Genomic DNA, 282690 nt, shown 5'->3' on the forward strand with positions numbered 1-282690 from the left:
TCATTTTGTCAAACTCAAAATTGTCTTAATTTTGTCTCATTTATTTTTCTTATTCAACTGGCATTATTATATATGTACATACGTGCATGTATGATAAAGAAAGAAAAAATATGTTAAATTTTTTGGTATGTTTAGAACCAAACATTATTCCCAAACTGGAATAGATTTTAATTTATAATCAGCAAATATTATGAAATTCTTTTGATTGTCAATTGATAAAAATTGTTTTTCTTATATTTTTAAACCATTTTCCTACCCCCATAAAAGGATATATATTAAAGAGGTTGATGTATGAGTAAATTAATAACTAGAGCACCAATTCCTGGCTAGATTCGTGGCATTTGATGTGAATTCTTCTTACCCTCTTCTCCCCCTGCACTGTCTATGAAACCTGCATTCCTAAATCTACCTCTCTCTCTCTCGGCTTTCATCTCCAATGGTTCCTGGAACAGTGGAACCCTCTCCCCCACTTTAGTCTCACACAAATTTGGAACTCCCCCCCCCTCCCCGTTATTCCCTCCCCTCATGATACACTTGTTTGGCTGCCTTCCACCACCAAATCCTTCACCACTTCTACTACTTGGTACCTGGGTTTGTTGTGTTGTCTTGGTTTGAGTAACTTAGTCCTCTTTTGTAACCGGTTGGTGTTTGTCCTTAGTGCTACGGTCCACCATCTATGGTGGAGTGTAATCTCAGTGTTGGACTTCCAAATCCCGCTCTCTTGATTTGATTTGGAATGCTATTTATTTTGATTTTTCTTCTAGGATTATTTTTATTCCTCATCCTCCAGTTGTTGACTCCCCAAGGAACATATTCATTGTTGTTACCTGGGGCCTCAACTCCCAATTCCATTATTCTCTCTGATCCTTTTCTGTTCGGATCCAACAGCACCAGTTTTGCATAATTACAATCTTTTTTATCTTTACCAGTGGTTTCTAGAAAGGTGCAAGAATTGAATTATAGGCATTAATCATGATTGGCTAGTGAAGGAATTGAAGTTCCTCTTCTTCTTCAGCAGTGAATCCAAGGTCATCATCATTACCTAGCTGAGATTTTCCTTTACTGTTCTCTAACATTTATCTTTACTCAGGTTCTATCACTGAAAACTGGGTCATCAACTGTTATTATCATTCATTACTATTGATCTTGACATGCAAGTGTGGTAATGCTCTGTTGCTGAAGATGAGTATTGAACCTGGTCTTTTCTCCAACCCCAAATTTAAAGAAAATGAGGTTAACTGTTGTTGCTGAAGTGAGCACTGAACCAGGTCTTTTGACAAACCCCAAATGTAGAGCTGAGTTTTGTATTTATCTGTTCAGAACCTGGTGTTTCAGCTAGTTCACAGTTACTATTGAATGAAGAATGAAATAACAAACCAGCATTTCTTCACTGCCTTATTATTGAATGACACAAACAGAGGAACTGAGTTTTGAGGGATTCTGTATTCTGCTGTTGCTGATGGTTTTGATGGAACCCAGAAAACCCTTGTAAATGGAAAACACTCTTCATCTGAAAATGGATCTTTCCAGGCAATGCTATCATCCACATAGGTCCATGACCTTGCTTTTAGTATTCTCCTTGCAGAGAACAAGCTTCAGTATTAAGAACAAGAAAAGAAAAGCCATTCAATTCTGTAAATTCAAATTTCAGATATAAGGTAGTAACAACCTACATCCTACTTCAGTAGCCATGACTCAAGGCTTTATGTAACGATTATAATCAAATAGACTACTAATACATGAATTTGGAAAGTCCGGCTGCAATGGTATCTCTGTAAAGAATTCTGTACATGTGGGAGACTCAACAGAAGTGATCAAAATTTCCATGAGTCGATGCATGCAGAGTGATTCGACCATTGGAATGTCATTGAGCTATTAGTGGATCTCTTATACTTGTTCCAATCTTCAAGTGCGATGATCATATCGGTCACCTTGGCTTTTACACCACGACAGCAATTCGCATGGACGGTTGTTACAACATTAAAATCTCTGCTATCAATGCAGAATCCACTAAAATAAATGATGTCCATGAACCTCACTTTCACCCCCAACTGTTTAAACACTCCCTCGTTCTTCATCTTCTCGAGCATATTCTGTTCATTCATTGAACTGTTCCTATTGGCATACCAGGAATCAAATAAAGCAATGGTCTTGTTGTTTGGTCTGACAAAGTAGAAACCAGTGTTGACAATGTTCTTATGTGACCATGGATCACCATTAAAGATGTCAGTGCTCAGTTGGAAATCCACACTTTCATCTGAGCTCAATCTCTTGAAAGGATCTCTCAACCACATTACATCTGTATCCTGTAGCAAAGATGGAAACAGTCAATGAAAGACTTCAACTAAATAAAAGGTTGAAGTATAGAAGTTGAACAAATCAAAACTAAGATTCTCTTTACATGATGCAAAACAACTATCTGAGTTTCTATCCTGTCTAATCAGGCAAAGCAAGCAAAATTCTGTAAATGCCTACGTTTATGGATTCAAAAGAAGAATATTTGGCAAGCTCGTATTTGAGGATAAGGCCTTAGGAAATCAGAGTATAACGCAGAGCACTAACAAACAGGCAAAGCAAGCAAAAAAACATGATTCTTGTAGGTTCATCTCGAATTTTGCAATTAAATACTTGTAAATGCCTATGTCCGGGGTGGATGATGTTTCCCAAAGAATTAAAATAGGGTGGATGAAGTAGAGAGGTGTGTTCGAGGTCTTGTGTGATTGACATATTCCATTAAAGCTTAAAGGAAAATTCTATAAGACCATCGTTCGACTAGCTATGATGTACGATACAGTGTAAAGCGGTTAAAAAGAATCGTATAGATAAATTCAGTGTAGCAGAAATGAGGATGCTAAGATGGATGAGTGGCAAAACAAGGAATGATAAGATAAAGAATGATCGTATTAAAGTTGGTTTGGGAGTTGCTCTCATAAGTGATAAGCTTTGGGAAAGTCGTTTGAGGTGGCACGGCCATGTTCAATGCAGACTTATAAAAGTCCATGTACGGAGAAGTAATATAATCCACATTGAAGGAACTAGAAGAGCTAGGGAAGACCTAAGATAACCTTAAGAGAAGTGGTGAGAAAGGATATGCATAGCTTAGGCCTTGTATATAGCATGGCCTCAAATATAACTGATTAGAAGGCAAGAATCAATGTAGCCGACCCCATTTAATTGGGACGAGGCTTATTGTTGTTGTTGTAAATGCTTGCCATTGCAACAATATGATTCTGTACTGAATAATTGCAAGCATGTTACCCTAGTAAGATAAACAAAGCAAAGGTCCTGTTTGGTCAGACAAAATAATTAAAACCAGTGAAGTGGTTAATTTGTGACAACAAATCACCCGTATTAAAACTATCAATGCTGAACTGGATTTTTTTTTTTTGGGTAGAAGCTGAACTGGAAGTTGAGGTATTCATCAAATTTCTCAACCTCTGCAAAAGGGATTACTGAAAGACTTATATTGATAGAATGGTTAACATCAAATTGGAGAGAAGATAAAACCACATGATGCAGAAGAAAGTAACCCAGATTCTGTCCTGCCCAATAAGAACTAAGAACCTTCAAGTTGTTGGATGTAAAGAAGGGAATTGGATATGCACCAATGATGGTCCAAGCACCTTGAAAATCTAGGTTTCACATAGTATTATGGTCAAACAGGTATAAGGCAAGCTAAAAACTACAAATTTGAGTAGTTTCAGCTTGAATATTGCAACTAAACACTACCACACTAGTCATGGCTATCAGTGGAGATGAAGCAACTCTTTCCATTACATATTTAACTGGACCTTTAAGCATAGATTAACAATATTGTTCTTGAACTCATTTAAAATAATAATACAGTTTATCCCACCAGAAAGACAAACTGGCCCAATCTAACCTGCCCACTCTGCAACCGAAAAAGTACTCAACCAAAGACCTACATGAAAGGGCAGAGTGTTATAATGTGACAATTGACCCCTGAAGGTTCCTCCTCCCATATTTTCATTATATGAAGAACAAAGTATTTTAACCCATATGTCTGATTTCATGATTAGATCAAACAAGCTCCTGGAATGTCTCATGTTGTTCTATTCCTTCTCACTGTCCTCAAAGAAATTAAAAAGGGGGTGGGGAAGAGTGAGGTAGATGATAAACATACCGTGAAAATGAAGCTGTAACCACGTTTGAGGATATCACCAAGGAATTTAACTCTTGCCCACATCATCTTAACAAAATTCTCAGACATGAAGAGCCCCTCTCCACTAAAATCAACACCATCTGTTACAAGTTTGTAACAGTGAAGCCGTCTGAAATTGCAGCGTTCAAAGGAAGTTTGATCAACAGCAACAACGAGAAGGTGATCAAGCAATGGTATTGTATCTTCTCCAAGCCAGAAAGCCTCTAAGAACAAATCCAACATTGTCAATTTTCCAGGATTGTCCCCTTCTACATATGCTTTGTTTATCATAGCAATTATAACCGTCTTGTTCCCCATTGAAGCTTGTTCCAGAGCTGTTTCAAGATCATCTTTTGGAGCAATCATGGTTTTCTAAAATCCAAAAAATATAAATCAAACAAAACCCATACCTCAATTTCCATTTTCATGTTAAAATTAGAAACTAAAAGAGAAGAGAGTAGGAACTTGCTTACCATGTCTGCAGATTGGCATTCACAGTTACGGAAGAAGGCATTGGAGATGGAAGTGGTGGAGATGCAAATGTAGAAGACTCCAATAAAGAAGAGAGAGAGTGCTGTGATGCTTAGAGCGTTTCCCTTTTCTGTGTAACCCATTTTTCCTTGATGAATTTCTTGTTGAAGTGAGTTTCATTTAGTCCCTATAAATGAGTTTTTGATTCTGAAGATTCTGAACTACCAAGTCGTGCTTCTTTAATGTGGGTTTCTAAGCATTGATGAATTTTGAAGTTACAAGTTACTTTCAATTTTAAAAACAAATCATAAAGTCAAAGTCTCTTCTGGGCTGCATTGCTGCGTGGCTTCAATTGGACCGTATCATATCATCAATGCGTGTTTTTGTTTTATTCTCTTATAATATTTTTCTCGTCATCCTACATCATTTAAATATGCATTTCCAGCTTAAAACTGTGGTTGGCTGTCAAGAAAACTGAAAATTTTAATTTAGTTTAAGAAGAGACAAAGCACGATTATAATTCTATAAATTTCTTGTTGATTCTTACCTTTCAATTCTTGCCGTCCCCAAAAATATTCTTTGTAGTGGCAAATTTTGACCTCATTGAAAATAGAATGAAAAACATGAAATACAAGATCATTCATATGATTACCCTAATTAAATTAATGTGCATCGAGATTATTTTTAATTTCAAAAGTGTTGCTCTAGAATCTGTCCTCTCTTGGGTTGGTTTGAAGATATTCCGAATCAGCTACGAACCAACTTTCTGCAAACAATAAGAGCTGTAAGAGTGGCCATCTCTGTGGACAGGAAGCCACCTCAAACGATCTTGTTAGATTCGGATAACACAAATCATCCTTGTGAGGATTTAATACCTAAAGAATTCTAGATTTCCTGGGTAGTTACAAGAGAGTTAATGCAAGACTGGATCTTGACTTACCTTCTTTCTCTCTTGAGTTTATGATCTTATAAACAAATTTCATGTTCTTTCTTGAAAAGCCAAACCTTGATCATTGTATTCACATATTTGAAACGGAGGGTCTGAATGGATTGTGACACTAAGCTTGCTATAGAAACTAGTGCCCAAATTTTGTTGGAAAAGCCAATGGCTTGATACATCTTCCTCCGGATCTTGTTAGTGATCTGGACTTACGTGATCTTTTGATTTGACGTGTCCTTTCTTAAACTCCAAATATATAATAAGGAAGTAGTCCCCAAGAGAATTATGATGAATTAGTACCCCTATGATGAGCCTTAAGTACTTAAGGTGAATTTAATGCTCTGACGTGCTTGTAGCTAAAAACAAACTGTCTTTCATCTTCTCGTTACTTTTCATTGCCAGCAAGTATCTTCTAGATTCTTTGAACCGGATCAAACTAGGTACACCAAATCAAATGATTCATTCCGGTTCGATGGTCTAAACCAAAATTGGGTATGACAAGAAACATAAGAGGAATCTAATTGAGTTTAAGAAGGAGAGTTGGGTCTACTTGCAGGCGGTGTAGCAGTGGTTGGGTTGTCTTTGTAGAGGAAATCCAGATTTTAGAACATTCTTTCCGCTAAATTTCTTTGCTTGTAATAAGAAAAGAAGAATGTATAATAACTAAGTCATTTTCAATGCTAGCTGGAGCGACACATAGTCTCACACCTACCCCTTTGAAAAATAAATATGGAGAAGTATAGAAGAAAATAATTAATAATTCAAAAATCACAGTACCAGGTCATTATTGTAGTTCTTATATTTTTAAAATTTTGCTTTCAACTCTGTCATACCAAGATTTGATGCTTGATGCTCATACCATATGCTACGTGTTTTTTTAAATGCTTAAATTGAGTTTCACATGAAACATCGTTTTAAAACTCCGAATCCATGCAAGGGATAAAATACAAAACCACCAAAGACCATTGACTTAAAGGAAATCCAATTTCAGTCCAGCCAACCTATGGGGATTGCAGGGAGAATTATAAAGTTTTTTGTGATTTCAGTTTTGCAAGATTGACGAACTGGAATGAACCGTTCGGTTTGATGCATCTTACGTTGACCCAGTTTAGTGAACTTGGAAGGAATGAGTTTGGCGTACGCCTTTCGAAAAACGACTTCTCCTTGAGGCCCCCCTCATGATGTTGTTACATGGAAATGAAGACATAATGGCATGGACGTTCAAAAGAGGTCATCGTGAATGTTATTTCCCAGCCAAAGTAGGGTGATGATGAAAGACAACTTGTGTCAAGCACATTAAAACCTTAAATGCAACATTTAATGCTCTAGTCCACTATCTCAAGTACTTAATGCTCATCAAAAGGGCACAAATTCATCCTAATCCCCCTTTGGACTGCAAGCTGATTATTTGTCTAGAGTTTTAAGTGTGGACACATCAAATATAAGGGTTACGTTAGTCCAGATCTCTGATAATGTCTAGGGCCAAGTGTATTGAGCTTTTAGCTTCTCCAATAAGATTTGGACATTGTCTTCTCCAACAAGTAGAGTGTCACAATCAATCTAGACCCTCTATCTTGCATATTCAAATCTAATGATGAAGGTTAGTCTTCTCTAGAGGTACAACATGAAACCTTACCATAAGGGCCAAGGATCTAAAAAAGAGGGTAAGTCAAGATCAGTCTAGCATTAATTCTCCTGCAACTACCCAAATAATCAAAAGCTCTTTAATCTTTAACTCCTCACCAAGAGTAATTGTGTTATCCGGAATTTGACTAGACTATCTAAGGGCTTGTTTGGTTACATGAATCCAGAGATTTCAAATCTCTGGATTTCATGAATGCGAGATTTATACCCGTTTGGTTGTGAAAATCTCTAGATTCATCTTTTTACACTAAAAACGTGAATCTATAGATTTATGAGTATTGGGTGAAATCCAGAGATTTCATCTTTACTATAAAAATGCTAAACATTTGCACATTCACAAAAATCACTGATGAATCCACAAATTTCATTCCACATATTCGGTTAGCCAAACAGTTAATTTTATAAATTGTGACTCCATAGATTTGAAATCTCCAGACTCATGTAACCAAACAGGCCCTAAGGTAGTTTACAGTCCATCGAGGCAGCCACTCTCATAATTTTTATTGTTTCCAGATGGCTGGTTCATGACTAACTCAGGTTATCTTTGAACCAACCCAAGAGAGGACAAATTCAGGAGCAACAATTTTCATCTACGATAAACAAGAGTAGGGGCAGGAAGAAAAAAAAAGACAAAAGAAAAAGAAAAAGAAAAAGAGAAAGAAAAAGGAAAAAAAGAAAGAAAAAAAGAAAAAGAAAAAGAAAAAGAAGAAAAGAAAAGAAAGGCTTAACATTAACACTGAAAAGTTGGTTGAGTGTCTACAAGAAAATTTGAAGTTTTCATGCTTTGCTTTCCTAAGAAATCTTGTATCAAAAGTCAAACCGGTCTCTTTTGCATGAAAGATGATATGACTTCGGAAACAAAAAAAAGTTCTTGTATGTGCAAGCAAAATCCAACAGCCAACTACTAGTCTAATTAAGAATCGCAACACAATTTGCCCCCCATGGTTGAAGCCTTTGGTGCATCACATTTGTAAATTAGTGGAAATTTTTTTGGGATTTTGTGATTTCTTATGTATCTAAGAAAACTGATTTATTAACAAACATCTTAGCTAGAGAGGCCCTTTCGGTTGAGAGCTCAAAAGAATAATCATATTCCAATGAGTGGATATTAGAACTATGCTCGGCCCCATCTTATGCTCAGAATTAATGACATGCTTGGCTACCCAAAAAAAAAGTGGACTATAATTCAATTATAGGCCCACTTAAGGGGCACCCTGCAAAAAACTTTAAAAAAAAAAAAATATGATCTCTGAACCGGCCAATCCCACTGGTTTAGGGGTAATCCGAATTCATCAAGGGCAATGCAATCGAGATAAGGATGCTACAGAAAAAAGAAACTAGAATTGTACAGAAATTAGGAAGAAAGCCTCTGCCTACAAAACCACAAACAGCCTAGAGAATTTCAAATACTTCCAACTCAGTAAAATCATGGAGCCAAAACTTTTTACTCGCGTTAGGGAGTTCTCAAACCAACACCAACTACAATTAAAACCGATATTAAAAACAAATAATTAAAGACCCGGGTTGTGATCGATAGTCATGAAATTGCGTTCAAAAACTAAGGTTCAAATTCAATCCTCCTCCTCTTCCTCACCATCTCCACCGGCAGCCTTCTTGGCAGCTGACTTCATGTTCTTTCGCTTCACTCTTCCTGGACGTCCACCTCCCAGAGGACTAGTGAGTGAGAAATCAATATGTTTCTGAGAGTCCACCTTTACCATGAATGATGGAATGTTCACAACCTGCCTTCCAACTCTGCCAGAAAGAAAAAGAAATGAAGAAATGCCACATTAGAAGTCATGAATATCTTCAAAACAATGCTGCCATTAGAGAAGAACTGAAATAAAGTAATATCGTATCTTCAATATTTGAAAGCGACAATAAAATTCTGAGTTTTCAGTGTCATAACTTTTCCACGCTAGGCATTAAAAATGTTGATCAAAATAATATGTAAGTTAAAAATAATAAGTACTACAATAGCTCCTAACAATCTATCTTCTCCCAGAAATCTGGCTGCTAATGTTTGGATATGATATCACAGACTGAAAAACCAACAGAGAACACTGTTCAAGAAGGGAGTGGAGGAAGAACCTGGAAAGTGGAGGGCTTGCAATATAAACTACAACGAGTAGTAGACCCATTTTCAGGTGAAAAACATTTCTTGGATTAAAAGGTTATGCAAAAACTAAATTAAGATCACCACTTTGAATCTCAAATTCCAATCCAGGTACAAGCATCAATACCTGTGGATTCTTACCATGGATAACACTTATCACATCAGGTCAATAACATATAACCATAAAATAAAAAATCTTAATCTTATTCAAAAAGCAGAAACTTACACCTACAGCACCTGAGGTAACACGAAATTATACTTTCACCCATCAATAAGTAGGAAGTAAACCTACTCCATTAGGTGTCCCCATTGGCTGCAAAAGGCAAGATCATTGTCATTTTCTGACCAAAACACCCTTTGACAAAAAATGATCCTCACTAAAGCTTCTATAGCCTATACCCATATGTTTCATCATTTTGGATTTGAAGACAAAGATTTCTGCCACAATTTATCTTCCTCGCCTATCAGGAGAGGTGAACAGTGAAGTAATGAGCCCTTTAAATTGGTTGAACCCTTAAGCTGTACATTAGTATGTTCTGTAAGAAGCTCAACATTGACCACCAGCTTAGCCACAATTGCTTATATTGGAAAGAGAAACAGTGCTGGTGTCAGCTGGGATTGTGCAGACTACGAGATTCAGACAAGCCATGACCATGGAGAAAAGAAAAAGACAGGACAATGAACTCAGTGGTGGTGGATCAGATTCTGAGAAAAGGAAGAGGAATAGGACTAAAGAGCAGGGAGAGAACAGATGGATGAGTCTAAAACAATAAATGGATGGGGCTTTAAGGGGATGGAATGAGGTCAAGACTCATGGGGCTTCAAGGTTCTTCACCTCCATGCTTCTCTACTTTTATATCCTAAAATAATACTAAACCCACCATCACCTCACTTTCCAACTCCAATCTCAGCTGACACCACCTCTACTGTAAAACTCCAATCTTAATCAGCCCAATTCCCTTCCATTTTCTTCTCCACCAACCCCCATGAATCAAAACTTGCACCATCTCAACCAACCTACTTTATTCCCAGTTTCTTCTCATCCTTCTTCCAACAAACAAACCCCCATAATCCGAGGCCCATTGTAGGCCAATCCTAACCTCTCGAGACCTATGAAACCTGACCTAGAATTCCCTATTATCTCAATTTCTTCACCTAAATCCTAACTTGCATAGCAAGAGGATGTGGTGGTCAGCACACAGGCAATAAAGATGATGAAACCAGTGTGGAGGGGATTGCAGAATCAGCATGATTCACAGAGGCTAACTGGCCTAATCAATTCCAATTCTCGCACTTTATTACTCACCAGAGTAGGGACATATTATCAGTAAAACCTGAACCCAAAAGTTGACTATGTGAATGCACTGCAGGATTGATCAAGAATTTGCTTCTGCATTCATGTTTCCTTGATATCCTGCTTGCTTTGGTTAGGTTGTGGGATGTGCTTTATATTTTTCAGGGTGAGTGACCTTCACCCAAAAGTTTAAAGCAATTTGATTATTTTAGAAGATAGCTTTCTTGAAGCATCTGGGTTTACTCTCTCAATTGAGGGTTGATAACAACCCCATTCTTCTTATGCATTAGCTTTCCAGAATCACCCCTCTAATTATACTAACCCATATTATAATTTTGCGGCTGCACTAATAGTGGTGGCAATGACGAAGCAACAATGACAGTGGAAGATGCAGGTTGTGAAATTTTTTTTCTTTTCTTTTTTTTTTCTCTTGCTTGTGTGGTTGGGTTTGGGTTTGGGTTTGGGGTTGGGGGGTTGGGGGGGGCGCTTAAAATCTCCGTATTGATTGCAGCTATTTTTGCATTCTCACACATGTTCGACCCCTCTACAGGTTAAAAATGAATGAATGGAGCCTGACGTGATGGTATTTTCTCCAAATCCAATTTTGGCAATAATTAGTATATAAACAAGATCTTTCATTTCAATTCAATAAAAGTTAGATACAATGGTCTAATATCCAGTGTGCTGATGATGGGGTTCGCTTATTTTAGGATTGTCATACAGTACCAGAACAATGGGCCTAAATGTCATGGGCTAAATATGAGGTGCATTGGTTGAAGCATCAACAAATTCGAAATTGTATATAGCAAGTGGACCAGATCGGCTTAGAAGTTCCACATGGAATTGAGTGGCAAGTCTTGTATGCTTGCCTTTCCCTAACCTAATGCATGTTTAAATTGTATTAATTGGATGTTTTACCCTTCTATTAGGTAAATCATATGCAATTATGCACGAAGGCTAGTGTCCAACAGCATTAAGTGTACATAGCAAGTACAATGCACTAAGGCTAGAGGTGTCCTACGGCATTAAGTGTACAATAGCAAGTACTACGCACTAAGGCTAGAGGTGTCCAACAGCATTCAATGTACACTAGCAAGTACCAAATTTAGGTCTAAACTACAAGTATCATCTTAATACCAGATGTCTCTAAAAATATCATTATAGCAAAACCATGGCTACTTTATCCATTAATTGAGAAGATATTGTAAAGACTCTACCTGATATGCCTCTGCCTTATAAGCACTCTAGCATGGTGGATTGACTTGGCCATACCGGACTTGAACACAAGAGTCTGGAGACGACGCTCAAGGAAGTTCTCCACAGTCAATGCCAAGACATAATCAAGCTTGTTCTGGCTCTCGTCCAAAAGCCCGTATCTGTTCATCCTACGTAGAAGGGCTTCACCCTCGAAGATCCGACGCGGGTTCTTCTCGTCAAGAGTGAGAAGCTCTCTCGCAGCATTACGGATACGGCTCAGTGCATACTGAACCCTCCACAACTCCCTCTTACATCTGAGCCCGTACTCACCGACGAGTTTCAACTCAGCATCCAATCGTTCCTTCTCGTACGGACGACGAGGCTTCTTGAATGTCTTCCCATCTGAACCAATCCAAAAACTAGGGTTTTACATCAACCAAAACAAAACGCCATAACTAAATCTTACCCAAAAAAGAAAAAGAAAAAAAGAACGCACTACAAACGGCATTTGTCAAATGAAGCTAAATAAATCTAAAATTAATAGTGAGGATAACAGATCGGATCATTAGAATTAGAATGCACGACTGAGCATTACGAGATCAGAAGCTCAAAACAACGGAGACAACAATTGCAATGCTTGTAACTTCGAATCCGTAAACGAATCAGGTTCATATCGAACACTGAAAAATTATAGAAAGAACAGGGCTTACAGTTTCGGTAGAAGTTAACGTGAACCATGGCTCTGTCGCTTTACTTCTTCTGATGCCAAGAGAAACGAACTAAAGAAGCCGGGACGATGACATACAAGAGGGAATTAGGGCGTAATGGAGAGCAACGAATTTTGCTCATGAAAACCACATCCACATCTGTCCATCGTTTTAGCATTTAAAATTATCGCCAAGCTTTGATCGTCAGATTAGCATCACTAGGGTTTATAAATAAAATGCTAAAACATTTGTTTGGAAGCCCTCTGTATATCAGAGCCAGGTTTCGATCCTGGGACCTGTGGGTTATGGGCCCACCACGCTTCCGCTGCGCCACTCTGATTTGTTGTGTATATCATGGTTACAATTCTATATTATACTAATAGTTTGTCCGCTAGTTTCGGTCTGAAAACTGGTCTGAGCCGATAGACCTTGTAGAAGATGGGATGATTGAATGAACCACCGACGAAATAGACCAAGAAACATGGATCACCACCAATCAATCAAACTTGCACACGTTTTTTGACTTTTCTCATCGATTCTAAAGAGGCTCTACAAACATCCAAATCCAAAATCTGTCTCTTTTTGAATGAGTCTGAATTGCCCTATGGAACCATCCAAAATCACTCTGTGCTACCCCGACGGGGTGAGGATCCAGATTCTTTTTGAATTGCCCTATAACCATCCAAATCCTCTCTAGGGTCCATGCCCTTCTGGTCTGGTGGGTCACAAGTTACTGCTATTTGCATGTGTAATCGACTCTGACTCATTTGGTACTGCTGCATCATTTCATGTCAAGCCCCCATCAAACATCAAAATATGGGAATCATGCACTTGTCTGTGCATATAGAAAAAATCTGGGCATTGCCATGGATACAATTTGTGCTTTGGGAGGGTTTAACTTCACTTTCCACGGCTACGATCAAACCGAGTGGTCGAGGTCGAAATCTTGATCACTTATTTTGTTAAAATTAGATATAGCTGAAAAGGTTGAAAAAAATAAATATATGAAACGAGTAGGCGAGATTTTGACATGGACCACTCATTCTATCCTCACTATATATAGTACTGAAGCTCTATCCTTTTTCGAAAGAGACATAAATAGTTCTAAACCTCTGGTACAACTTTACAAGAACATGGTCTGAACTTAATTAAATTTAATGATTCCCCTTTGTGGAGGGAAAGATGTGAACGGGTGGGAGCTTATTTGGTGCTTTCTGATATCTGTTAAATAATTTCTCTTTCAAAGGTAGCTTATCCCCCTGAAACTATAGGTCTAGAGAGTAAAGATCTAGCTACTAGTCCAACCTTCTACTTTCTTGCTCAATTGCATGTTTGAATTTCTATCCAGCAAGGTAGAATTTTGTGTTTCTCTCATATTTTTTCATCATATATTATAGGTAAAATTTGTCACCGAATACTCATAAAATGAATTAGATGTGAAATCTTAGAGAACCCTTTGTGAACCTTCCTCTAAATATATAGTGAAGATATGTGAGAGATAGAGAGCCAAAGCTGTCACTTTTTTTCTTTTCCTTTTGAATAAACTCGGACCTGTTACAGGGTGTGCTATTGACCATAATATATAGGAGGACCACAGGGTTAAGGTGATAGTTTTTTATTTTTAATATTTGATTATTTTTTACTTGTGGGGCGCTACATGGTTTGTGATTATAAAACAATCAGAAAAGCACAGACGTCAGAGGAGATGATCCACGCTCGTCACTGAGCACCTATTGAGAGGTTCCCAAAATCCTATTTTCCTACCTTATCACATTACTTACTCCTTTAGAACTCATAGTTTCTACAATTCCTAACTTCCTACCTAATCTCTTTACTTAGTGCTTTAGAACTCTCTGTGGGCTTTGCACCTTTCTCTTGAGGAAAATATTTTTGGTTTCCTTGTAGCTTCTACTTTTGACTTTAATGGCCACCAGCCAAAAACAAAACATGGAGCATGGAAAAGTCTGGTTCTGATTTGTAATTGGATGCAATGGGGTCTCTGAGTCTTTGAGTCTCTGAGTTTTTGTTTACCACACAAAAAGAACATTTTGAATATTGTGACTTTCTCAGTGGAGTAGTTGAAGACAACTGCATCATACCCAAGTTGATGATAGGTAGGTTGGTATACACTATACAATCACAGATGTGTATTATTTTAGGCAAACACCACATTAATATTTTCCACAATTATCAGAATTGAAATCCAATTGAAAATTACCTTATGTAAATCTGAGAGGGGGGAAGGAAAATGATTTATGGTGAAGTCTTTATAAACTTTGTTCTATACAAATTAAAACAAGGTCATTCACACTATTAAAGGCTGAATTGAAAAAAAGGGAAGAAAGAGATTGAAGAACTAGTATAAAGATATAATATATAATAGCTTAATAAAAGAAAAAAAGAGAAAAGAGATTGCAGGAAAAGAGACTTGACGGTGGAAATATTTTAATTGTGTTGTTGGTACACGTGTTACAATTCTAATGATTAGTTATAAAAAATTGCAGTTTGCTATTTGCCGAGGAACGTGAATACCTAAGAAATTGAATACGTTTTTACGTTTTTACCTTTTTGGGTAATATAAACCGCCGAGAAATGAATAATTGGTATCTTTCTTATATGAACACAGCAGAAAGAGAGAAAGCAGGGAAAGCAAAATAAAGTGGTTACCTTTCCTTCAACACAGAAACCAGGGAACTTTTTTTAATCTGAAATACCCAGAAGCCAAAGTTATGGATTACTACTCCAAGAACAGCATTCCAAACTTGACAGTGATGGCTGTTCTGTTCGCCGGAGTTTTATTAATCTGCATCAGCTGGTCTCCCTCTGGCTCCATTCTTTTCTTTACAACCCAGAATTGCGACTGTTCATCAACCAATCCGGTAAGCATATTATTTTTCTCTTTTTGAGTCTTATTTTATGGAATGAACAAATGGGTTCAGTACTTAGTGTTTAGCTTGAATTTCAAGAATTTCCTTTGTGGGTTCTTACCAGAATGAAGCAATCATGAGTACTGAGCCAAAAGATGAGCTTGAGATAGCACTGGAGAGAGCTTCAATGGAGAACAAGACAGTCATAATTGCTATGGTTAACAAAGCTTATGCTGATGGGGGACGTTCAGGGAAGACCATGCTTGATCTCTTCTTGGAGGGATTCTGGGTGGGAGATAACATCAGAGGTTTGGTGGATCATATACTTGTTGTGACCATGGATCAAATAGCCTTTGACAGGTGCAAATTTATGAGACTTCACTGCTATAAATTGGAAACAGAAGGTGTAGATTTTGGTGGGGAGAAGTTATACATGTCTCAAGAATTTATAAAGATGATGTGGAGAAGAACTATCTTCCTTGCTGATGTTCTCAAGCGTGGATACAGTTTCATCTTCACTGTAAGTTGATTCTAACTTTTCCCACCATTATTGTTTCTCTTGTTAAGCTTAAAGTTGCAGAGTTTCTGAGTTTCTATTGAGACAAAGAATTAAATGCCCGTGAAGTAAAGGAGAGACAAACAAGCGTGGAACTAATTAATAAAAGCTCGAGAAATCTTTTTCTACTACTGGTGGGTCAGAATGATCTCTCCATCACTTTTCACCCAGTGTTCATGGTTCACACTTCACACCAACTCAAAGAACACTTTTTTTTTTTTGGGTATATGCTCAAGAACACTATTAAGGCAACAAGATCTAGATACTACTGTTACCCATGAAGCAGGTTTCCAGCATTTTCTATCTCCCAGTTTCCAAGGGTAAGTGGACAAAGCAATGTCTGCTGACTCTGTTCCCTGTGTTCAATTATTGAGAGTGTCATGTTATGCTTTAACACTGTGATTTAATAGTGATTGAGCCATTTGAGGAACTATTAGCCACTCACATCTTTCATATTTTGTTCCCACTCTCTCTCTCCTGCCGACTTTGCTTTCCAAATTAGGATTACTATTTAATGTTTTCTCTTTCTATTTTTAAGCTTAATACATATTTGGTTAAATGACTTAAATCATATAGAAAGAAAAGAAGAAAAAAAAACTGATTTTCCTAACATTCCTAAAGACTAAACCAACTCGAGGTCTATGAAAACATGCATAAGAAAATTAAAATACTAAAAATGTTCTCTTTTTTAAAATTGATAATGACTAGATAGACATGAACATCGCTTAATTTGATGACCTTAATTTTCTCATCATATGAAGAGTTTCAAGAAGTGGGGTCCAAGGCAAAATTATCAAACTTATCACTCTTTCTTTCTCATTAAGTTTGATTTGAAGCTGCACTTTGTAAATTCAAGCTATTATTAATATTAGCAATGAAAGATTACATTATAGAATGGTCCATCACCCTTTCCTTCTACACAAAGCAACTATTACTAGAGTTTTCTAATACTAATCTTACTTTACAGAGAAGGTGATCGAAATGGTTTTGCTTAAATTGGATCTCCCCCTTATGTGCAAAACAAATTTATTTAAGCTCAACTATAATCTTCTTCTTTGCACCAAAAGAAAACTATAATCTTCTAACTCAACCAACAAAACCATGAATCCAATTAGAACCATAAATTTGTCAAAGACTACTTAATTACTTCCACAGATTAATTAAGTGAAGTTTGCACTTTAATCTTACGTAATCTAATATTTATTATTTATTTTGCAGGATATGGATGTGATGTGGTTAAGGAACCCATTTGAAAGATTAAGTCAAAACCAAACTGATGATCTTCAGATCAGCTGTGATGAGTTCAATGGAGATCAAGATTCGAAAGTGAACCTCATCAACACAGGCTTCTACTTCGTTAGATCCAACAACAAGACCATTGCACTATTTGATTCATGGTATGCCATGAAAGACAATTGGACAGGAATGAAAGAGCAAGATGTTCTGATCCAGATGATGCATATGGGTAAGTTTGAAGAACTGGGTTTGAGAGTGAAGTTCTTGGATACTCTCTATTTTAGTGGATTTTGCAGAGATAGTAGTGATTTTAATGCAGTGACAACAGTTCATGCAAATTGTTGCCGTAGCATAAATGCTAAGGTGGTTGATCTCATGGCTGTTCTTCGAGATTGGTCCAAATATAAGAGAACTACCAACAAATATAAGCGTTTAGCCAGTAAACCTTCATTCTTTAAATGGTCACCTCATGGTGGTTGTTTCAAGTCATGGATAGGTTTCAATTTTAGTGCACCTGTACAATAGATTTTATGGTGCTTGTTTCCATTATTCAGTATATAGGAAAATAATAAAGAATGTCATGCATCATTCTATTCATAAAATAACTTGTTTATTTCTTGTGTAGTTCTATTCATAAAATGACATCATGGATAGGTTTCAATTTTAGTGCATCTGTACAATTAGGACTAGAAAAACCAGTTTGGGGTCAAAATTATCAACATGTATTATTGCGTAGCTATCGGCTTCATTGTAGGTTAGATTGGAAGATTCGAAAGTAGTCAAAGGAGTAATAGTGAAGATCCACATTTTCATGTCCTTGATTTATGGAAAACGTGTCTTATTGAGAAAAATTCATTGATAATGTGTTGAAGTTAGATTAAATAATTATATCCTCGTTTTTGTCAAGATTTGAATTAAGTAGGTAAGCAGATCACATTGGAAGATAGGATAAGGTCAATTTTTGCTGTTTTGGTGGGACATAAATTTCATGGATTCTTCATGGCAAAAGAAAAAGAAAATTTCATGGGTTATTATCATGGTCCGAAATGTAGCTGATACTTTGGGTGTCGGTGGCCGTCGACACCATCGACACCCCGAAAGTTGGCGACATTTCATCAAAATCCATGGGGTCCACGATTCGAATGAGTGAAATTGCAGTGCTGATTGGAAAATTCCAAGGACGAAAAGATAGAGTAAAGATGAGCAAAGCTCTACAATTTCCTCGCCAAAATCATTTTCAAGTTCGAAGAGATAAAGGCAGTCTGTAAGCAATTTGTTAGAAAAAACGGCTGCAACAAACGATCTTTAGGCCTCTTCTTCATCCACCTCTATTTCTACTATTTTTGAAGTGTCTCCTGCTATCTCCCACTAGGAAGACGACGGTGGCCCCGAGGATGAGATTCTAGGCCGCCGGCGCATCAGTTGTAGAGGTCAAACGAAGAGATCTGCAAGAAAAAGAAGATGAAAAACCCTGAAAAATGCAGAAAGCAAATCAAGATCCGAGAGAGTAGAGAGCTTGGAGCGAGATCGCGAGGACATATTATACCGTGGTTCTTATTTGAATTATGGTCTGATCTAAACTGAATTGCCAAACATGGTTTCCATTCGAACTAGATGGGTGGGCCCATGATGATCCACCCACTATACCATCAAACAAGATCGAATCTACAACACAACTGGGATGTGTTGGTTTTACCAGTTTACCAACCCTGCAATGGTAACAGTCGCTTTCCCTAGGACACAACTGCAAATGAGTCTAGCTAGATTCTCTATCCTCACATTTCTACATTTCATATTAGAGTTAGAAGGGGGTTTCAGTAGTCTGGATCACTTTCCTGTTGGGGAAGGTCAATGTGCTCCTCTTATATATGCTTTGGAAGCACACAGCAGGGAGTTGATCTTCCCTAACAGGTGGGCCCCACACTGATCCGCATGAATTAGATATGTGGTGTGCCAATGGTCCCAATGGTCCCAATGGTCCATGAGTCCCCTCCTCCTACCATGTGTGATAGATAAGTATAAGGAGACCATTGACCTCCACTCCACCCGTAGGGGATCTGGACTCACTTGAAAAATCATTTCTCGATCATGGCCGGTTACACACAGAGCAGCGTTTCAAACTTAGCTCTGGTGGCTGTGCTCTTCGCTGGAGTTGTGTATCTCTGCATCTTCTCTCCCTCGACCTCCATGCATTTCTTCCAAACCCATATGAACTGCCGATGTCCATCTACCAAACTGGAGGTAATATATCAAGCACTCTCTCTCTCTCTCTCTCTCTCCTCACTCACTTGATCTTATGTTCTTAGTTTTACTGAAACTTCAATATTTTCTAATCAGAGTGAGACAATCATGACTGGGCCAAAAGATGAGCTTCAGATGACACTTGAAAGAGCTTCAATGATGAACAAGACAGTTATAATAGCTATGGTTAACAAAGCTTATGTTGAAGGAGGAAATCTAGGAAAGACGATGCTTGAACTATTCTTGGAAGGATTCTGGTTGGGAGAAGACACTCGAGGTTTGGTGGATCATCTCTTGCTTGTCGCCATGGATCAGATAGCCTTTGACAAGTGCAAATATATGAAACTTCATTGCTATAAATTGGAAAACCGAAGGTGTGGATTTTGGAGAGGAGAAATTGTTCATGTCTGAGGAATTTATAAAGATGATGTGGAGGAGAACTCTGTTCCTTGGTGACGTTCTTAAGCGAGGATACAATTTCATCTTCACTGTGAGTAATTCTAACTTCCACCATTATTGCGTAAAGTTGCAGATTCTTTTCTTTCATTTCCGGCTGACAGGTTTGACTGTTCTGCGATTTCTTCATTAATGTGCATTGTGTTGGTGGGTGGGTCCCGTTCTCTTCACGCTGCTAACAAATTAAGAATATATCAGTTTCACAAACTCAAATGGTTTGCACTTGAGATTTTGACATCTTTCCTACGATGGTGTTTTAACTTCAATGGTGCCCATTAAGTGTAATGCCAACGATCAAGATCAAAATCTCAACTGTCTATCTCGCTTTTAATTATTAGCGAGACAGACGATCAAGATCAATCTCGATCGTTGGTAGCAAATGTTGTGCATTTATTGCCCAACATTCAAGTCAAGTCCCATGTTTATGTGATTCATAATTTTGTTTTTAATTTTACATGTCTAGGGCCATGTTTGAGGGCAATTGGTATAGGATTCAACTATATATAATATTTTAATTCAAAAAGATTCATAAGTTTATCCTAACCATTGGATTTGAATATTCTATTTGATTAAATCTTATAACTCATTAGGCACTCATTTGATCAAGCTTGTGCAATTGACTGTCTAAGCCAACAGTGCATCTGAAACGTAACCCAATCCCAAGTTGTTTTAGTCTGAGTTGGGATCAAGGAGAGAATAACACTACCCTCATACTCCTCCACTATACATTTAGGAGGAATTGATTATTTCTGGTACTGAGAAGGTGGATCCAAGGACGGAGCTACCCTGGAATGAAGTATTTTTTACCCTTTTCCCCCTTTAATTTTTGGGTAATTTGGCCTTCTTTCTAGTGTGAAATATCAACATTACCCTCTAGCCCTCTTTAATGGAGAAAATTTTGAAGGATAAAGATAATGATAGAAAGGTAATAGTGCCCCCTGTTGAATTCTGGGCCGCCGTGGATCCTTCTCTTGAATATGTAGTGGAGGAGGGTGAAAGTAGTGGTATCCTTTACTCGTGAAACTAGACTCACCTAATTTACCCTAATCTTGATGTCCTATTGATGATTTCTCATGCCTTATTATGTATCGAGCCTTCAGGCAAGACTACTAAACAAGTTCAATCATATTTGCAGGATATGGATGTAATGTGGTTGAGGAACCCATTTGGAAGGTTGAACCAAAACAAAACAGCAGATCTGCAAATTAGTTGTGATAATTTCAATGGCAATCCAGATTCAAAAGACAACTACCTCAACACAGGCTTCTACTTTGTTAGATCCAATAACAAGACCATCGCTCTATTTGATTCATGGTATGCCATGAAAGACAACTCTACAGGTTCAAAAGAGCAAGATGTTCTAATCAAGTTGATGTATATGGGAATGTTTGAACAACTGGGTCTAACAGTGAGAGCCTTGAATACCCTCTATTTTAGTGGATTTTGCAGGGACAGTAGTGATTTTAATGCAGTGACAACAGTTCATGCAACCTGTTGCCGTAGCATAAATGCCAAGGTGGTTGATCTCGTGACCACTCTTCAAGATTGGAGAAGATATAAGAGCTTAACCTATTATAACACTTCAATCATTAAATGGTCTCCTCATACTGCATGTTCTAAGTCATGGATAGATTAAATGTTTAGTGCACCTTTGCTTCTTACATTTTATTGTATTCAAGAATCTGATGTTCTTGCAACTTTGATACAAATGAAGAAAGATTAATAAACGTTTAATTTAGTTTCTCCATCTTTAGAATAATGGCGTTAGTTTTCTATGTAAAGGTGTTAAGACCAAGAAGATCTTGGATTCGCCTTCTCATCTGTGGGGTCTATGGGCTCTTATAGGTTGTCAATGCAACCATGTAAGGCCCAAACCACCACGAACCTGACCCAAGCTTAGCCCGCCTTTTTCAAAACCAAAGGACGGGTTTGAGTTACTAAATAACTGACCTTGACAGGATTGGATAAGGTTTGAGTGTAGCCCTCAAGCCAACCCATCTTGACCCAACCCAACCCTGTTAATTTAGTTAATTTAGTTAATTAGAATTATAAATAAATTGAGTTTGAATAATTATTTGATGTATTCAAATTAATATTTCAATGATTAGCTTGTTGAGAGTTCTTAACACCTTGTTGCCCCTTGCATTTTTATTTTGTTTTCATGGTTACAAAACCTTGATAGAATAGGGTTTGGATTTGAGTTCTCAAACTCTAGTAGGGTTGGATAGAATTTGGGCTTGGGGGTTTAGGTCCCTAGAATAGGATTTGGTTTACCCAACCTCTTGACACCCCTAATCCCTCAATGGGCGCCCGAACTTCAATGCTGCGCATTTAATGCGCAACATTTGTTGCTAATGATCGACATCAAATTTTGACTGAAATTTTAATTTCGATTGTCCATTTTGGAAGTGTTATAAACCGAAATGACAATCGAGATCAAAATCTCGATCGACATTTGATTTCAACAATCGGCAACACAGTAACATTGAAGCTCAACCGCTTTATGGGAGAAAGATAACCAATTTGGCTGATACAACTTGGCCAAATACAATTAATGAAAATCAACTTAGAAAACGTGTACAGCATAGATTAAATTTCAACCCTAACGTAAATTTGATTTGGTGTTGGAAGCATTGACCGTTTTGAGAATTTGGTAAGTTTTGGAAACTCGATTACCCAACAAAAAAAAGAAAGGTTTTTTTAAACTCTCTGCTTACCAATTAGTCAATCCAAAGACAGTTACAGAACTGAACCGCCAGAATCCCAAACACTAATGATTTATATTTTTGACCGATTTTCCTGCAAATTGTCAGTTTTCTCTTTTTTGATAGGAACAACCATGGACCATTCTAAAGGTAACATCTTCAATTTGATTGTAATTTCAGTTATTCTCTCTGGAGTATTCTATCTTTGCATATGGCCTCCTTCGCCTTCCTTCTTCTCCAATCCCATCTTTCCATTCCAGAATTGCAGATGCAAAGAAGCGTCACACAAAAAGGTAAATAACTCTACATCTCAGATCATTGATTTTCGAAATGGGTTTGCTTTATTTTTGTAAAATATAATCTTTTTTCTTGTTGGGTTCTTTCTATTTCCATTATCAGACTATCATGAGCATAATCAGTCCAAAAGACGAACTAACAAAAGCATTGGAGAGAGCTTCAATGGGAAATAAAACAGTGATAATTGCTATTGTGAATAAAGCTTATGTTGAGGGAGAACAGAGTCTGCAGAAATCCATGTTTGATCTGTTCTTAGAAAGTTTTTGGTTGGGAGAAGGTACACAAGGCTTGCTGGATCATCTTCTGGTTGTAGCAGTGGATCAAGTTGCTTACAAAAGGTGTAACTTTTTGAGACTTCACTGCTACAGATTGGTGACAGAAGGTGTAGATTTCACAGAGGAAGAGCTCTATATGTCTGAAGATTTCATAAAAATGATGTGGAAGAGAACCCAATTCCTTGGCAATGTTCTGAAGCGTGGTTACAACTTTATCTTCACTGTATGTTTGTAGTTAATGGCTTTTAGATAACTGAATTTATAAATTGAGAGAATTGAAGTAAGTTACTGATTCAATGTTACTGAATTCATTGCAGGATACAGATGTTATGTGGCTAAGGAATCCATTTTTGAAACTGGTCCAGAATGAAACTGATGATCTTCAAATCAGTTGTGATTTCTTCCATGGCAATCCACGTTCTGAAGCCCACCAGATTAATACAGGCTTCTACTACATAAGATCAAGCAATAAGACCATTGCTCTGTTTGAGTTATGGCATGCTATGAAGAGCAATTATCCAGGAGTGAAAGAACAAGATGTGCTAATTAAGTTGATGCACCGTGGTGTGTTCAGAGAACTAGGGTTAAGATTGAAGGTTTTGGACACTCTGTATTTCAGTGGATTCTGTGAAGATAGCAGAGATTTGAGAGCAGTGACTACTGTTCATGCTAACTGTTGTCGTGGTTTAAATGCCAAAATTGCTGATGTAGTTAATGTTCTTCAAGATTGGAGGAAATTTAAGAACTCTGCTAATCACACATTGGCCTTTAGCTGGTCACAACACTTTGCTTGTATCCATTCATGGTAGATTGTAAATATGTGGATGAGGAGACATTTGCATCCTAGTTCTGTGAAATGATGGTGAGAGGAATATATTACTTTGATTGTTTGGTGAGAAAAAGAGATAACATATTCCAAATGTTGGTGAGGAGAGGAGAAGAATGGTTTGGATTTGTATTTTGATTCACTATCACTTTGATAGTTTTCAGCTCTGGGTGTCCTGACCTTAGAAATTTATTCAGTGTGTTGGAAGGGTTTGTGTGCCCAAAAGAAAAAGTTTTGATGGCTTTTGTCCAAATAAAGGGATCTAGATCCTCTTCATCTAGCCCCTTCATGCGATCCGTGCATCCAATATTGAACCGGACGAAATCTGAACAAAGTTAATCGTAATCATCGGGTTTGAATCAAAACTTAAGTTTGGTTTTTTAAAGTATGTGTTCAAATTTGACGGTTGTGATAAAATCCGTCCACATGTCGTCCATGGATGCACGGAGGGGTTGGATTGAAAGGATCTGAATGTCTAGATAGAGACCTGGCCAAGTGGGTTTTGGCTTTATTCATTATACCATGTAGAGCCTTTGGTCACTTAATTCCATGGATGCTTGTTTTGATTTTGATTTCAAATTCGTGAATTCAGAATTGATAGAATCATAATTCACTTAAGTTAAATGTTTGGTTACTTTGATCTTGTAAATTGATTTGTCTTCGAAATTACCATGAGAATGGTAGCCAAGTAATGGCGATCAAATGTTTTTGGATAGTGATGGTCGAGGTGTTAGACTACTAAAACAATTGAACAATCTAAGGATAGATTGATGCGGGTAACAATGTTTTCTATTTTTCTTGATGATTGATGAATAATATTGTTTGTTTTGCTATTTACCAAATATATCTGAATGCCTCATTATATCATTCCGACACTGAACACAATAATGATAATCAAATGTTTTTGGACAGTGATGGTCGAGGTGTCAGGCGTAGATCCTTTGATGATAGCCGACATCAATGTATTTTCTTTGCAAATGCAAAGTCTTTTGATAATTTTTGAGCTCCATTTAAGAGAATTAGATCACCGAGGACTCTTTAATAATAAATACAAACTTAATATGAATATCTCCTCCCAAAAAAAAGAAGAAGCTTTATATGGATATCGTTTTAACTGTTCGGATTGAATGTTGGAAAACTCTGGCCCACAATTTGACCTGTGTATGAAGACTTCGCTGCAAAGACCAATGCCTCGTAGTATAAAATCAATAATTTGAATTTCTTTATATATATATATATATACCTAGCTACCCCCACTAATTTAATTTCAAATATATTTCTAAAAATTGATTAATTATTAATAAATTAATTTGTTATTCCAAGAGGGATTTTTTTTTTGGGTCAGAAGAGGAATTATAACTTTAAAGCCATATATTATAGATACGTAATTCACCAGGATTTTTCAGGAGAAAAAAATGTCACGAGGGGATTATAAGTAAAAAGAAATTGCCGGCGAGAGAAATATCGGTCGGAGCCCAGGGGTCCGAAATATCTTAAACTTCGCACACTCATTCTCTCTCTTGCTCGTGTTCTGTCTACGAGCAAACGACGCCAAAAACAAAGAAAGAAGAAAAAAGGAAAAAAAAAAAAAAACAAACAAACAAATTGAAACAGAGAAGAGAGAGGGGTTCGCTCTCTCTCTCCAATCCTTTGCAAACCCTAAAATTAAAAGTTCGTTTTTTCACTCTTCGGAATCCTAGTTTTTTTCCCTCTGTCTTTGTCCGATCATCAAGGTTTTTTTTTTAATTTCTGATTCGTGGTGTATTGTTATATAGCAGAATCATCATGCTGGGGGAAGTCGATTGAGGAATTTTATGCGATCAATACAAGAGTTGTTGAATCGCGGAGAGAAAAGGGAAGGATATGTATAGAGATCGAGGTGGAGTCGGATCGAAGTCGGAGATCGGTCCTATAGACCGTAAGCGGATCAATGATGCCTTAGACAAGGTTCTGGAGAAATCTTCTCCTTCGACTTCCAAGGGTTTGAACGGCAAGGAGAAGGATAGGTTATCTGTCCCGTCCACCTCATCTGGCAAACAGCCTCCTGATCATAGGGATACTCGTTCTGTGTCTATCCCCAAGAACAAGTGCTCTGACGGTCAGTTTTTTCTTTAGTTTGATTTGTTTCTCTTATATATTTTTTCATGAAAAATTTGTTAACTCGCCTTCTGTCCTGGTCTAATTGAGTAAGTATATATTTATTTTTTAATGAGGAATCTGTTGTTTCGATCAGTGTAAGAGGTACTTTGGCTGCTGAGATTTGAAATTTGTTATTCACTTTTTGTATATGTCGGAAGAATTCAACATTGGTTAGGCATTCGGTTTTTCTTCTGTTATTTGATGAAACTTGTTAGTACTACTTGAACGGTAAAGACCTGGAGAATGGCTGCATTCTTAAATCACAGAATATAATTTTCGGCTGTTGCAATGGAAACTTTAACTATCGTTCACAGTTATGAGATTATTTGCGGCAGAAAATCTCTGCCTACAGCAGTTAGAAACCAATACTTGGGATGGATTCAAAATAGTTTGGACTTGGAAGTACTGGGTTTGTAACGGATTCAGTTGGGTGGTATGAGAGATTAGTAGTGCTGGTTAACAATTTGACTGGAAATAAAACTAATTTAAAATTTTTAATAGGCTATGTAGAATTAGGTAGCTAAAGAAGACTTGATGTGAGTGGAATAATGAGGATTCTGTGAACGTGAGAATGGTGGGATAGCAGTTGGGCTTCTACTGGATGCTCTTAAATCAGTTCTTTGGTTTCTCCAAACTATTGTTACCATCTTCCTGTATTTCTCAGTTATGAAGTTAGGGTTTTTGTGTATGAGCATTGGCTATTGCAACCATTGGTTGCCGGCTCAAAGCTTGGAAATAGCCTTTCTACGAAGCAGGGTTAAGGTTGCGTTACTTGCTCCTTTCTGGCCCTGCATTAGCAGGAGCCTCGTGCACTAAAATGCTCTTTTTGTGAGGTCGGTGTTATGTGTGAGTTATAAACAACTTCTTATAATAAACAATACATTTTTTTTGGGGCTGTGTGTAGAAAGCTCCACTTTTATTGGTGAGAATTATCATTTGATACATTTGTATTTGCTCAGCCATTCATGGGAAACTTAACAGGTACCTAATTATTGTGTTATTATTATCCTTTTTATGGTTAAGGAAAAGTTCTGTTGTCATTACCTTCTTTGGTTGATCGTATCTTTTTCTAGTTTCCCTTCTCTTACTGCTTCAAAATGCTTTCAGTCATCTTGATGTTTTAGCTACTTCCAGTTGTAGCCTAACTTATATTTTTTTTATTGGTCTGATGGCTTTTCTCTTTGTTGATCCTTATGTTTCTCAATCTCAACTGCAGCTCCCCTCCCTCCCTCCCCCCCCAAGGCCCATCCCTTGCTTGTTTGCTGATGGAGTTTCTTCTTTGTTCCTCCGCCTTAATCAAATTCCACTCTTCAAACCATGGTGGACATGAAAGGAATTCTGCGCTTGCTGAGCCCAGCCCCTACCTGCCTTTCCCTTGTGTGGTTTGGTATTTGTAATGAACAAGCATAAAAAAAGAAGACAGAATACCCACTCTTTTTCATTTCATTGCCTAAGAGAAAAATATATCTAGCTTTATATTGTTGCTGCAAAAATGACAAAGGATTGTGTATATAATCGGGTGAGTAAGTGTGCTTCGATCAATTATAAAATACATGAATAAGAAGCATATCGGATGAATGACCAATCTTACTATACAACTATTTGGAGATCAGAGCCTGCCACCTCAGTGATAGTCCCCCCTCCATCTTCTACATAACTAAAATATGGTGAAGAACTTGTGGAAATGTAGTTCCATGCAATTGCAGTCTGTGGAGTCCGTGGTTCTGTGATTCTTTATCTTTGAATTTTGTGATTTAAATTAGTCCCTATACCATCCTTGTGAGTCAAATCATGTTATCGTGCTAAGTAGCTAGTTGAGTGACAGGTTTCCAGTACAGATCCTTCATGTATATTCTTCTGCTAGTTTGCTCTGCTAGTTTGCTTATGAAGTTCTTGTTTGTTGTGTTAAACAGAGGAATCTGAAACGGACAGTGAAGAGTCTGATGTTAGTGGCTCCGATGGTGATGATACATCTTGGATCTCGTGGTTTTGCAATTTGCGAGGGAATGAATTCTTCTGTGAAGTCGATGATGAGTACATCCAAGATGATTTTAACCTTTGTGGGTTAAGTAGTCAAGTTCCCATACTACGATTATGCACTTGATTTAATTTTGGATGTTGAATCTTCTCATGGTAAGTATTGTTATTTTGTTGTGAATCTTTCTTTCTATTATTTTTTAGTGAATCTTTCTTTCAATTATTTTGTTGTGAATCTTTCTTTCAACTTACTACTTTGTCAAGATATATTCTAAAGGCAAAGCAGCAAAATTATTAACTTGAATAATATGTGTATTATGGTGGCATTTTTTGCATATATGTAGGTCCAATGCCCCACTTTTCTGACCCTGAAAATCCTCTTCAAAAATAACAACAGCAGTCCCAAACAGTCTCATAAATTGATTGAGTCCCTGAAAGTGTTGCCAGATGTATGGCAAGGCTTAAGTTTGGTTGCGTTATTAATTACATTTTTGTGAAGGGCAGATGCCTTGGTATCCAGCCATATTGTAGAACCAGTTCCCCACTAGACTACTGGGAACTAATTCTATTGTAGGATCTTTGAGAGCTACCAACAGTACATGTGAACCAGTTTACTTGAGGAAATAACAAATCACTCAAACAGTTGGTGGATGACAGGGTATCTTAACTTTTCAAACCTCTAGAAAGGCCCTACATTACCAGGCCGGTACTGGACCATCAGCTGACAGGGAGTAGGTTAATGACCAAGAAAATCACAAATTCCAGAATAACTGTTTGAGATTTAGCGATGAACAATTCTGATGGGCCTGGCCTTCCGGTTAAAGGTAGTCCTTGTTGAGGGTATAACTCCTCAGAGTAGCAGCCTAATCTAAGGGCCGAATGAGATCCATGATGGGGACTCAGAAAATTTGAAATCTGATAGAAAACTTACTATGGAGTGGACTCTGGAAGTTTGAGACTGAGATGGGAACTCAATGGTATCAACTTACCGATCCAATTTATCAGGTTAATTACTGTTAACGGGAGGGTCCTAGATGGGTATTCCACTGTTACAGTCTGCACTGGAATGAGTTGCTTGATCTGGAGTTACAGGTCTGTGGAATTGTTTGCAGAAATATTCAACATCAGGAAGACACTAGGATGGGAACTTGTTATTCAAGTTTTGTCTCCTCTAGAAGTCAACTAGTTGGCTTTCAAGGGTGTGAGTGATAATGCCAGCAGGTATGCAAGAGCTTTGAATGCCCTCTCAGGTGGAGGACAAACCACAGAACAATAAGATGGACCATGTGGAATGATTGACGGAGAAGAGGAAGAAGAGGGGTCTTTTTTTTCTTTGGGGGGGGGGGGATTATGACCAAGGCCTCTCATCGATGGCTTGACCTGTTTCTCATCTCATTCTACTCTACTTCAGTCATGGTTGTAAACCAACTTTTCTTGATTCATCAAATCATCGATTTTGTGAATACTACACATTCCATAGTTGATTCATCAAATTGTCAATTTTGTCAACATTTTTTCATCTTAGAAAGTAACTATAAAGTTAATATAGATAATTAACAAAAGAGAAAGAGTGTTAAAATCAGCAACTGCTACTGTTACATGTGTAGCTATGCTATAGTTAGAGCTGTGGCGATGAATCTTGGAGAGTCTTTGAGATCTGTAGAATGAAAATAAAATAAAATTATATGATGTATAATTGTAGTCACACAGATGATGGATACCGATATGATGTAAATTGGGAAATGATAGGTACCACAAACTAAATATTTTTAGATATCTGGGGTCAATCATAACAATGGTGTTATAGAGGATTATTTTTCTCATTCTATAAAGAATTAATTTGGATTGATGGAGTTGAGAGGTGCAGCCAGAGTCTTGTGTGACCGGCATTTTCCTTTTAAGCTTAAAGGAGAATTCGATATGATTGTTATCCGCCCTGCTTTGATGTTTGGGATACAATGTTGGGCATTGTGTAGTAGAGGTAGGGATATTGAAATGGCTGTGCAGAAAGACTTGAAGGATAAAGTAACTTATGAAATATTAGAGCTGACCTGGGAATTGCCTTGAGCAGTGACAAGCTCTGAGGAAGTCTTTTGAGGCAGAATGTTCATGTATAATGAAGGGTCAGGGACACCCGTGATATGATGCTGGTTGAAGGGGCTAAAATGACCATAGGATATGTTGCTACGAAAATCTCGTATAGTCTATGATCTCAAATAGAGCCTTTTGGAGTGAAAGAATCCATGTAGCAGACCCTTCAATTCAATACCTTATCTATACATCCTTATAAGGAAGCAAAACTCTTTTTGAATAGATATCCACTCCCTTAAGGGAACATAAAAAACTGAAAATACTATCAAACATGGTAGAAGATCTCACTCTCGAGAGAGATCTCACCACCTTGAAAGAGAGATCTTGACCATCTTGGTGAGATCTCGGTCGTGATATACAATTTTTTGGCGTCAACTCGGTGGCCCATCTCGGTGGGTTTTAGGGTCCCAATTGGGTTGAAGCTTGGTATGTAGCTTATTTAAAGGCCTTTTGAACACGTTGGTGGCCTTAGATTTGTTAGAAACAACCCTATGTATGACTTATAAGTCTACCCTATAGTGTGAAACTGAAATGTAGTAGGATTAGGGAATGCAATGTTATACAACATGTAATATAGGAACCTTTAAGGCATATAAATGAAAAGCAAGTATATCAAAGGCATCAACTGACTTAAATGTTATCAAAATTCCATCCATATGAGTATCACAATCTCAATTTTCAAGAATAAAATAATTATACAACCATTAGAAGTTCTATATAAGTCATTAAATCATAAATTCATAAGACAAATAGAGAATGATTGATCTTCCTTGTTGTAGATGTGCTAAGAGTAGTTGCAAGTGAAAATTCAGCCAAAATCCACAAAAAAGGTAAAAATTGAGAGTTCCAGTGAGATCCAGGGCGAGATATGGTGAGATATGGCGAGATCTCGAGTGAGATATGGCGAGATCTCGAGCGAGATATCCCAACTCTTTGCTCTCGCCCTCCATCTCGTCTCACCAAGGTGAAAAAAACGAGATATCTCGCGAGATCTCGCCGAGATCTCCCACCATGCTATCAAATAAGGAAACTGAAATCAGGTTCTCAAATAGGAAAATTCCTATCAAATATAATTCAATTACAAGAATATCTCCATATTACTAGATGCGGACATATTGGTCCAGTCATGATACTGCCACGATCCTACTCCTGTATGCCCTATACTGACCACTTTGACTCTGAGGCACCAAGTCATCATTTGAGAAAAGCCTCAAATTGAAAAGCCTTCTCTACTGATTATTCATGTCTTTAATGGTTGAGTCTCCTGATTATACTGCCATGGTGTAAATGTGTAATACAGATGCACCACCATGTGGACTCTTCATCACAGAAGTCACTGATGCTCCAATGTTCATTTCTGTGTGCTGTCTGGCAGCCAAACAGAATATTGTTTTGTTGACGCTTGAAATAACAAGCTTCCTCTCTTTGTGTTTTTTGAATACTCAGAGATGTTTTCTCCTGAAAACTATTGATTAAGAGGCATGTGGGATTTGGATTAGCATAATGTTTGTCTGCAGTAGGTGCCTAAAAATTGCATGTAGAGTGGTCTTCTGCTTGCTGATTAACTGAAACTATGATTTTATCAAAGGACATCTCTCATGTATCCCTACTTCATCTGAGATATCCGGTTGAAATTTTTTTTATACCACTGTGAGCTAAAATTTTATGGTGAATGCTAGCCTCCACATTCACCGCATAAGATGCTAGGGCAGAGATTAATAAATCTAGTTGGAGGGTGGGAAGTGATCTCTTGCACATTATATACTCACTCTTACTGGATACATTACGCTTTTGGCTGCAGCTAATAAATTTTCAAATTCTGTACCATTACAGATTGTTTAGGATGAAGCATTGATGTATTGTGCATTTTATGTAATGTTTACCCTTTTCTCATGAATATATGTATAAAATTTTTGGGTTTCCTGCACTGCATTTTGAAACCTGTTTGGAACATGTCTTGGTCTTATCTGCAGTTTGTTTTCCCTCTTTTCGAGAAAAAAATATCCACCTGTTTTTGTTGGAGAGTTGTGCATGAGAAATCATTGTTGTACTTAAATTTACAGGTGATATGTTCACTGAGGAACAAAATGAATTGGTTGAATCTGCGGCGGAGATGCTTTATGGGCTGATTCATGTTCGGTACATATTAACTAGCAAAGGAATGGCTGCTATGGTGAGAGCTTTTCTGAAATCAATACTCATTTTTGTGTAGTGTCATAATTTTTTATTTCGTACTGGCTAAAGGTTTGCTTCTGGAAAAATCTGCAGTTGGAGAAATACAAGACCTATGACTTTGGGAGATGCCCAAGAGTGTACTGCTGTGGACAACCCTGTCTTCCTGTTGGTCAATCAGATATTGCTCGATCAAGTACTGTGAAGATCTACTGTCCAAAATGTGAAGATATCTATTACCCACGGTCAAAATACCAAGGCAGTATCCTTCTCTATATATTATATTTGTCCTGCATGCATAAAGTGATGAACTAGCAACTATAACAAAGCTGTCTTTTTGTTTATTTTGGTTAATGGAAGCATGATCAGAGTCCATGTGGGAGTTGATTTTCATCTCCCTCCACTTGATTTGCCATTTGTCTGCCACCCCATTAGCTGGCACTGTTTCCCCTGGAAAAAGATGCCATATGAGTCTGCATCCATTGTATTGAATTTGCTGACTCACTCTTTATACAACCTGTTCCCCTTGTCTGCATCTGGAATATATGCATTAAACCTATAGCACTTAAGTGTGTGGGTGAGGAATGCATCGTACTAAGAAATATTACAGGGTGATTTCAACTTATTGATAAAATGATCATTAGTTTTTTGGACCTTCTTCATGTAATTCTGATTTCCTGTATGATACAAATCTGGAAATTCTGGGTAAACGGGTTTCTGCTCTGGTTATTGTTTTAAAGACTATTCTTTATGTTCTGGGGAAAAGTCTCTGAGGCTACAGTGGCAGCTTGCTCCCCAGCACTCTCCTCTTTCCTACCCATTATTAAAGTGCTGCAAGTGTGCCCTGATGGGCGTGCTCTCCCATTAAGCTAGCTCAAATAACCCCATCTTTGTTGACCACGGATTCCCCTGGTGCATATGTAAACGTAGTGCAACACATCATCCTTCTTCAGTACATTTTTATTCTTCAGTACACGCTAGTTTGATTAACTGCATTTGCATCTTCACTTTTGAGTAATTGCCGCGTGAATATCTTGTTTCCTTCACTGTATGTAGACATTGATGGAGCTTATTTTGGAACTACGTTTCCTCACCTGTTTTTGATGACCTATGGGCACCTTAAGCCACAAAAGCCATCGCAGGGCTATGTTCCAAGAATTTTCGGCTTCAAAATCCACAAGCCATGACCCTGTCATCATTTTCAAATGCTGCCTGTTGCTGATACTTCTGGTGGGAAGTAATGGTTATTGTAGCCAAGGTAGAGTTCAGAAGACCCAAGATATTTACAAGTGGTTTTTCCTTGTCGTTTATATCCAGAAGAAAAAAGAAAATACTTGAAAGCGATTTGACTATTATTTCTTTCAATTTAGCCATGTATTCAGTGAGCATATTGTAATGCTTTTTCATTGTGAAGAGGATTTCAAGTCCTTGTATTGTGGTTTCTTCTTTTTTCTATTTATAATATCACTTTGATGGTTGAGTTCAGAGAGTCGTTCGATTCCTAGAAGCTGCTTCTCATGTTGTACATTGTGCTTCTCTTTACTTTTCATTCTTCTTGTACTGTATTATGGGTTGACAAAGCATTTGAATCTTCACTTGTTCTACTTCGATTGATCTTACCTTGCCAAAGTAGAAATTTCACCTGAAAGTCTAGTGGGGACTATTGAAACAACTCATTTTAAGTAGTACCAAAGACACGACTCAATTTCATATTTTCCTCATTTTTGGCTTCTCATTCACTTACCTTCGGGCTGTGTTAACAGTGACATTCTATGTACAAAGATAATTAGGTCCCACTTAGGTGAGGAGATGGGGAGTGTTTTGTCTTGTTTCCATTTTGAAGCATGTTGGGAGCAAGTTTCAAAATGTTGCCAAGACAGAAGGGGTGTCAGTGGCTGTTGACACCACCGAAATCCCAAAATATCGGCGACATTTCTCCGACATCTAAATGGGGTGGGAGTCAGGAATCGGCACTATGGGAGACAGATGGTTCAAAGGCCAAAGAGTGGGAGAGAGGTTAGAGGGTGTAGAGAGATGGAGGGAGAAAGAGACTAGAGTTGCAGCAGAGGCATTTCTGTTCACAGTGGAAAGAGGATTTTGATGGTGGGACTGGGGGAGAGAGCAGGAAAGAGATTAGAGCCCGTAGAGAGACAAAGAAAGAGAAACTTGAGATTAGGCGTTTCTGTTGTCGGAGTTGGAGATCCTTGTCGACATCAACGACATCATCGTCATCTTGTCAAGGAAAATCTGAGTGATCATATGATTTAGATCTCTGCAGTGGTGACATATTTGTCAAAGACCAAGGGGATCCGAAACAAAGGACATCTCTACTGAAGCTGGTCAAAACACCCATCCAAACACTCAGTTCTGGCATCCAACAGCACCAGCAGAACTCAATTGCTAGTAGAAAAATCTTCAATTTTTGCTGATTTTTTGCCGGTTTGGTGAAAAGTAGGCGATTTTTCGGCAACTTTTGGTATCCATTGTTTCATTGGTTGGTTTTGTGTCGCCTTTGAGCGACGTGGCAACATTTTGCGACATAATATCGCCAATATAATATACCATGGTTGGGAGATGTCTTTGAAAGCTAGATTACTTCATTCTGAAGTGAAACAACAAACCTTAGAGAGAAAGAGAAGAGAGAAAGAAGATGAGGACATAGACGTGTGTTATGGAACGCCATGAAAAGGCATAGTTTGGATAAGAACAAAACAGAAATACTTACAGGTGTGACTGATCTGGTGCCTTATCCCAATAGCCGAGGCCATTATTTTATTTTTATTTTTTAAGTATTCAATTTTTTTTTTTAAATCGATCTCCTAATTCAAAGGAGGTTCGATTCGAAGTCTTGATGTTGGATTCATATGAATTATGAATCATTAAATACTCTTTCGACAGATATATTTATTATATATCATTGAGACAAATCATTTTATTCGAATATATTCATCAAAGTTATGATTAATTGTTGATAAGGAGGCCAACATGTGATGCTGATTGATGTACCTATATCCATAAGTAGATAACAAATAGACTTTACTTGAGCCTTACACAGGACTGTCAAGCTAATCATTTTGATTGGTTAGATCGAAATCTTGATTGAAATTTTCATCTAAACCATTAAAATAAATGGTTGAGATTTCAACCTTTCTTGATGGTTCATGCATATTTAATGTGTACGACTCAAGCAATTTCGATAACAAACAAAGTCTAGTCCTCGATGATGGCTATATTGAATCATTGATACGGACTTGAAGCTGTTCTATCTATGAAAGCTGACTCGTATGCATGTCATGAGCCTTATCGGTCACTTCAATTTCAGGTCCTGAAAAGGGTTCTAAGTAATGGCTCTCTTCTTCCATGGCTGAAGCTTGTAAAAAGCAATGAAGCTTTTTAACTTTACTACTCATTAAAGGTGAACTTGAGATTTAACATGAAAAGGGTTGATGAGATTGCTTTTTTTTCTTCTTCTTTTGTTTTGCCAACTCTGGTTTTCAAGGCTTTGCCCTAATCAGGTGTTTAACCCTAGTCGCACACCTAACTGTGGTGGGTTAGTCTTCCAATGGGGATTTTTTGAATCTATAAGGTTTCAATACTGGAACCTTGTTTAAGGGGACCAAGCTACTTACCACTTGGACCAACCCCGTTGGTTTGATGAGATTGCTCTACTTGCAGTCAAAATCCATTCTATCAAAATGACCTGGGTTTCATGTGGGTCCAACCATTTATTCCACTGAAGTGATTATCATTTATGAAAGGAGCTTTCAATTAATTAATGATGTATTTTTATGGAACCAGCTCTTTTAAATTATCTTAAACTCTTGGAAGTAATTACCATTAAACTTCCAAGTTGGGATATAAAACAAGTTTAGTTGCAGATTTTGAATGTGGTCCAAAGCATCTTCTGCTTTAAGAGATGGGCTTTTTTGGAGATTTGCAGAGTAAGTGGCTGGCACGTGATGCATTGAAGAAACAGAGATAAAGAAAAAGGAACAACTAGAATATTCTCACTTCTTACTGTTCTTGACATGTATTACTATCAGAAAAGAAAGAAGCTCTTTTAGATCATTATTTTTGTGTTCAAACAAAATTAAAAAGTGTTTTTCCGGTAATTTTGGGTGCAGAGGAATTTCTGGGCAAGGAAGTTACAACTTACAAGACCCCATTTTTCTGCGGTCTTCCAATCCTGGTGATCTTAGTGCCACGTGGCACTAATCAATATATACACGTGGAGAAATAGGTTTAGGGTAAGTAACCTGAGAACCATTTCTGAACGGGTCTTTTGTTGTACGCAGGTGAAGTGAGATGCGGTGTAGAGTTTTTCAAGAAAGGGAAACATGGTCAGGCTTCTTTAAATACCCTCCCTTCTGCTCTAAATTACGATAATACCTCTTTTCATTTTTTTTTCACACAAATGTTTATTTTATCATAATCAAATGGACCAAACGAAATTGAGTGTGGATCATTTCTCCTCGAAGGCAAATATTTTATAATAAATTGCATCACCTTAATCCCGTGGTTCTCTCGTAATTCATGGTGAACAGTCGTAAGGGGAGACAATTTGGACTTAAAGAATTTGGAGTCACAATGCAAAGGTGCGGAAAAACGAGTGTGGATCATCTCCCTTGACGGACGACTGCGTTATAGCCACAAATTATGTGGGGTCCACAAATAAAAAATAATAAAAAATTTAAAAAATAAACCCCATCATCCCAATCTTATGGACCCTCTCATAATTTATGGTCAACAACCGTTGGAGGAGCCCAAGAGGAAGATGATCCGGACTCAAAAAAAAAAACGAAGCTTTGAAAATATTCTCTTTTCCACACAAACACGGCGCTTTAATATATAATTTTAAGAAAATTACAAGAACAACTTCAAATTTGCACTCCTTTTTCCATTTGCAAAGTTTTTATTTTTATTTTATTGATTTTGATTTAAGTATCAGTGACGATTCAATCATTCGTCTGTATCAGTTAGATTAACAATGGAGTAGGTAGGTGATGTCCTCAAATTTTCTTCCTTCTTAGTTGAATTTTGTGACATACATTTATGGGAAGGGTCCTTAAGCAAATAGTCAAATGTTTTAATCTTATAAGTTGAATGGTGACCCTTTAAGAAAATTAAATAAAAACATTCAACTTAGAATGATTCATTAGGTCAAAGTATTATTCAAAGGCAAGCAATAGGAAAATATGGACATGTAGAATTTATTTAAAGCTGAATCATGTTGACTCAATTTAATTAGTTAAGTATAATTGATAAAAGACCAACACTTTCATGCAAGAGATTAAAGTTTTAATCTTCTTGAGCTAAGGATAAAGTTCTCTCCATATTAATTATATAAAAACTCTCTTAATAGAGTAGGAGTAGTCGAGGTGCGCGTAAACTGATCCAAATAAACTTTAGATTTCAAAAAAAAAAAAATCATTTTAGTTTAAGGCATTTATATAAGAGGATAATAAAAGATCAATATACGAGTATCATACACGTATTTTGTTCGATTGATCTTGCACAAGAGTTTATTTTATTCATACTTCTTTAGGTGTGTAATAATTTTTAATAATAAAAGTAATTTTTTAATAAGGTAAAATTAAATCATTACGTATGTATATTCGAAATCATATAAGAAAATGGAATCTTTTTTCATAAATTATAATGACAAATCATTATCAATTGCTTGTTAGAAACCTTACCTAGAGAACACATAAATAAATAGATAAATAAATAAGAAACTCATGTAATCAAGTGATAATGTAGAGTTTTTAATATGCCTATAGGAGTCACCTTAGAAGCTCAATCAATTGAAAATCAAATTTTTATGAAAAGAATATAAGTCCAAAATTTGCTTAGTCCTTAGGTCTTTGATGAATCACTTGTAAACCAATGTTAAACGTGGTTTGACTTTAGGGTCCGTAGGCCACCTCCAAAGACTAAGTCAGTTAAGGAATTGATCACAACGCTCTAGCGAGTTGCAGAGCAGAAATTGAATATGATAGTAAGGAAAATGATCTAGATCCTCTGCTTTATGCGGCCCTTTAGTTTATACAGGGTTAATATTTTGTTCTTGATCGTTGGATTCGTCCATGATCCTTCTTGGCGGCCATCCGACTGTAGGATTTTTCTCTTTTTCTTGGGAGTGGAAATTTATAACTCAATCACGTATCTCGAACTCTTCGGGTCACGTCTATATTTATAACTGTAGAGTCAGTCATCTTCACCTAACTGATGGTTTAAACCAATAACCGGTCCCGACTATGGGGTCGAGGCTGACAGGGATCTATAACCCTACCGTGGTTGAGCCGTATTCCATTGGGGTTGAAGATTAAACCGAAGGTAAACCCAGTTCGATAATATTTTATCCACAACAATAACAAAAATAAATTTATTTTTATGGTAAATGATAATTAGATTGATATTAAAGTAAAAGTTAAATGATCAACATTCATATGGTTGAGGCCTTTAAGTCGAAGGCAATGGAGGTGGTTCAAAAAAAAAAAAAAAAAAAAAAAAAAAAAACTCCGCAAAATATAGAAAGTGTTTTTGTTAATTTAATAATTAATTAAATTTTGGTAAATATTTAATAATTAATTAATATTAGATAAAACCAATGAGTGGCATTTCTCGTATTTAAAAACCAATAGAAGGTCATTTGTTGATTCACATTTTCTAAATAACAAATACAAAATTCAACTCCATATCCTTTCTTTTCTTGCAGAAACCAACGTCACACCCGAAACCAGAAACGAACATTGAAGAAAAATAGCGAGAGGCAGGTAGAGAGAGAGAGAGAGAGGAAGAAAACCTAGATTGCCGTAGACTCGGAGAAGAAACGAAGGAAAACCTCAAGCAAACTTTACTGTTCAGGAATTTTCGCAGAAGAAGAAGAAGAAGCAAAGCTAAGTAAGGTTAAGGAAACAAGAAAGGGTGCGTTTTTTTGTTTTATTGATTCATAATTCATATGTAATGCATCAGAAGAAATCCGAAGTTCAGATCGGAACAGAAAGCATCGGCATCTCTTCCGATTTCAATCCAACACCGCCTCTTCTCCCAATCCACCAGAAGCATCTTCAACGTCAATCACATACCACTCAATCCTCCTCTTTCCCTCAACCTTCAAGCCTTGTTCAAATCCAAATCTCAAACCCTTCCTCTTTCTCTTCTCCGTCTTCACCCCCATTGTACAATTCTCAATCTTCACCAACCTCAGCAACTTCACCTTCTCAATCTCCTTTACCGACTGCTGCAACCAACGCCGCAATATCGTCTGTAACTCATCAAGATCAAACCCACCACAATGCGATCACAAACCCATCAACCAAGACTCTTCTTTCTACTGCCCATAAGAGACCCATTATGAGCCATACGCCTTCTTCCACCCTTTCTCACTCACCCACCTTATCTTCCCTTCATCACCACCCCAGCATCCCCATCCATCATCAATCACCCTTTTCTCCTTCCAATTCTTCATCTTCGCCGGCTTCACCCTGCCCGTCTCCACTGCAGATATCATTGGCCACTAGGGCTGCTGCCTTTCGCCTCCTTCGCCACCTCCGCCACGTCCGCCGCCTTCGAGTCCATCTCCGCCTCGTTATCCTCTTTTCCTTGCCTTCTTTCTACTTCTTCCTCTCAAACCCTCACCGCTCATTCCTCCTGGATTTCCTTTCTGCTCTCGCATTCTCTGTCGCTCTTCTTCTATCCATTAACCTAGCCCTTCCTCGCCTGCCCTCAATTCGTCTACTCCTGGCACGGTCATTCCCGCTGAAGCTTTCCTTACCCACTTACTCTCGCCCTTCTCCGCCCGTTCTTTGGTCAATCGGCTCGAAACAGAAAAATGAGGTAAGGATTGATTCGGGTTGTGCGGTTCAGGTTTACAGTAATGGTGACGTCTATGAGGGTGAATTTCATAAGGGTAAGTGCTCTGGCAGTGGTGTCTATTACTATTACATGAGTGGGAGGTACGAAGGTGACTGGGTCGACGAGAAGTATGATGGATATGGTGTGGAGACTTGGGCCAGAGGGAGTCGATATCGAGGCCAGTACAGGCAGGGCCTTAGGCATGGCTGTGGAGTATATAGGTTCTACACTGGTGATGTTTATGCAGGAGAGTGGTCAAATGGCCAGAGCCACGGATGTGGAGTTCATACCTGCGAGGATGGAAGTCGGTATGTTGGAGAATTCAAGTGGGGTGTTAAGCATGGCCTTGGCCACTACCATTTCAGGTACGTAAAGAATCCACTTTTCTGTCTCTTTAATTTATTAATGACCTTTTGGATCTCCCTATTGATTGGTTTATTTTTGAGGTTCATTTTATCTAGTCTGTGTTGTTGCTTGGATTTGTGTCATGTGGAGTGTCTAGTAAATAGTTGATGTTATTCAGGATTTCGAAGTTAATTCCAATTATTGCAACTGTTTCAGTTGCTTACCATGTAACAGCCTCTCTGCAAAGGTAGGGGTGAGGGGTTTAGGTTGTGTACATTTACTTCTGGACCTTATGATAGGGGGAGCCTTGTGCATTGGGATGCTTTCTTTGGTTGCTTATTTTAGTTCCTGAATCTAATATACTCACGATTGAATTTGTGATTCGTTGGACTTGCCAAAGATATCTGAAATTTTGGTTGGCAAAATCTTTGAACATATTTGTCCACTCTGGTTTCCATTATTAGCAATCATGAAGTATGGTTTGGCATCTGAAGACCTTCTCTATTTCATTTAGTTGAGTTTGCAGTGCAGTTCTTTGTGGCCTTTGCAGTATTCTTTTTATCGTTTATGTTACCTTGTTATATGCGACAGCTAAAATGGAAATAAAGGTATTGTTTGATGTGATGTTTTGAAATTTTATTTGATTTATTCTGGTTTCACGTATCAGGCTGCAATTAAAGATGGAGATTTGATTGTGTAATTGTAACAAAGGAGCCTTCAATGGTTCATGTGGGCCTAATTGTCCACTAATAACTAACGGGAATCAGATTCTAGTAAAACAGCCATTTTCCTCCATACCTTCACTGCCTCCTTCCACTCACTAGCATCAAGTTCTTCAACCTTCACCCCAAAGTAGACTGAGCTTTATGTTTGTAACTACATGTCTGTAGCCCAGAAATCTTTGTTGACCTAACCATACCGAGTTCACCGTTAGCTACAGTACCTAATATATAGAGCACTTTTGGTTGCTCTGCAGCAACTTGCTGCTATGGCTTCAAGTCTGCCTCCCTTACCGACTTCTCAGGCACCCCATTTTGTACCATCCAACTAATTTAGTGCACACAATGTTTTCTTGTTCTTCTGTGTTTGTTGTGCGTTGTCAAGAATCCAAGGCGTGTCAAATTTTTTTTCATCAAGTCTACTAAACCTCTCTCTTTGTGGATTCTCCATAAGACTTTCGTTCTTGATTTTTTTTTTTTTTTGTGGGTTTGGAGGTGGTTGGGACTGTAAATCCTGAAAGTTTTTACTTGTCCAATATCTGAATCTGCGTGAGAAATTCCATTCTGCAATCCCCTTGTCTTCTTGTTCCTACTGATTGGCTATTTATATCATATTGGACAGAAATATACGATAATTATTCTACAGAATCACATCTTATCAGGATAATGCACAGATATTTATGTGCTTCCCAATGCAGTATGCAGGTTTGGTTCTTAAATATCTTCTTCTCTTCTTCTGAAAGATTCATTAGGAAAATAAGATATTGATGGTATATTAGAAACTTAGTTGTTAGCCACAAATTAGTAGATAATGTCATCCATTTTGAGATTTGGAGCTAGGCAAATGGTTTTGCATAATATTGGTATAGGTTTCCTGCACAATCCACTTTGGAAGTCGGTCTTAAATGGCCATAAAATCAGCCAAGCAGCAGTTGAGTTGGGGCTGAATTTTGTGTACAGTTAGACCTCCAACTCCCCTGGCACATGGTGAGTTTCGCCTAATCAGAATTCAGAAAGTGCCAAAAAAATGAATTTAAAAATTCAAAACTGTGGAAAGTACTGGTAATGGTTGGAAAACCATAGGTGTGCATTAGCGGACATTAATGTTATATTGAAGCCCATCCAAAATGGGTTCGTGTAAGAGCAATTTTTATGTATAAACTAGTAAAAGTCCCACATGTGAATGCACGGGGTATTTATCAATCTTCATGTGTTGGCCATTGAAGTTGAATGGCCTATGCATAAGTGAACCTATTAACAACAACTAAGATTGGAATTTGGAATAAAATTTATCTTTTAGATGCGTGATTTTGATTAAACGTTTTTAATGCAATTTCTTCTTTGTCAATTAACATTTCTTGGTTTTCAGGAGAAACTCTTCATATTCCTTTGGTTGTTAATGGTTTCTTTGAAAAATGAGAAGGGGATAAATTGATAATTAAATTGATTCAAATAATTTCAAGAATTTTAATTTACCATTATAGACATCATTTATTACTAATAGAAATGTCTAATTGGTTGAATACAGAGGGGTATTGGAGGGAAACGAAATGTAGCCGTGTCCCTTGAGTTCATACTTCTATAATAGTAGTATGATATATTTTCTTTCCGGAATAGCATAGGCAATCGCAAGGTGCCGTTCTTTCAGTAAAAGCCATTAGATATTAAGTATTACTTATTTGTATGGTTAGTTTTCGTCTAGGGTTAATATAAGAACTGAAAAATTTTACACAAGAGTCACTTATTTTGGACCTGAATTTGTGTTCCCTCCTTAATGTGCCCAAAATTACATTTGGGTTTGATAAGAACCCACGAATCGAATGCAAAATTGATATTATTTAATTGATAGAATAACGATGAACAATGATAAATTGGTTACAATGGTGCCAGTCACCCCCACAACACATTGCTGCCCCTCAGCCTACGGCTGCCCAAACACTCACATAAATAATCCTTAACTACTAGTCACATCTTACCCCTATTTATAATCCCTAATCAACCCTAATCTCCCCAAATCTCTCTCATTTAGTAGTAAATATTCTGCCTGTCCCTAAATCTCTTTTATTCAGTAGTAAATATTTTGCAAATCATTCACAATATTCTGCCTGTCCCCAAATCCCTCTTATTCAGTAGTAAATATTATGCAATATTCTACAAATCATTCTCTATTCAGCAACCTCCTTTTCAGGACTGATTGCTTTCTCTATTCAGCAACCTCCTTTTCAGGACTGATTGCTTTCTCTATTCAGCAACCTTCTTTTCAGGACCATATTTGATTGCCTTCCCTAGTTGCTGTTCGCTAAATCCAGCTTTTTTCTTGTGCTTGCAAGATACACACGAGATATGAAGGAGATATGAGGGGCCTATCAGGGTCACAAGGGAAACTAACACTATAAGCCCAATTAACTTCACTGTTTAAATGACAAAAAATACCCTCATGTAAAATTGAAAGGATGAAATTATTAATATATCTTTGTTTCTAATACCATACACTTGTCTTTCTCATGCCATACCCAACCCTTAGGTGGGTGAAGGGAATCCCCCTTCACCTTGTCAGAAATCCCCCCCCCAAAAAAAAAAAAAATCCTTACGCCCTACCCCCTCTTGTGGACAAAAGTGCACTCCAAGGCAGGAACAAACAAGGAATCCCATATTTTACAGGGAAGGAACAAATGATCTTGGTCTCCATAGACTTGGAATGTTGGACCCTCTACCCTTTCCCTTTCCCTCCCTTGGATTCTGCTCCATGGCCCTCCCCTTTGACTTCTCTTTCTGGTTTGCTTGATTGCTCAAATTAGGCATTTTCTTCCATCTACCCTGTTTTCAGTTATCTTCTCCTAACCACCTGGGTTTCTTTTTCTTTCTTTGTGTTAGATGACGAAAATTACTTGGATTCATGAATGAGACTGTTGGGCTCTGAAACGGGGTTGCCCATGATTGTGCTCACCTTCAGAAGTGATGGTCAGCACTGATGGATCATCCACAGCAGGGCAACAGCGTTGCGTGCGGGGCAATGTCTCACGCTGCTGCACTTGTACTAACCCCTGAAGACATCCGAGAGAAATCAGAATTAGGAAACTAGTAAACCTGTTAAGGGACTTGAATTAGGAAGATTCAGAATCGCACACAATCGGTTTGGCGGAAGTTCAAAGTCAAGACCCAAGACTGGATGGTAGAGTGGACAACCAAAAATAGGAAGAGGAACAGAACAGATTACTAACCACAGTAAACTACTGATCTAAGCTTTAACTGGTCAACAACCTTATCTTGACGCCGGATTGATCTTTCAGGCTAAATCTGAGAAGGAATTGATAGAAAAACACTAAAAGCAGAGGAAGTGATTTTTGGATATGGCGATCCTTTAATTGGTTTTTGCATGTACTTTCTCCAGGAGAAATTGTCAGTGGGGATATCTGCCATTTCTAAGCTAATTGTAGGGACTCTCACTACCCTCTTCCCCCTCGATTTCCTGTTTGATCAAATTGTCGGAGAGATAGATATACAAACTCTTCCTCATATAGTTTTATACTTCTTAAGTTTTAACAGTAACCCACAAGAGAATCGTAACAGAATTGCATGAATCAAGGGAGGAAAAAAAAAACTTTGCTTTGAGTAATGGCAAAAGAGGTTCCACATTGCAGCAGGATCTTTGACTATAAGAGAGAGAAATGTAAATTTGGGCACATTAGGAAGGGAACATAAGTTGGACCCAAATGTAAATTTGGGCACATTTGGGAGGGAACATGAGTTTCAGTCCAAAATAAGTGACTCAAACATAAAATTTTCTAAAATATAAAGACTAGCATTGTGGGAAATGTTTTAGTATTTTGCATCATCAAAGTGGAATTTTTTGGCGCAAGAAGCCAAGCCAGGATAAATGATATATTACTTTTTTCTTCTTCTGGAATCAAAGTTGAATGAAGATATTACACTTGTAAGAAACATCTTTTACTGGCTGAAGGGTATGGCATTTTGTTCCTATGTAACATTGAAGAATAAGAGGATTTAATTGGAAGTAGATACAGATTCTTGTGTTGTCCCAAGGAAATTAAGAGTTCAAATTAACCCCTACTACAATTTAGCGTAGTTTAATATTTATTATCAGAATAGTGGAACCAACTATGATTTAACGGGTGGGAGCCATTTAATGTTTCTTTTGTTTATTTCTAATTTTACAGTGCATTCAATATGGTTTGAATACTATACAATGGAAGAATATTTAGCGATTCTTTATTTGAATCAGGTAGATATTATTCTATGTATGCCCCAGGGCTAAAAATATTAAATAATGAAGATCAGTTAAAAAGTGACATAGCGATCCTCTAAATAAGCAATCATGATTAATTATAATTATATTGAAGAAATAATGAACAAATTTGTCACAAAATTGTGGATTCTACCTTGGTGCTTATATATATGTTTTTGTGGTGGAAAACGTTGATGTTATTACACCTCTGAGTTTAAAGGGAAAGTACAATTCCTTTCAAGCAGAGTTTTTTGAAGATAAATATCAAACTAATTGGATCTAGTTGACCAACAAACACATATTACTTTTCTGTGGGATGCCTATTACTTTGTCTTCCATGTGAACTTCTTGGCAAATAAAGTCAGCAAATAGGCAGAGAACAAAGTAGTAAATGATCTGGTAGTGGTTTTGTATAAAATTGTAGGAACCGGTGATTCAGGTCCATTGTGATGACTATGCAACATAAATGTGCATGGTAGGATATAGAAGTTTGGATAGTGTCTCTCTGCTTGTGCTTTAATACCAACTCTGACATTTTGAATGCAGAAATGGAGATACCTATGCAGGGGAATATTTTGCTGACAAGATGCATGGGTTTGGTGTCTACCGTTTTGCAAATGGTCATCGGTATGAAGGAGCCTGGCATGAGGGAAGGAGACAAGGTCTTGGAATGTATACCTTCAGGAATGGGGAGACACAATCTGGACACTGGCAAAATGGCATTCTTAATATTCCAAGTACACAGAACAGCCACCCTGGATCTCCTATTGCTGTGAACCATTCTAAAGTATTGAATGCTGTCCAGGTAAATCCATACCTTCCTTTGTAAATGTGATGCCCTCCATTTTTTGTGTTACCTAAAATTCAGATGTTTTTGTTCAATGTAAAGACGGTTCCAATTCTTATAAGCCATATCTTGCATCACATTGTTGGATTAATGAGCCCCAGATCCTGGTTGTTGAAAATTATTTTGGTAGCTGGACTTTCCATCATTGTGGTTGACCTTTTAGAAGCTCCTAGGTGGATCAGCTAGACTGGGGAGACCAATATTGGAATAAAAAGATAGGCCAAGATTTGTCCACCTGGTTGATTTACATTGATCAATACCTGTGCTGGCTGGCAGAGATCGCTTAGCAAGATGCGTGTCAGTATGTGATTGCCCTTTGTTCTGCTGATTTTTCTGTTTGACATTTATCTCAATTTGAAAATAATGCCATTGCCATCAACCAGCAAATTGAACTTTTATCATCATAATCCCTGTATTATTGCTGTTGGTCATTGTCACCCCTATCAGGGGGAATCATATCATTTTTTTAACCTTGACACTTGGAGAAGTGAAATCCGTGGTTGATGTGTTGCATAAGCGTCCAGGCGGCTTGCTGCTTATTGGGACTGTGTTCCGTCTAGGCCCTGATTTAATGCCTTGGGTTATCTTGAGACTCTGACAACCATGGAAAAAACTGGAAAAGCTAGACCATGATTTTTTATTTTTTTAAAAAATTGAGTTACTTATTTTATTGATTTCTCTCCATAGGAAGCACGACGAGCGGCAGAGAAAGCATATGACGTTGCAAGAGTTGATGACAGGGTGAACAAGGCTGTAGCAGCTGCCAATAAGGCAGCCAATGCTGCGCGAGTTGCTGCTGTAAAGGCTGTGCAAAAGCGAATGCATCACAACAGCAATGATGATATACCAATGCCAATTGTATGACTCTTAATGCGCAACTCACCGTCATGCTTCAAATCCAATTGACAACATACATACATAAATAGTGAGAGCAAGTGAAGAGACTATAAGGAAAGTTGTGAGAGCGGAATTTTCTTTCTCCGTTGTCTTTTCTCTTGATATTGTTAGTAGCTTTCTTCCTTCCTGCATTTCTCATTTCCTTTTAGCTTTAAGAGGATGCAACAACGAGCTACCAGCTTGGAACCCTGTTTCAGTTGAAGATGACTGAGTTGAGGAGCAGGCCGGGTATCTCTCTTTGCGTCATTGTGGTATGTATATAGGATGAGCCGGAGGTTTTCAGTTAAGGGCTGAAGCTGACAAGGAGCTCTTGTAGGTGGATTTTCTTAAATTTTGTTGCTTATTTGGTTCTTTTCATGTAAAGAGAAGCAAGTTGTAATGCAAGTGCTAAGCCGAGGTGATCCTTCAGCCTCGCCAGTTTGTTGTATGTGAACTCATGGCTTTTGTATAACAGATCAAGGGAGTCGGTTACATTATATAACCACAACTCCCTCCTTTGTACCATCGTGTCATGGCTTCTTTGAATTTCTGCAGGAGCTTTTGTAAATTCCTTCTGAATTGCAAAGTTGGTGCAATAGAAACAACAGGGTGGCAAGGTCTAGCAGGCCTTTCTCATTTGCACAAAATAATTTGGTTCGGATCCAAAACTCAGCTCCCTTGCTCAGATTTTATAGATTCAATGAGCTGAAATAGGCTTAGGTCTTTCTCCACAGCTGAAGTCTTCTATTTACTTGTTTTCCAAGCAGTTTACACTAGGCTTTCGACCATGTATGCCTCCATATTCTGCCCTTTCACCTCATCCTCCCTTATTGTCCCTTCTGAGGAGCTGCTCTCAGTAGACTTTGCCCGAAAGCTGGAGCACCCTATCAGTATCAGGCCTATAGAGTCGGTTCGTATCTCTGAGGGGAAGCTTGAGATCTCCCTGAGTTGCAACGCCTATATATGTCGCCGTGCATGGAAAAATGAGGGCTTCAAAGTAGAAGATTTATCATTTGGTAGAGGGAGCTTCTGACAGATTGGTCCCCCGTTTCTCATCAGCCAAAGATATGCACTGCCTGTTGTTTTCTTAGCCATGGATCTACAAAGGACATCTCATGTTCATGCAGCCATGGGATACCATTACTCCACCCCGTCCTGTCCCTTTCAATTATGGCATTCTCGGAGTGCAGATGGTCGATTTACACCAGATATGTTCTATGATAAAGAACTTCTGTACCGACTTCTTTCAACAGTAGGGCCGTGTGCTTCAGTTTTAAACTCCTGGGACTTCATCAACTTGAACTTCTTGCAATCGAATTGATCACAGAAACTTGTACCGTCCCTTTCAATCCATTGCAAATATTCAGTCGCCACCCATATATAATCCGTGGTAGATTTACAAAACCTCCTATTTCAAACAGAGTTGTTCACTGTTTTTGTTGAACTGAAAACTTAGAACTCACGTACAGGAAGAAAAAAAAAAAAAAAAAAAAGCTTATGTTGAGTCTCTAGCGTTCAGGTCCATTGGGAGAGCTCAGCTTTGGATGAAGCAACAATGGCAAAATCCAAAAAAATTCTCATCAACTACTCCTAGCCGGGCAAATCTAATATCCAACTGGGATTGGGGAAAATCTCCTACCGAAGGGTCATTAACCACATGGCAAATACTCTACAAATCACGCTTACTATAAAATTAACCTCCAAAATCTCATTCACGACCAAAATCTTACAAGTAGCAAAAATAAACAAAATTCCATGGCCCAAAACATTCATGCCAGACGGGTAAATCTACTACTCATACTGTTGAGTCCACAATAGCTAATCTTCAGTAGCTAAACTTGGATCTAAAGATAAATGTGAAGATCAGAACACATCTTTGTTCTCAACTCTCAGTTTGCTCCCTCAGTCGCCTGATAGTGCTCCTGACCGTCACGGCACTGGCAGTGCTGCAATAACAATTATAACAATGGCAATCAATATCCCAGAGACAACAGAGATAAAAAAATGAAATTTTCAGAGAATAATCTTTACTTCAATGTATAAGCACCGCCAGCCTTAACTTTCCCACAATCTTTGCAGCCCCAAATTCCCACAGCCTTTCTCTTCACTGCATACTACACCAACAGACCATGGATTATAACAAGCACATGTACCTCAGGTATGAAGCAGGACTACCCAACGAATGAAATGAACAGAATTGGCAAGAAACCAAGTAAGATACCATACCTTTCCACAGAACTCACAGAAGTATTTGCTGTGCTGACTAACCTCCATCTTCTTAATCTGCTTACGCAGACTAGCACCATATCGGGTACCTAAAATAGAAATCATTAAATTTCTGCTACGGGTTTAATTATACATATATGGATCTCAGACTTCCAATTTTGAAAAACCACACATCTCAAGTCCACATTGTAACTGTGTAGGCCATCACCACCACCACCACCACCACCACAGCATCAATCAAGGCCATTCAACTGTAAGCCTCTAGGATAAAGTGTAACAAGGGAAGGTGAAACTTTGTGGTCAAGGACTAAAATAATCTGCACCTGGTAAACACTGCAACTAGAATACCAAGCACATAGCAGACCCTTGAAGCGGTGAAACTGAAGAAGAATTGATAAGGTCTGGTGTAAGTCTGAAAGTAACACTGCACTTACCATATTTCCCAACAATACCCGCCTTCTTTGTACGCTTAGTCTGCACATACAAGAGAAGTGTCGAAACAGAAACTTCAACATTTAAAAAAGATGAAATAATACAGAAAATGCCAAAGCAAATCAACTAATAGCAGCAGCTTTGAAATCAATGTCCTTTACCCCACAGAAACGTATAGTTTCCCCAGGTGATTTCCCTATTAATTATGCCAAGAGTGACTTTTGGAGATTTTGGAAATTTAGGGGAATAATTTATCATTTGGAAGATGTTCTATCAATAAAGAACACAAAAGCAACAAAAAACAAAACGGAAGAGAAAATTACAAGCAAAATCTCACAAATAATAATTTATCAAACAGCAACAACGTGAAGAGGAGAAAATGTTCACTAAAAAGTTTCACAGGCTAACCCTCTCTTTGGCATGATTGATTTTTTCTACTAATTTGAAGAATCAAATTCAACCTAATACCAACTAAATGGGGTAAGCTACATGGACACTTGTCCTCCAATCAGCTCTACTTGAGGTCATAGTTGATTAAGGCCTTAAGTGCATGTCTTTCCTCAGCAACATCCTCATCTCCGCTGCATCCATCATCTGGATGGAGAACAGCTAGAAGGTAGAAATAACCAGCTTCAGGATTTCTCACTCACTATCATATAAAGTGGGAATAAAAAAGCTGGACTCGAAATAGACCTATTAAAAGGTATGTCTGGACTTAATAAGAATGGAGAATAAGGTACTGAAGCAGGATAAGTCGAAGTAAAAGTTGAGGAAAGAAGAGATGAAAATCGTGCTAACTGGGAAACCAACACCATGCCCAAATCAAACTTAACGAGCCTGAGAATCGCCAAAGGTATCAGTAAGCCAATAGTTTACTCAGCCCAAATGTAATCCTCTAACTAAACCCGCCTGTATAAACTGTATTCTAAACCTATGGTTCTACAAATTACCTACGTATCATGATCTGAATCCGGTAATGAAACTCAAGAGATTTCCAAGAAAAAAGAGTACCCGGGGTGCTGATAAACAAATAAATTAAATTTCACAACCAAGACAATTGAACAATATAAATTGAAAACAGAATCCACAGGCCCCAACACCTTCCTCGTCAGTAAATCTCAAAATCTAAGAGAAGTCCTTGGGTTCACAAATGGGTAGGGGAAACAGCTCGTAACCCTCTTACTCCATCAAACTATAGCCCTCTAACTCCATTGCTACAGAAAGCAAGACTACAGCAATTAAAAGGAGATATGCACATCACATACTGCACAGTTTCGAACATCAAACAGAGAGAAGATCTAAGATTTACCATCTCCGGTGCTTGAGGTGCCTGCGGTGGCTGACGAGAATCTAATGAGAGCAGCGAAACCCTAAATCACCTTGGTTTCACCTTCGGCCATCAAAATCTCAACGTTTAATAGCAAAAGACCTACTCCAAGCCAACCAGACACCGATAGCACCCGTACGATGAAGATCCTACGCAAATGATTGATCCACATCTGATGTACCATCTTCGAGAAACTTTTGTGGTTCAGATCAAGATGCCGTTTTGACGATTGTGCCATCGGCTTTAATCGTGTTGTACTTTTGTTGTTATGGGCCTGGGCTATGCTTTCTTTAACCAACTCGGAGATTGAATGGTCTTTCTACTGTAAAGTTTATGGGCCTTCGGCTTATGGGCTTCCAGAATTATTTTTTTTTGATAAACAAAGATAATAAAAATGCATAAATCATCCTTGGAAAGTATAATAATCCACTAGATTAGATGCTTTTTCAGCATATTTTTCAAATTATAATTGGAGTGTTGGGGATGGGAAGTTAGCATTCTTCAGTGTTTGTGTTGTCTTAGGAACCTTAAATAACATAGATATTTCAGCAAAGGGCCATGTCCTTGCTACTAGTTTAGGTAGGAGAGCTAGTAACTCCTTATAGTTTGTCCAAATCTCCAGTATCTCCACCCCAATAGCAGCTGCATGGTCAATACCTAATTGTATCGCAAAAAGTGTTGTCTCCAAAATTCCTTTCGAGCTTCCTTTTCCAAAATTGATGAACTTTGATGTCCATCTATGTACATCCCCGCACTCCATCCTGCAGTCCCTAGTCACATGTTAAGAAACTCTGCACATATCACATTATTGTTAGTGTGGGGAATATTATTGCAACCATTTTCTTCAAAATTTAGGGGGTACATCTTGGTTTGTTTGTGTTGGAGAGTTTCAGAATCTCCAACTTTTGTAACTTTAAGGCTTCAATCTATTGATTTACATTTGCTAGTACTTTGACAAGGTTGGGTGTTTTCTGAAAAAAAAAACTTTTTCATTTCTTTCTTGCCAAATAAAATAGCAAGAGATAATAAACATTGATAGAAGCCATTTGCAATTAGACATGTTCTATTGAGAACAAAATTATGACACAAGCTCAGCATTGAAGTGTCACTCTAGTTATCCGTGCGTAGCCTCAATGGCCCCGCAACATGTATTCTTTTTACCTATTCGTAGGATATAAAGATATGCCATGTAGTTTCGGTCTCCTTCCCGCATAGACCACATTCCTGGTTGAATGTGTGACCATTGCTCAATTTTTTTCTCGAATGGCAATCCAACATTTAAAGCTCGCTCGAAAAAAAAACTTTAAACTTAGGATGGATATGTAATTTCCACAATTTCTTCGACCAATCCGTAAATTGGTTTTCAGGGGTTGAAAGCCATTGTTTTGTAATTTCTTGAAAAACCCTCCTAACTAAAAATTCTCCATTTGGAGAAAGTAGAGAAATCCACGAATCACTTTGATTCGTAAGTGGAAATGTAATTGCAGGGTTGGGGTTGTGTGAGAGTGAAGAAATCTCCCTGTTTTGGTTTTGCAAATTGGTTGCCACCTCCTCCACAGTTGCTTGCTGTGGCCATCTTGTGTGATTCTGTTCAGATGTCAGACTGTTAGCTTGGGATGGTAGCCATGGGTCGAACAAAAAAGAAGTTTGATTTCCATTCTCCACTTTGTGAAGCACCATTGTTTTTAGTTGCCGGGTGATACTTGTAATGCTATTACATATCCAGGATCCCTTTTTTTTTTGTATACCTTAGGATAAAAAATAGTTTGGTTCTTGAAGTATCTTGCTTTAAGGACTTGTACCCACTGCGTATTTGGTTGTGAGAGAATTCGCCACCCTTGTTTCATCAAGAGAGCTGAAATGTAATCTTCCATTTTCTTAAAGCCCAATCCCCTTGCATCTTTCGATTGGCAAACCTTACCCCATGCAATGAGGTTCATTTGTTTACTCTTGTTTGGTTGTGCATTCTAAAATCTCTGACACATTGAATCTATCTTTATGCAAATTGTCTTTGGGAATCTCAGACATTGCATTTGGTAAAGCACCATTGATTGGATTGTAGCGTGCATCAGAACACCTCGTCTTGCATACGAGAGGTTCTTCGCTTTCCAGCATGCAAACTTTTGGGACATTTGGTCCAAGACATCTTGCAATGCTTTTGACTTTCCTCTGCCTGGCATTAATTTAGTTCCCAAATAATTTGTTCCCCCTTTGATTTCCGATACTCTCAGTATTGAGAGAATCATGTTTCGCTCTTCTCTGGAAACATTTCGGCTAAAAAAGACTCCACTTTTTTCATAATTTATCTCCTGCCCGTCAAATCCGCAAAAAGTTCAAGCACCGCTTTAAGGGCCAAAACCTCTTCTGTATTTGCTTTACTGAATAAGAAAGTGTCATCTGCAAAAAAAAAAGATGTGAAGTCTTGGGGGCACCCGTGGCTTCCAGAATTTGCCAATTAGAAAAATGGATTTTTACTTAAAATTCAGTATTCTAATCTTAACCCTTTATTTAGTATATTACACATGTCGTGTTGCGGTGCAACACTAACGCTCACAACTTAGGATTTTTTTCTCATTGCCTGGGACAATTTTCATTCATTGTGCTCCCCCGACGGCTTTACAACCACAAACTATGTGGTCTACAAGTAAAAAATAATAAAACATTTTTTTTAAAACCCATCACCCTAATCCTGTGGGCCCCCTTGTAATTTGTGGTCAATAGCCGTCGGGAAGCTTGGGGGAGATGATCCGGACTTGGGGGGGGGGGGTTTCAAGTCATTGTCTCTTCACTATCTCTATTCTCTCACATTTGTTGACTAGCCTGCGTCAGGGCAGGGTAGTGTGGGTGTATGAGTGTATGAACAAGCTGGGTGAAAAGGATTTGAACTCTCTTTTCCTGAAAATATTGTCAATACCTTTTTTCTTTCGTGCATTTTTCTTTTAAGTTAAATCATATCATACCCATCTCTAGAATTTACCTTTAAAAAAAGACTAGAACATAATAATGTGAAGCTCTGCTTTACTCCATCTTTTCATTCTCTTGTATGTTGCTTTACTACATGTTTATGCCTTTATCATAGTCATCATTCCATATAGAAACAAGTGCAAAAACCTATGAATTGAACTCTTGAGATAAATATAAGTATTTATAGAATCATGCATATATCACATGTTATAGAGTATGACAAACATTTCTTTTAACTGTTTGGTCCAAAACTCCTGTTATAGCTTGCTATGATTTTCTTTTCTCTTTAGATACTTTAATAGCATAATAAAATGATAGAAGGAAGGTATAAGAGGGTGAGTGACTTAGCCCTCTTTAAGAACAAATTTAAATCACTAATTTAAAGACTAGGATCTTCCTTTTTCAGCTATTTATACATTCCAAACACTTAACATTATTCTCCAACTTCTGTTGTCTTGTCTTGTGCTTGTTCAACAGATCATGGTGATTATTCAGATATTAGATGATGATCGTTACACATTTACAAAAATAAGTATTGCAGGTAATAGACTAAAATCTTTCTCTTCTCAATTCTCATTGAGATTTGGTTAATCTTTTAAGCAAGTTGTGTACATGGGTTTCCCACTGAGGACATTAGCGTAAGAGTCTAGCATCATATAAGATCAAACCAAAGAGTATTGTGGGTTATGCTTAGAGCATCATCCAAACAACCAAGCTTGTTTCTAGTTGTCAAACACAAACAACCCTTTGAGGCTTGGTGCCAATTGATGAACTTCATTTGTGTTTTATATTTTGAAATTTAGATCATGCTAGCAATTTGTTTGTCTCCATACTAGATGCGGCTAGAATGCAAAATGGAAAGCATTCTCTTCCTAAAGCTTAGATAAGTTTGTGTACATTTTGACGCTTTACTGATGACAGTAGCCTTGCGCACTGGATATGCCCTTATTTTTGGTTTCCTTATTGAAACCCATGACCACTACATTGCAATAGGTAATACACCTTATCCTCTCACTTGAAAATAAAAGATTAATTATTAAGGATATGTTTTACTTCTATTAAAAAAAAGCTGACTGAAGTATCCATGGATTTATGATTTGCTCACATCATATGTTATATGTAATGATCAAACAAATGTTCTACTTTAGCAAAAGGATCCATGGAAGAACGTGAAATTCCTTTGTTATCCATAGATAAATAGGGTATTTGGAAAGTTAAGATAGAAAAGTACTCGAGGAGACAATGGCTTGGGGGTTTGGTTGATGAAAAAGAACCTAAACATCCAAATGATTCAAAAAACCATAGATGAATTCGATCAATTATCAAGAGAAAATTGTGGAGCATAGATACTCCCATATATTGAAGGAAGCAATACAGCCAATTCTATTTGCAAAAAATTGGAGATCACTTTTAAGAATGCCAATAATATATTGCGAACAGGTACATCTTTATGATAGATTCATTTTCTTGAATATCTAGATAGATACCTTCGATGATGTAAAATATAACTCTATTTGAAACGTGAACTATTCCATCTAATTAAGGCATTCACATCCTTAATAATTGGTGCATATGCTTTACATTTGGAAGGAACAACCACAAATTACAAAAATATGTTTCACAAGAAGACGCTCGAATTCCTAAGTTATCCAAATTTGACTATTTTATTTGGAAAGTCAAGATAGAAAAGTACTTGAGGGGAGAAGGGCTCTAGAATTTTGTTGATGAAACAGTAACTATTTTACAGTAATTTTATTTAGTAGAAATGATGGAACCAAATGAACTAGTAAGAACAAGAAAATACAGTAGATCAACAATTCTTATTGTTGCCTCAGTTGGAAGCATGAATATTTTGAAGGTCCTAGAAGAAAGGCATAATTACTAGTGATACTCGTGGGTGAATTGTAATTACTATGGCAGTAACATATCCCAGTAACTGTTGATGCTAAGGCAGACAATAAAGATGTCGTTTATTATCTATACCCAATCACTCCATGCACAACAAGATCGTCTTGATTGTCCACGGGAAGAAGAAAAAACAAAGAATATTATTAGAGCTGGACTTCTTACTACTATAAATTAGGGTGATTTCTTTGAAGCAATGTTCTGAGCTTCTGAGCTTGGAATCACTAAATTCCTCGACAAGGTCATCTATATTTGTCCTCAGCTTCATTCACAAACTTGTCCATGGTTTGAAAATGAAGAACAAGAAAATGTAGGGTAAATTATGTTGCATTATGCAATCAGCAACCGCCAAGGACAGGCCTCTTTCATCAATGATCATGAACCCAACAACAAGTGTGCAACAATAATGCACAACCATCCATAAACTTTTGTGTTGGGACAAATCAGAACTGTAGCCTTTTAATAAAAAAAAAAAAAAATAATTTTCTTAGGTTTTTTTTTATTTTTTTTCTAAAAAATTTTAAAAAAAAAAAAAATTTTTTTTTTTTTTTTTTTTTAAAAGTGGGGGGGGAGATATGTTGTACAGAGGGGGGGGGGGGGGGGGAGGAGGAGGGGGGGGGGGGGAAAAAAAAAGAAAAAGAAAAAGAAGGGGGGAGGGGGAAAAAAAAAAAAAAAAAAAAAAAAAAAAAAAAAAAAAAAAGAGAAAAAGGGAAAAAAAAAAAAAAAGGTTTTTTTTATAATATTTTTTTGGTTTAGTGATGAAAATCACTTTATCTTTGTTTTGAATTCAAATTTTGAATTTGGTGGGTCCCACTTAGTGTTTAACATGGGTAGGTGTTTGGTATCATTAAGAGGGCCTTGGGAGAGGTAAATGGAGAGAGAAAAAGTGAGTTTCTAGTGACTTCTAAAGTGGGTTTTGTCCAAAAACGGGATCAGCTTTTTGAGTCTTCTTCTTCTTGTGGTTTTGCAAGAAAAGGGTTTCTTCTTCTTGTGTTCTTCTCCATTGCAACTCCATTGAAGCTTGAGCTTGGATTGAAGGGTTTTCTTCAAGAGCTTAAGGTGGAAGGGTATTCTAAGGAGCTTTGAGAGGTTATGTGACCGGTTGAGGTAACATTGTATCACACTCAAATCTTGTACTATTTTGAAGATTAAAATAGTGAAATCCCTCCCCGTGGATGTAGCTAATCTCGAATATTTGGGATTAGTGAACCACGTAAAATTCTTGTGTGTTGTTTGCATTCATTTCATTCTTGTGGTGGTTTGTTGTTTATTTGCTTTGTGATTGTCTTTCAATTTATATTGCACAAGATCCTTGGTTTATTTTGTTACTTTGGGTGATTTGTTTAATCATCCGGTTCGTGGATAAGGTCTTGTCTTCTACAATTGGATCAGAGCATAGGTTTTGTGATTTATTTTGAAGACAATGAGTGCTCATACATTTAGGGTGGAGCCATTTGATGGAAAGACAAATTTTGAATTATGGAAAATGAAGATGAAAGATTTGTTGATTCAAAATGGTTGTCACAAAGCATTGTTGGGAAATGATAAGAAACCGGAGGGAATGAAAGATGATGATTGGGAAGAGATGGATCTCAAGGCCATGTCTACTATTCGGTTGAGTTTGTCCAATGAAGTTTTGTTTAATATTGCACATGAAAAATCGGCGGGGATTTGTGGTCAAAGTTGGAAAGCATCTACCAAACAAAGTCTCTCACAAATAGAATTTTCTTGAAGAGAAAATTATTTCTTGTAGAATGAAGGATGGTTCAAATATTTCTAATCATTTGAATGAGTTCAACAATATACTTTGTCAATTGGAAAGTGTTGAAGAAAAGATGAAGGATGAAGACAAGGCGGTGATTTTACTTTGCACTCTACCGAATCTTATGATCATTTAGTAACGACCCTATGTTGTAGTAAGGGGATTCTCTTGACTTTGATTCGGTTTGTAGTACATTACTTGCCATGAACTCCGAAAAAGGCCGTTGGGAAGTTCTATGGAGGTGGGTTCGGAAGCTAATATGACAAGGGGTAGAAGCAAAGAACGTCATGATTCTTCAAAGGGTTCTTCAAGAAGCAAGTCAAGACATCGATCTAAATCCAAGGGGCATGATGGCAAGTACAATTGTTGGTTTTGTGGAGAGAGTGGACATCTTAAAAAGAATTGTTTCAAAAGAAAGAAAAATGGTTTTAATTCGGGAAATGAAAAAGGTAAAGAGATTGTTGGTGAACATTCTAAGGAGGCAAATCAAGTTGTGGCTACCACATCTAGTGTTATCGAAGATGAAGTGTTGATAGTGGGTTGCAATTCGGAATTTCACCAAAATTGGGTTCTTGACACCGGTGCTACACATCATATGTGCCCACACAAATCTTGGTTTAGCACATATGAGCCATGTGAAGGAGGATTGGTGAAAATGGGGAATAACTCATCTAGTAGAACACTTGGCATTGGAGCGGTACACTTGAAGATGTTTGATGGTATTGTTCGCACACTTGAAAATGTTAGACATGTTCCGGATATGACAAAAGGTTTGATTTCTTTATCTACTTTGGAGAAGGAAGGTTGTAAATTTTCCGGAGGAGATGGAGTACTCAAAGTTTCAAGAGGTGCTCTTGTTATCATGAAGGGAATCCGGGTTGGTCTCTTGTACAAGTTGTTGGGTAGTTCCATTGTTGATGATGTTGCAAATGTGGTGGTTGACAAAGGAGATGTTTCTCTTAGGTTGTGGCATCGAAGACTTGGGCACATGAGTGACAAAGGTATGAAAGTTTTGATGGAAAAGAAACTTATTCCAAATCTGAATTTTTTAGAGAAAGAATTTTGTGAGCATTGTGTCTATGGGAAGCATCATAGAAGGGCTTTTAAAGCGGGTATGCACACAAGTAAAGGGATTGTTGATTATATTCACTCGGATGTTTGGGGTCCATCACCGGATATGTCTTATGGTGGTGCTCAATACTTTGTTACTTTCATTGATGATTTTTCAAGGAAAGTATGGGTGACAATTCTCAAGTCAAAGAGTGATGTGTTAATGGCATTCAAGAACTTCAAGGTTGAGGTGGAGAAAACAACCGGTAGGAGCATCAAAGTTTTGAGAACGGATAATGGAATGGAATATGCAAAGAATGAATTTGGTAATTTTTGCAAGGAAGTAGGAATTGTATGGCATCATACGGTTGTGCATACTCCACAACAAAATGGAGTGGCGGAACGCATGAATAGAACATTGATGGAGAGGGTTCGGGCTATGCTTAGCAATGCAAACTTGGAGAAAGAATTGTGGGCCGAAGCGGTGTTGACGGCATGCTATCTTGTGAATAGGTCTCCTTCAATGACTTTGGGTGGAAAGACTCCAAATGAGGTATGGCATGGAACTCCTTGTGATTATTCGGATTTGAAAATTTTTGGATGTGATGCATATGCTTTGATTCCAAGTTGTCAAAGGAGCAAACTTGATCCAAAATCCAAGAAGTGCATTTTTGTAGGATATGCTAAGAATGTGAAAGGGTATCGGTTATGGGATCCAAGTACCCATAAGGTCATTATAAGTCGTGATGTACATTTTGATGAATCCTCTATGTTGATTAAGGGGGTGGAAAAGAAATGTGTTGAAGAAAAATCAATTGTTGAGGATACCCATGAATTTCACATGCAACCTACAAGTTCTTCAAATGAGGATGCTCATGATGAAGATGTTATAGATCTTGATAATCAAGATGTACAAGGAGAAATTCAAGAAGAAACACCGGTTGGTGTTGAAGAAGAAATTGTGGTACCTTTGGGAGGAAGGCCAATAAGACAAACTCGTTTGCCGGAAAGGTACAAGGATTGTGTTGATCCAAATACTCTTAGAGCTTTGGTGGCTTTAAATGAAGAACCAAGTACATTTCTTGATGCCATCAATGCGGATGATGCAAAGCATTGGAAGGATGCAATGAATGAAGAGTTTCAAGCACTTCAAAAGAACAAGACATGGGATTTGGTGGAATTGCCAAAAGGAAGAAAAGCCATTGGTTGTAAATGGGTGTACAAACTCAAGAGAGGGGTGGATGGCAAGGTGGAAAGGTATAGGGCAAGGCTTGTTGCCCAAGGCTTTGCACAAAAGGAAGGTATTGATTTCTTTGAAGTCTTTTCCCCGGTTGTGAAGTTGGTGACTATTAGATTGGTGCTTGGACTTGTTGCTATACATGACTTGGAGCTTGAACAAATGGATGTAAAAACAGCGTTTTACATGGTGATCTTCTTGAAGAGGTGTACATGAGGCAACCGGAAGGATTTGTTGAGAAAGGCAAAGGGAAGCTCGTGTGCAAGTTGAGGAAGTCCTTATATGGACTTAAACAAGCTTCAAGACAATGGTACAAAACTTTTGACTCCTTTATTTTAAGTCTTGGTTACAAAAGAAGTGAATATGACCATTGTTTATACATTAAGTTCTTTGATGATGGTTCATATGTGATTTTAGTTTTATATGTGGATGACATGCTCTTGGTGTCCAAGGATAAAGCTAAAATTGAAGAGCTCAAAGGATGTTTGAGCAAGAGGTTTGAAATGAAGGATCTTGGTCAAGCCAAACAAATTCTTGGAGTTGAGATTCAAAGAGATAGAATGAATGGGACTTTATCACTTTCACAAAAGTCTTTTGTGAAGAAAATTCTTGAGAAGTTTGGCAAGTGTAAAGAAAAGGCGGTTTCAACTCCATTGGGATCACATTTCAAATTATCTTCCAATGATAGCCCAAATACGGAAGATGAAAAGACCAAGATGTCAAGATACCCTTATGCAAGTTTAGTTGGGAGCTTGATGTTTCTAATGGTGTGCACTAGGCCGGATATTGCTCATGCGGTTGGTGTGTTGAGTAGGTTTATGGCAAATCCCGGAAAGAAGCATTGGGAGGCGGCAAAATGGGTGCTTAGATATTTGAGAGGCACAAGTGACTACTCTATCACATTTAGCAAAGGTGGAGAGCAAGTTCAAGGCTATGTGGATGCTAGTTATTGTGATGATCGTGATAAGGGGCGATCTACAATGGGGTATGTTTTCAAGTATGGAAATGGTCCAATAAGTTGGATGTCTAAGCTTCAAGCAACGGTGGCATTATCAACTACCGAAGCGGAATATATGGCGGCAACCGAAGCTTGTAAAGAAGCGGTGTGGCTTCAAGGTTTGATGGGTGAGATTGGCATTGAATCAAAAGGTATGCATTTGTTTTGTGATAATATGAGTGCAATTTACTTGGCCAAGAACCCGGTACATCACAAGAGGACAAAGCATATATTGGTACAATATCATTACATTCGAGAAGTCATTGAAGACGGAAGGATCCAATTGTTAAAAGTTGGAACCAATGAGAATGTGGCGGATATGCTTACCAAGGTTGTTCAAGGAGAGAAGTTGAATTGGTCTCTATCTTCTCTTGGTTTCAAGAAACATGACAAGTAAGTGATTTCCATCAAGGTGGAGATTGTTGGGTTTAGTGATGAAAATCACTTTATCTTTGTTTGAATTCAAATTTTGAATTTGGTGGGTCCCACTTAGTGTTTAACATGGGTAGGTGTTTGGTATCATTAAGAGGGCCTTGGGAGAGGTAAATGGAGAGAGAAAAAGTGAGTTTCTAGTGACTTCTAAAGTGGGTTTTGTCCAAAAACGGGATCAGCTTTTGTGAGTCTTCTTCTTCTTGTGGTTTTGCAAGAAAAGGGTTTCTTCTCTCTTGTGTTCTTCTCCATTGCAACTCCATTGAAGCTTGAGCTTGGATTGAAGGGTTTTCTTCAAGAGCTTAAGGTGGAAGGGTATTCTAAGGAGCTTTGAGAGGTTATGTGACCGGTTGAGGTAACATTGTATCACACTCAAATCTTGTACTATTTTGAAGATTAAAATAGTGAAATCCCTCCCCGTGGATGTAGCTAATCTCGAATATTTGGGATTAGTGAACCACGTAAAATTCTTGTGTGTTGTTTGCATTTCATTTTCATTCTTGTGGTGGTTTGTTGTTTATTTGCTTTGTGATTGTCTTTCAATTTATATTGCACAAGATCCTTGGTTTATTTTGTTACTTTGGGTGATTTGTTTAATCATCCGGTTCCGTGGATAGGGCCTTGCCTCCAACAAACTTGGTCCATAAAAAACCAAACCATCGTAAAAAAAAAAAAAAAGGAAAAGAAAAAAAAAAAAAGGGAGAAAAAAAAAAAAAAAAAAAAAAAAGAGAAGGAAAAGCCCGAAAAAAAAGGGAGGGGGGGGGGAGAAAGGGGAGGGGGGGGAGAGGAAGAAAAGAAAAAAAAAAAAAAAAAAAAAAAAAGAAGAGGAGGAGAAGAGGAGGGGGGGGGGGGGGAAGAAAAAAAAAAAAAAAAGAGGAGAAAAAAAAAAAAAAAAAAAAAAGCCAAAACCAGTCCCTAACACCTTTCTCATCAGTAAATCTCAAAATCTAAGAAATTAAAGTCCTTGGGTTCACAAATGGGGAGGGGAAACAGATCTTAAGCCTCTTACTCCATCAAACCATTCCCATCAAAAGTGAAAGAAGAAAGTGGCAAGCATCATGCCTCCATATTATGAAGACTTTGAAAATAAAAATGGGAAGACAGCAAAAATTCTATTCACAGAGGCACATAAAGAGCTAGTTAAAGATGTGGCAACTTGGATGAAGGAAACAGCAACACAGTCCATGGTGATTGTGTTACGGTTATAGTATAGGTGTTGTTAATAAGAGGGTCAAGGGTTAAAGTGTCATTGTGAGACATGGGTATGGGTTAGGGAATATAAGAGAATATTGGGGTAGAGAGGTCATATGACTAGAGGATACCCTAGTCTAGCTATAAATGTAATTGGGAAATGTAATTGCAGGGAATGAAGAATATTGATCTTATCTCTCATCTCTTACTCTTGTCTCTGTGTTGTTCTTCTTCCTCAACCCCTGTCTCTTCTAATCTGTTGCTTCTCTCCCTCTTAATTTCTTCTTTTCTTTGAGCTCAAATACTGGTTCGAATCAGATTGCAACCCTTCTTACCACAATTATGTTTGCAGCAGTGTTTACCTAGCAGGTGCCAAGGACAACGGCATAGGTGGCAAGCACAATTATATACATGAAGAATTTCTAATATTTCTTATTTTCGCTTTGCTCTTCTGTTGCTTCAATGTTGATGTTTCTAGCCATTGCTACTTCACCCTACGTAGAAGCAGACTTCTGGGAGAGTTTGCTTCAAATGTTGCTGTTGCTCGGTGGCCTTCTCTTTCTGTTTATTTCTATAACAGGGATGATGAGAGAATTTGTTGTGGCTGTCCTAGTTTTAGTTCGTTATAGTATTTTCTGGATCTCATATATGTTTTTATGGAATCGAGTCTGCATGAAAAGTTTTTTTTTTTTTTTTGGTAAAGTCTGCATGGAAGTTTAGTGCAAGCAAGTGGTTTTATCAAGGAGATGCTTTTGATAGCACCCATACGATGAAGATCCTACGCCTGTGATAGATCCACCATCTGATGTACCATCTTCGAGAAGCTTGTGTGGTTCGGATTCAAGATACCATTTTGACGATTGTACCATTGGCTTAAAATCGTATAGAAATTATTTTTTTATAGGCCTGGGCATGGATGGGCTATTATTTCTGTAACCGGTTTGGGCCTTCAGATTATGGGCTTCCAGGATTTGGTTTCCAATGAAACTCAAAAGAATTTTTGCACAACGGATTACAATAATAAGTACAATAACCCAAATCATGCATGTGTAATTCAATTAATTTCTTGTGTTTTGTTTCCCACTTCTTAAACAACTCAGTGCTTCGGCATAGTTTTAAGCCCGCTTTGAGAAATTCTCTCATAAAAATTAAAATGCTTCTATTGAAAAAGGAGCAGGCATTCTTGTATTTTTAACATCAAAATATAACTCCCTATTTTGAAACTCTAAAGAAATTTTTTTTTTGAGTTAACATTTTTGTTCCGTTTTCTTATTTTCAGCTAAAAAACAAATTTAGCTACATAAGAAAAATAAAAACGTCCCTGTAACTAAAAATTGAACGAAATAATGGAGAAAATTTGAGTTTTAAGATTCTAGAGTAAGAGATTATGATTTGATGTATAAAAGACAAAATACCCTCTGTCTTTTCAAGAGAAATTTTTTTTTTTTTTTTGTGTCAAAGTGGGCTCAAAACTGTGTCAAAACTTCAGTTCATTTAAGTAAAAGAACACAATAAACATATTAGATTACACATAGATGATTTGAAACATTCCTGTTCCAAAAATACAGAAAAACACAAAAAACAAGAAACAAAAATGTTGTTTAAAATTGACAATGAATGTAAGAGAGAGTAAGTCAGGAGACAATGGAAAATTGTGGAAGAATTTTTTCTTTCACTGTTCTTTTCCTTTTATAATACTAGGAGTTTCTTCCCCCTTGCATTTGTCTTTTTAAGTAAAAAAATCATGTTGAGCTCCAGAATTTATCTTTCAGAAGAACTACCACAGAAGTGAATATATGAGGATTTGCTTTACTCCAACTATTTTTTTTTTTTGGGGGGGGGGGGGGAGTGTTGGGTGGGGGTGGCGTTGAAGCTTACTCCATGTTTATGCCTTCATTGTGGTCATCATTCAACGCATACTTTTTTTAAGAGTAAAAATAATTTAGAATTTCTTTTCTGGTTGTAAAGAATACCAATTATCAAAGTAGTAGGAGCAAAAGCTCCAGGAGGATAAAGAAACTTACAAATTGGACTCTTGAAACAAATATAAATATTTACAGAGAATCATGCATATATCACGTGTAAAAGAGTATGATAAACACTTCTTCAACTGTTGGGTCCAAAACTAGCATGCTATGATTCTCTTTTGTCTTTAGACACCTTAATAGTATAATAAAAGGAAGGAGAAAGCTAAGTTCTTTTTCTTTTTTAATGGTAGAAGGAAGGTATAAGGTGGTTTAATAACATAAGCTTCAAAACTTTATTCCTCTTTAAGAACAAATTTTAATTGTGGGGATTTCCTTTTCCAGCTACTTATACCTTCCAATCACTTACCATTATCCTCCAACTTCCATTGTCTTGTCTTCCTCTTGTTCAACGTATATACTCATGGAGCAGATTGCAGGTAACAGACCAAACTCTTTCTCTTCTCAATTCTAATTGAAATTTGGTTGATCTTTTAAGTAGACTGTATACATGATGTTCCCTCTAAGGACATTCCTGTAAGAGTTCAACATCATATAAGTTCAAACCAAAGAGTATTGTGCGCTAGGCCGAGAGCATCATCTAACAGCCAAGCTTATTTCTAGCTGTCAAACACAAGCCACCCTTCTAGGCTTGGTGCCAATTGATGAACTTCATTCATGTTTTATATTTCTAATTTTAGATCACACTAGGTAATTTGTTGTGTCCATACTAGATATTGTTAAAACACTATAACCTAGTGGCCATAGGTTTAGAGGGAAACATTCTCTTCCCAAAGCTTAGATAAGTCTATTTTACTGATGACAGTAGCTTTGTGCACTGGGTAGGCCTCGATTTTCAATTTCCTTATTGAAACCCATGACCACTAGATTGTAATAGCTAATACACTTTATCCTCACTTAGAAGTGAAAGATTAATTAGTTCAAGATTTATGATATGTTTTACTTCTAAAAAAGGGGGGAAAACTGAAGTGTTCATGCATTTATAATTTGTTCACATCATATGTTATATGTAATGATTAAATAAGAACTGAAACCCCTCCCCCAACCAAAAATAAATAATTAAATAAACAAAACATCTTCTACTTTAGCAGAAGGACCCAAGGAAGAACTTGACATTCCTGAGTTATCGAAAGATAACTATGGCACTTGGAAAGTCAAGATAGAAAAGCACCTGAAGAGTGTAGGGCTCTGGGGTGAAGATCCAAATGATTTTGCAAGACAAGCACGAGTTCGAACAATTATCAGGCAAAAATGTGGAGAATGGGTACTCCCATATATTGAAGGAGTTAATGTCAATTCTGTATGGAAACAGTTGGAGATCATGTTTAAGAACGCCGACGAGACATTGCGAACAACAGGTATGTCTCTATGACAAATTCATTTTCTTGAATATCTAGATGGACACCTTTGATGATGTAAAATATAACTCAATTCTGAAACATGAACTGTTCCATCTAATTAAGGTGATTGAGACTCTTAATAATTGGTGCATATGCTTTACATTTGGCAGGAATATTCACAAATTATACATGGTGGCTGCCCTTGTATACAGCTATCATAAATGGTGATTTAATGACTGTGGTTCAATTAGTCTTAAAAAATAAGAGTGTTCTTAATGCCAGGCTTACTTCTGAAGGAGAGTATCCTCTTCATGTAGCGGTTAAACATCAACAGGTTAAAATTGTAGAGAAAATGGTAGAGATGATGGAACCAAATGAACTAGCAAGAACTGGAAAGTTCAGCAAATCAGCACTTCATATTGCTGCCTCAAATGGAAACCTGAATATTGTGAAGGTTCTAGTAGAGAAGCATGAAGATCTAGTGACACTCACTTGTGATTACTATGAAGGTGAAATCCCTTTAACTGTGGCTGCTAGGGCAGGCAATAAAGATGTTGTTTATTATCTATACCGAATCACTCTGCAACATGATTGTCCACCGGCAGAAGAAAAAGAAAAGAATATTATTAGAGCAATCACTATACACCAAGATGGTCTTGATCGTCCATTAGAAAAAGAGAAAAAAAAGAATATTATTACAGCTGGACTACTTACTTCACTAATTTTTGGTGATTTCTTTGGTAAGTGAAAAGCATTCTGAATTTCTCTAGTTATTACTATTTTTTTGTGTAATGGATTAAAAGTAAGATCACTTATTTATTTTGTTTGTAGATTTGGCTAGTCATCTACTAGAGAGATATCCAAATTTACTATTGAAAAAGGATGCAAATGGGTATACAGCCTTGGGTGCACTATCAATGAAACCTTCTGCATTTCCAAGTTCATTCCTTACCGCGAAGTCTGGGATTCGTTTCCTGAAAGATCATGTGGAGAGTATCATATACTCAAGTAAGTTGTTTGTGTTTTTCCCCAATTGGTGAATCCTTGCCACATAAATATGTGTTTTTTGGACTCGTTTTCCTTTATGATATTCGAGTTATTGAGCCACAGCTTGTTCACTTTCTAAATTACCTTCGAAATGCAAAACACTTTTGTCATTTGAATATACTTTGGAGCAGTCTTAGATGTTGATGATAAGCACAACAATCTTTCGTTGCAAACAATAGGAGATGTTGAAAATCCATCCAAGGCATCCCAGGACAATGTTGAAGGTGACTTCTCTCTCTTCTGTGTTAAGAAATATACAATGATTTCTTTCTTTCTTTCTTTCTTTCTTACAAAGCTTAATTATGATTGGGGGTTGCCCAGGTGGAGATGGGATTACTGTTCGATTTCATAAGGGACTAACTCTGTGGTTCCATGAACTATTTGGGACAGTATTTAAACTAGGTGAGCAACCAAGAAGAGCTTGCACATGAAACTACTTGCATTCCTAAGCCTGTGTCATGACAACTACTCTTGTTTGCAATTGTAGTTCCATATTATAAGGTCATCTATGACATGAAATTAAAGCATCACTGGGCCACAAAGCTGCTAAAAGATATATGGAAGCAAGTGTCAAAAATTGAAATCCGCAGGCTCGTCGAGGATGAACCAGTTAAAGCATTGTTTCAAGCTTCTGAGTTTGGAATCATTGAATTCCTCGATGAGGTCATCTGTCATTGTCCTCAACTTCTTTTACAAACTTATCCAGAGCTTGAAAAAGAGCAGGAAAAATCAGAAGAAGAGAAGGAAAAAATAGGCCAAACTATATTCCATTACGCAGTAACCCACCGCCAAGGGAAAATTTTTAACCGCATCCATGACCTAGGCCTAGTGAAGTATGATATCACAAGGTTAGCAAACAATTCCAAGAATCTTATGTTACATTTGGCAGCAAATTTGGCCCCTAAAACTTGTCTCAATCAAGTCCCAGGTGCAGCCCTCCAAGTGCAATATGAACTACTATGGTACAAGGTAATTTTTCCCTTCTCCCTTCACTTCCCGGACAATATTCCTGTATGCTAGCTTAAGATAATAGGAACATATGCAAAACCTATTTTCAAAACCTTATTACATATTAAAGAGGTTGGTCAAAGTGCCCATAAATCTCGACATTGGGCTACTTATGTCCACATCGGAGATGGAAAGCATCACGCCTCCAGGGAGGCGAGGCAAACCATAGACGAATCTAAGGTTTCATATCAAGTGCAGTGTTTCACTTTTGATATTTTTTTCATTTCTTGTCATAGGAAGTGGCAAGCATCATGCCTCCAAGCTTTGAAGAATTTGAAAATAACGAGGGGAAGACGGCAAGAATTCTATTCACGGAGAAGCATCAAGAGCTAGTAAAAGAAGGGGCAGCTTGGATGAAGGATACAGCAACACAATGCATGGTGGTTGCAACCCTTGTTACCACAATAATGTTTGCAGCAGTGTCCACCGTACCTGGTGCCAAAGAGAGTGACACAGGCAAGCCCAATTATATACATGAAAAGTTTTCTATAGTGTTTGTTTCAGCAAATATACTAGCACTTTGCTCTTCCGTTGCTTCGATGTTGATATTTCTAGCCATCATTACTTCACGCTACGCAGAAGAAGACTTCTTGAAGAGATTGCCCCAGATGTTGATCCTTGGCCTTCTCTTTCTATTTATTTCTATTGCGGGAATGATGATAGAATTTGTTGTAGCTGTCCTAGTTTTAGTTCATTACAATGTTTTCTGGGTCTCCTTTCCTATTGTGTTTCTAGCTAGTGTGCCAATTAGCATATATGCTTATGTGGAAATTCCCCTATTCATAGAATTGACTTTCCCTGCAACTAGGGCAAAAATATTTGGGGTCAGAAAGTAATCAAGTCTACATGGAAGTTGAATGCAAGTGCTTTTAGGTAGTGAGACAAGTTGAATGAAAGGAATAACTTGAGATGTGCATGGTTTGTCTAATTGATTTTATTAGTTGAAGATGATGTATGTCATTAGTGGTTTGATTTGAATGTTAATCATATCATTAGTTGTGTTTTTCCTTTCCAATTGGCAGTTGCCATAGTAAATTATACTCAATGAATTTGGACTATGTTATGACAGTTAGGAGCTCAAATATCAAGGCTAGAACAATAAAAGGAGAACATCCATGATCAAGCCCATTGGATGAAATCAAAGCGTTCCATTCAAGTATTGATTAAAGGCCAAGACCAAAGCAACCAAGAGATATTGTATCAACTTTATTTTAAACCTATGGTTCTACAAATTTCCTTCCTATCATGATCTGAATCCCTAATAAAGATATTCTAAAGATTTCCGAGTAAAAGAAGTAGCTGGGATGCAAATATTCGAATACAAATTAAATATATATCACAATTAAAACAAAGACAATTGAACAACACGTAAGATGATAGTTCCCATACGATGAAGATCCTACACGCATGTGATGGATCCACATCTAATGTACCATCATCGAGAAACTTTTGAGGTTCACATCCAAGATACCATTTTGACGATTGCGCCATCGGCTTAAAATCGTGTAGTTTTTTTTTTTTTTTTTTTTTTTTCCCTTTTTTGCCTTTTTTTCATTATGGGCCTGGGCTACGCTTTCTTTAACCTACTCGGAGATCTAAAGGTATTCTTATAGATATTAGGGTAAAATTTATGGGCCTTCAGATTCTGGGCTTTCAGAATTTGGTTTCTAATGATAAATCAGGCCCATTTCTAAAAACCCAGCTCTGAAACTTGCCCATCTTCTTAGAGGAAGAAAATCCAGAGATGAAGGAAAGAGAAGTGAGAGGGAAGAAGCTTGGCAAGTTCTAGAACGGGTTTTCGGAAATAGAAGGGTTAATCCTCAACGGGATCATAAAAATGGATTTTTAACTTAAAATTCAATCTTCTAATCTCAATTTTTTATTTAGTATATTAAACTTGTTACGCTGTGGTGCCGCACTATGCAGATGATTGTTTTTTCTTCACCAGCATGCTCTCGTCTTGGATAATTTTCCATTGCCTCTTCCCAGTCTTCACTGTTCTTTTTCTTCTATGTGGTCTGTACCTTTCTTCCTTCCTGCATTTCTCTTTTTAGTTAAACCCTATCATGCCTAGCTCCAGAATTTACCTTTGAAAAAGGACTACAACAGAAATGACATGAAGTTCTGCTTTAGTCCACCTTTTCATTTCTGGTAAGTAGCTTTATTCCATGTTTATGCTTTTTTCACTGTAGTCATCATTCGATGCGTACTTTTTTGAAGACTTAAAAATAAGTTATAATTTATTTTCTGATTATAAAGGATACCAATTATCAAACTAGTAGGAGCAAAAGCTGCAACAGGAGAAACGAATACAAAAACTTAGGAATTGGACTCTTGAAATCAATATATATACTTATAGAATCATGCACGTATCACCTATAAAAAAGTATGATAAACATTTCTTTAACTATTTGGTCCAAACTACTGTTATAGCCTGCTTTGATTCTCTTTTCTTTTTAGACACTTTAATACCGTAATAAAAGGAAGCTATAAGCTAGGTTCCTTCTTTTCTTTATGGTAGAAGGAAGGTATAAGGTGGTGAGTGAAACATAAGCTTCACTACTTTAGCCCTGTTTAAGAACAAATTTAAATCACTAAATTAAAGAGTTGGGTCTTCCTTTTTCAGCTATTTATTCCTTCCAAGCACTTAAACATTATCCTCCAACTTGGATTGTCTTCTCTTGCTCCTGTTCAGCATATACACTCATGGCGATTACTCACATCTCAGATGATGATCTTCACTCATCTATTGATACGAATAATGCAGGTAACAAACCAGACTCTTTCTCTTCTCAATTCTCATTGAGATCTAGTTAATCTTTTAAGTAGACAGCATACATGGGGTTACCTCTGTGGTCATTAGCATAGGAATTCAGCATCATATAAGTTCAAACCAAAGAGTTTTGTGGGCTAGACCTAGAGCATCATCGAAGCAGCCAAGCCTATTTTTGGTTGTCAAACACAAACAACCCTTCCAGGTTTGGTGCCAACTGATGAACTTCATTCATGTTTTATATTTCTAATTTTATATCACATTAGCAATTTGTTTGTGTTCATACTGGATATGGCTAAAAAATTTCTACCTAGTGGCCATGGGTTTGGTGGGAAACACTCTCTTCACAAAGCTTAGATAAGTATGTGTACATTGTCACGCTGCACTGATGATATCATGATAGTACCCTTGCAGTTTGCTTATTGAAAACTATGACCACTAGATTGCAATAGGTAATACACTTTATTTCGCTCAGAAGTGAAAGATTGACTAGTTCAAGATCTATGATATGTTTTACTTCTAAACAGCCAAAAATGAGAAGAGAAAAAAAAAACTGAAGTGTTAATGGATTTATAATTTGTTCACATCATATGTAATGATCAGACAAAAATGTGTTTTACTTTTGCAGAATACATGGAAGACCTTGAAATTTTAGAAGCCATTCCTAAGTTATCCAAAGATAACTTTGGGATCTGGAAAGTTGAGATAGAAAAATACTTGAGAAGAGAAAAGCTCTGGGGTCTTGTTGATGAAACAGTACCTACACCCCCTTATGGAGATCTAAATTTTTGGAATGCACGAGTTCGATCAATTATCAAGAGAACATGTGGAGCATGGGTACTTCCATTTATTGAAGGTAGAGGCAAAGCTTGTTCTATCTGGAGTCAATTGGAGATCATGTTTAAGAGTGCCGGCGAGACATTGCGAACATCAGGTATATATGTCTTTATGATAGATTCATTTTCTTGAATATCTAGATAAACTTCGATGATATAAAATATAACTCAAAACGGAAATGTGTACTCTTCCATCTAATTAAGGTGATTCTTTGCAAAAAAAATTTGGGAAATGAGCATGCGATTACCAATCTAGATACTCTCCATTCGAGTGTACAATCCATCACATCTTTACCTCTCACACTCAACCTAACACGAGAGTTCACCCAAAGGGAGAGGATGTGAATTATGCAATTACATTGTCCCAAAGAGAAGCCTGTGTTAGGTTGAGTGAGAGAGACAAAAATGAGGTGGACTGTGCCCTTGGGTGGAGAGGATTTGAATTATGGAATTACAATATCCTGAAGAGAAAATCCTTTTCACCAACACAAAAAAAGAAGAAGAGACAATTCGTTCATATTTCTTACAATATAAGCAATCTCACTTGTTCACTATTTGTCTATTTGAGTTTCGTGGTAGGTTTGGTAAAATGTATTTTACATGTATTCTTGCATTTTTTTAAATTTTTTTTTTGCCAAGTATATATGCCCACCCTCAAATAGTGGACATCTTCTCCACCCAACCTGCTCCTCCACCCATATAGCAACACTCACATGACTCATATTGTCCCAGCTTAATCACTGTGAATGTGGTTGTATGGGTGAAAAGGATTTGGACTAGTCACCCGGCCCTTAGAACAACCTCTCTGAAGAAATAGAATAAGGTTGTTGTATGCAAGAATTAATTAAGACCATTCCATAGGTAATTCAATTTCACTCTCAAATGGACACCCTTGATTAGTAATTACACATATGCTTTACATTTGGCAGGAACAGTTACAAATTATACATGGTGGATGCCCTTGTATTCAGCTATCGTAAATGGTGATTTAACGACTGTGGTTCAATTAGTCTCAAAAAATAAAAGTGTTCTTACTGCCAGGCTTACCTCTGAAGGAGATATTCCTCTTCATGTAGCAGTTCAACATGAACAGGTTAAAATTGTACAGGAAATGGTAGAGATGATGGAACCAAATGAACTAGCAATATCAGGAAAATACCGTAGACCAGCACTTCATATGGCTGTCTCAGTTGGAAACCTGGATATTGTGAAGGTCCTTGTAAAGCAGAATGAAGATTTAGTGATGCTCATTAGTGATTACTATGAAGGCGACATCCCAGTAACTGTCGCTGCTAGGGCAGGCAATAAAGATGTTGTTTATTATCTCTACCCAATCACTCTACAACATGATCGTCTTGATTGTCCCCCAGAAGCAGAAAAAGCAAAGAATGTTATTAGAGCTGGACTTCTTACTTGTCTAATTTTGGGTGATTTCTTTGGTAAGCGAGAAGTATTATAATGAATTTCTCTAGAGGAGCTTCTTATTACTATTCTTTCTGTGTATACTGGGATCCATGTGATTAATGGATTAGAAGTAAAATCACCAGATTATTTTGTTTGTAGATTTGGCTAGTCATCTTCTAGAAACACATCCAAATTTAGTATTGGTGAAGGACAGAAGAGGGGAAACAGCATTGGGTGCACTGTCAAGGAAGGCTTCTGCATTTCCAAGTTCAATCCCTATCACTAAGTCATCACGCGGGTTTGGTATCCTGAGAAATTATATAGTGAACACCATATACTCATGTAAGTTTTTTCCTTTCTTTCTTCTTCCATTTTTTTTTTTTTTTTTCCTTCCTTTAATTGGTGAAACCTTGCCATATATTTTGTCATTTTACTATACTTTGGAGCAGCCTTAGATGTTGATGATGAGCACGATAATCTTTGGAGGCAAATAACAAGAGATGTAGAAAATTCATCCAACGCATCCCATGACAATCCTCAAGGTGACTTCTGCATGTGTGCATGGGTGTATGTGTGTGTGTCTGTGTGAGTGAGATTTTGATGTAGAAAACCTTATGATTGGTGGTCGCACAGGTAGAGATGGAATTGCTGTTCGATTTCATAAGGTATTACCTCTGTGGTTCCATCGACTATATGCGATACTACTACTTAAACTAGGTGAGGACCTAAGAAGAGCTTGAACATAAAAAACTAGTTGCTTTGCTATTTAGCCTCTGTCATGTCAATTCTTGTTTACAATTGCAGTTCCATGTTGGAAGATGACCATTTATGATATGAAATTAAAGCATCACAGGGCTGCAAAGCTGCTACAAAAAATATGGAACAAGATAATCTACGAAATTGAAGACCTCAATTCCGACAACAACTATGATGAAGTACTTGGTGCAATATTCCGAGCTTCTGAGCTTGGAATCACTGAATTCCTTGACGAGGTCATCTATAGTTGTCCTCATCTTTTACACTTTTATCCAATGTCGTCTGAAGTAGATGAGGTAGGAAGAAGACCAGGAGGGCCAACTTTATTTCATCATGCAATCAGCAACCGCCAAGGAAGGATTTTCAACCGCATCCATGAGCTAGGCGCAATGAAGAATGATATCATTATGTTAGTAGAGGAGTCTAATAAGAATAGTATGTTACATTTGGCAGCAAAACTCGCTCCTGTACGTTGTCTCAATCAAGTCCCAGGTGCAGCCCTCCAAGTGCAACATGAACTGCGGTGGTACAAGGTGAACCTATTTTTACTTTCCCTGGCGCCGGCCACCAAGCTTTCTAGTATTCAATTCCTTCCACGTTAATGGACATGGAAAGCATCATGCCTCTGGCTCCTCTTGGAAGAAAACCATGCATAGACGAATCTAAGGTTTCAAGTGTAGTAGTGTTTCACTTTTGATGCTTTTTTTCTTTCTTATCATAGGAAGTGGCAAGCATCATGCCTCCGTATTATGAAGACTTTGAAAACGCAGATGGAAAGACGGCAAAAATTCTATTCACGGAGGCACATAAAGAGCTAGTAAACGAAGCGGCAGTTTGGATGAAGGACACAGCAACACAATGCATGGTGGTTGCAACCCTTGTTACCACAATTATGTTTGCAGCAGTGTTTACTGTACCAGGTACAACCAAGGATCGTGGCACAGGCAAGCCTAGTTATATACATGAAAACTTTTCGATAGTTTTCGTTTCAGCAAACATACTAGCACTTTGCTCTTCAGTTGCTTCAATGTTGATGTTTCTAGCCATCGCTACTTCACGTTACGCAGAAGAAGACTTCTTGAACAGATTGCCTTGGATGTTGATTGGTGGCCTTGTCTTTCTATTTATTTCTATAGCAGGAATGATGATAGAATTTGTTGTAGCTGTCCTAGGTTTAGTTCATTACGATGTTGTCTGGGTCTCTTTTCCTATTGTATTTCTAGCTGGTGTGACAATTACCGTATGTGCTTTTATGGAATTCCCCCTATTCATAGAATTGGCTTTCGCCAATACTAGGGCAGAAGTATTTGGGGTCAGAAAACAATCAAGGTTGACTGCATCCAAGTCTAATGCAAGTGTTTTTATTAGGTAGTGGAACATGTTTAATTTAAGGAATAACTTGAGATGTTGGTTAATTTGTTCTATTCATTAGTGGTTTGATGTTGAAAGTTAAAGCTAGCATATCATTAGTAATGTTTTTCCTTTCGAATAATCAGTTGCCATAGTATTCGAATAATTAGGGCTATATATCTAATTGTGAGCACCTTCTCTCTAGCTCCCTCCATCTCTTTTCCTCGTTCCTTCACAACGTTTCTTCTTGTCTCGCTCTGGAATGGATTGGCCACTCTTCTTCTTCTCTCCTTTCTAAGGTCCCACCAATTGACCTAGTATGTATCAACTGTATTTCTTAAGCCTATGGTTCCATAAAAAATTTCTGGGTAAAAGGAAGGACTTGAGGATGTTGAAATACAAATAAGTTAGAAAAACAAATTTTGGTAACTCAAAGGGGAAGCGCTAGCAGCGCCCTTGCACCCCCACCAAACAATGTTCAGACTTTCAAGTTTGACCTATGCCAACATTAGTCTTATAAACTACCAGCACAAGTACCGATCCGGTCAGTATTACCCCACCGGAGGTCTAGTATAATCCACAGAAGTTGATAGTGACCCCATGCCCTGAGCGAAGAGCACAAAATTGTCCAGTGCGAGAAACAGAGGAGCAAAGGGAATTCAAACTTGGGACATAAGAGTTACCAAACCACTTGGGAGTGAGCTTGGAACCACTAGACTACCTCCGCCATTAAATTTGACAACTAAAACAACTGAACTATTGAACAACTGAAACCAGATTCCATAGGCTCTAACACCTTCATCTTCAGCAATTCTCAAGAACTAAGAGAAGTCCATTGCATTGGTTCAAAAATAATGGGTAGGGGAAGCAGCTCGTGACCCTCTTACTCCATCAAACCATACCCATCCAAAGCATTAATTGGGTGAGGACTAAGATCGCTTCCATTGCTACAGAAAGCAAGACTACAAGAACTAAAAGGAGAGACGCACATCATACACAGGCAACGTTTCGAACATCAAACATAGAGAGGAACTAAGGTTTACCATCTACGGTGGCTGATGAGAAGAGAGCTTTCCAGTGAGGAAGGTCCATATCTGACGTACCATCCTCGAGAAACTTTTGCTGTTCGGATAACAATGGAAAATTGTGGGAAAAAAATTTCTATCTTTCGCTTTTCTTTTCCTTTTATATTTCAGTACCTTTCTTCCTTCCTGCACTTCTCTTTTTAAGTTAAACTCTATGATGCCTGAGCTCCAGAATTTACCTTTAGAAAAGGACTACAGCAGAAGTGATGTGAGGATCTGCTTTAGTCCACCTTTTCTTTTCCTGGTAAGTTGCATTACTCTATGTTTATATGCCTTCATCAAGTCATCATTCAATGCATATTTTTCTGAAGACTTAAAAATAATTTATAATTTCTTTTCTGGTTATAAAGGATACCAATTATCAAAGTAGTAGGAGCAAAACCTCCAACAGCAGAAACTTTTTTTTTTTTTGGTTGTATGTGTGCGGGGTAATTACAAGGAGAAACAAGTCCAAAACCTAGGAATTGGACTTTTGAAATAAATATAAATATATATAGAATCATGCATATATCATGTGGGAAAGAGTATGATAAACATTTCTGTAACTTTTTGGTCCAAAAACTATTATTGTAGCCAGCTATGATTCTCTTTTCTCATTAGACACTTTAATAACATAATGAAAGGAAAGTATAAGCTAGGTTCTTTTTTTTTTCTTTTCTTTTTTTCCTTTCTTTTTATGGTAGAACTTAGAAGTAAAGTATAAAGTGGTGAGTGAAACAAAAACTTCAGTTTAGCCCTCATTAAGAATAAATTTAAAATCACTAATTTAAAGAGATGGGTCTTTCTTTTTTCAGCTATATATTTATACCTTCCAAGGCACTTAGCATTATGTTCCACCTTCCATTATTGTCTTGTCTTGCTCTTGTTCAACATATACACTCATGATGATTACTGAGGTCTCAGCTGATAATCGTCACTCCTCTACTAATGCGAGTACTGTAGGTAATAGACCAAACTCTTTCTCTTCTCAATTCTCATTGAGATCTGGTTAAACTTTTTAGCAGATTATACACATGGGGTTCCCTTTGAGGTCATTAGCGTGGGAGTTCAGCATCATATAAGTTCAAACCAAAAAATATTTTGGGCTAGGCCTAGAGCATCATCTAAGCAGACAAGCCTATCTCTAGCTGTAAAAATACAAGCAACCCTTCCAAGCTTGGTGCCAGCTGATGAACTTCATTCATGTTTTATATTTTTAATTTTAGATCAAACTGGTAATTTGTCTGTGTTCATGTTGGATATGGCTAGAACACTGCAACCTAGTGGCCATGGGTTTGTTGGGAAACATTCTCTTCCCAAAGTTCAAATTACTCAATGTACATTTTGACGTTTCACTGATGACAGTAGTCGTACAGACTAGGTAGGAATCTATTTGCGGTTTCCTTATTGAAACCTATGACCACTGGATTTCCAAATTCCAATAGGTAATGCACTTTATCTTCATGTAGAAGTAAAAAGATTAATTTTTTTCAAGATTTATGATATGTTTTACTTCTAAACAACCCCCCCCCCCCTCCTCACATCATATGTTATATGTACTGATTGAACAAAAACGTGTTCTACTTCAGCAAAAGGACCCATGGAAAAACATGGCATTCCAAAGTTATCCAAAGATAACTATGGGATTTGGAAAGTTAAGATAGAAAAGCACCTGAGGAGTGAAGAGCTCTGGGGTTTTGTTGATGAAAAGCGACCTAAAGATTCAAATGATTCGGAAAAAGAGGCACGAGTTCGATCAATTATTAGGAAAAATTGTGGAGCATGGGTACGCCCGTATATTGAAGGAAGAGGTAAAGCCAGTAATGTCTGGAAACAATTGGAGATCATGTTTAAGAATGCCGACGAGACATTGCGAACAAAAGGTATGTCTATGCAAGAATTATCTAGATGGAGACCTTCGATGATGTAAAATATTACTCAATCTAAAACATGAATTGTTCCATCTAATTAAGGTGATCAAAATGCATATGCTTTACATTTGCTAGGAACAACCACAAATTATACATGGTGGCTGGCCTTGTACAGAACTATTGCAAAGGGTGACTTGAAGACTGTGGATGAATTAGTCTCAAAAGATAGAAGTGTTCTTACTGTCAGGCTTACTTCTGAAGGAGAGTATCCTCTTCATATAGCGGTTAAACATCAAAATGTTAAAATGGTAGAGAAAATGGTAGAGATGATGGGACCTAATGAACTAACAACAACAGGAAAACATGGTAAAACAGCAATTCATATTGCTGCCTCAGTTGGAAACCTGAATATTGTGAAGGTCCTAGTAGAGAAGCATGCAGATCTAGTGATGCTCCCTTGTGATTACTATGAAAGTGACATCCCTTTAACTGTCGCTGCTAGGGCAGGCAATAAAGATGTTGTTTATTATCTATACCCAATCACTTTTGCAACATGATCGTCTTGATTATCCAACAGCAGAAGAAAAAGGAAAGAATATTATTAGAACAATCACTATACAACAAGATGGTCTTGATTGTCCACTAGAAAAAAAGAAAAAAAGAATATTATTACAGCTGGACTTCTTACTTCTCTAATTTTTGGTGATTTCTTCGGTGAGTGAAAAGCATTCTGAATTCTTTGGAGAAGTTTGTTATTACTATTTTTTTGTGTAATGGATTAAAAGTAAGATCACTTATTTATTTTGTTTGATAGATCTGGCTAATCATCTACTAGAGAGACATCCAGAATTAGTATTGGCAAAGGATGCAAATGGTCATACAGCCTTGTTTGCACTGTCAATGAAGCCTTATGCATTTCCAAGCTCATTCCTTTTTGGGAAGTCAGAAGGGATTCATTTCCTGAGAGATACTGTGGAGAACATCATATACTCAAGTAAGTTGTTCCCCCCCCCCCCCCCCCAAAAAAAAAAATTGGTGAACCCTTGCCACATAGACATATGTTTTTCTGACTCGTTTTCCATTATAAACTTGAAGTTACTGAGACACAACTTGTTCGCTTTCTAAATTATCTTCTAAATGCGAAACATTTTTGTCGTTTTAATATACTTTGGAGCAGACTTATATGTTGATGATAAGCACAATATTCCTTTGCTACAAACAAAAGGAGATGTAGAAAATTCATCCAAGGCATCCCAAGACAATGCTCAAGGTGACTTCTCTCTTGTGTGTGTCTGTGTGTGTTTGTGTGTGTGTGCAGCAAGCCTTATGATTGTGGGTTGATCAGGTGGAGACGGAATTACTATTCGATTTCGTAAGAGACTATCTCTGTGGTTCTGTGAACTACATGGGAGAGTACTCAAACTAGGTGAGCAACTAAGAAGAACTGGCACATAAATCTATTTGCATCCCTAAGCCTCCGCCATGACATACTTGTTTATGATTGCAGTTCCATATTATAAGACCATCTATGATATGAATTTAAAGCATCAAAAGGCTACAAAGCTACTACATGAAATGTGGAAGCTAGTATCAGAAATTGAAGAACTTGGGCCCCTCGAGGATGTTGTTGTTGAAGCAATGTTCCAGGCTTCTGAGCTTGGAATCACTGAATTCATCGACGACATCATCTATTATTGTCCTCAGCTTCTTTTGCAAACTTATAAAGAGTCTGAAAAACTGCAGGAAAATGAGCAAGAAAAAAGCGACCAAACTATATTCCATTATGCAGTAAGCCAACGCCAAGGCAAGATTTTCAGCCGCATTCATGACCTAGGCCTAATGAAGTATGACATCACAAGGTTAGCAGACAGGTCCAAGAATAGTATGTTACATTTGGCAGCAAAAATGGCCCCTGAAAGTTGTCTCAATCAAGTCCCAGGTGCAGCCCTCCAAGTGCAGTATGAACAACTATGGTACAAGGTAATTTTTACATTCCCAGTCCGGCCATTCTTACATGGTCAAGATAATAGGAACATAGGCAAAACCTATTTTTAAAACCTTATTACATATAAAGAGGTTGGTCAAAGTGCCAATAAATCTTCACACTAGGCTACTTGTGTCCATATTGGAGATGGAAAGCATCATGCCTCCTGGGAAGTAACCATAGATGAATCTAAGGTTTCATAAAAAGTGTAGTGTTTTGCTTTTGATATTTTTTTTCAATGCTTATCATAGGAAGTGGAACGCATCATGCCTCCAAACTATGAACAGTTTAAAAATAACCAAGGGAAGACGGCAAGAATTCTATTCACGGAGGAACATAAAGATCTAGTAAAAGAAGGGGCGGCTTGGATGAAGGATACATCAACACAGTGCATGGTGGTTGCAACCCTAGTTACCACAATTATGTTTGCAGCAGTGTCCACCGTACCAGGTGTCAAGGAGAGTGGCACAAGCGAGCCCAATTACATACATGAAAAGTTTTCTATAGTTTTCATTTCAGCAAACATACTAGCACTTTGCTCTTCTATTGCTTCGATGTTGATGTTTCTAGCCATCATTACTTCACGCTACGCAGAAGAAGACTTCTTGAAAAGATTGCCCCGGATGTTGATCCTTGGCCTTCTCTTTCTATTTATTTCTATTGCGGGGATGATGATAGAATTTGTTGTGGCTGTCCTAGTTTTAGTTCATTACAATGTTTTTTGGGTCTCCTTTCCTATTGTATTTCTAGCTAGTGTGCCAATTACCATATATGCTTATGTGGAAATCCCCCTTTTCATAGAATTGACTTTTCCTGCAACTAGGGCAAAAATGTTTGGGGTCAGAAAATAATCAAGTCTGCATGGAAGTTGAATGCAAGGGGTAGTTTCGGGTAGTAAGACAAGTTGAAGGAATAACTTGAGATGTGGTTTGTAGTTGAAGATGATGTATGTCATTAGTGGTTTGATTTGAATGTTAGGCATATCATTTGTTATGTTTTCCCTTCACTGTGGGTTGCCATAGTACATGTACTCAATTAATTGGGGCCATCTTATGACGGTTTAGGAGTTTGAATTCAATTACTGTTGAAATATCAATTGCTAAAACAATAAAAAAGAGAACACCCGTCAAGCCCATTGGATGAAATCCAAGTGTTCCATTCAAGGATTGATTGACGGCCAAGCCAAAACCAAAGCAGTCAAAAAGGTAGTCATTAAAATACTTTTATTCGGTCAAATAATAGATTGCGAAAAAAGGAATTAACAAGAGTACAGGAAATCCAAAGTCCAAACTAGGGATGTAAATGGATGGTCAAAAATTCAAATTCTGACTTTTTTGAATTCAGATGATCCGATTAGTAACTGGATACAAATTCGGCTATACCAATTTTAAGTTAGATATTATCCAATTCGATTAGAGATGTTTGACGGATACTATCCGTATCCAATTAAAGTTTAATTTTGGGGAATACATCATTATTCTTTCATTAATATTCATTAATAGTAGATAATTACATTAAACTATCAATAGTTACTCTAATCGGATGGTCGGATATTTGAACTACATTCTGATATTTTTATCCATCTGATTACTTTGAATTTGGATCAGATAAAATTCAAAAATTCGATTAACTAAACAAATTTGAATTCGGCTATAACTATATATATCTGATGGATATCATATTCGAATTCGGATAATGTATGTGTTTAATAATCGGATTCTGAGTCGGATATTACCATATTCAGGCCGAATTTGATCTGTTTTCATCCCTAATCCAAACTCTTGGATGACAAGAATGATGATCTTGAGTTCAAACAGGTTTCAAAGAGACGTTGATGTGTCAAACATGTGTGATAAAATTATGGAAAGTAAGAAGAATCAAGAGCTATAAAAATTCATTCTGCACATAGGTATAACAAACCCAATTCCGGATCTAACCAAGCTGTTATTATTTATAACATAAATAAAGAAAGAGATTATATCAAAAATAGACAGTAGGGTGTCATAAGAAATTGGATGCATAACAGACCCATCAAAAGGTGTATCTGGAGTTCTTTTCTAAAGTAAGCATGGACAATAAGGTACTGATGTGAAGCAGGAAAACTTGAAGTAATACTTGAGGAAAGAATAGATGAACATATATCATGCTAATTGGGAAAACCAACACTAAGGCCAAATCAAACTTAAAGAGCTTGAGGATCGCCACAGGTATCAGTAAGCCAATAGTTTACTCAGCCCAATATATGTCTAGCCATGGGAAAGATGTGAAGGCTAAGATCTTGTTGGGTCCCTTTCATGGGAAACTTTACGTATAGTTCCAGAGGTCTCTAACACGGTTTGGTGAGGTGTTAAATTATTCTCAATTCACAATAAGAAATCTGATAGAAGAGAATGTAATACTTCATGAAGAAAAGAAAAGACAAACTAAGAGAGGAAGATGGAGAGTCTCAGGAGGTAAGAGAGGTGGCACCAGAATGGAAATCAAATCAGTTGAAAAATTCCTGTGATTTGGTTTGATAAAAATCGGATCATTATTAATAGATCTGATCCCCCATTTCAAGAACCATGTTCTAAATCAGTTAGCCAAACAATTGAAAAAGAGGGGGCGGGGGAACAATTCCACACTCTCAAATCAGCGTCGTACCTTCGATTTAAACATTGAAGCCTTCCTCATTCTCCCTGCAACATTTCTCTCCTTCCTGGGTCTTCACATACCTCCAGCGATAATCTATCGAAAGTGAAATAGCCTACGTCCTTCCTGGGTCTTCACTACTTTTGAAAACCTCACTACTCTCACACCTTGCAAATGCTACCCTCTACTTGTCTCCCATCCCCTCTAGAAATGAATACTTCTAATTATCACACATACACTATTTATAGAGAAATCCAAAATCCTAATCAATGGAAATTTTGTTTTCTTCTTTGTTTGTCCAAGGTTCAAGAAGACCTAATTTGGAAATTACAAGCACCAATCTAGACATTTTAAAGCGTCTTACTTTAGTTCCTCGAGGAAGAAGATATGAAATGATATGAAAGGGTAAAAGAGTATCAAGAAAAATACTTGGGAGATGAAAGGTAAAATTGGTATTCTGAATACGTATTCAATGATTACAGCATCACTTAACCTCAATCCTTAACCCTAAGGTGCATTTGTAATTGATTTTTATATCAAAGATAGTAGATATAATTGGTTGCAAATTCAAAAGATATATATGTAATTTGTTCCAAAAAAAATTAAATATTTATAAAAAATGAATTTAAAAAAAATTTACCAAACCTCTAATTTCTAATTAGGACTAATTTTTCCACCCAACCAATATTTGACTTTGAGCTAACCAAATTACCCTTCTATTAAGTTTTTCTGAACATATAAATTTAATTTTTATTTCTTTTTATCTTTTTAGAGGATTTTTTCCCCCTAATTTAATTCCAATTAGGAAAAAATTCCTCTAAAAAGATTAAGAAATAATAAACTAAATTTATATGTTACAAAAAAAAAAGAGAAAGTTAATTGGAGGGTATAATTTGGAGAGTTAAAAGTCAAATATTGGTGGGCGATAAAAATTAGTACTAAAATATGGATTTGGTAATTTTTTTAAAATAGATTTCAATAAAATATTTTCATAAACATCTTATTAAGTAAATATATTTTCAAAACGAAATTTTTCAAGGGAAAAAAAATAAAGTGTTCATAGATTTATGATTCGCTCACAACTTATGTAATGATTAAACAAAAAAAATGTTTTACTTTAGTAGAAGGACCCATGGAAGAACGTCAAGTGCTTTCACTGGCAGACATTCCTAAGTTATCCAAAGATAACTATGGGATTTGGAAGTTTAAATAGAAAAGTACTTGAAGAGAGAAGGGCTTTGGAATTTTGTTGATGAAACAATACCTGAACCCCCTTCTAAAGATCCAAATGTTTCTATAAAAAGTGAACTGAGTTCAATCAACTATCTAAGAGAAAATGTGGAGTATGGGTTCTCCCATATATTGAAGGAAGTGGTGATGCCAGTTTTGTTTGGAAACAATTTTTTCTTGTTGCTCAAAGTTTGGAAACAATTGGAGATCATGTTTAAGAATGCCGACAAGACATTACTAAGAGTAGGTATGTCTCTATCACATATTCACAACTATGGTTGAATTAGTCTCAACAAATGAGAGTGTTCTTATTGTCAAGCTTAGTTTTGAAGGAGAGTATCTCTTCATATAGCGGTTCAATATCAATAGCTTAAAATTGTGGAGACAATGGTAGAGCCAATGGAACAAAATGATCGATCTAGCAATATCAGGAAAACTTGGAAAAACAACAATTATATTGTTGCCTTAGTTGGAAACCTGACTAATGTGAAGGTCCTAGTAGAAAGGCATAAAGATCTAGTGACGCTCACTTGTAAATACGATGACAAAGACATCCCTGTAATCATCGCTACTAGTGCAGGCAATAAAATTGTTGTTTATTATTATCTATACCCAATCACTACACAACAAGATCATCTTGATTGTCCACTGGAGAATAAAAAGAAAATAATACTATTACAGTTGGACTTCTTACTTCTCTAATTTTTGGTGATTTCTTTGAAGGAGTCTATTATTACTATTTTTTTTGTTGTATATTGGGTTCCATGTAATGGATTAAAAGTAAAATCACTCACTTATTTTGTTTGTAGATTTGACTATTCATCTACCAATGAGACATCCAAATTTAGTATTGTTGGAGGATGTAAATAGGCATATAGCCTTGGGTGCACTATCAATGAAGCCTTCTGCATTTCCATGTTCATTCCTAACTGCAAAGTTAGAAGGGATTTATTTCCTGAGAGATTGTGTGGAGAATATCACATACTCAAGTAAGTCGTTTTTTTTTCCCTCACTTGATGAACCCTTGCCACATAAGTATATGATTTTGACTCATTTTCCTTTATGATTCAAGTTCATGAATCACAGCTTGTTCACTTTGTAAATTGTTTTCTAACTTGATGCAACAAACCTTACGAATGGGGGTTGCACAGGTAGAGATGGAATTATTTTTGATTTCGTAAGGGACTATCTTTGTGGTTCCATGAACTAACTGCGAGGGTCCTACTATGAGGTGAGCAACGATAAGAACTTGCACATAAAACTACTTGCATTCCTAAAACTGTCCTGATAATTCTTGTGTGAAACTATTTGTAGTTCCAAGTTGTAAAACCATTTATGATATGAAATCAAAGCATCATAGGGCTACAAAGCTGCTGCATGAAATATGGAAGCTAGTCTCAGAAATTGATGACCTTGGACCTGTCAAGGTTGAAGCAACTAAATCAACGTTTCAAGCTTCTGAGCTTGGAATCACTGAGTTCCTTGACAAGGTAATCTGTAATTGTCCTCAGCTTATTTTACAAACTTATCCAGGGTTTAAAGAAGAGCAGGAAAAATAAGAAGAAGAACAGAAAAAAAAAAAAAAAAAAAGGTCAAACTATATTCCAGTATGTAGTTAGCCACCGCCAAGGCAAGATTTTCAACCGCATCATGACCTAGGCTGATGAAGAATGTTATCACAAAGTTAAGCAAACAGATTCAAGAATCTTGTGTTACATTCGGCAGCAAAACTGACCCCTAAAAGTTGTCTCAATTAAGTACCAGGTGCAGCCCTCCAAATGCAATATGAAGTTATGAACTACTACTGTACAAGGTAATTTTTACACTCCTTGCCAGTCATTCTGGCATGCTTAAGATATATGGGAGCATAGGCATAGGCAAAACTTACTTTTTAAATCTTATTACATATAAAGAGGTTGGTTAAAGTGCCAAAAAATCTCCACATTTGGCTACTTATGTCGACATCGGAGATGGAAAGCATCATGCTTCGTGGCGGGTAAACCATAGACGAATCTAAGGTTTCATATGAAGTATAGTGTTTCACTTTTGACATATATTAATTATTTTTTCTTTGTTATCATAAGAAGTAGCAAGCATCATGCCTCCAAACTACGAAAAATTTAAAAATACCAAGGATAGATGGCGAGAATTCTATTCACGGAGAAACATAAAGATCTAGTAAAAGAAGGGGCAGCTTGAATGATGGATACTTCAACACAGTGCATGGTGGTTGCAACACTTGTTACCACAATTATGTTTCTAGCAGTGTCCACTGTACCAGGTTCTGAGGAGAGTGACACAGGCAAGCCCAATTATACACATTAAAAGTTTTCTAAAGTTTTTGTTTCAACAAACGTACTAGCACTTTGCTCTTCCATTGCTTCAATGTTAATGTTTCTAGCCATCATTACTTCACGCTATGAAGAGGAAGACTTCTTTAAGAGATTGCCCTTGATGTTGATCCTTGGCCTTCTCCTTCTATTTATTTCTATTGCACGGATGATGATAGAATTTGGTGTAGCTGTCCTAATTTTAGTTCATTATAATATTTTATGAGTCTCCTTTCCTGTTGTATTTCTAGCTAGTGCGCCAATTACCATATAATTCTTATGTGGAAACTTCCATATTCATAAAGTTGACTTTTTTGACCAAAGCAACCCAGAAAGGCAGTCATCAAGATTACTCTTTCAGTAAGATAATAGCTTGTGAAAGAGGAATTAACAACAGTGATCCAAAATCTAGTATGACAAGAAATATACACAGATTTTTGGAACAAAGAGGGATAAAGTTGTGAGTGAAATGCAAGTCAAAGAACTTACTTAAGTATGTCATTTTTGAATAAACAATGTTGTATATAAGGTTTAAAATATTCCACGATACCATACGATACTAGTCAATACTAGTTGATATATATCATATTTAACCTAAGCGAAACGATACATCTCGATACGTCTCTCTATTGAACTACGTTAAAATACATTAGCCAGAGCGATACAATACTCTATACAGGATGATACGTCTCTTAAAATTACCTGACCAATATGATACTCAATACCAATACTTTAAACATTTATTGTATCTGCTCGTAAATTAACAAAGCGTCACTAAAAATGTGTATATCGTTACAAGACACACCAGATGAGGATATCCAACGTGGTTGCCTTCTTTACTCTTCTTATACTAGCAATAAAACTCTCAAATAAAAGACAAATTGTTTATAATTAGGTCATCTTTCCAAAGAGCTAACCGGCAAAATCACCTATAAGATTTGAACCAGATATTCTGAAAGCTCCAATCGAATTTGCCACGTAGGATTTCTTGACTTTAGGAATAAATAAATAAATAAATAACCGCGGGAGGCGACGACTGGGAAGTGGGAACAGGTAACAGGTTACAACCCCTATCCAATGACCAAAATATCCTTGGTAAAATATCAAAAGGTTTTGAATTATAATTGAACTTACAAACTTATATATCTGGACAACAAAGGGTAAAATAGTAATGACCAAAAGGGCCCCACCAGAATCAAACAACGGCGGCTACTTTTCTGAATTATATTTGAATTTTTTATTTATTTATTTTTTTGGTAAAATTATATTTGAAGTTTCCACCCACTCCACCATGAAGAACGAGGAAGTGCAAGTCGACAAGATTCTCTTCCTGCTGCATTTTTCTTCTTTAAACCCTGATCATTACGTCTCTCTCTTGACTATGTTCTGAGATCGATTGATTCTCTCTCTCTTGACCATGTTCTGAGATCGATTGATTTTGAAAGCAGGAGGAGATGCATATGCTAGTGAACTGCTCCAGCTGCCATATACCGCTGCAACTCCCCCCGGGAGCTAAATCGATAAGATGTGCAATATGCCAAGCAATCACCCACATCGCCGACCCTCGAGGCCTTCCTCCGCCTCCCAACCCGTATAATTTCTATTCTACTCCGCCGGTACAGCCACCATCACTCTCTCCCTACAACCACGCGCCTCCTGGTCCTCCGCCGTCCCCGCACGGCCGCAAGAGGGCAGTTATATGTGGCATCTCATATCGAAACACCAGGCACGAGCTCAAGGGATGCATTAATGATGCCAAGTGTATGCGTCACCTCCTTATCAATAAATTCAATTTCCCTGAGCCCTCCATCATTATGCTCACCGGTACGAATATTTCTCATCTGGGTTTTTCTGTTATGTTAATTCGCCTGTGTTTCCTTAATTTTAAATGGGTTATTGGTTCTTCTCGTCTTTAATTGTTCCACCATGGCTGAATCAGAATTTCTAATCTAATTAATAGTTTAAGCCCCAACCTCCCCACCCCCCCCCCCCCCCCCCCCCAAAAAAAAAAAAAAAAGAAGACACTGTCTTTTATAGTATCCCCATGATCTCCTCTTTACACTACAGTAAGGGAATATTAGGCAATGGCAACTCCTATTTAGAGACATCTGGGCTTCTCTGTGAATCGATCAACACAATATGAAATGGTATGTATTCTATTGTACTAAGTTTACAGTAAGCCCATTAACATAGGGTGGAATAGAAATCCACTCAAAGTGCAAAGCTTTCCATGTAATTCTTAGAATCCATGGGACTTGCCTCTTGTTTTCCACCCCCCCTGTCTATATCCTTTTTGCCCAAAAATGTTCACACCAATGCTCTATGAAACTGACTTCTCAATGTATCAAGGTTAGCACATCAGTGTTTCTGCTGTCGTACAGACACCAAGGTGGTTTTTGTTTGGATATCTGTTAAAACCAACAATTATGATGCTCATTGCATGTATAACAGTTGTCTACCCAAAGACCCATCCCAACGTAAAATCTTTTAAGGGAGTAAGTCTGTGCTTTTTGTCTTTAAAAGGGATTCTTGCCATCTCAGTTTTTCTTTTGGAGATACTGACTGTTCTCTGATCATGAGCTCGGATTGAGAAAGTTTTTAAGTCATTCTTTCTAATTGTCATAGATCTTGAACTTGGTTCTTTTTCATGTATGTTAGACTGGAGAAGCTGTCTAATTCTTACTATAGTCATCACCTGATGACGTTCCAATGCATGGCTGAAGCATTACATTCCCAGAGTCTTTATGCCTCTCAATTTAGTGTTGAATCTGTTTTGAATATGTATTATCCATTGATATATGCAAAGGAAAATCCTGGAAGAATTTTGATATGAGAATTTAGTCCTTCACTGAGAAGTCAAATTGCACTTTGGGTTCACAGAATCTGTGTCTTTTGAACTATATGTACATCCCCTTTCTACATGCACAAGAAGACAACGTTAAGTTACAAGAATATCAAAACAGTGTTTAATGTATCCCTTGTCAAATTAAAACCAGCTTTAGGGTTCAGGATGTCAAAATAATGGTCTAATAACGTGGGGCTTGTGGGACTCTCCTGGGGCTGTTGTTTCAAGGGAATGACAAGGGGAATGGCAGGACGTTCAATCCAGTTCTCGGCCTGTTTTGAACGCTGGATTTGAATCCCTAGCTTCTAGGGTTGCTTTAATCTCTTTTTCCTTACATGATAGATTGGCTAAATAAGCAAAAACAAAAAAGCAATGCTGTGAAAACATAATTTTATTGACCAATTGAATTGTCTCCCAAGGTTTATAATTGCCTCTTATGCTACAGATGGGATGGAAGTTGACTTACTACATAGGGTATTATTCATACAAAAAAATTAAAAGAAGGGGGCAACAAGAAAAGCCGAAGCACGCGACACGAAAAACAGGAAAGACGGCCCCACGGCCACACGGACCCCAACAGAGAGCAGGACGAGATGAAAACAAAAGCAGCGGAAACAAATTATGACCAATTGAATTGCTCCCAAGGTTTATAATTGGTTCTTATGCTACAGATGGGATGGAAGTTGACTTACTACATAGGGTATTATTCATACAAAAAAATTAAAAAGAAAAAAAGAAAAGAAAGAGAGGAGCAACAAAGTGAAAAGTTTCCCTTCCTGAAGCACTGCTGATTCACCGAAAAAATCATGTTTGATATAGACGATTTGTCTTTCTCCACTGGTCCACACTGTTGACCTCCAATCAGAGAGTCCAGGACTGAGATGAAAAGTGATAAGACAAACAATTTAGGAAACAAAAATAAAATAAATTTAAGTGCAAGAGGAATCCATTTCTTAAGTTGGGTTGGGAGTCTTGTTTTTCTTGCTTTGGGGGGGGGGGGGTTGGGGTGTGAATGGAGGGAGGGCTATTGGATCTTTTACTTCCTAACTGATTTTTCTGATTAGAATGATTTCTTAAAGTTATTGGGCAGGCCTTGGTGCAATGGTTGGTGGACCACAGTTTGCAGCCTGAGGTCAATGCATCAAAACAGCCTCTCAGCATAAATTGTTGGGTGAAGACTGCATAGGAAAATTGCACACACACACACACCCCCTGGCTTGTTTAGAAGCCTTCGGCACTGGGATCATCCTTTCTGTTTGGAGATTTTTAGTTTCAGGGTTTAGGCACCTTTTCTTTTCTTTTCTTTTTCTTTTTTTTTTTTTTTTTTTTTTTTTTTTTTTTTTGGGGGGGGGGGGGGCGGGATTGGGGGAGTAATGTACTGTTAGCTCTGATCTTTACCTCTTCCTGAAACTTGATCTGCATGCAGAGGAAGAAACTGATCGGCACAAGATTCCAACTAAATATAACATAAGGATGGCACTATATTGGCTTGTACAAGGTTGTCAACCAGGAGATTCTCTAGTGTTTCACTATTCTGGTCATGGTTCACAGCAGAGGAACTATAATGGAGATGAGATTGATGGATATGATGAGACCCTATGTCCCTTGGACTTTGAAACTCAGGGAATGATTGTTGATGATGAGATTAATGCGACCATTGTTAGACCTCTTCCTTCTGGGGTTAGGCTGCATGCAATTATTGATGCTTGCCATAGTGGTACCATGCTAGACTTACCATTCCTCTGCAGAATGAACAGGTCTGATCCCGATATATTTATAGTTTCATTTCCAATCATTCTATATTTCTATGATAAATGGAAATGGTTTATTGGCATTATGAACCATTTATTGCACATTGAATTCTGATATTTTGTGAGATTGGGAACCTAATGTAATAATTTTTTATACCCTCAGTAGCGGGCAGTATGTATGGGAAGACCATAGCCCTCCATCTGGGGTGTGGAAAGGAACAAATGGAGGGGAAGCAATTTCCTTCAGCGGTTGCGATGATGATCAAACCTCTGCTGATACATCAGTGAGTCTTGGGCATATTAGTGAAATGCCTTTTCTACTTTTCCCACTGGCATAATATTTCCTATTAATTTGCAACAGCATTTGCCTCACATACTGTAGAAGCAAGTGAAGAAGATAATTTTGGTGGCAGGCTTTATCAAAGATCACTTCAACTGGTGCAATGACCTACTGTTTCATTCAAGCAATTGAACGTGGAAACGCAACTACATATGGGAGCATGCTAAACTCAATGAGGAGTGCTATTCGTAATACAGGTAATGACTTTGGTGGTGGTCCTGTGACATCTCTCCTCACCATGCTTTTGACAGGAGGCAGCCTAACTGGGGGGCTCAGACAGGTAAAACTATCCTCACGACCATGAATATTTGTCTTTTGAAAACTGATGAGATTTAGCACTGGGGCATCCCTCTGAGTTCTCCTGGAATTTCAATTGACCTGTAGTGCATTCACATTAGCACACACAGGAGATTCGAATCCAAGCTTCTTTACTGGATGAATCCACTCCCCCCCCCCCCCCCACACACACACACACACATTCTTATTGTGGGGTAAATTACCAAAAAGCTTGATATGGCCCCTGGCCAGGGTATGCATGTATGTCCCCTTCCTCATTCGCCATCCCTGAAGGTCACCCCAATGTATTCTCTTTTCATCCCCCTTTTTGTGTTTTCACTTGAAAGAATAAGGTGATCTGGAAAAATACTATTGGGACAGAGTTAATGTGTCAAGGTGCATCCATGTAGTAGTGAATGGAGATTTCCTATCAGCTGGGTGATTTGGATTTTCTGCATCAAGCCTCCATGTATCTAGGGAGGAGGCATGATCATTTCAAAGTTTGACTTATGTCCTAAAGTTGCTGCTTCAACAGAGTCTGCAGTTCATATATTCCAGATATACTGTGCAGACCAGAAATATTTGTGTTCCTTTTATTCTGAAAACAAGTAATAATTAAAGGCAATGACCAAGGCTATATTAAATTTTAGTTCTTCAAATTTTTATCAAGTCTGATGTCATCCCGATCTAATATAACAGAATTTTTGACTGAAACTCTACAAAAGTCTGAACCCTTTGCAGAACTCAAAACTCCAAAATGTGAGGAAAATTACTGAGATGGTAGAAACATATCATGCAGAATATTGTCTAAGATTACTTTTGTAGGAAACTCCTGTTGTGAATCAATAAGAATAATACCTTTTTACTTATGAGATGAGGTTAACACCTCCGGAGTAACCTTTAGCTATAGAGTAACAAATTCAGAGTGTTGTTTTTAAACCTGTTACATATTAATTGTTGCACTTATAACCATCATTTCCTTTACCCCAAAAGAAACCATGATTCACGAATCATGTGTGCATCACTATTGTTCAAATCACAGCAATACTGACGTAGTTATGTTGCTAAAAAAAAAGAGAGGAATATTTGAGGGAACCATTCAGCTAGGGAACAACCAAATTTATGCATTGAAGTGGCAATTGGTAGTAGCAGTTGGTATTTTAGTTTTTGTTTCTTCATGGATATAGTTTTTATTGGCAAACTCATAAGAGGAGGTAAGCAAAACAATTGACAGGGTCCCCTGAGACAGTGGTAAAGGGGAACCAGGGTGTGCTTCAGTGCATTGTCAGTCAGGAGCAGGGAGGAGAGAGGAAGAGAGCACCTGTTGGCGCCACAGTGGGAGCTCAGAGAGACTCCCCCCCCCCCAAAAAAAAAATGTAATACATACGCATCATAGAATGCAGGATCAGGATGATAACCTGGACATATATTGACTACTGTAGGACATCTTCAATACCATTTTGTTGATCTTACAACTGTGTTGAAAATTGTGATAATATGATTAATATCATGTTTGCTGTTGTAGATTGTTCATTTTCAGTTGCAAATACGTAAAACAGTAGGAGTAGTACCTGAAAGTTTTATAAAATTAACTCAAATATTTCTCTCAATCGGTTTGCCATTATTAGATGAAGATCTAAACTCTTAACAGTTCATACTCTACAAGCATCCTGTGCATATGGACTTTCTTGTCACAAAGGACAATATCTTTTCATGACATCTGATGTAACTTTTTATTTTTTATTTTTTATTCCAGGAGCCTCAGTTGACATCCTACGATCCATTCGAAGTATATGAAAAGCCCTTCTCCCTATGATTTCTTATCCATTTGACAACCCATGGTTGATTTTCATACTTCGGTGAGTTATTTGTGGGAAGGCATTTGCCTCTGTTAACCCAATCTGCAGACTGGGGGTCCTTCGGCTTGTTTGTCAGGATGTAATTTTTCTTACTATTATTTAACCTTATTGAAATAACCAGATTGTTTGACAAGCCAAAGTCAGGAAATTCTACACTTAAAAGAGTCTCTCAATCTCATTTGGTTGCGACATGGTTCAGAAGTTAAAAACCCTTCTAATGGCAGATCAGTCAGCAATACGTAGGCATTAAAAAACCATTGGGGGAGAGGTGATGAATTGTACACACAGATGAAAATGTGCCTTAAAGTTCCTTTTATACTATGATCTGGTGTTGAATGTACCTAATTGCACGTTTGCCTGCAAATTTTATCAGAAATAATAATGTGAACGACCTTGTTTTCACATGTCAAAAATGGAGTTTACGACTTACAATGGCTTCTTACTGTCTTGTAACCACTGAACTGCTTGGTGGTGGTTCTTCGATTGGTAATCAGTAGTAAATCGAGTGCAGAGAGTCTTCAACATCTGTCAACAATAAACTAAGTGAAGAGAGTAGCTGTGTCTACAGGAGGCCCTCCACCCAGGGATTACCCTGAAGACGAACCAAATCCTACTTTCACTAGTGCCAATGCATGAATGACTACTATGGAGTTTCTGCTTCCCTGTAATCTACAAGAATTGGCCAACAAAGAAAGAGAGGTTGCATCTGAATCAGCTGCTCCTTCAAGTCATGCAACGCAACTTGCCTTGGAAAAGCCAGAAACAATATTCCATGAATTTATTAAGCTCAGAAAGGCTTCATTCAAGCATCTTATTCCTCTGTTCTTCTAATTGAGAAATCTGGGAAAACTCAGACTAACCTGCAAAGTGGACGACCAGAGTCAAAAAAAACGCTCTAAAACATTAGTTTCTGACCGTCTACCCAAAAAAGTAGAGAGCGAGAACCTTGGTAATCAACAAGTTGGAACTTGTAACTTGATCCACAAAGATAAATTAAGCTACACTTGGGATTTTCTTAATTTTTTTGAATTTCCCAGATCAAATATTTAAACCACTTAGAAACGCAAAAAGACATTCGAACAAAGAGAAGCCATCAGAAGAACCGAAATATGATGATCATTAGAACCTTGGCGATTACACTGAACCATTGAAGAAATAATTATAATAATGATAATGACAATTAGAGCCGGAAGATGATCAGCCAGAGATTAGATTCAAAACTGAAACCACCTCAACCATCAAAGGAACTTCACCGCCAAATTATGTAACCCCAAGGCCCTCAACACAAATCTCCATTACCATCATCTAAATAAACGCATCATACTTCCTTGATCCGAGCATCTGGGGTCCTAAAATTCTCCAACTGTAGATTGGAGCTCGCACATATCTCATTCACGAAAGATTCTCCTTTCTCTACTCTAATGCTCTCAAGAAGGCTGCCCAGAATTTCAAACGCAAGACCAATCTCCACTAGACGTCCTGGTTCTTCACCACCCTCCTGTATTAAACAACCAATCTCCCTCAAAGAAGCAACATTTTCAACGGTGACTTTAGCAAGAATTCGGCCAAAAAACTCTGCTGCTTTTGGAGCATCAGTCATGGCATCCTCCAAAGTAGCAAGTACCAATTCAAACCTAGTAGCATTGAATTTTAACAGGATTAAACAGAGGCTCTAGCAACCAAGCAAACTAACTAATACTTTATCTCCAGAAAATTTAATTTCTTACCCTTCAAGGAGCTGCATTTGATTTACTGAGCTATCTGGGAACTTGGTGAGATTGACAAGAAGCCTAGCCAAACAATCTCTGTCCATATCCTTTCTCTCAAAAGAGTCCGTGATCCAGAGAGAGATCATAGACGGGTGAAATTTTGGAGCATTCAAATCTTTGATACATAAATCAACCTCCCTCTCATCTCTGGCACTGCAAAGACATGTCTCAGCTTATAAATCAGATTGTTCAGGTAAATGTCACTCAAGTCAAGGAGTATCGCATAACATGCAATCCAACCTTTCAAACAACAGAGTATCAACTGAAAAATTATATTATTGACCCCATTTACAGGAACAATCTATATCAACCATTGAAAATAACCAGTTAGATGAAATACTAATACATTAAATTGTCATTTTGATAAGACACATCCCGTCCAACTACACCTACCAATCATATATCCGCCTTGGGCCATCAAAAGGCTGGACATAAAAATACAATGGTAGAGGTTTCCAACAGTTACCATTATTTCAATACATCAGACTTTTCTCATACAACACAGAATAACATTATAAAAGGACATGGGATAAGCAACATTTATTCAAAGTTAACCCCTGACTAGATCATAAGTAACATTATCAAAACGACATGGGATAAGCAACATTTATTCAGAGTTAACCCCTGACTAGATCATAAGTAACATTATCTGACTTTTTTTTCTTTTTAAAGGGGAGGGGGGTTAAGATGGATCCTAACAAAACAAGGTCATTCCAAAAAAAAAAAGAAATGGAGTCTAGACCCAAAGCAGATGGAAAATGTAAGGGGGAAAAAATGAAAGATGACTGCTGGAAGTAAAAAGGGAAAATTCACGAAGCAGCAAGTTGGGAGAAGCAACAGCAAGAACAGGCTCAGCTACATGGATGCCACAGAGATTACGACAGTAACAGAAATAAGAGAGGAAAAACAGGTAAAAGAAAGAGAATTATTAATAAATAAATAAATAAATAAAAAGAAAGAAGAAAAGGAAGACAGAAAGAATGGCAGAAGTCAAAGAAGTAGCGGAAGCAGCATTCTAGGAAAATCCTTCTACGGGGGGGTCAGTTAAACAGGTCCTTATCCCAAACAACTCTCCCTACATTGATACTAGAATTGAGTCTTACCACACGCATGTTCTTTCCTGACACTTCTCAATGGTCCTTTTTGGTCTAGACCTACCTCATTGATCTCCAAAATGAATCCGGTCAGTCTTCCTTACTATGCCTTACTGGTCTCCATTGAAGATGACAATAACATCTTAATCTTCTCTCACGGAGCTTGTACTAGATTACTTACCCTTTATCTCCTGATCTTGCCACACATTACTAGAGTCTGCTAATTGCTCTCATTAACTGCCCAACATTCTGCTCATATGTCATAGCTGGTTTAATTACAATCCTACAAAATTTCCCTACAAGTGTAACAAGCATGCGGTTATCACATCAAACTCTCATAACACCTTTCCAGTTCATCCATCCTACTTAAATTCAGCTGCAATGTCATTCCATATATCAACATCTTTGTTGAGGGCTGACCCAAGTACCTAAGGCAATCACTTAGAGGTAGTTTTCGATCCTCCAATTTCACCACCTTATCACCTCTTCTTTGTTATATCATATATAAAGCATTCACTTTGTGATAATTCTTGGTCCTCCAGTTTCACCACCTCATCACCTCTCCTTTCTTGACTGAAGATACACATCATACAATCAGTTGTTGTTCTACTTATCTTCAAGTCTATTGCTTCCAAACTTATCACATTTTTTTCCACTCTCAAGTCTATTGAAAAAATACCAGCAGCAGACAAACCTCATCATGATGTGTCCAGTCATCCATGGTGACTGCAAACAAATTGGGGTTTAGAGCTGAACCATGGTGTAGCTCACTGTAATTTGGGATCCACTAATCTGCCCCTCTATAATCCTAACATGTAGCGGTCATGCCTAGGCAAACCAAGGCACCAGAGAGGGTTGAAACCCAAAGCAGTGGCACCAATTAGCAAACAAGGCAACCAAGGCCCCCACCTAGCCCACCAAGACACCCAAGGCAAACAAAGCACCAGGATGCATAGGCATCCCCTTGACGACCATGCATGACCCTCATCACCACAGTATCATGCATATTGTAAATTATATCCAGATAATTAACAAAACTACTTCACATCCCTTAGACATGTCAAATGAACTCTTAAAAATTTCCATAAGCTTCCTTGAAAATGGAATTAGCTTCTATTGTAGATCTAGCATAGAACCAACTCTTACTCCAACATAACAATTTTTCTTCAGTGGGTTCCAATGGTTTTTACCCAATAGTTTCATTCAACAACTCGTTGGTTTCATCTATTTATAGAAATTGGAACTACAATTGTTCTCCTCCAATTATCTGGCATTTTTCTTTATACCCAAAACCTTGTTGACAGCTTGGTTGCCAGAAGAAACCCCAACCCCTAGGCTCTGCTTCACTTCAATCAAGATCTCATCTGATCCTGGTGTTTTGCCTACCTATATCTTCCATAAGGCCTATTTAACTTCAGTCATGAAGTTCATTGTAGATGTCCACAATAAAAGTTAGCTTCATTAATATTACTCTGGAGTCGCTAATCAGTCATCAAGGTCGGATTTAGGATTTAGTATATCGTAAATGTATTATCCCAATCTCTTAATGCATCTATCGTGACCCAGAGATCTCCTTTGTTCAAAAAACGTCATCGTATTTCTTCACTCTAGCTTTGCCAAACAAATTATTGAGCTTTTTTCTAGCTACATAATCACTCATTTTATCCCCTACATTGTTAGTCCTTTAATGATAATTCTTAACCTTGATGGCTGCATGGACCTCATCATCCCACAACCAAGTCTCTCTATGATATAGACACATCCCTTTGACACATATAGGGCTTCTTTAGCAACATTCTTGATACAAGTCATCCTTGATTCAGATCAACATTTATCTCTGCCTCCAGATTCCACTTTCTTTGTAACGCTATTTGATCAGTAAATGATTCCTGAAGAACCCCTTTTAGTCGCCACCATCCTACCTTGGGGCAAATCTGTTTCGCCTTCATTCATTACCTTGTAACCAGGTACACTTCCAGGACCACCAGTATATGTTGAACCATCAAGCTTTTTTCCAGGTATGACATAACAATCCTCATAAAATTCTATCAAACTGTGTAACATTTAGGAAGAAACCTGTTCAGTCCACCTCCTGGTAACTGTGTAACTAAATGTTCTTTTTTGGGTCTTCTTCTTCTTCTTCTTCTTCTTTTTGTTTTTCGTTGGGAGTTTGGGGGGGGTGTTTTAAGTATTTCTAATGCACAGGTTAAATGCTATCGCAAAGTCTGACACAGATCCCTCTTCATTCCTCTCTCTAATTTCGTATCCACCATGAACTTTTTAATAGCCTCAGCGGTCTCTGCTCAACAAGTCCGGAGAGAGACAGCTACATAGGGCCTCCTGCAAGGATGCGAGGATCCTTCCCCTCCAATAGGCTCTATCCTGGATAATATCCAGAACAGGACAGAGCATGCACCCTTCCCCTCACAACTTGCCCATCATAAGGTAGGTGGGAAGCTTTGATCCTGGCAGCAACATAAGACCCTGAAAATAAAGCCAATTAACTTATACCAACTTGTCCATCATAAGCAGCCAAACAGCTCTGTCCAAGAGAAATTTTTCCCCAAATGTGAAGTAATATCAAATCAAAGCCTACTTGTAGGGGCCTTGTGTACCATGGGAGCACACCGAATCATGTACACTTTAAGTTCCCTCCTCCTAACTTTTACTTTACCTTTTTATTTCTATTATGGGAAAATTTCCCAGATCTACTGCTTTCAAAAAAAAAACAAACATTTACCCGATAAGATGGTTCTTAAGATATTTTATTCTAACAGATTTTATTTTTTAAAAGAATTACCAAATCCCTAATTTAGTGCTAATTCTTCTTGCCCAACTAAACTACCCAAATTATCCTTCTAATCCCTAAAAGTTAGTTACCAATTCTCACTTCTAAATTCAATTCTGAAAAGTTAACTAGTATTTTGCGTCCTTTTAAAATATTTTTTCTTATATCCAAGAAAAAGAAAAATAAAGGTTTCAAGTCTTATGCCAAAATAAAGTCAAGGGGAAAGAAAGACTTAAAACCTTTTAGAAAAAGGACTCATTTAAAATAACAAAATTTTAAAAAGGACACAAAACAATAGTTACTTTCTAGAATTAATTTTAGACTTGAGGATTGATAACTAACTTTCAAGAATTAGAAGGATAGAATGGGTAGCTTAGAGTAAAATATTGGTTGGGCGTGAAAAAATTACCACTAAATTAGGGATTTGGTAATTCTTTTCAAAAATAAAATCTGCTAAAGAGAAACTCTCTTAAAAATATCTAATCGGGTAAATTTTTTTCAAAATAAGTAGATAGGGGAAATTTTCCCTTTTATTACCCTCCATCCAAGAAAGCTATACTAGGCTTTAGATTGTCCAAAATGCTGAGTTGATTTCATTCCATATAATGTAATATTCTGGGATTCTATTCCCAGCTCTATACAGAGAGAATTGTAGGAGAAGAGCTTCTGCATCTTGTGCAACTCTTCCTCCAGTCCATTCTCTTTTCAATCTCCTCTTCCTTTCTCCTCTTCTTCTCTTATTCTCAGTTCTGATTTCACAGGAGTGTTAATGTGACAACTTTGATTAGTAGAGTATGTGCTTCAGACACGGTTCAAGTAAATGCACCAGCAATGGGATCACGCCTCCAGTGATTCCAATTTTGAGTTGGCAATCATTGTCTTCAAGGAGAAAAAAGAAAGCAAGAAAAAACCAAAAAAGGCCCTTAGTGCTTTAAAAAAGCACCATCAAGTGTAGCAGTGGCAGTTTAGGTGGTGCCGACAGCTTTCAATAGCGCTAGAAGAGAGAGTACAACCATGAAAGGTCGAAAGGGAGGGAGATGGCAGAAAGGTGGCGGGTAGTGGTGATGGCGCTAGATAAAGAAGAGTCGGTAGTAATGTTGCTCACAAAAATGAAGAAGAGACAGGAGAGACGAGTTAAGATTTAGAATCCCAAGACCAATTTTACTCTGGTATAATGCAAAAGTTGAAGGGAGGTCAGCAAAATAAGATTGATCAAATTAAATAACTTAACCCTATATTACATTTTTTTTTCTTGTTTACATATATAAGAAGAAACATAAATGGTGCTTGGAGGGAGAAAAAATTAAGGATTCCCAAGAACAATTCTGCTCTGATGTAATGCAAAAGTTGGAGGGAGATCGACTACAAGCCAGGATCAGCATAATAAGGTTGATCAAATTAAATAACCGAACTTTCTACAACATTTTTTTCTTGGTTAGATATACAAGAAACATAAATGGATAAGAAGAAAAGGGAATAGGAATAGCAGGCCACTTCCGCCTTGGGCCTCTCACACAGTTATCTCAGACGCTGGAAACAAGCCACTTCAAACCAAACACTCGTAAGCAAGCAATAGAAATTTCATCAACCAAATCTCAACTCTGCTACAACTAATTTCAGGGGTTGGAGGGGGCTCTTAATAGCTTGGTTACAGCTTCAATAGGAAGTATCAAAAAAGAAACTCAAGAAAGTAGATTCCTCAAAATAAAGGCCAAGCAAAACACACTGAATTGAGGATCCTTTTCGCATCACTTTCACTCCCTTTTTTTTATACAAAATCAATTTTATGGTTGTTAGCTTCAATTTATAGACCTTATTTCTGTTATACTTACAGAAACTGAGAAATCATAATATGTCAAAACCCCATTATAAACAATGCCAAATTTTTATTTGATCATTTATGCGGAACACTAACAATCACATGCTCATAAGCCCCCAAATGAAGGGTAAAAAATCATTTGTCTTCGGTTTAGAAAGAAAAGTCTCTACAACATCTTCTTCTCCTTCCAACAACCCAAACACCTCAACCCTGCTGATCCACCCGTTTGAGTATGACATTTAAATTTGTCGTTTTCACCCAAAAAAAATCTCATCAAACCAACCCATCATTCTCCGATCTTTTGATCTCACCTTCTTCCCTTTCCTCTCTCGAATCTTATCTCATCTCCTTTCTTTGAGTCTCTGCAACTCCTCAAATTAGTGTTGTGTTCCTAAGAAGGGGTGATCGTTGATCTTCAGCCCGTTGCTTGAGGAACATTGATCTTTACCAAAAACACAAAATTTTGAGGCAATTTTACCAGCATTGCATTTCGATGTTTTCAAAAGCTGCCTGGCAGTAACAAGTTCACCTACAACTGCAATATTACTACATCCATTTTCTCAACAGTTTGGTTTGCATAGGTAAAGGAAAGGCCCTTCCCCTTCCCTTTTGGGCCAACTGCGTTGATAAGCCCCAAATGACTTGGGTGTACAAACGTAGGAATAGGGGGAGAAGCATGGGATCATCACCAGCAACCACAAGGGACCAAAGCCAGTCCAATGTGCAAGCGACAGGTGGCCAAATGGTATTAGACAGCAGCCACCACCTTGCTAAGGACAGAGGAGAGATGATGATCCACTTGGCAAAAGGAAGATTAGTGTAAGGTGTAATAGGTTGTTAGGAGTGTCAGTATGGAAAGGAGGGAGTGAGGGAAGTGAGGGATGCAAGAAATAACGGAGCGTGAGCAAGCCAAGCTTGATGGGAGAGAAGGGTTTTTCAGGTAGGGTTTTGGTAGGGTTTTTGGTGTTATCTTTTATTGCTCTGTTTTGGGTTATTAACGGTGACAATTCAGTTGATTCATTGAGAGTGTTCTGTTCAGACGTTATTTCCATCTAGCCATTGTGATGTTGCTGTTGTTTGTTTATCTTGAGATTGAATAGAGGTTTTAAGAGGGTTCTTAACAATTTGGTATCAGAGCACGTCTGATCCAGGGAATGATCAGAACCATTATCAGAACCAGAATGGAGACGAGTAAAAGTATTGGAAACTAGTGTGAAGGATTTACAGAACCAGATGTCGGAGATAAATTCCAAGCTAGACAGAGCTTAACAGAGTAATTTGACGTTCGTAAATGAGCTTAGAACATACCTAGCAAAAGGCAAAGCGGTGGAGGTTGATTCACAATCACCAAAAGTCACAGTGGAAAAGCAAGGTGAAGATATACAAACGCCCGTCAGGGACAATCTTCAAGGGGTATTTCGAGAGGGGCCACAATGAGGAACCACATCATTAGGGCGTCGCGAATTCTTTCTGAGGGACCTCAAGATGCCCATTTTTAATGGTGAGGACCCAAATGGACGGGCTGCTAGGGCAGAACGATACTTTGGATTACAGAGGCAGAGTGAGGTTGAGAAACTGCAGGCAGTATTAATTTGTTTCAAAGGACCAACGCTGGGATGGGTACAATTCAAAGAGCTACAAAACCATTTTCGTTCATGGACAGTAATGAAGGAAGAGATGCATCATTGATACGAGTCTCCGCAAGAGAAATTGCCTCAAGAGGCATTGATGGATCTCCCGCAGACCAACACCGTCACAGTATACAGAGGGCAGTTTGAGTTTCTGGCAACCATCGCAGGTGCGCGGGAAGAAGAGTGGCTTAAGGAGGCTTTTATGTCAGGGCTTGGAGAAGCAATTTGGGCTGAGATCCAATTGTTTGTGCCCAGCACTTCAGCCCAAATCATGGAGTTGGCCAACCCATTGTAGCCAAAAATTTGGTTCTACGTCGGCTTAAGAAAGTCGGGAGTGCACAACCCACTAGCGTTTGGGGGTACGGTTCAGCCCAGCAAGGTATAAGTATCAGTAACGCCAACTTGAATGGACCACGGTCAAATAGCAACTTAGTTAGCTCGAGCCCAACCGGAGTCAATCTGCACTCAACCGGAGTTAGTTCAACTAATATGGGGCAACATATCTAAGACAAGGGAGTTAACTCAGAGTTGAGGCTTGGGAATTACAGCTCACTCTAGAGGAGTTGTTGCACATTTGTTACTCGTCTCGAGATACTCTTGAAGTGCTGATACAATGGAAGAACTTACCCTCCCGTGAAATACTTGGGAGGATTTTCTTGAACTGCACAGCAAACTTCCAGAATTCCACCTTTGAGGACAAGGTGAGACTTAAGGGAGTGAGTGTTGATAAGCCCCTAATGACTTGGTTGTACAAACGTAAGAATAGGGGGAGAAGCATGGGATCATCACCAGCAACTACAAGGGACCAAAGCCAGTCCAACATGAGCAACAGGTGGCCAAATGGTAATGGACAGCAGCCACAACCTTGCTGAGGACAGAGGAGCAGAGATGATGGTACACTTGGCAAAAGAAGATAGGTGTGAGGTGTAAGAGGTTGTTAGGAATGTTGATATGTTATATGTAAAGGTGGAAGTGAGGGAAGTGAGGGTATGCATGAAATTATGGAGTGTGGAGCAAGCTGAGCATGCTGGGAGAGAAGGTCTCTTGGGTAGGGTTTTTGCTGTTACCTTTTACTGCTTTGTTTTGGGTTATTAACAGTGACAATTCTGTTGAGTCGTTGAGAGTGTTTTGTTCAGTTGTTATATCTATCTTAATGAAAATAGCCAATGTCGTGTTGTCGTTGTTTGCTTATCTTGAGATTGAATTGAGGTTTTAAGAGGGTTCTTAACATGGACAAGGAAGGATTTGAACCCCCGACACCGTGGTTCTTTGACCCGTGCTCTAATCCTCTGAGCTACAGGCTGGGCCCCACCCCATCTCCCCTGGATCTATGCCCAGGAGTACCCTATGGTTTAATGAGCAGCTGATTCCTTTTAATCAAATCGTCTCTCTAAACTACTGTTAAATTCTATCTTAAATGTATACAAGATCTGTACTCCTAGATATGTACCCCTACTTATCCTCTTGTCTAGAGAATGACAGTTCCTCTCCTGCTTTTTTCTTTTGCAAACTTCCACAGATCTCCTCTCTTCCTATTTCTTTTTTATTGGAATACACAGATAGGATGTGGGATTGGCCGATATTGGTGCTTTTGTGTGGCAACCAAGTTCTGATTTGACTGCAAAGGAAGAAGGTTTGGTGATTTTTGCCATTACAGGGTTCTTCTTCAACCAAGAAGTTACTTCTCCTCTCGTGTTCCTGAACCTGAGAAACTTTTTATTCGAGGAAAAAAGGTTTGATGCTTGCTAAAATCTGATTTCTCTCTGTTCGAAGTTGCTATGGAGATGGTGTCTACACCATTCCTTTGGTGCATGTATGACTTAAGATAAAAATGGTTTCGAAGTGGGGACGAAGATGGGTGGAGATGACATCTCTTCATCCACCACTTAAACTACAAAATCCCTTATTCAGGATTTTATTTACAAGTATTTGTCAGCAAACAAACCAAACTTATTTTTCATTCAATTATCAATTCTGTTTGTAGTTACGAAACAATTTCCATTTTTGACTGAAAATAGTTCAAGGTGTTGATTTTCCCAGATAGACACAAATGAGAATGAAAAATGATGTCACAATGAGCCTAAATCAGCTAACATATTTAAATGGAAAATACCCATAAATTCAGTTGTCATACATCAAACAGAAACTCCTAAAAGAATAAGAACAAACTGTTAGAAGCTACCAAAATGAAGTATTATATACTTTCTAAAACTGAAATAGGCCACTACCCTATGGTAGTGTTAGGATAGAATCTTACTTTGATTGATCAGCCTGCAATGTCTTCTAAAAAGCATTCCTAGACAAGGCAAATATGGGCGGTTAACACTGTTCATGTGAACAGTGTCATGGATTTTTTTAACTTCACATTTGATCTAAATCATGATGCAATGATGACTTTTACAGGATTGTGACTTGAGTCATTGAAAAGCCAGTCTTCATAAGTATAAGTGACACAGATGAAATACTGACACAAAAAAACCTAGGGGCAAATTCACCCTTATACCCCATATTACAACGCCACAAGCCTAAACAAGCCAAAGTGACAGATTGTGGTGTAGAGTTCAGATCTGCTGTTAACAGCAACTTTACGGTTTTACCCATAAAGCTAGAATTAAAAACAAAACAAGATACTATATTCAACAGCATAAACAAGAAAATATCATACCTGTAGTATTCTCTAATTGCTGATATTGACATCTCCCGCAGATGCTCTTCAGGCCAAACCTTTTCTGATGAAGCATTCTGTGCCACAGGAGATGCCTGCAACTGTGTGGCAGGTGAATTTACCACAGATCTATCAAAAGAGCGATCCACATTCCTTAAATCCCTGTTACCAGAATAGGAATTTCGTTCTTGCAGATTTGATTGATCATAAGCAGTCGGGCCCGTTGACCTTTCTGCATGGTATCTCGGCATGAGGTCCTCTCTCGATTTGTAAGATGTCCACTCAGACACAGAACTGTAACCATTTGGGCCAGTTGCCATTCTTCTAGAGCCTCCAGTGCTGGGAGGAACATCAGCCGCAGGTATAGTTGAAACCAAAGGCTGCCCTCTGGTGGACATTCCCCTAGCAAGACCACCTTGGGGACCAAGAGTAATAGAATCATCATCAAGAGACCTATGAGGCAAGGGGACTGACAAAGTTCTTTCAGAAGTAGGTCTCTCGTCAGATCGAACATCTTGAGCACCAACCCCATGGACAGGTGATGGCATGCCACGGAAGCCACCCATCTGGGAATTTGGAGAAAATATGGTTGACCCTCTCATACCAGGATCAATTAATTGCCCTCTTCTTGCCGAGGAATTAATGCCTGAACCACGTGAGAGCCTACCAACCTGTGCTTGCCGTTCTTGAGCTGCATCTCTATGCACTTCCTCAATCTTTTTTGGTCCCTCAACTTTTCTTCTTTGTTGCCATTTGTTCTTCCTCAGATCAATGGTATCCTTCAACATGAACCTCACTCTAGAAGATAGCTTCAAGTTATTAGACAACGTCATCATCATTTCAAAGTATGCATCCATATGTTCCTTGGCTATAGGATGGTCAATCATCTTCCCAATTGTGCTCATCAGCTTGCAAAGAGCTTCAATATCTTCCTCATCAGGATTCTGATTCTGAGATTGCGCATCATAACCCAACAGCTTCTTTATGCATTCGTGCATTATTCTCTCAGTCAACATCTTTTTTTTGTACAATTCCCCAATCAATCTAATATTACCCAGCATCCGCCTTCTTGCCTGGGTCTTCTTCCCCTCCCTTTCCCCTTCAGACATTTTAACTTCACCTTCTTCTTCATCTCTGTTAGCTTCTGCTTGCTCTCTTTCCCCCCTCTCAAATTCCTCCTGGCACTTATTCAAAAGCAATCTCTTAAATGTGATCTTCTCGTTGTCCTCATTAATATCAGGCAATGCACCGGCAAGATGGAAACAGAACATTGCATACATTTCACAGAAAGTTGGTTCAGTGAGAGCTTTGTCAAAGATCTGTGAGATGACACCAGTAAGAGTAACAGCATTGTCAATGTTGACTTCTTTAACTTGTTCAAAAAGCTTATCAAAGTTTTGAGGAGTTAGTTTATTAAGGATAGCTTTCAACTGTCTTTGTTTGCGCTCTTCCTCATCAGAAGTTTTACCCACAACATACTTATTCTCGGTTTTGTGCATCATCAGTAAAGGAGTCTGAGGTGACGGGATCAAACCCTTCTGAATGTTAGTAGTACGTTGCCACCGGCTGGCATCAGAATTATTTCGCTGAATCCCTCCCTGCACTGCAAGGGACTGCCCCGGTCCAAAGAGAATGCCACCGCCATATTGAGGAGAAAGTTGTCCACGTGGATTCCTCAGAACACCGTAATTTCCACCTTGACTAGGACGAGAACCTACAACCGCACCTCCATGTGAGACCTCAAGACGTCCTGAAGGGAAAGGACCCGGTGACTTGTTCCACTTGTCATCATCCACCATGCCACTACCACGGCGGTCAGCCCGAGGCCTATCTATGATTCTACCAGAAGAGGGATATGAATCACGATCAACAACATGACCTATACTGACTGAGCCACTCATCAAGCCATCCATTTTATCGGATTCAACCTCAAAACCTACGGGGAGATCAGTATATTGCTCAGCAAATGTCAGCAGAAAGTCTCTAGAGTACTTTTTTTTGCCCAATGCTTCATTTCCATCTTCATCGAGATTGACCAAAACACCACGACCCTGTTTTCTATTATCTGATGTTTTCAGCTTTGGAGATGACACGTCAGCTGCATCTTCCCAATCATCAGGTTCAGCTTTACTTTTCCTATGTTCCTCATTCACAACAACACTCTTCTCAGTATCGATCACACATGCTTGTTTTAAATCACCACTGGAACTGCTGTCCATACTTTCTTGACGAACAGCAGTTTCTTGCTTTTCATCTGGAGCCTTGTATGCATTATAAAGATCAGAAGTTGCCCCTGCAGCATCTGCATTCTTCAGAATGTCTTTTATCTTCTTCTTCACCTTTGATGTACCCTTCACCCTGTTTGGTTCAATGTTCTTGTCCTTCGGAGCAGCCAGGGAAATGGAAGCTAGGCCCCCATTTGTATTCTCTATGCTTCTCCCCTCAACCTCTGGAATAGAAACTGTATCCTGATCTGAATCAGCAGCTTCTGTAAGAAATGGTTCCTGAATATACATGTTCCCACCCCTTCCAGAGGATGCATCCATGGACGGAGCATTACCTTCATGAGAAACTTTAGGGGAAAGGATGCCAAATACTGTGCTTTCGGCAGCAACAGTGTTGGACGATGTTGTAGCAGACACTACTAAATTATCAGTTGCTTTGTCACTATCTGAGATGGTACCCAGATCTCTGTTGAACTCCCGTTCGGTTTTGAAAAACACAAACTCCTTCACATCACCAACAATGGTATCTTTCTCGTTGAAGTCCTCACCCCAAAATTGTCTATGGCCTTCTGCACAACCAGAGAAAGTGGATCCTGCAGGCATTTCAACATTATTAGAACCTTGTCCGGGCCCTTCAGAAGATTCAGTTTTTATTTGTCCCTGCACAGCATTAGCATCTTTTTTCACATCATGAGCATCATCCAAGTGATCAGAGGCCGTTCCAGTAGAAGACGTGCTTGATGGTTCACATGTAGACACCTCCCCAATCCCAACAGTATCTGTCAAAACTTTAAAAAAACCAGTATTTCCTCTCTCAACGGCCAACCCATGCTCCTGAATAAAGTCTGAAGCACTTCCTGAAGTTTCTGATGGAGCAGGTGTCGTTTTACCTTCAACAGTTTCTGATATTCCATCACCAATGAAATTACTATCTCCCAAACTCCTCGGTGTGGAGCTCAACATAGATCTTGACGACCCAATCTCCTGTAGAGTTGGAGATTGCATTGTGTCTGGGTGGTTAGCAACTTCAGTGGATATTCTTAATGAAGATGACTTCACAAAACCTGCAGGTTCAGAGGCATCTGCCTGCACAAAAGCCATTGCCTACTAAGTGACATAACGTGATAAAATTGAAAGAGAACCCATGACTGATACAAACATGGCACAATACCTGGTTCTGCAGTTGTGAATGTCGTTGACCCTTCTTAACAGGTTTCTTCTGATGATCCTTAATGGAATCAGATCTTTTAACAGATTCCCTTCTTTGTCCCTCAGTGGTTGATGTAGTATGTCCCAACTCCTCCAGAGGGGCAGCAAGCACAGAGGAAGTACTGGGGGTTGCTGGCCTCTGCACTGATGCAACAGATACAGAAGCAAAGTGTTTAGTTGTTACAGGTAAAGAGACAGAACCTGATGACTGAACAGAGGTATCACCAACCACATCAGAGTCCTCCTGTGCAATATGCAGACTAGCTTCACCAGGTGGCCTCAATAATTTAGATGATTCACTCTTGCTTACAACAGGCAAAGTAATTGACCCAGAAGAGCCAACATTTTCTACGTTAGAACCAGAAGATGGCTTCTGAGTCACCTGCACTGAAGTTCGCGGAACAGAAGATGTCACTGTATGAGCATCATTAGCATGTTCCGAGTTTGAAATCTCGGTAACATCATGTACTGGAAGCCCGACCTTGTTAGAGGAGCTAAGGGAGGACAGTTTCATAAATGGAACAGTTGGTGGACCCTGACTACCTTGATAGTTATACCTAGCAGCTGAAGAACCGGGAGCCATATGGTTACTAGTCAGGGGTAGGGAAGTTTGACCCTGAAAATAAGGGTTGTAAGAACTTTGCATGGGAGGATAGTAATTCATCTGATGTGAAGCAGTAAATGATGGAATGGGCTGGGATTGTGGTGGCAAGTTAGGATGAGTTCTTGCACCCAATGAACCACCATCCATATATGAATCTGCCTTCCTATCAAAACTCAACTCTTCATGCGTATCAGGATGAGTTATTTTGACAGTTTTACGAGGACCACCAAACTTTCCACCTTGCTGTTGTTGGAACGGTGGGACAATCCCAATTCCTAGGTTTTGCAACTGAGAAAACTGATGACTCATTTGGGGTGTGAAGCTCATATTCTGACCCTGTTGCATTATCCCCTGGGGCTGCAATGGATGGGACTGGAGACCTGGGACAAACACCTGCGGCTGGACTTGAGTGGCACTTCCCACTGGAAACTGCATCGACATTTGCACTGGAGTGGGCATCTGAGACTGAATATGTGCATTGGGAGCACCAAATTGTAGAGAGACCTGTGGCTGCTGAAATTGCATTGGCATTGCAGTCATAGGATGAAGAGAAGACTTCTGCATCGATGAGGGTGAAGTTCCTATTGGAACCTGGGAATGAACATCCCTTTTAGCCTGGGATGGAGGGTGGGAGTCCCTAGAATTTCCTTGGCCAACAGCACCCACATCCTTCCTTGATTGTTGCTGCTTAGGGGCAGCAGGGATTGGCAAAGTAGGCACAGCTTTAAGACCATCATTACGCACCTGTATAATACAAGGATGATTGTCTTAAACGAAATCCTCGAGGGTAAAATTCCCACCAAATGGATACTGCTTTTGATCTAGTTGGCTAGGAAAAGTTCTTACAGCCCCACACATTCAAGTGAATACAAAAGTAGATTTAGTAGCAGGTTTAGTCCTAAACATGCAACAGATGACATACAACATCCATCCATTTTTTTCTGCCTTGTGACAACATGCAGAATCACCAACCATTTTCCAAGTTCATCAACAAGACAAAGTAAATGTGCCAGCTTCTCTGAACATAGTTTACACGTATTAGGAGACATATGCTGCATAACACCATCAGGTCCTCATAGGCGTTTTATAGTACAGTTCATTCACAGGAATAAATACAACGATGGGGAAAGGTTCAGTAGCATGTGTACATAAAATGCTAACAAAAGGGGTAACATGGCCACTCATCAAGCAGTTACATACCTGGTCACGTTTCTGCTCATCCAAATTAGGAGGTGCTGAACTTGTTCGGGCAGGTATCTACAAAAAGAAGTGCATAAAATTCTTCCATATAACTAATAAAAGCAAAAGGTACACGCAAACCAAACAGCAATCGAGGACCTCCAAACCAGCATACTGCGGTGGAACGTGGAACTTACCTGCATTGAATTCACAATACCAGGACCGAAGCTCCCAAACTGCAGAGGAAACGCTCTTGATGCATCACCTGGGGATACCACCACCCAAAAAAGAAGTATAACAAAAGAAGCAAGTAATTAGAACCTAGAACCAGCGCAATGATTGGAACTCAAGGGCAACAAAAGCAGCAAGCAGAACAGCAATCCTTGGACAGAGTGACAAATGGAAATCTTACTCGCAATTCACAGTAAACCTGCCTAAAAATGCACACACATATAGTTACCTTTTGCGGGTGTTATGGGGGCTGCTGAATCCGCTTCTGTGGCAGCTGAGTGTGGTGTTGAACCTTTCGGAACAGGTCTAGTACTTCCTGAAGTAGCTTGATCGGTCTGCTTGGATGGAGTTCCTGAGGCCGGTACATCAGAGACTCCTGAAAAGCACCATCACAATTACAACGATTTAAAAACTTAACAGAATCTGATAATTCTCTCAGCACATACAACATCAAACAACCCCAAAAAAAGAAAATCGATTAGTACCATGTGACGGTGGTTGCGCACGGGCACCATTTTGTACAGCACTTTTGGCAGAGGTAACCGACCCAGAATTCGCACTTGCAGTGCTCACTCTAGATTGCCCAACTTGTACATTATTACTGGACTTCCTAAAGCTGAAGGAACCAACCCACGCAGGGCGTTAACCACGGGGAAAAAAGTATATAAATAAGCCCTAATATTCTTATCAGTTGCTTCTACGGCGATAACTAGAAGAAAATATAACAAAATCAATCAAATACCTTCGATTCGCGGATAAAGACGAAGAAGATGATTGAGTCGATGGAGGGGCGGTCCCACCGCCACCTCTGCCGCCGCCTCCTGAGTAACTCCTCTGCTGACCAGAGCTCCCGGATCGACTATATTTCTTGAACTGGGCTTCGCTCTTCTCAGACCTTGATTGATTGAAGGACATAAATCCGAACCTTCGTCCCACTTGTACTTTCTGCAACCAACAACCAAAACAAACGGATCAACCGATCAATCTCAACAAAATAGACCAAAACAAAGCAAAACTCACATAAGCAAACAAAAAAAAAATCAACGCTACGAACAGAATAAAAAACACAAATTTAGGGATGTTCAGATATCAATACAGCAAATTTGAGAGTATTACGAGAGAGGATTAGTCGATTACCAGAGTGTCAATAGAGAGAAATACAGTAGAGACAAATTAGGGTTTAAAACCTCCGAAACGAGCATATAGATTGGCGGGAATCATCATGATACACAGAAGGAAGGAACGAAGACACTGAAGAAACAAAGTCGATTCCTTCCGGAGTTTTGATGCAACGAGTCTTAGAGAAGAGAGAGAAAGACAGTGAGAGAGTGAGAAACAGTGAAAGAAGGAGATAAAAAAAAAAATGGAATGCGAGAGATGGAGAGAGTCTTGTGTGTTTAACAAACGGACCTAACTGTAAAGTCGGTGAAAATGTTGACTTTTGAGAAGATCAAAGGGTCGAGATCTTCGTTCCCTACGCTCCGTGCTTTGATCTTTGATCATCGGATGGTCCGCTTTTTGTGGATGCGTGTAACGCAGTAGTAGCGTTTTTTTTCCGTTTACCGACTTTGAGTTAAAGACTTAGGAGGGAAGGTTAAGGTTAAAGTAATAAAGTTCGAAACGAATACTGAAAACTAATTATTTTCGGTACAAGTGTACAGATTGGAAATGTAGTTCAGAATGCCACGTGGCACAATATTTGAATGTGACTTTTAACAATTTTTCTCCTTTTCGTAAAACTTTTAACAATCATGATTTTCACTAAAAAGGATAAAAAAAAAAAATTTAATCTCATGTTCGTTTGGACCAGCTTACACGCACTTCCACTAACTCAGGAGAGTTTTATATAATTACTATAAGCAGGGCTTCACTCTTGGACTAATCCTTAGCGGAATTTTCTTTTTTAGGGAGTAATATCAAGGTTTAAAGTATCGGTATCGAGTATCGTATCGGTCAGGTGATTTTAAGAGACGTATCATCCTGTATCGAGTATTGTATCGCTCTGTCTAATGTATTTTAGTATAATTCAATAGAGAGACGTATCGATATGTATCGTATTTGTGGGTCAAATATGGATATGTATCGGCAAGTATTGTATAGTATCGTGGGATACTTTAAACCTTGAGTAATATTACTAATATAGGTATCAACTGATGGGTGCAAATCTAAGGCCTCCGTATAGGAGTTTGGACTTTTAACTGCTAAATTATCCCATCATTGGCCACTTTTAAAGTGAGAATCAATTTGACGAATATCCTGTCCGTTTTTTATGTGTAATATGTGTCTCAACATCACATCAAAAACGTTGAGGTCTATTTACAAGTCACATCATTTTTTTGAAAATTTAATCACAACTCTTTGATGTAACTTATAAATGGATTTCGACCATTTTGCGTAATGTTTGGATATATATCACACGTCTATAGAAAAAATGGATGATTCATTTTTGACAAATAAATGGACTAGATAAATTTTCATAATCAATTGGAGTGTCCAAACTGATTCATTCTCTAATTATGGGTTTTGCTATTCTACAAACAGCTTAGGGTTGGTACGTGGTCCAAATGCTGATACATTGAGATAATATAAAGGAAAAATTACGTGATTAGCTACTTTTAGGTTCCCCTTACAAAAATAGTCACTCAATGTTTCACTTTACAAAATTAGTCAAAACTGAATTTGCATTTACAAAACTAGTCAAAATATTGATTTTTTGACATTTTTTGACATTTTTTACCCCTAAAACTAATCACATCGAGCGGAAAAATCACTATTCTGTCCAAAAGGGTAAAGTCATTATTTTTTCATACCTTTTGGACATTTTCACCCCTATGCTGGTAGCCTGGTATGGTCAATTTTAGAGGTGGAAAAGCACTATTTTGGCTAGTTTTGTAAATGCAAACTCAGTTTTAGCTAATTTTGTAAATTAAAATATTGAGTGGCTGTTTATGTAAAGGGAAACCTAAAAACAGATAATCACGTAATTTTTCATAATATCAACTAGGATAGAGACACTCAATTCATCCCGGTCTGATCAGATACAATTAAATATGAGTAGACCCAACCGGTTGAAAGTTGAAAAACAAGAATCTTAAACTCTGAATCAGAGATAGGATAAAAAATGAGCTTAACTACAATCATTCAAATTAGGCTGGAGAAGCCAGACCAGACCCTTCTCTATTGTAACCCTATGTCCTTATACGTTATAACACCAAATAACTTGCAATTGGAATTCCTGTTAACATAGACCCAATTGTTAGGGATATCAGGAAAATTCAATTGGATTTTCAGGAATGTAGGTTTGCTTTAATCCCTATGTCTGGCAATTTAATTGCTTATGACCTAGCATGGATGGCCTTGTCGATTGCGGGCTCGACAGTTTGGCATCTTTTCACTCCTTTACTGTATTCATCGGCCTCGATTTCTGCTCAGTCTTAATGAAAATTGGTTACCAAAAATAAAAATAAAAACTTGCAATTCGAAATGCATTTTGCATGTTTAATGGTACATCCGTCTTAGGTTAGATATAAAAAAATAATTACTTGCCAGGAATAAAATAACATTACTTTATTTTATGGTTCCTTTTTCCTTTTTGGGTTTAATGATCTGTGATTCATACATTAATGTATTGGGTTGTTCAATTCTCATGAAATCAAATGAAATCATGTAGTTGAGGGATGAACTAAACAACTACATAACAATCTCTTCCTAAAAAAGGATTTCTATTTATAGGTTTATTTTTTAATAAAAGAATTACTTTTTGGGTATAATAAAATAATTACTCTCAATCTTAGAGAATAGGATTCTTTGTAACATGTGTGGTTTGATCTTGTAAATTTTATTAATTCATAAATTACTATTTTTTTTAAACTGGTGGCTTATATATTATTAGGATAAAGTAAAATATTAATTTACATCCTGTAGCATCATCTCTATACTATAGGTGTGATTATTTGGGAGTGTCTTAATCACAAAACATAGTTTTTTTACACCCATATGAAACCCAACAAGATAACCAGGACGTAAGTGGTGACAAAACATACACTTCCTTGCCAAACTTGCCAAAATCCAATTCTCATGGACTATGTCTATGACAAACCATAGGATGCAAAAATGCCTTCACACCATAGCCATAGTAGCAAGAGAGCAACTGCATACATGTGGCATTCACCATATGAATCATGAAATCCATAAGATAAAGCTCATCACATAAAGAGAAAGTTCATTCATCATATAACCTAAGAAAATCATAAATAATTTTGATAACTAATTATTCAGATACAATGTGTCCATGTTATGAAATCAAACCATATGTAGGAGTATGTGGAATATCGCGTAGTTGATGTGCAGTGCAACTAAACACTGAAGTTTACGTATATTATCAAAGCACCTAGCAGGACGATAGTTGATGGTCATATAAGTCATGCAAAGAATGTTGGAGCTTCATACGTGTTGTCAATTGAATGTATTACAAGGTGGTTAAAATGATACCTAAAACACATATAACGTGATGAATCTATTGGCCATCAGTACAAATTGTACTGCCACCATAAAAGCATGCGTAACAAGAATACATCCATAACTAAAAATAGATTTATATTCATATACATTTTAAATTTGAATTATATTTGAAACATCTCCACTTACGTTTTGCTTGGTAGAAAATACTTACGAATCAATCACTAACGGAGATAGAACGTATTATATTATAGTACCTCATCTATGATGAGTAGATCTTTTACCTTGTTTAGGTAAAGGTTTATGCTTCTTTTATGTAATGAAGAAGACCACGAAAGATCCATTAAACTCCAAGAACTGTGAAAGTTTATATTAAATAACAACTTAACAATTTTTTTTGCTGGTCAAGAAAACCGGACGAAATGACGTGTAAAGGGGGTTCTAATAATTTCACGGTACAGGATGAGCTGTCGCATTAGATCAAACATGATTCCAGGTGTTAATTTGACTCTATTAAGTGATGATGATTGAGTTTTCTTTTGGTACGGGGTGGTTTAAATTAAAATCCAACAGTTGAGAAGGGTGACGTAGTATATTAAGATAGAACAAGGACACAATATCATACGCGTGATGTCCGTTTCACATGGAGTTTTAAACGGCTGGGACTTCGGGCGATATGTAAAAAACTGCACGAGCAGAGGAGAACGGCAATTTTTTGTTAGAAATAAAATACGTTCTGAAAACACGAGAATTGGTTCGTTCTCTGTTTTCCCAGCAAAAGAAGACAGGGAAAGCCATAAAGCCGCCCAAAGCCCTAGATTTGGGCTTCCCTGGTCGATCTTAACCTTGTTATACAACCTGCATTCTTCGGATCTGATCTACATTTACGTTTTCGTTTGGTTTGGATCAGTTGTGCATTGATTTTTCGGTGTCTGAAATCGTTTTTATGTGCAGTTTGAAAGCCAGAGATCTGTACTATTGTCGAACCAAGTTTACAGAGAATTGCCGAGGATATGCATTTTGTACATTTTTGATCCTCTGATATCGAGATCTGTTATTCGACTCAAAAGCGCGGCTTTTTTATTATTTTAAACCGTAGACAAAAGCATTGTTTCTGGAATATCGTTATTTGAGATGAATTCGTTGTCTGCAATCAGCGAGGAACTAGCTGAAATCGATGGACAGATTAGTGATATTTTCCGGGCTCTATCGTAAGTTAGAATTGCTAAATTTCAGGACTCATTGTGTAGGGATATATTGTTCGTTTGTTTCTCTGGTTATTGATCATTAATTTCAATTCGTCGTTGTATAGCTATTCTCAGCTATGGGTTTTATTTAAACGTCACAGTTGAACCTTTTTATTGACTGAAATGTTAGGAAAAGCAACAAGTATTGCAGTTCCCAGATTTCTTCGTTCATTTGTCTTTGATTCGTAGCAGTTTTAATTGCATTTGACGGATCTCTGTATATGCTTATTTGGAAAAACAAAATGTGCTTCTTATATCAGCGCACTATGGATTTTCTCTTTCTTGTTGCACAGAAATGGATTCCAGAAACTGGAGAAGATTAAGGACCCTAGTAGGCAAAGTAGGCAATTGGAAGAACTTACAGAAAAGATGCGGGAATGTAAGAGGTATGATCCATTTTAGGTTTCGGTGTATTTGTATGTTTGTTCACTGCTTTGGGTAATCAATACCTAGTGGATTTATTGAACACCGATATATGCTCGGAGTAGAACTAAAGGGCAAGGAAATTTAATTAATTGTTTATTGAACTAGTGAACAATTCAAGATTTCATTAAAAGAAAGCTCAGTTAGTTTGAGATAGATGGGATAAGTAATTTGACAGCGGTTTTGGAAGATGATCTTGTTGTTTTTTTTTTTCCTCCGCAATACTTGGGTATGGATCTTATCTTTCCCACTAAATGATACTAAACGAGAATTGTGAAATACAGTTTTCCAGTGGGAGGGTTGGTTTAGTGTTCCCTATTCATCTTTGACTGATGTCACTAATCCAATGTTTATGATGTCCAGGCGTTATAGATATCTTACTTAAAGTGTATTAAAAATGGAAAGATACAATATAAAGCAGTAGTGCTGTATTGCCCATATAGATGCTACACTAAGAAGGGTACTTATTGTTAGAATCTAATGACTAATTTTCTTAAGTAATTTTTTCTTAGATTTGTTGACTCTCTAAAATAATCTGACTATAGGATGTTGAAATTCTTTCTATTTTCATAGCTAAAGGCAAGATCCTAATATCTTGTAAAGTCAGACGGGCGACACAATCTTCTTTTCAATGTATCCTTTCTTATAGTCAGCATCTTCTATGTCCAGGCTTATCAAAGAATTTGATAGAGAGATTAAGGATGCAGAAAGCAGAAATACTCCAGATGATAACAGGATGCTCACTGAAAAAAAACAGTCAATGGTGGAGTTCCATTTCTTGAGATACATGTTATTTTTACATCCTCAATGCTTCTCTGGAAATGTATTCCTAATCCATCGCAACTGCTGAACATAACTTATTGTCTTTTCATGGATGTGCAGATCAAGGAATTGAATTCATACGTTGCTCTTAAAAAACAGTAAGTTTTCAATCATAAGTTAGGTGTTTCCAGTTTTTTTTCTGTATTCATAGCCTACTCAATGCAGAAACTCCTTGCGTTTACAAGCCATCTGAATGACCATCTGAAGTGTTATGGTTGACCAATTTTTTGTGCTCATTAGCTCTTAATTTCTTTGCTATTTATGACGTCACTGCAATCATATATATTTTTTTATTGAAATTATCATTAACAAATTAGTTTGTAGTAGTGCTAGTTTCATATTTGCAACAAATCATCTTCTGCTACAACAGCCTTCCTCCTATTTGATGTCTAATAGTATGTGGAACGATCATCTTTGGGTTATTTTGGTGAAAATAGCATCCGTATAAATTATTTACAAATTACATTTTACATTTTAGATGCTTCTGCCTCTTCTATGGAAGCAGCAATGGGGAGGAAAATAAGTTCATGATAGACAACACCTGTCCATATTCGACTACTCTTTGGATGTTCTCAATAATGTGATTCCAGTCTTTTGGTTTTACGATTCTATTCTATTTGTTATTCTTGTTTGTGCGATTTAATTGGGTTCTGTTTGTAACACCTGGTTTTAAGGATTTCATTGACATTCACAATTTCCTTCATTACAAAGTTGGAAGTCTAAAGACTCTAAACTAGTCGAAGAACTTGCTAGATTCTGCTTGGCAAAGTCATTGCACAAACACCCATGTTATTTTTGGCTTTAGATACTCTACGTGCTGTATGTTTTAGATTGAAAGGGCAGTCTCCATTATAGCTCAGTAAGGGGATGTTAATTGAATTCCTTCCAGTCACTTGTTCTCCACTATTGTTGCTTGTTATAGATCTAGTTTATCATAATTTTTTTTTTGTCAAGCATTATCCTTATTCTGATTGTAACTATTCTTCTACTCAACTGATGTCATCTGCTATAGTACTTCTCTTAATGAAACAAATTTGATCACTTTGAATGGAGTTCCTTTCTTACTATTATTGTCCACTGTCCTATGTCCTTCTGCTTGTCATTGGACTAGTAACAGTTTGTGCTGTGCCTAGATTCTAGGTTATGATGCTTAATATGATATTTGCGATCCTTCTTGCTTGGTGTAGCCCTTTGTTGATTGTGGCTGCATTCTCCACTGGTCACAGACGATGTATGAGCATTTTTGTTGGATTGGGCTTCCATTTTGTCAGCAAATTGTAGCCAACTTCAATGTTATTCTTCAGTTTGCATAGATTGTCATTACTAATAGTTATAGAAGAATGCAGATTGAGCGGTAGTGATATCACACTGAACACTGCAAGAAGGGACATACTCAACCAGGGCACAAGAAATATATACAACTTATCCCATAAACATAATGTGGGCAGACCTTGCTTGTTGGTACCCCTACAGTTGCAGATTCAAGCACATATGTGGGAGTTATGCCATATTCTGTTCTAAAGCAATATGCACTTTTGTTTTTTCTAACCAAGTCAATGGCTTGCGGATGTGGGAACACTAGGCACTTGCACTTTGTGGCTCTGCCTGTTTTAATAAGCAGCATCCGTTCAAAAATAAGTTCTGACACATTTCTCACTTGCTACATGCTATCAGTTTATAAGCATGTAAAGAGTAGTATGGGTTCTGTCCCATGGATTTTTCTGCCTTGGGCTGCGTTTGTTTGCTGGAATAAAGGTGGGGTGGGAAAATTCTTGAAAAAAGTGTAGATTTATTACTTTTCCGTTAAATCCCAAAATTGTAGAATGTTTGGATGCTTGGGGTGGGAAAGTGAGACAAGCTTCCTTGAATCAAGGAAGCTTGTCTGGTGAGGTGGCAGCCCAATTTTCCCACCCCATTGCTTTTTAAAACCCCACATATTTGATGAGATTTTGTGGGAAAGCTTTGAAAAGTAAAAAGTAGGACCCACCACTATCATTTTTCCACAAAACCCTTTCCTTTCATTTCCTTCTCCCTCACCCCACTACACATGGGCCCACATGTTTTTTTTTCCCACCCCACATTTGCAAACAAACGCAGCCTTGGTGTTTGTCTGGGTTGAGCTTTTGGTCTTTGTCTGTGAACCTTAAACTTTTGTCAGGTTCACTTTATTGTTTTACTGCATGGGTGTTTCTGCAAAGATATGAAATATTTTGAGGGTATCTTTTCAAATATGTATGATGTGGAAATATTCAACATTTTGTTGTTTTCCTAATTCCATATTTATACTTGTTGCATAGCTCATGCACTCTAGCAATTGTTCATCTTGCTTTTGTTAATATAAAGGCACTGTTACTTCAAGGGGAATAAACATTGCAGTAAAGCAATTTCTAGTGTCCTATTGCTCATTTAGAAAGGCTCCTAGATTTAAATTTTTGGATTTCCATTTCCATTCATATTTTATAATAACTCCCATTTGACAAATTTTAAAATAGAAAGAAGATGGATTTAAAGGTAATAAATCAATAAAAACACTATAACACAAGACAAATACAAGAAAAGATAAGTTAAAATCCTCCATTTCAAGAAAACATTGATGGACCAGTACATATCAGATCCCTTTTTGACTTCTTCTCTCCATCCATAGGCTTGGGAGTTGGGTTACTTCAATCTTATCGAAAAGATTACTGCAATTTCATTTGACATTCTGGGGTTTCTATACCTTTGTAGTACTGATTAAGTTGAATATTTTCAACTCAAAGTTTGAGCTTATGATAATAATTAGCTAGAGTTAATCATCCTTTTTGACCTGGAAAAGTCACTGCATGTGCTGGTAGTTTCAGCATGTTTTCATTGGGCCAACTTTATCTTCTTCTTTGCCTTGTTCTTTCCCCCTCGTAAATTTTTAGGAGAATGGTGTTATTTTCCAAATGGTCTTGAAATGTTTCCATATTGCATACTTCTTTCTTTTTTGTTGTCATTTATTCTAATTGCAAACAATTTGATAACAGACATGCAAGCAATATGGAAAACAACAAGCGAGTTGATCTCTTTGATGGGCCTACTGGTGAAGAAGAGAATGTTCTATTGGCTTCTGGTAAGTATGCCCCATTATTTATCATGCAGTTCTCTTTTTCATATCCATGGTCAACCAATGTTTCTGCTAATTTAGGTTGTGTTGGGTGGAAACAGTGACCTATGCATCAGGCCCTGTTTGAGTCTGATGTTCATGGATGAAATAAGTGTGTTCTTCAGACATTTTCTGGTCTAAGACTAAGGAAGATGAATAGGAGGCCGGAAGTTATTATAAATTTATGCCATGGTGGGCAATGGTCTAGAGAAAACTAATGGGACCCCATTTAATGTTGAGCAGCTTGCACCGTTTTCTTGATAACTTGCTAATACACCCTTTTTTTTCCTGAGGAAAAGACAAGCTAAAGGACGAGCAGAACAATATTAAAATTTCAATAGGAAAAGGAGGAGGGAGTGAAGTTACTGGAGCTGAAAGCTCAGCTACTAAATAAGATGGTTATTTAAAACAACCCATCTATTCTCAATGTACCATAAATTACTGGCTTGTTTCGTAGGACTCAAATACATAAAGACATGGAGCATAAATAAATATAACAGTGCAATAGGGCACTATGGTTAAATAGCCTTTTACTGCTTCACTCGAAGCTAAAGGGGGTGGTGTGCTTTCCTTAAGAGGTTAACATCATATTGATTAAGTTACATCTGTTGGAAAAATTGTACTAAATTAGAAAATTCTGTGAATTATAAATGAAAGGAGAGAACTATACTGCACTCATAATTCCTGTACAATTAATGCCCGTTGATTTACGGAAGTAATTTGTTACTGAAAACAAAATTATGGAAGTACTTAATAAGGAGTATGTTAATGTTGTTGCTTGAAGGCTTAGTATTCCTTTGCAATTAATGCCCATTGATTTACGGAAGTAATTTGTTACCGAAAAGAAAATTATGGAAGTACTTAATAAGGAGTATGTTAATGTTGTTGCTTGAAGGCTTAGTATCATGTTGATAGTGATCAACAGTTCAACACATGATATACGTGTATATATCACCAAATCGACATGTAAATCTGTCTCAGGTTGAGGAATTGGAGAAAAGCTTCATTTTCAGGGAACATGATGAAGTCTTTAAGGGTGTGTTGCCAATTGGATAAAGACAAGATATGGGGTTTAGAATGAGAGATTCTTTGGCTTGGCCCCCTTTGATTATGTCATATGATGGGCATTAGATGCATTGATTATTATAAATCATACAAAGGACAACTATGTTGGCTAGTATGAAAGCGTGAATAGATATTTTTCGATATAGTAAATTCTGTTCTTGATTCTAAGGTTGAGAAGAAGCAAGTTGATCCTCAAGTGCTTCCCTTTGATGTTTATGTAACTTTTTCTTTGTTAACAATTTTTGCAGTTTATGGATGTTATCATCATATCCTTTTCAATTAGTTCTGAAGCTGGACCTTTTTGTTTTCAGCCATGTCTAATCAACAGTTAATAGATAAAGGAAACCATATGATGGATGAAACTGATCAGGCCATTGAGCGCTCAAAGCAGGTTAGACCCCCCCTCCTTGGTGTATGTTGTGCTCTGAGGTTCTAACATGCTGGCCCAGATATTATTTGATAAATTTCAAATGGCCTGTACATGAGTCCTTTATTCTTGTTATTGAAACTTTGATAATTTAGATTTTAGTTGAGAAATTTTTATATATAACTGCATGAGATCTATTAAAGATACATATATGGGTTGCTAGTCATAGTTACTTAAACCAGATTCTGGACCACCTAAGGAGGGCCCATGGGGCTTACCTCCTACACCCCTACTGGCATTAGTCCAAGTATAGGGGTATTTTGATAATGTTGTATTTTTTAGTTGAGTCTACTTAGGGTTTCATTTTGTCAAGTATGTTTGTGGGACCTTCGATCTATTTTATTTTGAGTTTGAGCCGTTATTTGTGGAGTTGTTGAAGAGTCCTTGTTAGGTTGGGATTCCTAAGTTGTAAGGGAGTCCCCTAATTTCAGTCTACTTTTTGTAGGGATTCCATATCTACTCTAGATTCCAACTTGGATCCTTCTAGAGTGAGATATGATAGAATCCTTGTATAACTGTCCTTAGTCAAGTAGGAGTTTCAGTTTGATTTGTATTTCAAGTTACAGTCCTTGTTTAATTTCCTTCAATGGGCTATAAATAAACTTCTCTACAATGTATAGTCAGTTGTTGATTTTAAATAAAGTTGAGATTTGAAGGAGAATATTGCTGGAGTTTTGGGTTCCCTCTGGGGGAACTTGCAACAGCCGCCTAGAGTGAAGAATATCTGCAGAATTTGTGAGAAGACCTTGCCGACTTGCTTCATTCAAGTAAATAAAACACCCCTCCCCAAAACCAGCCCCTCCATCTGCAGACTTCTCCACCCCCTCCCAATCCTGGTTTCTGCCATTACAGCCCTTCCCCCATCAAGAAACATCCTCTCCCCCTTCCCCCACGCTGCTGCATCCCCTGTTCCCCTTCCCCAAGCCCTCAACCTTAAACCCCTACTCTACCTACCCTAGGTTACCATTCCCAGCCCTTTCCCTCTCCTTTCTTTCTTCTTCTTCTTCTTCTTCATCTAGAACTTGTGGCAATTCTGGAATTTCCAGAAAACTTAAAACCAGAGTTGCAGCCCATTCCAAAGCTTAGAGTCCCTTAACCCTTGACTTATGCCAAAAACCCCCTCCCCCTGGTTGGGCTTAAATACCCTTCCCCATCCCCTACTTTCAACCCTAGGTTTTAGCCCTTTCCCCCTCTAACTCTAGAAAAATCCTGCAATTCATCTTCTCCATTAGAAAACCCCTAAACCCCAGAAACTTCAAAAACCTAAACTACTTAACCAATTAACCAAATCATAAACCCTTTTAGGATTAGCATCTCCATCCCTCCTTGAACACTTGACCTAACCCTAAACTTCATCCAAACCCTTGAAACCCTAATTCCAGTCAAAAACCTAACAGATTGTTTGTTTGCAAGAAAAAAAAGGGGGTGGTTAAGATAGAAAGGTAGGGACCCACTGGTAGTGAGGGTGGGGGAACATGAAAGGAAAGGAAAGGAAAGGGTTTGTGAAAAAGTTGGAAGTGTGAGTCCAATGATAAATAAAATAATATTTCATTTTCATTCTCTTCCTTTTCTCACAATGTCCCACCTAAAAGCGTAGGACTTTCACGAGAGATGGGGTGGAAAAAGTTGCTTTGCCACACAAACAGATAATTGCCTTAAATCATGGAGGGTTGTCTCTTCATTTTCTCACCCCATCTAAACAAACAGACCCAGACTTCGGTATTTAGTGGAAAAGCTTACTTTTTCCTACCCTTTTTGCCACCCTACTTTATTCCATCAGACACACTATGAATTTCCAAATCCAAAATTCAAGATTCAATTCTGAAATCAAAATTACAGCAAGGTTTCAGACTTGGTTCAGCAAACCCTAGACTGTAAACCTTAGCCAAACCTAACCGTAAACTTCCTAACCCTAGATCCCCATAAGACCATAACCAACCCATTCCTTCAACCATAGGTATTCTAGACCCTAGAAGACTGCCGATTCTATTGAAGAGGATCCTAGAGTGAGCCTAGATCTAGGCCACTGCATCATTCAGCCAAACCCTAGATCATGGTTCATATCACAGAGCTAGTAATCTGGGATTTTATTGTTATATTGTTCTACATTGTTATTGTAATTTGGCCATGTACAATAAGGAGTGATCTGTTTCCAACTATTGGAGCTAAAAGAGCTCAGGGCAGTGCCTGAAATGGCCATAATGAGGTTGAGAAGAATGACATGCATAGTCTGGGTCTTCTGCCAACTGGGTCTTTAGATAGACTGATAGAGCCTATTGCAGGCAGGGGATCACATTCTCAACACCATTTAGCTGTTTTCTGATTTCTTGGGCAACCTTATTTCATTTCTTCATTTCTATTCTTTATCCTCTTGCTTTCTTTACCCTTACGTGGATCTTTGTTCTCCCTACTTCGTTTTGAAAGGGTCCATATAGCTGTCCCTGTTTAGTTGTATTGTATCTATCTCCAATTATGGTTGTAGTTGAGTTTCCTGTTGTAAGTAGGTTCTGAGCTTAGTTGGGTATAAGGTGTTAAGATTATAATTCCTAGTTACATTTCCTCTATAACTCTGATTGATTGTTCTATACACAAAGACATGAAGGGTGGTATCATAGATACACACCATCTATCATCCAGCTCTCTTCCCTTCTTGTTTTATACTTTTATCTGCCTATCTTCTCAATTCCCATCTTCTTCTTCCATAGATTCTGGTTTATTTTCACTTTGGCTTTGTTATAACAGGCAGTCTCCTTGCAGAATTCTCCTTTCTTCTCCAAGCAGCCTTTGATTTTGATTTGTTTTGTTCTACATCTTTTATGTTGGCCGTTGTGGAATCCGGAACTGTGTCAAGAACTGCCAATTCTCTGAATCCTTTGAAATAATTTGAATGACATTATGAAATAAAAAGAAAGAAGGAAAACGTTAGTAGTGCACTCAAGCACAAGGTTTTGGATCTCACAATTGCAGATCAGATGGATCATTGCTGATAATGAGGCAGACAGTCTGATCCCAAGATTCAAAACCTGTTGAAGCTTGTCTGATTAAGGCATTAAGTTGTTTGAAATATGCAGCTAGTGTTTCACATTATGGCTTTGTAGATGGGTAACTTACAGTTGTCTGAAGGTTCCTCTCACTCCTGGGGTGGGGGTGGGGGTGGGGGTGTGCAGGCGGGAGCAGTTTTGAGGGTTGTCCATTCTTTTGCAAGTTTAATTGCACAAAAGAAAGAGGATTAATTATGTATCTGTTACTTGCATAACTGGTCTCTTTCTCAGGTTGTCTATCTCTTCCTTTTTATTTATTTATTTTCTTAAAGAAGGTTATCTCAGCCAAACCAGAAGGTTAGGGAGCTTCTAGTTGGTGCCTCCCACCTTCCCACCCCAAGGAAAAAGGAAAAAATACTGTAAAATATAATGGATTATGTATTCCTGTTTATGACCTACCTTCTGCTTGAACATGTTTGAAAAAACTCAACTTCGATTGTTTGAATAATTCCAAACTGTAAGTTATTGACATCTGCGTGGTATGTGTTCTGATGTTATGATGGTTGTAGGTTGTTCACCAAACAATCAATGTTGGCACTGAGACTGCAGCTGCTCTAAAGGAACAGGTTTGTCAGACCTGATTCCAGATTAAAAGAAATTTTAAAGTTCAGGCTTATTGCTACATTCTATTTGGTTAAATTTTTTTTTCCATATTAAAATATTCAACTAATTTTCTTTTTTGTAATTTCTATGTTTAGACAGAACAAATGAGTAGGATTGTCAATGAGCTGGACTCGATCCACTTCTCAATTAAGAAGGCTTCTAAACTGGTTAAGGAAATTGGTAGGCAGGTCAATTTCTGAAAATTTCATCTCCTTTTCCTTTGTTCTTCCTGGTATTATGTTGAGGTGTATTTGTTGCTGTGGTACTTGTATTCTTACTCCTGGTGTCACTTGCCCTCCACTTTTCAGGTTGCAACTGACAAGTGTATAATGTCCCTGCTTTTTCTGATTGTCATTGGCGTCATAGCTATCATCATCGTTAAGGTATGTGTTTCTGTTTGGATTTTATTCTTCTAATTTATGAGTTTTTCTCAATGTAAAGTCTGCATAAATAGGTGGACAAGACCTACTGCCTTTCGCGTTGCAGGTCAAATGGGGCTGAATGGTCAGGTGAACCCAATGTCAAATTTGACTGTCAAAAATTTGGCTCAAAAAAGCACAAATGCTTGAATGTTGAGGGCTGTATCATATGACCTAGAATGACCATTAGGCACGTGGGAAGGTCACCTCCACCCCAACTTGTTCCTTTACAGTCTACCCCAGTAAGGCTTTAGCTGCATCACTGTCCAAGGAAGTTAGGAAGGCATCACACCACTGACCCAACGAGGGCAAACTGAGTTTCCCAATTACTCAAAATCATTGGAACCTGTGCTTCTTCTGTTTTATACATAACATGTTATATTAACCTCCCACCCTCCAAAACCTTTCTAAACAAGAGTCCAAAAAGTAGCAAATCTTCTAGAAAGAAGGTCTAACTTTGATTAAACAACAAAACCAAATAGCAACCCCTAGATTTCTATTGACTTAGTGACCAAATCTATTACCAAATGGAAACTGGAATAAAAGAACTATCTCAAGCTAATTATCTCATAGAGGGTTTGGGTTGTATGTCCTCAGTGCAGTAGTAGCACTTCCTCCAAATGTATGAGTTGCAAGACAACTTTTATAATGCTGGATTCAGGCAAAAAATCCTAACACCAATCATACATTTTCATGATCGAACAAAACCTAGAGTGGAAATAATTAGATGCACCTAACAAACCCGATCCAACCAAATTATTTGTGGGAGTATGGGTTCAAAAAAAGTTTTTAGGATGAAACATCATATTGAGCCCCTTCTTGAATTTCTGACTCCCCCAAGAAAACTCTAATTTCTGACCTAGACCACATACACCTTACTTGTTAAAGTTACAGGCCATCCAGTCACTATAAACTTGGTTCTTGTGTACTTCAACATACTGCCCTAGACCTCAACACTCTAAAACCTTGTGATATTGAAGTAAGTAAAAACCTATCCCTTCATGTTAGACTGGCTCCAGATTTGAAACATCATCTCTTCAACCCATCCCTGACATTTCCCTAGAATCTTGAAGTGAACAGCCTCCAGACAAGAAACAATGGTTGAATGGTCTGCTCTCGACCCCTTATATTCCCGAATTATTGCAGTCCCTTTGGGCCCCATCCTTTTTTTTTTGGTAAATGTTTTACAAAGTAAGATTGTTTTGAAGAAACATTTTGGTTTTGTAATGCAGCACAACCAACAGTTACTGTTCACACTATGGGGACGTGAACAATAACTAGGAGATAATTCTTTAATTCTTGGTGCGCCTCGAGTCCATCTTGCAAGGAGATGAATCATTAAGTTTTTTTTTTAATAACGTTTGTAGCCCCCCCCCCCCCCCTCTCTTTCCTCCTCTTCTTCTTATTCTAATGAGTGTTCTTCTCCCTCTTCCCCTACTTCAAGTCTGATTCTTCTCAGGTCTCCCCAACTTCCCTCAACTTTCTTTATTCTGTCCACCATTATTTGGCAATCAGAGCCCAAACCTGGGTAAATCTCTTCTCTCTCTCACTCTCATGGGCTCCTCAACCTTCTTGTCTTTCTTCTCCTCACTGAGATCTTTCTATCCTCATATCTCTTCCTTCCTCCTTTTCCTATCCCTTAATTTCCCCCCCCCCCAGTGATTGGGACCACTGTTATCAAGGCATCTACCCAGGCGCCTAGGCAGTGAGCTGCTTTTTTGACACACAAGATTTCAGCCGCTTTATCGCCTAGGCACTGCCTCCTTTATTGGATTTGGGAATCATTAGATGAAGAATATTTGGAAGAATGTGATCTATTAATTTATCGGTTAAAAAAAAGAAGAAGTAAAATAAGCGAACAAATTAAATTTCAATTTGGATTTGAGAATTATTCGGTTACTTAAAAAAAAGTAGGATAAAAAAAAATCAGATGTTTAGGTTGAACAAGTTTGCAATTGGATATATTGTAGACTACTACATCATGCGTATTTTTTCCTTATACAACAAAATATATTTTTCCAATTTTTTCATTTCATATTTATAATTTTATATAGTTCATTATCGTATGTATAATATTACTACATTATGTTGCTAATTGCTATTGTATATGTTTATTATGATGAGATGAACTCCTCTTTGTTCTTTTTTTATTTTATTTATTTATTTTTAAAATTTTAAACTTATTTTAAAATTTTATTTTAATGATAACTTTCATAATTATGATTTTTAGCATTTGTTTAGGTTATAGTGAAATTATTTAAGTTTTTGGTATACCCCAACCGCAATAGTCATCGTATTGCCAACTGAGCGCTTAAGCGGTGCTCTAACTGCTTTGGTCGCCTTGACAACTTTGATCTTAACCAAAAAAATGCTACGACAACCCATCAGATCTTGTTTTTTTGTGGTGCTGGCCTGAGTGAGGCAGATTGTTTTTGTGAAACTGGAGGATGAGTTATGTTAAGAGAGGGAAAAATTGATGCAGCACAACCAGACGTTACTGTTCATGCTATAGTGACGTGAACATAACCTAGGAGATAATTCTTCGTATTTGGCGGACCCCAAGTCCAGCCTGCAAGGAGATGAATTATTAAGTTTTGTTGTATTGTTTGCAGCCCCTCTCTCCCTCCCCTCTTCTCTTCTTCTTATAAGCGTGCTCTCTCTTCCGCCTTTTCCCCCTATCTTTTCTATCCTTCTATCTGAATTATTCTTCCCTCCATTATTTTGAAAGGTGTCAAATGACCTATTGTGAATCTCAGGCACTTACTGGTTCTCTTTGTGTTGTAGAAAGGATCCTAACCTTTAGTTGTATGACTGCCCATGCCAGAAACAGGATGGCTTTTTAATTTTGTTTGATTCAGTCCAGCAATTGCATTTTGGTTTGGATATACTTGTGGGATTGATTACAGACTACATCTAGTGAACTAGTTCGATAATTTAACTTGTCAATATGTTGGCTATTATATTTGTTTGATTCACTTGGCATTGTTCATTTAACCTTTCTTTTCCTTCACTGAATTTCCAGCTTGTGAACCCACATAACAAGGACATTCAGAATATTCCTGGGCTTGCTCCACCAGCTCCTGCTCGGAAGCTTCTTTGGGATCTGGATTAGATTACAGAAAGTGAATCATCTCATGCGGTTGGAAAGATGTGTGGTATGGGATTAATTGTGTGAAAATCCTTTTATAGTACTTCTGTATTTAACCCACATTAATGGAATGTCCGAATTACCATAAGGAGAGCAGTATGTTACCCAGAGTTGCTGAAGCCCAAGTCTGATTAGCCATGATGTGCAAAAGGCGTCAGTTCCAAATCCTTCATCATTGTTTTGCCAAGAATGCAGTACCAACCTCTCAGGGCCTAGATGAGTGAGTTGTTCTTTGTGATGATATACAATTGCAGAATTGGTCATCCCTATTCTTTTAGATGACCTTGTACAATGGTTAGATGGTTTCTTTTATATTTGTTTTCCATTCCTCATCTTCTATGTTTGATACTAATCTCGGGTTCAACGATCATTTTTTTGTCCTACTGAACCTATAGATATAGTACATTAGTACTTGTTATTCAACTATCTACTGGCTCTGCTGCACACTGTTTTTTCTCACTTTGAGTCTGCAAATGGGAAGAAGATATTCATAAGAATGTTACTGGACAATTGATAAGAGCCTTATAAGAAATTGCTACACGTTTCCCCCCCTTCTTTTGGTAATAAAGAGAAACTAATACACACCAACCCCCACTCTCAAGGGGGGTTCTTATCCCAAAAAAGAAAGGAAACCCAAGGGATTGATTGTCTTGGAAAGATTAATGGTTCATAACATGAGGCTAAGAGTTCGAATCTTCTTAAAGCTAGATCAAAGCTCCGTATATCATATCATACTACTATATAAAAGTAAAACCTCCATTAAGTTATGATATGCATTTTTATTGAACCAAAATATCCTTCTCCCAAAACAATACAACATTTTCTCATTGAACAGTGAATACATCCTTTCAAACTAGAGCAAATTAGATTGGCACCCCAAAATAGAGGCCTTAAAGTATTGACATCCTATTTTATGTTTGAAAAACATAGACACTCAAAAATGTTTGGAAAACACATACACTCAAAAATTAGATTTTCATTGGACACATTAGTCCAATGTGTCAATGAAAAATTGACTTATATTTCTTTCAATTCAAAAAATATCCCTGTATATGAAGGGGGAAAAAGTGATTTGAAGGTTTTCAGTGACAAATTAAACTAATGTATCTGATGAAAATCCAATTTTGGGGTGTCTGTATTTTTCAAACATAAAGTGGACTGTTAGTGCTTTAAGACCTCCTTTTTGGGGTGCTAGTGCAATTTGTTCTTCCAACTATCATACTATCTTATCATATTACTTTATAAAAATATAACATCAATTCAATTATGATAAGTTTTTTCTATACCAAAATACTCTTCCTCCAGAACAACATAACTTTTTCTTATTGAACGCACCATTTCAAACCACCCATGTGTCATATCCAATGAATCACGCCACCAATGAAATGTCCTATCTATACTTACAGGTTCTCTCAAGAGGTATACATTTTCAACTAACACCCTCTTACCTCAAGCCTTAAAAATGAAAGAAAAAAAGGGTAATTCAATTCATACTCTTACCTCAAACCTTAAAAATGAAAGAAAAAAAGGGTAATTCGATTCATAATCCTTCATAACATTTGTTTTTCCTTGAACAATAAATAATCATTAGTTCTCTCTTATGATTTTGGAAAAACATGCGAGTGGAATAAAACTCTCTACTACAAGAGGGACTCAAAAGGAGGATATGATCTCCAGAGTTAAACTATGTCCTTATTTCCTTAAAAGTCCTCAACCATTCAATTTGTATGTCACAATAACTAATACAAAATACTGTAATTTTATTTCATGATATAATAATAATCAATATTAATTGCAACCCAATTTTCTATAATACAAAACTATTTGATAACCACTTTCTTTCTTGTATGTTAATTAATTTTTGTAACCCCTAAATGCTTCTTAATGTGCTTTTTTCATTTCTAATTATTATGTTTAGTTTCGACTATTAATGAATTTCATTTCAATAGAAGAGGAAAAAAAAAAAAAACTAATTACAATAATTTACTCCACAGCAATTGTAAAATTATAACTTTAGTTTACATTTAATCCTAATTAACTAAAAATAATAATATCTCGAAAACCACTCAATATGTAAATTAAAATATTGAAACTGAAGTATTTGGAAAATCATTATTTCATGAATCATAAATAGTCAAATTTAATTCATATTGTTGTGAAATTTTGAGAGAAAAAAATCACCTAAAATTTAATTCTTATTATATGTTAGTAGCATTTCAATTACTTCAAGTATTTAAGCTTCTTCTTTAAAGAAATATAACCAAAGAAACATAACCATAAAAAATATAAAAAACCACAGACATTCCCAGTTATTTATGGGGGATTTTGTATGATTATTTATTCTTCTCAATCATGCATAATGTACTAATGAACAAAGTAGCTTTAATTCATCAGGAAAAAAAATTAATGAAATACTCTTAAAACACCTCATATGATTCACATTTTTAATAAACATCACAATTTTAAAGAATTATTTGTATTCACTTTATTTCATTTTCATTCACTATTTCATATAATAGTTCAAAATGTTATTTTCCTTTATGATATGTCCAATGACCTCATAACTAATGGTTCCCTGCGTGTATGACTTGAAATGAGTTTATTTGGTTGAGAGCTGGTCTAACCTCATTTTGATAAGTATGACCAAATGTTTGAACTCTATGTGACTTATAAACAAAATATTATGAGATGTATTAGTAATTGTGTAGACAATCTGAAAACTAATTAGTTACCAAGTCATATATATGAGATATATTACTCGACTCTCTCTATCTAAATTTTTTTTTGCACCTTCATGTATAGGTGGACCCAATGAATGTAGATCGCTCACATCAGACCTTCTACCCATCCCTTATTAATATTGGAGTAGAGGCCAAATTGCATTAGACATCATGCATTTTTGTTTAGAATCTGTTACTGAAACCTTGTACAACATCCCAGTCTTAAAATTAAGAGTGGTTGAGTTCAGGTTCAGTTGTAGGGGTTGTGTATGAACAATTAAAGAACCAACATTTCTAGATTTGTTAATTTAAAAAATAAAAATAAAAATAATGCTGACTTTTTTAAGGTGGGAGAAACAATGAATGTGATAGAGCATTCAATGTTTCAAATCTGCCATTGTTGTGGGGAGTATCTTTAGCAAGATTTTATCAAGCTGGTGTTGTCTACTTGTCTAGATTTTTGAGAAAAAAGTCAAAAGTCTCTATATTATATGATATCTTTGGATTTTATATTTAATTATCTTTTGTCTTATATGATATTTTTTATTTATTAATTACTGTATTTAGTGTATAAAAAATCTTATTACTAATAAGTTCTCTCACTTGGAACTGATGTAAGCATGATGCTCGGATACTTTGGATTGAAGTCATTTTGGTACAGTGGTTTGATATATATATATATCATCATTTTATTTGGAAAGAAAAAAAAAAACTTACAAAATCCTAAGGATAGCGTGCTTTACACTCTTATGCATGAGTAATCATACTTTCAAGAAAATCATTTGAAAATATCAAAAACAAAACTAATTATTGAAGAGAAGTTTTATATTGCTTGAAAAATTGGCGAAAAGATTATAAATGAGTTCTGGAAGTTGTGTCAACGTTGCTTTTTGTTTTTTGGTACGAAGCTGAAAAACTTCATTCACAAACTTGAAAGGAAATACAAACACACATTAAAGAAAAGAAAAAAAATACAAAAGGTAAATGCATGAAAATATAAGATTCGGTCCGAACCAAGGAATGGAAATTTACCAAATATCGTACATGCAATAGACAATTTCATCCAGGCTAAGGAATGGGTCGAGCCCAATAGGCCCTTAGAACAATGGTTGCAGCAACCACAACAATAATTAAGCACAAGGAATACAACATACATATCCTCCATTACAAACGCTCAAAGAGGTGACATGCCACACAGACGGACACAGACACAGTTTGGTAGTTCTGTCAACGTAGCTTTGAGGCATTGCTCATGAGTGAATCTATATTGTCATCATAGAAAGCAAAAAGAGAGAGTAAAGGGTATAGAGATAACATAAGCTATGAGGTTTTATTTGAATTAGAAAATAACATAAATGATTAAATTATTATTATTAATATTATTATTATTTTGTAATTCAAATTCATTCAATCAAAGAAGCACAAACATCCGAGTTACAAAGCTTGGATAACCAAGAAGTGGACCTTGGCCAGTGAACTCTGTTCGGCACAGAAACAGCCATTTTAACCAGGGAGTCAGCACAATTGTTAGTCTCCTTTGGAGAAAAAACGAACACACAATCTAAGAATTTAGAGATAAAAAAATTAATGTCCTTAACCAGATTAAATTATTTGTTTGGTCCAATTTGAAAGGAGCATGGTTCGAAATCATATGATCGTCTTTCTCTGAGAAATAAGTGAAACATAATCGATTCCAATGAATAAATACTATGGCTGAATCATGCATGACATATAAACTATCTATGTGAGCATGCAGTAATGCTGATGTCAAGTCGAAAGAAGAATGTATATAACAATTAAAATATTTTTGATTACCCAAAAAAAAAACAACTAAAATATTTTCTGGTAGGTTGTGACAAATTGAACAATACAAATTAGAATAAAACAATAAGAAATCATTAAAAGGTGATATACAGATATACTAAAACAAAATATCTATACTCGTATAACTCGAAAATTTTCCTTTGTCCATTAAATCCATCAGTCATGTTGCTGCCATTGAATCATCGAAGGGTTTCACACTGGGGAAAATGTTTACAGAAAGAGACAGAAAGATCTGAATCTTTTGTGTTCATAACCCATGTCTTCATATCTTGTCGACCTTAGCTACGACATCCACGATATTTTATTTTGGTTTCTATGGCAGGTACTTCATTTATGAAGTTCAAACTCATAGAACACCTTCCAAGGGGGAAAGTCACTTGATTTGGCAATTGCTATTGGTGAAATTAAACGTCAACAGATCAGGAAACAACAGAAGGAGAAGGGTGGGTGTGTGTTTCACTTCCGGAAGAAGAGAGGATTAGTGTTTTTTCTGCTCTCTGATTTATCTTCGTCTTCATCTACCATAGCAGGGTAGTTGAGGAGCTTCTCAGGGTTTTGTGTCGTTGGATTCTGCTTCAAAGCAACTTTTATTGACTGGGTCTTCTTTATTGCTTCCTTTTTACCTCTTTCATTGGCGGTTTTATTCTCTGGCTCCTATCTGGGTTTCTTCTCTTCACGTTGTTGTTTTCTTAACAAATTTGCTTCTCTTCCAACTGGGTTTCCCCCCTGTTTTCATCCACCAAAAGCAAGTTCTGGGTGTTACCGTCTGGGATTTCTTTTCCTCAGCGCATTGGTTAAAAATCAGGGCACCAGGGTTTATTCAAACCTGTTGCTTTGGTTCCTGATGAACTGAACGGAGAACATACAGGATGCTATGTAGTTAATCGAATTTAGAACTACAAGGCTTGGAACAATGAATTGTATCTGCGACTTCATTGGGAGAAGGAAGTCAACGCCAGAGCTCAATTCTGGAAGCGAACTGGGTAGTTCGCCCACGACTCAAACAAGAAAATCGTCCGATTCTCCTAACTACCAGCGAAGCCTACCTGATTTGTATGAGGAGAAGGCTCACAACCTGCGAGTCTTTACAATTTCGGAGCTTAAGAGTGCCACAAATGATTTTCGTAGGTCGCGTTTGCTCGGTGAAGGTGGATTTGGAAGTGTATATAAAGGTTTCATTAAGTCTCCTACTGTTCAAGGGGAAAAGATGGCCGTTGCGGTGAAGAGGCTTAACAGGGATGGCTTCCAGGTAAGATGAAATATAGTTTGGCAAGAGTCTCTTTATGGTTGATTAGTTCAAAGAATTGGGGAATAGTCCTTTGTGAAATAGGGATGGTTTTGTGATTTCATTGAATTTAAATTCTGGTTATCTCTTGAGTGATGTAGATTCTTCATGTTCTTTTGAATTCTTTGATATCCCTTCATATTATTGGATCCTTTGGTTCAGATGATAATTTCAGATTAGTTCTTTGTGATCCTTAAGATTGTTGCATTTGAATTCTAGTTAACTATGCTTCTTGTTTTCAATTATTGAGACCTTGATAGATATGTTTTCTCTAGTCTATCTGTTGGGTGATGATTAGTATGTTAAAATTCTTTCTTTTTCCCAATTTAGGGTCACAAACAATGGGTGGCAGAAGTTCAGTTTCTTGGTGTTGTTGAGCACCCAAATCTTGTAAAACTTATTGGATACTGTGCTGAAGATGGTGAAAGAGGTATCCAACGATTACTTGTATATGAATTCATGCCAAACAAGACCTTAGAAGATCATCTTTTCAAGCAAGCCATGCCAGTTCTTCCCTGGCAAACGAGATTAAAAATAGTCCTAGGTGCAGCCCGAGGGTTGGCATATCTGCATGAAGATTTGGAATTTCAGGTTTGATTCCAAAACTTATTATTTCAGAGAATCTGATTATGCATTACTTCTAATGGATGATGTCGAACACCTTTTAATCCTTCATTTCAACTGGCATTTTTTTCTTTAATTTGATTTACAGTTGAAAATTAGCCTAGTTTGACAAGTTCCTTTGATTGGGTGGGTGGATTTTGTAGATTGTTGATTCATGTATCACTACATGGTATCATTTTCTAAACAACCTCTTATCTTAATCAAGTTCTTGGATCCTCGATTCCCTGGATCTTTTTTTAATCAAACATTGAGTTTGACGATTAAACTTTACACTGAATTTGAGGACCTCTTGGCTTGATGGATCCAGCCGTTCTTGGTTGTTTTGACTCCATTCTGTATACTGGATTTTCTGAAATACTCTGAAAGATCATTGATAGTTGGGAATCTTGAAAGCTGTCACCATTTATCTTGATTTCAGTTTATTGGATTGACTGTTCATTGCATCACTTTGTTATTGGGTTTTATTTGGTTTGCTGTTATTATACTGTTTCACTCGATTAATGTACAGGTAATATATCGGGATTTTAAATCATCAAATGTCCTACTGGATGAGGATTTCAGGCCTAAGCTATCAGACTTTGGACTTGCAAGGGAGGGACCAGCAGATGGACACTCTCATGTATCTACTGCGGTATGAATTCAGCTTACTTTGAATTCTATGGAAAACTTTTAAGATAGACTAGGGTTGAACCATCACTTAGCTCTTTATTATAGTCAAGGTGTGCATTAAACAACAATGAGGGATGACTGAGCCTACAAGTCTCATATTCCTTCTAAGAGCCTCTTAAAATTTGCCATTGTTAAGATGATCACATTGCTGGTTGCTGGCATTCTTGGGCCAATGGATGCATACCCTGCATAGCCTGATGTGATAGCAGTCAAATGGTGGGATAGATTGGTTACATTTTTAAAAACATGTATTGGATTTTCCTTTCATACACATAAGAATGCATTCTTGCTTATCAGGTGGTGGGGACGTATGGATATGCCGCTCCGGATTACCTTCAGACAGGCCATCTCACAACCAAAAGTGATGTATACAGCTTTGGTGTGGTTCTATATGAGATCCTTTCAGGCAGACGATCATTGGATAGAGACCGCCCAAAATCAGAGCAGAAGCTTTTGGAGTGGGTGAAACAGTTCCCTCCTGAGAGTAGGAAGTTTAGCATGATGATGGACCCACGGCTTCAAAACCAGTATTCGCTAAATGCAGCAAGAAAAATTGCCATATTGGCAAAAGATTGCCTCTGCAAGAATCCAAAAGAACGCCCATCAATGAGCACAGTAGTAGAAAGATTGAAGCAAGCAATCCAATTTCCTAAAGATGGGAACACTCAGAAGAGTTCTGATTCCTCTGAAATCTACCCGGTTGATTATGATTAGTATGTCAAATCCAGTTGGCATCTCCTGCTACTGTGAAGAGGCAGGGATAGCCCAATTAGCAATATTGTGTGAGAGTTAGCATAAGAAGCTTTATGTCTTTCTGATCATGCAGAAGGCGAAATGCCAAAGTGTTCAAGATTTTGGCTGATGTGCTACCTTTTGATTCTTCACGAGGTTTGAATACGCGAATGTCTGATGCAGCTTTTCTAATCTTGCTGAACTGGAGCGGCTCTGCAATCTGAAACGCAACTGCTGCCATAGGAGGAACTAGCAGGCTACCTATGATGTAATTCTTTTTTTCGTGTTCTTTCTTTCTTCTTTTTCTTTTTTTGTCATATACGCTATGGTAACGAATTTTCCTTAAATTTCCAATGTAATACAGTAGAAGAGATTTGATTGAATGTAAGGAGTTTAATGAATTGGAGTTGACAGAGTTGCTGTTTCATGCTGTATGAGCTACTGTTATACATCTACCTTTCCTTCCCTCTCTACCATGCCATTCTTCCAACCCCTCTTTCCCTTTCATCTGTTATTCTTCTTCTCTTCCATTAAGTAGTTTACAAATAATAGAAAAACTGGCTGATTTTGGAAGAAAAGTTGAAAGCACTGGTGGGAAAATGTATACTTCTGTTAAAGATTTTATGGGACAAGATTCTATAATCTCATCACTTAGAAAGGATGGAAATCATCCTTGCGTGTCCAACCAGGTGGGAAAAAAAGATAGCATTCACGTGCATCTGTACACACTACATTATTGGAACCCAACAAACATTTCCAACATTTTTGGCTTCCCCTTGACAGCTCTGGTGCGCTTGCAATCACAAGAAGCAATGTTTCTAATTGGTCAAAATGTTGACCAAGAAAATGAATAAGAAAACAACATAAAGTTTCTGATAGGTTTGATGATTCAGACCACACAGGTCTTTCCAGAAAATTGAACATCTTAAGCTTGGTTCTATGTACTATTGCTTTCAAATTTCCACAGAATATATTTCAATTCAACTTAGTGGTCAAAGTTCTTATGTTAGGATAATAAAAGTTGGAACTGATTAACACTTTGAATAATTTTTAGGGTTACATTAATGTAAGAGGTTAACTTAAGGGATAGTCACATAGATTCATCATCTATCAATTCAGTAATTTTCAACCTGACCCAGTTTTCCATTCTATTTTAGCTTTTAATTGACAAGAGGGCAAAAGGTCTAATTAGAACACCAATTACAGCAAATTTATTTTCCTTCAAAATTTTCTCACACTTTAAATCTAACTTGGCCATTAGAAAAGGGTTAGAATTAGAAAACCAGAAAGTCAATCTGCACATTGGTTTTCTCTTATCTGTGACAAAGAAAAGATCTGAAACTTTGAATTAGATTTCTAGTTACTTGGAGAGATTAAGAATTGAAACCATGCTATCTGTCATCAAATAACAGAACATAATTAAACCCGTGATGACCATTTTTATAGTTTGTCTTTTTGCTTTTTTCTTCCTTCTAAAATACCTCTCTCTCTCTCTCTCTCTCTCTCTCTCTCTTCTGTTCAGGTGTGTACTGAGGTCGGTGTGTACCAGGATAAGCGATAGAAAACTCCTACATCCTCCCTTGAAAATGTCCATTCAAAGCTGGAAAGGTCTCCACATTCTGTATAAAATATAAATAATAATACAATTTTTTAACCAAAAAAATAACAATACTAAATTTCTTCACCACTTTATGAAAGATCAAATGGTTAGGTTAGAATTTTTCCATCATGAGGTCTTGCGTTCATATGTGACTTTAAGACTATGTCAACTTCATATTCAACATACAAATCTCTACCCACAGAGAAGTAAAAAGTTCACAAAAAATAATTTCAAAAGGTAATAAAAGACAGCTTTTTCTTCCACCATTTGGTAAGAGAGAAGAAACAGAAAGTCTGCATTGACAGTAGTCACAGCCCACAATCAAGTTATATATTACTAGATATTTTTTGAGAGAAAATATTTAAAGTCTAGAGTCAAGATTTTAATGGATAGGGAGGAAAATCTTTAAAACCATTTTCTCCAATCTACATTGGATCCCTTTATTTCTATAGTTTTGTTGATAGATATTCGAGAGAATATTATTTGTAAGTGGATGACATGTTGACAATTAGAAGCATGACATGCCAAAAAAGTGAAGGGTACAGAGGAGACAACATAAGGAGTTGCTTGGATCATGCGCATGACCGTCAAGCCGAGATTTCAGATTGTTAGATTTGAAATCTCGGCCAAAACTGAATCTCGACCGTTGAATTTCAATGGTCGAGATCGAAATTTTGACCAAAATTTTCTATTTGACGGCCCATAGTGTGTGGCTTGATATGTGCAGGACCCAAGCAAGATTCTTTATTTGCCTTAGTGAGTATATAAAATTTTGTTTAAAAAAAATTTATTATTGTTTTGATTACATGTTTTAGATCAAACAATACCATTGAATTCTTTTCTATGAATTATAAAAAGGCACTGCATCTAGCAACACGAGAGCAATATGTCAAATAAAATATGAGAAGCTCACAATATGAAAATTTAATAAGTTTTTTAAATAAACAAGATAATATTATTCTATTCTATTCAAGGTGTTAGGACAAAAGAACAAGAGGTATTATGTTAAACGGAGTGACCGTTTCGTGTATAGTGGAAAGAGAGAGATAGTAACAAGTGCCAGCATGCGCTTTGATCTAAGTAGAAAATTATTTTTGACCGATCATTATAGTAGTTTGTGAATGTATACTCAACATATCTCTATAATATTAAGTATGACAAGGTACATATTACTTATCCACTAAGTTTATGCATTAATGAAATTTTGTTAAAAAAAAAAGTTTATGCATTAATTTGTTGGACTTTAAATAATATAATGATTAAAAAAATAATTTTATTTATAATAATTTTATATGCAATTATTATATTTTTAAAAATGATTAATTATTAGAAAATCTATTGTATTTTCAAGCGCGATGCAATAAGTATATTATAGAAAATGTACCTAACAATATTAGAAAAAAATGTCAATTCATCGTACATAAACATAGTCCAATCAAGTAGACTGTGAGGGTTGACAACAATTCTAAATATAGTTAGATCAAAAGAAATAATTAAATTCTTATTTCTTTTTAATATGGTATAATCATAAAATGCTTTCAAGGGGATTTTTTCTTTCTGTTTTTCCCATAGAAATGATCTAATCATGTATGTTAACAGTTTGTCATGTAATAGTTAATAAGAGATCCTACCATTTACTTCTATAAATCAGAGAGTTTTCTTTATTCTTTTTCCCTTGATTTCTCTGATCAACATTCCTTTCTTGTGATGAAGGCTGGTCAAGATAGGCGGGCGGGTAACTGGTTTTGGTGAAATTAAAAAATTTAGAAATTTCCTGGAAATCAAAGATGATGAGTTGGAAGAACAAGAAAAGGCAGAAGAGTCTCTTAGACCGCGTCGATCTTGTCTACATGGAAAAAGGAAATGGACAAAGCAATTAAAATAATGATATAAGCAGGTGGAGAAACAAAGAAAAAAAAAAGGGTCTTGTGTAAAATACCGACAAATTTCTTTCGTAATTTTCACTTCATTGAATTCTGGTTTTAATGGCTGTATCGACTTCATCTATCATAAATGGGTTGTTGGGAGCTTCACAAGGTTCTTGTCTTACTGGGTCCTTCTATATTGCTTTCATTTTCATCCCTGCCTCAGCTTCTCTTATCTGGGTCGTGTCGTTATCATCTCATTTTTACCCTTTTTTCTGCTCTTCTGTTTTCTTCTCCTGCTTTTGATTGGTTCAGAAAACCTCAATTCTCTTCTTGGTCTCCTTTCTCGCCTGGATAAAGATTTTTCTATCTTTTCTGATCATTATTTTTTATTAAGGTTTCATTAGCCCTTGTTTCCCACTTCCTGACTGGGTTTCGTCTTTCCATCTTTATTTTCTTAACAAATTTGCTTTCTCTTCTCTACTGGGCTATTTTCCTCTCTGCTTTCTTTAATTCATATCTTTCGTTTCCCATTTTTGCTGTTGCTTTTCCTCGTGGGTTTTTTTTGTTTTCCCACAACACTGGTTAAAATCAGGCAGAATGGTTTCTTTAAAGCTGTTGCTTCCGTTCCTACGGTGAATTGTGCAGAGACCAGGCTAGTTGTGATAGGTGCTTGAATTTAGAACAGATTATACAGTTCTGAAGAATGAAGTGTTTTTACGGCTTCAGTCGGAAAAACAAACCGAAGTCAGCACCGGAGCTCAAAACTAGAAACCCACCGGATAGTTCGCCAAGAGCTCAGGCTAGCAAATCTTCGGGTTCCTCTTCTATGCAGCGAAGTCTCCCTGAGTTGTATGAGGAGAAGGCCCACAGCTTGAGAGTTTTTACCATCGATGAGCTTAGGAACGCAACAAGTGATTTTAGTAGGTTGCTGAAGATCGGGGAAGGTGGATTTGGGAGTGTATATAAAGGCACCATTATATCTCCCGGTGTTAATGGGAAACGGATGGTTGTTGCCATAAAGAAGCTTAACAGAGACGGCTTGCAGGTATGGTCTCTTTCTGGTTGATATTTTTTATGCCAAAATGTTTTAATTAGTGGGTAGCGCTTTGCTGAATTTAGTCTAGAAAGGTTGTGTTATGATCCCATCAGTTTGAATTCTTGCTATCTGTTTATTAATGTAGATTAAATAAATTCTTTCTTGCTGTTTGTTTGAGTTCTTGGTGACCCCTTTAACTTATTGGATCCTTTTATTGAAATGAATGTGATCACAACTTGTAATGATAAAGCTCAATTCAATTATATGACCCATTATTACTTGTTGTGTCTTCCTCTATATTTTTCTGAGGGTTAACACATTTCAAAAGAAAATTGGCAAATTATGGAGTATTTTAGCTTTACCCTTAATCTTCCTGGTCATTCATGGAATTGCAATAATTTTAGCAGTTCTATACTTTTAAGAGCATTAACAGAAGTGTGTGCAACTTTGATGACCCAAGTATGAGCTGATCTGCAGGTCGTGGGTTCAACTCTCGCCAAGACATATATAATATCTCCATCCCCTACATTAATATAAAAAGCGCCTTTGTATCGAAAAAGTATGAGCTGATCTGTTCTTTTGAGCAAGTGGCATTTATGGGGGTCTGCTTTTGCTGGCACTTTTAAGACGGGATATCAGGATACTTGTATATTGGGAGCATAAGCTGAAAGTTACTTACTGTTCTTAACTTCATATTAAAGGGAAGAGAAGTGAAATTGGTTTAAAAAGAAAATTTTGTAATCATTACCTAACATGATTCAGTGATCTACCTCAAATTCTTTCATTTTTAGTAACTGAACTGCTTTGATGTAAACTTTATCATACTTTAAAGTCTCATGGAATTGATTGCAAATTAAAAAAAAATTTGATAGTAAATTTGGAAGCATTTGCATGGGCACATTGCAGTTTGTTATGTAGAAGACAATGACAAAAGAACGAGAATCAATTGGTGGGCATTTCTATGCCTCTTGCTACGAACCTCTCCAAGAATTTAATTGTCAAATTTGAAATGATTTAGAGCTAGTTAGACAATCATGATTTGAAATGATTATAATTATGTTTTTCCTTCTTTTTGTTTAATTTCACTTCCCTTTATAACTTCTGCAACCAGATAGCCAAAGTGTGTAATTAAAGTTTTTCTTTCCTGCTTTCTTTCATTCTTCTTTTCTGGCAGCCGCATGGAAATAAAAATACTACCACTCCAATACACCCCCCCCCCAAACATATTTCCATCTAAATGCTGCATTTCTGTGGTGCACATTGCTTTGTTATCTGAAATACAAAGACATGAGAATAAGGATCAGTTGTAGTCATGAACTATATATATCATTATTCATGTTCTATTGTTTTTTGTAATTGAAGTTCTATCTTTGATATGTATAGGAATCAGAATGAACAATTTCATCTTTTGTTTTAAAGCCTCCAAATCTTAGATATAGACCTGGTTTTAGTTACATATTGCAGCCATTATGGCTTTGAATTCCTGTGGGTTTATCATATATGCATTTGAAAGATGACTTAGTGACTTCATGAATGTGATATGATTTTTATGTTATTTATTTTTGAATATATGATTGGTAATGATAAATAAACCAGGATTCATGGATTGGCTGGGATGATAGGGTTAACCCTGATAATATTGCAACTTTGCTTTCAAGAGTATGGAGTTGTACCTTGTATATCAAGGCATCTAGTTGTAAGAGATAATTCTAGTGTATGGTGCACTGATGTCTTGTTTGTATAATTCAATTGTAAGAATTACTGTGCTGCTGGTTGTTTATGATACTTCTATGAGGGAATCAATAAAATAATTTCTCAAAATTTTTTTGTTACATGCATGTTCTAATAAAGGATATAGGCTAATCTGTTGAGGAATCTGGTTAGCTTGATCCTGATAAGATACCGACACCGAATAATCATCAGTATCAGCATCAGCTGAGATTGACACCGATACCATATCTATAATCTTGGTTACTTATGGAATATAACTTTAGATTTCCATCCTTCTATTCTCTATTGAGGAGGTTCAGCTAAACCAACTTTTATGAAGATGTTGTTTTTAGGTAGAGGACGTTACATGTTCTCGTGGAGTGCTATTGTCAGCATCTTGGAGAGTATAATGAGTATATGCTATTTACTAAGAAAATGGTTCATTTTTCCTTTCTTCATTTTCTTCTCATGGGCAAGTTTTCTCCTTGTAAATTCTGTTTCTTCTAAGAATTTCAGGATGCATTATGCTTTCAGTAGAAATAAAGTGGGTGTTGATGAGATCCACTGTCAAATCCCTTTTGAGTTTACTGTCTCTATCTGTTTTTTTTTTTAAAAAAAAAACCCTTGAAATTAAAATATCAAGGGCATTCACTATGAAAATGCCATAAATATTTTTTGAATTAGGTAATTTTAATGATTATTCTGAAGAAAAAGTGAGCTGCTCTATTTGTAGAACAACAGCAATTATGATATATTGTTAAATAAGTTCACTGTTGAAGGAAATAAATGCAATATAGGCCTAACCAATTCTCAGGTTGTTCACTGATACCAATTTTAGTTTAATATTATAGGACACCAAATCGACAGATTAATTTCTTCTGCATCCTTTGTACTTTCTCATATGTCTATTACCCTCTTTCTGTGCTATCATAGTTCACTAGGTAGAACATTCCAGTGGATGTATCATGGGGAGAGGAAAACCCTATGACCACCCCTTTTCTGCTGTAATTCTTGTTGGAAGGTTAGTCAGATTGCAGTTTGTTGATTGTTTATGAATGCAGTCCACAAATTTAATGTGCCTGTTCAGTAGGGATAATCAGTTACTTCTGCTATTGCTATCATTAATGTCACCATTATTATTGTGAGCATCACTTAAATATTCAATTTTTATTATTTAGTAGCTGTTTCATTTTTTTGGAGATAACACGACTGACTTAAGGAGGGACCCCCCCCAGTAGGGCATAATAAGAAAAGAATGTGCTGCATGGTTTTACCTTCTTTTGCATCCCAATCTGAAGTCAATACAACATCAGAGTGGATTAATAAATTTTACTGGGAAAATATGCATTTGTTATTTATTTATTTATCACTGAGCAGTTTGGAGTTTCTGTAATTTAATTGGATGAGTAGATATATATCGAGGTTGTGTTATTTAACATGCCCATTCTTAGGTTCTTATTTCATCAGTCCATGGTTCGTCTTACTATGTTAAAATGTTATAGAGAGCATCAAGGTATTAGTCAAGGTGTGGTTTCAAAACTTGCTTCACAGAAAACATTTGCCAAATTGGTGAAATTTGAATAGTTCTTTTGTGTGTATATTTTTTCCTTAATTATGTGTTTGTTTTAAATTACTGGTCACTTTGATGCATGTAATTTCTTCAGCTTATTTGCTAGGTAATGATTAGTTCCTGCAATTCTTTCTTTTCCTCATTTAGGGTCATAAACAATGGCTGGCAGAAGTTCAGTTTCTTGGTGTTGTCGATCACCCAAATCTTGTAAAACTCGTCGGATACTGCGCTGTAGATGGTGAACGAGGCATCCAACGATTACTTGTATATGAATTCATGCCAAACAAGACCTTAGAAGATCATCTTTTCAGCCGGGCTCTGCCAGTTCTACCCTGGATAACGAGATTAAAGATAGTCCTCGGTGCAGCCCAAGGGCTGAGGTATCTGCATGAAGAATTGGAAGTTCAGGTCTCACTCCGAAAACTTATTTCTTGACACAAAATTGAATATGCATGGCTTATAATGGATGATGTAGACCTTTTGATCCTTCATTTTAACCTACTCTTCTTCTCTAATTTGATTTATACTAGGAATTGTAATGGATTTTTGTCAATTATTGATCCATGTATCACCAGATGATATGATTTGCTAAAAAGAAACCTCTTAGGATCTTACCATAATCAAGTTCTACATTCCCAGATTTTATCTGGGGTTGAGTTGGTTGTCGAAATAAATATTGAGTCCTTGTGATCTGATGGGTCAAGCCCTTCTTGATTGTATCCACTCTATTCCATACATTGGAGTCTCTAAAGTGCTCTGGAAGATCATTGATGCTCCAAAGTAGATTGAATGATTATTAAAGTTGGAAATCTTGAAAGCAATAGCTGTATATTGGGTTTTAGTTGATCAGGTTGACTATTATTATCTCATTCTTAGGTTTTCGTTTGTTTAGTGTTGTTATCCTATCTCACATATGCTTAATATACAGGTAATATATCGGGATTTTAAATCATCAAATGTGCTACTGGATGAAAGTTTCAAACCAAAGTTATCAGACTTTGGACTTGCAAGGGAGGGACCAGCAGATGGACGCTCTCACGTATCTACAGCAGTATGTATTCAGCACACTTTGCATTCACAGGATAACTTATAAGATGGACAAGGGGTGAACTAACATATTTATATTACCCCAAAAAAAGGAAAAGAACTACCTTATAATATTTATAGTACAAACTTTTTATAGCAAGGAGGGATGACAGAGCCTACAAGTTTATCAGCCCTGTTGATAGCCATTCTTAAAATTTGCCAATAGCTAAGCTGGTCCCAGCCTCTGGTTACTGCCATTCTTAGGCTTTGTTTGGTATGCATTCTTGGAATAGGTTCTTGTCTAAAGTACATTCTGAGGGAGAGAAAATAGAGAAACATTGGTTTTCAAGATGTGTTCTAAGTCTAGAATATATTCCAGCATACTAGTCTCTTGTGTAATAACAGTCAAATGGTGGGATACTTGGTTTTGATAGATCACATTTTTAATTATGATGATGAATTCTCTTTTCATATACATTAGGATGCATTCTTTGTTTTCAGGTGGTGGGGACTTATGGGTATGCTGCTCCAGACTACGTCGAGACTGGCCATCTCACAACCAAGAGTGATGTATACAGCTTCGGTGTGGTTCTATACGAGATCCTTACAGGTCGAAGGTCATTGGAGAGAAACCGCCCAAGATCAGAGCAAAAGCTTGTGGAGTGGGTAAAACAATTCCCTGCGGAGAGTCGAAAGTTCAGCATGATAATGGACCGACGACTTCAAAACCAGTATTCTTTAAATTCAGCAAAGCAAATTGCCAAATTGGCAGACAGTTGCCTGAGCAAGGCCCCAAAAGAACGTCCATTGATGAGCACAGTTGTAGAAAGCTTGAAGCAGGCAATCCATACAGAAGAAGAAAACACCCCGAAAAGTTCGTGAGTCCTCTAAAGATCCACCTGGTTGACTCTGATGAGAAATCAAATCCTGTTGGCATCTCTCAATCTTCGAAGAGGTGGATGGCTCACCTGGCCACAGTTGAGTGAGAATTGCAATGTGGTCGCTAGAAGATTTATAATTTTGCAGAGATATATAAATATAATGAGATCATTCCCTTTGTCACTCAGGGTATGAATCACAATTCTGCCCAACCATTCAAATTTAGGGGCATGAGCATTAAGCTTACAAACGAAGAAGGCTGCTGCGAGAAATACTAGTTAGCCAGAATACATCTGTCTTCCAACGCTACTCTACTTGTTCTTTTCGGGTGGAGAAACCCATGAAAACAAAGCGGCTATTTTATAGTTTTCCAACCTGATTTGTAAGTTAAATGAAGCAGTTGATGTAATTATATTATCTAATTCTTGTTAAATATGTTTGAAGTGTTACCAAGAGAAAATGTATGGAATTATTATAGAACTACTTTCAGAGTTTAGACTTTGGAGTGAAGTTGTGGAAGGAAAATAATGGGGTTTTAGGTTACGCTTCAAAGATCTAGCTCAACTTTAGATGCTGATACTTCCACTCTGTTCCTCGATATCTACTCTTTTACTTTTTGGGAAGCTTCAGTCGAAGGTAAATAATAACCAAGAAGAATATAGTTAGCATACCATTGAAGCGTTGTCCAAATGACATTATTGGCAATAGATATATTTGGTTGTAAGTTGCACTAAAAACATGTTTAGCTTGCATGGTAAATTGGATGTGCCAATGTCAGTCAAAAGTAGGAAAAAGCTCCAGCAGACTAGTTCGCTTACAGAAGATCCACCAAAGCCTAATGAAGCAGAGCACTGCTCGACCACTTCCTTTGCTCACTTTGAATGACAATGGTGGGTTAACAAAGAAAGAAAAAGGAACTTCATAGGGTTGATGGAAATACTGCAGGGGTCTCAACCACAGCTTCAAAACTTCAATCTTGTGTGTAAACCATGTACACAGTCTTGCACTTTTAGTGGTCTGTGATACACTCGGGCTCAAAAGCAGATATTGGACCAAAATTTTTGATTGAATTTTCTCATATGTCATCTAAACGATTCTAAAGTTAATAGAAGACTACAACAATAGTACAAGTAGGGGAAGATAGGCTCCCAACAAATTAATCTGGTAACAGGGTGAAGGAAAGACCACCCTTGTCAGCCGCCTAATCCTTTATATCTCCTGGAATCAATGCCTTTTTACTTCTAGCGCAATCAGGGAAAGACCACCTCTAAGTTCCCTTTCTCTCAATGAATCTGTACAAATGAAATCCTGATGCCCAGTAGAATTGTCCTGCTAGTTTGGCCTTGTGAAATCCATTAAACTAGGTCATATTTGCAGCAAGTATTTATTATCCAACTCAACAGGAGGCTTATTTCTGTATAGATATTCATATGTCATGTACATGAGAAAGTCGAGGAAGACATTCATCCCTGAATTCTCTTTTGAAATTTCTGCACCTTCCTGCAGGTCAAGAGAAGCTCGGTCCAAAATTTTATCTGTAATCCAATCCAAAACAAGGGGAATTTCATGAAACTTCTGGCCCCACATCAAGGCTCTATCAGGCATCCCTTGCTTGCGGAAGTGAGAGAGTAATAAATTAACAGTGGCAACATTAGGAGCAAAACCCATCCTAAGCAACTTTGCTGATAATATCATAGCTCGATCCAGTATGTCACTGCAAACACTGTTCATCATAGTGTTGTATGTTACGGTGTTAGGAACAATACCTGATGAAACAAGCTCATCCAACATTCTCACAGCATGGCTGATCCGGTGGATACTGCAGCAACTATGAATCCGTATATTATACGTAAAGATATCAGGGTCACACCAGCTAGCATGCATTTTACTCAGAAAAACTTCAGTGTTAACCATGTCAAAAGCCTTACAATACCCACTTATCAAGGTATTGTATGTAACAATATCAGGGGTTAACCCAATCCTGTGCATGTGCATAAATACATCCTTTGCTGAATTCATCCAGCCCCGTTTACAATACCCGTTAATGATCATATTAATAGAGAATATATCCGGGAGAAGTCCTCTTTTACTCATCTCCTCCTTCAACCTCTCGGCTTCACTCAACTTTCCACAATTAACAAATCCACCAATCAATGAGTTATAGGTGAAGTTGTTAGGCACAAAACCCCTCCTCAGCATTTCTACAAATGCTCCATAAGCCTTATCCACAAGACCTGATTTTGAAAGCCCATTGATGAAAGCTGAGAATGCAACCACATCTGGAGATATCCCTCTCTGTTCCATCTCTTCCCACAACATCTGGGCCCCTTCTGTGTCTTCCATCCTAAAATAACCATCTAAAAGCAAAGTGAAAGCTACTCGGTTAATGGGGAAACCCTTCTCTATCATCTTACCCATAAGTTCTCCAGCCTCTATTACCCTACCTTTTTTGCACAAGCCCATAAGCAGCGAACTACAAGTGGAGGATGAAGGTGTCAGACCAAATTGTGTCATAACCCTGTAAGCTTCAAAGGCCTTGTTATCTACCCCCGCTTTGCTATAACCTGCAATTACTGAGTTAAATGCAACAACAGTAGGAAGTACCCCCTTCTCAAGCATATCCTGTAGGAAATCCATAGCCTCATCAAGCTTACCAGCCCAACACAACCCTGCAACCGAAATATCTGACAATGAATGATTAGGAACCAAACTTGACATGGATATATCCCCCAATAACCTGTCTCTATCTTCTTCACTCCCAAACTTATCATGCCCAGCAAAGAGAATGTTAAAAGTTACACCATCAGGAGCTATGCCCTTAACCCGCATTTCCTCGTATAGTAAATTAGCCTGCCCAATCTCTCTTGCCTTGACATATCCGTCAATGAGGATGTTATACATGGCCGTGTTTGGAACAATACCAACATCTTGAAGTCCATCAAAGATTGCTCTTGCATTTTCCATATTCCCCTCCTTGCATAAAGCATTAATAAGTGTACCAAAAGTAACAACACTTCGACTGCAATCCACATAGATCATCCAACGGATCCAATGAAAGGCATCAGCTGTTCTGCCACTGATGCAGTACGCGTTGATCAAAATGTTACATGTAAAGACATCAGGTTTACAGTGGAATTTGCACATCAAGTGCAGCAGACTCTCCCCAACTTGAAGATGTCCTCTTTTACAGAACCCATGAACTATAACGTTGAAAATAAAATTATTAGGAGCAGGTCCTTTATGAATCAAATCCTTGAACAATTTCCAAACACTACTATAATCACCCCTCTGAAGTAAAAGCTTGAAAAGAATACACATGGCAGACAAACTCGGTCTCAATCCAAGGTTCCTTATTCTACCCAAAAGCTCCATTGCATCCGTAACCATACCAACCTTCATAAAAGCCCTCATAAGTGAATCAAGAACCGAGAAATCCGACTGGTAAAAATGGTGATCCCTCCACATAAAATCCACCACATCTTTACATCTACCAGGTTCAACTCTTGCAATTACCCAAGAAAGAACATCCTGCGAAAGGTAACGAATCTCCTTCGCGGCGAGAAGTTGAGCCACAAGACAACACGACTGAATTGAGCTCTCTGGATCATTCCGAAATGCAAACTTGAAGAACGCAAAAGCCGATTGACGATCATTAAAAAATTTCATGATCCTTATCAGGAAAACGGGGCAAAAACTTTGAGAAAACTCCTTCAAAATATATCCTTGTTTTCGTTTGATCATTTTCGACAACCCAACCACAATTAAACGCCTTTCATGCGGATTAACGACATTAGGCAAATCCAAGTTTCCAAAAGGCAAGAACTGATCTAAAAAATCGAAATTTGTAACGCTGGTGGAGGTAATAAGAGTAGCAGAAGCAGAAGAAGAGTTCCTTGTTTGACCATTTAGGATTTTTCGTGGGTTTGCGACTGAGAACAAAATTAGGGTTTTGAAGAAGTCGTTCATATGGGTGGTGGGTTTTGCTGGGAACCAGAGAGGAGAAGTGCCACATACCTTGTTGACCAAGTGATGTACCGGACACAACGTAGCAGACATCAGCAACAGACGAACTGTTGCAGAGCTTCATCTCCCAGCAAAGGCTGTCTTCAAACTAATGGAGTTTCTTCTGCAATGGTCAGTGATACTGGTCTGCATTGACGCAGCTCTTACTAGGATTACTATAGACGAATAACAGCCATCCTCTAACCGAATCTGGGCTATGGTTTCGATTCCAGTTTTTAGATCCAGCGATAAGTAGCAGTTCCTTAGCGACCCATGAGGTCTTCCTTTTGGTGCAAGCATACCATGAGGATTTTTCCTTTGGCGGCTGATAACTGAGAACTCCCCTCCCCTAAAATAAAGATACAACTTTCATTCATTTTGTTTTGTTGTTGTTGTTGGATTTTTTTAGTGGTACTTCCATTTTATTTTTCTCAACTCCACTACATAATAGTGGTGGACCGGTGGTAACTAGAAGACTTGTAAATGGATAGTCCAAATTCGTCTTCTAAATTTACATTTGTATTAGTTTAATCGTATCCTATCCGGAGTTTTTATTATCGAAAACATTTTACGGATTCAAATAATTGCTTATGTGGTCGGATAATATCCGGACAAAACTTACCTGGATAGGATAAAGTATTCAACATTTTTTTCTTCTAAAAATAGATGATAATCAAATTCGGATGCCGGTAATTGGAAATCGAAAATTATTGAGTTAAATTAAAGTATTTAACATTTTTTTCTAAGAAAGGGGCTAATAATCGGATTCAAAAACTAATAATCGGTAATGGTAATTGGTAATCGGAAATAAAAAATATAAAAAAATGACAATCACCAATCAATAATCAGATAGTTTATCGGATCGGATTATTATCGAATATCCAATAAAGTTTCGGATTTGAATTCGGATGCCTTCTCTAAATTACTACCGGATTCTGATTCGGATTTGGATAGCGATTTTGCTAATCGGATTCAGATAGCGGTGTATCCGAGCCGAATCTGATCCGTTTACAGGTCTACTTACGAGCCCTATCAAGGTTTAATATCTAATTCATTTTATTAGTATTTATATAGGTCCCACTACTATTATATGGTGAGGAAAAGTCAGCAGATTATATTGTTTTCTCTTGACTGGGAGGAGATCTAGATTCATTATTATATGGGGATCCCCACCCCCATTGAGTTTGCTTTGGAAATTTTATACCATGCTTTGCTTTTCCAATTTTTTTTTTTTTTCCTTCCACGGGAGTTTTTTTTTTTTTGGTCAACTTTTCATTAAATCAAACCGACATACTAGTGAGTGTTGAAAGCCCTCTCCATTGACACTTGATGTAAATCTTTTTACAAGTAGCTCCTTTTTAAATTGGATGGACTTCGTTTATTTAATTTAGCAGCCCTCGTAATTTAGATATAGCTAACTCAATTTGGTCATCCTATGTTTGGTGGTGTATCTCTTAACTTTTTTATGTAACTTTATGGACACATGTCACTCATTCATAAGGAAATGTACCACATCCTTTCCTTGTCAAAAATGGACGGGATAAAATTCCCTTTGGATCTACCTGAGCCTCTTCAATCTCCTCCAATAGATTCGAATGAGGTATATCCTTCTCGTTTTAATATATACCGATGCTGCTTGGGATTCTTTGTCTTTTTTAGATGGTGGAAGGAGCTTAATCTGAGATCCTAGAGGCAAGTTCATCTCTGCAATTTCCAGTTTTAGCAAAGGATGGTCAACAGTTGCTGCCGAATTGGAGGCAATAAGAGATGGTATTCAACTTGCTCAAGCTTTGCAGATTTTCAAGGTTACAATTTACTCAGATTGTGTTGAAGCAAGACATGCTTTAAACAATGAATCCACTTCTTTGGATTGGATCGGATCGGCTATGGCTAATTGCTCAAATTTTACATTTAAATATAAGTTTTGAATTTTTAGCATCGAAACAACCATTTATATGTTGATTACCTTGCTAGGTGTGTAAAGTCTCTATCAGCTGCAAAAGTCTGGTGGTTAACCCCACCTTGCTTTCTTGTATACACTTTCTTTCTCACCTTTATGAGAATTTTTCTGGAGAACTTAATATGATTTCCTTCTGAGAAAAAAAGAAAAAGAGTTTGAATTCTCCTAAATAAAGATAGAGGCGAAATTTTATCATATATTTAAATAGATGAATAGATATTTTTGAAAATATCATCGAAGTATGCATATGGTTCAAACCAACCTCAATTAGCGATGAATAGGGGTATGTTAAGTTTTTTTTTTTTTTTTTTGATGGGTTGGGGTTGGAATTGAGAGCTTTACCGTAGGGGTGGGGTAATATACTATTAGGGAGAGTCAAACCCGGATTTCAGGGATTTTAATCGCCTCCCGTTCTGACAAGCTCCAATTACCTACAGTTCACCATTAGATCAATGACGTGTCTATTATCTTAATCATGTGGTCAATAGTTTTTAATCCTTAACCAAAATATTTATTCTTTCTCTCGCTCATTTAACTCAGCATCTTCTTTGAAAACCTAAGTTTCATACTCGTACACAATAATGACAGTTCTGTTTCTTAACTCTTCAACTTCGACTTCGACAATGGTATTGTTTCATAGTCGTACGCAACAATGACAATTATGTTTCTTGTCTCCTCCAATTTGCTCCTCCCCATAAAACAACTCCAACGAGATTCTTTCCCCCACATTTGAATTCCGTTTCTTCGAACTCACAAATCGTTGATGGAGATTTCTTTTTTTTTTTTTTTCTGGGTAGAAGACGATGGAGATGGAAATGGTGTCTCCTTGCTTATCAACAAAATCTTCAACCGAGTTCATCTTATCATCTCTTATCTAATACAAACAATCTCTGGAAATAATTGGTTTAGAGATCGTAGAAGCATTATCGAAAACTTTGAGAGATTGAGCATCCTCTTGCATCTAAGGGACTAGACCGAAAAATCTCAATTTCATCCATGGAGTTCCTTGTAAATTTCAGAAGATGTTGCAGAGAAAAAACCGGTGCCTTTTTCCCCTTTCCAGTGGTCAATAACCGGTGTCGTTGCCGAAGCAGTAGCTAATGAGGAAGACGACAAAACTTAAGTTTTCAAAGAAGACGATGAGTTAAATGAGGGAAAGAAAAAATAAATACTTTGGTTAAGGATGAAAAATTATTGACCACTAGATTAAGATAATACACGTATAGTTGATCTAATGGTGAACTTTAGGTAATTGAAGCCTGTCAGAACAGGAGCCGATAAAAATCTGTTAAACCCATGCCTCTTCACTAAGAGATGCTTGTGCATTTTTGATTATTGACTAAATAACATTTTTGACTATTGACTAAATAACCCTTCAATGATAAGAATTTTTTTAAACAATGTGAATATATTATTTATTAAGTAGAAGAAGATTGCATACTAAAAATGGTAAATCTTCCTTCCCCATCTCTCTTCTTGCACGCAGGCCTCGAGAGCAGATGGAAGGCCATCAACATCCAGCTGGAGCCCTTGGTTCGCCTGTATCATCCTTGCCAACAGATTGGCACACCTGTTGGTTTTCCTAACGTTGTGAACTATGATGCACTGCTCAAACCTCTCTCTCTCTCTCTCTCTCTCAGCTCAAGAATGTCATGAACAAGCTCTGTCACATACCAAGGACCGCTCTAAACTCTCGCCAAAATCTGCACTGAACTAAGCGAGTCATTTCGCAGCTCAACCCTTCTGTACTGACAAGTCCAAAAAGAATTGCATGCTCTGAGAGATTGACATGGCAGCCACATTCCAACATGCTCTTCACAAAATTCCTCCAATTCTCCAGCTAAACTCACTAAATACATTCAACCCATCATTGCCTTAATCCAATATCTGCCTAATGAGACAAAATTGATTGGTGTATGGGTCCTAAATTGGGCAAGTCTAGTATGTAATAATATGTTAAATGACTTAACTCAATTCGTTTCATCAACTTCGGAGCTTTTGGTGCATTGGTCAAGTACCTAACATATGGTATTAGAGCTAACACAATGTAAGGGTTTGAACCTTGGAAAGGACTATTTGGAGCAGAGTAGAATCTACGAGACTGAACTTTTCCATTCTTTGTGCTTGTCTTCTTCTCCTCTTTTGGGTTTAGGGTTGTGGATCAAGAGTCCGCCTCAACTTCGTTAAATCGTGCGGTACGGTACCACCATTTCTGCAGTCAAGAGAATTCAAACCCCTAGAGCCACATTTGGAAACATTGAAGAAAAAATTATAGCAAACTTTGCAGGTTTGGAAAACATGGAAGAAGAACTGGAAGCAAGGGCTGCTTTACAAAACATTGAAGAAGAAGAAGTGCAAGCTCTACTTTTACCCTAAGAGCCCAAGCCCACCCAAATGGCACCTCAAGGTTTTAGAGTCTGGGCTGGGCTGGGCTTTTGAGCAGCAAGATTCAGTATCAGGCCCGGCTTTGGATGGTTCTTTGCTTAGCCTCACTAATCCTATGCTCTAATTGTCAATGTTAGATAAGGCCCATTGATTAGTGTGTACATTGCCCTGGAGCAGATAACTACTGAAAGCATCTAAGTAGTAAGTCCCCCTCAAGATAAGTGCACTTTTATTCCGACTTCCCCAGAGACTCCAATAGCACAACCGCAATAGTGACGGGTTTTCTGCCCTTGCGAGGATAGACCCATAAAAGTTTTGAGAATCCAAGAAAAGGTCACCGCGAGACGAGCTGTTTATCATTACAATAGGTGTCAAGTAAAGGTGAAGTGATGTATGTAGCTGAGGCATCATAACCGACCGACTAAGATGCACACGTGTTATGATTAGCAATGGAGGATCGTGCAAAGCATAACCTGCACAGTTTTTTATGAAATTTTTTTAATAAGATAATCTCAAGCAATTAGTATCATCAAGGATGACAGCTTTAGTCTCTTATGTACCCTGATTAATCACTAATCACAAGTTTTACTCAACTTAATTAGGAATCTTTTAAAGTTGATAAGATGCGAGGCCAAAGGCAAAAACCAAGCAAATTAAAGTGGTCATTAGATGATAATGACAATTTAGGATCTAATAGAATAGAACAGAATACAAAGCATCTCCCCTAAAACAAAGGAACCCCCACACAAGTTTCCATCTTAATCATGCGACATGCCGGTGTTTAAGAAGCACGCGTGTACTGCTTTAATACAAAAGAACTGATGCCTCTTTAGTTGGGTTTGGGAACTATATTTTTAGATTCTCTCTGTGACTTCACTGATGTTTATATGAAAGCAAACAAAGCAAGTCAGCATCGAACCCATAAAAGCAGATTCACCACCCTCTAATAAGGAGAGTTTCCTATCTATCAAAAGTATTTAAAGAGCTTCTTCTTCTTTTTTCAAGGAAATTTAAAAATGTGGATCAATTTTCAAGAAGAAAGATTCTAATACATATAATGGGGACTACATGATGACGTGACTTCATACGTATGTTTCCTATGAATCGAATCAACAACACAGGCTCCAACAAAGACTTTGCTTCAGTCTAAATGTACAGGACCATCAAACAAAACACTTCAGTCCATCGGATTGAAATCGAGATTGAAAATCTCGAGATTTCAATCTCGACTATTAGAATTCAACAGATTTCGGATCGAAATCTTGTTTGACTGTCAAGCGCATTAATTTATGTTTCACGAATGGATCTGGGCTCATGAATTTGATCTTTGAGGGTCCATGGCTTTGATGGGCTGCGAATTCAGATGGGCTCGGTGGGCCGGGTTGATCTGAGGCAGAATTCTCAAAGAAAACCAACCATGTAAGGGTAGGATGGTCATTTTCTTAGGACTAGAATCACAAAACCGACCTGAAAAGTGGGCCCTTATAGATGATCAGCAAGATGAAGGGACCTGAAAAGTGTACCTTAGATTCCAATCTTACGACTGTAATCATCAAAAAGACAACACATCCCATTTACACACGTCGCTCTCTAACAAAAGACTCCACACTCGGAATAAATTCGACGACGAAAAATCATTTCCGGGTCATTACTTTCTGTTGTCTGCAAGGAGGAAAAAGGACCGATCAAAACGGGACCCACCAGCTACGTTCGACAAAGACATCACCGTACAGGTGTCCTCCAGAAGCAAACAAAGACCTTTGCCACCGCCAAACGAAATCTGTCCTGCCCTTTAAGCGAAATTTCGATCCGACGGACGAAATGTAAAGCCCGCTCAGAAGGAAACGAACACATCAAAGTAGGACCCAACGGTGTGCAGTAGGCAATTTATAGCTGTAGTACCCACCACCCATCATCACTTCCCATCACCTTCATTGTGGGTCCCATTTCTTCCTGCCCCACTACCGCTCGCGTACGCCAAGGAAGCAAATAAGTCAAATAACCAATAAAGCCCCCACCATTCACGAATCCCTTTTTCTTTTCTTTTGTGTTTTTTCTTTCCAAACTTATATAAAATGCAGATCTGAATCTATTTAAAATTCACCGGAAAAAAACACAAAAGAGATACAGAGACAATTTTGCAGAAAGCTTCCTTGATACATCTTCATAGTTCTCATCAGTCTTGTCTTTACAGTAATTACAGACTATATATATAGAGAAGAAAAAAGCAGAACGAAGCAGATCGAAGGCAGCAAAGCTCATTCAGAATTTCCCTATACACATTCACAAAATTTTAAAAAAGAAACAACGGAAAAAAAAAACTCAAAACGGGTTTCCTCTCTCTCCTCTGCTTCTCTTTTGGAAGTTAAGTAACGCTAATTCTACCGATTTGATTTCGTATTTTAATGTCAAGCAGCGGCGACGGTGCCGGACCGTACAGGGTAATTCTGGGTTTTGTTTGGAGAAGTAGACGTTTTCCTCTTCTCTTTCCTCAGAGCCTTCATTGAACCAATAGAGAGATTCCAGTTCTTCTCTTTAGCTTCATCAATCTCTATTTGCTCTTCCCTGCACTCTTCGCTACAGAATGGTGTATCTCCTCTGCAAATAGATTTTGTTTAACCCCATCAGTCCAAAACATTAAAAAAGCAAAGACTTAGAGTAGAGTAGTACTTATAAAGGGCTTGGTTTGAGATTCTTTGATGAGTTCTAACCTGTACATGAAAATGTCTCTGTTATCACGGAGAGACTTCTTGCAGAGGAAACAAGCTTCAAGGAAATGAGGCTGATGGTCTTCGAATCTGCTACTCTGATAGAATCTTGGAGACCTTGTCGAAGAAGAAGAAGAAGTAGGAGAAGAAAGAGCTCTGTAACTAGGACAGAACCCAGATGATCTCATTAGGATTGGATAATTATGATTTCCCGAAAACCCAGCTTCCATATCGGCAAGAGAAGCTAAACCATCATCTTCTTCAATGAAAGTCACTCTTCTCGTGCTACCTTCCATGACTTATCAGTGACGACGAAGCTCACTCGCAGGTTTCTCGAATAAAGGATGCGAGAAAGAGAGAGACTGTAAGGAAGTTGCCAAGAGAATGGCAGATGGGATTGTTTATAAAGGGGTTTCAGACTTGCAAGCCCAATCTATCGCCGTTAATTCAAACCAGGGTTTCTGGAATCTCTTCCCCCACAGAATCCATTGGCTACAAGCTTACAATACCGCCATTGCTCTTTTTTCTTCCGTTAGTAAAGTCCGTTATGTGATAACCCTTCCGGGGTAGTTAAAAACTTAAAACTACTGAAATGCCACTACTCAACAGTGATGGATATCGATCCAACGGTATGAGATCCTCATAACGTGGGTGACCATCGGCCCAGCTCCGTTACCGAATCATACGATCAAACCGGTTACTGAACCCGGTTAGGTGGTGACTTTATGTCGTCACCACGACTTCCCTTTATGCCGGTCTTTCTTGTCGTTTTCCTCGCGGCAAATCGCAAATTAGTAGTTTTCTAAGGTTGGGGCCCACAACCCATGACAGCATGGGGCCCAACCCATCAAACCTCTCACTCTTTCGACTCTTTCGGGCCATAGTTTTTATGTGCTCTACTTCCGATGTAATTGTTCTTTCTCCCCCCGTAGCCCGGGTAGCACGCCAGCCCTGCCCGAGTTGCCCGTTTAGACACGTGTACCATCAATTGGTCCACCAGCGCAGCACTTTATTTTATCAGAAACTAAAACGTGGCGTTCAATGGACTCCACAATCTCAAGTTCTACAATCTGGGAATGCGAGCCCTACCCTCTTGCCGCAAATAAAAGTCCCCAAAGAATGCTCATTGCGCATGTTCCGGCGCATGATAGTTTTCAGGCCATGAGGGTATTTTGTGAATCGAGACGAGACAGGATCTCGTACATCATATATATACATCTCTGTGTTTTCTTGATACTTTTTTTACCATACAATTTTTACTAGAGTTTTACTGTTAATTCATTTTATTCGCATTATACTTAACTCTACGTTGAAAAATGTAAAGAGAGCACATAGGAACTTGGTTAAAATTTAACATCAGGAAAGATCAAATACCGATATTTCACACATAAATTTTCTACTCGCTATTTTAGGGGACCAAAAGAGACAACGCCACGAGCAGAAAAACGAGGAAGAAGAAACAGAACCCAAAAAAAAGAAAGGCAAACCACGGGGGGGACCCGACACCCCGAGCGGGTTAGAGATTGGATATTACATAATATATGTTCGGCAATAGTTGAAACCACTGCCTCTTCATTAAGAGGTGTTGGCCTTATCATTATAACAACTCTTGGTTGACGATATTGACTACATTTTATTTTTTTTTTTTTTTTTTTTGTTTGCCAACCCCGGTTTATAAACCGATGGTTCGACCCGTGTCGCACACCTGGCTGTGGTGAGTGAGTCTCCCAGAGGGGATTTTTTGCACCCGTGTCGCACACCTGGCTGTGGTGGGTGAGTCTCCCAACGGGGATTTTTTGCATCCACAAGAATTCGATACCAGAACCTTACTTAAGCGAACCAAGTTGCTTACCACTTGGACCAACCCCGTTGATCTACATTTTAATTTTTGATGGCGAGAGTTTCTTGCCATTTTCTTGTGAGATATTTTCGTTCCTTTATTTTTGTTAAATGAATCGACCACAGCAATAAAGGGGTAACATAAACCATGGATTTCTGGGTCCCACCAAGAAAGTATCATCAAACATACCTGCCCTTGGTTGCAACTTGTTGATGTGGTCCCACTAGAATCCATTGGTTTGGAACTCGGAGACACTGTTTTGTGTAGGTGGGCCGGCCCACGGGCTCGTGGTTTGGAGTAATCCTATATTGTAAATGTCAAGTTCATGAACCTGGAAAGTGATTTCATAATTTTGATGGTGACAGAGATTTGTTAATGGTAGCTTTTGTAATTATATCTAATAAAATATTAATCATAACAACTAAAAATTATTTGTATTATTTGTGAGAATCTTTTCTATTATTTGTGTAATGAAATCTAGTACAATTAGATATTTGGTAGTTATATATTAGAATATAGTGGTATATTTGTGCGTTCATGAAATTTTTATAAACAAACATCGCTATCTTATCAAAAATTTTATATGCATAACTTGTAAATGATAAGCTATAATGTGCATATATAATTACAAGATGAAAAAGATTAACGACAACATGTATCGAAAAAAACTATTATATAAAGTTTGTGAGAATGAAATTATGTATAGAGATATCATATTATAAGTTAGCAAAGATACTAAGTTTCTCATAATATATTTAAAAAAGATTCTGATAAAGTATTTCATTCATACGGCAAAGTTAACCTCATAATACAAGCAATTGCAATGTGGGGTTCACCGATTAATAATTCATCACTTCAATATAATTTTTTGTAGTGATTTTTTAGTATATAATAATACATTGGTAGCTATAATCACAATTTAATTATCACCTAATGAAAATAACTAACCTTTTTAGAAAAGCATTAATTTGTTTACCACAAATTTATTTTATTTTAATTTAAAAATTATATATTATTTGAAAAAGAAAAAACAGAGTAACGACGTCGAAGAGAAATTAAGTCGCCAAGGTTCGCAAGTTGGAGAAAATGATGTATATGGAATATCTTTATATATATATATATTAGTTTTTTCATATATCTCTTTCTTTGTCAATAATGAAAGCAATATTTATGGAATGTATATACACTCTTATGCCGAATGATAAAGATATCTCTCTTTTCTACCAAAATGACAAAGATATATTCCCTTTCCATTGAAAATACCCAAATATAATATTAGTTGAACCCATATTATGATTTTTTATTTACACAAAAAAAATATATGTAGAAAAAAGAATTTTGTTTTCGCATACAATATTTCACATCTAACAACTCAACCTCACAAATTTTTTAAGAACGCCAGATTCTCTTTCTCTCTCAAATGATTCATTATTCACACTAAATGCAATAGAAAGCTGCAATCGAAGGTTTTATATTTTAATTTTTGGATGTCCATAAAATTTCATCAACAATCGTTTTATAATTGCGCAAGCTGTCAACGAAAGATGTTGAATCATACATTGAATGATGACTTTAAGATAATTAACACACCCGACTGCCAAGAGTTAGAGCACAATATGAAAATATACTCAAAGAAAAGAACTTTGCAAAGAAATAAGCAAACAAGCATGTATTCTGTGTGAATTGTATATAGTTCATATATAAGCTCTCTCTCTTCTTTCTTTCTTTCTTCTTTTTTCTTCTTCTCTCCCTTTTTTTCTCTTTTCTTTTTCTTCTTCTTCTTTTTTTTTTTTTTTTAAAACATTTGATTAACTAAAAAGAGATACAGCAACAGGCTGAGGAATAGGTTCCTTCAACCACTGAGTGGATTTAGGCCAATCCAACGCAATCTAACGCGTTAGGGCCTCCTGGGCCAAGGAATGAGCTACAGTGTTAGTCTCCCTTGGAACAAAGTAAATTCACGTGAAATGCGGGCAGCAGCCAGCCTACGAATATCAGCAACTACATTCATCAATAAGAATTTGGAGTCTTTGAGGCTCTCATATCAATTTATAACATGACTGATATTTATAGTTACCTCACCCTTCGCGATCATGAAGAGTCTCATAATTAAGGTCATAAATGTCCTCTTTGACGGGCCTCCGTACCTCATCGGTGTCTCCTTACCATCCTTAACATAAAATTAAGTAATTAAAACCAACACAGCCAAATTTAAGTCTTGTTAGACATAAACATGTAATGAAACTAATGTAGTACATGCTTTAACTCCATCAAAGGTGGTTTGTTGGTAAAACAGAAATCATTTCAATTGTTTATTTTTTTGAGAGTGTTGTCTTGTTAATGCTTCATCTCCTTTTTGCTTGTTTGTGAGAAAGTGATTATATATACAACTGGCTTTGAGAATGATGATTAATTAACTTTACTCAACTCCACCATCTCTCACTCACTTTACCTATTTAAAAAAGAGAAAATGAAAAGCACCAGCAATTGGAGAGTAAGGTGACCATAATTGGGATTTGGGAATCGAATTTTGTAAAACTTTTATGTGTGAGTTACTATGAACCACGTGTTTTTATTGTTATTGTTTATGTCTTCACATGTTTATGTCTACTCTTCTGTATTAATTACACCAAAATGGTGTAGGAGAGTTTTTAATTAGGGCCTGTTGATTCGATTCAAGGAAATTTACGTATGAGGTGACGTTATCATGTACTTAATTAAGGTTTATTAATCTCCATTAATGTATGGCTTAATTTACATTATTAGAATCTCTTCTTCTTGAAGTAATATCAATCTCCAAGTGATGCGTCAAAAAATTGATCAGCCCTTAAATTCCTGTAAACAATATTAGGTGTCGGTCAACTCAGCAGTCGGGAAACCATATTCGAAGGTTAAGTTAATAAGGATACCACCCAAGAACTCTAACAAAGAGTTGCAAGGCTTATTTGGAAGATGAGACTGGAGTGAAACAATTTAGTTACATTTTTTTTTCATGTGGTGCTTTAGTTTATATCGGGTTTACTTCATATTTTCGATCGTTGGATTTATTCACAAGTATCGTCTATAGTCCTCCGATTTGATCGTAGGGTTTTCCTACCTCAATCCGAGTTAGTCACGGTTTCCATATGAGACACGATCATCTATCCCAAGTTTGACGGGATCACATCTCTTTCTATAACTGTCGGTTCCTTGGTGCTTATAATACCTCTGGATTTAATCCTTCAATCGATTCTCCGATCAGGATAATTGAACCGACCGTGATCCGACCCAGTTTATCATTATATTTACTCATCACCAAAAAATGAAATGAAATGAAATCTTGAAAATTTCTCAACCACACATGCATACAGTTGATGAACTCTTTTAAATAATTTAGGTAGATAGAGTAGAGAAAGGAAAATCTACTCATAAAAAAGAGACAGGAGGAGTGAATCTGCTTTTATAGGTTCGATGCCGACCTGCTTTGTTTGGTTTCATGAATGAAAGATCCACGAAGTTACAGAGAAAGAAAAGAGAATTAAAAACTCGACTTCTCCATCAGACATTATATATTGTATTAAAGCAGTACTACACTACTACACGCGTGCTTCTTCTTTCTTAAACACCAACATGTTGCATTAGATTGAAACTTTGAGTTGTCTTCTTCTTTTCTTTCGAGATGCTAAATTCTATTCTATTAGACATTAAATTCTGATTAGTATTATCTAATGATCGATCGAGATCTTTAATTAGCTTGATTTATGCCTGTGTCACTCATCGCATCTTCTTATTTCTTTTTTATTCAAGAAATCACGGGATTAACTTTAAAAGATTCCTATTTAAGTAAACTAAAACCGGACACTTGTGAATTCATCAAAATCTGTGCGATTGCGAGTTAAGCTTTGCACGATCTCCTTAATTGCTACCAATATTCTATAATAATATATACTGCATTGGACACTTTACATATAAACTCCCAAGATCTACAATCAATTATATCTACTATCGTTAGAATAAATTACAAATACACTTTTACTATTTATGGGTATTTGTAATTGATTTCTTTTATGGTGTTGTTGTAGAATTCGGTCCCTCATGGTCGATCGATCGATCGAACCTGCAAAAACGTGTTCGACTAGTATGGTCGAGTATTGTCTCCGACCAACAAGTTAGTTCAGTATGAACAAAAGGATCAACCACTAGATCTTAGTTAATTGAATAACTTAAGAATACATACCGGATGTCGATGATAATATGTCTTTATATAATTCTAAGAAGTCGGTTACTTGTGGAATTCTTGTTCAGAGTTGTATCAGGAATAAGTCTCTCTTTCGTTAGTCAAACTCCACTCGACTACTATTGATAGGGTTTGATATGAACTCCTCCTCATACTTCTTATGACTCCTAATTAGGGGTGTAAATGGACTCAAGTTACGAATTCGCATCCGCATCCGTTTAGGGCGTCCAATTATTAATAGGATCGGATATGGAACCCTACCCGATTATTATCCGCCGATAAAATTATCCGATTAAGTCACTATTAGATTTATTATTCTTACTTTATAAATTTTACGATGATATGTGACTATTTTTCTAGAATTTCTACTAAAATAGCTACCAAAGTTGTTAAATTCTTAAATTTCAAACCTAGCCTTCACAAATAAAAAGGTAAAGATATAAACAGTAGTCGAAAACTTGATTCAATCTATATTCATGCCCATTTAGAAGAATCTACTTAAGAAAATAACATCCGTAATAAACAATGATATTATCCGAAACCGCCAAAATAATAGGATGCGGAATGGATATACCACTATCCGATCCGAATCCGATCTGTTTACACCCCTACTCCTAATCTTATCTCAAGTTACTCGGGTTCGTTTCGAACTATGGTGGTCTGGTTGAACTTTAGGTTCGACCATACCAAATTCCGGTTCGACCACCACATATGGATACTAGATGGATGCATGGAACATTGTGTCAATAAACAGTGATATATTGTTGTGTCGCTCGAGGGCGACACGATTTCCCAAAGGGTCTATTTATTGAATAAACGCCCCCCTTTTTATTTATTTATCTCTCCTCTCGAAACTACTCCAAGCCTCTCTCTCTCTCTCTCTCTCTCTCTCTCTCTCTCTCTCTCTCATTTCCTGCACTTTTCACCATGTTTTGGTCCAATCTTCGACATCTACGAGTACATTTTGCTTTGTTATTGCTAGATATCACGTTGTTTCTATCGATCAAGAGGGTTTCATACAGATTTGCAAGTTTATTCATTACACTGGTAATCATTATTCTCCAACTAACTTTTGGCAAAAATGCATGCCATAATGATGTTGGATGGTTATGAAATTAAAGTATGTTGAAATTAATGATGTTGCATGCCATATTTGGTTTATATGAGTTTCAAAGACTTTTAGTTTCGCGGCTTTTGCCTGCATACAATTGTACATGGGTCAATTAAGTACATTAATTTAGGTGATGTTTTAAGTCAAAATAACACTCCCAATATGTTTATTGGCTGCATCAAATTTCATGCCAAAATGACCCCAAATGCCCTTCGAAACAGGGGGTCGATTTTTATTGAACCCCTCAAAAAATTGCCCAACATTTCGGCTGGTGTTGCCGAGGTGTTGTCACCAACCACCGACATGACGACACCATTCAAAATGTCCAAGCTTGGATAGATGTAACTAATTGCAAATTTAAGGGGTTTATATGTAATTTGTTCTTTCACCTTTATAAATTAAAAGTAGTCTCAACAAACCCTTTTAATTTAAAATAGGGATGTTTTTACATTCCTTTAGATGAAAGTTGGCATAAGACTGTATACTGACAAATGGGCTTAATACCAAATGCTGTGGGCTGAAAAGCCAAGCCCAGTCCCTGAAATTTTTAAGTGCCCTTTGGGTGGGCTTGGGCTCTTATGGTAAAAGTAAAACTTGCGGGAAATTTTCTAACACCACCACCAAAATTAATCCCTAAAATTAATGTCAGTGAAAAGGGTTGTGGGTTCTAAAAGACAAGAATACCCCTACTCTACTCATTTTCATCAATTACTACTATCTGCAGCAACCATTCCTCTTAAAAAAATAGAAGAAAAAAAAGAGAAACTATGTATTTCTAGCAAACTAAGCATATATCGATCAACCCCTCTATTTTATCCACAAAAAAAAAAATCAAAAAATCAAAAAATCAAAAAAAATAAGAATAAAAAATCTGGAGATCAATTCCTTATAGAACAGAAGAGCCCTAGAAAGAAAGCTAACGAATTTGCATTAAACCTAATCCACTCTCATTTGATTTAGCTCGTCTATGCAGGTGGCTAGATCGTCGCCTGCGGCTGCGGCGTCATCGGTGGTAGTCAGTTGGGAGTTGATGTCTTTGTGAATCAACCGGAGAGGAGGGCCAAAAAGGCTACTTCGGAATCGGGCATTTCTTGCACTGAGCAAAGTGCAAGCAGCGAACGCTTCTTCAATTTTCGGTGAAGTAGCAGCAGCCCTTGCTCTTGCTTTCAGATCTTCTTCGATGTTCTCAAAAGCAGCGATCACTTTTTTAATAGAGTTTTGAATTGTTGGGGTGCTGGATGGCTGATTTGAATCACCACTCATTGAAAATCGTACAGACTACAGATCAATCAATTAATTGAAGCATAAAATTACCTAAACCCTAAACCATAAACCCACAGAAAGAAGAAGAAGAGAAGATAGAAAAAATTAGTCTTTAATTACCAGAAGGGACATCTGCTTTAACAGAAGGCGTGAATCATTGCTGCTGTTCCCAGGTTTTATAATTGCACGTCTACAACGTAACGGATTAGAGGTAACCAAGGGTTTGCTTAGATCAATCATGAGAACCTAAACAAATCAACAAAACCAGAGGAACGAATCAGAAAGGAAAGAATAAGGGTTCTGTTTAAACATTAACAGCAGCAGCAGGGGAAGGGGATGATTACCTTTTTATTTGCTGGTGGATCACTGCTTGAACAAATTGGATGGTACTTCATCATCACCATTCTTGTCTCTCAGAGATCAAATCAACCCAGCGAAAGATGGAACTAGTGTGAACGAGTTGTTGGATGGTTTTGTTTAGTTTGAGTCGATCCTTATTCTTGGAATTCAACTCAATTTTCCATCCATTGGAATTGCAGAGTCAAAAGACAGGATTATATACTCCACCTCAGTTTCGAGATTAAATAGGATTCTGTTTGTAATTTCAATTAAAGGTAGCTTATTTATAGTAGTTTTATAAAATCATGAAAACTATAAACACTCCTCTCTCTTTGCTCTCTCTATTTATCTCACTTCACACGTCAAGTACCACTATTTGAAAAATTAAAAATAAAAGTTTAAGATAAGATAATGGGTATAGATGTCATTCTTATCCTTATCTGATGGTTATCATAAATTCCAAGTTTTAAGAAATAAAAAATTAAATTAATTAAAAACTAACTCAGTAACTATGAATTCTTTTCTTATTTTTTCTCTCATATTTTACCCTCAGCGACTTTACCAAAAGTCGGCCACATAGACGATCGAATAGTAGAGCGATCCACCAGATATGATCGAATAGTCGAGTGATCCACCATTCCTCCGGCTGCAGTGGTTGTTTCCTCTCCCCCTCCCCCTTCGGTCTCCCATCTCCCGAACCCGTAAGGTCACTGTTGCAGTCACAGAGCTGAAAGGAAAGAGTAAACTTCTGAGAGCGAAACAGAGAGAGAGAGAGATTGAGAGCGAGAGGAACAAAGAGAGATTTGTTTCCTCTCTCTTTCTTTCTTCAGATTTGAGGGAAAAATTGAAAAAATCAGAACAGAAAAACAAGAGTCTGATTCGATTCCCAAGCATGTACATAGCCGTGGCAAGCAACCGACAACCCTGAGACTTGTCTTGTGCCGCCACGGAAGGGTTCTCGATGACCATGAGAAAAAGAAAAAGTTGCAGAGAAACAGATTTTAGCATTTAGGTTTAAAAAAATCGAGCATGTCGGACCATGATCATAATCTCCTTCTTTAGTCTTTATAAAATACAAAGAAGAAAGATAAGATCAGTTCAGCACTTCTATTGAGTTAGTCATTACATATTTATAATGGAATTAGCATATTCTCTAATATGGTAATATCAGAGTCTACAAAGAAATACAATATATAATTCTCACACACAATAAGATAATCTTCATATTGAATGATAGATTGCCGTCCAAGATAAAAGGTGCATAGATTGCCGTCCAAGATAAAAGGAGTGAATCTGCTTTTACAGGTTCTATGGTGACCTGCTTTGTCTACTTTCAAGAGTGAAAGATCGATGAAGTTACAGAGAAAGAGAAAGAGAAAAAGTGAATTAAAAACTATAGTTCTCCATCAGTTATTTTGTATTAAAGCAGTACACGCGTGCTTCTTCTTAAACACCAACATGTCGCATTAGATTGAAACTTTGGGTTCTCTTTTCTTTTCTTTTCGAGATGCTAAATTCTGTTCTATTAGACATCAAAATGGGCCTAATGCCAAATGCTGTGGGTTGGAAAGCCCAGCCCAGCCCAATCTCAGATATTTTCAAGTGCCATTTGGGTAAAAGTATAACTTTCATTGTTGTTTAGTACTGGGAAATTTTCAACACCACCACAAAAGTTAATCCCTAAAATTAATGGCATACTGTGAGCTTCCTAATTTATCAATCAAATCTAGGGAAAAATATATCAGTTGCCACTGTAGAGTTGCTCTAGCGATAAGAGCCGCACTTTTTAGTGAAAAGGGTTGTGGGTTCGACTTTCACTTAGTTGTTTTCCTTGCAAATGTAGTCAAGGTACACGCAAACTGGCTTTGATGAACCTCCATTCTCAAAAAATTAAAGAAAATAAAATATATCAGTTAATTACCAGAGGCATGTTTTGGTTATATGAATCTAAGGATTTGAAATGAAATGGGATTTCAAATCTTTTGATTCATGATTCAAAAAATTAATTGATTGGTTAGCCTCAAATCTATCAAAATTCATAGAGTTTCGTTGGATTACTCCTCGTAAATCCGTAAATTTCATCAATTTTATGCTTATGGTGGAATCCATAGATTTCACCTAATACCCAAGAATGGTTTATAATTCACGTTTTTATGCAAAAAAGTGAAATCCTGGATTTCATGAATCTATGGATGTTTTACAATCAAACAGGTATAAATCTCCAATTCATGAATCTAAAGATTTGAAAATTTTGAATTCATATAACTAAACAGGCCCTAAGCAAGCTAAAATTTCTAAAAGACAAGAATACCCTTACGCTCTACAAATTTTCATCTTTTACTACTATCTGCAACCACTCCTCTTAAGAAATAAGAAGAATAATAAGAAAAAGTATGTATTCCTAGCAAATTAAAGAAATTTGATCGATCAATTCCTCTCTATCTTATCCAAAAAAGCAAAAATCAAAATCTGGAGATCAATTCCTCATAGAACAGAAACCTAATGAACTCTCATTTGATTAAGCCCGTCTATGCAGGTAGCTAGATCGTCGTCGTCGTCGTCAGTGGTACTCAGTGCAGAAGTCGTTGTCTTCAAAGCAGCGAATTTTTGCCTCGCTTCTTCAATTTTTGCTAAAGTAGCAGTCCTTGCTTTCAGATTTTCTTCAATGTTCTCCAAAGCTCTACATATGTCATTAAAAGAGTTTTGAATTGTAACCGCACGGATTAACGAAGTTGGGGTGGTGGATGGTTGATTTGAATCATCACTCATTGAAAGCTGTACAGATCAGTTAAAGCATATAAAGTTACCTAAACCCTAAACCCTAAACCCAGAAGAAGAAGAAGAAGAAGAGAAGATAGAAAAGTTAGTCTTTGATTACCAGAAGAAGGGATTTCAATTCCTTTTGTCGACCAAATTTGACGACTTGCAGGCGTGAATCATTGTTGTTTCCAGGTTTTATAATTGCACGTCTACAACGTAACGGATTAGAGGTGAACACGGGTTTCCTTACATCAATCTTAAGAACCTAAACAAATCAAAGAAAACCAGAGGAACGAATCAGAAAGGAAAGAACAAAGGGTTCTGTTTAAACTTTAACAGCAGCAAGGGAAGGGGATGATTACCTTTTTATTTGGTGGTGGAGTACTGCTTGAACAAATTGGATGGCTTGGAGAAGAGTTGTACTTCATCATCCCCATTGTTGTATCTGAAGAAGGATCAAATCAACCCAGATCAACCCAGCCACGATTAGAAGATGGAAATAGTGTGAGCGAGTTATTGGATGGTTTTGTTTAGTTTGAGTCAATCCTTATTCGTCTTGGAATTCTCAACTCAATCTTCCATTCCATTGGATTATACTCCACCTTAGTTTCGAGATTAAATAGGATTCTGTTTGTAATTCAATTAAAGGTAGCGATCAAACGTTAGATTTCCTATTTTGATCATGAAAACTGAGAAACACTCCTCGTTTCTATCAGAAACATGGGAACTATGAACTCTGCTCTCTCAAAGAGGGAAATCATCTACTCTGATATGCTTTTTGGATTGCAATAGAATTCAACTAGGTGGACTTCTCCAATTTTCCTTAGGCTTTCGATTTTTGTAAATTATAAAAGTTCTTTTGTTGATTCTTGAACTGAGTAAATCCAAATTGAAGTCACACAAAATATAGGGTGCTCTTGGCTCTGTTTCAACTTCCCTGTTTGGCAGCTGATCAAGAAAACATAATGTTAAACCGGGTTCGATCACGGTCGGGTCAAGGATCCCAGTCAAGACCGGAACAAGGGTAGAACCAATGAATCCGGATCATCTCCCCGTCTGTGCTCCCCCCATGGCTTCCTGACCACAAAAACCAGTGGATCTCATTGGTGAAATTTTTTTTCTTCTTTCTTTCAAAAAGTGTTTTTCACCGTGGGCCCCACATGTTTTTGTGGTCAGGAAGTGTCGTTTGTGCTCCCCGTTGGGGTCGCAGATCCGGACTCATAACCAATAAGTAACGTGAGCATGAAGAAACTCGACGGTTACAGAAAGAAACGTGCTCCCATCAAATTCGAAATACATGATTGTGTCATACATAGAAACTATAACCCGACTCATTAATAAGGGAAAAAACTTACAATCAGACGGCCACCTAGAAGGATCATGAACGAATCCAATGATCGAAAACATGGATACTTTCCAATCGTAGTGGAGAAGCTCTCAGACATTGTTGAGCATGACTACATTTAAATAGGATCTGCACCACAGATTCAAAAGAAGCAAATGCAGCTGGATCATTGTGAAGCCATCTTCAGAGTTCAAATCATTCAGAAGAATTTCATTTCTCACAATGGGCTTTTTTTTAAAAATCCTGAAATCCTTCAGCAAATGCCAAATGCATTGGACAGCCCATAACTGTAGATGATTTATTTTCTAATAATCTCATGATGGGTGGAAAAACCAATTAATTTTCTAATTTGATTTAAGATTAGAGTTGAAAAACACATAAACCTAATAATTGTTCAAATATCTGGTGGTCTGTCACAAATCACAAATAGATTCCAGCTTATCTACGAATCAACCACACAAAATTGGTGTAGATTCCCACTTATGATGCAATCCTTCCTCCTCACGTTAGTAATTTGAGATCAAATAGCTTTTTTTTTTTTACTTTTCAAATTATTTTCAGGCATGAGGAGAACCAAAACTCTTCGATAATTACTTCATCAAACATTGACCTGTTGATGCTTTTGCTAAATTCAAAGATTAATTATATTTTTGAATTTTTCTGGGTTTAAATCATATCAGAGTCTTGACAAGCAATCAAAAACAAAATTTTATTAGGATAGGAAAACTTCCATCTAAGATATTACTTTTATAATTGAAAAAACCCTCTAGTGGATGATGGTTTTGGAATATAGTTTAGGTCAATATTCAAAAATATAATATCTTCAATAATGGTTAAGAATTAGATTTTTAAAAAATATTTAAAATAATAATATTTCCGCTAATTCATGCCAAAATTTTATACACCCACGTTTTTGCCAATCCTAAAATAGGATTGTTTTTTAGGTTTTATATATGATGTAAAGCGTAAGAATAAAAGCTAAAATTATTTTATGTATCTATCATTATCATGTCAACTCAAATGAAAGCTTAATTTATCTCAAATGATCTATGGTTATAGACAAATAGATAAATATGTGACGGATGATACATATATTAAAGGAATTTGAAATTTGAAGTGCAGGGAGGTTCTTTCAATTCAAATTTTTTATATTTTTTTATTTTATGCAGCTTTGGTTTCCTTCAAAGGTAAAAAAAATATTTAATGTCTATCAGCTTTCTTGATCATCAATACCAAGTAGATGGATGGATGTGTACAGGATTATTCTGTCAACATCTTGGGCAAACCGTCATCTCTATTTTATATGTATAATCATGTTATCAAGGTTGTACATCTACATCAAATAAATAAAGATTCTGATTTAATGAGATCATTAACATTTTAACCTTGGAACAGTTTTTGTCACAGAGAGAGACAGAGAGAGAGAGAGAGAGAGAGAGAGAGAAGAGAAAGGAGAATATGCCAATATTAAGAAATAAAGATGACAGACAGAAGAGACAAAGAAGTCAGAGTGAATAGATGTTGAAGAGTAAAGACGAGGCATGATTGAAAAACAAGCATGAGGACATGAGGGAGAATAGGCCACACACCACATGATTCAGAAGAAAAGAAGATAGCAGATGATGGGAAATGGAGGTGGCTAGGCCTGAATGTCTGATGAGCTGAGTGGGTTATTCTTGGGTTTTGGAAGTAATGGAGGTGGGTCAGTGGATGGGAGAGATACCCAATATATAATATTGAAAGATGTCAATGTAGAACCCAACACACACTAGCTATCAGAGATCATCAGGGAAGACCAGCCAACACCAGCCAGAAGAAGCAGTGCATGCACATGCCCCAGCAACTGGAAGCCTGGAAGAGTGTGTGTGTGTTTGTGTGATAGTGTCAGGGCCCAGCAAGAAGACGAGCCAATCTCGAATGCAAGTATTCCTCCACTCATTACGGACTTTTGTCGAACATGTGGTGAACCCATGCAGAATGCAGTCCACAGCACACAGCACAGCACAGCACAGCACAAGACAGCACAGCATGCAAAGGTACCCAAAGGAGGATTGTTACTGGTTCCATCAACTATGCCCAGATGGGTAGTCCTAGTCAAGAGTCAAATGATTCTGTGATTCACAGAAGAGACATTTAGAAAAGATTTTTGGCTCCACCTTTCTCTTCTGTAAATTCACATCGATATCACACCCAGTAGACTTCTCGTGATGTAGCCCAAATCAAATTGAAAAGACAAAGCACTATTTTCACATGTTCAAAGCTTGTCCAACAGTAAAAATACAAACTCTCTCTCTCCTCCTCCTTCCATGGAGGACCTAGAGGCTAGCAGAATCATGGCCATTTCTTTGAGCTTGCTTCAAAAGCTTAGTGCTTTACAATACAACAAACAGTTGTAGTGCAACTAGCTAGGGCATCCATTCTTATCTAGATAACATTATTTTCTTCTCTGTGAAAAAAGAATCTATCATAATTTAGATTGTCAGTATATGCATCTACATCTACCATTCCATTTTATGAAAGAATTGAATACCAGAAATAGAAATGCCCAGGGGACCGCCACCTTCTCTACTACAGCTTCAAAACCATTTCCATATCACGATTCCTTTATTCAACTGAACCGGGTCTAGTAATTGGCCCGCCATTCAACCAGAATGGTTCGACCGGCATGTGCTCTTTCCCTACCCTTGCATTTATGTTGTCCTAATACGGCATTTCCTTTCCTTTCCTTTATTACTGGAGTACTGAACTGACACTAGTCTAAAAAAGGAAATGCATGTGAGCCTGACACGTGGAACCCCACCGAGTTGCCACCTAAACCATACTTTTTTATTTATTTTTTAATGATACAAATCAGTCCTGGTTCAAACGTGGATGACCATCATACCAAACAACTTCCGCTGTTAGATTGAAATCTCAAGACCAATGAAATTTCGGATCCGACTATTCGAAATTCAGCATGATGGTCCTACCCATTTAATGCGCAGGACTGAAGCAATTTCAATAAAAAGACACTTTAATATATTGAGAAATTGAGGATTGAGATATTACATATGCTGGTGGTTGAATTTACGACATTTCTACTAAAAAAAAGTGAAGTTCTCAACCATTCTACTAACCCTCCATTGGCAAATTGAATGACTAACATAATACGCAATGCAAACCAGAAGTAGAATGAAAGAATTTATCAAAATATTAACCTCAGAAGCCCAGTAAAAAGGGGAGAAAAAGATGGCACAACCAATGTACATTAAATGTTAGGGATCTCCAGAAAATATAAAAAGGAGAGAGAAGAAAAAAAAAGGAAAGAAAATTGAGCTCTGTAAAAAAAGAGGAGGGGAGGAATCCAGGTGAACCTCAATGTATTTTCCAATTTTAAAATTTTTTAAAATTTTTTTTTTCTTTTTATGGTTTTTGCTGTACTGGGCTGGGCTGGGCTTGGGCCCATTAATGGGCACTACTAGGAGAGGAAAACTTCAACGCTGTCACTTCGAGGACAATAACAGAGAGGACAGGTATTCACGACGGCATCACAGGCCGTACACACGCAGAGATGTCTACACGGCAGCAGCACCACCGAGGCTGATCGTTTCCAACACCCTTTACACATCGGTCCACGAGACTCTACAACTCGGTCTGGGTCAATGTGAGCTGACTCGGCATCTTCCGCGTGTCCTTCACAACCACCACCCGATTCGGCTTCTTCAGCCCTATTCTCCGCCAATCCTCCTCCGCCGCCCATCATGGCCTGTTGTAGCTGTGCCTGCAGCGTCGCCGCCGTGGCTTCTTGTGCTCTTGCCTTGGCTTCCCACGCCTGCGCCTCCACTCTGAGTTGCGCCACTCGCTGTTCCAACTCGGTGTTTAGGCGAACTGCCTTTTCAAACTCTGTTTCTTTCTCTCTCAGTCTCCTCGAGGCTGATTCTTCTGCTGCGCTTAATAGCGCACGGTAATGCCTCTGCCGTCTTTCTGCTAATGTACGCCTTAACTGTTCCCCCTGTTCCATGAATAATCTTCCATTTCTCAAATTCGATCCCAAGTGGACTGTTTTTGTTTTTGCTCTCGAAATGAAAAAAGATATCAAGAGATACCCATTTGAGTAGACGAGAAATCATTACCTGGGCATGAATGAATTGCTCGATTTCTTCCCTTTGTTGTTTCATTTGGGGCGCGAGCTCCGCAGATAAGAAGGACGGAAGATTACTGTAAGAGGCAGGGAAGCAACTCTGTTGTTGCTCTTGCTGTTGCTGTTGTTGTTGTTGTTGTGGCTGCTGCAATTGTTGCTGTTGTAGCTGTTGCTGATGCTGTTGTTCCCCGAAAGACAAACGGAGACCAGTAGAGACACCACCGTTGGGTTGTTGGTTATGGAGTTGAGCGAGGTTAACAAGCGTCGTTTGAGGCTGAGATTGCAGAGAGAACAGATTGATAGAAGACGTAGCTGCAGCAGCAGCAACAGTTTCTCGGTTCCTCTTCCGTGGGTTAACTCCAATAACTGCAGAAGATAGCACCACATATTCAAATCAATCTCAGAATCATTCATGTCCTTGTATTTGGCCTAATTTCATCTTTGATGGATAAGAATAAGACAGACCCAAACGCACCTCCATTGTTGAAATACATATGGGATTGATCAAGGAATCCACCCAGTTGTGGCTGTAATATGTAATCGCTCCCAAGCAAGTTCTTCTGATCCTGCCCGTTTCTGCCACCCAAAAGAAGAAGAAAAAAAAAAACCATTAAAACCAAAATGAATAGTAAAGAATGGGAAGACAAGGTTGAAGTAGAGAGAGAGATTGGATTACCTGTTTAGAAGTAAAACATTAGATGGGTATTGAGCCTGAACAGCCATTGTTGTAGAACAAGAAGATAGAGAGGTATATATTGAAGCTGGGAATGGGAAAAAGGAGACACTAGTAAGAAGGAATATGAAGAGATGTGGGGGCAGGTTAATTAACAAGCACACACAAGGAGCATGAGAGAAAGAGAAGCCAAGAACCAAGGCGGACTCTTCAATGAATGAATGAAGAAACGAGAGATGAAGGAAAGATAAAGAGAGAGAGAGAGAGAGAGGTGATGGAGAGAAAAGAAAGAATCAGAAATAATAATAATGGGTTAATGGGGCGAGACGAAAAATCTGAAAGAGAGTGAATGAAGGAACGTCTTCCTCTCTTCTCCACTTTGTTTTTCACCAACTTTCTTTGTTTGCCTGCCTTGATTTTCTTGCTTCGTTGCTTCTCTCACCCACACATTACGAAAAGAAGAGAGAGATGCGATCTCTATAAGAATCAGTCCAAGGTAGAGACATCTTGTTGGCTTATTCTCCTCTTCCCCTCCTCTGTCTCGTGGTTGGCTTTCTCTTTTATCCCACCCTTTTTTTTTCTTCTTTTCTTTCTTTCTTTCTTTTTTAATAACACCTTATAAATACACAAGCAGTTGTGTCGTGTGCGTTTTCTATAGCTATCATCTTATTATTAACAACTGGGTAATCCTTACTTAACTTAATACCCTATTTAATTAATCTCAATTAGAGAGAGAGAGAAAGAAGGGGTCCAAGAGAGATAGAGAGAGAAAAGGCTTGTTTGGTTGTGTTTTCTTTCTCACAGTTGTTTGATGTTGTTGTGGTTTCAAGGTCTGCCGTTGCCGCTGCCGCTGGGATTGTTGATGTACATCTAGTTTGTAATTTTGTAATAATAAAACAATCAAAATTCTTTTTAAAAAAAAAAGTATTTTTTATTTGTTGGTCTTCTTCAGTTATCTCCTGTTTTGAAAAATTGGAATATTTACTTGGTTTTGAAGGATCAAGCCTACAACCAAGCTTGTCATCTTTTCCATTACTCCTTCATCATAGGAAGGAAATAGAGAAGAGATGAGGAGAGATTAGCTTAGCTTAACCACTAACCTAATTCCTTGGTTGTTAGCTTTTTCCCTTCTACCAAGGTTTCTCCCTAGCTAATTACTTCCCATGGCATTCACTATGTCAAATTACCAACCTGCCCTCTCCTTCATTCAAGGCTCTTTCTCTCTCTCTTTCTCTTGGATCCAATTATAAAACTACCCACTGGTCATCCTTCCAATAGGGCAACTCTGACTGACCCATAAAAGCCAACACCTATAGTGGATTCATGCCCATCACCCATACACTAAAAGATCCTAATTAATTGCATTTGACTAATTAATCTTATTCACAGGTCAGATTAGGGGGCTGCTACCTGATTTCTTTCTTAAATTCTAATCTTAAGAAGGGGAAGTGGGGTATTTATGTCATAAAGAAATATCATTTCTCTAAAGAGGAGAGAGAATATCAACCATAAGTGTAGATAGGTAGCTGTGAACTATTATATGATGTACGATTATGAAAGAATTGAGGTCAATTCATAAAAGTTAATAAGTAAAGTTTAAGTTGGAAATTGTAATCTTCCTCTAAACCCAAGATGGATTTTATTTTAATTTTAGATACCATAAAAAGAGGAGAACCAGGGCAGGCCAGAAGCTACTAAAAATGAAAAAGATAGAAAGAGAGAGAGAATACTTGTTATGGCATCAACCAATTTTCTTTTCTTTGGACCCACAAGGGGTGGCCTCTTCTATTTCTATTTAATCTCTCATGGCATCCCTGCAAGGACACAACACCACCATATGATATCTTAATTGGTAGCAGATACACATGTCTAAGTCATCCAAACACACCCATTGTCCTTTACCTAATTTTAAACTCTCTCTCTCTCTCTCTTTTGTTACTTTTGGTTAGATTTTTAGTTTAGTTACTATAGTAAATTATAAAATATGCCCAAAGCTATTTTTTGGAAATCTCTAGATGCTCTTTGACTGTTCCCTTCCCCTGTTTACCTGACTAAGCCCTTAAAATTGGTTCAATTGCACCTAGAAGCTTTAAATGCCTTTGGAAATTTTGTAAGTAAATTGGAGTTATTTTTCATAGAAGCTAAACAAAGATCTTACTTCTCTTGGTATATATATATATATATGGCCTATTACCTAAGGTGGGGGAGGAATGTATACATACATTACTCTACATTTTGATTCTTATTTTCAAGAATATCAGTTAGGTTTGAAGTTGAACCTTTCTATCTTTTCAGCATTGGCTGTATTTTCCTTTTCAAACTATGGCAAAATATGGTAAAAGATAAGGAAAACTGCACTTTCAGGGATTCTTCATCTTCCCCATCGTCGTCGTTGTCGACTCAACTTTATATTCGATGCTAGCTGAAAAAGTAAATCTGTTAGCAACATGAATTTTGGTTTCACTAGTTTTGCATCAGCTTGCTTTTTCTTTTATGTAATTTCTTCCATTTTACCTCGGGTTTGAATTATCTACTCATCAAAGTAGAGCTCTATGCACCCTTCACATTTTTTCATCTCTGATTCTGACAACATGATTTAGAGATGGGACCCCCAATAAATCTCGTGTGGACCCCTCTTAATATGAAATGAAAAAATATAAAAAGAATGTAGATCTCTTCCTAGCAAATAGAGGATTTGAGCTCCCCCACCTTTTTCTTCCAAGAAAGAGAGGTATTAATAGGTTGAATTATTTGCCCATAATGCAAATCATGATTTTCAAAACAAAGTCTGAGTGAAATAAGGCGCATTTCTTTGGCTTATAGACAAACCCACTTCATTTGGTATTTCTTTAATCACTAACCCACCAATTTGTTGGTCCCTAAATTTCTTTATTGACTCTTATTTTCTTTCTTTTCTCTCTCAATTAATAAGGAGATGGCACCATCCTCATTCCTGATCTCCACCACATCTACAGTTTACCCACTACCTAAGGTGTTCCTCACACCAAAAAGCAGTTCCAACCATCCACCATAATCACAACATAAGCAACATATATGGTCTTCTCACCTTTTATTTAATTTTACCTTCTGGTTTTTTTAAATATATATAATAATATTTTCCTAGTTAATTATCAAACCAAGAAAAAATAATATTTATAGTCATCTTTTTCAAGGAGGTTAATTAGTCTTGAACGTGGGAAACAGTATTGTTTCATTACCTAAACAAATATGTTTAAGACAAAGCTTTCCTTCTCAGTGAGGCAAAAGCTCAACCACCATCTGAAAGGTTTTACAAACCCCAACACCCAGAAAACATGTCAGTGATTCATTAATGGAGATTTTTAGCCGTTTGGTTTGAGTAGATCTTTCAAATATATAAAATCTCAAAAATCAGAAAATATACAAATAGATTGCTATGAAAGTATGGTGCTAGTATGGGAAGAAGATTGCTGTGGCCATTACTAGTGATCATCAGCTATTAATAGTACTTAATTTGGTCTTTCCTTACAAGGTGTAAGGTTCTCCCCCTCTGTCACTAGGAGTTGAATGAGGAGAGAAGAGAGTCATGAGGTGTGTAGGGTCTTCTTCAAGAAATGGATTCCAAAATGAATTGACAGAAGCAAGAAATAAGGCATCAGAGTTGTGGGGTTTCCTTTATTTTGTTGTTTCACATAAACTTAAAAGCTTTCTGCAACTGCAAACCCAATCCCCTTTATTCATTCATTTTGGAACCATATGAATATGTTCAGGGTCCCATTGTCATATACTTTCTTCCATCCATCCGTTCATCCAAGGTATCTTATTCCATGTTAAGCACTTGTACCTGAAAGTATATCAACCAAACATCAAGATTGGACCAGAAGAAATTGATAGGTTCTGGACCCACCTACCCAAACACTATTTTAATGCATAGGTGATCAAAACTACCTACTGTAGCATCCACTGACTCCATGGGATCCAATTTAGCAAGTTGTTTTCTCTTGGGAATTGAACCATTTTGTCTGAAACTGAACCCGGTTGGTGTTGCAATTAACAATTGTGAGTGATGTGTGAGACAAGTGTTGAAACATAAATTAACAAGGGAAGAGGGTAACAGAAGTATGAGATCAGAAAGGTGAGGTGTTTGAGAAAGAAATATGGTATATATGGGGAGAGAAAGCGATATGGGCAGTGGCACTAGGGTCCAGACATAACCCATGAGTGTGCTGACCTCAGCCATTGATACCCTTGTGTTTCAACCAACCACCATAGCAGAAGCACCATCACGAGCCATGAATGACTCCATAACTAAATGATTCTTATACTATTTTGTGTAGGAGAAAGAAAAGTGTCATGGAGTTGAGAAATGGAAGATGAGGAAGTGTATCATCGAAGTCATGATCTTCACTATGTTTGAAGCCAATCTCACATAGGGAAGTGGGGTTTGAATTAGATGGACAAGAGTAATTAAACTCACAGATAGGCACAGTCACACCCCACAAGCCCTCATATGGTGTCATCACCCACACCACCACCACCTTCTCAACTCTAAAATTTCTTCATCAGCATCTCCTTATTGATTTTCTTTTTCCCTGTCAAACTTGATTCCAACCCAACAAACACCTATTAACACATAGACTCTCTGCTCTCTCTCTCTCTCTCTCTCATGGGACCAACAAAGTTAAGACAGAAGAGGTGGGGGTGGGAAGAATCAATCCATCCATCCACCTATGGCTGTCTTTCCCTGTATTGACTGTTTCTTGGCACTGTATTGACTCTGGAAGCAAACAAGAAGAGCACCCACACAGCTCTTCCTCCTCCAATGGTGCCAAGAGAATATAATAATTACAAGTGCCTTTCACTTTCTTTAAACATTTTCTGATTTTTATCCTTCTCTAGCAAATACTGAATACACAAATATATTATCTCTTATACCCAAAACCCAAGAGAGAGGAAAAAGATGTTTATGGAAAGAAGGACCCATTGACAGGCAAAGGTAAAGAAGGACTCTTCTTCCTTGTGAGTTCTCTTCAAAGTGGGGGCCAAGTAGTAATCAGATCATCATGTCTGCTTGGTTGGAAGTTAGAGAAAATTAATTAAAAGGTTATTATCATGTTATGTATATGTAGGAAAGAAACAAGGCAAGCAACAACATCTGCACCTGTATCACTTCATTTCCATTTGCTATGTTCTCTTCTCTTTTCCACTCTTTTATTAATTCCCTTTTTATATTCTAATTTCTTTCTTCCCTTTCTCTCATGGACCCTGCAAAAGTTTGGTGATCTTTCACCATCTGATTTGTATCCTAAGGTGAAATGCCCACTTGAGGGATGAAAAACTAGAACTGGGTTTTCCTTGAACCTATGATGAATAAAAATCCATTAACCAGAAAACTTCAGATTTGCACCTATGTGAAGAGAGACCTCTTTCCCTTTTTTTTTTTTCAGATGGTGGATAAGTTGACCTTTTGTAGGGTCCACTTATCATGATTCTTTTGATAGTGTCAAAGTGGGACCATGGTGCAAGGAGGATAGATCAGGTGGGGTGAGAAAGTAGATGTGATTCACTTTGGGTTACTTATTGCTTAGCGTGATTCGCTCTACCATTAATCATCTTTTCTTTTCTAAGTTGGGTATTTGATTAATGTGAGATTCAGGCCTCAATTTCCACATCTCTCCACTTGCCTTTCCAGGTGCGCTGTATGCACGAGAGAACATCACCACCATGATAATTTTTTAAGATTCTAAGGGCAGATGAGCCGTGTAAACTGGTCTTTCCCTTTCTTTCTCTCTCTCTCTCTCTCTCTCTGATGGAGTCATAATCTTGTGAGCTAATGACTGTAATTCACTTATTTTGTTGGGTGGTTTGTTTTGAGGGAAACGAGAAGCATTAAAAGGATTCACGCGTCAACATATACAGAAGAAACAATGGTGAATGGCCGCCTCATTTCCCAATCTTACGGGTCTTTTTTATGGTTCCCTCTTTCTTTACTTAATAAGGTTCAACAACCCAAGATTTAAATAAGCCATGATGATCACAGGACTGTTCATTTCGTTTTCTTATATTTTTACAGAGAGGATAAAGAAATGTAAAGAAGAAAAGACTTCAAGAACAGACAAAGGAAAGTAAATTAAGAATTGTTTGTTTTACTGTTTCATCACTTTCATCTTTCTCTTTTTTTTCAATTTCTTCCCCTGGCTACTATTTCTTTTCTTCTTTTGTTTTTAAAGGGTCTGTTTTCTCTTGATTTAATTATCAATTATCAGAGTCCTTTTCAATTGGGCGAGTGTAACATGTTTGGTTTGTGTCATTTTCTCAGAGAAAATTTAAATTTTTGTTGTTTTAAATAGAAGGTTTAAGGAATAGGAGGGTTGATATTTAGATTAATAAAATTTTACAATCCTAGAATAAAAAGTATTTGGTTTGAGACTAGTTTATTAAAAACAGAAAATAATTCAAATTTGTTTATTAATCATGGAAATTACCTGTATGATTTGGAGGTCAAAAACCACATCAATTGTAAATTTCTGATAGAAGATGAAGGATTAATGGAGCTGATTAAAGGTGTGAAAATGCCAAAACCCCATTCCTTGATGGGTCCCGTTTATGTGGGTGCTTCTTTCTTTGTAATGACAAATTTCAACCTAACACTAACAATAGAGATTATCTTTGCAATCAAATCTTTCACTGTCCCTTTGGATTGTATGGAAAAAGTAGAACAAATGGCCTTACAATTGAATGGTCAAGATCTTGATGAACCTTTAAGTGGATTTACATGTTTATAAAAACAGTAAATCAGCTGAGACCAGTGGATTATACAATTTCATCTCATCACCTCTCTCAAGTCAAGAATACTGTTTCAATCCATAAAAGTATACAATAAGAAAAACCCAGATATCAATGTCACAGAGAGAGAGAGAGAGAGAGAGAGAGAGAGAGAGAGAGAGAGAGAGAGGCAAGGTGGGTTGGGCCAATTCATCTCCCCTAGCTAGCTCACCACTTTCTATCCCCACCTCAACCAACACTATAAAGAAAGGTTGCTAGCTATCAAACAAGTCTTCTCAATACAAAACCCCAAAGCAATGGTGTCAGGATTCCTTTCCTTTGCCTCCACGTTGCCTTACCTCTTCCCCTCTATTGATGCCATCATGCTATCTCCATCTACGGATCCTGTCAACAAAATCCTACCCAGTAATCTAATCTATATATCTAGATTTTCTTTTGTTTTTAAACCAAAAAGGATTTTTCTCTGTTGAAGAAAACTGGAAAAGGGGTGAAATTATTCTGGTTTTGTTTTTATTATTATTATCATCTCTCTGTGGTCACTTATTAAATGAGATTCTCAAAATCTCAACTTCCACTGCTCCTGTGAAGGTTTTTCTCAGCCTCTCTCATCACATGCAACTCTCTCTTTTTGTCACATTCAAACTGTGAAGTATGAACAACCCATATTCCTAATAAACTCTAGCTTTAATTTAGTCTCCCATTTTCTCCTTTCTTAATCTCCATGCCTTAATAAGTGCTCAATAAATATCTTACTTATGACTCCACCATGTAATTTTCATATATGTGATCCTTATATTTACACATAAGATCACGCAAATGTTACAGGATTAGATACTGATATCTTGTTCACATATGAAAAATCAAGACAATAAGATTATTGAGGTACACGAGAACATGACATTACACGTGCTTCCTGGATGTACATATGACTTTCTGAACACCATAAGATGCAAATCAATATAGCAGTAGCAGTACAGAGATGGTACATCTCTCTCTCTCTCTCTCTCCTCTCTCTGTCCATGCTCTAAAATATATTGAGTTGTCTTTTAACTCTTTAACAGTAATGGGTTAGTCCTTAGTCCTAGTTTAGTTTCTGTTCTCACATAGTTCCCAAACCCTAAAAAACAAAAAACAGAAAAAAAGTCTTAGTCTTCTTTATTGTAAAGGTCTGGTGGAGAGATGACTTTTGGCTTTCTCTTTAGTTTCAATGGTGGTGGTTTGAGACTAGAGAAATATCCAAGCTTGGTTTCAATGTGTTTGTATCATTTCCCTTTAGATGGGTTAGGTCAGGTTCTCTCTCTCTCTCTCTCTCTCTCTCTCTATCTATCTTATATTCTGTCACAGCAACTATGAAAAGCACCACTAGCTAACAAGAGACCAGGCTTGTGAGTGCTCTTTGCACCGCCGGTCCCAAGGCTGGACAAAGGCGGCAAGTTGGCAGCCGGCATTAAGACCAAATACCCATTTTATATGAAAACAAAGACTTGGTTTCTTCATGAAAATGACATAAGATTACTTCCTTGGGTCAACACCACCACTGGATTGGAATTTTGCTTTTTTTTTATCTAGATGAACAAATGAATCCAGCCAATACTGGCATTATTCCTGGCTTATTCTCATGTTGCTTTCTTTCTTTTCCATGACTCTCTCTCTAGATTCCAATGTGATCATCCTGGGCATTGCACATTTGTACTGCCATTATTATTGCCTTTAGAAAATGCCGACACCACTCTCTGATCTATACATCTTGCATGTTCTTTGTATTTAATTTGACAAAAAATGGCTTACCATCACCATTTGATTCCTCTTTAATAGTTCTTTGGAAGAAATGTCAGTTGCTGATACATGGGTTGAAGTTTGAAAACTTGAGAATAAGATAAAATTCTCAATTCTCATCTAATCCTTTAACTCCTTAAAATAAATAATCTGACAAAACCCATTTGCTAATAGACTTGGAATTCAAATTAAACACAACATTAAATATATTAGATTATCATCTTTGGTTGTTTTCAATCAAATCCTTGCTATGAAACATGAGGTCGAGCCATTTGGGGGATTCAACTACTTCACCGGAACCAATATTTCAATCCGACAAAGTATTAATCATCTTGAAATTCATGACATTAGAGGATAAGCCGTTCTTGTTGGACTGTCTTGGGTCATGGGTTTTGGAGTGGACAAAGCTTACAGGTGTGGAATGGTTTTTGAAACCAAACTAGGGTGGGTCCATGAAAGCTCATAACAGTTGACGAGTTGGGTTTTATTACGTTTGAGACTTTCTTCTGAAAGAAATCATTCAAGAATAGATATTAAGGGTCGCTGGGTTTACAAAGGCATGTTAGGAGAGAAACAGGCTTGGCTGGCTCTCAAGACATGAATGATCATGTAGACACAGAGATGGGTTGGAGGGGTCCATTGAAGCTCCAATTCATGTGGTCTCACTGTGATAAACACTGGTACTTGACAAGAAACGAAAGACTCCTGTGAAAGCTTTTATGCGTATGGCTCAACCACCAATCACTGGCACATATTACAAAGAAGCATATATGCAAGAAACATGATTCTTTACTTCACTGCACCGACACATGATGGAGTGTAACTTTTCCAGTGGGAATGGCTACTGATCCTTAAAGAAAGGATAGAGATAACAGATGAGATAACCCAGGCCACTCTGCATCCACATCTACAATATAAATCTTAAAAGACAATCACTCAGAACCATTGAGTAGTACTGTTCATCCTCTTTTTTTTTTTTTTTTTTTTTTTTTTTGGGGGGTAGAAAACTGGTCATGCATCTCTCTACCTAAAATGTTAGTTGTCTCTCCAATTACTGATTAAAGCATTAAATACTTCTTACCCCTCTGCCCAACCTTCCCCACCAAAAGAAAAAAAAATTAATTATCTGCTTTTAACGACCTTAAGGAGATACCATTATCATGTGATTTCTCTACTTTTTCTGCTCTTTTTTGGTTGAGTTAATGTGAATTTCAGCTTTACTAAAACTTCATGATTAACAGGAGAGGGAAGGGGATGCAGATCATCTATTTTCTTGATATTAGTCAAGTAGGGTTTTATGAAAGCTCCATAAAGGATATGAGAATCATTCAGTTATTGTCTTTCTTTGGTCTCTTTCTTTGCACCTTCCTAGAATTGTGTGCTCCATTACTACACAGAATAACTAGGTTATGGGAGCTCTTTTCTTTATCCTCTTCATTTTCTTTCAGGAAGAGGTGCGTGTTGTGTGTTGGGGGGGTTGTGTTGGATGAGGCAAGAAGGTAGGTTAGTGCATATGGGGGTTGGTTTTATCATCATATACTTCACTTTACCAACTGAGAAAGCTAGCATCTACATGAGATATCTTTGTACCTGGTTTGCAGTTACTGGCTAGATAGGAATATTTTGTTGTTGAATTAGAGCATTAAACTGCGGCTATTAATCGGAGCAATTAGAAGGAATCTTGACTAATTAGATCAAGAAGTTGAAAAATATCCATCGATTAACAAACATAATGTGCTTTTGATCAATTAGGCCTTTGAAAAGTAAGATGTTGAGATGTCAATCTAGAAGAGCAAAGGCCAAAGGATTAGAAGATTGACAGACAAGTTTGAAAGTAGAAATCATCCTAGAAAGAGAGCCACCGTGAAAGGTGAGGAATAGTAGTAATGGTTGTAGTAGTAGCAGTAGGAGAAGAATAAAGCAACTAAGCACTACCCATGAAGGAACCCACCAAACCAAACTATTGAAAGGAGCTTTACAAAATTAATCATAAAAAGATGGAATTCCATTGTCATAATGGAGTTTGTGCCTGCTTTAAACATGTTTAGGATTCTTAATTTTTTATGGTGGCCAGAGGATCCCACCACCATCACCGGCCAATGCGTCTTGAAGCTAAAATGACTTGTGATGAACGATAGCTTTCCCATCCATAAATTTTTCCATAATAAGACATTGAAATTAGAGAAGCTTTGTGAGAGACGAAAGGCATGATATCACTTGAAAAACACACATTCCGTCTTTGGTTTATCTTGAAAGATCAGAAGAGATGATGAGATATGGACAGCAAATAATAATAAATAAATAAATACAGGGTAATCTGAAGGTCTTTTTCTTGCTGTTGGCATCTTTGCCTGGCCCTGAAGAACCTGCCTTCTTGGTAGAACCCCAGTAAGGTTTCCCTTCAAAGTCAAACCTGAAAAATTCAGGAACTGTTTTAGGGTGTTGACCAGGTGTGTTGACCTGAAAGCTTTTTAGAATTTCTAGATGAAATCGTTTCTCTTCCTTCATTTGTATGGTTACCTAAAGAGATTACCCAATTCAAAAATACAAAGTCACCAAAATATAAGCTTTTCTCTGGGACAGCAAATTAAGCTAAATCGAACCGCAAGCTTCCCAATTCAAACATATAGTCACCAAAATTTAAGCTTCTTTATAAGACCTCAAAGCAAACCATAAGCCTCCAAATTCAAACTTACAAACTGAACAGGGACATAAAGCCATCTTACAGTATGAAAATCTTGAAAATCAGAGACCAAGCCACCAGAATTCCCTGATTCAGGGCTTCTGGAGGGGATGAGTACAGTGTACTAAAAAGAGGTTATGGGAAAATTTGGATCCATTCACATGCCTACCTCCTACAGATTTTGAATTTGAATGAAGTGCCCTAGCCGGATATCAAGGAGAGTTACCAATCACCATCAATAAATAATTTCACACCAGCAGCAATCTTGAGTAAAATAATTGCTGAAAGCACTACACAGGGCCAGCCAATATGAACAAAATTTAGATGAAAATACCAAAACTCTTTGCAGTAGTAGCAATCAGGTGATGCTTTTCACATTCAAAACTGGGATTCTGTGGAACATAATACACTTGGTCACAAAATAACAGCTTGATCACTGGACAATCTCTAACAAATTCTGAGCTTCTTTATAGACCGATTAAATCGCATTAAAATGAAATTAGTTTCAATTTCAGTATTGAAACGAAACATCAGCTATTTCATCAATTCAAAGAAAATTGATTTTAAGTTCTCCTAAATCAAGTGAAAAAAAATTCTATCTCAAAGTCATAATTTCAAATTATGCCCCTGTAAAATTGAAATAAAATCATACCAAAAATAGCCCAAATCTGATGATTACATATCTAAATATGATGTGTCACAATGGGCAACCTGCATAATGGACATAGATTTGTTGTTCTATAGTGGAGTGAAATAACACCATCATCACTACATCGCCAAGTAACACCATGCACTTTTCCAAGTTTTAAACCTTCTATTTAGAACTTTGAAATAATCTGTAGCACCACAACAGAAAAACGAATCATCTCCCTCAAAACTGAGATGAATAGCACTAATAATGTAAGCCCAGCTGGACAGCCTCTGGAGCTGAGAAGATGTTCAGGATGCCTCATGGAAGTTAACAAGCAATGTCATTAAGTTACAGAAGTTCAGATGACTGGCATTTAGAAAGTTTCCAAAGAGAAGGAATAGCCTTTAATTTACATGGTTTAAAAAGAATATGTATTGGTAGACAAACTCATATAAGCATAAACAAGTATAAATGCAAAAGAACTGAAACTAGCATGTCAAAATAAATTAATTCAAAACTTGACCAAACATTTTCACAGGCAAGCTTTAGCTTTTAACCTTTTATCTTGACACCTACATATTGTGAAAGCTTTAGCTTTTAACCTTTTATCTTGACACCTACATATTGTGAATCAGAAGGTGTAACCAAGATGTTGGATCCTACATTTTACAGAAGACCACTACCACCCAGTTTGAAGACCTCTTCAACCACAATTCAGCAAGTAAGGCAAAAGTAGCTCTTCCTAAAGACACTTTTGAAGTAGGTAGCAGTGCGACCATGGCTTGAATCCTGAATTCTACTAAGTCACTGAAAAGGCAAAAGCTGTACAGTCTCCTAAATTCAATTATGCACCTCACTTAGTGATCCCCTTCGTGGCATCTATTAATGCTTGGTTCTTTCCCTTAGCTTCGGCTTGGACCTCTGCCTGCAGAAAAATATTTAAAAGGAATAAGACAGAAAAAGGATCATACACAACATTCCATTAATGACAGAAATGTAGATAGAACTTTAAAATGGTAACATTACCTCATGTAAATTTATTAGGCATGATAAGGATGATTTTTCATCCTTTCTCTAGTTGTCTCTAATTTGAATTATTTCCATATTATTTTCTCCTCCCATTTGAATTCTTTCCATAACATCTCACACTTCCATTTCATCAGTCCTAATTTGGCTTGATTGGTTTCTGTATTAAAACCTTTCCATACATTATATTTTCATACAAACATTTCCATATGTTGTATTTTTATATCTTATAGCTTTCTTTTATTGTTTATAGTTACCTGACTGCATGAGATATATGCTGCCTATATATTTGAAGTCCTCTCATATGAAATTATTCAACCATTTTTCCTATTGATGTTTCGTCCTAATATGGGATCAGCCTAACACACGATTCTGCATCTTAATTCACCATGTCTTCTTCTTTCTCATCTTCTACCTCCTCTTCAATGGCTACCAATACTAAGTCTGCTGATTTAGATTCCTCTCCTATGGTTCACTCTTTTGCTACAACTGTGGTCCTTTCTGTTGTTGCGCCATCTTTCACCACAGATCAGTACCATAAACTTTTATCTCTGTTGAAATCTGGTAACATTCCACCATTGACAAATACTGTAGGACCTACGCACGAAGGAGAGGATTGGGCTGGGTAAGGTGTACAATGGACTTTATTATTTGGAGTTGGATTATCCTGTTGTTGCTACTGTTTTAACCCCCAAGGACCTTTGGCATTTTCATTTAGGCCATCCATGTATAAAAGTTTCTAGTTATATTGCATGTTTGGATCCAAATATTTCTTTTCATAAAAAATGTGTTTGCTCTATTTGTCCTTTAGTTAAGCAACCTCGACTTCCTTATCCATCTATTACAAATCTACCACCTCTTGTTCTGAATATGGGGACCTAACTTCGTTCCCTCAATTTGTAGTGCAAAATATTTTTAACTATTGTGAAAGATTTTTCACGATGCACTTGTGTGCTTTTGTTAAATCGTAAATCTAATGCTTGGTCCCAATTAAGGGAATTTTTTGCTATGATCAAAACTCAATTTGGATACCAAATTAAACAACTCTGAATTGATAATGCTCATGAGTTTTTTAATTACCATTCAAATGACTTTTTTACAACCCATGGTATTATTCATCAACATAGTTGCGTTGATACACCCCAACAAAATGAGGTTGTTGAAGGCAAACACCGGCACCTTCTTAATGTAGCTCGTGCTTTATCCTTTCAAGCAAGTCTACCTCATAAGTTTGGGGTCCTTGTGTTTTGACAGCCGCTTACCTAATTAACCATTTATCTACCCTGTTGCTACATGGTAAATCACCACTTTAAGTTTTATTTAACAAGATCCTTTCATATTCTCATCTTCGAACTTTTGGATGCCTTTGTTATGGTCAAAACCATTTATCAATTCGTCATAAATTTGATCCCCGAGCATCTCCAGGAGTTTCTATTGGGTATCCATATGCACAAAAAGGGTATACGATTTATGATTTACAAACACATAAGGTTTACATTAGTCCTTCACCCAACCTCCCATCTACCACCATCTCCCGGCCATCTCAGGTTCATCGACCACCATCCCATCTTAAAGACTATCATTGTTACACATGGATGCCCAATCTCCTCCTTCAAGCACAAGTACTCTCACTCCTGCTAATTTTTTATCCTATCATAGACTATCCTCACCCCATTTCAAGTATCTCAAGGTCCTTAATGCTATAACTAAACCTACAAGCTTTGCTAAGGCTATTATTTCACTTGATTGGAAGAAGGCAATAGATAGTGAAATTGCGACTTTTGAACTTAACAAAACTTGGTCTCTTGTACCTTTGCCCCCAAACAAGAAACCCATAGGTTCTAAATGAGTTTACAAAATTAAACAGCATTCAGATGGGTCAATTGAGCGTTATAAAATGTGTATGGTGGCAAAGGGTTATACTCAAATTGAGGGTGTTGATTTCCATGAGACATTTGTCCCAGTTGCTAAGTTGGTTACTGTCAGAACACTTCTTGGCATTGCTACTATCAAAGGATGGTCATTTGCATCAATTTAACGTCAACAACGCCTTTCTCCATGGCAATATTGATGAAGAGGTATATATGACTCTTCCGCCTGATTATCATCGAAAGGGGGATAAATTGGTTTGTCGCTTGCACAAATCCCTACATGGGCTTAAGCAGGCTCCCATAATTGGTTTTTCAAGCTTTTTGGTGCCCTTCTTGATCTTGGATATACACAATATAAGGCAAATTACTCTCAATTTTCTCTACTTACAGAGTCATCATTTACCTTTGTACTTGTTTATGTTGATGACATTTTAATTGTTGGGTCTGACACAATTGTGATTTCCAACTTAAAATCACTTCTTCAGCAATGTTTTCGGATAAAAGATCTTGGTTTGCTTAAATATTTCCTTGGTCTTGAGGTGGCACGTTCCAAGAAAGGTATTTTCATCAACCAACAAAAATACACATTGGACATCTTAACTGATGTTAGTTTTACAGGTGCTAATCCGACTCAATTTCAAATGGAACAACACCTCAACTTGACTACTTCTGATGGTGAGCCCTTACCTAATCCAACACCACACCGTCAGTTGTTGGGCCGATTTATTTATCTCGCAATTACACGTCCAGATATTGTTCACACTATGAATGTTCTTAGTCAATTCATGCATGAACCTCGTAAACCTTATATGGATGCTGCTAATCGTTTACTATGTTACCTCCATTGCACTCCAGGACAAGGAATTCTTCTATATGCTAACAGTAAGTTATCTATCCGTGCTTATTGTGACTCAGATTGAGCAAGTTGCCCTATGACTCGGCGATCAACCACTGGATATTGTGCATTCCTTGGTTCCAACCCTTCATCTTGGAAATCTAAAAAACAAGCTATTGTGTCCCACTCATCTGCTGAGGCTGAATATCGTGTTATGGCCATCACCACTTGTGAACTCATATGGTTAGTTACATTGTTCAAAGATCTTTGTGTTTTGTTTCCTCGACCAATACCTTTATTTTGTGACAATCAAACTACTTTACATATTGCTATGAACCCAGTCTTTCACGAGTGCACCAAGCACATCGAGATTGATTGTCATGTGGTTTGCAATAAAGTTCAACATGGTCTCATTAAACCCACCTCCACCACTAGTGCTTCCCAAGTTGCTGACATTCTCACCAAGGCCCTTGGAAAATATTTGTTTCTCAATCATAAAGGCAAGTTGGGAGTTCTTGACATTCCCTCTCCAACTTGAGGGGGAGTATTAGGCATGATAAGGATGATTTTTCATCCTTTCCCTAGTTGTCTCTAATTTGAAATATTTCCATATTATTTTTCTCCTCCCATTTGAATTCTTTCCATTCATCCTTTCTCCCATTCGAATTCTTTCCATAACATCTCATGCTTCCATTTCAACAATATCCTAATTTGGCTTGATTGGTTTCTCTATTAAAAACCTTTGCATACAAACATTTCCATATGTTGTTTTAATGTTTTATATCTTTCTTTTATTGTTCATAGTTACCTAACAGCATGGGATGTATGCTGCCTATATATTTAAGGTTCTTTCATATAAAATTATTCGACCATTTTTCCTATTGAGGTTTCGTCTTAATAAAATTAACTATTTAGCTTCACTAAAGTGACAAATTAAAACTTGCATGTTATCTCACCGAACCACTACAATCTTAAACCTAAGAAGGATTTGCCATCGACAAAATGTACAAGCAGAATGCCTTAACCAACATTAGAAGTTACCTTTTGGTAGATTTGCTGGAGCCAAAAACACCCTTCATCAATGAGCCAACGTCAACAGAGCGTTCCCGCATGATTGTATCATGGTACATCTTGCTTCCAATCTCAGAGATTTCTTCTTCTACCTCTTCAAGTGTTCGATCCACATTAAGTTGGAGCTCCCCTTTTCTGATGACAGTAACATTGAAACCATTTGCTTTGGCTTCTCGAAAGGCATCCTATAGAAAAGTAATGATTGCTTAGTAAAGTTCGTAAACAGAAAATGTTTAAGCTTTCTCATATTAAATGCAGAAGGACCACCACAAAACCTTACAGAGGAGACATAAGGACAAGGAACAGTAAATTATCGACACACAAAAAAATAACGTGAAGTCCAGAGCATGACTTCAGGATGAAGAACACTCAGTATTCATGTCCTCATGCTGCCTTAGAAATGAAAGCACCTACCCAATACGAGGAAATGTGTGTGCACATGTTCGCTCAAACTAGAACACTCAAATTTTCCTTTGGTGATTATCAGCTTTGATCAGACAACTTGACCACTTTGAAATTTTCTCTAGCTTTGAATTCTCTAGTTAGCCTTAGGGATATTAGATGGAACAATGCTTCTGTTGCTTAACACTCTACATGTGGTTATGTTATGAATGTCATTTGTTTTCACATTAATTTAAGAAAATAAAAAATAAAAACATAACTCAACCACTTGACAGCTCAAAAACTGTTGCAAGTGCGTTTGGCTGTCCAAGATCTCCAACAGTTAAGATAACAAGATCATCCAGGTAAGTTAATGTCTGATCTAGGAGATCATGCAAGTAAGGCCCTTACATTGAACTTCTGCTTTATAATGCTCTTTTTCTAAGTACCACTGATATGTCGTGAAGCACAATCGCAACCACTTTGGTGGAACAGGGAACAACTTCATGCACACCCAAATAATTATATTCACGGACCAACTTAAGGTGCAAGTAGATATGGACCAGAAAAACCTAACCTTATTCTTATAAAAGAAGACTGTTTACCTTAGGTGGACGGGCAACAACAAAAGCCTTGCCATTTCCAAGCATATCCATATGAGCCTGTATGATATAGCATAAATTTTTGGAATCTCCTGTATCCTCGAAAGCAATAACATGCAATGGCTTCGGTTCCAATTCTAAATCAGCAGCCATCTCTAAAGAATAAAATCCCACTTTCTGAACCCCATCTTGAACTGTGTATAGTTCAATGCACTGCACCAACAAAAGAGGAATAAAAAAAAGTGAATGGTGGAAATTTCTCACTGAAAGAAAACAAGCTAAATCTGCCACCCATAGCATTATGGCTATGGTCTACTGTGCAAATGGATTAGGATGCCTCCTCAAATGACCTTGCAATTGGTTACTTTTTTATTAAATGTCATCTCCGCGTGAAGATAAATATACTCTTAAGATAATCCAAGAAAATCTAACTGCTAAATAATGTAGCAATATAAATAACGTAACAATATGCTTCCAATGATCTGGTCATAACTCATAAGGCATAACAAGATATACCATCTTGGCTTTTGTCTCCAAAAAAACCACATAAGTGCAAAAGAATCAATCATGGGAACATTCTAGATAAACAAAAAAGAGGAAGAAAATCCAAAAGCATGCAGCCTGAATCTAGTATCAGAATTTGCAATTTGCAAAAGCAGAATAGTATACTTCAACCAATCGAGTGAAAGCAAAGCAACCAAGCTAAAAAGGGAAATGGCTCAGCCAATTACCAGTACGTGAGGAAGATCTAACCACCAGAGATAATCCTCTTCCTTCACTTCGGCATATTCGCGGTACTTACTGACTACAGCCTGTTGCCCAAACATTTCCATCTCTCTTTTGAGCTTATTGAGCTTCTTTTCAATGTATTTGCGCTTCCTCTTGGGTATCCTGGTCATCAGATCAGCCGCTTCTTGTATTTCATCCTCAGTGATCCATCGATCCAAATCCTTTCCCATATCCTTCATTATAGATTTAATCTCTGGATCTGTCTCCGCATTGTAAGCTTCCAGGAACCCTTGGGACCATTTCTTCGTGTGTTGCCAATGCTCTTTACCGTATTTTTTTCCAGCTCTAACGGAACCATCACTGCTCTCGATAACTGTCTTCAGCTTTTCAGAATCACCACCCTGAGACGTCTTCCTTTGATCACACACCAGTGAGGAAGTGGAAATATCAACAGAGGATAGTGAATTTTCTGAATTCTGAAGTTTTTCTTGAGCATTTTTATTCATCGGGTGTGACCCTCCCATTTTTCTAGTAACAAATGACTTGTTCTGTGAAAAGTTGTTAAGGAATTCTGGATCTTTATCAACCGGTGGACCCTTCCAGCGGGGCATAATTTTCTCAGGTCGATCATACAAGCTGATGCCATCTACAGGAATGGCAAACTTTAGTATTGGCATGAAATCTGAAATGCTCCCATTATACTGTGAACTCTTATGCAGAACAAATTAACGAGTAGAAAAGAAAGCAGAAAAATTCTGACCACAAGCCAGTTCAAAATTTTCGAGAAGATCCTACTTTATCACTGTTGACTACAAGTCTTGGATAGGGCATAACCCGTAAGTACAAGAAATGATATTAAGGTATAATCCTACAGCAGCTTTACATTCATTCATTGAATGACAATGAGACAAAAGAAAGTCTTCCTTTTTTCTTTTTTCTTTTTTTCCTGGTAAGGAAGAAACAGAAGAAAGTCAGAGAAAATAAATACCTGCACCATAATCAATATTTTCAACATTTGAATGAATCCATTCATGCAAATTTGAAAGCTTTGCATTCTCTATCTCAACTTTCCTTTCAAGACCCTTGAAGAATGCATGTTTATCATCAGCATCCATCAGGTAAAATGGATCGCGCCCAGCCAACTCATTTTCTCGGACCTTAAAAACAATTTCTCTGAGGCCATCATCCCTCATCCATTCAAGTTCACTATCGTCCTCACCAGACACAAGCTGTCTTAAGTCAGCGATTGAAAGTGACTCATCATTATCTTTTTCTTTAGCAACCATATAGTTTTCTCTAAAACCAACTCTAATCTTTGAAACAATGGGCTCAAACTCCTGAAAGTTCTTCTCGATCCAACTATCCTTGTCTATTTGTGCTGGTGCCTCTGTGCTGCCATTACTGCATCTAAAATCCTGCAAGGTTCCGAGCATATGATCATCCATGTCAATATTTTCCTGTAAATCCCCAGGTTCATGAACCTTGCCTGGAAGGGAATGAGAGAAATCAGTAGCCAATCCTGTTTTATCTAGGGTAGAATCCCCGGGTTCACAAGCATCTTGTATGGATGTATGACTCGAAGTATCATCTACCACAGTAGATTCAAACACACTGTCATTGTTGTAATTTAATGGGCCTGTTTTGAGCTTTAATTCTTGATCGGAAGCAGTAACAAGATTATCTTCTACCTCTTGCAGGTGTCTGACTTGGGGATCTAGGTTATCCTTCCTTTGGGCATGCTTTCGGGAGAGGAACTCCCTGGCTTCCTTGACTGACCGTATAACCTTAGGCTTCATCCCAGTAGATATCTTATTCATTGAATTTGACATATCATTAGTAGCATGGGATTGCATCACTTTTTTCATATCTTGCAGGTGTGATTTATCATTCTTTTCTAGATCCCGCATAGGTTTTTCCCCAGTTTCAGTAACTACCGTGCTAAACACTTTTTGGGTCCCAGAATCAGTAAACTCAGTGGCATCTCTCAAGGATGATTCACCCAAAAAACCACTACCTTCAGTCTTTTTTTCATCCACGGATGTGGGCCTAGATGTTCCATCAGGGTTCCATAAATCACCCTCTGAATGCTTAAAATCCATGTTTAGCTGCATCGCTTCTTTCACTTCTAATACGTGCGAAGTACACTCTTTCTCCTCAGGAACCCATTTACTGCTTCTTTCATCTTCCGAGGCTTCCGTGCTTAAAGATCTAGCAGAAGTCCCACTCTCTTTGGAAGTATCTTTAAATGATAACTCACCCAAGAATCCAGTATCTTCTTCCTTAGAATCATTTACAGATAGGGAGCTCATTGTTCCATTTATGCATCCAGGATTCTCTGAATCTCCATCTAACAGACTATTTGGAAAACTCCCAACCTCTTTCTGACTTTTGCCCTCACTCATCCCATGGTGCATTTTCCCATTCACAGCCTCATTTTCTTCACCATCGCTACTGAATGAGGAGGACTGATGTTGCTCAAGTTGGCGTGCATGTCTTGCCATCGCCCTAATTTCCTGAATTTTATCATCAAAATTATCTGCTTTGGAAGTGAGGGTACTGGCGATATCCACGGATGCCAATTTATCTTTTGATTCCTTTGCTTTCGAAATTGTGTTCACAAGTTCTTGCTTGTCCAGCTGAGGCCTCTCAATGGATTCCATGACTGGTTCTGAAACATTAGGGAGCACTTCAACGGTGCCAGCCATCATTTTCTCTTTTTCCATCCTTGACTTCATCTTTCTCCTCAGCATTTCCTTCTCCTCCCTGGTCAATTCCACCACATCATTGTCAGGCATGAGCAGTCTCCGAATTACCCAAACCATTAAGGAACCGCACAGCATTGTAAATCCAAGACGTGAGATCCTCCTAGACAAGTTGGGCTGAAGCGCACCTGAAAAGAGTTTACCAACCAAACCATATTGTTTACCTGAGACCACGAACTTAGCTATCGAGCTACTTTTGGGGATTTTATAGTTCCCAGCTTCAATCTCTCTCGCTAAACGCTTTGCACCAGAAATCTTCAAATCTACCTCAGCGGTGTGATCCTTCAGGCCGGGTTTTGCAGAAGACCGAGTTTCAATTCGGCTTCTTCTCAATATCTCATCTTCATCAACTACAACTCTCTCCACATTTTCGTCCGAATCCTCAAAAATAGTAAAAATTGGACCAGACCCAACTCCCCAAAATTCTGGATCCTTTGTATATTGATCTACCCAATTCCCCAGTTTATTCCACAAAGCAGAATCAGAAATAAGTTCTGGCTTTGTTAGAGAACCATACTCGACTACATCCCCTTCTACAACCCCAAAATTATTACTTTTAGAATCACTAAAATTCAAATTGGTTTCAGTGGAAACATCATTCGTGGTTTGCAAAGTGGGAAAATCACGAATATCACGCACCTGTTGTTGTTCTTCAATGAGTTTCTTCCTCAAATAGTTCCTCCGCCGCGTCGTTCGTCCGAATTGAGACCAAATACGCGACTTAACACCATTAGAGAATGACGGAGGACTTGAAATTTGGGTTTTTAGAAATAAAGTCGAGACGCTTTGATTACTCTTTAATTGGTATTTCCTGCACCGAATTGCAAAGGAAGATTTGGGTCTAAAAGCAGGAATTCTATAGCAGAATCCAGTTTTTGAAAGGATTGGTGCACTAACACTGTCCATGGAACTGATGGGATAACTCCAGCTGCAAAGCGATCTCTTATATCACTCTAATTTTCCCATTTCTCATTTCTGGCCTGAAATTGGTACTTGTACATCTCCATACCACGGGAGCTCGATAGCCATGGACGTGGCGCTCAGAAGCACACTATTGTTGCTCCTCCTGCTGACACTGACGTGTGTACGAGATGAAGGGTTTCTATTCGGCAAAACTTTGTATTTTACCTTAGTCCCACTTTCTGCCCTGCCCTGGCCCTGCCCTGGCCCTGCCCTGGCCCTGGCCCTGGCCCAAAACTGAGTGTTTTTTTTTTTTTTAAAGAAACCTTTGGGGACGGAAAACCACCTTGAATGATTAAGTCATATTTGAATGAAATTAGATCCTCACAAGGAGTAAATATTCCTAAAAAACGAAGAGAAAATGTCTTCTTGGGTAGTTGCAGGAGAGTAATTAACGAGAGTTAATGCTCATCAAAACTTATCCCATTCGTGTGGATGTGAATATTGCACTCATACCTCTGAGGTGGTGAAGATGCTTTGTAACCCTTGGATTCTTTGATCCCAAAAGGAGGGTGGTGATGACTTGAGATGCGTAGCTTGATTAGCAAGCTAAGTGCTCAAACTTCCTAAAGAAGTTTCTAAGACAATTGTATAAAATTTTCACCGAATAAGATGATCAAATGTACACTGACACAGACATGACAGTAAATCCAATCTTCGGCAAACAAAACGGTATGGTACAATACTTAAGAGAGCCTTTAGGTGAATGAGAATATTTCCGACTGTCAACGTGCATTTAATGAATCTCAGTGCATTCAAAGATGAAATTAATGCACTGATTGACATTTGGAAAGAGATGCACAAAATCCTCTAGCAACGTTACTTTATCCGAGATGTGGCTTGTCGAATACTCACTAAGAGGTCATCCAATAAGTCTCTCATGACAGTTGGCTGCCACCAGGAAGCGCTCTTCTCAGTAAATTTTTCTGCTGAGAAGTGTCTCACCAAGAAGTGCCTTATGAACTTAACAGACGAAAATGCCGAACTAAGGTATTGGTTTGCTTGGTTCACCTGGGCCCAAAGGTTCAAACCAAATATTCATAACATGTCCACAAATAACAGTATATACTTCTACCAAAAAAACAAATAACATTATATACCCATTAAAGTCCCAAAATCCCAAAATAAAATGAACAAAATACCTTCATAATATTAATTTACTAAACTACTGTTGAAAATCACCACACCCCTTCCCCTTGCTAGCTACCACCACCTCCACCTTCTACATGCCGGAAGTTTCCTAATTCTCCTTATCAGAAAGACCAAACTTAGTTATCTGAGTGAAACCATGATTGTGTGAATCAAAATTGCTACTACGGCTACTATAGTTATCAAATCTTCCACCTCTGCGAGAGCCAAAAAATGTCTTCTTCGAAAATCTTTCTTGGAGGTTTGAGCAAAGAATGCCACCGCCGGACTAGGAGACTCACCAAGAACACCGAGATTACAAAGATTGTGACAAAATCCTTCTAGCACAAGAAATGCAATTGAGACAGGAGTTCGAACTCCCTTGCCTCTTGAATTTGAGAAAAAACATCATAAAGTGCTTGTCAAAGCTCAAACCACGACTTCACTTTCACAATGAAACCAAAAACTCCTTTCGAGAGGGTTCTTGTGATCCACACTTTCACAAGTCTGTCCGTTCAAATCGAAGCTTGATATGAGGGATTAACAAATTCTTCACGTATTGCATTCTTCAACAATCGATCAAGTATAGACATTTTGCCGTTCATGAGCCCTATAAATTTTTGGCAAATCTGGGTTTCCCAGATGAGGTAATTTTTAGAGGTCAATCGGACGGTTACAAAATTGGCAACATCAAGCATGCCAGGGTAGGTAAACAAAGAGGCTGAAGGCGAAGGTTGGGGATTCATCATGACAAATTATATAGATATAAGAAACGCTTATACATTGTATGGAACAATGAACAAATCAATAGAATTCAAAAGTGGCTACTCACGAAACTGTTCTGAATAGATACTCCCAAGTCCTCGATTGCCAGATATCTTTCTCTCTCTTTTTGTTCTAACTTTTTTTCTTGGGCATAGATACATTACTCTAAACAAGTCTAGGCTTTTAAATCACAAGCTCAATATTGAGATCCTTCAAGCTTTCCACATTAACTTGATGGAAACCAAGTCCATCAGAAAGGTGGTCTAGGGATTTATATAAGGCTGCTCAATGATGACAAAACATATCTCTCTTTTGTATGAAATTTGATTCGGTGAAAATTAATATTGATCTTACTTGTTCTATATGCTTGGTAAGTTTGTCTACTTGGTTTCTTCAGTGAGTGGGGGTTTTCGCTAATTTCTTGATCTTAGTCACTTGTTTTTACAATATTGCTATGGCTTTTAGAATCTTCAAGGCTGCGTTTGTTTGCAAAGGTGGGGTGGGAAAAAAAAACATGTGGGTCCAATGTGTAGTGGGGTGAGGGAAAAGAAAAGAAAATGAAAGGATTTTGTGGAAAAGTGATTGTGGTGGGTTCCACTTTTTACTTTTCCCAACTTTCCTACAAAGTTCTACCAAATATGTAGGGTTTTAAAATGGCTTGAGGTGGGAAAGTTAGGCTGCCACATCAGCAAACAAACGCAGCCCAATGTCCCAAAAAAAAAAAACAGAAACAAGTGGTCCACACCCTAAGGAGTGGAAAATGGGCAATGGTCGTGCTTTAAATGCGCCATGTCCCAACAATTGAGGTGATATCAAGAGATGTGGGGTGTATGGGGATGTGATACAGTTGATAAGGCTAGTACAACCCAATTGAGGCATGTTGTGTGTCCGTGTCCGCCCTTGAGGCGTGTTGTCTGTCCGCCCTTGAGGCGTGTATTTTATTCCCCTTTGTGGGTGCCTGTGCTTATTTGGTGCAGCTTTATTTCTAAGGGTATAGTGGGCTTGACCCATCCCTTACTCAGGATGATCCTGTCTATTGCATGTATGACAGTTTGGTCGCTTTTCGCTCCTTGGTTCGATGTGAACCTTGTGTTTTCATGCAGCTGTGTGTTTGTACTTTTCTTTCTTTAATGAATGAAGTACTGTTTACCAAAAAAAAAAAAAAAATACAACCGAATTCCACATGAATATGGTCCACATCCTCTGATACAACATATAATAATTTGCCCCGAATCGCTAGAACCTCCGCTATCATTCTCATGCACCACTACCTCAAGGGATGGTTACTTTTGTGTTCGCCTAAAAGTACAATCATCATCCAACCATCCTCAATGCTATGTAAGTGAAAATGAGCTCAGAGCTTTGCTCTAAATGCAACTTAATTAATCATTTAAATTTATTTGTTATAATCAATTATAGGGTCATATTTGGAATTCCCATAGCATTGTCAATCAACTCTAAAATACACTCCACTCAATATTGATTGATGAGATCATTTTTGGCCACTATCTTATAGCTTCAAACATATCCCACTTAATCTCTCTTTCTCATGCAAATGAACCTTTATCTTTGAAGGTTTCTATTCTACTTACAAACTATCCTTCACAATATATGATACATTGATTTCTTCATTGGATATAATTTATTGATATCATAAAATTAAAATTTGTGTTGAAGACACGCTAACACGTGTAAGTTTACTAGCTATTATAAAAGCATGAACGAATAAGAAATAGTTACTGACATCAAATGATGCTTCGTGCATCTGTTTTAGTCCTCAAACTAAAATATGGTTTCATCAGCTTGGAACCTATAACTAGTGAAGCGTTGCATGAAAGTTGTATATACAATTTCTCATCATGAACCTTGATTATACTAATAAAGATGATTCCATTAAAGACAAACAACTATGTGAACCTAAATTCATAGTGCGTGAAACTATGTCACCTCAATAAAGAAGGTTCCATATTACTGAATTACTCCTAAAGATTAATGGAACTCCAATAGCTTTCTCAAAATAGTAAATACCATAGGTATAGGAAATGGGGGAAAATAACAATGAATTACAAGTGAGATTCAACATGACAAATTATAGATATAAAAAGTCGTATATACACTATGCGATTTTTTTGCATTCTAGAATGTGTAATAGTTTGCACGGCAACTTCTCCAACACTACATAGCAAGCTGGAAGTTATATGGTGAGTCTTTATAGGATGAAGAGCCAACAATTTTTCGAACCACTATCATAAAATAACTATAATCCCCATCAGAAAAAAATGATGAAGAAGGAAGATCATAAAGAAAGGGGAGAGCAAGAGAAAAATGAACTAGATCATGGTTGTATTGCACAATGCTATGTAACGTTTTAAAAGAAAAAAATGAAAAAGGATAACACAGTTTTTCAAAGATACGACAAATGTTCAATGTCTCTACAAGTATCAAAAAGTTTTGAATTTGAAACTTGACAAACGACCATGGTCAAAAATGAGCATGAAATAATAATTGAGTTGGTAAAGAAAAGTATAGAGCCAAAGAAGTGGTCAACCATTGCTTAAGCATTTACCTAGGCGAATTGGAAAGCGATGTTGTGAAAGATCATGGACTCAAGAAAAGGTATATGGTTTTTGACATTCTTTAGGCTCTTTTTAGTGTAGTTTAAATTTATGATTATTTGACTTATAAACATAAATAGATATATTTGGTATGATTTATGATCCTATTTTTCATTAAAAAATTTGATTTAAACATATATTAATAAATAGATCAGGAGCTATTTATAATTTATCACTCAAACTATTAATTTTTGTTTATGAATGTACCATCAAGATAAATATGTGTAGAATTACTATTTAAGTAGGGGTAGAAAGGTAAAGTTATAGAAATTTAATTTGGTATCTGAGGTTTATCCAGGCCGACTTGCGCGCACTTCGACTATATCATTGGGGGGACTGTCGTCTACAAAGGTCGAACCCATGACTTCTCCATTGAAAATTATAGATTTTACTATTCTACCAACCCTGCATTAGTAAAGTTGCAAAGAATTAAAACAACCCCAAACCAAAATTAAAACTAAAGTCAATATATATTTTTCAAGGTAAACCAAAATCAAACTAATGATACATGATATGTTATTCACTTTATAGGCCGAAATCTATTTCTTGTTATATAATATATTATGTGAAATAATAATCAAATATAATTATTTATTATCATAAATTGTTCATAAACAAAAATAAAAATTGTCAAAAGGTAGCTTTAATTTATTGAATCAGCCGAGCTTCTAGAAGCAGTGGGATTCCACTTTTGGTGGGAAATTGGCAATCGTCTTTCAATCCCATCCCATCACTGGATTACTTATCCTTTTTTTGGGACCTTGCTTGGATCTTGCGCCATAAATGCGTAGGACCATTAATCCATGCATTTTGGGCGGTGGGATCGGAATTTCGGTCGAGATTTCGATTTCGACCGTCGAAATTCTACGGTCGAGATCGAAATCTCCACCGAAATTTCGAATCCTAGGGCCAAAATTTCTGCTTGACGAGGATACAAGCTTGCTTTTTCGCTTTTTCCATAAACAGGATTGATTTTTTGTTTTTGTTTTTTAAAGGGTATGAAAGGATGTTTCCGAAATTCCAACGCATAGAATGCATATGGTTTACCTGAAACGCATGTCCTTCACCACTTGAATTGACACACCTATCCTTTTCTTATCATGGTCTCCTACGTGGCAATCCCATCATGTATCTGGGACCCATCGTCGACCTAATCTCTATAGATCGACGGCTCTCTCCGTTCCCACGAAATGCAAAAGAACTATATTATTAATTTATTATAACTTTAAAAAAGACTCGTTTTTTTAAGGGGAAAAAAATCCGATCAGGTCGGAAAACGAAAGATAAGCTGCTCGATTATTTCTGACCTATTGATTTCAGTCAGAAGCCTCTGGTTTTTCTTTCTTCTTCTTCTTCTTCTTCTTTTCTTCGTTCAACTTCTCTCTCCTTCCAACCCTTTTGAATCCTTTTGGTTCGGCATGGCGGAATCGGTTGAATTACCGAGTCGATTGGCGATTCTTCCCTTCAGGAACAAGGTCTTGTTGCCTGGTGCTATTATTCGAATTCGGTGCACCTCAGCTAGCAGGTACTTTGTTCATCCTTAGTTCTCTTGCATGAGTTGGCGATGGTTGACTGTATTGTTAAACTTAAATTATTTTAGCAGTTATTTTTCAATTCCTGATTTTGGAATAATTTGGTTTTGATTGAGATTTTGGAGAGCTTAATGGATGTTATACCTGGCAGTGAGATTAATTATTTGGTAGAATTCGATTTGTTGGTTTGTGAGGCTTTATAGTTTGTGCATAATTTGGAACTTTCCTGATATTTGAAACAAAGGGCTTATAGTTTGTGATGGATTTTGACACTGACTGAGTGTTTGAACTTCTCAAGTGTGAAATTGGTAGAGCAGGAGCTATGGCAGAAGGAAGAAAAGGGGTTAATTGGTGTCCTGCCTGTTCGAGATGCTGCGGAGAGCACATCATTGGGTTCTGCGTTGTCTCCAGGTGAGCTTGACCTCTATCTTCCCCATACTTCTCTTCCAGTTGCTTCTGATGAGTAATTTGCAATTGCACATCTTAGAATCTATGACTGAGAGGAAGGAACTTCTTGAATCTTAAAGGTGTGGGTACTGAATCTGGAGAGAGAAGTCCCAAAGCTCGTACTTCCACCTTGGATTCTCAGAAGGTGGATGGAATAAATCAACAAGAACTAGTTCACTGGCATAAAAGGTATGGCTAATTCTTTGTCCTTTTATGGCAAAATTATGATTTTCATTCACTTTCTCTATCTGAAATGCCGTTTTACCTTGTCTTCGAAGTGAAGTAGATACTCGTTTCTTTGTGAGGAATTGACTTATGCTCTTTCTGCTAGTCAATTTAAGACACGGTATCAACGGTTTTTGGGACTTTTAATTTCAGGGGGGTTGCCGCTAGAGCTCTGCACCTGTCAAGAGGGGTGGAAAAGCCAAGTGGCAGAGTCACATACATTGTTGTTCTTGAAGGTTTATGCAGGTTCAGTGTACAAGATCTTAGTGCAAGAGGAACTTATTTTGTTGCTCGGATCTCTCGTCTTGATATGACCAGAGCTGGTTAGTAATCTTTTCTGTTTTCTTGCCCTACTATGACACTTTTTTTCGGTTTGATTGACGAATATAAGAACAGCATTCCTTTGTCAAGAAATTATTTTTGGTGCATCCCTAGGCTCTTCTTGGCATAATGTACATCTATGTTGATGACCTATTTAAGATAATCAATTATTACAATATGTTATCAATGATAGTTAATAATTATTTATATGTATCAGCTTTGGTTTTGGTCTTGATTTGCTTTTATTGGTTTGCGCTAGTTTTAATATCCCAAAATATTATTAAAGTGGAGATGGGAGCAAGGAGAGAGAGGGAGAGAGAGAAAAGCAAAGTAGTTTTACCATTTTACCCTAGTTGAGCTCTCAGCTTCTAGGAAGAAGAAGAATAAAAATAGGCATGAATTTATTTGGCTTTTAGTTTCAGCCTTGTGTTTTATTTGTTTATTTTAGAGCCTCGTTGGCTTTGGCAGGGCTCATCCCATTGTACTCTTGTTCTTCTCTTCTCCCCCCTTTTTCTTTCTTTCCTTTTGGGTTAATAAATTCTTTATTCATCCAAAAAACAAAAAGTAGTAAATCTGGACATGTTCGTTAGTGGTATCGATATTAACAAAAATTAACACTTTATGGTAATAAATCATAAACAAACACTTTATCTATTTATGAATTTATGCTTAAATCGATGTATTCCGATGAGAAACAGGGTCATATAGTCAGTCATACAAATACATCTATATGCATTTATAGTTCAAATAATCGTAAATTTAAATTGTCTCAAAGAGAGCCTAGATGCCTGGAATTATTTGCCATCTGGAAGGATTCTACGATGGAACATTCAATGGTTTGTTAGGCCCCTGGGATTATGCCATGTGGAGGAAGGGTTTATTGTTGGTTGTGGGGGGGGGGGTTATAAATAGGGGGGAAGGTGTCAAGAGAGGATATTAATTGTTATTTGAGTGAATTTGGGCAGCCGTTGGCTGTGGGGGTGACTGGCACCAGTGTAACCATATTATTGTTATTATTGTGTTTTATGTTTTTTCCGGTAATTATATCATCTAAGTTTTTGTATTCGTTTCGCGGGTTTCTAACAGATTGATATGATCTGAAAAGCCCTTTGTATACAAAATAATTATGAATGGAAGGTGCATCAATCTCTCTCCCTCCACGACTCTACTTATTAGAATCAGTGGGAGGGTAAAATCCCCAATATGCCCCATCACTTTGGGCATAGTGTTACAATTTAATAGTATCCAAAATGGGATGTGCCTGGATCAGGATTGGTTGATCTTAAAAACTGTTTTCTGCTACGAAGAGCCCATCCCTAAAATTCCCAAATGATATATTTATCAAATTTGTATTCTTCAGTTCTTAATTATTGGCTGGCTTTTATGGCCCTTAACAAAACTACATAGGTTTATCTGGATTAACTGAATTTAACATTTGGCTAATCCAGATTATGTCCTCTTAATCCATGGCAAGAAATGTCACATCATCATGCATGTGGCTCAGTGAGGTGGGTCATCTAGGAAGTCTCCGTAGATGTGCTGTTCCAGGGTCATTTAACCATATATGTTGGGTTCTTGCTTTGCAATGACGTCATGTAGATTGTGAGCCCACGTATCAATAGACTGTTCGGTGAATAGATTTCAGTATGGTAGTGAACAGCCAGGAAAACTATTTAGGAAAATGATGGGTTAGTTGTACCCCGTAACAACAGCTTAAGTTGTAAACTCATTTTGGTGACCTGTAGTTCAACCAATGATTGATCTCCAGGCCAATCATATTGTGGCGTTTTGTATTTGGATGTAATTACATGCCCTTTCACAGTAGGGACAGTCCTGGCGCAATGGTTGGTGGTCACATTGTAGCCTGAGGTCAAGGTATTGAGACAGCCTCCCAACAAAAATTGTTGGGGTAAGGCTGTGTAGGAAAAATTCCCCTCCCCCCACGTGGGCTCTACTTGTGGGGCCTCAGTACCAGGTTTACTTATTTATGTACACTTCCACATTATCTACATTTCATGTAATGAGTGCTTAAACCTCTTGCTGCAAAGTAGGGCTCCTTTGCTCTCGAGATATATTGCTATTTTACATAGCATTAGGACATGGTAGTACTTTTGTCGTACTGCATGAATACCCTGAGCCTTTGAACATATTATTTTTAAGTGAATGATGTATGATGGATGTTGAGAGCTAGATTCAAGTTATTGCCTTTCACATTATTGATTGAGATGCTCTTTCATTTTTATCTTAACTAGAGTTGGATCAAGCTGAGCAAGATTCTGATCTTATAGCACTCTCTCGACAATTCAAAGCTACTGCAATGGAGCTGATCTCTGTTCTTGAGCAGGTAAGAGTATCAAACAAGTGGTCTGAATGTTTCATTTGCTACTTTGGCCTTTGGGTTTATTCAAATGGTCAATTTTGACTTGAATCATAAAACGTCTATGAGTAAGAAATATTTTCTTCTGTTTTTTGGGATTTATTTCACTTAAGAAATATTTCCTTCTGTTTTTTGGGATTTATTCCACTTAAGAAATATTTCCTTCTGTTTTTTGGGATTTGTTCCTCTTCAAAATATCCGTAATGTTATATTGTTGTCTTGCCTACAACATTTTTTCTTTATATAATATTTTTATTTTTTTGTTTTTACTGCTTGGCTAGATAACTGTTTTGATCCTAAAAAGGTTGAAGTTTGAAATTTGAGGTTGTCAGACTAGCAATTTGGTTACTGGACATTGAAACAGCTTTATTTGGCATCGAGTTTGCAAGATCTAATTAATACAGGTGGCCAATGTGTAGATATAATCATGTAACAATATTCAGATGTCTCCATTTGGAATTTCTATTACTTTTGGGTTGAAAATAGAACTAGTCAATGCAATAATTTCATAAACTGTTGCCCGGGGGGGGGGGGAGGAAAGATTAAAAAAAACTCTTAAGTAGATAACCTCCTCCAGTCTAAATGATGTAGGTTTTCTCATTAACCCAACAGCCTTGTCCCAACAAAGTTTTGTGCCATCATTGCTGAAACAAGTAGGGGAACTAACTAACAAGTTGATTTGCAAGGACAATCTATGCTAAAATAAGAATTATATTTGATCTAGTATCTCAGACAGTATCAACAAAGATTTTGATTATCTTACAGGTTTGATATGCAGCATTAGACTTAATGAGCCCTTCAATGCTATAATTCTTGCTGTTAACTCACACATTTCAGAAGTGTAGCTCTTTGGCCTGCTAGAAATGTTGTTGTCCAAAGCCCGTTTTCATGTGATTACTGAATTTTCAGAGAGAATTCCCCAAAATATAAAACTTGAGATTCTATTAGTAGATTTCCAGTTCTTTATCCCAAAAGTTTCATAATAGGGTAAGTTTATGTTGGTTGTTTGGGGGTCTCAAATCTCAAGGAGTTTATGTGATATGATTATTTGCATTATGGAGAAAGTCTTCCTGAACTTGAGGCGCAGGTTACGGCTATTCACATTCAGATTTTTTATTTTATTTTCTTGCTCCTAAAAAAACAGTGTCATTTATAGATATAAGCATGTGATGGCATGAGTAACTTCAAGTGTTATAGAATTATGTCAAATTTTTAATAAACCATGTCTTTTCTTTTTTAATTGCTTTACTTTTCTTGGGCAAAAATGTTATCAGTGTTTCTGATTGTGTTGATTAACTTAGTAACTTTTGCTATTCTTTGATGCATATTTACAGGTTCCTGAATACTGATTGCATATTCTTTTTTGTGACACTGAGATTTATTTTTTGGTTTCAGAAGCAGAAAACCATTGGAAGAACAAAAGCTCTTCTGGAGACACTTCCAGTTCACAGGCTTGCAGATATATTTGTTGCAAGTTTCGAAATAAGCTTCGAAGAGCAGCTTTCCATGTTGGATTCTGTTGATCTAAAATTAAGGATCTCTAAAGCTATGGAGTTAGTTGACAGACATTTACAGGTAATTGTTGGATTAATCTAGAAAGGCAATGGTAGAGTAGTTGACTTAGAAGTGTACATTACATTGCATTTCTGTGATATTGTTATGGGCAAAGTTGCAATGTATTTAACAATCTTCCTGTAACAGTCAATTCGCGTCGCAGAGAAGATAACTCAAAAGGTTGAAGGACAGCTGTCAAAATCACAGAAAGAATACCTTCTGCGTCAGCAGGTTTGCTTTTTCATGTCAACTTTTACATGCGCTTCTTGTTATTGTGTATGGATATCACAGTGGATACTAAACAGGCAGAGTGTGTTTTCACCAATGCATACCTACTTAGTGCCATATAATATATTTTGGCTGGCAGAATGAAAATGTGGTGCGAGTCTTGAGGGAAGCCACTTCATTTAGGAAAAGTTGAATGTTGAGACTCTTTCTATTCCAATAACCCCAGACTCTAGCTGGGCTGGTTTGTGGCCCTTTACTGAATTTGATTGCTTTGTAATTAATATTTGTGCCTAGAATATGGTAGTTGACAAATCAAGTCCTATAACCTACTTGTTTTGTTTACCAACTGAACAAGAAAGTTCTTTGGCCTTTAATTGCTAGATATTCTTCCTTGCTTCTTCTCTCTCTGATGTGATTTGAAAACCCTAATTCCTGGTTGCTATGGGCCAATCTAAGTGCCTAAACAGATCAACGTGTAATAGTAGTGACAATTTTATTAATGCTAGTGTGTAAGAGGAGTGGTTAAGCAGTTAGGGGGATTGGCAGAGCATTAAATGGCTGACAGAGCATTAAATGACTAGAATTATAAATGCTCTTGGTAGTTAAAAATTAAAAGGATAAAATGGGAATTTAAATTTCAGAATGTGTACTAATCTGTAACTAGAGGATGTAAATTGATTGAGAATAAGGTGCGTATTGGATGGAACTTTTTTTCTTGAACTGAAAAGATGAAACTGAGGTGGCACTTAAAATAGACTTGCCATGTCTCCTCCAGGCTTCAACCTCTTGATCAGCAAGGACGATGCGATAGATATCTTGGAACCAGTGGAGATTCTTGCTGGTTACGAGTGCTACAACTGCTTTAGTAGAAACATGAATCTGAAACTATAAGAATTTAATCCTAACCCAAGGTCCTCTTGAAAACAAACTTTGATAATTCGAAGGTAATAAAATAAAATATTTAATGCAAACAGACAAAGGCTGTAAACATTGTGTGAAATTTCTGCGAAACTAGCTGTTTTGCCATCCAGTGAAACCACTAAAACCCCAAAATTTCAGCGAAATGTTGCCAAACTTTGGGAATGTTTTGGTGAAATTTCGCCCACCAGTTTCGGGGGGTATTTGCAGTCATTTTGGGCTAGTTTTTTGTATCCAGCCTAATTTGAGGCCAATAAACACACTAGGAGTGTTATTTTTGCCTAAAACCTAACTTAAGGGGGGTTCTTGATTGGCACAGGTCCGCTTGTATGTGGGCAAAACGGGAAGTCTGAAACACGAATTTAAAAAAATGTAAATATTCAAATGATGCAAGAGAACACATAAATCTTCATTAAATTTTAAGAAAAAAAGAACAACTAAAATTCATTATACAAGTAATCAAATATATATCATTGTACAATTATACAAGTATAGGCAAGTACATAATGATCCCATAATTTCAATACCAAGTATTGTGCCTTGGTGGATCTATTCCTGCTGATGGTCCATCATACTATATATCATGGTCTCCCCCAACATGAATACATATTGATCCCATGACATCCCTTGCTGATGATTGTCGAGATAGTTGCAAACTGCAGCTCTTTATGCCGCGTCATCCAAGCCCTGGAGAACTCATGTTTGAGGGAAATGAGAGTAGAGATATGAAATAGGCTCATTTAGGTGTGGTGGATATGGTGGTGGTAGACCCCATATGAAGACAGGTTCAACAACTGACTCTACCCCTAGGTCAACCGTGACGCATGCTTTTTCCGGCAAGAATCACGCAAGAACTACCCCAGATGTCGAAGATCGACGCAAAAATAGCAAGAATCAAACACTGGCGAGAGAAGCTATGGGCAAAATTTCGACTGAATGAGGAGAATTGTTGCCCAAATGATCCTTTTGTAATATATCGCCGAGAAATTGACACGGGCGATTGATTGTTTGGCAATAACCCCTGTTCTGCCGATGTATCGCTGACATTTAGGATTTTTCGTTTTCGGTTTGTGTCGCTACTTACTGAAATACCAAAATATAGCCAAGTTCCAGCGATATTTCGGCGACATGTCCTACTATGGCTGTAAATGGGAAACCAACTACGGGTTTGATCTTAGTTGTGGTGTTCCAACGAGTTTTCGATAGTAGTAGCACAGAAATTAGAAAGAGAATATAGAGAAGTACGGAAGAGAAAAATAAAAGTGTAACACAAGAAAGGAAGAATAAAAGGGAGACGTATATGAGAGAAAAGAAATCTGGAGGAAGACTGGGAGAATGAAGAAGAACCACTTGCTATAACCACACTCACAACTGTAAGGATACGTTAAGCTGTGATTTGATTCATCAAATATGTTAATTGATGGTTATGTTCTTTTCTTTTGGGTGAAATTGATGGTTATGTTCAACCCTAAAGAAAAGGAACAAATGGGAATCAAGACTCCTATTCTAGTGCTGAGACTGAAATTGAATGAAATCTACCTTCTAACTGAGCTGCTCAACATAAAACACAATATTTATAACAGAATATAGATTATGATGTAATTCTTTATAAATAGATAAATCTTTCCAAATCCTAGTTAGACCAAACCTCTCATTGGACTGTTGCCGTTTGGCCTCAGTTTTTCAAGGTGGTTGTGTTGGTTCTACAATGCTAGCGCTACTGCATCACTCTCTCTCTTTGATTTGGGAATTTATTAATATAGGAAGGGGTATGGTACCCCAAGAATGACTACCTAACAAACATTTTTATGCCAGAAGGTTGATGTAAAGAACTGTAACTGTTGCAAGAAACACTTTTGAGGGGACTTTATTGCATTTTTTCATCTATTTATGGAGTCAGTCTGCACTCCCTATTAACTTTTTCCGTGACCAGAAAACCAAAAAATGAGTGGAATTTCTCCAGTCCTGTGGCTATTATAGGTCATGGAGCTAAACTGGTTTTTATGGCCACTGAAACCTGAATGGAGAATGGAGATTGTGGAATAAAACCTAATAAAAACAAGCCATGCTTTCAAATGGGGTTTCCAAGTCACCTAAGGATTAGGAATCTAAATTTTGAGTAAAATCCTAGGATCTGCAGAGGTAGGAACAAGTGAACTACCAGATTTCAAGGGAAATTACATGTCAGAAAATCCAAGTCTATGTGGCTAGTAAACTGGTTAAATGCTTAGCAGCTTAGGTCCTTTGGATATTCAATTCAAGGGAATCAAATATCAAACGTTAAAAACAATCCAAGGGTCAGATTTTGATATATGAAAGAATTCTACTGAGGGTTGAATACTCAAGAACCAGAAATTCACATCAAGATATCAAAACAGAATTTTTTTTGTATCGATGCAGGAATATTTGAAACTGAAGCATGGACAAATATAGAAACCAAATTTGAGAAAGCAAACTCAGAAACTGTGAAATTAGATGATTAAGGTACACTAGTGAGACTTCTGAATTTGATGGATGTGCAGGCTTAAGATTCTAAGAATAGAGCAGAACTGATGAGTATATTCGATGACAATAAGGGTGTGTGCTGTAGCTTTTCAGCTTGGTTCTGGCGTGCATATTTATTGTCATTCTCAGCTTACTCGAAAGGGGGGGGGTGCGAAATCAAACCTCTTTGGCTCGCCTTTACTTGCTCTAAAAGGCACGCTAGCTATTGTAATCTAGTTGGGCCTTGCTTCTTTAGGTTGAGATAAAGATCGTCTTTATATAGAAGTAAGCCTTTTCTTGCTCCTGCGTGCAAAAGCAAAAGATGCAGATTAGGTGAAGCCAAAAACGTGAGCATGGATAAGTAGAACCAGATTTTTGAAACTCTTTTCAGAAAACAGGGTTTGTAGAATTTGAATTTAAACCTTAATGGGAATATACAATTCTGTAATGGAGTTTGAAGTCCAGACTTCAAAGCTAATCACAGAGCATTTGACTAAGGATGATTCACAGAATAACAATTGACATCATAAGAAATAAGAACTATAGATTTTCATGAAATAAAAAAGACACAGTATAGCCCCTGAGAAATTTATGTGAGACAGTACCTTGGAAATTACTACCAGAATCACGAGATTGGAAAAGATCTGAATCCCACATATCAAAAGGCAAAAGCCAAATTTTATTCGTTAGTGCAGGGCTGTAGCTCCTGACAAATTTATATGGAGGACTCAAAAGAAGGAATCAGACCATGCCTCAAATCCCTCTGACCAATAGCTTCCCCTGGAGGTAGGGTTAGCTGCTACGTTACTATAGAATGATGAAGAAAGCAATTGAAACAATGAAGGATTCATGGTGCTCCAATCTAGCCCTGCTAAAGCAATCGAACAACAATTAAAATAGAAGAACTGTGATCTAATGAAATCCCTCAACTTAAAAAATTCATAATCCTGTATTCATTCCTCATGTCCATATTCTAGTCCAATTGAAGCGGCCAATTATAATGAAACCCAATTGAAATGAATAGAACCTAAGAAAAGGCTCATTTCCTAATTCCACTAAAAAAGCCATTTGTGATTGATCTGCATCACTTGCTTAGATTTTATTCTCTTTTATTTATTTATTATTTCTTTTTTTAGGAAAAGAAATCAATGAGTTTCATAATCAATTCTATCCTATTTGCAAATCATGCTGCATGTCGATCATTGTTAGTCTCCCTTTACCTGCATTTTATTGTGGCTTTAGTTCACTTAAGAGTTCTTTTGGTTTCAGTCGGTTGTTGTGGTAGTTTAATAGTGAGTTTATATTTCCTTGGTTAGTTACATTTCTGTTGTGCATGGATTTGATTTGAGTGGTTTCTTGGGACTTAGGAATGCTGCGACTTCTATCTCTGCATTTGTCCTTTTTGGTTTTGCCTGATTGTTTTGTCTCTGGTGTCCTGACTCTGAGGATTTCTGTTGCCAATTTGCCATCCTAGATATGAGTTTAAGTATGTGTTGCCTTCTTTTGATTACACTTTCAGATGAGGGCTATAAAAGAAGAGCTTGGTGATAATGATGATGATGAAGATGATGTAGCTGCCCTGGAAAGAAAGATGCAAAGTGCAGGAATGCCACCAAATGTCTGGAAACAGGCACAAAGAGAGCTAAGGTATGCCATATTATGTATTTAAGCCTTAACTGTGTAAATGTTACATGGTATGGTCTGCTTTCTCTGTGTCATGTTTTCAGGCTACAAAGATTGTAAGGACAGAATTCCATCTGCACTGTGTACGACAACAACATTTTTTTGGTAGTTTCAAGAGTCAGTGGTTTTATAACAGAAGGTGGACATATGTTATAAACACATACAACTATTGGCGTGACCATGAGGAAACTTTAGTCACTGGGATCATTTTCCTTTGTCCGGTGCTGATTATGCTATTAATTTACCGGTCACTATCTGTTTTCATATGGTATGTGGATGAGTTTGTCTAGAGGTTAGTAATGGTCTGATGTGCATTTAACAGTGCTTTAGCTTGTGAGTTGTCAGAGAAGGCATTATTAACCAGAAGGAACGAAGCTACTAACGCTTCCCATTCTTCTTGGCCACTGATAACGTGTAACATCTAGGATCATCTCTACTATTGGTAATGCTTTCAGATATGATGATACTATAACATAACCTTTACAACTTGACCTGTGAAGAAGAAGAGAGAAAGAGAGAGGATGTTCCAAGCACACAGGGCTCGTTTGTTTGTCAGGGTCTGGGGAGGGTCAAGTATAGACAGCCTTATCCTTGTTCCCAAAGTGGATGTTTCCAAGACTATTTAGTGTTCAGCAAGTGAGCACTAGACAATACGCCAAGCATGACCTTGGCAAAGAAGAAGAGAACTGCCAGAAATAGCGAAGATGGAGATGGAGAAAGAGGGGACTGCCGAAAATAAGAGTAACTGTCACTATCAATTGTTATTCCTCTCAATTGTATGTATAAGTGTCATTTAACAATCCTTATGGAAGTAGAAGTCTAGAAAGCATTAACACTAAGACAAACTTTTGCCACTGACACACACACCACTTCTGTGTGGGTAATTGGTAATAAACTAATAATCATTGTACTGATGCTTTGATAACCATGGTAATAATCATTGTAGTGCAAGGTTGGACAAGAATACCCCTGCGGTGTATCTTAACATACACTAGTTGACGTTTAGTACCCAATGATGAATCTATAGGAATTTTCCTGTCTTGTCCTGTGGTTGTCATTATTGCTGTTGCTGAAATTGCAATGGGATATCATCTCATTCTGCATGCTGTCTCATCTTGGTTTGCCAATATTCAGAAATATTCTTGAGATCTCAAATGATTGTATGGAGTGGAATGGACTTTAATTGGATTAGGCCTTTTATGGATAACTAGGAATTCTAAAACATAAATTCTGTGTTTTCTTTTAGGACTGTTTGGGTTTGTAAATTGACATTTATTTCCTCAAATTGAAGCTAATTATGACTTATGTGATATGATGCAGAATCTGGATATCTTTCCCCCGATTTTTGATTTTTTTAATAAAACTTCTTGAACGTAGTCATTTAAAAAAAAAAGAAGACAAGAAAAGAAAAAGGAAACACTTTCTTAAACACCTTTATAGACTTCAACAGAGAATTGTTAGCAACATTTTCATGTTATTGCTTTGTCATGTTAAGTACTTCTAACCTAAAGGTATATGCTGACCCTGCCTCCCACCCCTGCTCTTCTTTCTCTCTGAACCTGAGATTCTAAAAGATGTGCTAAACTAAAAAAATTTGTTTCTGCATTTCTGTTTGATATAAAATGTACCTGATACTTTCTTGGGGTTGTAATATTGAAATGCAGATATTAGTGCATGTTTTATAGGATTAGTAGAATATTTAATTCTTTGCTTGTTTTCTTCCCCCCTTCTCCAGGCGACTAAGAAAAATGCAACCTCAGCAACCTGGGTATAGTAGTGCACGTGTTTACTTGGAGCTCCTTGCTGATCTGCCTTGGCAGAATGCCAGTGAAGAACGTGAACTGGACTTGAGAGCTGCAAAAGAACGTCTTGACAGTGACCATCATGGTTTAATCAAAGTCAAACAAAGAATTATAGAATACCTGGCCGTACGCAAGGTCATTCCTGTGTTTAATTTTGATGCCTAACCTATCTAATAATTCTCCAATACTACAAACATTTGGTAGTGTAGTTCTGATTCAATCAAATGCCTTGCAGCTTAAGCCAGATGCGAGAGGCCCCATACTGTGCTTTGTTGGTCCACCAGGTGTGGGAAAGACATCTTTAGCATCGTCCATAGCTACTGCTCTGGGCAGAAAATTTGTGCGGATATCTCTTGGTGGTGTCAAAGATGAGGCTGATATTAGAGGACATCGGAGGACATACATAGGTAGCATGCCAGGGCGCCTTATTGAAGGACTAAAGGTTTAAAGTTTAAACTGATTCTTGTACACAATTTTGTTCCGGTGGCAACCATTGCTAGGAGTAAAGCACCGAGTGCTTTGTATCTTTGTTGTATGATTATGATGGCACTGTGGCTTCACATGGTCACATTTAAACATCTTGATGGTCAATCTCAGAGGACTGGTCATATTTTTGGACCTGTGACTATTGTAAACAGCTGTAGACCAGTGCTTACAAGATAAAGCGGAGAGGAGAGCATCCTGGAGCCACAATAGAATCCAGAATAAATCTTATCATGGTCTAGGCCCACAACGTTTTTTTAATCAGGAAACCCACTATGATTTTAGAAACAACGGCAGCTTGAAGTAAGGAACAATGATTCGAAGTGTAAGAATGATCAGTTTCAAACTCCTTTCTCTCACTATTTAATAATGACTACGGCTACCCTTCATAGTAATCTTGGATAAAACTGAATGTCTGGATCTGAACTTGAATGCAGATTCATTGGATTGAATGTAGTCCTTTAAACTATTCTCTCTTTATAGTTGGATCAATTTTGTGTCTCCATATCTAGGCAGAAGGAAAAATTATCTTCATAGAAACATTATTGGTTATAAGTCTAAAAATATTCCTATGTTTATATGTTTTTGCTGCTACTGTTGTGTTATCAATTCGATTGCAAGCCATGGAAACTCTTCATGAGGGTGTTTTCTGTATACGCCATTATGTATATAAATTACACAGGCATGTAGGGCAATTTATTGCCCATTGGATTGAATGAGTACTCACAATTAGAGTGACATTGATTGTTCCCTCTGGTTTTCTTTTTCACATGTTAATTACGAATGAATTTTAACTGTCAGGTGCCTGTGCCACCTGACTTTTTCCTTCCAAAAAAAGAAAAAGAAAAAGAAAAAAAAGGGGATAGGAACATATGCCTTCCATCCCTCAAAACAGGGAGACCAAATGTAACCGAGTCTGCAAAGTTCGTATATGAAAAACTTAAGTATGTAATGAAGTAACGAACTAGAGTCTCTTTCATTCATACCCCTAGTGATGCAGCAAGGACTCTCAGTTGGGCTAAGGTGGGGCTGTATCTAGGGGGTATCAAATAGTCAGTTTGTCAGGGAAAGAGTGGAATGAAAGCAGAATGTTTATGAGCTTTGGTTTTTGGTTGGATTCCGTCGGTACATTTCAGGTGTTCTGGTTTATAGTTATTGGGTTTATACTGGTTTAGGTCAGTTTGTTTTTTGGGCTTTGTACCACAATGAAATCCTACAGTCATAAGATGCAAGAAGAAAGATTTGAAAAGACACTTTGGAATCGTCTTCCCCAATCAGACAAGTAAATGACTAGAGATAGGGAAACTGTTTTGATGTGTTCATGTTGTAATCAAAACATGGAAGACAAAGAAGCTCTTAATACTTAATATATCAGATGAGTTTAGGGTTTTGACCTATTGTTCAATGGTCTGTGGTGGAATACATTAGAAATGTTAGCATAAATAAAAGATCCTGGATCGTCTAATCTGTCCCATTGTCTCCAACATGTTGCGGGGGTATCCTGCATCTTGGTTGCCTGTGGCCTAGAGCTCCTCCAACGCTGTGGGTTTCCAAGACAGAGTGATCACTGTGATCTGACCTATCTTTGGACTTGAAGATCTTCCTGATGAGACCTAAACTCGCCCCCTTCCAGTACCTACAAGCATTGGAAGACCTTTTTTGAGGTCTACTAATAATAAGCTTGGTTGGTTGTATCGCTTGAATGTTTATACTGACTTAAGATTTCCTTTCAGTTACCTGATTTCTGCATTTTAGACTTCTGTATGTGTTCTTTTGAGAAAGGCTAAACTTTATGTGTTTGAATTGTAGAGAGTAGCTGTTTGCAACCCAGTTATGTTGCTGGATGAAGTTGACAAGACTGGCTCTGATAGCCGTGGAGATCCTGCCTCAGCACTACTGGAAGTTCTTGATCCAGAGCAGAACAAAACTTTCAATGATCAGTATCCTTCCCCCCCACCCAACAAAAAAAAAAAAAAAAAGAAAAAAGAAAAAGCCGACTACATTACAGTATGTTCTTGGATGTAGAATAATCTTTAGTTAGAATATTTTATGTTCCTTTCACTTTGATTTTAATTTATGTGGGTTCATAAGTTACTGTTTCTATCTGGATGTGGTTTGGACTTGAGTTCCAAACTTCCAATTGATACTAGTAATATCTGAGGGTTTCTAAAAGGTATCTCTGCTCGTTGCTATTCTTTGAATGAGGTTTAAGACTCTCGTGAATAGCCCAACATGAGAGAGGCTTCTAATTACTTGTCCTATAATCCATATTATTATGTGCTGATGACATAATGTACTTGTGCGCACAATAAACTATGTAAGAATCTTATCGATAGATGTGTAGTAGTAGTCCTTAATTGAACTTAACAGTTATCTGAATGTCCCATTCGATCTTTCGAAGGTCATTTTCGTTGCAACTGCAAACAGAATCCAGCCTATTCCTCCACCACTCTTGGATCGAATGGAGGTAATTGAGCTTCCAGGATATACACCTGAGGAAAAGTTGAAAATAGCCATGGAGCATTTAATACCAAGAGTTCTGGATCAGCATGGCTTAAGCTCTGAGTTCCTTCAAATTCCTGAGGTATGAGCTTACATTGAAATATTAAGTAACGGACTTAATGCTGTTATAATCCTGGATTCAAATTGCTTAGTTAAATAGACATCTAAGTAATGATTGGTATTGCTGTGGTCCTACTCTTTTGATCATTTCCTTAACACTTCTGCACTCGGATTTATGTATTGGATCATTCTAAATTTGTTTCATCTTTAACAAAATCTTAATGTCTTCTGTTCTTTGCTGACTTGTTAAGATTTGTGAACAAAAATTGACTTGATACTTGTCTATGTTCTTTTTTTTTTTTTTTTCCTGTTATTATTGCATGCTGGTAGATATCTGGATGTTTCAAATAATTTGTTCTAGTGGAAATATGTATTTGATTGGATACCTCTCCAACTTTGGTAGTTCCACAATATATAACTGATCATTGCTCCACATATTTATCAATTGACTATCAAACCTTTAGCAGTTTGCCCAATGTAGTTGCAATTCTTCTTTTAAATTCTATAACAAATATCTTGATATCTACGCTTTTCTACTGTCCTGCCATTTAGGGCAGGTGGTGGGTCCCTGGTAGATCCACATTTGAACTACTGTGTCATAGACTCATACAATGGATGTTAGATGCGAAGTGTATTCATAATTTGCTAATATATTAAAGGAAATTATTGTCCTGTCTCACTGACAAGTTTTCCTTGCACCATTGCTCTTTTTACCATGTGGGGTGGTCATTTTGACCGTTGGTTGATGGGATATCCTTCGGAAAAGGCCACTTATCAAATTTAGTATCCCATGTTGTGGTACACCATGTTTTAGATCCTAGTTCTGACATGTGCCGAGGGTTAACTGTACTAAACCTTGGCAAATGAGCAAAAGATGACGTGAAAAGGTTTCCACAAGGTTTGAGAACCAAAGGTTGAGTACAGGTATCTTGCTGTACAAGGAAAAATACTCCTATAAAAGTGAGTTTATCAGAAAACAACCAGCATGCAATGGTTAAAGCATGGTTGTTACAAGCATTTGTTGTAAGTGTGTTTAGTCTTTATGAGAAAGTTTAGTCATCTGATTCGCTGGTTCAACTTCTCGAATCTGATGAATATTCATCTCTAAATATGTCGAATGTTGACACCTCTAGTTAGGGGTCGCTAGAGGGTTTGGGTTCAGGTTGTGTTCAGCACAGATTCAAACCTGGCATATCTTTTACTTGGGTAGAATATTTCAGGCATAATGTGGAATGCCAGGTTCTTTGGTTAATTGACAGTTTCTGACAACTTGGTGTTGTGATGCTGGGTCCAATGTATTCTATTTGGGATCCCTAGGGGCCCACCCAGGCACTAAAAATATCAGTAAGGTGACAACATTGTAATAAAACAGATTGCTTAAGGGGTTTACAAGGGAATTTTAAGAAGCAAGGTTATGCAAGTCTTTTGATGCATTGAGCTGGGTAGATTTAGAATCGAAACAATAAGGAGGATAGAAGAGGATAGGATAAGTAGAGAGGCACAATTGTGGAAAATGAAAAGAAAAATAAGGAAACCAATGATGAGGAGGACTTGTCTCTTACCTCCAGCTGCATTTGGAGGTGGAAAACCAGATCTTGGTTTGTAGATGGTATCCTTATGCTTGATGCTTTACTGCAAATGAGATGTTGGGGTGAAGGTTCAACCTGCAGCCCTATCCAGTTTTTGGTGTTGACTTGATTCTTAAAATAAGAAATAGATTTCTGGGGAGGATGAAATCTAAGGTTTCTGATTCTTAGAACAAGTTTCACCTGGTCTAAAGAATTGCTCCTGCATTACTTTGAATGAGGCTGGAATCTGTGGTTTGGATCTTCTTACTGAAACATAACTATTTATTGATCAACTTGTAAAGATGATTGCACTTCCTTACCAGGTTAGACTTAGGACTTCTACAATTCTACTGAGCACCATGTGTCATTTAGTGAGTCTTCAGAGCTTAGTCTTCCATCTGGTGATTCTTCATAAGTACTCTTTTTCCCCTTCTGAACTTTCTGGGATTGCCTGTCTCCAGTGTGATGCCTTTTTATACTTTTTTCCTTTTAAGAATGAAATTTGATTATTACTGTAATAAGCTTGTATTTCTTCATTTTACATTAACTTTTCCTTTGATGCTGTGGTTATGGTAGGGTGTGGTGAAACTTATAATTCAAAGATATACCAGAGAAGCTGGTGTACGGAATATGGAAAGGAACTTGGCTGCATTGGCTCGTGCAGCTGCAGTTCGAGTTGCTGAGCAAGACCAGCCCGTTCCACTCAGTAAAGGTGTTCACCAGATGGCTGCACCACTGATGGATGCAAGACTAGCAGATGGGGCTGAAGTAGATATGGAAGTTATTCCTATTGGCGTTAACAATCATGAGATATCTAGTGCTTTTAGAAATACCTCGCCTTTGATCGTGGATGAGGATATGCTGGAAAAAGTACTGGGAGTAAGTCATAACTTCTTTCTAGACTTAGTTGCACTTACCTAATTATCTTAGAAGCTACGAACTTTTAGTTACTAGAACATGGGATAGATGGTAGACAGCAGCCTAGTCAGAATGATGCCTGTCGCTGTAACTTGGCATATTATCAACAATCCAAGGCTTGCCTATGCGACACATTGATCACTAGTATTGGACCAATATCAATTGACGGCGAAATCCGTTTGTCATTAATGTAATTGCTGAATGTACTAAAGCAACAGTTTGGGACAAAAATCCTGAAAGCCAGGTTGGGTTGTCTAGTTGTGCTAGTTTTGAGTATGCCTTCTCCCAGTCATGGCCCAATTTGTTATTATTGGACTCTTAGGATGTCTATTTAAGCCAGCTGATGCTTAAAATAAGGTCACACTTTGTTCTGGCTGAACACCAACGCCCGTCTGCTTTTGTACCTTATTAGCTTATTTGATCTGGCTAGACACCAATGCCCTTCTGATTTTATACATTTTTATCTTAAATAAAACTGATTGTCTATTTTGCTGGTGCTGGTATGCAGCCTCCAAAATTTGATGACAAGGAAGCTGCAGAACGTGTTGCTACTCCTGGAGTAACAGTTGGGCTGGTTTGGACCGCCTTTGGTGGGGAAGTTCAGTTTGTTGAGGCGGCAACTATGGTAGGAAAAGGAGATTTGCATCTCACAGGACAACTTGGTGATGTTATTAAGGAATCAGCACAAATTGCTCTAACATGGGTAGGTTATTTATATTTTTTAAAGCATGCTTTACAGTTTATGAATTTGTATTTTACCAGATTCTTGACGTGCATGTAATTAGCTGATGCCTCAATTTACTCAATTTTAAATTTTGAGAATGCCTGACTTTGTTGTCTATAAGATGGTAACTTATTGAATGTATTTCTCGATGGGAAGTCCTCAGTATGTTCTTTTCCCTTTGGCATTCAAGCAAGATAGTCTATTTTCTTTTATTTAGTTTCTATGGGGAGGGTGTTATAGAAGGGTGGAGGAGAGAGGTGGAGGAAAATGCTTCCTTGTATGCGAGCTTGTGTTTCTCTGTTTCATATAACCATGCATGACAGTCACATAGATATGTAGCAAACCCTTATGGGGTGCAGCTACATCTGGTCTTAGTATGCATGGACAGTAGTCAAATCTCTTAACTTCCCAGGTACATTTGCATGCCTCAAGTTTATTCAGATGCTGCTGAGTTTTAATATATGTATTTAGAAGTGCCGGATTTGTTTGCATGCATGTCCGTTGCATACGTCTAAAAGCTCCTTTCATGTCCTTTCACAACTGTTGGTGTTATTGTCAGAGGAAGTGCTGTTTATTATTCTCTAGCAGTGGCAGTCTTGCACACTGATGAGTGTGCCAGGGGCCGCTCGCATTCTTGTACTTTCTGCAAATTAAGGTTTCTCTATATGTAGTGACTTTCTGTTCAAGTTAGTTTATTTCTTGTTTTTCCTTTTTTTGACTCAAATGTGTAGACTGAAGGTATGGTGGTCTAGTTGACTGAATCACACAAATCTCCCTTTCTTTACCTTTCACATCTTCCCCCCCCCCCCCCCCCTCTCTCTCTTACATATCCCTCTTTCTCCTGCAGGTTTGAGAGTCTCACCCTTTCTTGCATGAATAGCTACTGCAGTAAAATACTTTTGTCAAGACATTTGGTTTCCACCTTTTGATTTTTGGCATATCGCACAATGGTCATAGGAACTAATAGACTCTATGCTGAAAGGATCATCTTATTTTAGTTTCATTTCTTTCCACAGGAGTAAGCTGTATTTTCATCTTTGCTATTATTATTGCAACTTAAAAGGTTCCTTAATTTGATAGGTAAGGGCAAGAGCAGCTGACCTGAAGTTAGCAGCTGCTGGGGGAGTCAATCTGCTGGAGGGCCGGGATATTCATATACACTTTCCTGCAGGAGCTGTACCGAAGGATGGGCCTTCAGCTGGTGTGACTCTGGTAACATCTCTTGTTTCATTACTAAGTCAGCAAAAAGTGAGAGCAGACACGGCAATGACAGGAGAGATGACCTTGAGGGGTCTGGTATTACCTGTTGGTGGTATCAAAGATAAGGTGTGCTTACCATACATGTTTTTATTGGATTTTTCTTGATGTTCAATCATTTAGACAATCTAATCTGGTGGTTATGATATTATGATATTTACAGACTTTATGCGGTATTAAGTTCTTTAAATGGAATATCCTTTGCTTCATTTGGTGTGTAAAATATTGCAAATCCTAGGGAGGAGATATTGAGGATATTCTAGAAGATCTGGTGAATGTTTGAGTGTGGAATATCCTGTAAAAGATATTCGAGCTACTCTGGGGATTGTGGGATTCACTTTGTGGCTTCTTACTTTCTACTATTTTTGGGATAGGATAGATGTGCTTCAACGCAGCTGTAGTTCCTATTCTGTGACGTTCTATGTTGTCTCTTAAAGAAAGTTTTATTATGAAGTAAGGGATCCTCTTACCATTCGAAAGATTCTTCATCTTAGTGGTTTCCATGGAGTTACAGATGAAGGAGAAGGGACTTGGATCCTAAAAGCAGTTTGGGTAAAGAAATATAAAAAGACCTTTGGTTTCAGCCCTGTTGTTGCAGTGGTGGTGCCTTCAAATTGGACGGTGGTGATGTGCTTGCAACCCTCTGGGTGGTTATTCCAGCCAGATACTGCTTTTGTAATTCAGTAGGTTCAGTACAGTGGTATTTTTATTGCCACAGGCCAGTAGTGAAACCTTGGTTATATCCTCTCTAAATTCTTCCTTTATTTTTTTGACACAGAATTGAAAAAAAGAATTCATTATATATATCACTTTATGGTCATCCCATACTGTGATCTTGTTGCAATTGATCTCCTTCTGGTTAGAGATCAATTTTGAGTTATTTGGTATGACAGCCATGGGAGAAGGGATGAACTTGACAGTGGCTGAGTTTTGCTTTCCCCTGCCACCCCTCCCCAAACTGAGGATTGACCATACTGATCTGATTCATCAATTTTCCAAAAATAGAGACAAGTTCTCCAAGCCTGCGACAGCTGATGGAGATCGTAGAGAGGACATTTGGATGATATTCTAGATCAAGCGGAGATTGGGGGGGGGGGGTTGTTCTGCTGAAGATATTCCAGATATCGTGAGGAATGTGGGTTCAATCTGGGGCTTCTCACGTTCTGTCTTGTTGAATTGGATAGATTTGCTACATCCTGGCTGAGTTTCTGTTTAATAATGTTTTAGAAATTTTATATTTTAAAGGACGAGTTTTGAGGGAGGCTACCATATTGGACGGTTTTTCTATTGTATTGGTTGCCATGTAGCTGTAAATAAAGCAGAAGGGGCGTAGCCTTCTAGCAATGCGGATCAAGAAGAGTGCTGATTTAGGCCTTGGTGCATTGGTGATGCTGTCCCAGGTTTCCAGCCCCTTGATGGTAATTTTAAGATCCTGATTAGTGGTAATTTTGATTTGACCCTACCGTGGTGATCCAATAGGTTGAATATGATGGTAAGTCCATTCCCACAGGCCAGGTGGTGACAATTTGGTCATCCTTTTCTGTTTCTTCTTTCATTGCTGGAAAAAAGGAGTTGGAAAGAAAATTCTGTTATTGATTTTTCTGTTCTTATCACATTTCACATATTGCGATCTTCTTGTTGATTTCCCACCGGTTTGAGATTGATTCTGGATTAAAGACTCAACCATTTGATCAGCTGCCCACTTGTGAATCACTGAAGTTAGTTATGTGCAGTGGTACAGAATTTTGACTGGTTATCAATTATTTAGAATGTTGTTAAAAGATAAGGAGCATTGGACATTAGTTACCTTAATAATCATCTGGATTGGGACCATATTTGCTACCTGATGAGTTCCAGAAATATTATATGGTGGGCCCATGCTGATTGCATTGGTCCTAATAAGCATGCCTTTGCGCAAAGTAATTTTGTCCCCATGTTCTGTTCATAGGATTTGTTGTGTTTGATTGCACCACAGGAAATAAGATTATATAATTTTTGTTTATTTGCATGTTCAGATTTTGGCTGCGCATCGTTATGGTATCAAGCGGGTTATCCTCCCGGAGAGGAACTTGAAGGACCTGGTTGAAGTGCCATCAGCTGTTCGTGACAGCATAGAGGTATTTTTGTTTCTTTTGATAGGTTTTGGTGTTTGTTAATTCAGTGGACCTTGTGTTGATTTCAAGAGTCAATTGCATTCCTTCAATCCTGTTTCTGATAGTTTCCTTGTATTTTGCATGATTTCCAATAAGGTTGCTGTACCTTGAATTTCATACATGAAAATTGTGTTGTAGATATAAATGCCACAATCTGTGGACTAAACCAGAACCGATAACAATCTAATTAAGCTGGTGCCCCTTAGTTGATTTCAGCTGTTCCATTGTACAATCTTGAGTCACTGATTTGTACTTCTGTCAACAGATAGTGTTGGTAAAGCGGGTGGAAGATGTGTTGGAACATGCATTTGAGGGAGGTTGCCCATGGAGACAGCGTTCAAAATTATGACAGCCCGTGTTTAATTATTAGCTAACATATCTCTGAGGTTGATGGAATTTCTAGCTTCAGTGACTCCACCAGTGTATAGTGCATTCTCTTCACAAACTTCATCCGTTGGCAGGAACTCCCTCTATTGACTGTAGGTTGGGAAATCATCTTCTGGGATGGTTCATTCTGGGCACAGAAGGATTGCTGCCGTCCGAATTCTGCTGCGGTCTTCTTCAGTTGACATAATCAAATAAAGATAGTAAGAGTTCTGCTTGGTTCGCGCTCCCGATTTGTACTCTTAAGAGAGGGCAATGAATGTCCCTGATGCATCAGCTGATGCAGTATCTGTGATTATGTATAGATTGCTGTTTATTCAAGCAATGAATTCTAATTATTTGTTGAACTCTTGATTATTGTTCTCTCTCTCGGGAAGCAAAATACAGAAGGCTGGAAACATAACAAGTATGCTAATTGAAGTCTGGAAACATAACAAGTATGCTAATTGAATTTTTCAAATAGGTGATGTATTATTATATTATTTTTTAGGATAAATATCACTTACCTCCCCTCTTAGCTGGACAAATAACACTTAGACCCTCTTTTAGTTGGATAATGTCACTTACCTCCCTTCTTACTTAGCAAATATATCAAACACCTCTCTTCTGTTAATTTTCTTTGTTAAATTTTATTTTTACTGTTAAATATTTTTCTAAAACTACAAATTACTCTCTTAAAAATAATTTTTTAATTTAAACCCTAAATTACCTTAATTATCTTGACAACTAAAATATTTAATGGTAAAAGTTAAGTTTAACTGAAAAAGTTCACCGAAGGGAGTTGTTTGATATGTTTGCTAGGTAAGAGGGGAGATAAGTGACATTATGCAACTAAGAGGGGTATAAGTGCTATTTGTTCAGTTAAAAAACGTGGTAAGTGATATTTATTCTATTTTTTATAAGTTGATTAGTCGTTCATAATGATACTCTATTTTAGTATTATTTAAATTAACGTTTTCTTCCCATGACCTCCAACTAGATTTCCTATTATAGCTATTAAAGACGTACACAATTGCAACCATGATTTAATTATAACGATTCAATGCAAAGGGTCATAGTCTAATATTTTCAAGATCATAATATCCAAACAACTGTGGTTTCATACTCATCGCGTGTCTAATTTTATTACTCAATCTATGGGATCTCAATGCTTTGTCTGATGCCCTTTTTGCTTCACTAATCTCTTCTATTCTGACCTCTGGTGCTGTTGACTCTTGGAGCTGTACTCTTTCTCTGTCTGAGAAGTTTTCAACACAAAAAGCTTTTATTCTTTTTCGAGTTCTATAATGTGTCATTACATTAAAGAGATGGTTGAAATCATTCTGGAACCTTCAACTCCTTCCCATATACAAACTTTCTTTTTGTGGGGGTTTCTTCACATTCTTTTGAGTAGAAAAATAGGCTTCCGAGAATGGGTTTGGTTTGTTTTGGTGATAAAGAAATGCCTTGGCACTAGGAGTGTGAATGGGTAATCAAAATTTGCTTCTGAATTCGCATCTGTATCTGTTTAGGGGTATTTGAATTTATCCGAATTACTAATGTATATTACCATACACATTTAGAAGAATCCACTTAAAAGAATAACTATCCAACTAGCATCCGAATCTAATTGAATCTATCAGAACATCGACAAGATATTATCCAAATCCTTCTGAATGTAATAAAATGTGGATATAGTATTACCACAATCTGATCTATCCATTTAAACCCCTATTTGGCACCTCTTTGTAACTTGTAATCTATCTAAACGTATATGAGTAGTAGGTCCTCTTGGCCTTTGAGTGAATTTTGACACGCTCCTTCTTTACTGCATCATTCATCAACTTTGTAGTAACTTCCGCTGCAGTAACTTAGAATGAAAGTGGTTTCTTGTTATTACATTTGAGATTATGGGAACAAGATTCAGTTAAAGAAGCTCAGGTATCTCCATTTGGCCTAGTTAAGCCATGTATTATTACTATCAGGTAGCTTGGTGCAAATTACTTCACTACTTCGAACCAACTAAGCCATGGCCTTATTATGTATTATCTTTATATCTCCAAGTTCTTTTAAAATGTACATGTTAGCCTGTTACAAGTTTTGTTTTGATTTTGTAATGTGAACAAGAGACTCTTAACGTTTCTCTAGTAATGCAGTTTTTTATTATTTTATTAAAAAGAAACTTTTTAATTCCTTTCTTCCATCGACTACTAGTGTAGTGTCTACTGAATTAGACCATAAACCATATAGAAACTTGTTATGAGTGGATCTATTGAATTGGTTCATCAATAAACTGGGGGAAAATTCATTTTTGACTCTCTGCCAGCAATTCTACTAGATTATGGAATTCTAGATATAGAGTCATAATAAGTCTAATTAATAATTATAGTCCTTTATTTATTATTTTTCCATCGTCTCATGGACTCAATTTGTATCTGGGAAGTTTTTGAACCAAGGAGTTGAATAACTCTTTCTTCTATGTCTTTTAAGTTTTTATCTTAACAAAGTTGTTTAATATTTTATATTCATTTTCCTAGAAAATCTAGAAAGATTCACATAATCTTTACTTATATTTGACAAGAAAATAAACTCAAGGTAATGTAACTTAAATGGATAAGGAGATCATCATATCTTATTTTTGGCATGAATTTTCAGATATTCTTAAAAATATAAACATATATTTCAGATGCAGATTTTGATTATTCATTTGCAGGAGAATTATTCTTTTATTAATCTTTTTTGAATAAATAATTTTCACATCCCATTCTATTTCTCTCTCTCATTGTCAAGTACAAAACGGTGAAATTCCCCATTTTAGTCCCAGTTGTGCAGCCTATGCATTATCACCTCATCCCAGTACAGCAGCGCTCTATGGCTTCTCTTCTCACTGTAACTCTCAGATCTTCTTGAGTCTTATAGAAATGGTACGAGGAGCAGCTACGGCTGGCTTGTTTACTTGCGCGCTTCTTCCATGCCAAGGTCTCAGTTAATTGAAGCACTCAAGTTTCTTCTGTATTTTAGTTTACTTTCTCGTCGTCGTTTCTGTTCTGTTTTCTGCAAGTGTGAGATTTAGTGACTGTAAACTCATTTGGGTATTGATTATCTTGACTGAAACAGGGTTCCCTGCAGCCCCGGAATCAATCTATCGCCTTCAATGGAGAAAACGAGAGGTGGGTCAGCTTCTCAGTCGCCTTTTATTATTCCTTTATCTATGTGGTATCGAAGACATCGTAGTAGAAAAGACTGAAATTAAATTTTGAATTCCCTGTGGAGAAAGATTTGTTTTTGGGTTGAGGGGTTGAATATGGCATAAGATAGAACGGAATGCGACTGGGTTGAGTTGAATAAAGTATTTTGGAAATTCTCACAAAGGCATAAACCCTAAACCCTGGACCATATGCACTTTCAGATGACAATTTCATTTGCTGTTTTTGACATGGATTAGTGGAACAAACTGTTGTAATGCTTGCTTCTATCTCGGACTAGCTGAACTTCAGTGCACAGATAACCGTGTCTATCTGTTCAACTTGTTTTTGCTTCATTTGTTTATTGACTTTATCACCCTCCCTCTGAGGGTTGCCCATCTGGGTCAGTACTCATCAGGATAACTTCTGAGAGTATTACAGGTTGTTCTGTTGTTGTGTCCTTGTATCTATTTTGTGCAGGGGTGAATGGGGCAAAACCATCGCTAAATATGTGACATTCAAATCATGAAAATATTGGAATTCTTATTTTTGTTGCAAATCCTTAATTACTTTGTTTTGATTTTGAATGAATTTTAACAGTTTGATGGCAGCCTGGAGTAGTAGCTACTTACACATGAGTATATGAGAATTTTTTGTAATTGTTTTCTATTTTAGGTACTACATTTCCTTGGATGCAATAGTGCAATTCTTGAACTTCCTAAGAATGTGTGCATAAAAAAAAATTCATTCTTTGTGGCCTTTTTCAGATAATTTAGTTTACTCTACATCTTCAGTTAAGATTCAAAAATTCTTGTCAAGTTCCTTCGTCTTGGACTTGGATCAGTTTATATGCAAGCAAATAATTGCAGGTTGAGAAGTATGGACTTGCTGATTGGATATTTTGGAAAATTTTCCACTTGGAAAGGGGAAAGTTCATTTTAAATTTTTTGAATTCATTTGTTGCAACTACTCGAAATCTATCAGTGGTTTCTCATACAATGTGTCAGATTATGTTCAGTTTGTTTTTCCTTTTGATATCATTAAGTATTATGCATTTTTTTGGTGTGTAAATGACGTGAAAATATTTAGAACTTTCTATTGCAATAGTGGAAAAATTAGTCCTTCGTAATCTTATTTGGGTTAAGTGGAGTCACTATAATACAAGCCAACTCGAGTGGCCTGTGCAGTAAAAGCAATCTAATATGATTGCATTACCTGAATATGCACTAGATGCTTTCTATCAATTGATAAGACTTTATCCCATTTAGTGTTGGCTACATGAACTATGCTCCTCTGTGCCAACAAAGACACTAGATTCATATCCAAAAATGAGAGTTGTGAAAATGACAAAACTATTCAGAAGAAATTCATGTATCACCCAATAAAACGTGGGCCAGTATTTTCTGATCACATTCAGAGCATAACCTTGTGAAATAAGGAAGTCTAAAATATTTTATATGTTCTTTCCTCTCTGTTGGAGACTTGGAGTATTTCAAGCCAAATGGACCTGGAAAGGATGATTTTTCTGTTCATGTAGCCTTAAAAAGGTAATTATGTTGGTTTTATCTCTGTTGCTTATATTGCAGAGGAAGTTTTCACTGAAGGCACAGCACCCTTCTGTCACTGCACAGATCGAGTTGAAAGCCCCTCCATATTCACTGGTAATATACCAACAAATGCTCATAGTTTACACTTTATGTTATAGCATCATTCAGAACTTCTTTGGGCATCTCTTAACTGTCTGTAACCACAACGAAACATTTTTTTCTTGTCTATGTAAAATTGGTTTGAAACGTGCAGAATTCTTTGGAACCGTACATGAGCCGTGAAACTCTAGAGTACCATTGGGGGAGACACCACAAAGTTTATGTAGAGAACCTAAATAGGCAGATTCTGGGAACCGAGCTTGATGGTTTGCCTTTGGAGGATATCATAGTTATGTCATACAACAAGGGTGATATACTTCCTGCCTTCAACAATGCAGCACAGGTACTAGTCAATGTTGTTTATATTAAGCTTAATAGGGATCTTGAGTAGGTCTTCAAATAAGAGCTAGATGTCTCCTACTGCTGAAACCTTAACTTAGATCCTTCTCATTAGCCAACTATCTAAATGCTATTACAATTTTTGTTTTTGAAGTGTGAGATACTGAGGTTGATTACAGATTCATATTTTATGAGCCATATATTCTGATATGGTCAAGTTGTGGCACTTTAATGTTGAATTCTTTATCTTATTTTATTGTTTCCCTTTAAAGTTATGAACATTCTAATTGAAAGATGGTATATTTCAAATTGCTGATTTTTATCTTACGCCCATTCACAGATCTGGAATCATGAGTTCTTTTGGGAATCAATGAAACCCGGTGGAGCTGGTAAACCATCGGGAGACCTTCTAGATCTAATTAACAGAGATTTTGGCTCTTATGAAAGATTTATCTATGAATTCAAGTCAGCAGCATCCACACAGTTTGGTTCTGGTTGGGTTTGGCTAGCCTGTGGGTAGCTAAATTCTCTTCTCACTTTGTATTCATCTTATTTGATGAGCCATATTCTTTTATGTAAATCTAATTATATACATTGATTTGGCAACCCACATTGATATAGCTAGTTAATCTCGATACTGAGTAGTGTATGGCATTTTTACTTCCGGCTCCAGATAAGGCAAACAGACTCGCTGTTGGAAACGCTGTAAACCCTTGCCCATCAGAAGAGGACAAAAAACTTGTGGTGGTAAAGAGCCCCAATGCAATGAATCCCCTTGTTTGGGATTACTCAGTGAGTACACAATTATCACAACCTAATACTGTCATTGTCTTGCATGAGAATCATGAATCCTCCCATTAGCATACCTGAATCCTTATATTTTGGAGTTTTCATTAGAATCATTGCATTATCATATCATTAGAATCATTACATTATCATTATCCCACATGAGTCTTATACACATATATTGGTTTCTGTTGCAGCCCCTTCTTGGCATCGATGTTTGGGAGGTAATTCTCTTGTGGTTTTAGTGCATATATTTAATTGGTTGTTGGTGCACTGTTGTTTAATTAACTAATATTGTTGATGCCTGATGGAATCTCGCTTGCTTGGACAGCATGCATACTACCTTGATTATCAGGTTAGTCCTTCACCAATAAAGCAGGAATGCGGTTAGCTTGCTATTCATAACATTTACTTTTGCACCATTATATAGGATACCATGTGTGACCTAACAATTTGCATGTTTTCCCCTCAAAGAACCGGCGCGATGAATACATATCAGCTTTTATGGACCACCTTGTATCATGGGAAGTGGTTAGCTCAAGACTTGAGATGGCAAAGGCTCAAGCAGAGGAGAGAGAAAGAGAAGAAATAAGGAGGAAGATAGAAGAAGAAAATGAGAACTCAGAGGACAATGAAGCTGTAGAGATGTACTTGGATAGTGAGAGTGAAGATTCAGAAGTTGAATGACCAACCTTATAGAGTAGTTTCTTGCATTTGATGAATTAGAGCCACTTTCTACATATCTTGCTTCCTTATTCTCAACCAGGGAGTAAGAATTTGACGACAGGAGATTTTGAGCAGCAAGCCTTTTTTTTCTTATATTTTTAGTTTAATTTAATGTTGTAACTTGTAAGGTTGTCGAATCTATGTAAAAAAAAAAAGGTTTGGCTATACACCAACATGCTTCCTTTATCCAGGCTTGTGACTTGTAATCATAAGATGACATGCCCATTTAGTCTTGGTGTCTTACATAACATAACGTTCAGAGCATATGGTAGACAGCAGATTCAAGAAGTTAAAAGATCTTCTGAATTCATATAATAAACTTTGTCAAATATGAACAACCTACAACCTTGAACCTCCTCAAAGGTCAGGTCGGATTTTTATTTGCGGCAGCAGCTGCCTGCTGCTGCCGACGGCGGTGATTTCGCCACATCATCGAAATTTGAATGGACGATTGAGATTAAAAAGGAACATTTATGTGTTTACATTTTAAGGATTAAATGCTTTTAATTTACAAACCAAGTCCCTCCTTTGCATCGTTGGGAGGAGATCCGGCCAGGTTTCGTCTTCGTCGGTGTAGTAGCTGAAGATTTCGTTGCAACGAAGAGGGTTTGGAATCTGGCTTTGGGATAGAAGGGGATAAGATTGGTTTTGACCCATTCGTTTGCTAGGGTTTGATTTGATGAGATGTTTGAGATTATTTGGTTAGGAATCATGACAGCTACTTCAAAATCGGTTTTAGTTAGGGCTTTGAGGATTTTGAGTTCTGGTTCGTAGAGCTTAACGGTATCTACTTTCAGTTTCTTGATGACCTTCATGGATCGAGATGGGGAAGGTAGATTATTGCCCAGAAGCCCATAGTTTATCCCAATGTTGCTTGACACCTCTGCATCTGCCAAAGAAAAAACATAAAAAAACAGAGTTTGATAAAGAATCAAATCTTAAAACAGGAAGAAAAACATAATTTTTTGTTTCAAGGTGACTTACTGGAGAAAGCTATGAGACAAAATAAGATCAAAGGAAGAAAACCCATCTCCAGATTTCTCCGACTGGAATGAGGGTTTGGGGTAATCAGTGAATGAGGGACTATGTTGTAAATTAAAAATATTTAATCCTTAAAATGTAAACACATAAATCTTCTTTTTTAATCTCAATCGTCCATTCAAATTTCGATGACCTGGCGAAATCACTGCCGTCGGCAGCAGCTTGCAAATAAAAATCCAGGTCAGAAGCATCTCTAACCTGAAGCCAAGGAAGTGGGAAGGGAAAAAGGGAACACTTCCAGAGTACCTTCTATTAGGGAAGTGGGATAGCCACGTGTACAAATTATAGTATTATATATGGAGATGTTTATCATCTCATCAAAGTCAAGAAAATAAAACACTCCTTTTGTCTTTTACCTTCTATCAAAAAAATTATTCAAATGTTCTGGAAATTATGGCGAAATCCAGTAAGGAGAGTACATCATCCTTGCATGCAACTCAAGAAATGATCAGAGAAAATTAAAATTTTCATTGATTATAAGCTATCACTAGCCTGTGAGGGCCGAGTTGAGAGCACTATGGACATCAACTCCAATTTGAGCTTCAGCTTTCTCCAAGTCAGTATTGGCTGTGCTGAGCTTCTGGGTGAACTCTGCAAGCCCCTTCTGGACAAGGTTCGGGTCAACGCGGTCAAGTGGCACTGCCTCAACAGCAATAATATCTGCAAAGGAGTTCGCATGGATGAATGCAAAACCACTGCTGACGAAGTACTTGGTAACCTCATTGCCCTCATGCACAGATAGGACACCGGGCTTCAGCTCTGAAATAGTGGCCACATGTCCAGGTAAAACACCCATCTGCCCTGTTGTTGCTGGGATTATGACCATATCAACCTGACACATGCAAAGAAACCATTTCAGAATACTGAATAACTGACATTTCATAACCCAACTAAGGTGTTCTCTAATAAGCTGGACGAAGATGGAGATATCTAGGACTCCCATCAGGAAAAGTGCCAGAGAAGATCCATCAATGGCATTTATCAATGGTGTACTCCAATTCCATTTATTACTTTTCCAAAGATTTTGTTAGAAGCATTTCAAACAGGTCTATATATATTTACAGCCGACCAAAAGTAAGAATTTCCTATAACTGGAATTCATAGGCTGTCCTTGGGGGGGGGGGGGGGATTTGCTGTCTGTCTCTGTCTTCAGCTCAGATGGTTACAGGCTTCAATTCTCAACTCTAGTTTTTATGGTCATTAAATATAACTAAACAAAGCCGAGTAGAATTTTAAAGAAATTTGATTTTGACATATGCAAAACATTGCCACAGTTAACACCAACTAACATAGGAAATTCAGGTTTCAGCAACTTTATATATGCCCCAGGTGAATCATATTAGCAGAAAAACAACCGAGTGGTGGTCACTAAAAGAAGCAATGCTACACATAATGCCCCAATCCTTCTTAACCATGGCACCTACAGAATCCTGCTAAAACAAAGCGTTCACCCAAGTCCAACCTGACCAAGATTATATGTAAGTCGAGGGGTATAAAGGAAACATAGGTAGCCTCAATTTTTGGTGCCCAATTACGTTAGGAAAAATGTCTCCCTATATTTTGTTCTCATTCATCTAAGGCAAAAATCTTTTCATGCTTAGCAGAAGCACTAGGAAAAAGGAGATGAGTCTCCATACATCGGAGTGTAAAGAAAATTCTTTAATGCTAACATTACAATGATACCAATGCCCTTTCTAATGGCTTGTTAACAATTAGTTCTTCCAACTACCAACTGAAATATAATGACACAAATGCTCAATGAACTAACCAAAAACATCAACTGTCAACAATCACATTAATTGACATTTGTTTCACAATTTCTACCCAGATGATCACTCAAAAGTATCATTAGCATAAACGCCAATGCCATCTTTCAGAAAAAAGAAATTTATAAGTGTGATGCCAGCTACAATTATCATAAAGTTTTAAAGAACCCAATGTCGCAGAGATGGATATGGAACTTGTCAAACAAACAGCACTCCTTCATATACTCTCCAGAGTTAATTGATACGAAAGGCTGGATAAAGCTCAAATCCAGTTCCTAGAGCAATGAATACAAACATAATTGGAATTCCCAGGGAGTAACACATTTGTGTACTTAGACGACCATTCACTATCTCTAGAACCTCAAATCTCTCCTTGAATGAACTACATAGCCGACAGAAACCATGAACCAAATTAGAACTTGCCCCACCCATGAATTAGAGATGCCTATTTATTCACATTCTGGAGGAAACTTCAAATGGTATCCAACGCATTAACCCTAATAAAGCAGTTCACTGAAAGTCTTTAGAAGTCACAGCAAAGGAAGGAAATATACTGGAATCCTACCACAAGTATAACAACACAAAGAAGAAAAGAGATCCTTCAGAAAGGGTGCCCACATGGCCACATGGTTTTACCACAAAATCACTGGTGCACAAGCATCTTCAATTCAACCTAGAAGGCACTAGGATTCATTTTATAGCCACTTCATAAGTCAAATTAAAATTTAAACGATCAATGGAAGGCTTCTTCTGTTTTAAGAGTAATATCTGACTTCCTGACGAAATATGAATTGTCAAACAGCATCCATTGGCAGGCCGATTGACAATAACCAAATGATCAGTTCCAATTGACGATCCCAACAGTGGGTCATTTCTATGTTGCCCAATCGGAAACAGACGAACGAAAAATTTCTTTCTTAGAGTACCATAACACAAAACTGCGTTGACATTGCTTTCTAAATAAATCTAAAACCATACGAATAAAAATCAACAGCTACATCAATCGTTAACATCTTGCTAACCAAAGTATAAACCAATCAAAATCTCAAAATAAAACACATTTTCGAATCTGGAAGTCCTCATTTCGTGATAAACAGCATAATCACCAAAGGAACGGCGGAAAAAGGAAAAAAAATAAAAAATAAAACCCAGAGAAAACAAGGAATCAGAAGAGAAAATAGAAAATTGAATGAGCATCTGACCTCCTTGTTAGAGAGCTCGGATTGGTAAGGAAGAACAAAGTTGACGGTGAGCTTGGAAGGGATCGAAGAAGGGGTTGGGGGTCGAGGCTCCATGAAAGAGAGAGGAGTCTTTGGTGGTTCTATATTGGGGATCATCTTCCTCCATGCCTCTATGAACGATGAATCTACGGTTGAACTCGCCGGCACTTCTGCGGTGGAGAAGGATCGTCGCACCCTCGCAATGGATGTTGCTCTTGACAGTAGGCGAGGGGTCTGTCGCAACATGGTTGAGCTTTTCGGTGGTTGCTTGGCTCGGCAGTGTCGGAGACGGTGACAAGAGCGAGAGAGATGGTCACAAGCTCTGAACGGTACTCACTCACCTTCGCTGTTCTTCTTCTTCTTCTCCTGCAACCATATGCATCGGAGAGAATTCATTTGTTTCCCTGATTTGCCCCCGACATTTTCCCTTTTACCTCATTCGGGACAAGTGAATCAACGAACCAAACCCGGTTCATTTCTGTTTAAACAACCGGTCTCAGGCGTCCCAGTAGGCGTCAGACTTGCAGAGTTCAGGGTTTTTGGAGCTTGTTGATGATGGGTGCTGCGATTGGGTTCGTATAATGGTTCCTTTTAGTCAATTTTTTTTGAAATTGGATGTTGGACTTTTTTTTGTTACTACAATGAGTTTCAAAATTTGTAATCTGGATATGTATCTGTATTCTTTCAGTGTGTTTGCTGCTGTTTGCATCTTTGACTGGCTTCAATGAGATTGATGGTTTGAATGCAATTCGTCTACATCCGTTTAATGTGTTCGTTGATTGAAGCATTTACATCCTGTTTTGTGGTGTTCTTTCTATCTGAGGTTTGTCTTTCTTGTGAGGGAAGGGAATTTTTCAAGGAATTGCATTTGTTCTGTTGTTGGAATGTGGCATCACTTGGGAGTTATGTTCTGTAAAGCTACTGAAGTATCACAATGATGGAAAGGTGATTCGTCCCTTATCAAATCCTTGATTGGGAAGTTGAAAAAGTAATCTTCTTGCTTTATGCTCTGTAACTGCAGAGGACATTGTGTCTTTCTGCGGTTGTGCTTCCTGAAAAAGTGAGAATTTCGGGGAAATGGGTATTACATGTAGAAAGTAGAGCAAAAGTTTTAGGGTTCTGGAATGTTGGAGTCTGAGTTTGAGAAGAGGAGCTTATGACTTGGAGGGTAATAAATAGGAAGCTATATGAAATAACTGAGCAAGGGGTGATTGAATTCGTTTTGGGTTGCTGTTACAATTATGAAGATTGGAAGATCACTTGCATTTTCTACCCAAAAAAAACAGATCACTTGAATTTCTTGCTAGTTTATAGTGATGGTTTCCTCATCAAGTATGCTATAATCAAAATTCCATTTTAGGATACTGTCCTGGAAACTTTTGATTGTGTAGTCCTCATCATTTGGGTAGAGTGCCTGTGTGATTCTTATTCATCATGCATGGTCACAATGGCCATTGTCTTTTGCCTTTACCCCTCTCCTTCCTGCCCCTTTTCTCTTCCATTACGAGTAACAAATGGTAAGATATACAAAGCTCAAGGAGAAAGGTAACAGTAGTTGAACATTTTTATATACTGTTATATCTCAAGATAAAGGATCCTCTCAAGTTGGGAAAAATGAAACAAATGATCTATTGCATGTCTGAGTTAATGTCTCTGTTGGCTCTGGAAAAAGATGCAGAGGAGAAAAAGGTACCTATCTGCAAGTAAAATGTACTTAGTAGGAGAACTTCTCTTCATTTCTTGCTGCTATGGAACTATTGATTTGAACAAGTCCAAACCTCAAAGAGGAGAAAAGAAAATATGAAATTGAATTGAGTCTAGTTCCTATTATCAAGGCCAGGTTTCGATCCATGGCTCAAAGAGAACTCCAAAGAAATTTTTTTATTTTATATATGGTACATCTATCGATCAAACCAGTATTTCATCAATTGGTGATGGTGGAGCTGCTTGATCAATGTGGTGCAGCATGAGACAGAAAACTACTAGCTAGCTATGAGCTGCTGACCAACTTTCCATATTTAATACCAGTAAATTCGATATTTGTCAAGAGTGCCCTGCTACTGCTACTGCTACTCTTAATGTTGTTTTCTCTTCTTTTGAATCTATAATGAATATTTTTCTCATGTGGGACTGGTTTCTGCTCCAGGTTTTAGCAAGAATTAACATTTTCATGGAAAAATGTAGTTAGTAGGATTATGAGCACGAGATCCACTTTCTGCCAAGGATGCTGGGGACATTGTTGAGGTCAAAATGTGATGCCACTCTGTATCTTGTCTTTAACTCTCCAAAAAGGAACATGACAATTGTAGGAGACGTGAGAGATTCACTGAGATAAATGAAAAGCCATGGATGCTGGGAACATTGTTGAGGTCAGAATGTGATGCCACTCTGTATCTTGTCTTTAAGACTCAAAAAAGAACATGACAGTTGTAGGAGATGTGAGAGATACACTGAGATAAATGAAAAAAATATATACTCAGAAAGCCTTTCTCTGTTATCAGAGCCAGGTTTCGATCCTGGGACCTGTGGGTTATGGGCCCACCACGCTTCCGCTGCGCCACTCTGATTTGTTGTATGTTTTCTATATAACTAATATTTTAAATGGCCTTGTATCTGTTGCTCCCAATCATGGTAATCTCAGAAAAGTATGTTATAAATAAATTGTGACTTGTGAGCCTAAACTTGACTCGGCTTACAATGTCTTATGAGTAACTACCCCAAACGCTCAACTACGATTGAAACGAGCAATGAAACAGTTATATATTTAGGGAATTAAGTTGGCGAGATGTTTATGAGGTCCATTGATGGAACCATTCGACATGGAAAACGAACACTAGGCTATACACTTGTACATGCCTTTTCTAGGTTGTACATGTCGTTTCTACTCAACAATAATAGTTGTCCTATCACATGTAGGACAAGGTACCCATATATCATGCATAGGATAAGATATCTTAAGGTATGGATGAACTAGGGCTCTTACCCAAAAGAAAAAGATCGAAGAAGAAAAAAAGATGAACTATAACTGTGACATGATTGGGTTATGCCGTTATGCTAGGCTTTTTTAAACATCAACTCCGATCCTGAATACTCTAACTTAACATTGACCCTAACCCAAATCCTAAATCATGAAGGAGGTTATGTTGTTATGCTAGGCTTTTTTGGTACGAAGACACTTTTTATATATAGGGGATGGAGATATTACATATATCATTAGTAAGAGTTAAACGCACGAACTCTTCACTAAAAAGTGTTTGTCATTACCAATCAAGCAATCCTACGATCATCATGCTTCCCCCACATGAAACTACCGCCCAGTTTAGCAGAATAATGAAGAAAGGTTTTAACCTGGGACGGTTTGACTGAGGCTGGTCTCACCGATGATCCTCCACCAGGAATTCCATAACAATTGTCTCTATATATTTCTGGTTCTTAAGTAAACAAACCTCAGACATCCACAGAAGACTAGAGCTCCACTTTGAAACTCCCTTTCAGGTTCTTTTTTTCTTCCATTGGCTTGAATTTCTAGATTATTTCATGTACTCTAATTGAACTGAACTTATTCTGAATCTCAGTAAATTAGATAAACATTTTTTTCTGTTAACCCTTCTAGTGCTGCTGAATTCTTGATATTTGTTCATTTAGCTTTCTTATTGTTTGGGTTTGAATTAATGTTAATTCTACAATATATTCTATGTTAGTTTATTAACTGGTTTCTTTCTGAAGCATTGATTTGTTAATTTGCTGTTGTGGTGGAATGAAGGGTTATGTTTCTGATTCTATTAATCTGACCAGGAAATAAATTCACTGACAGGATGGAAATTCAAGAGGAAGAACACCAGGTAGAAGTGGAAGTGTCTGAAGAGATGGAACGGAAACTGAAGCTTGAGTTCCCAGATAAAGAATACCTGAAACACAACGAAGATGAAAAGACCAATGAAGGCAAGGAGGAGAAGGGAAAAAACAAAGAAAAGAAGAAAAAGAAGCAGGGTGAGAAGAAGGATATTGAGTGCCTTGAACTTGGGGAGCTGAAAATGAAGTTGGACAAGATCACTGCCAAGATGCAAAGACTCAAAGAGAAAAAGGAAAATATCATTAGTCTGATAAATAATGCCAATGAAAAGAAGTAAAGAACTGCGTAATTGATGAAAAGCCCTAGAATGATCTTTTGGATGTCAGTAATGTTGCATAGAATAGTGATTTACAGACGTATTGATTAGTTCATTTTTTTTTCTTCTTTTCTTGGTCTTGCATGTCTGCTTGTTTGTGTGTGCTGTAATTGACTTGAATTCTAATGTGTTTGAAGAAAGCCCGATCTGTGGTTTTTGAACTTGAATTTGAATATAAAATATGGTTAATAACTACCACATGAAAATAATGGAAAACATTCACATCTAAAACAACCTATTTTTGTTGTCAAAAAACCATATTGCTTGTTAATTTGTTTTGGTTTGCTTTTCATGCAGGTATTAATTTGAAGTGTATGTAGTAAAAAGTTATTCCACGTTGTAGAAAATCCACCTACCTATAGAAATCAAGAACCTAGATAGTAAGTAGTAAAAAAGAGACAGCAACCTCATCCCTCAAGCTTCACCAGATGGTCCTCCAAACATAAAATCCTCAAATCAAGAACCCTTTGAATTCCATCTTGTGCAATATATGACTGATTGTTGGGTTCTTGTTCTGCCAGAATGTAGATTTTTTTATCCTTCTATGAAATTCGTCTCTGTTTTGGAGTTGGTATTTAGTTTGATATGCCAAAAAAATACCTTTGGATTGGATAGTTAATTACTCAATTTAAACAAACTTAATACATTCAATTGGGTATTCATACTTAATCCTTCTGATTGTCTCTTACTAGTAGTCGAATGATTATTTGATCTTTGAATTCATGTTCAATTTTTTTTATTGTCTATACCAACTACCCAGAGGTAATATGAAGATTCAAACAGTCTTTAATGTAAAACTATAAAATGGGTTATAACGGTTCGGTTTCGGACTGGTGCGAGTTCTGCCACCCTCAGCCCAAACATAGTCTATTAGGGTTTGGTTCAGTTTTAACAGTTTAGTTTGTGAATTGTTGAAACCCCTAATAGAGGACATTGTGGTTGTCTATTTTGCTCCCTGATAAGTGAGAAATCTGGGGCAAGTGGGTACTACATGTACAAAGTAGAGCAAAAATTTCAGGTTCTGAAATGTTATTGGAAGTGAAATAGGGGAGGAGCTACATTTTGCAGTAAACAATTACTTAACTATCTAGGGCAATTTTTTTTTTTTTCTTATTAAATAGAAAATCTAAATAGTCTTCATCCCTAACACGAATCTGGATCCTCACCCCGTCGGGGTAGCACAGAATGCCGACGGGTTCCTGACCACACAAAACGTGGGGCCCACGGGTAAAATTAAAAATGTTTTTTTTTTGTTTTTTCCAAAAAGTGTTTTTCACCGTGGGCCCCACTGCTTCGTGTGGTCAGAAACCGTCAGGAGAGCACTTTGTGCTCCCCGTCGGGGGAGCTGATCCGGACTCAACAAAAACTAGTGTACATGTTTGTAGATCTCTGCATAGTCTTAGAGATGGTAGAACAAAATAGTAGCTAACTATGTAGGCCAAGGAACAACAACAACAGGTGTAGCCAAAAGTGTTCTCCAAAACAGAAAATCTGAATAATACCATGGACTTGGAGTCCCAAAGTGTTCGCTGCTACCGTCAGAATTTCCATTTGTTGCGTGTATGCTACTTCTCCACTACAGATAAATTTATAAAGGGATGATTGGAAAAACAATCACAACTTCAATAAATTTATGAAAGCTCTACCTTTTCTTTTATACCGGAAGAAAAAAGGAGAGGGTACTCGAAAGTTGTTGAAGACTGATGATATCACCTGTTATCATGGACCTACCTTTGAAGCCTAACCCAACTATTCATGAAGAGTGCCAGAAATGCTGCCACACGGTGCCTAATCAACCTACACACCGGCCAACCGCAGCCTTGGAAAACAATATTATGTAGTCAACTAAGTAACTCAGAGGTTTGATAACCAACCCCAGCAGCCACTCACGTTAGCAAGAGTATAAAAGTCCATGTGTTGCAGGTTTATAAACGCCAAAATCACAAGAACAGAAGCTTGAGAAGAGATTAAGAGAAAGGGTTCTGAAGAAGATGGAGAAGAAGGTAGCAGAAAGGTGTAACTGTGGGTTCTTCTTTGTGAAGGTAGCAGTTCTGGTTGTGGCAATAATATCGAGCTTAGTTTCTAGATGTAAGGCTCAGGATACTTCTTGTCTAAACCAGCTGGCTCCATGCTTGAACTACCTTCAAGGTCAGGCTCTGGATTCTGACCCACCAAGAAGCTGTTGTGACCCATTGAAATCAGTGATCGATTCGAACCCTCAATGCCTTTGTACCATGGTAAGCAACAGAGGCACCAGTGCAGCTGAGCAGGCCGGAGTCAATGTCACTATGGCCCAAGAATTACCTGGTAAATGTGGTCAGTCTGTCAACCCCATAGCTTGCCTTACAAGTAAGCCTCTCTCTCTCTCTCTCCTTCTTCCTATGGATAATTACAGAAGATACCCATGTCTGAAAATTTTGTGCATGCATGCAGATTCAGGTTCATCACCTAGTACTAGTAGAGAAGAGGCGAATTCGGCTTGTGGGTTCTCATTCATAGGCATTGTCATGGCTTCCATTTTATCAACAAGCTTTCAGATTTTATGGGCATCAAGCAGCATTTGATTTTATAACTATAGACGAAAGGATATCTTGAAGAAGAGGAACGATCAAGTTTTAATTTTCTTTTCTAACGTCTTTTTGTATTCAATTATCCCTCATTCAACACCATCTTTCAAATTTTCTTTTCTAACGCTCTTTGTGTATTCAATTATTGCTTGTATGTTATTTGGGCAAAGTTCAGTAGCAGGGGTTCACATTCTTTACAATTCCCCCGTTACCCGAAAAAATGAGATAAAAATACAATTATAAAAATGGAAATTAATTTTCATATGGATCAGCTGAGATTTTGGTTCAAATCATATTTAATCCAAATAAAATGCAACTTTACATCCGCCTCCTCTAAGATATTCAAAAAGATCAATTAAGGACAAATTATTATTTTTATGACCAATAAATCCTTACATTCATTATACTGTTAGATTTGCATCATGTCATCACAACTAGAACCAACTGTGGAAATAAAAAACAAGTAGGGTATAAGTGTAAATATGTATTTTAAAATTAAAAGTTTAATAATTCATAAATTAATCTCCTACTTCCCCCTCAAACTTCCCTCCTCCTTTCACCTCAAGAGAAATTAGCAGTACAGACATACCTATAGAAACATAAGCATAGATTAGATTACTATGACTTACCATTATTAGCTGACACAAGAAATTCACCCGGCAGATTATTCATCTTTTTCGTCTACCAAATCTCATTCTAAATAGCATAAGAAAAAAGAGAAATCATGTGCTGGAATTTGCCCCAAAACCTTGGCATGGCATGAACGTTAGGTCTAAATCACTGGATTGCAGCAGCGATTTATGAATTACTAAACCCTTGAATGTAAATCTAAAAATACATATTTGCATATATATCCCATTCTTACGAATGTCATATCGACATTTCGATTTTAAAACCTGTGGGTTATGGGCCCACCACGCTTCTGCTTCTGATTATTACTTTATTATTGGCGTTGCGAAAATGGTCTACAAATGGTTCAACATGCAATGGGCTAATCCAGTAACCCGTACCAGCAGTACTTTTTTTTGTATTTATGGTCTATAAATAAATTGTGGGCCAAAACATTACGAGGCTTACAAAGTTTAGGAATTAACTAACCCCAAACGCCCAACTGCAATTGAAAGGAGCAATGAAACAGCTATTTAAGGAATTAGGTTGTTGAGATGTTTATGAGGTCCATTGATGGAACCATTCCACAATGAAAACAACACTGGTCTCAATAATCATAGTCTGTCCTATCACATGTAGGACAAGGTATCCCATATCGTACATAGGACAAGATACCATAATATATGGATGAACTAGGGCTCTACCTTACTGAATCCGGATCAGCGACCCCGTTGTGCTCCCCCCACAAGATGCAGTGGGGCCTATGGTGAAAAACACCTTTTGGAAAAAATTAAAAAAAATAATATTTTTTCACCAATGGGACCCACTACATTTTGTGGTCAGGAAGGCATGGGGGAGCACTCTGTGCTTCCCCGACGGGGAGAAGATCCGGATTCTACCTTACTACCAAGAAGAGAAAGAAAAAAAAAAGAGAAAAGAAAAGAACTTAAAGACTGTGACAGGGTTGGGTTAAGGTAAGTTTTTAAAGCTCTGCCCTTATTCTAACTTAAATTTGATCTTAAACTAAATCATGATGGAGCGTAAAAAGCTTCGAGTTAAGTTTGACCTCGATTGCAACCAAAATTGTAGGTTGAGGTTCAGAAAACTAGTAATGTCTATATGGTTTACATAAGAAGTTACATGTGTCAAAATAGGAACATGAGCAATTAGCCACTGATTGTGCTTCGGGTGTCGAAAAAGACCATGATTTCTTGCAAGTTGCACTAGATGTTTGTTACCTTGACCAGAGAAGAGTGGGCTTGATCAATTCTAGTACGAAGTCCAATGATAGTAGCTTGGATGATGCCACTGCTTTCTAAGCTTCCCGTGCTAATATATTGCAGCTGTCCTCCCCAAAATAAACCCACACTCCATCCTACCGAATTTAGTTGTGAGTTAAGTACCCCTGTACATAATAAAATGAGATATTGAAATTCATTAATGAAGCACATATTTTGACAAAAACAAGTGGGTGTGGTCATAACATCCATTGAATCATCATGGGTTATGGGTGGCTCAATGGTTCTTTTTGGCATTTGATGAATAGTGTCATTCCGATAGAAGATGCAGTGTATGACTTTTAAGGGGTTGGATGTGAGTCCCTTATAATTAATTGTAGCTCTCCAACAATATTAATTATGCACGTAGACCAGACAAACCCATGCATCACCATCAGCATGGTTGAATCCTATGCCTTTTTTTGTGTAAGAGGGTTCCACTCCTCTTTCACGGCTTTGCATTTTCTGGGTTTCACTTTCACTTACCAAAGTGGGTCCCACGTACGTACTCTCTTATGTCTTAGTTGGCAAACTCATCTAATGCATACATGCGTCCTCTGAATATTAATGTCACTCTTTGAGTTATTCAGTTCACTAATCTTTGTATATTAATGACACCTCATTCTTTAAGAAATCACAGTTAAATGTTGACGTAAACAAGTTAAGCTTTTCACATTAATTTTAAGAACAAATTATTTTACTTGATTTAAAATGCACATTTTATTAAATAATCTATTGTAAAATTATGTATTTGAATTATGCCAACTTTTGGTACAAAGTTGGTGAACGAATTAATGGAATCTCTGTGAGGACTGTTTTTCTTTTCGTACCTTTGATTCTAACTTAACTTGAATTTGTTTCAACATCAAAATCTAAAATACAAAATATCTATTTTTTCTTAATTTTTCTACTCAAAATCCTCAGGGTTTCATGATTGTAAAATATTTTGTATTTTAGAATTCACTTTATTAATTTTACTTAACAGATCATTCTATTTCTCTTAAGTTATTGTAAGGATCTTTAATTTTGACATAATGATTGATAGATTATGGCTATAGCCTAAGGTTAAGACATCAAAACAATTTTTCACTAAGAATTCACTAGGATAAAATTACAAAAAGGTATGTTTGGTTACTTGAGTATAAATATTTCAAATTTATAGAGTCATGGTTCATAAAATTAACTGATTGGTTAGCCTGAATGGTTAGAATGAAATATATAGATTCATCAAGAAAAATCATCTATGAAGTCATGGTTCAAATGTTTAGCGTTTTTATAATAGGGATGAAATCTTTGAATTTCACCTCATATCCATAAATCTACAAATTCACATGTTTAGTGTAAAAAGATGAATCCTTAGATTTCTGAATCCAAGGATTCACACAACCAAACGAGTATAAATCTTCCATTTTGTAAATCCAGAATCTTTGGATTTATGTAACCAAACAAACCCTAAGAAAACCATTTGACCCCAAAACTTTACTTTGTATGAAAACCTTCAATACTACATTTATTCTATTATATTTATTATTTTCAACTGAACAAAAAAAAAATAGAACCCAACTCGCAAGCCACCTGATCAATACAGTCTGTACAGATCCTTAATTAGAACAAAATTTGGATTTTTAAGTTCTCAATGCATAGGGTTTTCTTTATTATTTTATTTGTCTTTTTTCTGTTCATACATGAAACCTACGAGCTGGAAACCCTAGAAAGAATGTCAATAATATAAAAAATCCATTAGAATAAACATGGTAGAATATAAAATTAAATAAAAGCAAGTTATGCTACGGTAATGGTAATCATGAGTGTTTAATTATATAATTAATTTACAGTGAGGTTTAGAAGGTATGGTGTGGTTTGCCACATGACTTTGCAGCTAAAAGTGGCTTAACTTGTGGAATGCCTAAGCTACGAGGCACACAGAGATGGCTACTTTGCATGGGAGCATTATTTTATTGAAAGACTAGTTTTATTTTTGAGTAAAATTTTCATAAGATCTTAAAGAATATATTTTCGTTATTCTTCACTATAAGAAAATGTATTTTTTTATAGAGTCTGGATCATCTCCTCAGTGCTCTCCCGACAGCTATAAACTACAAATTACAAGAGGCTGGCCCACAGAGTTAGGGTGATGAGATTTATTTTTATAATATTTTATTATTTTTACTTGTGAACTTCTCATAATTTGTGATTGTAACCCTGTCAAAAGAGTGCTATCTGTCAGAGAAGATGATCAAAACTCTTTTTATTATAATATTATAATAGAAAAATATGACGAACGTGTTATTTTAGGGGATACTTTTAAACCATGACCATAGATAGCTCTATTTTGTAGTGTTTTGAATAGCATGAAAATACAAGAGGAACCACAATTGTAGGGATTCACATCCTCTGTAATTCCTTTCCCTACAATTGCCTACAATTCCCTATAATTCCCTCATAGGATTGTGCCATGTGGCATTTAAGTAATCCAAAGGTTACCCAACAAACGAGAGTTTAAATAAAATTCAAATTTATGGGTGGGTTTAAATAAAATTCAAATTTAGTTTAATTGAATAACCATTGGATTACTTAAATGCCACATGGCACAATCCTATGAGGGAATTACAAGGAATTGTAGGGAAAGGAATTACAGAGGATGTGAATCCCAATGGTAGAAGAGTGATTATGAAATTTAGTTTTGAAAAACACGATATATTTGTACTTTTAAAAATTATAGGCCAGTCCGAGACTCCGATGTCCCTTATATTTTTTCTAAATATGCCTTCACATTAATTATGCATTTTTTTTTCTTCTTAATATATTGTTAGAATGAACATCAAAGATCACGAGCAAAAACAAAATAAATTGAAGCAACACAAAGATTTAACGTGTTTCACACACTAATATTGTAAGCTACTTCTGTGGACGAAGAAGAACTTCTTCTATATAGGAAAAAGATCGATTGCAGTGGTAATTTCTCAATCAACTGCCAAACAGCATTACAAAAGCATAAATCTCAGATCTCACAATGACTCCATAAGGAACACATGATGCATATTTATAGAGTTTCACTCATCGGTTCAAATCGTACCATGTCAAAGGAGCTACTACACCTTCACACCCGTGCCTATCCTTCTATCAAAGATCTCAAGAAATAGGTCATTTGAGATGCCCATCAAAATATATCAATGCAAATCCGTCTTCAAAGTTAGGTACTAAAATTCAAACCACACACAATATATTATTAGACAGACAGGTCTGTTGAATGCATGTAAGAGATGTAAATTCTCATTAATACGGACTGCCATTTCTATGACATGGTGGGCCAAATTTTGCTGCCTTAATTAATACATGAAAGTTTAGGTTTTAATTTCAGAATTAAGTGATTGATATGAAATCAAAATGACAACTATAATCCTAAGCTCAAAATATTCTAAGTATGGTGACTAGCTAACAGGAAAAAAGTACTTCTCTTCTAAATTATTATGGGAAATTTTAAAATGACATGCATAATAGAAATCCTATCAAGCTCTCTATAATTTGTTTTTTCTTTAAAACAATTTTTTTTTCACCATCACTCCCCCATAAAAAAAAAAATCATTATAGGTATAGGTGGAATCTCCGCAACAACAATTTATGTCGTTATCATTGCATTGCATCTCGAATGTGTACTAAACTTTATGAATATGATGTGAAAATATAATAATAGTCCTAGAATCAGATCATATCACTATGAATTCATTTCTTTACCCTTAACCTAAATTATTTTATTAATCTTATAAAGTTTAAGAATGGAGAAGAAGCTGATGGTAATTCTCTTGATAAAAAACACTAGACATGGAATAAGATAGGAAGGGTTGGGTTAGGGATAGGGATGTGATATCACCTCTTCTGTTTTTATATTTGTCTCTCAATCTTTGTAGTTTGGTTGTGGTTGAGTTGTTTGGGAAAGTTGGCATAGGTATCTTCCTCTCTTTGTGGTCAAGCAAAGTCACAATAAAAATGGGATTGGTAAAACTTTCTTTAATTGACTGGAAATTAGAAAAGCTTAAGTCTTTGAGAAAGTATGTTTTCCTGGTTTTCCACATGGAAAGACATTGATCAAACCCTTTTTTTTCTTTTGATTTAATATTACAAAAAATATTGTTTTATTGTTCTTGTATATATATTTTTTATGCTCTCATCACATAATAAATTGATGAAAATCTCATTAGATGATCATCCAGATCTCGTAGAAGTCCCATACAGCTACTTTCGTGTTCCTCTAACATATCTCTATTACAAGTTTAAGATGGGGTCTTTCTCATAGGCGGGTTTCTTTCTAAATATCCAGTAGAAAGAAATGAGATGAGCATAATCCTCTACTTGTAACGTACAAATTCCTTCCACACTGTGCTTGTTGAAAACCTTCTCCTATGTATATTTATTTTATTTTATTAATTGAAGTGGAGTGGAAAACTCATCAACAATACCACTTTCTTCACTTTCTTCACTTTCAAATGTTCACACTACACACATTGTCATTTTAAGATGATTTTAATGGTTGTTACCAAACACAATTGCATAATTAAGTTTCTTAATCTTGTTCTAAACTTTTCCTTTTGGGTTGACCTCTATGCATGTAAAACAGGATTAGATTGTGTGACTTTTGTTCTTAGTCTTAAAATCACTGATCATAAATAGTTTCTCCAAGTTATACCTTCCTTTATAAATTAAAACAAATTCTTGTTAAATGAGAAAGAAATAAATTCTCATATAGTGTCCCTATAAAGCCTATAAATATGGTATGAAACTTATATTTTGAGTCGATTTTGATATCATATACATTTACATGTTTATACACTTTAGAAAAAGGCAAAAGATAACCAAAGCAAAGATCCTTCTCTATATATATATATAGAACTGATTTACCCTTAATATGTAGTAGATTCTTTTACTTTAATTAAAGTGAATCCATCTTTTTTTAGCTTTTAAAGATATTCTTTACTGAATATTACTTGGAAAAAATTCCTTAATTTCCTATTTAAATCAAAATCTCTAAGAAGACAGATCATCACCTACCAAAGAAGACTGCTCTAGAACATGTAGATAGTAAAATGAAGGTGCTAACATGCAAATATTATTTACTATAAATAAATTCACAGAAACATTCCAAAATAGTTTTTTATTTCTATTTTTAAATATTTCCTCTTTCTAGCATTATCTAGAAAAATAAATTAATAAATAAATAAGATATCAACCGTATCTATAGTTAGATCGGTTGTTCAATTCAACTGTTTTTATGTTTGGGTGTTTCGGTTTACCTGCCCAAATTCCTTCTGGGTCGGCCAGTCACCTTCTTAAACCACCACATTGGCGCACGTTAGCCTCTTTGAGAGATTCAGGGGCATTTACGTCTTTCTACGTCTGGCTTTAATGCTAATGCTAGCGTAGATGCTTGCGTATGGATAGGCTCCTGTAAACACATGGTTTGATCGAGACTGGAAAGTGAAGATCAAGAAAGAAGACGATAGCATTTAAATCCCGTCTCTGTCTTCACTAATTCTTACCTTTTCTCTCTGCAACTAAAACCTTATCAGCTCTTCTCTCTCTCTCTCTCTCTGGCACACACAGTATGAGAAGAAATCACGATGTTGTATCGCAGGGGTTATCGCTGCCGCCGCCGACGCCACCTCCGCCAGTGATAGCGGCGGTTGGAAGTGGAATGGCAGAGAATAGTGGTGGTGATGGTTCTTCTGTGACGCCGTCGTCGTCGTCGAAAGGGAGTCTAAACCCTAGTCTTCTCATTATATCTTTGATTCTCATGGCAGTGTTGATTTTTTCTGTTTTACTTCACCTTCTGCTCCGCTACCTTAGCCGATCTTCCTCCACCACCTCTAGATCATCGGGCGATGGCAACCAGGATTCTGTGGATCACTCGCATCACGCTCACCGCATCTCCAGCCGCCGCGTGTCTCCTGAGTATCAATCTCTGATTGATTCACTTCCTCTGTTCTCCTTCGACTCTGTTACTGGTCTGAAAAGCTCGTCCACCGTTGATTGTGCGGTTTGTTTATCTAAACTTGAACCTCATGATAAGCTTCGATTGCTTCCACTCTGTTGTCATGCATTCCATGCGGAATGCATAGACACGTGGCTTGCTTCCAGCCACACTTGTCCTCTCTGCAGATCAACAATCCATGTGAACGAATCCGAGGAGTTTGCGAAGCTCACCTCTATGTCTGCTGCTGGCGGCGGAGACAGTTTCCGTTTAGAAATTGGAAGTATCAGTCGCCGGAATAGTGCTGCTGCCGCCGATTCTGGTGGCATTCCGAACTCGCGTAGATCTTATTCCATTGGATCATTCGATTATGTGCTGGAAGACGACTCGGAAGTGATGGTGGCGGGATCCAATTACAGGCAAGGAGGTTCTGAGAACAATCTTGGTCGGAAGGATAGAAACGGTCTGACCTCTCAGGATGCGATAAATGTGGCAGTGCCGGAGCCGCCAGGAGATCAGGTGGCGACAGGGGTTGCCAGCGGCGGAAGATCGTGGTTGAAAGATTATGTGGACAGGTTAGCTTCATCGGCTTCGACGTCGTTTTCGTCTCGGACTCAATCGTTTCGATATTCAGGTAGGTTTTTCACCGGCAGTAGTCGCCGGAACGATTTACAAATCGGGAGTGGTCGCCGGAGCAGTGAGAATGCCGTTGCCGGCGCCGGGGAAGTCGGCAGTTGGGATTTGGAGGGAAACTGGGTGAGCGAAGAGATGAGTGGCTTTTTTCGATGGCTGTCAGGGGTATGACTGGTAATTTTAGATCATAGATGGGGCAATTTTGTGGAGGAAATAACAAGAATTCGCCTCAACTCTCAAGGTAATGTACAAAATTGGAATTTCATTCTTGGTTTTTTTTTTTTTTTTTATTCTTTTCCTTTTTGGTTGGTGACCAAAGATCGGTTGGGTTTAACTTCATGGAAGACATCAAAAATTTCGAACCACGTACAATTTTCATTTCAAACGCAAATTTTGTGAACATAGATCCCATGATCATTTCTTTGCATACTAGGTTTCAGCCTTACTAAAATAAATTATATTCACTAGACAATCTTCAAAAGTAACGGAATGATCCAAGATCATTTTAATTTCTACATGTATATCCAAAGTTTGAATATTAGCGTATCACTTTTACCTTTCTCAGAGAAGGAATATCAGCTGGTCAGTCTAAACATGTTTTTTATGCCTTTTTAACTTTAAAGGCTATATAAAATGACCTCCACACCTTGGGTATTTTTGGAATTCTAAGGGGTATTGAGATAATTACATAGCTTACCCTTGTGTCTAAATTACCAGGAGCCACATCCTTAACCTTTTTTGTATTTTTTTCTTTTTTTCTTTCCTTCTTGTAAGCTTATCATGGCATTTCTCAACATTGTAGTGATAAAATTGGAGATAATTTGATATCCATAAATAAGAAAATTAGGATCAAAATAGATATGTTGTCAGTTGGGTATTTTGGAATTTGGATATTTCATCTTATTAGTCCAATTTATAAATAAATTATTTATTAAATGTTATATGCATTTTTTTTCAATAGATGCTGCCGGTGTTAATGTGTATATGATAAGAGTATTGAGTTGTGGAGGGTGAAGGGACGATGAGAAAACCTTCTCTTTCTTTTTTAAGCTCCTTTTATATGATTTTTTTTTTTGGTAATTAAACTTTCAATTAGAAGAACGGCAAGAAAAGGCCGAGGCTTCCTGATTACATGCTTCAAGAAGCCAAGAAATGAAATTAGGCCAGACAGTCCTACTTTTATATGATTTTACTGCCTTCTATTTGCAACGAAACAGAACTAGAAATGGTAAACAGATTGTCGGTAAGGTCTAACCATCAAATTGATGGTATTTTCAATTTTAGCACGCATGGGTCCATTTCCTTCAAAAATTAAGTTCTGAAAGCACACACCTGTACATGTCTCAGTGAAGATCCCAGAGAGATAATCTGCATTTATTTCCTGAATGAATGGGAGGTGCAGGTAGGTAATGATTTCTGCTTCGCAGTGTCCCAAGAGAGATGAGAGTTTTATGAACTAGTGATTTTATTATTTTGACAAGTGAGTAGTTGATCACCACCCTTGTATTAAATGGACACCACCATCACCTTAAAACTCTGCAAGTACTTTTCATTACGTATGAGTAAGTGAGACCTGAGAAACAAGCACACGTCAAAGTTGGAAACCTATTATTATCTTGGTTTTGTGGAATCCGACAGTGACTATGTGTTTTTGGTAAATGTTGCAATCATATATAGTTGATGTTAAACTAATCATGTTTAATAATGTCTACGAATTTTGAATTTTTTTTTAACTTCATATGAAGCATCGGTCTTTTGCTAATTGAACAAGTCTTTGAAGTTATTTGATTTTGACCATCTCTTTTTTTCAAAAATTGTTTTGAGAATTCGGATCCTTAAAGAAATTTGCTTCCCAAACATGAACAAGGTCTGAGATGAGATAACCTGACCCTAAGGAGTAAGGATCCGTTGAAATAAGGTTAGCTTTTTTAGCTATACTAATCTTCCAGGAAAAGAAAAACTTTAGAACATATTATATTGAATAATTAGGTTAAATGATGACTTAACATTTATTATATTTTTAAATTTTCATTTTTGTCCTCCTTTGATTTCAATTCCTTTTTTTATTTTTTGGTACATTAAACGGGGTCAATGACCCAAGAAGAGCACTAAGAACGACAAGAAATATGATTTGCCATGAGAATCTCTTTCAAATCTGAGGGAGCATTTTGAATGAACATTGAAGAACACTCAAGACTAAGCGTTACTTTAGACATCCAATCAGCAGCTTTATTTGCGTCATGTCCCACATGCCAACACCTAATGCAATCCATACCAACAAACATCAGGCCAATCTCATCAATTAGTCTGTCGAATCTACCCCAATCCACGCATCCAAGGTCCAAAAGATTCACAACCTTTAAAGAGTCTGACTCCAAATGAAGAGGCATGAAACTCATTTCCTTAGCCACAAACAGGCCCATCCAAATAGCTCTCAACTCCAACTCAAGAACACTCCTAGAGGATACCAGTCTAGCAATTCAATCCCCCCACCCGCAATGATTTGGCCTGTGAGTTAAGAAAAACACCTCCCACCATTCTGTCGCCTGCCCTCTTACTCACAACAGTATCGACATTTAATTTTATCCACCCAACTGATGGCGGACACCACTTCCCTTTCACAACAGCACCTGTGTTCTCTACGGTCCGAGAGCATGTGTCCCAAGCCTCCACCACAGATGTCCTATAATCTAAAGTTAGCCTTCGCCCATTAACCAACCTAACAAAGTCATGCTCATGCAAGTTTTTATTCCTCCAAAACCAAAGCAAGGATATTTTGCAAGCAAAAAGCTGAGCCCAGCCATTTTTAGGTTGTGCCATCCACCAACTACATTGAGAAGAATTCATTTTAATCTAACTTTCGAGAAAGAAAAAGAAAAAACTAATGTAGCAAGACTGTTCCATCTCCCATTGCTGAACTAAAATGACTAATTTTAGGTAATTTTTCAAATTTAAGAGCAGATGTGCCTTTTCCTATTAAAAAGCCAAGGATGTTAAGCACGAGGGATGTTTGTAATAAAAAAATAAATTAAAATAAAAACCTCAAGGGGTATGAATATAACAATTTTACAAACTCGATGGGTATGTATGTAAATTGGAGCGACATTCAAAAAATATCTTTATATACATGGACATTTTGATGAATTTACATACATACCCACTGACGGGTCATGACTGATTTTTCAGGCCTTATGAAAATGTCTGATTGAAATGGGCCGGGCCTAGGCCCATCTAAATAGGCTTAGGGCTGAGTTAAGGTTTTCTTTTTAAAGCCTAGCCCAACCCAAATTTATGGCAAGTCCATCTGAACTGAAAACCAGCTTCTTCCATTGTCGAAAAGTTTGGGCAAAAGAACCTAACGGACACTAACCGTTACCGACTCAACGACATTTGGCGGGAGAAAAATCACATCTTAAATACGAAAGCAATTCTTAGAGTTCTTCACCTGTGGAGGGGATCAAAATCCCTGAGAGATGTATCTTGCTGCCAGAACCAAATCCAAATTCTAGACAATCAGTCTGATTGGTTCCTCCCGATCGATCAAAGACTGACACACAAGATGTTGAGATTAGAATTCGACGGGTTTACTTCAAAGCGAATCCTGTCGATTACTACTTCCAGGTAATCATCTGTTCTTTGTTGCAATTGTTTCTTGAATTGAATATTATTCTTGAATAGTTTGTTCATCGTTGTAATTGTAAATTTTCATTTCGAATTTCAGTTAATTGGTCTGATTGGTGCCTGCCGATCGATCAAAGACTGAAACACAAGATGTGGAGATTAGAATGGGATGGGTATTCTCCAAGGCCACACCAGAGTAATCCTGTCGATTACTACTTCCAGGTATTCATCCTTTTCCTTTTTCTTGGATTGAACCTTGTTCTTGTGCATTTGCTTTAGGTTCTGATCACATTTTTCAATTTTATGATTGCCTTTTTGCAAGGGAGACCGATTCATTCCCAATAGAAGTTTGATGGATATCGGTCATGCCCAAAGCTTATTGACAAGCAGGACAACGGAACGCAGCGATCCAAAGACTGGTTCGTCGGTGGAATTTGATTACAATGTTCGTTTTGAAGTTCCATGAATTTTGGAATCTAGGTTTCCTGCTATCACATTCTCTTTAATGGGTGTACTCAATCCTGTTTCCTCCCGTTCTTTCTTTCCTGTAGAATGCGTACAAAAGGAAAGTGGAGGAAATTCTGAATTTGGATTCTGAAGGAAGACCATTCAGGATGTTGGTCTTCAGGGGGAGCCCTAAAACTTGCAGAAGATACTCTAATCTTATTGAAGTGATGGAGCAAGACAGAGTGGAGATACCAAACAATATTAAGAGATTTCAGTTGCCCAAGGTTTCCCTTCTGTTCATTATAATCCTTAATTTATATTATTTCTTGATGACTGATTTGATAAAAATTTTGTTCACATTGCTTCAATTTCAATGAGATAAAGCTAATTTAATTTCCCCATCCTTCTTTTGGAACTCTAATTTATTACTTGTGGGTGTCACAGTCAGAGGACAAGATTTTACATGCACCACTGCTTAAGGCGGACTACTACCTCAATATCCTGGATTGGGGACAAAACAATGTTCTTGCTGTTGCCTTGGGCTCAGAAGTATATTTCTGGAATGCCAACAATGGTCATATACGTAAACTGAAGCAAAGAATTCCATATGACCATTATCCTACAAGTGTGGCATGGTCTGAGAATGCAAAAACAGTGGCAATTGGACTCAGCAATTCTGAGCTTCGGCTCTGGGATGCTGAGACATCACAAATGGTTAGATGAATCCACCTTCCTCTCTATTTCAGTTGGTATAATTTTTTAATCACTAACTTAATCCCTGTTCTCCTTTGTATATTTCTGTTCGACAGATACGTTCCCTAGAAGGTCATCGGAGCCGGGTTGGAAGCCTTTCTTGGAATAGAAACTGTCTTACATCAGGAAGCCATGACAGATCCATCATCAGCCATGATGGTAATTACCATCACACATATCACTCTAGGTTTCTTCTTTGTGATCGGATAACCTTTGACAACATGTTTAACCCAAGCAGTGAGAGCAAGAACAAGTTCAACTTCCTGTTTGCGTTCGCATACTGCAGAAGTATGTGGTCTAAAATGGTCAACAGAATGCAATCTTTTGGCAAGTGGTGGCAATGACAATACCGTTTATATATGGGATGCTCATAGCATGAACGCATCCAAATTCTTGTATAGGTTCAGTGATCATAATGCAGCTGTTAAATCCCTTGCATGGTGTCCATATCAATCTAAAATACTCGCCTCCGGTGGTGGTTTACAAGATCGGTGTATCAAGCTATGGAATTTGCAGTCTGGGAAGTGCATTAACAGTAGAGATACGTTAGCACAGGCAAGTCATATTAGCAATCTATTTTTCTTAGCTTTGTGAGCAGAATATTGAGGTTAAGCCCTTGGCTAGAACAGTTAACATCATTTTAACTACTAATTTAGTCAGCTATTCACTGTTCAGTGGGTAGCCACTGTCAATCGAGGTATTCAAGTTTATGGGAATCTTTTGAGTGGAGCATCAGCTCCAAAAGTATATTTCTCATAAGATCCTTGTTCTGTTAAGATGGGTCCAGAATTTGAATGGGGTTGCTGTGTTCCACTCAATTTCTAGGAAAGAAGATCAGGATCCATGTGATTGCTTCATTATCAATGTTTTGGACTATCTCCTTGGCTATCACCATACGTCTGTGTTTTCCCTTTGAATGGTCATTCCTACATATGTGTACCAACAGATTTGTGGCTTGGAGTGGAACAGTCATCGTAAGGAAATCTTGTGCGGGCATGGGTACAGTCTAAGTCAGCAAAGCCATCTATGCCTATGGAATTACCCATCATTATCAAAAGTTGGGGAGCTAAAGAACCAAATATCCGAAGTCCTCTACCTCTCCCAGGTATTCAATATTTTGTATATTTATTTTTTAAAATACATGCCTGAAGTGAAATCTGACAAACTTCAGTGGATGTGAGTGGTGACCAAAGTTTCTAATTGGCAAAATCAGAATCCAGATGGATCAACCGTTGTTGCAGGTGGAATAGACGAGACACTTCGCTTTTGGAAAGTCTTTGGACCACCCAAGACCAGCAGTTTGGATTCTGATAGTTTACTATCTCTGGATACACTCCATATAAGATGAATGTATTTAATTTGCTAGTCTGATGCAGTCATTTGTATACTCTTGAAGGCGAAAAAAAAATCTTTTACTCGCTGTAATGTTTTGACTGTCATTGAGAAAGAACATAGATATAACAGACAACTATTGTGATAATCACAGTCACAGTAGCATCTAAGAAGAAATGGATCTTTTGGCTTCCACTGCATTGAGTGCCTGTTCCACTGTAGCACCCTTTCTTCTGCTGGATGCCTGTTCCACCACCTTCAAGAATAAATGTTGAATTTGTCTGCCCGCTGCTAAATAAGATACACCAAAAGAAAGGCCCTTTGTGTGCCCTAATGAAGCCTACTCCCACTTCAGTGTGTTCCTTGCTTGTTAAAACTGACAGGGTCTTCTTATCTCGAACAAGAACGTGAGAAAAGGCTTGGGATGGATTGAGATACTTGGATTGGCATCCTATTATGTGTCCTGATATGGTGCCAAAGGTAGGTAGCTCTACCCCACAGTTGGGTGCAAAGACCTCAGTAAAGTCATCTTCTGGAGGTTTGCAGCTTACAGTGTTGTTGCTAGTGCAGTTTCCTGAGCATTCCTCCACGTACTGCAATGCCATGCACCCAAGACCAGCGTTGTCTTTTAATCTTGGAAGCTTGTGGGCTGTTCGGTTTTCATTAATAATATCAACAAGCTCATTTGCTGGGTTTCCTGGATGACAATAGCTAGTAATGGATCACAAACAAATAAATGTGCAGGAAAAAAAGTTTATGAATGGTTACAATAAAAAAATTCTCTTGAAAAATAAAAGTTCGTTGATGGTTTAAAAATCCAGTTATGATGAAAACCACATAAATTCAAGCACATGACTTTGCAGATCCCGAGCTCACCAGATCATCTATTGCTGCTGTAGTATCTGCAAAAGAGAAGAAACTGCCCTAGGCCGCTGCTTTTCTCTAGCATCAACATAAAATGCTCTGAGCTGATGGATCTTTTCAGGGTTTGTGAATTAGCAAACGGAACCCACTGTATGGAGGGAGGATTGGGGATTAGAAGGATAAAAGATGTAAGTGAGGCAGCTAGCATCAAATTAATCTGGAAGGTGGCAGCGAAGGAAAACTCCCTGTGGGTAAGATGGATGTACTCTAAATATCTATGGCGACTATATCTGGATAGTTAAGTACAAAGTGGATTCCTCTTGGGCTTGGAAAAAAAATGCGAACTCAAGACACACAGTGGAAAAGGAAATGACAATGGCAATGGGTTGTCTACTAATTTTTCCCTGGATAGTTGGCTAGCTAAGGTGTGTTGCTGAAGGAGTATGGGGAGGATACTTATTATCTCAGGATTGGATAGATTGGCTCTAGTGGCAGATGTCCTGGATAGAGGAGCATGGGTGAGAAGCAACCTACTTTTGAGGAATTAGGGGAGATTTGGGCAGGTTTGGATCAGGTCCAGTGGGAGGTTTGCTGATGCTTATGTTTTGTGCTGGACCCTGGGGGTGTTCTCTTTCAGAAAAGCTTGGGAATTTGTGTAAAATTGGAATGGTATTGGTTATTCATGGAAGATGGTTTGGTTTAAAATGCATATTCCAAAACATTCTTTTATGCTATGAAGATGTTCTGGAAGGGTCTCCGTACAACTGATTTGCTCAACAGAAGAGGTTTGGATGTAAATCCTAGATGCACTCTCTGCAGGAATGCTATTCAGGATCTGGGTTATCTCCTTCTTGAATGCCCAATAGCTGGCCAAATTTGGGAAGGTGGGTTGAAAGATGTCATGATAATAGTCTAATGTTCAGGTCCTTCCATGGAAGTTGGAGATGGATTAAGTTACCCTTTGCAGCTACGGTATACCACATCAGGTGGGAGAAAAACCTTCGGAAATGGGGATTTCCCTGAACCTTTGAGAAAAACTGGGATTCTATTTCTCTTGAGATTAGAACCTGTTTAGGTTTTCAAAAGGAGCATGTCCCTTTCTAACCCAACAGCCATGCACTGTAGGGAAAAGACGGGGTTTTTAATTTGCTGTAGGGGTGACAGTATGATGTTCCTATTTGTGCTTTGAATCTCTCCCTTAAAAGCTTCAGGCTGTGGTTTCTTTTGGTTATGAAATTATTATTCATCTCCTCCCCCACCCACCCTTGAAGCTAAAAAAATCACTGCCTTTTTTCTCTGCTTTGGTAGCTTTAGAAGAGAACAATCATGTCATAGATCTGGTGTCCACTAGCATCAGCATCAACACAAGATAAAGCAGTAGGGGATAATGGGCGTAGTACTTGGACAATAGAATTTTTTATTTAGTGCGACATTACCCTATTTAATGGTTTTCCATGACAGCATAAAAAGAAGTCAAAAAACTACAAGGAGAAAGAGGAAGGGAAGCCTGGAAGTTTTACTAACACAATAGCCAGGGATTATTCAAGAAAATATCAAATGGGAAAATCAACCAAGATAAACTGGTTCACCAAATGCTGGAAATGAACAGTCTTTAACTGGTAGTCTCCAAACTTCATGTATAAACTTGCTGCATAAATACATGATTTGAATGTCCCCTTAATCTATGCATCAAATTTTGCTCCATTAGATATCACCTTTCTTCATTTTGCAAGAGCTTGCTGAAAGTGAGTTCAAGAATCATTGCTGTGATAATCAGGCAAAACTTTTCCCACATCACATCAATTATAAAGTATTTGAGATGTCTCATGTCCACTTATTTAGAAGGAATATTCCTTATCGATAGTCAACTTGCTGAGTTTCAATTTTAACCACAACATCTGACTGAAATTATTATTTTGCATGGAATTTGAAAACTGAGATAGAAGGAGATCAATCCGTTTTTCTTTGAGATTATAAAACAATTTAACAGAACAAAGGCTAGAAGGTTAGAAGAAGGGACTGTTTTAAGCAGTAGGAGGCTTCTCACTCTTGATGAGAAGAAAACATTTCGCATATCTAAGGAAGAAGTCCTGCTTCATAGGATAAGCAGGACCAGATTAGCCAAAACAAGCTCATTCGCAGCTTGGTGCTGACTGTGGAGACTTCCTTCTCATTGTCATCTCCAGATTCAGTGTTCTAGGTGAGCATGATCAAGTCAATCCACCATGCAAGAGTGCCTATAGGGAAAAGGCATATCCATGTTGGCAGGTATAATCAACTTCCTCCTTTTCATGGTAAGGGTGATTTGCAGAACCACATTTTCTCACTAGGACATGGAAATCAAGGAAGGATGAAGTGAAAGAACATGAAGGCGTCTACCAGGTCAGCAGCTGGTAACCTGGCAGGGACGGAGACAATGACTGAATGTAAGTAGTAAACAGTTTATTGATCATAAGAGAAATCTGGATTCTATATTTCTGTTCACAATGTCATTTTTAGTTGTGATTTTTATTAGTTTGAGAACTTCCAGCATATGCTTGTCTGATTTTATATTGAACTATTTTGAGGAATCATGAGCGTCCAAGTACTCAAAACTCCATAGGTTCATACGTGCATATTAGCAAGTTACTGTTGATTATTGTTTTGAATACTTTTTAAGCCTTTAGGGAAAAAGAGAAGGAGGAGGAGAAAAGAGTTATGGCACACACATAGTTGCTTTCAAATATATGTATCTATGCTTCCATTCGACAAAAATGTGAATGAAGAGAAAACCCAAAGTAAATTTTCCCATCAACAAGGACAGAATTGATCATGAATAGTACCTATCAATCTTATATAACCAAAAAGCTCTAAATATAATATTAAGACAGAAAGTGCATTGATGCTGTCATCAAATTACTTCAGATTGGAAAATTGGAATAAAGCTAAACATGATGGTCGTTGCTGCATTAATTATGTGCACATTATTTGGAGGATGTTCTCATACACCACGGTTAGCAACTCTTAACTTCACTGTTAATTTTCAAAAGAATCATAAACAAAAAGATAGGAGAACAAAATCTTTTCCATGAACTACAGCAGATGCAAAAAGAGGAAAAGATTTTTCTCACTCTTCCCCACTTCCCCCCCCCCTCCCCCTTTATCAAGGATCTTCTATTGGGGGGGGGGGGCTTGGGGGAAGGCATTAAGAATGTTCAGACCTTGTCAGAAACGATAACAACAAACAGCAAGATATGTTGCCCAGAATAGCACCGTATATAGATTCATGAGATTACCATGATTATTTTGAAAAGTATGGTATGAAACATCGTTTGATTGGTAACATAGGAAATTTCTTCATGGTGTTACAAGAGACAGCCCTGTATCTGAAGCCAACATTGCCAAGATGGAAAGTAGACAATTACAGAGATGTACTCTTTTACATTGCCAGTAAAAAGTGAAGCCTGTAAGCCATCAGATTTTGACTTGATCCCACATACTAGTGGGAGGCTAAAATTTTAAAGCTTTAATTACAAAGAGTGCTCTAATAGGATTTATAAAAAGCAAACCGAGTTTCAATTAGAAAACACGATAACAATGTTCAGAAACTCCAAGATGAAGTGCCAGAGGATTGATGATCATAACAAATACAAAGAAAGCTGTAGAAATCTAAGTGGAATAGAAGGACCTTCAATCAGACACAAAAGACATAGGAAAAGAAGCAAAAAGACACTAATGCAGTTCAAAAAAGTAGAAACTTCAATTAACTAGATGATTACCATGGTTGTTGGCCAAGGCCATACTGAGAAGCAGTTGGTTGCAAAGAATGAACCACACTAAGTAACGGAGTTTCTTCCCCATCATCAGGGCCAGCACCAACTGCTACTGGAAATGGACTTCGTTTTTTGAAGGATCTGTAAAAAGGGAAGCAAAGAAATCAGAAAAAAACACCAGAATGTGGAGTGAGATTCTTTTATTCTTGTAGAGGCTCTACTTTCAGCCTATGGGTTTCTCTATATCCTCTCCATAAAGGTCAGCCTAATATCCACTTCAAGTTTCAGATAATACCTAAAGTTCTGTATAACTTCCATATGCCTGTTGAACACCAAAGAACCACTTTTAAAGTAAATGGATGCCTCACACTCTCCTCTGTTCACTTAAGTTAGATACATTAGTTAAGGTTCTACCCAAAAAAGAAAAGGAAAAAAGATACAATAGTAAAGGAACAGAGAAAGGAGAGATGGAAAACCTGAAAATCAGAAACTGGCTTATTTCCCGTTCCACAGAGTCAGCTTCTCTACTAGTTGAGTAGTTTTAGCTGGTGCAGAAACCAGAAACTCAGTAGAAATATGTTGAATCAAAGCTGGTTCAGCGGAAATGGGGGACTAAGTGCCATTTCTTCCGGAGGAGGAAGGGATGCCACAATGATTAAATGTTGCAATAGGTAATTGACAGGAGATAAGAGTAGCCAGGGGTGGGTCCCAACTAGCCGTTTGTCTGAGCTGGGCTTTGAAAGCTTGGGTATTTACAAGTCCTTTTTTGTTTAGAAAAAGTGCGAAATTTGAGACTTTTGCCACTCTCGAACCTTTAAAAAGGGGGCCCACCGGCCCAGTACCACCTCGTGAGTATTAAAGTAGTTTAGGTTCTGGCTTTATCTTTCTTTTATTTTAGGGTGATCGGATGAAGTTACTTAGAATTTTACGTGTCATAAATACTAGAACCGTATGGACGAAATATAGAATTTAATTCCCGTTTTATCAGTAGTAATCTCAATCGTCAATTTTGGATCCTTAAAGCAGAAAGATAAGATTTCAAGTTTGTATTGGTAGGGGTGCGCCAGGCCCGTGCAGTAGTGCAACACATGGGCGACGCTTGAAGACCCCAATAGCAAGCTACTGTGGTGGGCCCTCCCCCAAAAAAAATTAATTTAATATCATGTGGGTCGATGACCCACGTATCAGATATTAAACTGATAAGAACAGATACTACACTTGATCTTAGCCAAAAGGCCGAGAAAGGTATGCTTTGAAATGGATTTCCGTTTGCATCTTATACCACACTCTTGTTTACTTTTGTCAATCTTTCTCCAATGTGGGACTAAAATAATGCAATAGTGTGTAGGATTGCCCCCATTTTTGGGTTGTCTTGAACTTGACTGATTGACTCACGTGGGCCAGTGTGGTAGGATCAATAGATCTCATCATTAAAAACATATTCATAATCAAGATAAGTTTTATAAATTCATCAAAAACGTATTCATAATCAAGATAAATTGTGTAAATCGAATATCATAAAAAACGTATTCATAATCAAGATAAGTTATAAATTCAAGAAAAGAATCAATCACTACGAAGTCATGTAAAACTATAAATCTGATCATAGAAAAAGAAAACAATAACATGTTACCGTAGAGAAATCACAAAAATAATAACCACCCTTAGATAGAGGGCCTTCAACGCTTTATAATAATCTTCTTCTTTTCTTTGCACCCTTGTCTTTCTTCTCTATTCTTGTTTAATCAATATAGGTTCTCAATTCTCTTGTTTAATATATTCACCATTAACTCCACATTCTCACCATCTATCTTCCTAAACTTCCACTTTTTTCACCATCAATTTCTCTCTCCTCCTAACTCCACGTTCCATCAATCATCTCCTCCTAAATTCCCACGTTTTCCTTATATTCTCATACTTAGTTTCTCTCAATATTTGATTTCCATTTTATTTGATTACATATTTTATCTATCGTGCAATATTTGATTTGTCTTTTGTTCTCTATTTATGCATATCTCCCTATTTATGCAATATTTTCTTTATCATTTATCATTCTTTTATTTATGCAATGTTTTTGACTTTCACGCATGAAATCCCCTAGATTCCATATTAGATCCGGGTGGGGTTAAAACAACACCAAAATGTGTAATATAATTTATACAACTATGAGGCATTAAATCTTGGACCTCTTTTTCTTTATTCAAGGTGATTATTAACCATTTAGTTAATCCTCAACTTATGATTAAATTTAGCAAATAAATTCTAGTAAGTATGTTAATCACATACTAGTTCGGCCTTTAACTGTAATTATTTGAATATCAATACAAAATGCCAAGATTATCCCTATGCTTTAGTTGTGGGTGTTACAGTTACTCTTTTACCCTTGTAACAATTTCCTTCTCCCCCCCCCCCTCCCCAAAGAAAAAAAAACAATTATTAGCCTCAAGGATTAAGTAAAGGAAACTGAGAAAGTAGCTTTGTTGCAGCCTCCCATGAATCTTCCTTTGGTGGTAAATGAAGCCAACAAATCAGCGATTGTTCTTGGCCATCAATGACTCTCTTAACAAGGATTACAGTTGGAATACAAGAACGACTACTAGGAAACAACTCAAATAATGACACACAATTGGATTGAGGAGATCCCATTTCCATTTTAGCAAGAAAACATGAAAAATAAGATGGATTTTGGCACCAGAAGGAAGTTGCAACCTATAGGCCACCTTACCAACGGACTGCAATATGCGAAATGGGCCATAAAACTTGGGAGCTAATTTCTAACAGGTGGGTTTTAACACCGAAATTTGGTGATACTATTGTAGCTTGAGATACACCAAATCTCCCACTTTGAACTCCATCTCCCTATGTTTTCTGTCATACATCTGTTTCATTTGATTGCAAGCAGTGGACAAACAAGTGCGAAGCTCCTGTAAAACTTGGTCGCATTACAACAATGCATTCTCCACAGCTTAAACTTTCGCAGTACAACAACAAAGGACAAAAGGGATGGTGGTGGATAACCATAAACAGCCTCAAAAGGGGTCATGTTGGTAGTTGAGTGAATGCTCGTGCTATAACAATATTTTGACCAAGAGATCCAACAATTCCAGTGCTTTGGGTAAGCCCTTGTAAAACATTGCAAGTACATCTCTAAGATACGATTGACAACCTCTGATTGCCCATCAATCTGTGGATGATAGGAGGAAGTAAAATTAAATTTAGTTCCTTGCAACTAAAACAAGTCCTTCCAAAACAAACTTGTAAAAGCTACTCCCTTGTCACACACAATGGAACGAGGCAAACCATGTAACTTGATCAAAAAATAAGCGGGCTACCTTCTCAGCTGTATAGGAATGAGCTAGTGAAAGAAAATATGCATACTTTGATAATCGATCAACTACCACAAAAATAAAAGATTTGCCATCCGAAAGAGGTAAACATTCATTAAATATCTCATTTTTACTCTGCTGACAAGTATCACATTCTCGAATCCACTGTTTCACTTGATCGCACATCTTTGTCCAATAAAAAACATCGTGAATACGATGGAAGGTTTTGAAATACCCTTCATGCCTTGTATTATGAAATTCCTCCAACAATGTTGGAATAAGGGAGCAAGCAGGTGGTAGAAAATTTCTACCTTTGAAGAATAACACCCCTTAGTGGACCTCCTAAGGACCAATTGCTTCTTGTTGTTGAACTAACTGATGAATGTGAAGTAAAGTCTGATTTATCATGTTTTCCTCTTGTGCTACCTCCCACCAAGCAAGCTTAGGCATTGAAATACTTGCGAGACTCCCATTATGGTGCCTACGTGAGAGAGCATTAGCAACCCTATTTGATGTACCCTGCTTGTATTTAATTGATAAATCATATCCCATCAATTTAATGAGACATTTTTTTTTAGCTTCAATTGTTATTCACTACTCCCATAGGTACTTCAAACTATGTGATCAGTGCAAACAGTGAAATGGCTGCCTTGCAAGTATGGTCTCCAAAGTTTTATTATCATAACAAGTGCCAACAACTCTTTTTCATATGAGAAAAGAAACCGTTTGTTTCCTTTTAAGGCTGCACTAATATATGAAGGTTTGCCCTCTTGCATGAGAACTGCATCCACACACCCCCCCCCCTGAAGCATCACACTCAATGACAAAAACCAACTGAAAATTAGGCATTGCCAAAATTGGAACACTAGCCATTGCATCTTTGAGTTGTTGAAATGCAGCCTATGCTAAAGTAGACCATTCAAAACAATTATTTTGAAGTAATTGTGTCTAGGGGCGAGCAATACTCCCATAATGTTGAACAAATCTCCTATAGTAACTAGTGAGTCCCAAAAATCCTCGAAATTCTTTAATGGTTTTGGGCACAAGCCACTCACTCATAGCTCAAATCTTTTCTGGATCTGCTTTTACTCCTCCAGCACCAATGACATGCCCCAAATAATTGACTTCAGACTTCCCAAAGAAACACTTCTACAGCTTTCAAACTAAACCATGTTGTTGGAGGACTTCCAGTGTCAGCCTCACATGCACTGTCTAATCTTCTTTTGTTTTACTATAAATCAATGTCATCAAAGTAAACTATAATGAATTTTCGAAGACAGTCTTTGAAAATGGTGTTCATTAAATACTGAAATGTAGCAAGGGCAATAGACAACCCAAAAGGCATGACCAACCACTCATAGTGCCCATGGTGTGTTCGGAAAGCAATTTTACACACTTCTGTTGCATTCATTCATATCTAATGATATCCAACCTTCAAGTCTAGCTTCGAAACCAACAAGCCCATGTAACTTCATCAATGAGTTCTTCAATGTTTGGTATTGAGAATTTATCCTTAATTATTTGGGCATTAAGTTGTCTATAATCAATACAACATTGCCAAGAACCATCCTGTTTCCTTACCAACAATACTGAAGTGGAGTATGGACTCAATAATGCCCTGCTCCAACATTTCCTTAACCAACCTCTCAATTTCCTTATTTTTGAAAGAAAAAAAAATACCCATATTGTTTCACAAACATAGGCTTACTACCTAGTAACAAAGGAATCCGGTGATTGATGTGTCTCTGAGGAGGTAGAGTAGAAATGCTTTGAAACACCTATGGAAACTCCTCCTGCCATGAACGCCAATCCTCACCTTCACATTTCCAAACCTCTCCATCAGCCACCACATCCTCAACAACTTGAATATGCACCAACAAACCCTTGCCATGAGATTGGTGCAATGCCTTAGTCATTTTCTTTGCACCCACTAGTTTAGCATTAGTAACTCCTAATCCTTCCAAATTCACCTCAACCCCTTTAACTGTAAAACTCATTAGCATATTCTTAAAATCCCAAACCACTAGACCAAGAATTATGAGCCACTGAGCTCCAAGAACCATATCACAACCCTCTAATGGAATCAAGAAAAAATCAGTTGTAAAATGATAATCAGGTAATTGCACTGGAACAGCCCGACAACAACCAGAGCTTGTAAGTTTTTCCCCATTGGCAACTATGACATGCAACAGGTCCTCCTTTTCCACCTAATGCACTATCATCCAACTCCATTGGTTGCCTAAAAAATTATGGGTTGAGCCAGTGTCAATGAGTACCGTTAACCAAGAACTGCCCAATTTGGCTATGACTCGCATAGTTTGTGGAGCTGTAAGTCCTACTAAGGCATGGAGAGAAATCTCCAAATCCTCTTCCATCAATTCTATAGGAACCCTTTCTTCGACACCATTGATATCCTTATCATCATCAACTATTTCAATCCAGAAGAGCTTCTTGCAATTATGGTTGAAAGAATATCGCTCATCACAATGAAAACAAAGACCTTGCTCCTTACGTTTCAAGATTTCTTAAGGAGAAAACTTATGCAGAGGTACCAAACTCATCTTCGCATTAGCACTCACTAAAACAGACTTCACATCCATTTTTTTCTGAAGTAGGCATCCATGGTTTCTTGAAACCAAGATTGGATTTAGAATCTTTCTTCCCTTCAAAAAACATTGATTCATAAATCCTAGCCAAACTAATCGCAGAACTCAAAGAAGTTGGTCGTTGAGCCTTGACTTTGCCTGCAAGCCATCCTTGAGGCCACTGATAAACAGTAAACCTTCATGGGTAATGCTCCAACTTTGCTTAGAAGACGTTCAAACTGACTTTGGTACAAACAAATCCAATTTGTCATAGCTTGGACAACGCTCCAAATGCATCATCATATGATGTTGTACCAAATCTATCCAGTAGCCCTCGTTTGAGGTCCAGCCAATTCATTGTCCTATTAATCGCCTTCTTTCTCTGAAATCAAATTTGAGCATCTTCTCCAAATGATACGAAGCCAAACGAACCCATCTAATTCCTTTGTCCGATGAAACTCAAAGAACTATTCAGAACAGAAAGTCCAAGAAGTCGGATCATCCACCCCCATCAAATTTTGGAAAATCAAGTTTCATGAATCTTAGCAAGAACAGACCTTCCGACGATGTCTTTGCTCTTCCCAAAGACGAAATTGAATTTTGATCAAAATTTGGTATCGATCCGTGGAAATCTAACGCTTACGTATTCAACTGCGATTTGAACTCGTCTCCAATTTTTGGGTATTAGGCTTTTAGCCTTCGTTTAGCCATATACGATTATAGGTAAGCTAAAAAGCCAGTCTTTATCTATAGGACAGAATTGGGTTCTCCTGATGCAATATTTACTTCACTATCAAAAATTAACCGCTCTAACCTTGTCAACTTTCTCTAGCAATTGTAGGGTTCCACCCCTCGGCAACTAATATTATTCTTTGTTAATCCGGTTTGCATGGGTTCGAGACCTCTGGATAGCTCGAAAGGCTGTGTTTGTTTGCAGGAATAAAGGTGGAGTGCGAAAATTTAAAAAAAAAACATATTTTTCCATTAAATTCTCAAAGTGTGATTTATTTATTAGAGACCAGCTTCCTCAAATAAAAGAAACTTGTCCCAAGAACCATCCCATGCCTTTACAAAATGTGTAAAAAATCAAAACATAAGACCCATAAATATCACTTATTCATAATTTCCTTTTCTTCTACCTCACCCCAACCCATTATGCATAAGGCCCACAATTTTTCTACCTCACCTCTTCAAATATTTTTCTTTCCTAATAGTGGTAGGGGCAATGCGTGCCCCTGCTGCAATTTTTCAACCTCACCCCTTGGGCCCAAATATTTTTCTTTCCTAATAATGGTAGGGCACTCTCCCACTTGGGGAGATGTTAGACGGACACCCCTCCCAAGTGCAATGGAAGTCACCAACCTAGGCCATGACCCTTCTTAATCAGCCATTGACCCCGTCCAGGTAAGTATATTTGTTAATGCCGGCTCAGCTCTATTTATTCAAATGTCTACCTAACTGCCTTCAGAATACCCGATGTGGGACTAAAAGACACGTCTTACATGTTATACCTCTATGTTTCTCTTCTGAACTCGTATCTCTTACTTCGTTGTAGTTTTAAGATCACGAAAACAGAAAGGAAGGTATAAATACTGGGCGGAAAAAATTCCCAATTAGGGTGTTCCTCGTTTGAGAGAGGTTTCCCCTGAAAAGATAAGCTTTGGTTAGACATTGACATCTGGGTTGCTAATTTTTGCAGTCGAACTCAAATCACAATAATCAAAAAAGTAAACAAAACTGATATAGTCTTTCCCAAATTCCTGCAGAAAACAAGATGCGTTTATATACAAAACCCAGAAACCATATTAATTACCATCAAATCATCATCAACTCTCAAAAGTCGGGAAATAAAGCAGCATCTGCATATCATATCATCAAAATTCCAATGTAACGCAACAAAGAGGACCCAAAACTTAAGAATAAGACTTGGTAGGGGCGCGCCAAGCCCGTGCAGTAGTGCAACGCATGGGCGACGCACGAGGACCCCAATAGCAAGCTATTGTAGTGGGCCCTCCCCCAAGAAAAATTAATTTAATATCATGTGGGTCGATGACCCACGTATCAGATATTAAACTGATAAGAACAGATACTACACTTGATCTTAGCCAAAAGGCCGAGAAAGGTATGCTTAGAAATGGGTTTCTGTTTGCAACTTATACCACTCTCTTGTCCGCCTTTATCACTCTTCTGCGATGTGGGACTAAAATAATGCAATAGCATCTAGGCTTGCCCCTATTTTTGGGTTGTCTTGAATGTGACTGGCATGCGCCAATGCTTCTCTCTCTGATGCCAAAGCCCAAAAATGGTGCAACTTGAACCAAGACTTCCCTTTTGCTGAACAGACAGGAAACGTCAGTGAAGACAAATCGAAGAAAATATCACTTCACAAGCAGCCATCAACAATAAAGGTGAACTCCACTGCCAAAAGAACCACCAGCAAAATTATTATTTAAGCAGTAAATGTAAAAGCATAACCAGCAACTAGGTAGGAGAGATGCCAAAGCTTCTGCTCACAAATTAAAACCTTACACAAAGCACAGTCTACCTGGTACTTGAAATTATGATTCTCTTAATTTGTACGCTGATGAAAAAACATAGTAAATAATGGGGGCTTGAAGGTACCCTTGTGGATGTTATGTTTAGAGATTTGACCATGAGCTCAATCAACAAGAACGCTGTGGCATTTTTGTCATGCACCAGACTGGGTAAAAGGGATACTCAGACGTCCTAGGATAGTCCCATACACAGGACTGGTGGTTGGAGATGAGTAGCATAGATTAACTTGCTGTTGCCCCCATCTTTGTATTAATCCAGCATCCTTACAACTGCTCTTCTCTTGGGCTTTCTCCCTCTTTGAAAGCCAGCTTTTTCATTCCCCCAAAGAATGCCAATTTCTGGCTCCTTGAAATTTTCCTGGTCTACTTGGTTCTTGTTGGATATTATTAGTTCGACACCAGCAAAAATGACCTGAAATCAAATATCAAACAGAAAACTATATCATGGAAAGTGATGAACAAAATATATAAATCAGCACTTTTTGACACTCCTATCAATCAGGTCATAAATGATACATATATATCAAAGAAGTGGTTCAAGGCTGTGGGAAATGTAATCAAAGGAACCGGTCAGGGAATATCACAAACTATCTGGATAACAGAGAGCCCTTCGACCACGACCCACCCCCCCCCCCCAAGAAAAAATAAATAAATAAAAGCAGAAGAAAAAAGAGAGGAATAATAGAAAGCCCAAAAAACCAAGAAAAGAAAACGATTATCAGATCCACTATGTGGAACACCTAAAAAATTATAGGAGAGGGAAGAGAAGAACCTAGAAGAATATAGGTTCTTTTGCTAAAGCTACAAACTGTAACAAAGGTGAATAATGATCAAGTACTAAAACTAGCAATCCCAATTGTCTTATCATTGGACTAAGAAAGACCAATATCAACAAGCGCTTCAAGAAAAACATCAAGGATGAAGAGGAAACAGACAAAAGAGCGATTGGGGAATTTCTGAATCTTGAGAGCAATGCAAAGAAAGATCAAATATCAGGAAGCATTGTAGCGTACACAGAGAGATATAAAAAATAAAAAATAAAAGTGAAATGGAAAGCCTAGAAGCAGAGAAGAGGTAGATCTAACTGTGAAGAATTCCCTGCTGGAAAAGTTAAGCTTGCTATTAAGTAGATCAGTGATCATGATTCCATTCTTGGAAAGTAGATCAGTAACTTAACTCAACCAAATGGAGTAGGTCCCTATAATTCATTGAAGGAGTCCTGTGTTCAAAGTTCTTACTATGTTTGCAGCAATATCCTAACAAAATGCAATCCAAATGTGCCATTCTCAAGTCACCCTCCCACCACCAGACCAAAATGCACAAGCTGAGTACTCTTTTATAGTAAAAGGAAATAACCTTGGGCATTATACAAGGTAGCATTAACATCTTCCATGTGCATAGAATGGGAGGCTAGGGAAAGACTGGTTGTAGAGAACCCATTGCATGGCAGATAAGGAACTATAAGAACTATAAGAACTAAAAATAAATGGAGCTTGCAGGGAGAAAGCTGAGCCACAAGCATGGTGGAGGGCATAATCCAGAGGATTAAGCTTCCTCAGATAAGAGTTCATGACAGCAGCTCCTGAATGGAAAGAAGAGGACCAACATTAAGGTCCCTGGCCTTCTTGATGTATTGTTTACCACCTACACAACTCTACTTACCCTTGGTGTGTTATTTAGTAATTCACGCATGCATTCAAGTGTATCTTAATCACAACGTTGAAAGCCAGCGAACAGATATAGCATCTGGCTATCCCCTCTTCAACAATAATGACAAAAGTGAACATCAATTGTGGCCCAGAAATTCCATCGAAATACAATTATGGAACCCACAAAGTCCATAAATAGATTAATTATAGTCTATAAGTATAATCAAATTAAATTCTATTTGTTTTTCGATAGTTTAGCACAGAAAGATCATACAACAGCCATTTTAACAAACCCTTCAATAAATTTTTAACTCCTTTTGGATAGTGGATACCATGTATTTTTCTTCTGTCTACTTCGGGTGATTTTTCCTTTCTATCATGTAAAATACTATAAAACTACCAGGTAGAAGTATGGAATTCAGAGTAGTAGACATTTTAGTTGAGGAAGTGTATAGGCTCATTAAAGATAATGGATCTATTTCTTATCATATCTATCATTTTTGAGCACTAGGTCATATTTCTATAAATATAAGACCTAAGTCTCAGATGAGGGTTATGGTTATTTACTCACTCCACTTAACTCATACATGGTATCATGCGCCAGACGTTCCAGCTGTTAATGTTTCTTGCTTTTTGTAATTTCTTGTTTCTTATGCTTTTTCTATCTACTTTTCTTGAAGCTTTCTTGCAGTGTTGTTTTCTTGTTTCTTAAGATCTTTTCTGCAATGGCGACAGAGTCTCCCTCTACTGAAGTTCAATCTAATGATTTTGTGTCTCCCTCGCTTTCCTTCTCAAATATCCACCATCATCTTACTGTGAAGCTTTTGGCTTCAAACTATCTTGTTTGGCACTCTCAATTTCAGCCACTTTTGCATGTTTCTGGTTTGATTGGACTTGTTGATGGATCAACCCCATGTCCTCCTCCCTTTCTTGACTCATCTTCCTCTTTGCCAGTGGCTAATCCGGCGTTTTTCGCCTGGAAACAAAAGGATCAGGTCCTGTTATCTTGGATGTTGTCATCTCCAACCGAATCTGTTCACACACAAGTTGTTGGATTACCAACTTCTTTTGCTGTTTGGAATGCTTTATCTGTGTCTTTTGCCTCCTCTTCTCAAGCACAGATCATGCAACTTCGATTACAGTTACACAATGTCAAGACAGGAGAAGATTCCATGGCGAATTTTTTGCTTCATGTTAAACAAATTTCGGATGCCCTAGCTCTTGCGTCCCAGCCATGTTAAACAAATGGGTTCGTGTATGCTTGCTCACTCCAGCCTTCCACTAAAATATTGGTTTAATGCTTTTGCAATGGCAGTTTACATCATTAATCGGTTACCTACTACCGCTTTGGGTTTTAATACACCATATCACCGGCTGTTCCAAAAACACCCCCATTATACTTTTATGAAGGCTTTTGGTTGTTGTTGTTATCCTTTTATTAGACCATACAATCATCACAAACTTGAGTTTCGATCTACACCATCTGTTTTTCTTGGTTATAGCTCTCACCATCATGGTTACAAGTGCTTAAATCCAGTCATTGGGAAGATTTTTGTGTCCAGGCATGTGGTGTTTGATGAACTGACTTATCCCTTTTCCAACTCCAAGGATTTAGATGTAGCTTCACCACTTTTAGATATGACTTTATGGAATACATGTCCTATTGGTTTGTGGGTTTCTACACCCCAATGGTTGTACACAAATCTCCTACTTCAGTTGATGCTAACTCTCTAGTTGCACCTAATGGAACTGTTGATGCATTTAAGCGGACTGTACCTATTCAGGACACTTTATGTTTTGATAATTTTCCAACTGAGGCTTCACCTAATTCACTTGGCCCTGCAACAAGTTCTAATGGGCCTCCTCTTGTTACAAGGTCTTCTAAGACTTCCCTCACACTTGGCCCTCGTGTTTTGAACTTCTTTGTCCCCTAATTGTGTGACCTTCTGGGCCTTTTATGCCTTCTATTGCTTTGCCTGGTGAGTTGTTGTCTTTGACAGCAAATTTACCCACTATGGGTCGAACCCATACAATGGTTACCTGCTCCATGGACAGTACTCGTATTCCTCAGGTTCCCAAGAGCTGCTTTGCCACCAAGTACCCTATGCCTCTTGCTCTTATGGCTACTGGAATGTCCAATGTTGAGCCCACTTGTTATTCCCAGGCCTTTAAACATGCTAAGTGGTGCCAACTGATGGACTCTGAGTCCAATGCCTCGTTGGCAAATCAGACGTGGGTTTTAACCCCTTGGGTGTCATGGTGTTGGTTGTAAGTGGCTTTATCATATCAAACGACACTCCGATGGAACTGTTGAGCACTATAAAGTGCGTCTTGTAGGAAAGGTTATTCCCAAGAGACATTTAGCCCAGTTGTAAAGCCCACAACCATCAATCAAACTTTTACTAGCCTTAGCTGTCTTGGGGGGGGGGGGGGGGGAAGTCCATTTGCCAATTAGATGTCAATAATGCATTTCAACATAGGCATTTGTTTGAGGATGTATTTATGCAGCGACCGCCTGGTTATGCGGATTCACGCTTTCCTGGGCATGTTTACAAGCCATAGCATTCGTTGTGTGGCCTTAAACAAGCACCTAAAGCCTAGTTTCATCGGTTAAGTACTTACCTTCTTCAGTTGGGCTTTATTGGGTCTAAGACTAATTCATCGCTATTTTTCGTCATCATCCTATTAGACCTTTATATGTACTAGTTTATGTTGATGACATTTTGATCATGGGACCCTCGATTATTGATATTGATGCTCTAATATTCTCTCTGTCTGTTGAGTTTTCTTTGAAAGATTTGGGACCAACATGGCTCTTCTTGGGTATCAAAATGATCCCTTTGTCCAGCGGTATCCTTCTTTCCCAACAACGGTATATTGCGGGTATTCTTAAAATAGTTGGGCTCTCAGATGGAAAGCCCATTTCATCTCCAATGGTTTCTACAGGTCATTCGACCACTAATGACGGCCCACTTTTGTTGGATTCCACCCTTTATCGGAGTTTGGTTGGGGCGCTACAACATGTGATGCTAACACCACTAAATCTCTCTTATTCAATTAATAGACTTTGTTAATTTTGGTGCAACGCACTAAGGCCCACTGGACAGCTTTGAAACGCTTGCTTCAATATTTGAAGGGTACACTTTTATATGGGCTGCATAGTGCCCCCTCCCCTTCTTGTACGATTGAGGCATTTTTTTATGTTGACTGGGTAGGTTACCCGGTTGACTGAAAATCTCAAGGTGGGTGTCTTAATTTTCTTAGTGGTAATTTGGTATCATGGCAGTCTCACAAACAAACCATCATGACCAAGTCTAGCACTGAGAGTGAATATCAGGCTTTGGCACTAGCAACCACCGAATTGACATGGGTGCAATCACTTCTTTTTTAGCTTGGGATTTCTACCTCTTCACCGGTTTTGTGGTGCGACAATATTGGGGCTACCTACTTGTCTACTAATCCAGTATCGCGCTCATACAAAACATATTGAAGTGGATTTTCATTTTGTACAGGATAAGGTTGCTATGGGAGACTTATTGATTAGTTACATCTCCACCTTTGATCAACTTACAGATGTTCTCACCAAGCCTCTTTCAACACCTAAATTCCAACAACTTCAGTCCAAACTCAAGGTCCAAGAGGGACCCTTGACTTTGAGGGAGGGTGTTAGGGAATAACAATGTATGTTATTCTATTTTAACCATGTACACGTGTCCCTATGTGTTTCATATTCTATAAATATAAGACCTAAGTCTCAGTAGAGGGTTATGGTCATTTACTCCGCTTAACTCATACACTAGGAGCATAAAGATACAATATCTGAGGAAATAATTCCAAGAACAGATAATAAACCAAAAGATTACATTCTATTACCTGAATTTAGGAACCATCAATGCAATTCAGTAGAATTTATCATAAAAAAATGCAACATGATTCTCATCAAGAGTTGACACAAAACAGAAGCAAGATAATCCTACCCAGCCCCTCTCTCCTCTTGTCAGGCTTGCAAGAACACTAAATGAACTGTGAATCGTAATCCAGGCCCATAATTATTCTACTTTCTTTTGGTGTTAATGAGGTGATCGCTGTGCCATCTCGTCCAAAATAGATGCAACAGACGAGACAGTGGAAAAGCAGAACTCCAATTGAGAAATTACTCTTTAAAATTAGCATCTCACATATATGACAGTGAAACCATGATCAATACAGCAATTACCCTATTAAAACCACACTGATATGGTTTCTCTTTAGCTTCTCGGAGCATTATTGTAACCATGCATAAGGTTTTGAGATATTGAAATTCCGTTGAATTCGGTGAACCATTTTATAACATGCGACCCAACTGACGATTCTGCATTGAATTGTTAATCACATTTTTTGGGTCCGTAGCCTGCTTAATGTACTGTATATTACTTCTAAAATATTATTCAGTGATTCATATATGAATCCAATTGTCTCTTAAATTAAAATACTGCAACCCAACAAGCAGATATAGTGATCCCTATTCAATAGTAATGACACAAGACGTTCTTAATCTTGAGCCACCATTCCCAGTATAGACGTTAGAAGCCACACATCACACATAGTATAATTTGAATATCGGATTCTTTTATCGATAAAATGGCTCAGAAAGATAAAATGAAAACTAGGTTAAATTTCAGAAACATTCTCTAGTTATTTCATACTTCTGCTAGTTCATCACCCCCAATACTTTGACACGAAGAAGAAGCAGGACAGTAATGTACCTGAGAGGTGAGGGAACATGCAACAGGAACAAAATTGGATTCCGACGCATAATTCTCTAGTTCTACTTTGTTTTAGAACCGTCAGAGAGGCAGAGAGGCGGAGAGGCGTATGTCCGAACTCTGATAGCAGCCATGCTTATCATCTGTTTGACAAAATGCATGATAAGAAGCTTTTGAAAAACTGAAAATGGTAGGGGCCGCGCGAACGCGTACCCCCACTGCCACAAATTATGACGTACACTCTCCCACTTGGGGAGATGTTAGGCGGGCACCCCTCCCAAGTGCAATGGAGGTCACCAACCTAGGCCATGACCCTTCTTGATCAGCCATAGACCCCGTCCAGGTAAGTATGTTTGGCATTCTAGGTTCTACTTTATTTATTCAATTGACGACCTGATCGCCTTCGGAAACTAACCGATGTGGGACTAAAACGAACAGTCGCCTCCTTGGTTTTTCTCTTCCTTCCCAATTGGAGCTGGGCGTCGTCAGGTACTGAAGTGTTCTGGTGTCAAGTTGTGCTGAACGTCTGCTACTTTGTAGTTTACCAGAAAAGGAAGTGCTGCTCCTCTCTACTGGTAGGATTCACAATAACAGAAGTCATGTCCAATGACCAAGACGGAGGTCGTTCGATTTCAAAGGCACAAGTATAACAACTGGGCGAGAATATTCCAGATTACGGCCTTCAGCACTGATCGTCGTTGCTTTCGATTGAACGTTTCTCTGATATCAAACTAGTCTAGCTTTAGGGCTTCTAAGTATAATGTAGATGGCATTGCCAAATCTGTCAAAATCAAAATAAATATATAATGCAAAAGATAAATCATTCAGACCTTAACGATCCAATATAAAAGACAAAACAGTTTAACTATGAGTTAGTAGGGGTGCGCCAGGCCCGTGCAGTAGTGCAACGCATGGGCGACGCTTGAGGACCCCAATAGCAAGCTACTGTGGTGGGCCCTCCCCCAAGAAAAATTAATTTAATATCATGTGGGTCGATGACCCACGTATCAGATATTAAACTGATAAGAACAGATACTACACTTGATCTTAGCCAAAAGGCCGAGAAAGGTATGCTTTATAAGGAGCTTCTTTCTTTCTTTTATATTACTCTCTTAATGTCTCTTTCTTTGTTTTATCGATGTGGGACTAAACCAACAACATTTACTAATCCCTATTTTTGCACTTTCTTTCAACCTGCCGCCTATGGATCTTGCTAGGGAATCTGGATCCTCACCCCGTCGGGGTAGCACAGAGTGCTCCCCGACGGGTTCCTGACCACACAAAACGTGGGGCCCACGAGTAAAATTTAAAACTTTGTTTTTTGTTTTTTCCAAAAAGTGTTTTTCACCGTGGGCCCCACTGCTTTGTGTGGTCAGAAACCGTCGGGGGAGCACTTTGTGCTTCCCGTCAGGGGAGCTGATCCGGACTCCTTGCTAGGTGGGTGATACCAGAAGATTCTACCCGACTGGGCTTGACCTGACCAGGACAACCTAGTCGGGATATGAGCCGGATGGACGGATAAGAAGCTCCATCTACGCTAGACCTGTATGGCAATGTCGCCACAAACGGAAGGTCAACTCAGAAGATGATTAGGCGAGGCAACCGATATGGAAGCCTGTCCAAGGCTGATTGGACGGCCACCGTCGGGGAAATCTATCTGCCATGATAAACGGTAATATGTATTCTATTTAAACAGAGACTCACCCTTTCGGTAAAAAATTAACTTATTCTGAACAAACTCCTGTGTAGACCTTGCACAGGACCTTAACCTGATCATTGTCTAATTTAGCTATCGGAGGCGGTTACCCAGCATCCTAGCCAGCCCGCTCTGACCTTTCTTACAGGACTCATCGTCTATGGGCATGGGGAGGCACTCAGGTATCAGTGTCTTAGTTGGAACCACGATCAGAACTGAGACACATCAACAAGTGTCGTTAATAGGGTAGCGTCTATGGTACCTACTTTAAGGGTGCAAGTTGGCCTTGACGGCCCTGACCAGCCCTAAGCCCAAATAGGGCTTAGGCTTTTAAGATTTTGGCTCTGAGGGCAAATTAGGGCCAAAATATTTTGACCCTGACTAGGGCCAAGGGCAGGGTTGGGATAACTCTTTGGCCCTCAGGCCTGTCTTGACCCGTCCTTAATTTTTTGCCCTGATTTTGGCCCTAATATTTGCCCTAATTTTGTCCTTGATACTTGATTTCAATGAATTAAAAATAGGGACAGAGATAGGGCCAAGTATAGAGTCAATCAGGGCAAGGGCTAGGCACTCGGCCAGAGACAGGGCGAATCAGGCAGGAATGGGTTTGGCTTGGCCTTGTAGGGCTTAGTGTGAAATCACACACCAACTCTAATTTGGAAATCTATGTTGTAGATCCAAAGACCCAAAGTCAAGGTAGAAGACAGCTGTAGACCCTCTCTGTTGAACCCATTAATTTTGACCTATAACCAATTGAGATTGATAGTGAAGATCCCATCTTGGAAACCTTGTATGATTTTGGAAGAAGATGTAGCCTAAATGATGATGAACTTGGAAGATGGACCTTGAGTACAGTGTTGACAACTTCAAAAAGTCCTATGGAGTTAGGTAAGACATTTTCTTAAGTTGGTTGAGGACCCTAGTGGTGGTTTTGGCTTTTGAGAACCAAAATTCAGCAATTTGAAAGGGGGAACCCTTTGGTCGATCCAATCAACTAAGGCATTCAACCAAAGCAAGCCTTGGACATAATTGCTTATTTTTTGAAGTTTTAGGTTTTGAAGTCCTATTTATATGTAACTTCGAACACTTTGCCTCTTAACTTTTGGAGAATGTGAGAAAAACCCTAGAGCCTCTTCTTCAATCCCAAGGTTGATTCCAAGCATCCAAGCAAAGTTCCTCCATTGATCTTCTTCTACAAGATTAGTAATCAATCGAATCAATCCAATACTTCATTAATCTATTCTCTCTATTATTTTTACTATTTGTTTTGATTGTGAGGAAGGTCTTACACAACTGTAATGGCCTAGTCTCTAATCCTCATAGTCTTAGAGTGAAATCTAACATGAGACCATAATTTATTCTTACTGTAGTTATTTGATTCTAATCAATGTTAGATCTATTCCTAGATTGTTTTCTATGCATGTTCTACTGTTCTCTTACCTTTAGAATGAATCCCCGTTTATTATAGCCTTTCCGTGAGAATCCGCAGATCAAGAATATTAGGTGATTTATTGGATTTCTATTCCAAAGGCCTTGTTTGATGTTTAGATCATTATAGATAGTCTCTATATGTTGTTTTATATTTTTCCTATTAATTTCAAAGTGTCCCAATGTCATTTGATGAGTTTCCAACTAAAGTTGGAAATTACTGTCCGTACACAATAGCTTTGGTCGATCCCCTTGGTCGATCCAATCAACTAAAGGTGTGTCTGACAACAACTGTGCTTTGTTTTGTCTCCGATCATTAGAGTGTGTTCCTTATACTCTCTACATGTTTGTTTAGGATTATTTTGCTGATTTTGGGACTTGCTCTTTGATATATTATTTGGAGTTTGCAAAGTTGGATATAAGGTGAGTACGTTTACTAACAATATACACGAATACATGCTTTGATATGTTTGGACTTATATGCATGTATTAGCTACTGTAGTTTTACTTTTTCTATAATGTCTTACTTCTGTAATTACAGTAGGCTATTCATAACATGATTTACATACTCTTATGTAATATGAATGATGTGAATGTGAGTTGGACTATATTGTGATATCTGTGAAATCATGCACAATCTGTGAAATCATGATGTGATGTGTTTGCCTAAGTTGTGATTGGAGAATGGAGAGTGCCCTTTTGACATTTTTGTCAGTGGACATCAGTGGAGGTGGTATGGGACGCTTTCCTATGGTGCCCCTTAGCGCTTTCCTTGATTACTTGTTGGCATACCTAGGATTTGTGTAGATTGAGTTTGGCTAGGGAAAATCATGTCATATCTGACCCTATTGGAAAGCGAATTGAGACCGAGTGACCTGTGGCAGCAATGGGGATTGGTGGGCGCTCAAGACCAGTAACCAACCATGAGAGGACACAATCACATTGTGGGGGTCATTTATTGGTAGGGTTGCACATGATAAGCCTGAGCTCATGGGCGCTCAATACCAATAACCAACCTGTGAGAGGACATGAGAGCTTCCCGTTTATCATATGTAGATGACCAATAGAGTTAAGAGTCTACATATCCAAGAGGAAGACGGTGACAAATTCCTTTGTTGTTTTTCATATTTTTTCACAAAATTTTATCTATTTTTTTGAGGTTTTGAAAATACATGGAGTGAGAAAGTTAGAATGCTAAGGAAAGCTTCATTAATGTTTTAAGGGCTTGTTTGATTACATGAATTTAGAGATTTCAAATATTTGATTCATGAATGCGAGATTTATACCCGTTTGGTTGTAAAAATCATTGGATTCATGAAATATAGAGATTCATATTTTTTACACTAAAAACGTGAATATGTAGATTTATGGGAACCCACAAAAATCACGTCAATCAAATAGTTTTTTAGGATGAATCCACATATTTCATTCTACAGATTTAGGTTAATCAAACAATTAATTTTATTAATTATGACTTATAGATTTGAAATCTCCAGACTCATGTAACCAAACAAGCCCTACTTCAATGACTCATGTAACCAAACAAGGAAGTTTGTCTGTCAATTTTCTCACTTCAATGAATCAAATAAGCCACACTTTGAGATTTTATGAAAATTTTAGGGTAAATATCACTTACCACTCCTTTTAGCTGGACAAATAACACTTACACCCCCTTTTACTTGGATAATATCACTTACCTCCCTTCTTGCCCAACAAATATATCAAACACCTCCTCTCTGTCCCCTTTTCTCAGTTAAATTTAACTTTTACCATTAAATATTGTTCTAAAACCCCAAAATACCATTGACTGAAAACATTTTTTTAATGGTTTACCAAATTTTTTTTTTTATAATTTAAACACTAAATTATCTTAATCCCCTAGTTAAAATACTAAATTATCCTCAATTAAAATAATTGTTAAAAACCAAAATTCCATACTTAAAATCAAAATTATCTTTAATTATTAAAACTCCAACATACCATTTTTTTTTTAAATTTTATCAAAAACTAAAAAAACACGAACTGCGTGATATCAAAATGCAATTTCAATACTGAATTATCAAAAGGGTATGTTGGACTTTTAATAATTAA

The 282690-nt window shown here is 37.5% G+C and overlaps 28 protein-coding genes, 1 long non-coding RNA gene, 6 other non-coding genes and 2 pseudogenes across 41 annotated transcripts; 17 read left to right on the top strand and 20 right to left on the bottom strand.

The window, feature by feature from the left end:
• Window positions 1–1299: 1299 nt before the first annotated feature.
• LOC149013141 (uncharacterized protein At1g28695-like) lies at window positions 1300–4868 on the bottom strand. Its single transcript, XM_089160129.1, has 3 exons — window positions 4636–4868; window positions 4145–4534; window positions 1300–2306 (listed from the first exon to the last, which is right to left on the bottom strand). The coding sequence occupies exons 1-3, from the start codon at window positions 4774–4776 to the stop codon at window positions 1815–1817; spliced, it is 1023 nt and encodes a 340-aa protein (XP_089016255.1). The 5' UTR covers window positions 4777–4868; the 3' UTR covers window positions 1300–1814.
• Window positions 4869–8480: 3612 nt separating this feature from the next.
• Window positions 8481–12671, bottom strand: LOC149013142 (small ribosomal subunit protein uS4y-like). Its single transcript, XM_089159794.1, has 3 exons — window positions 12535–12671; window positions 11845–12226; window positions 8481–8972 (listed from the first exon to the last, which is right to left on the bottom strand). The coding sequence occupies exons 1-3, from the start codon at window positions 12560–12562 to the stop codon at window positions 8789–8791; spliced, it is 594 nt and encodes a 197-aa protein (XP_089015920.1). The 5' UTR covers window positions 12563–12671; the 3' UTR covers window positions 8481–8788.
• Window positions 12672–12799: 128 nt separating this feature from the next.
• Window positions 12800–12871, bottom strand: TRNAM-CAU (transfer RNA methionine (anticodon CAU)). Its single transcript has one exon. It is a non-coding gene; the product is annotated as a tRNA-Met (tRNA).
• Window positions 12872–15159: 2288 nt separating this feature from the next.
• LOC149013144 (uncharacterized protein At1g28695-like) lies at window positions 15160–18052 on the top strand. Its single transcript, XM_089159642.1, has 3 exons — window positions 15160–15410; window positions 15523–15918; window positions 17173–18052. Exons 1-3 carry the CDS (start codon window positions 15261–15263, stop codon window positions 17713–17715), a joined length of 1089 nt encoding a protein of 362 aa, XP_089015768.1. The 5' UTR covers window positions 15160–15260; the 3' UTR covers window positions 17716–18052.
• A 1201-nt stretch (window positions 18053–19253) lies between these two features.
• Window positions 19254–21618, top strand: LOC149013145 (uncharacterized protein At1g28695-like). The gene is given in 4 exon segments (XM_089159643.1): window positions 19254–19431; window positions 19528–19799; window positions 19801–19921; window positions 21023–21618. Coding segments are annotated over 4 exon segments (1047 nt in total). The 5' UTR covers window positions 19254–19278; the 3' UTR covers window positions 21524–21618.
• A 1108-nt stretch (window positions 21619–22726) lies between these two features.
• LOC149013146 (uncharacterized protein At1g28695-like) lies at window positions 22727–24053 on the top strand. The gene is made up of 3 exons (XM_089159453.1): window positions 22727–22885; window positions 22992–23387; window positions 23482–24053. Exons 1-3 carry the CDS (start codon window positions 22727–22729, stop codon window positions 23971–23973), a joined length of 1047 nt encoding a protein of 348 aa, XP_089015579.1. The 3' UTR covers window positions 23974–24053.
• Window positions 24054–25446: 1393 nt separating this feature from the next.
• LOC149013147 (casein kinase II subunit beta-1-like) lies at window positions 25447–33988 on the top strand. Its single transcript, XM_089158609.1, is given in 7 exon segments — window positions 25447–25661; window positions 25769–26088; window positions 28043–28209; window positions 28211–28262; window positions 32261–32370; window positions 32466–32631; window positions 33426–33988. Coding segments are annotated over 6 exon segments (861 nt in total). The 5' UTR covers window positions 25447–25661; window positions 25769–25853; the 3' UTR covers window positions 33557–33988.
• A 5071-nt stretch (window positions 33989–39059) lies between these two features.
• Window positions 39060–48212, top strand: LOC149013148 (uncharacterized). Its single transcript, XM_089158229.1, has 3 exons — window positions 39060–40591; window positions 46083–46341; window positions 47071–48212. The coding sequence occupies exons 1-3, from the start codon at window positions 39336–39338 to the stop codon at window positions 47245–47247; spliced, it is 1692 nt and encodes a 563-aa protein (XP_089014355.1). The 5' UTR covers window positions 39060–39335; the 3' UTR covers window positions 47248–48212.
• Window positions 48213–48927: 715 nt separating this feature from the next.
• LOC149013149 (large ribosomal subunit protein eL43) lies at window positions 48928–51330 on the bottom strand. The gene is made up of 5 exons (XM_089158231.1): window positions 51227–51330; window positions 49920–49959; window positions 49486–49574; window positions 49291–49373; window positions 48928–49205 (listed from the first exon to the last, which is right to left on the bottom strand). The coding sequence occupies exons 1-5, from the start codon at window positions 51227–51229 to the stop codon at window positions 49142–49144; spliced, it is 279 nt and encodes a 92-aa protein (XP_089014357.1). The 5' UTR covers window positions 51230–51330; the 3' UTR covers window positions 48928–49141.
• A 13791-nt stretch (window positions 51331–65121) lies between these two features.
• Window positions 65122–69060, top strand: LOC149013150 (uncharacterized). 3 transcript variants are annotated; one of them, XM_089159958.1, is made up of 9 exons: window positions 65141–65183; window positions 65853–66122; window positions 66275–66844; window positions 66936–67112; window positions 67283–67375; window positions 67473–67553; window positions 67639–67999; window positions 68080–68120; window positions 68396–68483. In XM_089159958.1, the coding sequence occupies exons 1-8, from the start codon at window positions 65168–65170 to the stop codon at window positions 68102–68104; spliced, it is 1593 nt and encodes a 530-aa protein (XP_089016084.1). In that variant the 5' UTR covers window positions 65141–65167; the 3' UTR covers window positions 68105–68120; window positions 68396–68483. The 3 variants fall into 3 exon arrangements, with proteins under 3 accessions (XP_089016083.1, XP_089016084.1, XP_089016082.1); XM_089159957.1 differs by having other exon boundaries at window positions 65122–65183; window positions 65856–66122; window positions 67639–68120; window positions 68396–69060; XM_089159956.1 differs by having other exon boundaries at window positions 67639–68120; window positions 68396–69060.
• A 1775-nt stretch (window positions 69061–70835) lies between these two features.
• On the top strand, window positions 70836–75321 carry LOC149013151 (uncharacterized). The gene is made up of 8 exons (XM_089159959.1): window positions 70836–70926; window positions 71561–71866; window positions 72698–73207; window positions 73332–73514; window positions 73622–73714; window positions 73806–73889; window positions 73977–74461; window positions 74650–75321. The coding sequence occupies exons 1-8, from the start codon at window positions 70866–70868 to the stop codon at window positions 75298–75300; spliced, it is 2373 nt and encodes a 790-aa protein (XP_089016085.1). The 5' UTR covers window positions 70836–70865; the 3' UTR covers window positions 75301–75321.
• A 2621-nt stretch (window positions 75322–77942) lies between these two features.
• LOC149013152 (uncharacterized) lies at window positions 77943–81048 on the top strand. The gene is made up of 7 exons (XM_089157707.1): window positions 77943–78225; window positions 78316–78720; window positions 79028–79207; window positions 79391–79483; window positions 79559–79639; window positions 79721–80193; window positions 80449–81048. Exons 1-7 carry the CDS (start codon window positions 77943–77945, stop codon window positions 81046–81048), a joined length of 2115 nt encoding a protein of 704 aa, XP_089013833.1.
• A 6625-nt stretch (window positions 81049–87673) lies between these two features.
• LOC149013153 (metacaspase-1-like) lies at window positions 87674–93888 on the top strand. Its single transcript, XM_089159887.1, has 5 exons — window positions 87674–88212; window positions 90660–90990; window positions 91148–91268; window positions 91398–91604; window positions 93357–93888. Exons 1-5 carry the CDS (start codon window positions 87843–87845, stop codon window positions 93414–93416), a joined length of 1089 nt encoding a protein of 362 aa, XP_089016013.1. The 5' UTR covers window positions 87674–87842; the 3' UTR covers window positions 93417–93888.
• A 517-nt stretch (window positions 93889–94405) lies between these two features.
• Window positions 94406–112049, bottom strand: LOC149013154 (eukaryotic translation initiation factor 4G-like). The gene is given in 11 exon segments (XM_089159886.1): window positions 94406–94792; window positions 94794–95093; window positions 95187–95381; window positions 105226–108536; window positions 108622–110007; window positions 110464–110520; window positions 110640–110707; window positions 110903–111049; window positions 111159–111289; window positions 111416–111618; window positions 111811–112049. Coding segments are annotated over 10 exon segments (5796 nt in total). The 5' UTR covers window positions 111589–111618; window positions 111811–112049; the 3' UTR covers window positions 94406–94764.
• Window positions 112050–115784: 3735 nt separating this feature from the next.
• On the top strand, window positions 115785–130305 carry LOC149013155 (putative plant SNARE 11). Of its 2 annotated transcripts, XM_089158640.1 has the most exons (11): window positions 115785–115964; window positions 116086–116342; window positions 116672–116764; window positions 117471–117564; window positions 117684–117721; window positions 120632–120717; window positions 122127–122206; window positions 125793–125849; window positions 125982–126074; window positions 126195–126269; window positions 129328–130305. In XM_089158640.1, exons 2-11 carry the CDS (start codon window positions 116266–116268, stop codon window positions 129415–129417), a joined length of 783 nt encoding a protein of 260 aa, XP_089014766.1. In that variant the 5' UTR covers window positions 115785–115964; window positions 116086–116265; the 3' UTR covers window positions 129418–130305. The 2 variants fall into 2 exon arrangements, with proteins under 2 accessions (XP_089014766.1, XP_089014765.1); XM_089158639.1 differs by having other exon boundaries at window positions 115785–116342.
• Window positions 130306–134131: 3826 nt separating this feature from the next.
• On the top strand, window positions 134132–137736 carry LOC149013156 (putative serine/threonine-protein kinase PBL19; annotated as a pseudogene). Its single transcript, XR_016173945.1, has 4 exons — window positions 134132–135246; window positions 135613–135873; window positions 136415–136537; window positions 136873–137736. The product of XR_016173945.1 is annotated as a putative serine/threonine-protein kinase PBL19 (transcript).
• Window positions 137737–140889: 3153 nt separating this feature from the next.
• On the top strand, window positions 140890–147196 carry LOC149013157 (putative serine/threonine-protein kinase PBL19). The gene is given in 5 exon segments (XM_089158642.1): window positions 140890–141820; window positions 145239–145499; window positions 146020–146142; window positions 146619–146996; window positions 146999–147196. Coding segments are annotated over 5 exon segments (1209 nt in total). The 5' UTR covers window positions 140890–141478; the 3' UTR covers window positions 147104–147196.
• Window positions 147197–147504: 308 nt separating this feature from the next.
• Window positions 147505–151336, bottom strand: LOC149013158 (uncharacterized). The gene is made up of 2 exons (XM_089158641.1): window positions 151005–151336; window positions 147505–150898 (listed from the first exon to the last, which is right to left on the bottom strand). Exons 1-2 carry the CDS (start codon window positions 151081–151083, stop codon window positions 148362–148364), a joined length of 2616 nt encoding a protein of 871 aa, XP_089014767.1. The 5' UTR covers window positions 151084–151336; the 3' UTR covers window positions 147505–148361.
• A 6143-nt stretch (window positions 151337–157479) lies between these two features.
• On the bottom strand, window positions 157480–158418 carry LOC149013159 (senescence-associated family protein (DUF581)). Its single transcript, XM_089159072.1, has 2 exons — window positions 158055–158418; window positions 157480–157941 (listed from the first exon to the last, which is right to left on the bottom strand). Exons 1-2 carry the CDS (start codon window positions 158345–158347, stop codon window positions 157752–157754), a joined length of 483 nt encoding a protein of 160 aa, XP_089015198.1. The 5' UTR covers window positions 158348–158418; the 3' UTR covers window positions 157480–157751.
• A 7272-nt stretch (window positions 158419–165690) lies between these two features.
• LOC149013160 (uncharacterized) lies at window positions 165691–167104 on the bottom strand. The gene is made up of 3 exons (XM_089159759.1): window positions 166826–167104; window positions 166602–166727; window positions 165691–166496 (listed from the first exon to the last, which is right to left on the bottom strand). The coding sequence occupies exons 1-3, from the start codon at window positions 166883–166885 to the stop codon at window positions 166155–166157; spliced, it is 528 nt and encodes a 175-aa protein (XP_089015885.1). The 5' UTR covers window positions 166886–167104; the 3' UTR covers window positions 165691–166154.
• A 1997-nt stretch (window positions 167105–169101) lies between these two features.
• Window positions 169102–170119, bottom strand: LOC149013161 (uncharacterized). The gene is made up of 3 exons (XM_089157825.1): window positions 169943–170119; window positions 169699–169845; window positions 169102–169595 (listed from the first exon to the last, which is right to left on the bottom strand). The coding sequence occupies exons 1-3, from the start codon at window positions 170015–170017 to the stop codon at window positions 169320–169322; spliced, it is 498 nt and encodes a 165-aa protein (XP_089013951.1). The 5' UTR covers window positions 170018–170119; the 3' UTR covers window positions 169102–169319.
• Window positions 170120–173843: 3724 nt separating this feature from the next.
• On the bottom strand, window positions 173844–176317 carry LOC149013162 (BOI-related E3 ubiquitin-protein ligase 1-like). Its single transcript, XM_089160203.1, has 4 exons — window positions 175722–176317; window positions 175521–175621; window positions 175038–175411; window positions 173844–174916 (listed from the first exon to the last, which is right to left on the bottom strand). The coding sequence occupies exons 1-4, from the start codon at window positions 175766–175768 to the stop codon at window positions 174383–174385; spliced, it is 1056 nt and encodes a 351-aa protein (XP_089016329.1). The 5' UTR covers window positions 175769–176317; the 3' UTR covers window positions 173844–174382.
• A 10710-nt stretch (window positions 176318–187027) lies between these two features.
• Window positions 187028–197925, bottom strand: LOC149013163 (uncharacterized). The gene is made up of 5 exons (XM_089158455.1): window positions 195077–197925; window positions 194091–194734; window positions 193363–193572; window positions 192347–192561; window positions 187028–188498 (listed from the first exon to the last, which is right to left on the bottom strand). Exons 1-5 carry the CDS (start codon window positions 197754–197756, stop codon window positions 188456–188458), a joined length of 3792 nt encoding a protein of 1263 aa, XP_089014581.1. The 5' UTR covers window positions 197757–197925; the 3' UTR covers window positions 187028–188455.
• Window positions 197926–203578: 5653 nt separating this feature from the next.
• On the top strand, window positions 203579–226792 carry LOC149013164 (lon protease homolog 2, peroxisomal-like). Its single transcript, XM_089160029.1, has 17 exons — window positions 203579–203843; window positions 204149–204261; window positions 204378–204486; window positions 204676–204845; window positions 207096–207187; window positions 208616–208795; window positions 208922–209005; window positions 213924–214051; window positions 215823–216024; window positions 216125–216331; window positions 218182–218312; window positions 218743–218956; window positions 221079–221381; window positions 221929–222123; window positions 223225–223470; window positions 225417–225518; window positions 225820–226792. The coding sequence occupies exons 1-17, from the start codon at window positions 203737–203739 to the stop codon at window positions 225901–225903; spliced, it is 2667 nt and encodes an 888-aa protein (XP_089016155.1). The 5' UTR covers window positions 203579–203736; the 3' UTR covers window positions 225904–226792.
• A 1927-nt stretch (window positions 226793–228719) lies between these two features.
• Window positions 228720–233892, top strand: LOC149013165 (superoxide dismutase [Fe], chloroplastic-like). The gene is made up of 10 exons (XM_089159129.1): window positions 228720–228896; window positions 229035–229087; window positions 230689–230763; window positions 230903–231091; window positions 231428–231599; window positions 231761–231879; window positions 232071–232097; window positions 232205–232228; window positions 232348–232962; window positions 233821–233892. Exons 1-9 carry the CDS (start codon window positions 228839–228841, stop codon window positions 232558–232560), a joined length of 930 nt encoding a protein of 309 aa, XP_089015255.1. The 5' UTR covers window positions 228720–228838; the 3' UTR covers window positions 232561–232962; window positions 233821–233892.
• Window positions 233833–237033, bottom strand: LOC149013166 (ATP synthase subunit delta', mitochondrial-like). The gene is made up of 2 exons (XM_089159128.1): window positions 236609–237033; window positions 233833–234472 (listed from the first exon to the last, which is right to left on the bottom strand). Exons 1-2 carry the CDS (start codon window positions 236870–236872, stop codon window positions 234128–234130), a joined length of 609 nt encoding a protein of 202 aa, XP_089015254.1. The 5' UTR covers window positions 236873–237033; the 3' UTR covers window positions 233833–234127.
• A 2088-nt stretch (window positions 237034–239121) lies between these two features.
• On the bottom strand, window positions 239122–239193 carry TRNAM-CAU (transfer RNA methionine (anticodon CAU)). The gene has a single exon. It is a non-coding gene; the product is annotated as a tRNA-Met (tRNA).
• A 3557-nt stretch (window positions 239194–242750) lies between these two features.
• Window positions 242751–243521, top strand: LOC149013168 (non-specific lipid transfer protein GPI-anchored 30-like). Its single transcript, XM_089160116.1, has 2 exons — window positions 242751–243144; window positions 243229–243521. Exons 1-2 carry the CDS (start codon window positions 242787–242789, stop codon window positions 243357–243359), a joined length of 489 nt encoding a protein of 162 aa, XP_089016242.1. The 5' UTR covers window positions 242751–242786; the 3' UTR covers window positions 243360–243521.
• A 7236-nt stretch (window positions 243522–250757) lies between these two features.
• Window positions 250758–252635, top strand: ATL4 (TOXICOS EN LEVADURA 4). The gene has a single exon (XM_089159221.1). The coding sequence runs from the start codon at window positions 250848–250850 to the stop codon at window positions 252015–252017; it is 1170 nt and encodes a 389-aa protein (XP_089015347.1). The 5' UTR covers window positions 250758–250847; the 3' UTR covers window positions 252018–252635.
• Window positions 252636–255598: 2963 nt separating this feature from the next.
• On the top strand, window positions 255599–258015 carry LOC149013170 (cell division cycle 20.2, cofactor of APC complex-like). The gene is made up of 8 exons (XM_089160235.1): window positions 255599–255689; window positions 255790–255912; window positions 256019–256198; window positions 256359–256628; window positions 256724–256826; window positions 256906–257222; window positions 257614–257772; window positions 257881–258015. Exons 1-8 carry the CDS (start codon window positions 255618–255620, stop codon window positions 258013–258015), a joined length of 1359 nt encoding a protein of 452 aa, XP_089016361.1. The 5' UTR covers window positions 255599–255617.
• LOC149013171 (uncharacterized) lies at window positions 257844–263257 on the bottom strand. 3 transcript variants are annotated; one of them, XM_089160238.1, is made up of 3 exons: window positions 263092–263257; window positions 262622–262756; window positions 257844–258696 (listed from the first exon to the last, which is right to left on the bottom strand). In XM_089160238.1, the coding sequence occupies exons 2-3, from the start codon at window positions 262704–262706 to the stop codon at window positions 258104–258106; spliced, it is 678 nt and encodes a 225-aa protein (XP_089016364.1). In that variant the 5' UTR covers window positions 262707–262756; window positions 263092–263257; the 3' UTR covers window positions 257844–258103. The 3 variants fall into 3 exon arrangements, with proteins under 3 accessions (XP_089016364.1, XP_089016363.1, XP_089016365.1); XM_089160237.1 differs by lacking the exon at window positions 263092–263257 and adding an exon at window positions 262911–263069 and having other exon boundaries at window positions 257844–258710; XM_089160239.1 differs by lacking the exon at window positions 263092–263257 and adding an exon at window positions 262911–263060.
• A 411-nt stretch (window positions 263258–263668) lies between these two features.
• LOC149013172 (U2 spliceosomal RNA) lies at window positions 263669–263864 on the bottom strand. The gene has a single exon (XR_016174170.1). It is a non-coding gene; the product is annotated as a U2 spliceosomal RNA (small nuclear RNA).
• Window positions 263865–269807: 5943 nt separating this feature from the next.
• Window positions 269808–269938, bottom strand: LOC149013173 (U1 spliceosomal RNA; annotated as a pseudogene).
• Window positions 269939–270456: 518 nt separating this feature from the next.
• Window positions 270457–270652, bottom strand: LOC149013175 (U2 spliceosomal RNA). Its single transcript, XR_016174168.1, has one exon. It is a non-coding gene; the product is annotated as a U2 spliceosomal RNA (small nuclear RNA).
• LOC149013174 (uncharacterized) lies at window positions 270457–278535 on the bottom strand. Its single transcript, XR_016174095.1, has 2 exons — window positions 277476–278535; window positions 270457–271493 (listed from the first exon to the last, which is right to left on the bottom strand). It is a non-coding gene; the product is annotated as an uncharacterized LOC149013174 (long non-coding RNA).
• Window positions 277666–277826, bottom strand: LOC149013176 (U1 spliceosomal RNA). Its single transcript, XR_016174213.1, has one exon. It is a non-coding gene; the product is annotated as a U1 spliceosomal RNA (small nuclear RNA).
• LOC149013177 (U2 spliceosomal RNA) lies at window positions 278352–278547 on the bottom strand. The gene has a single exon (XR_016174167.1). It is a non-coding gene; the product is annotated as a U2 spliceosomal RNA (small nuclear RNA).
• Window positions 278548–282690: the final 4143 nt, after the last annotated feature.

The sequence above is a fragment of the Hakea prostrata genome, chromosome 6 (genome assembly GCF_041222555.1).
Source record: "Hakea prostrata isolate BN-2017 chromosome 6, UWA_Hpros_2, whole genome shotgun sequence".
In the NCBI taxonomy this organism is placed as follows: domain Eukaryota; kingdom Viridiplantae; phylum Streptophyta; class Magnoliopsida; order Proteales; family Proteaceae; genus Hakea; species Hakea prostrata.

Excerpts from the sequence above, each read along its gene's own strand:
- LOC149013168 (XM_089160116.1), top strand. The coding sequence starts at position 242,787 with ATGGAGAAGAAGGTAGCAGAAAGGTGTAACTGTGGGTTCTTCTTTGTG. Across the intron at positions 243,145-243,228 it reads CCCCATAGCTTGCCTTACAA|ATTCAGGTTCATCACCTAGT; the intron begins GTAAGCCTCTCT and ends GCATGCATGCAG.
- LOC149013163 (XM_089158455.1), bottom strand. The coding sequence starts at position 197,756 with ATGGACAGTGTTAGTGCACCAATCCTTTCAAAAACTGGATTCTGCTAT. Across the intron at positions 194,735-195,076 it reads AAATATTGATTATGGTGCAG|ATGGCATCAGCTTGTATGAT; the intron begins GTATTTATTTTC and ends CCATTCCTGTAG. Across the intron at positions 192,562-193,362 it reads TTGTTGCCCGTCCACCTAAG|GATGCCTTTCGAGAAGCCAA; the intron begins GTAAACAGTCTT and ends ACTTTTCTATAG.
- LOC149013171 (XM_089160237.1), bottom strand. The coding sequence starts at position 262,933 with ATGGAAGTTATACAGAACTTTAG. Across the intron at positions 262,757-262,910 it reads GAAGTTATACAGAACTTTAG|ATCCTTCAAAAAACGAAGTC; the intron begins GTATTATCTGAA and ends CCCTTTTTACAG. Across the intron at positions 258,711-262,621 it reads GGCCTTGGCCAACAACCATG|CTATTGTCATCCAGGAAACC; the intron begins GTAATCATCTAG and ends ATCCATTACTAG.
- LOC149013166 (XM_089159128.1), bottom strand. The coding sequence starts at position 236,872 with ATGTTGCGACAGACCCCTCGCCTACTGTCAAGAGCAACATCCATTGCG. Across the intron at positions 234,473-236,608 it reads CCGAGCTCTCTAACAAGGAG|GTTGATATGGTCATAATCCC; the intron begins GTCAGATGCTCA and ends TGCATGTGTCAG.
- LOC149013161 (XM_089157825.1), bottom strand. The coding sequence starts at position 170,017 with ATGGGGATGATGAAGTACAACTCTTCTCCAAGCCATCCAATTTGTTCA. Across the intron at positions 169,846-169,942 it reads CTCCACCACCAAATAAAAAG|GTTCTTAAGATTGATGTAAG; the intron begins GTAATCATCCCC and ends TGATTTGTTTAG. Across the intron at positions 169,596-169,698 it reads AATTGAAATCCCTTCTTCTG|CTTTCAATGAGTGATGATTC; the intron begins GTAATCAAAGAC and ends TGATCTGTACAG.
- LOC149013142 (XM_089159794.1), bottom strand. The coding sequence starts at position 12,562 with ATGGTTCACGTTAACTTCTACCGAAACT. Across the intron at positions 12,227-12,534 it reads CGTTAACTTCTACCGAAACT|ATGGGAAGACATTCAAGAAG; the intron begins GTAAGCCCTGTT and ends GGATTGGTTCAG. Across the intron at positions 8,973-11,844 it reads ATAAGGCAGAGGCATATCAG|AGTTGGAAGGCAGGTTGTGA; the intron begins GTAGAGTCTTTA and ends TCTTTCTGGCAG.
- LOC149013155 (XM_089158639.1), top strand. The coding sequence starts at position 116,266 with ATGAATTCGTTGTCTGCAATCAGCGAGGAACTAGCTGAAATCGATGGA. Across the intron at positions 116,765-117,470 it reads AAGATGCGGGAATGTAAGAG|GCTTATCAAAGAATTTGATA; the intron begins GTATGATCCATT and ends TTCTATGTCCAG. Across the intron at positions 117,565-117,683 it reads CTGAAAAAAAACAGTCAATG|ATCAAGGAATTGAATTCATA; the intron begins GTGGAGTTCCAT and ends ATGGATGTGCAG.
- LOC149013158 (XM_089158641.1), bottom strand. The coding sequence starts at position 151,083 with ATGAAGCTCTGCAACAGTTCGTCTGTTGCTGATGTCTGCTACGTTGTG. Across the intron at positions 150,899-151,004 it reads ACTTGGTCAACAAGGTATGT|GTCAAACAAGGAACTCTTCT; the intron begins GGCACTTCTCCT and ends AAATCCTAAATG.
- ATL4 (XM_089159221.1), top strand. The coding sequence starts at position 250,848 with ATGAGAAGAAATCACGATGTTGTATCGCAGGGGTTATCGCTGCCGCCG.
- LOC149013151 (XM_089159959.1), top strand. The coding sequence starts at position 70,866 with ATGGCGATTACTCACATCTCAGATGATGATCTTCACTCATCTATTGAT. Across the intron at positions 73,515-73,621 it reads AGTGAACACCATATACTCAT|CCTTAGATGTTGATGATGAG; the intron begins GTAAGTTTTTTC and ends ACTTTGGAGCAG. Across the intron at positions 73,890-73,976 it reads GATACTACTACTTAAACTAG|TTCCATGTTGGAAGATGACC; the intron begins GTGAGGACCTAA and ends TTACAATTGCAG.
- LOC149013164 (XM_089160029.1), top strand. The coding sequence starts at position 203,737 with ATGGCGGAATCGGTTGAATTACCGAGTCGATTGGCGATTCTTCCCTTC. Across the intron at positions 204,262-204,377 it reads GGGTTCTGCGTTGTCTCCAG|GTGTGGGTACTGAATCTGGA; the intron begins GTGAGCTTGACC and ends TGAATCTTAAAG. Across the intron at positions 221,382-221,928 it reads TGCTGGAAAAAGTACTGGGA|CCTCCAAAATTTGATGACAA; the intron begins GTAAGTCATAAC and ends GCTGGTATGCAG.
- LOC149013153 (XM_089159887.1), top strand. The coding sequence starts at position 87,843 with ATGCATATGCTAGTGAACTGCTCCAGCTGCCATATACCGCTGCAACTC. Across the intron at positions 90,991-91,147 it reads TTCCTCTGCAGAATGAACAG|TAGCGGGCAGTATGTATGGG; the intron begins GTCTGATCCCGA and ends TTATACCCTCAG. Across the intron at positions 91,605-93,356 it reads TAACTGGGGGGCTCAGACAG|GAGCCTCAGTTGACATCCTA; the intron begins GTAAAACTATCC and ends TTTTTATTCCAG.
- LOC149013170 (XM_089160235.1), top strand. The coding sequence starts at position 255,618 with ATGTGGAGATTAGAATGGGATGGGTATTCTCCAAGGCCACACCAGAGT. Across the intron at positions 255,913-256,018 it reads CGGTGGAATTTGATTACAAT|AATGCGTACAAAAGGAAAGT; the intron begins GTTCGTTTTGAA and ends TCTTTCCTGTAG. Across the intron at positions 257,223-257,613 it reads GTAGAGATACGTTAGCACAG|ATTTGTGGCTTGGAGTGGAA; the intron begins GCAAGTCATATT and ends GTGTACCAACAG.
- LOC149013160 (XM_089159759.1), bottom strand. The coding sequence starts at position 166,885 with ATGGTGATGATGAAGTACCATCCAATTTGTTCAAGCAGTGATCCACCA. Across the intron at positions 166,728-166,825 it reads ATCCACCAGCAAATAAAAAG|GTTCTCATGATTGATCTAAG; the intron begins GTAATCATCCCC and ends TGATTTGTTTAG. Across the intron at positions 166,497-166,601 it reads TAAAGCAGATGTCCCTTCTG|TCTGTACGATTTTCAATGAG; the intron begins GTAATTAAAGAC and ends ATTGATCTGTAG.
- LOC149013165 (XM_089159129.1), top strand. The coding sequence starts at position 228,839 with ATGGTACGAGGAGCAGCTACGGCTGGCTTGTTTACTTGCGCGCTTCTT. Across the intron at positions 229,088-230,688 it reads TTCAATGGAGAAAACGAGAG|AGGAAGTTTTCACTGAAGGC; the intron begins GTGGGTCAGCTT and ends CTTATATTGCAG. Across the intron at positions 231,600-231,760 it reads TGGTTGGGTTTGGCTAGCCT|ATAAGGCAAACAGACTCGCT; the intron begins GTGGGTAGCTAA and ends TTCCGGCTCCAG.
- LOC149013141 (XM_089160129.1), bottom strand. The coding sequence starts at position 4,776 with ATGGGTTACACAGAAAAGGGAAACGCTCTAAGCATCACAGCACTCTCT. Across the intron at positions 4,535-4,635 it reads AATGCCAATCTGCAGACATG|AAAACCATGATTGCTCCAAA; the intron begins GTAAGCAAGTTC and ends TTTGGATTTTAG. Across the intron at positions 2,307-4,144 it reads GTTACAGCTTCATTTTCACG|GATACAGATGTAATGTGGTT; the intron begins GTATGTTTATCA and ends TCTTTGCTACAG.
- LOC149013152 (XM_089157707.1), top strand. The coding sequence starts at position 77,943 with ATGGAAAAACATGGCATTCCAAAGTTATCCAAAGATAACTATGGGATT. Across the intron at positions 78,226-78,315 it reads CGAGACATTGCGAACAAAAG|GTGATCAAAATGCATATGCT; the intron begins GTATGTCTATGC and ends CATCTAATTAAG. Across the intron at positions 80,194-80,448 it reads ATGAACAACTATGGTACAAG|GAAGTGGAACGCATCATGCC; the intron begins GTAATTTTTACA and ends TGCTTATCATAG.
- LOC149013150 (XM_089159956.1), top strand. Across the intron at positions 67,376-67,472 it reads ATCCCAGGACAATGTTGAAG|GTGGAGATGGGATTACTGTT; the intron begins GTGACTTCTCTC and ends GGGGTTGCCCAG. Across the intron at positions 68,121-68,395 it reads ATGAACTACTATGGTACAAG|GAAGTGGCAAGCATCATGCC; the intron begins GTAATTTTTCCC and ends TTCTTGTCATAG.
- LOC149013159 (XM_089159072.1), bottom strand. The coding sequence starts at position 158,347 with ATGGAAGGTAGCACGAGAAGAGTGACTTTCATTGAAGAAGATGATGGT. Across the intron at positions 157,942-158,054 it reads AGAGACATTTTCATGTACAG|AGGAGATACACCATTCTGTA; the intron begins GTTAGAACTCAT and ends ATCTATTTGCAG.
- LOC149013146 (XM_089159453.1), top strand. The coding sequence starts at position 22,727 with ATGGACCATTCTAAAGGTAACATCTTCAATTTGATTGTAATTTCAGTT. Across the intron at positions 22,886-22,991 it reads AAGAAGCGTCACACAAAAAG|ACTATCATGAGCATAATCAG; the intron begins GTAAATAACTCT and ends TTCCATTATCAG. Across the intron at positions 23,388-23,481 it reads GTTACAACTTTATCTTCACT|GATACAGATGTTATGTGGCT; the intron begins GTATGTTTGTAG and ends AATTCATTGCAG.
- LOC149013144 (XM_089159642.1), top strand. The coding sequence starts at position 15,261 with ATGGATTACTACTCCAAGAACAGCATTCCAAACTTGACAGTGATGGCT. Across the intron at positions 15,411-15,522 it reads ACTGTTCATCAACCAATCCG|AATGAAGCAATCATGAGTAC; the intron begins GTAAGCATATTA and ends GGTTCTTACCAG. Across the intron at positions 15,919-17,172 it reads GATACAGTTTCATCTTCACT|GATATGGATGTGATGTGGTT; the intron begins GTAAGTTGATTC and ends TTTATTTTGCAG.
- LOC149013162 (XM_089160203.1), bottom strand. The coding sequence starts at position 175,768 with ATGGCTGTTCAGGCTCAATACCCATCTAATGTTTTACTTCTAAACAG. Across the intron at positions 175,622-175,721 it reads AATGTTTTACTTCTAAACAG|AAACGGGCAGGATCAGAAGA; the intron begins GTAATCCAATCT and ends TTTGGGTGGCAG. Across the intron at positions 174,917-175,037 it reads AGCAATTCATTCATGCCCAG|GGGGAACAGTTAAGGCGTAC; the intron begins GTAATGATTTCT and ends TTCATGGAACAG.
- LOC149013149 (XM_089158231.1), bottom strand. Across the intron at positions 49,575-49,919 it reads GGGTATTGTTGGGAAATATG|GTACCCGATATGGTGCTAGT; the intron begins GTAAGTGCAGTG and ends TTTCTATTTTAG. Across the intron at positions 49,206-49,290 it reads GGCGGTGCTTATACATTGAA|CACTGCCAGTGCCGTGACGG; the intron begins GTAAAGATTATT and ends TTGTTATTGCAG.
- LOC149013148 (XM_089158229.1), top strand. The coding sequence starts at position 39,336 with ATGCATCAGAAGAAATCCGAAGTTCAGATCGGAACAGAAAGCATCGGC. Across the intron at positions 40,592-46,082 it reads CTTGGCCACTACCATTTCAG|AAATGGAGATACCTATGCAG; the intron begins GTACGTAAAGAA and ends TTTTGAATGCAG. Across the intron at positions 46,342-47,070 it reads AAGTATTGAATGCTGTCCAG|GAAGCACGACGAGCGGCAGA; the intron begins GTAAATCCATAC and ends TTCTCTCCATAG.